The sequence below is a fragment of the Pseudophryne corroboree genome, chromosome 1, assembly GCF_028390025.1.
Source record: "Pseudophryne corroboree isolate aPseCor3 chromosome 1, aPseCor3.hap2, whole genome shotgun sequence".
Taxonomy (NCBI): Eukaryota; Metazoa; Chordata; class Amphibia; order Anura; family Myobatrachidae; genus Pseudophryne; species Pseudophryne corroboree.
The window spans coordinates 1,049,269,548-1,049,557,905 of NC_086444.1; the positions used below are offsets into that span (position 1 = coordinate 1,049,269,548).

The following is a 288,358-nucleotide window of genomic DNA, read 5'->3' on the forward strand; positions in this document are numbered from 1 at the left end:
TGTGAATAAAAAAAATAATAAAGTGTATGAAAAAAAACTAACATGCATTCGTACTGTACTGTACTGTACATGGAATCGAACCCGGGACTCTGAGTATAGGAAGCGAAACACTTCACCACTTCGCCGCAGACAAATGTATAAATCCATTGGTTTTGATTATGTTGTAATGGCTACGGGATTAGGACGATAACATACAGTACTGTACAAAATTCCGAATCTTGAGAGGCAATAGTGAACTTCTAACACACATCCATTTGCGACAGTGTACACTACTGGTTTTATGTTTTGCCTGCGGGACTTGGACGCTCACATACAGTATTCATAAAGTATTGTAGATGGATCATATACTGTATGCTGTACTATTTGCGTCTGTGTCGTATATACAGTACTGTATTAAATAATGCAGCGTAATGAGTATTTACTGTATGCAGCGTAATGAGACGCCTTAGTAAAGTAGTCCTTATTATGTATTCCAGTATTGTATTTTACGGGAGACCACATGCATGCGCAGTGGTGATTGTAAAAAGCGACATCTGGTGGCTGATCGCAGGTATTACACGTAAAGGTAACGCCAAACGCCATGTCTGCCTCCGTGCGATTAGGTACGCCTCTCTGTGACTAGCCGCGCCTCCCTACGCTGCATACGCTCTATCGGGACAAACGCCTCAGCCAGTCAAGATAAAGGTGGCTACATCTGTATTGGGGTCATTGAGACGCCAGTGCGCCTCCTGCAGAAATACTATATCAGGATGAAATTTTTTGAGGTGGGTCAAAATTATTTTCCTCTTGACTGGCGTGTTCAGGCCCTCTACGTTCCACGAGACCAATTTAAGAGACGTCTTTGAGCCATCAGTAGAGGCCCCAGCGTCCCTAGGGACTGGCATTATCCAATAACCAGTCTAGTGGAACGCAGAGGGAGAAAGCCACAAGCGAAAGTCCAATCCCCCATCCCAGCACGCAAGGGAAGGACAAAAATGATGTGTCGGGCAAACGAACGGAGTTAGAATAAACATACAGTAACAAAACAATGTAATGCAGGTAGAAAACAGTAACCAATGCATCATAGGCCACCAGTCATAACATTTTTTAAATTTTTGAACCCAAGAAGACAGTAATAATAACCGTGCATCTGTAACAGAAACTCTAGTTTGATTAGAAAAAGGGGAGGGAAAGAAGGCTGACAGAAGAAATTGAATAAAGGAGCCCCACCATCCCTGCATCTGCGGCAGGTGTGGAGAGTTCCCATTTAACCCTATATGCAATAACCATATAGAAACAATCAACAGTGTGCTATCCATTAGGAAAGAAGGAGAGAGAAAATAACATAGAGAGATACTTAAGTCTAGAAAAGTCAATCAGCATCGTCCATTCGAGAGTCAGACTGTGATGATGACAGAGACTTGAGAAAGTTCCGAGCAGAATCTGGTGTGTCGAAGAAATGCGGTTTGCCGGCATGGAAGATTCTCAGTTTTGCCGGGTATAGGAGAGCAAATCTGATGTTTTTAGCATAGAGCTCCTTGCATACAGGGGAGAACTCCCGTCGTTGTGTTGAAACTTGAAAGGAAAAGTCCTGAAAAAGAAGAAGTTTGGATTCCTCATAGCGTAGGGGTCAGAGCGCTTACGGTAGGCTTCCATGATCTTCACTTTGTCAAGATAATTTAGTAACTTAAAAATTACTGGTCTAGGACGTGACTGAGAGAACTGTGAAGACTACCTGTCTGGGCCAATGCGGTGGGCCCGTTCAACCAGGTAAGAGGTGGGGGAGAGGGGCAAATCAAGGGTTGTGGGGAGCCAGCGAGTAACCAAATCCAGTAGATCTGTCTGTCTGACGGATTCTGGAAGACCAATCAGGCGTAAGTTGTTTCGGCGATTCCGATTTTCTAAATCTTCGATCTTATCGGTCATGGCCACTAGGGTATTGTCGTGCGTTTGTTGTTGTGATTGAATCGTTTGATAATCATCTTCCAAGGTAGATATTCGGTCCTCAGCCTCAGCCAGACGTTGAGTGTGTTGGGTCAGTTGAGCTGCTGCTGATGTAATTGCCTCCATCAGAGGCGCCAATTTTGCGTCCAGTAAAGGCGATATGATGTCTGATATTTCTCTGGCCCTCTGTACTGAGGATGGACTAGCATGGACGTCAGTAGGCACCATGTCGCCAGTGACTCGTCTGCCTGGAGAGGATGGAGACCCCTCCAGAATAGGGCTGTGTTCCCTATCTTTGGCCATTGATTTAGTTTTGTTTTGAGAATTCTTATTAGCACGGAGCGTTTTGGTCACGTATTTTTCCATAGTGGGGAATCTGGTCCAATCGTGGCGGCACAATGAGCGCAGATGTATCGCGGGAGATTACAAGCCCCTCGGGAGTATGGCAGGTAAGGCCCGGAGGAGTGGGGAAGGGACCGGGGGAAAAAGCACTATGAGGAATATGTGTAGGCTTGTCCAATCAGGGTGCAGTTCAAGGAGGCACACGTACAGTAAGAAGTGGAAGGAGGTGGGGGAGGAGGATCCACCTGTGATAACAGCAAGGTCTGGGCCCAGGCAGCAACCAGCGCGATACCCGGAAGACCTCCTGTTTGTTTTTTTTGTTTTGATTTTTTAAATTTGGTCTGTTGGTGTAAAATCGTTGCTTATGGAGGCACAGGTAGAGGGTGACAGGTCAGCAGCGTCGCCACCAGCATTAGCTGAGTGATGGTCCTGATCAGTGGAGCAGTGGAGATGAGGTCTGAGTCCTGCGTATCCTCTAAGGGGGCAAGAGGCTCCAGACAGTCCAGGATTTCAGTCAGGGGAGCAAGGAATGGCGGCCGCTGCGGCGGCGAGGTGGTGCTCCGCTTCACGTATCTGTATTGAGGTGAACTGTCAGCCAGCAGTATGGGATCCAAGGGGCTGGCAGGGGAGCACAGCGGGGTGCTGTGAGTGGCCAGGGATCCCTCAGGCAGCCGGGTCAGCGTCTTCCACAAGACCCAAGATGGCCGCCATCATCTGGTGCACACTGTGTGAGTTCTGGTGGGTGTGATGGGGTGGAGCGAACCGGGGTCTACGTCACTTTGCTCCGGGGTATCCCCGGGACCCGCCGGTGTGTTTGCAGGGTCACTGGTCTAGGGAGAGCCGTTGGTCTGGGCTAATAGGGATGCCCGGAGGGATAGCTATCAGGGGGAGCAGCCAGATCGCTCGGTGTGCCCACCGGAAGTGAGGGCCTAGATATGAAAGCCGATGGAGGGGATAGTGGAGCTTTCAGGCCAGGGTGGGTGGTCTGTAACTTATAATGTGGGCATCTCCAGGTCTTTGCATCAGCGAGAGATATGTAGTGAGGAGCTTCCCGATAATAACAGCCGTGGCACTAAGTGTCAGGAAATAGGTATCAGCGGCCTTCGGATGTCAGGCCCAGTGATGGGGATGTTGTGTAATAAGGGAGGAGATGACCTACCGGACCGCCAGAAGGCCGTATGGTGTTTAGTGCCGACGCCTTCTCTCCAGGGCTCAACGTCTCACACCGGAGCCCCCCGTATGAAATCAAAGATGGCCACCGGATTGTGCAGCTCCTCAGCAGTCTCCAGTCTACTTTAGCCTGCTCTTCACCGCGATCCCACCACTATCTGGCCGCCCGCGGGCTGTGTGAGGCAGGGGTCTAGCTGTGTAGATGGGAGCGTTCCAGTCCGGACGGGAGCATTGCCGCCGCTATGCGCCCGGAGGTCCGGCGAGGTCTCGGTCTCAGCAGGGGGAGCAGGCCGCAATCCGCGGGAGCCTCCACGTCGCTTCCTGACTTCGCGGCCCAACTCCGTCGGCAGCAAGGGGGGTAGGCGGGGAGACGTGGGGGAGCGGGTAGGGCTAGGTGGCTGATGGGGAGGATGTCAGAAGGGCACCAGGTGCAGCGTGGGCCGGCCGCGTGCGACTTCCGGTCCGGGCTCCGTCTGGGCTCGAGGTCCCGGCTTTGCTCCCCGCGTAGGCCGCAACCTGCACGGACACACAGAGTGCCCGCCGGCTCCTCAGCACGTATCAGGGGACTAGCGCAGACCTCCAGGGGTGGTAATGTGCCCTTAAAGTCTCCAGGTGGGGGCAGGGAAAGGGGGATAATTCAGCGCCGGCCGGGAGCTACAGAGAAGCACGTCCAACCTGGATAGTAGCTAGGCCACGCCCCCATATTAGGACATTGTTATTGTCATCCTCAGAGGTATGGTGAGGTGGAACTTCTGCCATCTACAATGTTTAAAGATGGTCAAATGAGGATGAAAATATACTACTAAGTAACTGATGTGCTTAAATCTAGCACAGGCACAAAATTGGCACATGCTCTGACAGTTCCACATTGTTCAGTACGTAGTGCAAGAAAAGAAGCAATGCTAGTGTAAGTGTTCATAAAGTGTAAAAAGTAACACTGCTTCTGCTTCATCCTCATCCCATTTATTCAGAATTTGTCTAGAAATGTAATGTCAGCATATATTTATCAGTTGTGCACAAAGATATGTGTTTTCAGATCATGGTGACATAGCCTCATTAAATGAAACCATGTTTAATAACCTATTTTTATAAAACTGATATCAAAATTATGACAATGAAGAGAAAACCGTCACACAAAACAACTCATAAGCACTAATGTTTAAGAGCTGTCAGCTGTTAATAGAACCTTCATCATTTCTTTGTATCCACAAAGCCGCTGTATGTTATTTTTTGGAGGTTGTTAGGATATACCAGCTATCATTTTTTGGTGTTAAAATGTTTATTCTCATCCATTTTTCTCGCACATGGTCCATAGTCACCCAGATACCTGTTACAAATGCATGTTCTACACATATTACATCAGGAATTACAAAACAAAGATGTGCTTTTAAAAGTGATAATTTTATTTTTAATATCATTATTTTTAATTTTCTTCTTTAACCAATTATTTTTACAGGAAGTTTTTCAAAAGAGTGCATACTTTCAGAATGCATCTGTAGACATATCTGATGTAAAACAAAAATACATTATCCTGGAACAAAACATGAAAGAGGAAGTGAAAACACTTAATAAAATCACAAATGAGCTGCAGTTAAGACTGGGAACATTCACTTACATTGAAAAATTTAACAACCATTCAAGGTAAAGTATTTCATAAACATCTTAAGAGTATTGATGAAAGCCAGTGAGTCTAAATTAATATTTTAAAAAAAAAAAAAAAAGCTTCTACCACCATACATGAAGTCATTTGTACATAAATGTCATGTACAAGCTATACCATATAGCTCTTCCTAATTGACAGATTGCAATACATCTAGCCCGGGGTTATGCAACATCCCATGGGTATGCAATGTCCAGTTGCATTGCAATTAATTGGCACAATTGTGTCTAATTTAACCTATTTTAAGGTGTTCTTCATGCACTTACTAAAGTGACTAAAAACACAATTAAAGCAGTTGCTTTAAAACAGTTTAATTTATGAAGTGTTCTATATCATTATGTGATACTTTTGAGACTTATTTTAAAAAGGCAAAAAAGAATAAGTGCAAATGGAATGAATGATAAAATTTAATACAGTATATCACAATAAAACTATTCTAAAATTAAGCGACTTATTTATCAACAAGTTTCATCACATGCAACTAGTTTTAAAACTTGTTGCATATAATAAATGGTACACTAGCCAATCATCTCCCAACTGTAATTTTTTAATCACATGACAGGAGCAGATTGGCTGGAGCATCATTTAGCATATGCAACGAGCCTTAAAACTCATTGCATATGATAAATTTGGTTGATAAAAAGGCCCTCAATGAGATATACCACAAATCAAGTAAGCATATGTGCATATGCACCCTTCTAAATACACACTCTTAAAACCATTAAACACAAGAATTATTATAGTCCTGGTATGCAACCCTCTGTATAATGTAGCTTATGATTCAGACATGCAGCATATTACAATGTGGGGAGTGAAAGGACAACTTCTTGTTCTGTAAAATTCTTCTGTTGTGGACTAATGAATATATGAACTTGTGATTAATATTGCTTCACTTTATGATGTGCATATAGAACACAAGCTGTACTTTTCCTCAGCCACCGCCAGAATTAGTACATACAGTATGTATTGTGAGTCAGTGTCCACTAAGTATGACAAAAAAAGGGCATACAGTGATTCAAAAACTAGTAACAAATGAGATTGAAGTCTATTGTGGCCGCAATGTGTAGGTCAGTTTGCAATAGAGAATGTGTTCCTATAATTTATATTTTACATTGCTGTCACATGTTCTCCAGTGTTATTCCAAGAAGGCTTTATTTCTATATACCCATACTTTTACCAGTACCCTAAATTCATGTATAAATCCAGCCTGTAGTTCCTCTCATTTCTATACTTATTCATATGCTTTCACATCGCAATGCCGGGTCGCACCAGGGAATTGGAAATGGGTCCTTCACGGGTGCGACCCGGCATTGACCCTTTTGCCATTGGGGGCAGGGACAGAGGCGGCATTGGGGGCGGAGATGGCACTGGGAGATCATCTTCATGCCGCCTCTGCCTATACTGTTAATGGGTCCCGGGTCACATGGACCTGGCAACCTGTTCACACTGCACCTGACCCGGTAATAACTCAGGAATAACCCTTTTTTATTCCCGGGTTGAAATACCAGGTCAGGCGACCCCGGAATTCGGGAGTGACCCCTTTCACACTGCACAGCGCCCCGCTTTAACCCGACAATATACTGGGTCGATACTGGGTTATTTGTGCGGTGTTAAAGGGGTGTGAGTGTCACCATGGACAGCTTAGACTATTGCCAACATATCTATAGCAATTACTTCTTATAGTTTGTGTGATCTGTTACAATAGAAACACTGTTGCTGGTCATAAAACTTTTAAATCACAGTTTCATTCTGTTATGCAACTATATTTTAAATGACTGCTGAAATCCTATCATGACATGTAAATAAAGAGAAAAAAAATGCTACTACTAAGTGAAATAAAGGGCCATGGCCTAGTCTACCACTGCTACTGTGTTTCCCCAATAATAAGACCTACCCCGATAATAAGACCTAACCTTACTTCTGCAGAACGGTTCAAAATAAGCCGTACCACGAAAATAAGACCTAGCTAAATCCCCATTTTGTCCGGTCCCTGCGCTACACTACAATGCCTCCAGCTCCGCCACCCCCCGCATGAAATGGATGCTGCTGTTAAAGATTTGACAGTGGCATCCAATCACAGCTGCAGCATCTCACTCTCTCACAGTGAGCACGCACCCTCCCCTCGTTTTCTGTCAGTGGCGCCGCGGAGGAGAGTATAGAAAAAGAGGAAAGTGATGACAAAAAAAAAATGTTGAGTAAAGTATTGTAAAGCAGGACTGAGGGGCATGATGGGGATAAAAGCAGGACTGAGGGGCATGATGGGGATAAAAGCAGGACTGAGGGGCATGATGGGGATAAAAGCAGGACTGAGGGGCATGATGGGGATAAAAGCAGGACTGGGGGAACATAACAGTCATCATTTTATTTACCTGTTTATTGGAATTGCTGTCAATATTAATTAAAATAAGACCTACCCCGAAAATAAGCCCTATGGTGTTTTTTGGACTGAAAAAAATAAAATAAGACAGTGTCTTATTATCGGGGAAACACGGTATGCGGATGACACACAACACTGTACCTGTCCTTTGCTCCGGTTCCTGAGAACCCAATAGCAACCCTAAATGGCTCTCTAGCTGAGCTCCAGGAGTGGATAAGTGCCAGTTGGCTGTGACTGAATCCTAATAAAACCAAGGTGCTTATGATAGACGCTCAACATCAAAGGACAAGACTGCTGCATAGCCAACCAACTGGACTTAGGCTTGGAGATTCAGAATTACAAACCACTGATCATGTGCAGAATTTTCACGTTATCCTGGATGGTTTCTTGACACTTAAACATCAGCTATCAGCCGCAATCAAATCCTCATACTTTCATCTGAGAAAAATAGACAGAATCAAGTACTTAATTCCCTCTGAAGATCTCACAAAAGTCATACATGCATTTGTATCATCTCGATTCAACTACTGCAATGCCCTATACCTTGGTCTCCTGGCAAAAGAATTGCACCACTTACAGCTGGTACAAAATGCAACTACCAGGCTTTTAATCTGTCACAGAGAAATTCGTTAGCTGATGCAAGCAACAAGTGTAATGCACTAAACCGGAAGCACTGAATGAGGAAGTCGTGGCACGCGATACCAAGTGAGTGTCCCTGGATCTACCACAGTTGTTGTACAGCGTGCCTTTACAGTCCCCAGCCATACAAGCCCTCCGGCTCCAGCATACCTATTGGGACTGCAAAAAGCCAGCTAATAGAGCAGCAAGGAGGAGGCACGGGATTGTATTACTACAAACAGGAGTACTTCTATAACACCACTAATACACCATTGGAAGGTGAAGCACAACATCAATAAGCGCTTTTTTCCCGTGACTGAAATTTACTAACAGACCGCATGTGCATGCACACTATCTGCTAAACATTAGCTAGCAAATAGCAATCTGCTAGTTTTTATATATATAGGAGACATCAAAGTGTCTAGTTTTACTTTTTGTTTGTGTATTTTTTTATGGTGTATATACACACCTTTTTACTAAGTATTTTAGTGATACTAATATTTCATTTCAACCAATAAAAAAGTCAAATAATTATCAAACCAGCAGCTGATATATATTTTTACTGTACGCCTTCGCTATCCCTTTTTTTTTTTTTGTACAGTTTTTAATAGTTGGTGGATGCCCAGGTCCACACTGGGAAGGTAGCCATGAATTTGTATTAATCTGCATTATTAAATACTACGTAAACATTTTTTAGCAATGCTGCTCTGACTCTATGGAACTCGCTACCCTGTACAGTTAGAGAGACCCCCACTCTAGAATCCTTCAAAAACATACTCAATACTTTCCTGTTCACTCAAGCATTTCCATCAGTGTCCCATTAATTTCTCCATGCTCTCTGTATTTTATGAAAAGTTTTTCTGTACTTCAGTGTTCCTGTACTGTATTATGTTAATTATGTTAAGTACCTTGCATCCTACTGCAGAAAGCACTTTATAAATAAAATTGTATTATTATTATTATTATTTACTTATATATTATTATTTATAGTATTATTATTACTACTATTATTATCTTATCTGTTTGGGTCATTGTCCTGCTGCATTACCTAACTTCCGTTGAGTATCAATTGGTGGAAAGCTACAGTAGTATTAAATTTACTTGCACAATTTATTGGTAAACTTTGGAATACATCTTACCATAAATGAGTGGTCAAGGCCCTGAGACAGCAAAGCAGCCCCAAACTATGATGCCCCCTCAACCATGCTTTACATTTGGGATTAGGTATTGGTGTGCTGGGCATTTTCTCCCCACATATAGGGAGAGATGTATCAGGCCTTAGAGAGAGATAAAGAGGAAAGTACCTATAGACTGTGCTAGAAAAATGACATGAGCAGAATAGTTGGTATCTCTCCACTTTATCTCTCTCCGAGGCTTGATACATCTCCCCCATAGTGTTGTGTGTTGCTTCCAAACAACTCAACATTCAATTAATCTCTCCCAGAACATTTCAGATCTGTCCACATGCTTTTTCGCAAACTTCATTGCAGCAATACTACTTCCACTGTCTCCTCCCATGAACATAATTATTGTACAGTTTATTACTTATTGCAGAATCATGAACAGATATGTTTGCAGAGATTTCTGTTTGTTATGAGATGCTAGGATTATTTGTAACCTCTTTCAGCCTGTGGCTCTGTGCACTTGCAGTCATGTTTGCAGGACAGCCGCTCCTAGGGAGACTGACTAGCGCCATAACAGGGCATTACTGCGACCTCTGCCGGCCAAACCCCCTGAAAGACTGACACTATGATTTCATGCCAAGGAGTCCGGGCTACCAGTGCTGGAAATGGCAAATTTAGGGGTCAGGCTGCACCAACCTCACCTCCTTTCTACCACCACAATTTGTAGTGCAAAAAAAAAAAAAAAAAAAAATTCACCTGGCTTCATCTTGCAATTGGTCTTGCAGGGCTCTCATGCACCAGGTTAGCTAACACCTACTTTTTCTAACTATTATTTTGAGTGTTAAAAAGTTGTATTCAATATGGACAAAAAATTCAAAAGTTATAGTAGACCTACCGTTGATAACTCTTTTTCTCTTAAGTCCGCAGTATCCACAGGATATACATTGGGACATGAGGTTGCATCAGCGGAATGGCACCAACAATCAAAGCTTTCGGCCTCCCAGAATTCAATGGGACAGTCTCCTATATCTCTGCCTCCTGGCTCAGGCAATTCAGTTATTTCCCAAAGCTCAAGGCAGGAGCATCATAGAGAGCCCTAATCAGGCGAGAAGAACACATACACACACTTCCACACAAGAGGTTAGAAAATGTCAGGATCCTCAAATTAGGGGCATCAGGGTGGGATCCCTTTGGATACTGTGGACTTAGGAGAAAAAGAGTTATCAACGGTAGGTCTACCATAACTTCTTATTTCTCATGCAGTGTCCACAGTAGTATCCACAGGATATACATTGGGATGTCCCAAAGCAAATTTAGTGGAGGGGATGCTCCTGATTGGACACGAGAATCCTTGGCCTTAATGCAGCATCCTGAGAGGAAAAGTTATCAAAGGCATAATGTCTAATGAATGTGTTGATCGAAGACCATGTGGCTGCCCTACATATCTGCTCCGCTGAGGCACCAGGTTGTGCTGCCCAAGATGGACCTACCTTATGAGTAGAATGAGCAGAGACATTAGCTGAAACAGGGAGATGAGCTTGAGAATATGCTTCCGAGATAGTCACCCGAAGCTACCTCGCCAGTGTTTGCTTGTCAGCAGGCCATCCTCTCTTGTGCAACCCATAGAGAATGAAAAGAGTGTCTGTCTTTCTGATGGCACTGGTACCATCCACTTAGATCCTTAGAGCCCGGACTACGTCTAAAGATGCATCTCCTGCTGAAAGCTGGAACTACAATTTCTTCGTTAAGGTGGAACTTAGAGACCATCTTAGAAAGATATGCATATTTGGCTCTGTGAACTACTCTATAAACGCTGAAGGACCTAGGGTCAAGCTTCCTGGCAATGCACCATTGAATATAAGCATGCCAAACTTGGTAATAAATGCGAGCCGAGGACGGTATCCTTGCTCTAAGCATTGTTTGAATCACTTGTTGTGAAAACCCTTTTGCTTTAAGAATGGATGTCTCAAGGGCCACGCTGTCAAAGACAGCCGATCCAGGTGTTTGTAATGACAAGGACCCTGAGACAGTAGATCTGGACGTTGAGGCAGTAGAAATGGAGTATCCACGGACAGCCTCTGCAGATCTGTGTATCAATGTCTTCTGGGCCATGCCAGAGCTATTAGTATCACGGCGCCCTATTCTTGTTTGACTTTTCTAATCACCCTGGGCAACAGGGCTATTGGTGTTAACACATAGTTCAGATGAAACTCCCACCTCACTGACAGAGCATCCACGAAGATCGCTTTGGGATTCTTTGTCCTTGACCCGTATGCAGGAACTTTGTTGTTCTAATAAGAAGCCATAAGGTCTATCTCTGGCATCCCCCACTTGTTTACCAGAATCTGGAAGACCTCCCGGTGTAAGGCTCATTTGTTTGCATGAATGGCATGTCGACTGAGAAAATCTGCTTCCCAGTTTAGGACTCCCGGAACGAACTCTGCGGCCAAGGCCGGATGATGAAGTTCTGCTCACCTTAACCTATGGCTTACCTCCTTCATTGCCTTTCGGCTGCGAGTTCCTCCCTGATGATTGAGGTACGCTACTGCCGTCGCATTGTCCGAGCGATTCTGAACCGGTTTTCCTTGAAGTATGTAGTTTGCCTGAGTGTGTGCCATATATATTGCCGTTGTCAGAACTCCCCAATCCTAGATCCAAAAGGGTCACCCTTTGTCCAGACGGAATGTCTGTAGCCACCACGGTAACGACATCCGTACATCATTGAGTAAGGACCATAGTTTGAGTTTTTATCGTCTGATGTATTCCATTCCATCCGGAAAGAGTCAGATGTTGAATTCTTGTTTGTACTGTGAATATTTTGTTCAGAAGTAGAAAAACTTTCTAAAGCCTGGAATCCAATACAGCCCCCAGGTGCGTCATGCGTTGTTACGGAACCAGACTTTGTTAAGGTTGAATTATTTGTAAACAGAATAAGTTAGTTTACTACGAACGCAAACTCTGTTCATTTGCATAGCGCACCTCCGGTGCGGGTATACGCACGCTAATACCTTAATAAACAGAGCACGATAATATATATGTTCTTGTATTATGATCCAACGCACAATACGATTTAATTAGCAAAAAAAAGAATTAAACACAGGTACAGATACCACACAAGTGCAGGTATAACAAACAATAAGAGAGCTACAGTTACAGCCAATATACATACGCAAGTGTCCCTGGTTCCAGGCAGCCAGTCATCAGATAGAAGACTTCTGAAAAGTTTGTGTGTGTGTGTGTGTGTGTGTGTGTGTGAGAGTAAGGGTCTGTGTGAATGAGAGTGTAGGAGAGTGTATGTGTTCAGTGCCAGATTAAGGTCCACATGGGCCTGGAGCTGAAATTTAGGAAGGGCCTATTATGTGCCTCGGCAGGAGGTGTGACAAGCGCTGTGGTGGTGTGATTAGTGATGTGGGGGTGTGACCAGTGTGGTTGTGGTCTAAATAGGGGTGTGGCCTGTGCCATGGGTGTGGCTTTCTCGATGGAGGTCAAAGCTAGTGCCTACCTTCAACCACTTAATAGTGGCGCTATAACAAGAAAAAGTTTGTAACCTCCATATAATACAGAGCATCAGTGACCACCATAAATACAGAGAGCATCTCAGTGATCAGCATTTAATACAAGGAGCATCGCAGTGACCGCCATATGATACAGAGAGCTGTATCAACATGCAAAGAAAGCGGAAAGGGGAGAAACGATGGGCAAAACAGAGCAGGTGTGGAAGGGTTGGAAAAGAGGGGGGCAATACAGAGGAGATAGGGAAAGGGGAGCAGAGATAGGGGCATAACAGAGCAAACAGTGAACTGAGGGCTCATGGGACACAGTTACTGATACAGAAACCTATTGACAGAGACACCACTTACCGACAGACATCTCTTACTGACACAGGCACACTTGCAGACAGACACTGCTTACCAACAGACACCCCTTACTGACACAAATACAAATATAGACTCACTTACTTACACACTTACTGAAACACCTGACACATTTATTAACACACACACACACACACACACACACACACACACACACACACACACACACACACACACCACCTACTGACACAGACTTACTGATACATACCACTTACTGACACCTACACAGACACCTTTTACTGACACAGACACCTCTTACTGACAGATATCACTTATGAACACAGGCACCCCTTACTGACATATTCCACTTACTGACACAGAAACACTTACTGACATACCTTACTAACACAAACATTTATTGACACAGAAACCATTTACTGACATATTCCACTTACTGACACAGAAACACTTACTGACATACCTTACTAACACAAACATTTATTGACACAGAAACCATTTACTGACATATGGCACTTACGGACACAGACACCACTTATTGGGACATACATACTTAATAATAGATAAAACTTAGTGACACAAACACTCCTACTGGCAGGGACTGGGCTGCCATCAGAAATTGTGGGGCCTGGGACTGAAAAAAATAGGTACCCCCCCCCCCCTCGACCCACATAGCCTCACACATGCATATGCTACCCCCATAGCCATATTTCCCTCTGTCTCTCAGTTACACCCCCTCCACACATTACCCTCTGCCTCAGTGACATGGCCACATTGACCTGTCTCTCAGTGACCCCCCTCGCCACATTCCCCTCTGTCTCTCAAATACTGCCCCCACATTCCTATCTGTGTCAGTGACACCCACACAATTTCCTGTCTCTGTGACCCACCTCACCACGGGTGCAGTATGTAAGGTCGACAGTAAGTAGGTCGACAACGTTTGGGTCGACCACTATTGGTTGACAGGGATGCTCGGTCGACAGTGTCTTTAGGTCGACAGGTCAAAAGGTCGACATGAGTTTTTGATGTTTTTTTGGTGTCGTTTTCTCCGTACAGTGACCGGGAACCCTAATTAGTTCACTGTGTCCCCTCGCATGCTTTGGGCAAGGTTACCATTCCCAATTGTAGTGCACATGGGGGGTCATTCCGAGTTGTTCGCTCGTTATTTTTTTCTCGCAACGGAGCGATTAGTCGCTAATGCGCATGCGCAATGTCCGCAGTGCGACTGCGCCAAGTAAATTTGCTATGCAGTTAGGTATTTTACTCACGGCAGTACAAGGTTTTTTCTTCGTTCTGGTGATCGTAATGTGATTGACAGGAAGTGGGTGTTTCTGGGCGGAAACTGGCCGTTTTATGGGTGTGTGCAAAAAAACGCTACCGTTTCTGGGAAAAACGCGAGAGTGACTGGAGAAGCGGAGGAGTGTCTGGCCGAACGCTGGGTGTGTTTGTGACGTCAAACCAGGAACGAAACTGACTGAACTGATCGCAGTTGCCGAGTAAGTGTGGAGCTACTCAGAAACTGCTAAGAAGTGTCTATTCGCAATTTTGCTAATCTTTTGTTCGCAATTTTACTATGCTAAGATTCACTCCCAGTTGCTTGCGAGCGAACAACTCGGAATGACCACCATGGATCGTAAAGTATGAAAAAGTAAAAAACAAACAAAAAAAAATGTCAAAAAACTCACGTCGACCTTTTGACATGTCGACCTAGAACATGTCGACCTAAAGACCCTGTCGACATAGAAGCCCTGTCAACCTACTTACTGTCGACCAATAGTGGTTGACCAAAACATTGTCGACCTACTTACTGTCGACCTAAAGACCGGATCCCCTCCCCACATTCCCCTGTCTCTCAGTGACCCCCCAAAAAACATTCCCCTCTGTCTCTCAGTGACCACGACACTCACACTCACATCTCCTTTTGTTTTACACACACACACACACACACACACACACACACACACACACACACACACACACACACACACACACTCTCTCTCTCTCTCACCAGTGAAAAGGTGCTGGCTGCCGAGCACTCTCCTGGCCCACAAATGGTGGGCTGCCAGGTTGGCTGGTTACCGGGCCACATCTAAGCTGAAAGATAAGCTCTGCGAGGCCGGGCCAGAGCTTAAGTACAGTGTCAGCCCCTACTGTAAGAGCCAGAGGGAGCCCCACTTTCTATCCAGAACAGGTACTCCTGTCCAGCAGTTCCCCCCAACCCCTGACGCAGCCCTGGACACGAACATCCCTTACTGACAGATACCACTTACCTATACAGACATCTCTAATGAACACAGATAGACCTTACAGATACAGAGACCTCTTACTGACATAGACACCCCTTACTGACAGACACACTTACTGACACAAACACACTGATATAAACTTACTGACACACACACACTTACTTACATACATAGATACTCCTTACTGATACAAACACATTTACTGACAGATACCACTTACTAACACAGATAACCCTCACTGACAAAGATGCCACTTACTGACACAGATGCCACTTATTGGAATATACAAACTTACTGGCAGACACGCCTTACTGACATAGATACAACTTACTGACACAGACCACTTACTGAGACACCCCTTACTGACACAGACACTACTTACTGACAGATAACACTTATTGGTATATACATACTTACTAACACACAACCCTTACTGACACAGATACAACTTACTGATACAGATACCGCTTACTAACACAGATAAACTAACTGCCTCAGACACCACTTACTGACAATTTATGTATAAATGTTTTCTGCGCTAATGATATATAGCAGCTGAAATTATAATTATAAATGTGTGGTAAAGAATGAGCGCTTATGTTTTAATGTGGCACCTGTGAAAAAAAGTGAGTTATTAGTAACAAATGTTTACAGCCATTTATATAAGCCCTTTGGCGGTGTTTTACACAGACTTGTCCGGAACTTAGACCTAACTGTCCCTACCTTACTGATGGCCACGGGATTCCTCAGCCTGATGTAGAAGCGTCTGGCCGTGGCTTGCTGGTATAATCGCGTTTCACTTCCGCTGCGTCCAGCGGGGGAGACGTGCTGCAGGGAAGTTGAGCAGATGACGTCACTCGGCAATCGCTGGATCCGCTGGACGTTAGTTTGTATAGATCCTTTGTGTTACCGCTTATCCACCACGTCTCCCCCGCTGGACGCAGCAGTAGTGTGAGACACGATGATACCAGCAAGCCACGGACAGCTGCTTCTACACCAGGCTGAGTAATCCCGTGGCCATCGGTAAGGTAGGGACAGTTAGGTCTAAATTCCGGACAAGTCTGTGTACTACACCGCCAAAGGGCTCATATAAAGTAGTGATGTGCACCGGAAATTTTTCGGGTTTTGGTTTTGGATTCGGTTCCGCGGCCGTGTTTTGGATTCGGACGCATTTTGGCAAAACCTCCCTGAAATTTTTTTGTTGGATTCGGGTGTTTTTTTTACAAAAAACCCTCAAAACAGCTTCAATCATAGAATTTGGGGGTCATTTTGATCCCATAGTATTATTAACCTCAATAACCATAATTTACACTCATTTTCAGTCTATTCTGAACACCTCACACCTCACAATATTATTTTTAGTCCTAAAATTTGCACCGAGGTCGCTGGATGACTAAGCTAAGCGACACAAGTAACTGACACAAACACCTGGCCCATCTATGAGTGGCACTGCAGTGTCAGGCAGGATGGCACTTCAAAAAAATAGTCCCCAAACAGCACATGATGCAAAGAAAAAAAGAGGCGCAATGAGGTAGCTGTGTGACTAAGCTAAGCGACACAAGTGGCCGACACAAACACCTGGCCCATCTAGGAGTGGCACTGCAGTGTCAGACAGGATGGAACTTCAAAAAAATAGTCCCCAAACAGCACATGATGCAAAGAAAAAAAGAGGCGCAATGAGGTAGCTGTGTGACTAAGCTAAGCAACCCAAGTGGCCGACACAAACACCTGGCCCATCTAGGAGTGGCACTGCAGTTTTCTAGCAAGAGGATGAGTGCTTCCATCCTCATGTGAAGCTGAACCACTAGCCATGAACATAGGCCAGGGCCTCAGCCGTTCCTTGCCACTCCGTGTCGTAAATGGCATATTGGCAAGTTTACGCTTCTCATCAGACGCTTTCAATTTTGATTTTTGGGTCATTTTACTGAACTTTTGTTTTTTTTATTTTACATGCTCTCTACTATGACATTGGGCATCGGCCTTGGCAGACGACGTTGATGGCATTTCATCGTCTCGGCCAAGACTAGTGGCAGCAGCTTCAGCACGAGGTGGAAGTGGATCTTGATCTTTCCCTATTTTAACCTCCACATTTTTGTTCTCCATTTTTTAATGTGTGGAATTATATGCCAGTATCAATAGCAATGGCCTACTACTATATATACTGCGCACAACTGAAATGCAAAACTGGTATGGATGGATAGTATACTTGATGACACAGAGGTAGGTAGAGCAGTGGCCTTCCGTACCGTACTGCTATATATACTGGTGGTCACTGGTCAGCAAAACTCTGAACTGTACTCCTCCTATATAATACAGCTGCTCCCCAGTCCCCACAATTAAGCAGTGTGAGCACAGATATATGCAGCACACTGAGCACAGATATGGAGTGTTTTTCAGGCAGACAACGTATACTGGTGGTCACTGGTCAGCAAAACTCTGCACTGTACTCCTCCTATATAATACAGCTGCTCCCCAGTCCCCACAATTAAGCAGTGTGAGCACAGATATATGCAGCACACTGAGCACAGATATGGAGTATTTTTCAGGCAGACAACGTATACTGGTGGTCACTGGTCAGCAAAACTCTGCACTGTACTCCTCCTATATAATACAGCTGCTCCCCAGTCCCCACAATTAAGCAGTGTGAGCACAGATATATGCAGCACACTGAGCACAGATATGGAGTGTTTTTCAGGCAGACAACGTATACTGGTGGTCACTGTCAGCAAACTCTGCACTGTACTCCTCCTATATAATATACTGGTGGTCCCCAGTCCCCACAATAAAGCAGTGTGAGCACAGATATATGCAGCACACTGAGCACAGATATGGAGTGTTTTTCAGGCAGACAACGTATACTGGTGGTCACTGTCAGCAAACTCTGCACTGTACTCCTCCTATATAATATACTGGTGGTCCCCAGTCCCCACAATAAAGCAGTGTGAGCACAGATATATGCAGCACACTGAGCACAGATATGGAGTGTTTTTCAGGCAGACAACGTATACTGGTGGTCACTGTCAGCAAAACTCTGCACTGTACTCCTCCTATATAATACAGCTGCTCCCCAGTCCCCACAATTAAGCAATAGGCACAAATATTAATTTTGCATCAACATTAATAAATGGAGAGGACGCCAGCCACGTCCTCCCCCTAACATTTCCAATGCACGAGTGAAAATGGCGGCGACGCGCGGCTGCTTATATAGAATCCGAATCTTGCGAGGATCCGACAGCGGGATGATGACGTTCGGGTGCGCTCGGATTAACCGAGCCATACGGGAGAATCCGAGTATGCCTCGGACCCGTGTAAAATGGGTGAAGTTCGGGGGGGTTCGGTTTCCGAGGAACCGAACCCGCTCATCACTAATATAAAGGGCTGTAAACATTTGTTTTTAATAACTAACTTTTTTCACAGGTGCCACAATAAAACATAAGCGCTCATTCTTTACCACACCACTTACTGACAGACACTACTAACTGACACACACAACACAAACTTACTGACGCAGTCACCACTTACTGATAGACATTACTTACTGGCACACACGCACAACATAGGCACTACTTACTGACACACACAGATACAACACAATACTTACTGACACAGACAAAACTTACAAACAGACACTACTTACTGACACACACAACGCAAAACTTACTGACACACATACCACACAAAACGTACTGATACAGACACCACTTACTGACAGATACTACATACTGACACACACACGGCACAACACATTACTTACTGACACAGACACCACTTACTGACATACACTACTTACTGACACACACAACACAAAACTTCCTGACACAGACACCACTTACAGACATGCACTAATTACTGACACACACAACACAAAACTTACTGACAGACACTACTTACTGACACACACACACACACACACACACACACACACACACACCACAAAACTTGCTGACACATACCACTTACTGACACACAAACGCAACACTTACTGATACAGACACCACTTACTGACACATACACATGCACACCAGGGCCGGTTCCGGGGCTTCTTGCACCCCGGGCGGCATTAGGGGGCGTGGCTTCATACAGGGGGCGTCATCAGTTACGCCCCCTGTACTGTAGTAGGATGTGCGGTGCGCGATGACGTCATCGCGCACCGCACAGCAAAGGTCCTCTCCACGAAGGAAAACTAGACGCTAAGCATCTAGTTCCCTTCGTGGAGAGGACATTTGCTGTGCGGTGCGCGATGACGTCAACGCGCACCGCACATCATTACAGTTAAGGTCCTCTCCAGGAAGGGAAACTAGATGCATAGCGTCTAGTTTCCCTTCACAGCCGGCAGCCCACGAAGGGAAACTAGACGCGTAGCATCTAGTTTCCCTTCACAGCAGACAGTGGGACAGTGGGCAGCGGGGGGCACCACAGCAGCAGCGGATCTTGCCATGGTGCGGCGCCCTCCGGATGGCGCCGGTGCCCTCCGGAAGGCGGCGCCCCGGGCAAAAGTCCTGCTTGCCCGTGGCAAGATCCGCTACTGATGCACACACACACAACACACAAAACTTACTGATATTGACACCACTTACAGAGGAGGAGACCTCAGGGCCTGGTGTGGCTTTCAAGTCAACTAAAAGACAGCTCTCCCAAAAGACAGCAGACCCTCCCTTGCCCCTCACCCTCTTTCATGAAGCTTTTTCCTGTTGGGAAGCTGCAGCGGGGAGGGTAAGTATAAGCATGCATTTTGGATTGGTAGGGGGCGGAGCCTTGGGCCGAATGGGGGCGGAGCTTCAGGCGGAACCGCGGGCAGAGCCTCACCTCGATACTGGCAAGAAAAGGCAGGTTTAGTGCCGTGGTAGGGTGAATGGGCAGCCGGAGGTGAGTGCACTGCTGTGTGTGATGACAGGAAATATATTTTTTCGTGTCAGCACTGGCCGCACTGCAGCTCCATCCGCCCCATTGTTAATCCGGCCCTGTATGTGTGTGCTGTCTGGCTCTGGGTCACTGTTTTATACAGTTTGTCCAAAGGCATACAATACATCAAGCAAAGTCTTCTAGCATTGGTCCAGGGGTGAGGCATCTCTGTAACTCGACGGCCCATAGATTAGTCCACAGGAGGGAGAAGGCTTTGTTTTTTGAAGGAGACACCCTTGTATGCCCTCAGGGTCCCGCTGTGAAAGTGGCTTCAAATGGCTAATATACGCCCCCCTGCTCTGCACATTATTACATTCATAGCATACATTGTTCATTACATCAGATCACAGTGTGCCACAGTTTGTTTATAATTACTGGGTTACTGCTAACAACATGCTGATCAGTATGACACTAAATATGGGGCAATAATGTGATTTTTAACCCAGTGGTATATGTAATGCTGGTTTATTACTAATGTTGCTATATATTAAAACAGTGCTCTGGACGTGTAGTGACTAGGTGTAATTTATGTGGTATGTAAGAATGTATTTATGTGTAACATTATGACTTTCTTAGCGATTTTGTATTCTACCATAATGCGTGAAGTGTGCAGTCATCTGCAAAGCACCGTAATACGTAAAGTGCGTACGTACACAACCACTAATAAACGCCACAATGTATTCTAATACAAAAATAAAATTTTGACTTTGACAACTTCGCCCAATTTATGAGCTACAGTAGCCATGACTTTCTAAAACAGGCTACTGTCAGTTGCAGATAGCTCTGGAGAATTTCCTGGACTTGAGGCAGGATTAACAGATCGTCCAAGTATAGGAAAATCCTTATCCCCTGACGATGGAAATAAGCCGCCATCACCACCATTATCTTGGTAAACACTCTTGGAACTGTAGCCAGTCTAAATGGTAGGGCCTGAAACTGAAAATGTTGCCAGAGGATAGCAAACCTGAGGGTATCCGGACTCCAGGTCGACAACAAAAAGGTCAACACACCTTAGGTCGATGTCAATTGGTCGACACACCTTAGGTCGACATGGACAAAAGGTCGACATGGACAAAAGGTCGACAGGAACAAGGTCGACATGGAAAAAGGTCGACATGAGTTTTTTTTATGTTTTTTTTTCTTTTTTCGAACCTTTTCATACTTAGCAATCCACGTGGACTATGATTGGAACGGTAATCTGTGCCAAGCGAAGCGGAGCGGAGCGAAGGCACCATGCCCGAAGCATGGCGAGCGAAGCGAGCCATGCGAGGGGACACGGTGCACTAATTGGGGTTCTTGGTCACTCTACGAAGAAAACGACACCAAAAAAACATAAAAAACTCATGTCGACCTTTTTCCATGTTGATCTTGTTCCTGTCGACCTTTTGTCCATGTCGACCTTTTGTCCATGTCGACCTAAGGTGTGTCGACCAATTGGCATCGACCTAAGGTGTGTTGACCTTTTTGTTGTCGACCCTGAGTCCCAGACCCAACCTGAGATAGCACTGATGGGACGGTGCTATAGGTACATGCAGGAAAGCATCCTGGATATCTAGGAATAACATAAAATCCCCCAACTCCATGGCCAAGATAATGGAACGTAAAGTCTCCATATGAAAATAAGGCACCCAAATGTATCTGTTCAGAGCTTTGAGATTGAGAATGGGCTGGTATGACACATTCGGTTTATGTACTAGAAGCAGGTTGGATTAGAAACCTTGTCCCTGCTGTGCAGGAGGGACTGGTACTATCACCCCTGATTGTAGCAACTTCTGAACTGCTTCTTATAAAGCCCTGGCCTTCGTTTCCACTGAAGACGCGCTGGTACAAAAGAATATTTGCGGAGAGTGTTTCTTGAAGGCAAACGCATAACCGTGAGATACCGCTTCTTGCACCCAGGCATCTGTGGTGGACTACTGCCAGGTCTGTGCAAATAAAAGAAGTCAGCCTCCAACCCTGGGGGCCCATGCCATCAGGCTGATTACTTATCTTCAGATTTGGAAGCAGGCCCTTTGGTAGCCCAGTGCTTTTCAGTCTTTCCAGACATATCCGATTGGGACTGTTTGTCTGCTTCAGACTCCAGAATATTGTTTCATTCTTTACCAAAAATGAATATCTCCAGTAAAAGTCAAAGACTCTAGTAACTTTTTGGATTTTGAGTCATCCTTCCATGTACGTAGCTAGACAGCTCTTCGTGCTGCTACTGCTGAGGCTGATGCTTGAGAAGCTATAGTACCCATATCCAAGGCTGCTTCTTCCATAAAAATGCAGAAATAAGGTAAAATATACCCAAAGGTATACGGGCGCTGTGAGACGAGATGGTTGGCTAAGCAGCAGCCAATGTTACAGGGGAGTCACTTCTTCCATAAAAATAGCTGCCTGTTTAATATGTGCAATATGGGACTTTTGTTCTCTGGACACCAATGCATCAACCCAGGCTGCCGCTGCTTTCGCCATCCAGGCTGAAGCCATGGCCGGGGTAACAACTGCCCCTGACAAGGAAAAAACAGTTTTTAGAAAACCATCTATTTTTCTATCCGTTACATCATTTAATGATGTTGAAGGCAGAGGTAATGTAGAGTTACGCACCAACCGAATCACATGCGTATCTACTTTGGGAGCAACCTCCCTTTTCAAACAGTCCACAGCCGGAAAAGGATAATAAGAATTCCATTTCTTAGGAATCCTGAACTTCTTACTGGGTGTGACCCAAGCCTCTTGCATGATTTCCGTCAGCTGTTCTGACTCCGGAAATTCAGTTCCGACTGTTTTGGTATATTTAAACACAGGTGGCTTGGATTTTAACAAAGGGTCTTAAGCCTCCTCTAAGGATAGAATGGCTTTCATAGCATCAATTAGCTCAGGTATATCTACCGAGCAAGGACCTTCATCCTCATCTCTGTATGCAGACCCAGAATGCGAGGAATCCTCCTCATCCTCCGAAGTGACCCCTTCTGAAACATGTGTAGACTGTGAAGATGTTGTTTCATGTCTGTGTGATTTAATTTCCACAGGCCTTTCAGCCTGCTTTTGTTGAAAGGCTGCAGATTCCTAGACTGGATGTGTTAAGACCCAAGAGGAATGTTGCATGTAAGGGTTAACTGGGTAACCATCCCTGGTATAGGAGCTGGCATTATCTGTTATTGGATAATATTTGTGCAAAAGAAGCCCATGAGGGTTCTGTTTGAACCTGTGTCTGCCTTGGATTATTAAGGAGGCTTTGGTGGAAGCTATAACAATTTGCACATAATCCATTTTGTACCAGATCTTGAGAGGTTAACCCTGATTTTCATGACAAACATTATATCAATGTTGGTTCTGCCGTGGAGAGTGTATCCTCCTCACCCTTGCTTCTCCTAGCCTCTCTTAGACAAGATAAACAAATCACACACCTGTATGGTGTCAACTACACAATTAGTGATCGTATTCACTTTAAGCTTGTGATATACAACCTGATCCCTCCCTGCCTTGCACCAGCATTGAGGATCAGATATACAAAGACAGAAAAACTGACAAAAATATAGTATAGTAAAGGTCAGCAGCCGCACTAGTAATCAGTCACAAGTTATACATTAGTATAATAAGCAATATGAGCACATATTCAACTACAGATACATTTCAAGTATGTAGGAGAAACATATTACTGCATTACCTTATATAGGACTTGTAACGTATTCAGTCGCACAGCGAAAGAAACAGCAGTAAACATTTACAAGACTCATATGCATCAGGCACTTATCCAACTACTCGTACCCCAATGGTAGCTAGAGACTCAGTGCTGTATCACCTGCCTCAGGAGAGTGGGATACAGGGAACCCCGCTTCCAGGATCGATCAATACGCTAGCAAATGCTGAGTGGATCCAGATGCTAATAGTGAACACAGACGCCCAAGTGAACACATACGCTATCAGTGAACACAAACGCCCAAGTGAACACATATGCACCAGTGACACAGCTGCCTATGCAGCATAGGTTAGTTAGATATCTAGTGTCTCAGACGGAAGTGGGAAATCAATTCATGGCGGGAAGCTCGGACTAAACTGGTCATGAACCAGGGGGATGGTTGACCAGGGGAGCACCTTACTCCCCTCTGCTGACATCAACCACAGGGATCCCGGCCTCTTACTAATCCCTGGAGCCTATGATCCCTGAGGCCTAGCGCTGGTGTACCTGAGGGGGCAGCCGTGTCAGTGACTGTATGATAGTCTCCTCCCGAAAACAGTGTGGCTGTGTCTCATATCTTAACCTGCTAAGCCGAACCAACGCCTTACCTTCTCCCCGTTCTCCAGCCACAGCCTGGTAACATCAGCTGGACTTGCTAGTACATCCTCACTGATGCCAGCCGAAACAGCACTGTACACTTGGGTAAGCGTTGTCGCTACCCGGCGGAGAGTTGTTGGAGCGACTCTTTCTAAGGTGCATATAACACGCTTTAAAAGGATACGACTATAAAAATTAGAGATGTGCAGTGGACACTTTTCATGTTTTGTGTTTTGGTTTTGGTTATGGTTCCATGCTCGTGTTTTGGGTCTGGATTGGTTTTGCCAAAACCACCCTTTCGTGTTTTGGTTTTGGATCTGGATGATTTTTGAAAAAAACATAAAAACAGCTAAAATCACAGAATTTGTGGGTAATTTTGATCCTACGGTATTATTAACCTCAATAACATTCATTTCCACTCATTTCCAGTCTATTCTGAACACCTCACAATAACCAGTTTTATGGTAAGAACTTACCTTTGTTAAAATCTTTCTGCAAGGTACACTGGGCTCCACAAGGATAGACATTGGGGTGTAGAGTAGGATCTTGATCCGAAGCACCAACAGGCTCAAAAGCTTTAACCTTCTTCCCAAGATGCATAGCGCCGCCTCCTATATCACCCCGCCTCCGTGCACAGGAGCCCAGTTTTGTTAACCAGCCCAATGCAGTAGCAAGTAAAAGAGACGACAACTGCCAGTTGCCACAAACACCACACTCTCCTGACAGGAGAAGTGTCAGCAGCTAATGCCATACCAACCCAAAGAAGCTAAGTGCGTCAGGGTGGGCGCCTTGTGGAGCCCAGTGTACCTCGCAAAAAGAGTTTTAACAAAGTTAAGTTCTTACCATAAAACTCATTTTCTGCTGCGGGGTACACTGAGCTCCAATAGGATAGACATTGGGGATGTCCTAAAGCAGTTCCTTATGGGAGGGGACGCACTGTAGCGGGCACAAGAACCCGGCGTCCAAAGGAAGCATCCTGGGAAGCGGCGGTATCAAAGGCATAGAACCTAATGAACGTGTTCACTGAGGACCAAGTAGCCGCCATCTACAATTGTTCAAGGGTCGCACCACGGCGGGCCGCCCAAGAAGGTCCAACAGACCAAGTAGAATGGGCCATAATGTGAGCAGGAGCTGACAGACCAGCCCTCACATAAGCATGTGCAATCACCATTCTAATCCATCTGGCCAAAGTCTGCTTGTGAGCAGGCCAGCCCCGTTTGTGAAATCAAAACAGAATAAAGAGAGAATCAGATTTCCTAACAGAAGCAGTTCTCTTCACATAGATACGGAGAGCCCGTACCACATCCAAAGACCGCTCTTTGGGAGACAGATCAGGAGAAATAAGTGCCGGAACCACAATCTCCTGGGTAAGGTGGAACGAAGAAACCACCTTAGGCAAATAAACGGGACGAGTCCTAAGAACCGCCCGGTCACGGTGAAATATCAGATATGCGGAACTACAAGACAAGGCACCCAAATCCGACACTCTTCTAGCTGAAGCAATAGCCAGCAGAAGCACCACCTTAAGGGAAAGCCACATAAGATCAGTTGAACAAAGAGTTTCAAACGGAGACTCTTGTAACGCCTCCAAAACCACCTACAAGTCCCAAGGAGTCACAGGCGGGACATAGGGAGGTTGGATACGCAACACACCCTGACTAAAGGTATGCACATCAGGTAAGGTCGCAATTTTTCTCTGAAACCACTCCGACAAGGCAGATATTTGAACCTTGAGGGAGGCCAGACGCAGGCCTAAGTCCAGGCCCTGCTGAAGAAAAGCCAACAACTTGGCTATACTAAACTTGGAAGCGTCATAATCGTTAGATGCGCACCAAACAAAGTAAGAATGCCAGACCCTATAGTAAATCCAAGCCGAAGCCAGTTTCCGGGCCCGCAACATAGTTTGAATGACCACCTCAGAAAACCCTTTAGCCTTTTTTTTTTAAATAAAGTAATTTTTATTTCGAAGGAGAGTAGTTTGTATACAGACATTGCATAACAGGAACACAATAAACACGTAATGACATGTCCTCATCGGGGAACAGCATTCTCTTTCGACTTATTATCATACTATGTCATTTGCTCAGAGGCGCATAGGAATGTACAGTTATATATACCATTATTTTGCATAATCCGTACACTCTAGTATTCATGAAATCACATTTTACTTTGTTTTGTTTCCCCCCCCCCTCAAATATAACACTTACGGACAACCCGTCCGAGTAAAACCTTTTTAACAAAAAAAAAAAAAGAAAACAATCAGAAACCAAACACAGAGAACCCCAGAGATAAAAAATAAAAAACAAAGAGACAAAAAACATTAGGGGGAAGAGGACGCATTGGGGGATACTAGCACTCTAGCTCCTACCCTGTCCAGCTGGGCACAGAGCCACCCTCTCATACACAACCCAATGGGTGAGAGGGAAGCCTATGGCCCTAGAAGATCATAACTTGGCAAATCCAGGACCTGTTAGTAACCCTATCACCATTAACTTGTAGGGTCTGGGACGGAGTATATGGATTCCAGCCATGGAGACCAAATTCTTTCAAATTTAGCGGAGGCATTTTGTTTCATATAAATGTATCGCTCCTTAAAAACAGTGTCGTTTATTAGTGCCTTAAGAGCGGGGAGTGTAGGGCCCTTAGGGGCCATCCATAGCCTCGCAATGCTCACCTTCGCCATTGCACATATGTTGCGAGCATATAGGCCCTCTGGACCAGACAAAAAGTCAGAGCCCCCCATTCCCAGGATGCAAAATTGCGGAGTAAGCATGGCCTCGTCCACCCCTGTGTTCCCCAGAATCGATCCGACCCCCGCCCAGAAAGTCCGCAACACCGGACAATCCCAAATGAGGTGCCAGAAAGTACCTGCAGTCATCCCGCACTTAGGGCAGTCACCCACTCTACCCGTCCCGAATTTGGCCAGTCTGGCTGGGGTCATATATATTCTATGCAAAAGGAAGTATTGTATCTGTTGATATCTGATGGATTTGGTAACCGTGCACGGAGTTTCCAAAGCAAGGGCCCAGTTCTCTTCATCTATGGGGCCCAGATCCTGCTCCCATTTGACACGGAGACGTGTTAAAGGATCTATATGGAGTTTGGCGAGTAGATAACCATAAGCATGGGAAATCATCTTAACTCGACCCAGCAAACTTACAAAGGTCTTAATGGGAAATGGTATAATTTTAGGGGGGGAATTGGCGAATTGGGACTGCAAGGCATGTCTGAGTTGGAGGTATCTAAAAAAATAGGAGTTAGGCAAATTAAACTCATCTTTTAGTTGTTGGAAGGATTTGAGCGTATTATCCGTATAAAGATGATTTATGGAAATCACTGATTTAGGGGCCCAAACTTCCCTCCCCTCAAGCGCATACAGTTCAGGGAGCCATTTAGAATACCAGAGGGGGGTGTCCGGGTCCAATCCATCAAATTTCAAAAGAATTTTTAGTGCCTGCCACACCTTCATGGCTTGGTAAATAAGAGGAGGGAGGAACCGGGCCAAGCTCCCACTCAGCAACACCTGCAGGGGGGATTAGTCGGGGAAGTAGCATTGGACAAATACCCAGTGTAGAGAAGTGACGCCAGTATCCTGCACCCATGCACTAATATGAGACAGCTGAGCGGCATAGTAGTACATCTGAAAGTTTGGCAAGGCCAGACCTCCGTCGCTGCGCAGCCTGGTGAGAGTGTTCAGTTGTATTCTAGGACGTTTGCTAGCCCATATTAAAGAAGACAGGACACTATTCAATTTTCTAAAGAAGGATGGATGAATATATACAGGGGATTGCAGAATCACATATAAAATCTTAGGTAGTATTATCATTTTTACTAGGCTGACCCTGCCAGATACAGTCAATGGAAGCTTACACCAAGTCTTGGATTTACGAGTAATTTGTTGCATGATCGGATCAAGGTTCAAAGGCGTAAAGTCAGAGGGATCATTGGTTACCTGAATCCCAAGATATTTAAATTTCGCCGTCCAACATAGCGGTAGGGAGATTTTAGGAACAGCAGGGGGGGGGGGGGGCAATCACGGGCATAATAGAGGACTTAGACCAGTTAATATGAAGGCCTGAATATACACCGAACTCCTCAATCAATTGCAACAATGTAGGCATAGACCTGGTGTAATCCTGCAGAAACAACAGCATGTCGTCAGCGTATAGGGCAATCCTATCCTCACGAGGGCCGGTATGAATGCCCACCACGCCTGGATGGGACCTTATTAGACAGGCCAAGGGTTCGATGGCCAGGGCAAACAAGGTTGGGGACAGAGGACATCCCTGCCTGGTCCCGCGAAACAGGCGGAACAAGGGAGAGATATAGCCATTTACTGAGATCCTGGCAGTCGGGTGCTGATAAAGCAATTTAATCCATTTTATAAAATTAGGCCCGAAACCCATAGCTGTCATGACCTCCCATAGATAGGACCACTCGATACTGTCAAATGCCCTAGCGGCATCCAGCGAGACCACTACCGAGTCAGAGGGGAAGTCATATGGGATTTGTAAAATGGTATATAATCTACGTAGGTTAATAGAAGTGGACATCCCTGGCATAAAGCCGGTCTGGTCGGAGTGGATAGTGGAAGTAATTACGGTGTTGAGTCGAACCGCTAAAATCTTTGCCATAATCTTAGCGTCAGTGGGAATCAATGATATCGGTCTATAGGATTCTGGGGATCTAGGGTCTTTTCCGGGCTTCGGGATCACTATAATAATCGCCTCCGCCATAGAGGGGGGAAGTTGATCATTAACAAAAATATCAGAATACAGGGCGTGAAGCCTAGGACCGAAGAAATCAATGTGGGTCTTGTATACCTCAGAGGGGATGCCATCATAACCCGGAGCCTTGCCGCTGGGAGACAAGCCAATAGCCGCCGTTACCTCTTCCAGAGTCAAGGGTGCCTCCAACATCTCAGAGGCCTCCGGGGGGAGTGTGGGTAGGGGAATATTACTTAAGTAAGCGGAGAGGTCTAATGACGAGTCTACCAGTTGCGAACTGTAGACCTCAGCATAGTAGGAGCGGAATAGCTGCGCAATTTCCAGCGTGGTGTTCACAAGGGCGCCATCGCTACCGGTCATCTGAGCAATTGTAGAACCTGGTCGGTCACTGTGCACCAAGCGAGCCAACAGGCCACCTGGCCTATCGCCCTGCATATAAATATTAGTAGCCTGAAATAGAAGCGAGCGCGAGTTTTTATCAGACAGATGAGCCACCCATGCCGACTGGGCCGCCAACCAGCGTACCTTCAGCGCAGGGGTGCCATCCACCAAGTATCTAGATTCCAAATCCCTGGCGTCACTCTCAAGGGCTCGCTCTCTCTCCCTGCAGGACATTTTGAGGGCAGAAATACGTCTAATATACGTTCCCCTTAGGAAAGCCTTAAATGAATCCCAAACCACTGTTCCGGGGGCCGAGCCTACATTGTCAGTAAAGTATCCCTCCCACTGAGTCACCTGGTCCGAACAGTCACCTATTTGCAGCAGCCAGGAAGGATGCAGTTTCCAATAAGATTGACCCCTCTGGCTCACCATAGCGAGAGTCAACACCATAGGGGAGTGATCAGATACACCCCGGGCCTCGTACTGGACGTCAACCACCCTAGGGAGAAGAACGGGGGAGAGTAAGGTCAGATCGATCCTGGAGAACGAGCCATGCGTGCCAGAGAAGCATGAAAACTGTCTAGTCGTAGAGTGCCGAGCTCTCCACACATCCACCCACTGCAAATTATTCAGAAAATCAGCAAATTTAGTAGGACTAGAGCGGACCCCGGTAGCCTGCGGAGAGCGCCATCTGTCTAAAGCTAAATTCATGACATTGTTAAAGTCACCCAAGCAGATTACCGGGGTGTCCGGAGAGGAGGCCATGAATGAAGCGGCTTGCTGTAGTACATCGTACGAGAATGGGGGGGGGGGATATAAACCGCCAGTATGTAGTAGGGTTGGGAACTTAGTCTACATTCAAGGAACACAAATCGACCGTATTTATCAGTCTTGACCGATACCAGCTCAAATTGGACCGATTTCTTTATCAGGATTGACACACCCCTGGAGGAAGAGGAGTGAGAAGCGTGATAGGCCCAGCCCACCCAGGGTCTTCTAAGTGACAGTAACCTATTCCCCTCCAAGTGAGTCTCGCAGAGACATGCAACATCCGGGCCATATTTCCGAAGTGTAGTTAAAACTAAGGAACGCTTTATCTTATTATTTAAACCTCGAACATTCCATGTCAGAAATTTCAAATTAGCCATAGATCTGGTAATATTCTATATAGTAACCTAAAGATACAGTCCAGCGAATATTCCTGGAAATTGTTAGTGAGGGTAATAACAGAGCTATACTACTCAATCCCTGATTCTTAATCGACAGTATCCAATGCATCAGACATACTTCCCACATCAAAATAAATGTACTCCAAAACAAATTTAAGCATGAGAAAAATAACAAACTATAGAAAGAAAAAAACTTGTGTAAGGCACAGCAACAAGCTGTTCGCTGAACTCTCCCCCCCTCCCCGTATACCACCTCTAACTTCGGCATACTTAAATCCCAAACTACCGTTTCTATCTCTCAAGGGCTAAATACTAAGCAAAACCCTTAACCAAAATCAAGCGATCAAGAGAAAGAAAAGAAAAGTCCTGAGCCACCAACGCCAAGGGGGGGCTCCCTGGACAATGGGTAGATGCCTCTGGTGGTCCCAACCGATCATTAGACAGTGCAGGGCCTCAGTCCGGTGCCATCTGGAGCGCTCCCGGTGCATATCTGTCCAGCCATTGGGCCGCTTCTCTAGGGGAATTGAAGAATTTGGTTTCCCCGTCCGCTACCACCCGGAGTCGGGAGGGGAATAGCATAGAGTAGGAGAGGTTCAGGTCTCTGAGGCGCCTCTTGATAGGCATAAACTGGGCTCGATCCTTCTGGACGTCCGCGGCAAAATCAGGAAAAGCAGACACGGTAACCCCGTTCCTGGTAAGGGGGCCTTTTGTGCGTCCCAATCGAAGGACCGAGTCACGATCCTTATAATGCAGAAATTTGGCGATGAAGGTGCGCGGAGGGGCGCCAGGAGGTAGAGGACGAGATGGTATCTGGTGTGCACGCTCCACCGTAAACTGTGCCGTGAAGGATTCAGCGCCGTAAAGTTCCTTAAGCCATGACTCCAGCAAGACCTCAGGCTGGGAGCCCTCCTCCTTCTCCGGCAGGCCCACAAAACGCACATTATTTCTACGCAGCCTTCCCTCCATGTCTAGTAATTTGGATTGAAGGGATGTTACTTGCTGGGTTACCGTGGAGATAGATTGTTTCATAGGACCGCACATATCCTCCAGATTCGAGACACGGGTTTCTGCCTCTCCCACTCTCTCTCGTATGCGCTGGACGTCCTGCCGAAGCAGTGAGAGATCACACTGCACTTTCTCCATCTTATCTGAAAGACGCTGTTCCGATCCAGCTATTGCCTCCAACACTTGTTGAAGGGATGGAGCTGCGGGTGTGTTAGGGGGTTCAGCAGCTGTTGCAGATGGGGAGTAGGAGTGGGACGGAGAGGCTCCCTGCGAACCGGCTTGCGAGGCCCGTTGGTTTAATGGGTTAGGTTGTCTGGCAAATTTCTCCAGCTTCGCCGCAGCCGTACGCTGGCCGTCCCGAACCATGACGGACAATAGGTATTAACAGACACTCCGGTACAATCTCAGATCAAAAGCGTAGAAGGAGATATCAGCAATGAGTGAATTTTAGGGTTGTAATAAGCAGAAACACATCCGCAGTTGGACTCCAAAGTAGTAGGCAAATGTAAAAGAAAGTGCTGGCAGCGTCCCAGAATATAGGTGAGAGCAGGAGCGATGCAGTTATTTAGTATGTAAAATAAGACAGCAACTGAAGTCAAAGTGCAATTTGATCCCAGGAGGTAGAAGTCACTCACCAGTTACATACCAGGCAGCCTTTAAGTGAGAGTATTCCTTCTATGACTGGAAGCAGCAGTCCAGAGCAATGGGGCCGTTCATGCAGCTATCCACGAAATGGCCGCCACACACAGTGCCCTTTTCTCCCCTCCAGGATTTGCTGGGTACGTTCCGTAAGGTCAGGGCCCCGATCTGCAGCCCACAAGTATGAGGGTGACCAGCCGTCGTCCCCAGGCTGCCCCGCGGCGTCCAGCAGCGACAGCGGCCCGTCTCTGAGGCCCCGTGTACAGCGCGGCCGGGAGTCTTCAAAAATTGAGGCCGGGGATCCGGAGGAGGTATAGGCCGCAAAACCGGATGTATGTCTCCTCGGCCGTACGGACCCCGGGGAGAGCGGGGAAAACGCCTGCCGGTGCCCTGCAGCGTAGGGAAGAAAAGCAGGGTATTCAGGCACACCAAAGGGGTCATGATATTACAGGAGGATGTTTAATCCAGGGAGCTCCCGGGATCTGCTTCTTACTCCTGTGCTGCCGTGGCCACGCCCCCCCAAACCCTTTAGCCTTTAAGACGGAAGCTTCAAGAGCCACGCCGTCAAAGACAGCCGGGCTAGGTCCTGGTAGACACAGGGGCCCTGAACGAGGAGGTCTGGGCATTGTGGAAGTAGAATTGGACGCTCTGACGATAGGCCTTGCAGTTTTGAGAACCAGTGCCGTCTGGGCCACGCTGGAGCTATGAGAAGCAGAATTCCTTTTTCTTGCTTAAACTTCCGAATTACCCTGGCCAGGAGTGACACCGGAAGGAACACGTACGGCAGCCGAAACCTCCACGGTACCGCCAGCGCATCCACGAATGCTGCTTGAGGATCCCTTGTCCTTGCTCTGAAGACCGGAACCTTGTGATTGTGTCGAGACACCATCAGATCTACGTCTGGAAGGCCCCACCTTTCCACTAGGAGTTGAAACACTTCTGGATGGAGGCCCCACTCGCTGGCATGCACGTCCTGACGACTGAGAAAGTCCGCTTCCCAATTCAGGACTCCCGGGATGAATATTGCCGATATGGCCGGTAGATGGCGTTCTGCCCACTGTAGAATCCGTGAGACTTCCTTCATTGCTAGGCGGCTTCGAGTGCCGCCTTGATGATTTATGTACGCCACTGTGGTGGCGTTGTCTGACTGTACTTGAACAGGACGGTTCTGAATTAAATGCTGGGCTAGGTTCAAGGCATTGAAGACCGCCCCCAACTCCAGAATATTGATCGAGAGGATGGACTCCTCCTTGGTCCACCGCCCCTGAAGGGAGTGTTGCTCCAGCACCGCGCCCCAACCTCTTAGACTGGCATCTGTCGTCAACAGGACCCAGTCGGATATCCAGAACGAACGGCCCCTGCACAATTGTTGGTCCTGGAGCCACCAGAGCAGCGACAGACGGACCTCCGGAGTCAATGAGATCATTTGAGACCTGATCCAGTGAGGCAGGCCGTCCCATTTGGCTAGAATTAGCCTCTGGAGAGGGCGAGAGTGAAATTGAGCGTACTCCACCATGTCGAATGCTGACACCATGAGGCCCAGCACCTGCATCGCCGAATGTATCGACACTTGCGGACGAGATAGGAAGCAACAAATCCTGTCCTGAAGTTTCAGGACTTTCTCCTGAGACAGGAACAACCGCTGGTTGTGAGTGTCCAATAGTGCTCCCAGATGCACCATGCTCTGAGCAGGGATCAGGTATGACTTCCTCCAGTTGATGAGCCACCCGTGGGCTTGCAGAAACCGGACCGTCACATCTAGATGACGCAGGAGAAGTTCTGGGGAATTTACCAAGATTCACAAGTCATCCAAATACGTCAGTATCCTGACCCCTTGACGGCGGAGTACCACCGTCATCACCGCCATGACTTTTGTAAAGACTTGCGGAGCCGTTGTTAAACCAAAAGGTAACGCCCGAAACTGGTAATGGCAGTTGCCAATCACAAATATGAGGTATTGCTGATGAGACACTGCTATAGGAATATGCAGGTAAGCATCCTGCATATCCAGGGAGACCATGAAGTTCCCAGGTTCCAAGGCCAGAACTATAGAGCGAAGGGTTTCCATCCGGAACCTGGAAACCTTCACAAACCTGTTCAATGCCTTGAGGTTGAGAATGGTCCGGGAGGACCCATTCGGTTTCGGGACTAGAAACAGCAGAGAATAGTACCCCCGGCCCCTCTGCACAAGAGGCACCTGTACTACGACTTCTGTATCCAGGAGGGTCTGTACCACCGAATGTAGAGTGTTTGCCTTTGTCTTGTCCAATGGGACATATGTCTGGCAAAATCGATGAGGGGGTCGGTTTTTGAAGGCTATGGCGTAACCTCGTGTGACGACTTCCCGTACCCAGGCATCTGAAGTGGTCTTCAACCATTCCTGGGTATACCCTAGAAGCCGGCCCCCCACCATGGGATCCCCCAGAGGGAGGCCTGCCCTGTCATGCGGCAGGCATATCTGTCTTGGAAGCTGGCTGACGGGCCGTCCAGGCTCTTTTGGGCTTAGGCTTACCAGGTTTGGAAGTGCGGGCCTGCTTGTTGTACGCCTGACCTTTTGCTTTACCTGAAGGACGAAAGGGGCGAAAGGAAGTACCTTTAGCCTTCGACACAGAAGGAGCAGTACTTTGCAGACAGGCAGTTTTGGCAGTAGCCAAGTCAGCCACAATCTTATTTAAATCCTCCCCAAACAGAATATCTCCCTTAAAAGTGAGTGCCTCCAGGGTTTTTCTAGAGTCCAGATCCACAGACTAGGATCTCAGCCACAATATCCGGCGAGCCAGGACTGATGTAGTAGAGGCCTTGGCTGCAAGGATACCGGCATCAGAAGCCGCCTTTTTAATATAACGAGAAGCTGTTACAATATAAGACAAGCATTGTCTAGCATAGTCAGAGGAGATTTCAGTATCTAACTCCAAGGCCCATGCTTCAATGGCCTCTGTTGCCCAAGTAGCTGCAATAGTGGGCTTTTGTGCAGCACCCGTGAGGGTGTAAATCGCTTTCAGACAACCCTCCACGCTTTTATCCGTAGGCTCTTTTAGAGACGTGATGGTGGTGACCGGTAGAGCTGAGGAAACCACCATCCTAGCCACATGTGAGTCCACTGGAGGAGGCGTTTCCCAATTCTTAGACAGCTCCGGCGCGATGGGATAGCGAGCCAGCATCTTCTTTTGAGGCACAAACTTCGTACCCGGGTATTCCCAGGGTTCCTGACGTATATCAATTAGGGGGTCAGAGTGAGGTAAAACTTGTTTAATCACCTTCTGACGCTTGAACCTATCTGGTTTCTTAGGAGGATCGGATGGCTCGAGATCATCCGTTATCTGTAAAATAACTTAATAGCCTCCAAAAGATCAGGAATATCCACATGTGAACCACCCTCCCCATCAGCCGTATCTGAGTCAGAACCTGTGGGGTCAGTGTAAGTGCCGTCTTCATCCGACGAGGTGTCAGTGACAGCAGTGGATTGCGAGGAGACAAGAACTCGCTTACAGGACCCCTTGGACGTAGGCGAGCGAGGGTCAGACTTTTTAGTAGTCAGGGACTGGTTCAACTTCTTTATTTGAGCAGATAAATCATCCGCCCATGGCAGGTTAGCTGCAGGGACCACAAATGGTTGCACCGGCATTGGGGGTCCCATAGGGGGTATTAGTTTATGAACGGGCGTATGCAGAAGCGTGGAAAAAGCGGCCCACGGCGGGTCATTATTTACCCCCGTTGCCACCGTCCTACTGGTGGGTAAGGAGCCCCCAGATCCAGATCCCAAAGCTGCTATATTCTCCTCATAGGTATCTGCGGCTTCAGCAACAAGGCAGTGTGTTCAGCCTCAGAACCGTTACCCTCAGAAGCAGACATGATATAACTTGCAGTATCAGGTAACACAGTACAATTTATCAGCAGCACAATACCTCTAGCCCAAACCCCTGCGCAGTGTAATCAGCACCAGCAGAGATAAAGGAAAGATATGGTGACTAAATCACAGAGAAAAATACGTAATACAGTATATCTTTGTGAAAATCCTATATTAGATAAAATCTGACGCACCAAGCCCCCTCAGGTTATAGAATATAGCAGTTTGAGTGAAAGACACGAAATGGACACCACTCAGCTATCAAATGCACACACAAATAGTCACAGTCTGTACAATGCAGAGGTTATTACTAACAATAATACTGCACTGGACTAGCTTACACATCTATATAACAATAGATATAACAGTACACAGTAAGAACTGGATATATATCACAGGGTGATTGTACTAGGAAATCCTGACTAAGTGCACTCTTTCTTAACTAACACTGACTAAAAAAGGCAGGTAGAATACTTAAGTGTCTTGTAAAGTCACAGCACTGACAACCAGGCGGCTTTACATAGGAGGATTTGCCCAAGCATTCCCAGGAACAGTGAGATGACGGATAATGGTGCCGCAGACACTGCCAGGGAGTGAGTGAGAGACAGATATGCAGCTCCAGGGCAGGAAAATTTGCAAAAAATGGCGCCCTGGGGTTGGAGGAGGGGCTCCAGGTCTAAGCCTTATCCCCTCTGCTGGCAAAACCACCGGGTACTGCGGGCTACTTGTAAAAAAGGTTTACAGAGAAAACCTGACCTGCACCCATGCCCTGGTGATCTAGTGGGATTGCCTGTACTGCCACAGTGTCCACCGCCAGTGCGTGCGGCTCGCCTCCCACTGGTTGCGCCGGATCGCGATAAAGTGCAGGTCCCGTGAGCGGGACCCACTTACCTCCTCCCGAAGTGTGGCCACGCGATCCCGGAGAGCCCCAGCCGCGTGTGACTAACTTGGAAGAAAACCGGAGCCTCCTGCTGTAGGTACCCGGCAACCAGGGAACGGGAGTGTACAGCACCGCTGGGGGAGAGATGGAGCTGCAGCACAGGCAATGTCTACTGACATCCAGCACAATCTGTGCTTCTGCTGCAGCCCTTGTAGTCTTCTTTTTTCCTCGGAAAAATCTTTTATAGAGCTGCTGTGAGCAGCTCTTCCTGTTACATGCTTGCACAGCTAAGCACCAACTACAAACTGAGCTCCTGTGCACGGAGGCGGGGTGATATAGGAGGTGGTGCTATGCATCTTGGGAAAAAGGCTAAAGCTTTTGAGCCTGTTGGTGCTTCGGATCAAGATCCTACTCTACACCCCAATGTCTATCCTTGTGGAGACCAGTGTACCCCAAAGCAGAAATTGTTTGTAGGCCAAAAGGTTGCACGAGGTGGCTGGATGACTTAGCTAAGCGACACAAGTGTGCGGCACAAACACCTGGCCCATCTAGGAGTGGCACTGCAATGGCAGACAGGATGGCACTTTAAAAAACTAGGCCCCAAACAGCACATCATGCAAAGAAGAAAAAGAGGTGCAATGAGGAAGCTGTATGACTAAGCTAAGCGACACAAGTGTGTGGCACAAACAACATGGGACATGCTGGAATTTGCCCAGATGTAATACACGCACAAAATTGGTGGCACAGGAGAGCGTACCCTTAAACCACACACATGGCAAAGCCTGTAAAATTTATTTGGATAATAATAACCCTTTTATTTGGAGCTATTATAATAATATGCAGCACAGGTGAGCGTATCCCTACACCACACAAGGCAAACCCTGTAAAAATTATTTGGATAATATAAATAATGTATATAACCCTTTTATTTGGAGTAAATAATATACAGCAAAGGACACCACCACTGGGCTTATAGCAGCACAAGACAGCACCAATGGACTGGACTTATACGGCAGTACCCCTGGACTTATACGGCAGTGTCAGGCAGGATGGCACTTTATAAAACCAGTCCCCAAACAGCATATGATGCAAAGAAGGAAAAGAGATGCAAGATGGAATTGTCCTTGGGCCCTCCCACCCACCCTTATGTTGTATAAACAGGACATGCACACTTCAACAAACCAATCATTTCAACGACAGGGTCTGCCACACGACTGTGACTGAAATGACTGGTTGGTTTGGGCCCCAACCAAAAAAAAGCAATCAATCTCTCCTTGCACAAACTGGCTCTACAGAGGCAAGATGTCGACCTCATCCTCATACTCTGATTCCTCACCCCTTTCAGTGTGTACATCCTCCTCCTCCTCACAGAGTATTAATTTGTCCCCACTGGAATCCACCATCACAGGTCCCTTTGTACTTTCTGGAGGCAATTGCTGGTAAAGGTCTTCACGGAGGAATTTATCATTCATTTTGCTGAACATCACCTTCACCATATTTTGTGGAAGTAACCTCTTACGTCGATCATTGACAAGGTTACCGGATGCACTAAACACTCTTTCGGAGTACACACTGGAGGGGGGCAACTTCGGTAAAATAAAGCCAGTTTGTGTAAGGGCATCCAAATTGCTCTGATTTCAACAGATTGACCACCCTTGAATCCTGGCAAAGCGAATGAAGGGCTCCATCCACAAGTCACACATACTTTGCGGAATTGCTCCATCTTAGCTCCTCCTTCAATTTCTCCAGCTGCTTCTGCAAAAGCCCGATGAGGGGAATGACCTGACTCAAGCTGGCAGTGTCTGAACTGACTTCACGTGTGGCAAGTTCGAAGGGTTGGAGAACCTTGCACAAGTCGGAAATCATTCTCCACTGTGCTTGAGTCAGGTGCATTCCCCCTCCTTTGCCTATATCGTAGATGGCTGAATAGGCTTTAATGGCCTTTTGCTGCTCCTCCATCCTCTGAAGCATATAGAGTGTTGAATTCCACCTCGTTACCACCTCTTGTTTCAGCTGATTGCAGGGCAGGTTCAGGAGTGTTTGTTGGCACTCCAGTCTTCGGCACGCGGTGGCTGAATGTCAAAAGTGTCCCACCGACAGCATCTCCTGCACATCCCTGTCATTTAGAAAAAAAATCGGCACCACCAAATTAATTGTATGTGCAAAACATGGGACGCTCTGGAATTTGCCCAAATGAAATGCGCGCACAATATTGGTAGCGTTGTCCGATATCACAAATCCCCAGGAGAGTCTAATTGGGGTAAGCCATTGTGCGATGATGTCCCTCAGTTTCCGTAAGAGGTTGTCAGCGGTGTGCCTCTTTTACGGAAAGAGGTGATACATAGCGTAGCCTGCCTAGGAACAAGTTGGCATTTGCAAGATGCTGCTACTGGTGCCGCTGCTGTTGTTGTTGCGGGAGGCAATACATCTACCCAGTGGGTGGTCACAATCATATAGTCCTTAATCTGCCCTGTTCCACTTGTCCACTTGTCCACATGTCCGTGGTTAAGTGGACAGTGTGTACAACTGCATTTTTTAGGATAATGAGGACACTTTTTCTGACGTCTCTGTACATTCTCTGTATCGTCTGCCTAGTGAAGTGGAACCTAGATGGGATTTGGTACCGGGGGGACAGTACCTCCATCAATTCTCTAAGTCCCACTGAACTAATGGCGGATACCGGACACACATCTAACACCAACATAGCTGTCAAGGCCTCAGTTATCCGCTTTGCAACAGGATGACTGCTGTCATATTTCATCTTCCTCACAAAGGACTGTTGGACTTCACCTCTGGGATGACGATCTACTCCCAGCAGCAACAACAGCAGCGGCAGCAACAGCAGCAGAAGTAGGCGTACCACTCAAGTATCCTCTGGAGGAATCCCAGTTAGGAGAAGACTCCTCAGTCTTGCCAATGACATGGCCTGCAGGACTACTGACGTACCTGATTGAGGAGGCAGTTGACGTTGACAGAGTTGGTGGTGTGGCTTGCAGGAGCTTGGGTACAACAGGAAAAAGGGATTCAGGTGTCAGTGGACTGCTTACGCTCTTACCCAAAGTTTCACAACTTGACACTGACTTCTGATGAATGCACAGCAGGTGACGTATAAGGGAGGATGTTCCTAGGTGGTTAACATCCTTACCTCTACTTATTACAGATTGACAGTGGCAACACACGGCTTGACACCTGTTGTCCAGATTTGTGGAGAAATAATTCCACACTAAAGAGGTGGCTTTTTTGGTATTTTGCCCAGGCATCACAATGGGCTTATTCATCCCACAGACAACAGGGGGTATATTTACAAAGATTTGTGTTTTGGCCGTTTTGAAGGGTGTTTGAACTCGAATGGTATGGGGTGCATTTTACTGCAACTTTTTGAATCCTGATACGATCATTCACTAAGCTGCCGAGTTTTGCACAATCGTTTTTTCCGATGTCGATGTGATTCGTAATATCAGGCATTGTTTTACGGGAGTGATGAGTAAAACACTGCCTGACAAAACACAAGGAATCCTGGCCGGATCTGTGAGATCCGTGCAGGGCTTCATTGTGTACCTTAAAAAGTTGATTAAAGTCTTAAAAAATCTGAAAAAAATTGCGTGGGGTCCCCCCTCCTAAGCACAACCAGCCTCTGGCTCTCTGAGCCGGTCCTGTTTGACAAAATATGGTGAAAAAAATGACAGGGGTTCCCCCATATTTCATCAACCAGCACCGGGCTCTGCGCCTGGTCCTGGTTCAAAAAATACGGGAGACAAAAAGCGTAGGGGTCCCCCGTATTTTTGAAACCAGCACCGGGTTCCACTAGCCAGGTACATAATGCCACAGCCGGGGGACACTTTTATACTGGTCCCTGCGGCCCTGGCATTACATACCCAACTAGTCACCCCTGGCCGGGGTACCCTGTAGGAGTGGGAACCCCTTAAATCAAGGGGTTCCCCCCTCCAGCCACCCAAGGGCCAGGGGTGAAGGCAGAGGCTGTCCCCCCCATCCAAGGGCGGCGGATGGGAGGCTGATTGCCTTTTGAAAAAATGTGAATATTGTTTTTAGTAGCAGTACTACAAGTCCCAGCAAGCCTCCCCCGCAAGCTGGTACTTGGAGAACCACAAGTACCAGCATGCAGTGGAAAACCGGGCCCGCTGGTACCTGTAGTACTACTACTAAAAAAATACCCCAAAAAAAACAGAACACACACACCGTGAAAGTATAATTTTATTACATACATGCACACCTCCAAACATACATACTTACCTATGTTCACACGAGGCTCTGTCCTCTTGTCCCTGTAGAATCCTTGGGGTACCTGTGAAAAAAATTATACTCACATAATCCAGTGTAGAATCAGACCTTTGTATAATCCACGTACTTGGCAAAATAATAAAACGGAAACCCGACCACGCACTGAAAGGGGTCCCATGTTTACACATGGGACCCCTTTTCCCGACTGCCAGGACCCCCCCTGACTCCTGTCAAAGAGGGTCCATTCAGCCAATCAGGGAGCGCCACGTCGTGGCACTCTCCTGATTGGCTGTGTGCTCCTGTAGTGTCTGTGAGGCAGCACACGGCACAGATACAATGTAGCGCCTATGTGCTCCATTGTGGCCAATGGTGGGAACTTTGCGGTCAGCGGTGAGGTTACTTTCGGTCAACCGCTGACCGCAAAGTTCCCACCATTGGCTACAATGGAGCACATAGGCGCTACATTGTATCTGTGCCGTGTGCTGCCTCACAGACACTACAGGAGCACACAGCCAATCAGGAGAGTGCCACGACGTGGCACTCCCTGATTGGCTGAAGGGACCCTCTTTGACAGGAGTCAGGGGGGTCCTGGCAGTCGGGGAAAGGGGTCCCATGTGTAAACATGGGACCCCTTTCAGTGCGTGGTCGGGTTTCCGTTTTATTATTTTGCCAAGTACGTGGATTATACAAAGGTCTGATTCTACACTGGATTATGTGAGTATAATTTTTTTCACAGGTACCCCAAGGATTCTACAGGGACAAGAGGACAGAGCCTCGTGTGAACATAGGTAAGTATGTATGTTTGGAGGTGTGCATGTATGTAATAAAATTATACTTTCACGTGTGTGTGTCCTGTTTTTTGGGGGGTATTTTTTTAGTAGTAGTACTACAGGTACCAGCGGGCCCGGTTTTCCACTGCATGCTGGTACTTGTGGTTCTCCAAGTACCAGCTTGCGGGGGAGGCTTGCTGGGACTTGTACTACTGCTACTAAAAACAATATTCACATTTTTTCAAAAGGCTATCAGCCTCCCATCTGCCGCCCTTGGATGGGGGGGACAGCCTCGGGCTTCACCCCTGGCCATTGGGTGGCTGGAGGGGGGGACCACTTGATTTAAGGGGTTCCCACTCCTCCAGGGTACCCCGGCCAGGGGTGACTAGTTGGGTATGTAATGCCAGGGCCGCAGGGACCAGTATAAAAGTGTCCCCCGGCTGTGGCATTATGTACCTGGCTAGTGGAGCCCGGTGCTGGTTTCAAAAATACGGGGGACCCCTACGCTTTTTGTCCCCCGTATTTTTTGAACCAGGACCAGGCACAGAGCCCGGTGCTGGTTGATGAAATATGGGGGAACCCCTGTCATTTTTTTCACCATATTTTGTCAACCAGGACCGGCTCAAAGAGCCCGAGGCTGGTTATGCTTAGGAGGGGGGACCCCACGCAATTTTTTTTCCAGTTTTTACTCTAAACAGACCCTTTCCCATAGATAACCATGCACAGATCTCACTAATCCGTGCATGGTTATCCAAACTCGACTGGAAAAAGCAGGTCTATTTTTTTGCTGCTTTTTTAACGATTCGAAAAAAACCAGACCCGCACTTGAGCACTCAGAAACTAACACCCAAATACGAATGAATAGTGAATGCCCGTATTGTATGAAATAACAGCCGTGTTTGACCGATGGTCTATTCATTCATATTTCGTAACTTTGCAAATCAAACCATTACGAATAGTCCAAACACTGCCGAGATTGGTGCTTAGTGAATTCTCGGATATGGACTTAGAAAAAAAAACACAAATCGGACAAACTCGAATTCTTAGTAAATATTGGCCCAGGTGTCTCCCCGGGTGTAGTAGTGTATGCCGGCTGCCGGGCTCCCGACGACCAGCATACTGGCGCCGGAATCCCGACCGCTGGCATACCGACAGCTGGGCGAGCGCAAATGAGCCCCTTGCTGAATCGCTGCGCTCGCCGTGCTGCGGGCACGGTGGCGCGCTACGCCTGCCACGCTATCTATACTCCCTCCAGGGGGGTCGTGGACCCCCAAGAGGGAGAAAAGATGTCGGTATGCCGGCGGTCGGGATTCTGGCGCCGGGATGCTGGACGTCGGGAGCCCGGCCGCCGGCATACAGAAGACCACCCATCTCCCCCGGTGCTTGATTTTAAAAAAACACATCACCATCAGAATCCTCATTGTCAACTTCCTCCTCAGTGCCAGCAGCACCCATATCCTCATCCTGGTGTACTTAAATAGTGACATCTTCAATTTGAATATCAGATACTGGACTGTGGGTGCTCCTTCCAGCACTTGCAGAGGGCATGTAAATGGTGGAAGGAACCACCTCTTCCCGTCCAGTGTAGGGAAGGTCAGGCATCGCTTGGGGATTTGTTATACCATCTTAAAACGCACAGTTCTTTTCTGTGCGTTTTCCAGCTTAACTCTTATCATTTTTCTAGCAGGAGTATGAGGGCTTCCATCGTCATGTGAAGCTGAACCACTAGTCAAAAACATAGGCTAGGGTCTTAGCCGTTCCTTGCCACTCCGTGTCGTAAATGGCATATTGGCAAGTTTACGTTTCTCCTCAGACCATTTTAATTTCTTTTTTTGGGTCATTTTACTGAACTTTTGCTTTTTGGATTTGACATGCCCTGTACTATGACATTGGGCATCAGCCATGGCAGATGCCGTTGATGGTAATTTATTGTCTATGTCATGACTAGTGGCAGCAGCTTTAGCACTGGGAGGAAGTGGTTCTTGATCTTTCCCTATTTTATCATCCAAATTTTTGTTCTCCATTATTTTTCTGGAGTTATATAACAATATGCGGTACAGGAGAGCGTACCTCTACACCACAAAGGGCAAACCCTGTGAAAATTATTTGGATTAAATATTAATAACCCCTTTATTTTGAGTAATTAATATACAGCACATGAAAGCACCACTGAACTTATATGGCAGCACCACTGGACTGGATTTATACGGCAGTATCACTGGATTTATACGCCAGTACCAATGGAATTATATGGCAGGATCACTGGAATTATACAGCAGTATCACTGGAATTATATGGCAGTACCACTGGACTTATCTGCCAGTACCACTGGACTTGTACGGCAGTACCACTGGACTTGTACGGCAGTACCACTAGACTTATACGGCAGTACCACTGGACTGGATTTATACGCCAGTACCGCTGGAATTATACGCCAGTACCACTGGAATTATACGGCAGTACCACTGGAATTATACGGCAGTACCACTGGAATAATACGGCAGGATCACTGGACATATACGGCAGCACGGGGACAACACCACTGGACTGATGCAGGATAACACAGCACAACTGCAATGGACTAGATTTATACAGCAGCACTGGACATATGGCAGCAGAGGACCTATTGATTTATGGAATCATATTTATGAATATTAATATTTAATATATCATATATGGTATTTAATATATGGATATATTTCAATTAATATGCATTTATCATATATATCTGCAAATATATTATGTCAGGCTTACAAACTAATTGGCTGATACATATATGCAGTCCTTATACATATGACTTATGAAGTTATTAAGTTAAGATTCCTTAAAGAGAGTTCAAGCTTGAATATTACCGCTCTTTTTATATGATTCTTTATTTACAGGCAGATCAAATCGTACAGAATAAGATATACACAGTAGTGATATATATACTAATTATAATTATATATGCTTCCTTCGTTACATAACATAAAACAACATGACATAAGTTTCACAAACAGTTTCAATTGCTAACATAAAATGTATACTTGCAAGTTAAAGATTGCCATCCCAAGAATCATTCCTTCTGCATGTTCTCCATGACTTCTCCTCCTGACTGACTTCCTTCCTTCTCCTTCTTCTTCTCCCTCTCCCTCTTCCTTCTAACTCCTAACTACAAGTCTGGTCCTTTTATCTCATATTTTACCAATTCAAACTATCATATTCTCATAGTTTCCAATGGAATAGGTAATTATAGGTTTGTCAGATTCCAAGGTGTAATAAAACAAACATTGAACTGGGCTGTCGTGTCCTGTTCACGGAGGCATGGTGTCATAAAAGTGTGGTGTCCACACTGCCTTAAGCAAGTATAGTATTGTAAAATCTGGAATGTCTTTTCATCCAAAGTTCTGTTGTATTGACAAGTTTTCCTGGGGTCGGTTACACAATGTTTTATCAATGGATGTGATCTCTTTTCATAGTAGTTAATTTATACTCCCTAGCTTTTAACCTTCACTGGACAATAGACAAACCAGTAGATTCTGATCTACTGTAAGCACACCTGTGAATTCCAATGACCAACAGAGCTCTGTCACATACCTATTATCATTTATGGCCTAATACCTTTTCTCTACAATGACTCTTGATCTTACTGTAACCTCTCTGGCCTTATTTATGACTAGAGCAGAATAAACCTGTTCCCTACACTATTTTTTACCATCTTGCTGTAAAACACAAATATACAGTATATCTATATAAACACATACACAAACCTAATTTCTTAAATCAGCTAAACATTACCTCATACATTCAAACTTATTTCATATCTATTCCTTACTATATATATCCACTATACTGTCCACTATGGTAACATCGCCTATTTATAATGAATTATATTTTGATTCAGACAACATCTATTGCCCTAATATTAGACTAAGTGCAGACAATTACCTATAAGGCAACAGTCGCCCCCTTGTGGCCATGAGAAATTATTTTGATTGGCCACACATTAAACTAGCGTAATTGCCTCCAAATACGTTTCAAAATATTCCTTCAAACATAACTTTCGTTGTAACCATAATATATACCATAAGTGTAATAATAATAACCATTGTGATTTTAAAAATCTATAAAAATTCTTAGCTTACCTAACCTTATTCTACTTTTTAACTAAAGCAGACAAGACTGAGGTTTTTATTCAGTATTCATGAGGAAAACTAATTTCTACAGACATTTGGAATACCATAGCCCAATTGTAGACCTTTTTTTTCTGTATCTGGATCAGTACATTTGGACATTTTTGCTGTTCTTGGCTGTAGCAATTTACTGGGATAAGACTGTCATCTGCGTGGTTTGCTTGCAATTGGAGACGCCTTGCGTCTGCATTATGGAGGCAGTTGAAGTAGAATTCTTCATAGCAGCTGCTCCTTTGCTTGCCATTTCGCTGTTTGACGCAGAGGGCTGTGTACGTCGAGTGCTGTGTCTTGAACATTCAGTACTTGTGACGACCCTCAGTAATGGTCTTTAGCCTTGTGCGTCCTTTAAATGTTTTTCCAATGCCGCAGTTGTGACAAGTGTCCATATTGCTTTTGCACAAACAGGTTGTGATTTTGAATAGAACAGGCATATATGAAACAGTCTTTTTTTTTCTTTCTTTCTTTCTTTCTTTCTTTCTTTCTTTCTTTCTTTCTTTCTTTCTTTCTTTCTTTCTTTCTTTCCTTGCTTGTTAATAGTAGGTCTTAATTGTCTTCGGGCAATAGTACCACAAATGGCTGTGAGTAGTACACCTACTCTGTTCTGTATTTCCTCACTGAATAAATTACCATGCAGTCTTAAGTCTCCTTATTCTACCTTGAACCTATTTATACATCTCAATCTTAAATAACCCTATACCAGTTTAACCCATATAAAGGCGTTTTCTATCCTACCTATATTTTGACTAATAATTATTTAAAATGCTTTTGATGTGTATATAGTAACATCCTATCAATACAATAAATGAATACAATTTTGCTTCAAACAGATATTAAATATCATTTAGGAATGGTTTTGACTAAATCTAATTCCATCCAGTATTAGATATTTAATTACTTTTGAAGCTTTTACGAAGGAAGCATAGGTAGTATCTACTGTGTAATATAAAAAAAACATAAAATATTTACAAGGTATATAATACAATGATATAAAATATATATATATATATATATATATATCAGACAAATGTTTACATATATATTTGATTAAGGTATATGAAGGGATGAGACAGTTCTGTATAATCACAGTGATGAGATGTGCTGTACACTGTTTTGGGAGTGTACATGTAGTTTGAAAGACAAGTAATGATTACTTGTGATGAAAAGGTTAATGAAAACATTCCCCTTTCTTGTGAAACTAGAAAACTCCTTGAGGATTTGTCCATATATCAGTCTTTAGGGATGCTATGTAGATTTTGCTGGATAGCAGCGATGAAAGGGTTAATGAAGACCTTTTCCCTTGTAAATTGGAGTCTTTTTGGAGTCTTGCACCATTCTGTATACAGGTTGCCAGGATTACTATGAATCAAACAAAAATACATACAATGACTATCACAGATATTTATACAGTGATTTAACATAGCTTGCTATGCATTCTGTCCTATCTGCTGCATGTTATCAGGTACAGAATTTACAAATGTGTCTTTTAACGATTGAATAACAAACAAACAATTGTTTCTGGCCTGTGCCAATCTTTCCTGTCACATTGTGTGTCAATGACAGCACAATTGTCGCTGCAGATATGATGCAGGTTTAATTTGGAAACTGTGGCTGTTTGAACATCAAAGCAAACAATGGCTTCATTGGATCTAACAAGTAAAGGAATGATACTACCGTATTCACTTGTGACCATACTCCCTTGTGATGCAGCCTGGTCCCAGACTGTCTTTAACCATAGCGTTTGCTGCTTGGTGTGGCTCCTTAGTTTGGAAGAATCTTGGAGCTTCTGAAAAAACCTACTTTTGTGGGGAGAGAAACTTGTTAAACTTTGCCAAATATGTATTGCAGGTCCCAGGGCTTTCTGTCTTTCCACACCTGTAATAAAATGGTTATGGCACCAGGGCATAAAAACATTTTCATCCTGGTGATCCTTTTTGTCATTGTTAATTGGTGTGTGGTTTGCAGAATGACACTCTGCATGTGGTCTCTCTGAGAGCATGCAAACATTTGCACCATCACTAGAAGTCTCTGAGTGCTCTGTGGGGGTTACATAAGTTTGGGAACTTTGTTTGTAAACATGCATTCCTGAATTAATTTCATGGATTTTCCCTTTAAACATGTTTCCAGGTGAATACATTTCAAGGTTTGCAACTCTGGTTGCCATGGGAGTTTTCACCATGGGGAACTTCCCCACCCCTGTGTGCACTGTACTGCTGCTATCAGTGTTTAAATCTGCTGACAATTCACCTTTGCCTAAGGGCATAACAAATTCTTCATTTACATTGGGAACTCTGAGAGTGTATTCAGCAGAATACTCATAATCTGAGTTACAATGATCTTCCCCCTTACTAGACACAGTATAGGGGACATCTCCTATTGCTGCTACCTCCTTTACATTAATGTGCTGTCTGATGATAGACACATCCGGCACATTGCTACTTTCTTCCTTTACCACAGAGGCTGTTCTGCTGGTGGTCTGTGTGACCATAGCAGACTCCATGCGCTGCACATTGATGCAGTCCTGCAACATGTAACTTTCCTTAATTTTAGGATCTTGACTGATTAAGTCATTTCTGACTCCTGTAGACTCTGTGTACAGAGTTTCACATACCTCAACACTATTCCTGTTTGGTGTTTCTATCTCAGCTTGCTTGCTGGATGTTATCTCTTCATCAGAGATCTTGACAATTTGATTACAAACTGTCAGGCTTTTCGCTTCTGCCCCAAACTTTTTCTGTTTATTTTTCTGTTTAAGGGACTTAAATAACGAATGCATTTTTGCATTAATGGTCAGGCACGCCTTACGAAGACGTGAACCTAATTCTTCTTTACATTTCTGTTTGGCTTCTAGAGCCGCAGTTCTGCGCATTTTTCTAAATGCTACAGAAAACTTTTGCATTTTTAACATTTCAATGCTAAATTTATATATTCTTTGTTTTTAGTACTGAAGGTATCCTCTCCTTAAGATTGACCGGTGTCTTAAGGTTAAACTCTAATACCTGGTACATTTATACATTTATTTGGAAATACTCTTTTCCACTGTGCACATTTTCTATTCTAGGCCTTTAAATTCTTTATTCTCATTTGTAACCTATTCCACTGTGATCTTGTATTTTGCCAGCAGGCTTATAGCCTTTGGTGCTGCTTCCTAATAGATATTATGTTAGTTAAAATAACGTATATTGCACTAACACATTTATCCTAGGTTATACAGAATACAAAATTGACATTACACAATGGTAATAAATTTTCATAGATACATCCCCACCGTGATTCTGCAGATTTGGTAGCCAGCTTATAGCATTTGCTACTCCTCATAAATATTATAAATCAGATAATCAGATTCAGTAATAACAAGTCCAATTCGTGGTCGCCAATATTGCTTTATGGAATCATATTTATGAATATTAATATTTAATATATCATATATGGTATTTAATATATGGATATATTTCAATTAATATGCATTTATCATATATATCTGCAAATATATTATGTCAGGCTTACAAACTAATTGGCTGATACATATATGCAGTCCTTATACATATGACTTATGAAGTTATTAAGTTAAGATTCCTTAAAGAGAGTTCAAGCTTGAATATTACCGCTCTTTTTATATGATTCTTTATTTACAGGCAGATCAAATCGTACAGAATAAGATATACACAGTAGTGATATATATACTAATTATAATTATATATGCTTCCTTCGTTACATAACATAAAACAACATGACATAAGTTTCACAAACAGTTTCAATTGCTAACATAAAATGTATACTTGCAAGTTAAAGATTGCCATCCCAAGAATCATTCCTTCTGCATGTTCTCCATGACTTCTCCTCCTGACTGACTTCCTTCCTTCTCCTTCTTCTTCTCCCTCTCCCTCTTCCTTCTAACTCCTAACTACAAGTCTGGTCCTTTTATCTCATATTTTACCAATTCAAACTATCATATTCTCATAGTTTCCAATGGAATAGGTAATTATAGGTTTGTCAGATTCCAAGGTGTAATAAAACAAACATTGAACTGGGCTGTCGTGTCCTGTTCACGGAGGCATGGTGTCATAAAAGTGTGGTGTCCACACTGCCTTAAGCAAGTATAGTATTGTAAAATCTGGAATGTCTTTTCATCCAAAGTTCTGTTGTATTGACAAGTTTTCCTGGGGTCGGTTACACAATGTTTTATCAATGGATGTGATCTCTTTTCATAGTAGTTAATTTATACTCCCTAGCTTTTAACCTTCACTGGACAATAGACAAACCAGTAGATTCTGATCTACTGTAAGCACACCTGTGAATTCCAATGACCAACAGAGCTCTGTCACATACCTATTATCATTTATGGCCTAATACCTTTTCTCTACAATGACTCTTGATCTTACTGTAACCTCTCTGGCCTTATTTATGACTAGAGCAGAATAAACCTGTTCCCTACACTATTTTTTACCATCTTGCTGTAAAACACAAATATACAGTATATCTATATAAACACATACACAAACCTAATTTCTTAAATCAGCTAAACATTACCTCATACATTCAAACTTATTTCATATCTATTCCTTACTATATATATCCACTATACTGTCCACTATGGTAACATCGCCTATTTATAATGAATTATATTTTGATTCAGACAACATCTATTGCCCTAATATTAGACTAAGTGCAGACAATTACCTATAAGGCAACAGACCCCACCACTGTGACTGGACTGATGCAGAACAATACACCACCACTGAACTGTTACAGCACAACAAAGCACCACTGGACTGGATTTATGCAGCAGCACTGGACATATGGCAGCAGAGGACACAACCACTGTGACTGGACTGATGCAGCACAAGACACTATCACTGAACTGATGCAGGACAGTGAGGACGGAGACACATCCTCTCTCTACACTCTCCAATGCCAGAGTGAAAATGGAGACGCGCGGCTCCTTTTATGGGATCCAAACCCCGCGACAATCTGACAGCGGGATGATGACATTTTGACTCATTCTGGTTTCCGAGTCAGACAGGAAAATCCGAGTCGGGCTCGGATCCGGCCTCGGGTGGTGAAATTCGGGGGGGTTAGGTTCTCACGGATCCGAACCCGCTCATCTCTAATAAAGTAAATTAAAGATAAAGCTTATGGCTACCAAAAAAAAATCAGCAGCCCTAGACGGTGGTCCGGCTCCTGCCACTCCAAACAAAAAACTGAATTGCCTGAGCCAGGAGGCGGGGACTTGCCCATTCTAGGAGGCAGAAAGCTTTGATCGTTGGTGCCATTCCGCTGACGCTACCTCATATCCCAATGTATATCCTGTGGATACTACTGTGGTCCCTGCAGGAGAAAGTGGTCATTTATTTGTTGTTAGTTTAAGCCATGTTTGTCCTTGTTCTAGGCATCCAGTGGGGGTCAGGGATGGTTGCATGTTCACAGAGCTCCCATCTCTAGCTTTAAAACTTAATCTCCTGCATTCACCCTGCATGATAGCTGGCCGCCACTTTCAGCATGAGTACACCTCTTCAGACATGACTGCAAATGCCTGCCAACCCCACCTGGGGTTGCCCACCATGCTGACCTCTGACCGCAGCAACATCATGGACTCTCCACTTAAGTCCTGGCTCTGTGAGCTGCACCACCCAAGACATGCAGTAGACAGCATTGAGGTGCACTTCCCGGCCGTGCTGTCTGGGGTGAGGGGGTAGTTGAGGAGGGAGTTGGGGCTGTTCACCATGTAATGACCGAGAACAGGGGTAAGTGCTGGTTGAGGAACAATACCTTTTTTCCACAGGTCTCTTCTCTGATCCACAGACAGGAAGGGAGCAGGTGTCTGTATTGACGATTCTTGGATGCCGCTATACGTTCACCTCAACTTCCTCTGTTTACACTACTTGAGTCAATAATTTCGACCGTGTTAACCCACAAGATTATTTTATTAAACTGGAACCTTGGTTGAAATTCTCATTCTAACTGCATCAGACTAGATTCATATAGATTGGGCTCAACTCTACGGTTTCAATTTCACTACATCAATACTACCAACCAAGTACAATTTCACCCATACCACTGAATGTAAACACTTTAGAATGGATAAGTGATACCTGTCCCTTTTTTCGCTAGCGCGACAGTCCCTGTATGATCATCCCTCCCTTAGTTCAGCTGAATGGAATAACGTTGGTGCACGTTGGGTACTTTATGTGAACTAGTGACAATAGCAGAAATTACTGTAATCAAGGCCTGTCTTGTGTAGGAGAAGAGGCCTTCTGTACCCTGAGGCGGTTATGGAGACTCAGCTCGCATCAGGGGTGTCTGGTTTTTTCGGAGACACAAGGGGCATATACCGACGGCTATTTCGTATGCACAGGGGAGATGCAATAGTTCCCTGTCGGTAGATAGATAACGTGGGAAATTCACCTAGTGGCTTTTTGCAGACAACCACGTCGATTGGGCCTCCACTTGGGTTCCTTCTCTAACGATGCTGGCTGACTGAAGCAGGGGAAAGGCAATGGAATGGAGGCTGACTCCGAAAGATATAGAGTCTCTTCCCGATGAAAGTGAAGACCGGCTCGTGACGACCTAGTTAATTTGATCTCGGCAGATGCCGCTGGTAAGTCTACCTTCTGGGCCTATGTTCCCTCGCAACGGATGATGATGCATAATTGTCGGATGCAGTCATGTCAGCCCAATAGATACGGATTCCCCCTTCTTTCTTTGCAGGTAGAGGAAGGAGAAAAGGGAAGAGGTTAGCAGCCTCTTCAAGGTCACAGGAGCAGAAATCATCCTCTGTTTCTGCCAGATCCACTGTATGACGCTGGGACTCTCTTGCGGGAGCCCACACCGGTCACGTCTAAAACTTTTCAGTCGGTCCTGGAACGGACTTGGACCCATGGGTTTTACGAATAGTGTCCCAAGGGTGCATATTGGAGTTTTAGTCGTTTTCCCTCACCAAGGGAGTATGCAACGCAACACAAGAGTTGTGTCAGGATCAGGTCATGGTCCTGGTGTTCCCTGTCACAATAGGGAGAAGGCTGTTATTCAAGCCTCTTCATACTCCCGAAGCCAGACGGCTAGGTCAGACCAATCCTAAATCTGACATCCCTTAATTTCTATTTAAAGAAATTCAAATCCAAGAAGGAATCTCTCAGGGCAGTAAGATCCAATCTAAAAAAGAATAAAGGAGGTCTAATTGCATTTTCCTCTGCATTAGAATTACCTGAGGTTTGCTATTCAGGATGGTCATTACCAATTTCACCAGGGTGATGGCGATAATGATGGTTCTACTTCTCTAGTACCGAGTCACATTTATCCCATACGGGGACGATCTCCTGATAACGGCGAGATCAAGAAACCAGTTGGTGCAAAATGTTGCACTCTCCCTGTCAGTTCTTCAACAACAGGGTTGGCTCCTGAACTTGCCAGAATCACTGATGGCCAATCGACGCTGTTGTCGGTTATGGGAATAATACTAGATACTACAGAGAGTTTTTTCTTCCAGTGGAAAAGGATCTGGAGATCCAGAGTCTGGTCATACAAATTCCGAGACCAGCTGGAGTGGCAAACCATCAATACATTAGAAAAGATGGTTGCGGCCTACAAGGCCATTCAGTTGGCAGGTTCCTTGCCAAGGTGTTCTAGTGGGTCCTGTTGGACGAGGGGTCCGGTTCCCACCTACACATGCACTGGAAGACAATCCTGTTGTCAAAAGCCAGGATTTCGCTCCTGTGGTGGCTCCACACCTCGCACTTACTAGAAGGACGTAGGTTCGGGATTCAGGACTGGGTCCTGGTAACCACGGATGCAAGTCTCCGAGGCTGGGGAGCTGTCACTCAAGGGAAAAGTTTCCAAGAAAAATGCTAAAGTCAGGAAGCCTGCCTTCACATGAATATGCTGGAATTGAGAGCCATTTACGACGGCCTTCAACCGGCGGTACATCTTCTTCCAAGATCACCCCGTGCAGATCCATTTGGATAAGGTAACAGCAAGACGGAACAAAAAACAGAGCGGAAATGGCAGAGGTGACGAAGATCCTCCTCTGGGCAGAAAAATATGTAAGGGCTCTGTCGGCAACTTTCATTCCGGTGGACAACTGGGAAGCATGCTTCCTCAGCAGACACGATCTCCGTCCGGGAAAGTGGGACCTCCACCAAGAAGTCTTCGCAGAGGTGACAAGTCTTTGGGGAGTTCCTCCAGTAGACAGGATGACTTCTCGTCTCAACGAGAAACTTCAGAAAAAATGTTCCAGGTCAAGAGACCCTCAGGCAATAGCAGTAGATGCTCTGGTAACCCAGTGACTATTCGGGTCAGTGTATTCCTTCCACTTCCACTGATCCCAAAGGTTCTCAGGATAATAAGAAGAACAAGGGTTAGGGCAATTTTTACTGCCCCAGACTGGCCAAGGAGGGCTTGGTGCTCAGATCTTCAGGAGTTGCTCATTAAAAGATCCTGGGCCTTTTCCTCTTCGCGGGGAACTACTACGGTAGGTACCGGGCGTGTACCTAGACTTGCCGCAGCTACATTTGACGGCATGACTGTTGAGCGCCGACTCCTACCCACGAAAGGGTATTCCCAAGGAAGTCATCCCCACTCTTATTCAGGCCAGGAAAGGAGTAACGTCTAAACATTACCACCGTTTTTGGAGAAAATATGTCTTGGTGTGAATCCAAGACAGTTTCAATGGAAGTGTTTCAGTTAGGGCGTTTTCTCCATTTCCTATAGGCTGGGGGAAATGCAGACTGCAGTTGGACTCCATTATGGTCCAGTTTTCAGCATTGGAAATTTTCTTTCTGAAACTATTAGCTTCCCTTCCGGAAGTTCAGTTTGCGTGAAAGACGTGTTGCACGTCCAACCTTCGTTTGTGCCTCCAGTGGCACCTTGGGATCATAATGTGGTGTTGCAGTTCCTTCAATCACATTGGTTGAACCTTTCCAGAAGGTGGAGTTGAAATTCCTCACTTGGAAAGTGGTCATCCTATTGGCCTTGGCATCTGCAAGGCGGATGTCTGAGTTAGCGGTCTTGTCTCACAAGGGCCCTTATTTGATCTTCCAGGAAGATAGAGCTGAATTGAGGACATGTCAGCAATTTCTACCGAAGGTGGTTTCCTCTGTCCACGTCGACCAACCTATGGTGGTGCCTGTGGCTACTGACGCCTTCGCTCAGTCAAAATCTCTGGATGTGGTCAGAGTGTTGAAGATTTATGTCGCCAGAACGGCTCAGATTAGGAAAACAGAGGCTCTGTTTGTCCTGTATGCTCCCAACAAGGTTGGGTGTCCTGCTTCCAAGCAGATCATTGCATGCTGGATCTGGAACACCATTCAGCACGCTCATTCCACGGCTGGATTGCCGTTACTGGTATTGGTGAAAGCCCATTTTACTAGGAAGATGGGCTCATCCTGGGCGGCTGTCCGGGGGGGGTCTCGGCATGTCAACTTTGCCAAGCAGCTACTGGGTCGGGGTCAAACACATTTCACAAAGTTCTACAAGTTTGACACCTTGGCCGATGAAAACCTTAAGTTGGTCAATCGGTGCTGCAGAGTCATCCGCACTCTCCCGCCCGTTCTAGAGCTTTGGTATAAACCCCATGGTTCTTGAAGTGACCCCAGCATCCTCTAGGACATATGAGAAAATAGGATTTTAATACCTACCGGTAAATCCTTTTCTCTTAGTCCGTAGAGGATGCTGGGTGCCCATCCCAGTGCGTACTGTATCTGCAGTTATTGGTTGTGGTTTCACACAGGTTGTGTTATGATTTTGTCAGCATAGTGCTGAAAATTCTTCATGCCGTTGGCTTGTGTTCTATTGAATGCCACGTTCTGCGGCATGCTTGAGGTGTGAGCAGGTAAGATGCTCACCGTGGTTTAACAATAAATCCTTTTCCTCGAAATGTCCGTCTCCCTGGGCACAGTTTCCTTAAACTGGAGTCTGGAGGAGGGGCATAGAGGGAGGAGCCAGGTCACACCCTTTGAAAGTCTTAAAGTGCCCATGTCTCCTGCGGATCCCATCTATACCCCATGGTACTTGAAGTGACCCCAGCATCCTCTACGGACTAAGAGTAAAGGATTTACCGGTAGGTATTAAAATCCTATTTTCAAACAAGCAGTGGCACTCAGAGTCTTTATAACAGGTTAAAGTGTATTAACTAGGGATAAGTGGGTTCGGATTAATGAGAACTGAACCCTACTGAACATCATGTTCCGAGCCCGGATCCGTGCCCGGCTCGGGTTTTCCCACCGGACTCAGAAATCAGAACGAGGCAAAATGTCATTATCCCGTCGGATCCTCACGGGCTTTGGATCCCACATAAACAGTCGCACGTCGCCGCCATTTTCACTCCGGACTTGAAGAGTGTCTCTCTGTAGGTGGTGGCGTGGGGTTAGTGTGTGCTCTGTTGGGGTGCTGCTGCAGTCACTGTGGTGTACAGTGGCGGAACAAGCAAGCGGTGGGCCCAGGTGCAACAAAATGCTTTGGGCCCCCCCCCCCCATCCCATCCAAGTCCACCCCATGGGCAGTGCACGCCGTAGGCGCCCGCAAAAATACATAGTGGCGTGGCTTCGTGGGGAAGGGGTGTGTCCTCAAAATAATACCAATTCTTAAAACGGTGCACAGTAGTCTCCATTCTTCAAATTACGCCGCACAGTAGCACCACTACACCAGGTAGAGACCCTTTTACTCCTTACAGCGAACAGATTCCCCTTTTTACACATAACGGCAGACAGTGTGCACTTTTTACACATAACGGCAGACAGCGTGCCCTCGTTACACATAGCGGCAGACAGCATACACTTTTTACACAATGGCAGACAGCGTGCCCTCGTTACACATAGCGGCAGACAGCGTGCCCTCGTTACACATAGCGGCAGACAGCGTGCACTTTTTACACATTACGGCAGACAGCGTCCCCATTTTACACATTACGGCAGACAGCGTCCCCATTTTACACATTACGGCAGACACCATACACTTTTACACATAACGGCAGATAGCGTGCCCTTTTTACACATTACGGCAGGCAGATTCTACCTTTTTACACATAGCGGCAGGCAGATTCCCCATTTTTATACATAGCGGCAGGCAGATTCCCCATTTTTATACATAGCGGCAGGCAGATTCCCCATTTTTACACATTGCGGCAGGCAGATTCCCCATTTTTACATTGCGGCAGGCAGATTCCCCATTTTTACACATTGCGGCAGGCAGATTCCCCATTTTTACATTGCGGCAGGCAGATTCCCCATTTTTTACATTGCGGCAGGCAGATTCCCCATTTTTATACATAGCGGCAGGCAGTCCCCCCTTTTTACACATTGCGGCAGGCAGTCCCAACAAATAAAAAAAGAAAGAGACAGAAAGAAAGAAAGAAAGAAAGAAAGAAAGAAGAATTATACTTACCCTCTCTGTTGGCTCAGGCTCCTCGGTGCAGCTTCCCGGGCAGTAGAGAAGAAGGAGGAGGGAGGTGAAGGAGGGAGCCGCAGCAGCGCTGTGTTACTGGTGGAGGCGCTGCTGCTGCTGCCCCTCTGCTTCCCTATAGGCTGTTCTCAGAGACAGCCTATAGTGAAGCAGAGGAGCAGCAGCAGCAGCGCCTCCACCAGTAACAAAGCGCTGCTGCGGCTCTCTCCTTCACTGAGAGACTGTGACCTGTTTGTATATGAGGGAGGGAGGGACGGACCCTCCTTTCTCCTTCGTGTGCGGGTGGGCAGAATCGTTCCTTATGACGGGCGGGTCACGGGAGCGCTGGTGTGCGGCTGCGGCATGACATACAATGAGTCATTGTGACTCATTCATGTAATGCCGGCCGGCGGCTGTGGGCCCTTGAGTGCGGCGGGGCCCCAGTGCAATGCACTGCCTGCCCCGCCAGTAGTTCCGCCCCTGGTGGTGTATCTGTGCTGTGTTAGGGGTGCTGTCCTGGCTTTTCCTGTTGTCCGGGCTGTCACTGGTGTTACTGCCGGGTGCTGCAGCTGTACATGTATGTTACTGTCCTGGCTGTCACTGTGTTGTACAGGGGGCAGGGGCACTGTGAAATATAGTGGTGCTGATGTCTAAATAACATTACACTGGCCATGTCTGTTATAAAAATTTGGGTGCAGTTCTTACAAATTAAAAGCACACTGCTCCTGTATGCTGTGAAATAAAGGGGAGCTGATGTCTTAATAACATGACACTGGCCCTGTCTGCTATAAAAGTTTGGGTGCAGTTAAAAATTAAAAGCACACTGTCCCTGTATGCTGTGAACAGAGGCGTATCTAGGGTAGGGCGAGTGGGGCACGTGCCCTGGGCGCCTTGGCAGGCCCAGGAGAGGGGGGCGCTGCCGGCGTCCAAGGCATCATGCCCCACTCGCCCCAGTCAACCCTAAATGTGAGGGGAGGAGAGCGCAGCGTCTCTCCCTCCCCTCACCGCCGCTGTCAGCACTAGCAGCGCTGCCAGCAGCGCTGCTGTGTCCGGTCTCCGGCGTTAGCCAATCAGAGCTTGCGGACCGGCTCCTGATTGGCTGCCGGTCCGCGAGCCCTGATTGGCTAGCGAACCGGCGCCAGACAGCCGCCGGAGACCTGGAGCGGCGAGGGGAAGGAGAGGCGCTGCGCTCTCCTCCCCTCACATAGCAACAAGCGGCCGCCGGCCGGTAAGTGACGGGGGGGGGGGGGGGTCCAGCGGCACAGTGGGGCATGTATCTGGCACCAAGTGGGGCCTGGCACTGTGGGGCATGTATCTGGCACTGTGGGGCATGTAACTGGCACTGTGGGGCAATGTATCTGGCACTGTGGGGCAATGTAACTGGCACTGTGGGGCAATGTATCTGGCACTGTGGGGCAATGTAACTGGCACTGTGGGGCAATGTATCTGGCACTGTGGGGCATGTAACTGGCACTGTGGGGCAATGTATCTGGCACTGTGGGGCAATGTAACTGGCAGTGTGGGGCAATGTAACTGGCACTGTGGGGCATGTAACTGGCACTGTGGGGCATGTATCTGGCACTGTGGGGCATGTATCTGGCACTGTGGGGCATGTAACTGGCACTCTGGGGCAATGTATCTGGCACTGTGGGGCATGTAACTGGCACTGTGGGGCATGTAACTGGCACTGTGGGGCATGTATCCGGCGCTGTGGGGCATTGTATCCGGCACTGTGGGGCAATGTAACTGGCACTGTGGGGCATGTATCTGGCACTGAGTGGGGCATGTATCTGGCACTGTGGGGTAATGTATCTGGCACTGTGGGGCATGCATCCGGCACTGTGGGGCAATATAACTGACACTGTGGGGCAATGATGTAACTGGCACTGTGGGGCAATGTAACTGGCACTGAGTGGGGCATGTATCTGGCACTGTGGGGCAATGTATCTGGCACTGTGGGGCATGTATCCGGCACTGTGGGGCAATGTAACTGGCACTGTGGGGCAATATAACTGGCACTGAGTGGGGCATGTATCTGGCACTGTGGGGCATGTATCTGGCACTGTGGGGCAATGTATCCGGCACTGTGGGGCAATGTATCTGGCACTGTGGGGCATGTATCCGGCACTGTGGGGCAATGTAACTGGCACTGTGGGCCATTTTCAGTGGCCACACCCCTTCTGGAGCATGGCCACACCCCTTCGGCGCGCGCACATGCTTCTTTTTGTATGTTTTTTTTTTTTGGGGGGGGGGCATTTTCCATCTTGCCCTGTGCTCCGAAAACCCTAGTTACGCCTCTGGCTGTGAAATGTAGAGGTGCTGATGTCTTAATAACATTACACTGGCCCTGTCTGCTTTAAAAGTTTGGGTGCAGTTAAAAATTAAAAGCACACTGTTCCTGTATGCTGTGAAATAAAAATAAAAATCAGGCACTAATTGGGTGAAATAGATGCCTCCATAGTGCCTCTTTAGGTGATCAGCCATCACTAAACAGCAGATCAATGGCAAGGTCGCCAATTATGATGAGACTGACGAGATTTCATCAAGATCACCCACGGTAATTATGATCGTGGTGTGACTGTAACTAATTCTTACATGAGACTGTTACCATATATCAACTGGTGATACTTTGTTACTTGAATGTGGCAATAATTTTTACAAGTGACTGCATTAAGCCAATAACAAGTTTTAATGTATTCTAAATTGATCCACATCAGTCTGTAACATTCCTTCCCCTTTTCTTGGAATGACATCAAATTAAAATATTTAGGGGTACAAATTCCCAGGGACCTTTCCCAATTATTTTCCCTAAATTTTTCCCCATAGTTGAATTCTTTACGATCAGACTATCAAAAGTGGCGTTCCTTACACCTATCCTGGTTCGGTAGGATTAATGTGGTTAAAATGAATTCTCTCCCAAAAATGTTATACTTTCTTCAAACGCTTCCCATTCACATCCCCGCTACATGGCTCCAAGCAATTCAAAGTCTTATTCGTAAATTTATTTGGGGACGATCTCATACTAGATTCAAGCATGATATTCTTTACAGATGGAAACACATGGGTGGCATGCAGCTTCCCCATATTCCCGGTTATTATTAGGCCATACTCCTAAACCGAGTTCTAGATTGGACTCGTGCAAAAGACACCAAATTATGGGTCTCCTTAGAGGAAAAAAGCTTTGCTCACTATATCGAGATAGCTCCATGGCTACCCAACTTGCCAAGAATTGACCATCCTGCTATCACCCCAACTCTCGCTATTTGGAAGAAACTGCGTTTACTTCCGCACATTTCCTCTAAAATATCGCCCCTGACTTCCTTCCTGTATAATCATGACTTCCTCCAAGGTCTTCACACTGCTTCATTTAAATTATGGGTAGAGGCAGGAATTTTTAGAGTAGGCCAAATGATTGGCCCAGGAGGCTTGCGTTCATTCTCTGATATCCAATCACTTTGGCCTCTACCGCACTCTGAATTCTGGAAGTTCTTGCAACTATGTCATTTCCTGGTCACAATTGGTAAAAAATTCCAAATTATCAAGAAATCTAACACATTTTGAACAATTATGTGTGGACCCCAAAACCTCTCTCACATGTTATTTCACAGATCTATGCTAACCTCATTGAGGGTCTTTTTACCAGTCCTCCCTCATTTGAGGCGTCCTGGGAGAAGGACCTACAAGGACAGATCTCTGATCTAGATTGGGGGGTGATATTTTGTAACGCTCAAGCCAGCTCTATGTGCTTGGCTACGCTAAAGACTCTTTATAAGATTATATACCAATGGTATAAGATTCCTGTGATATTACACAAAATGTACCCTGCAACACTTGTTGGAGATGCAGGTCCAATGTGGGTAGCTTTCTACATATATGGTGAGAATGCCCGGCGCTCCCTATCTTCTGAACTGATATATTTAAATGTACTGAAGCAATACTGAAAGGCGATATACCCAAAGATCCAGGATTCTGGTTATTAAATATTACCACAGCAGACACTAAAGGGCCCTACACACTGGCCGATCCGCCGCCGAGCTGCCCGACGGCGGATACGGCCGACGAGCGACCCGGCGGCGGGGGGGCAGTGACGGGGGGAGTGAAGTTTCTTCACTCCCCCCGTCACGCGGCTCCATTGAAGTGCAGGCAAATATGGACAAGATCGTCCATATTGGCCTGCATGCACAGCCGACGGGGGACCAGCGATGAACGAGTGCGGGACCGCGCATCGTTCATCGCTGGAGCCTCCACACTGAAAGATATGAACGAGTTCTCGTTCATTTATGAACGAGATCGTTCATATCTTTCGAAAAATCGGCCAGTGTGTAGGGCCTATAAGACGTATATACACTCGACACTCAGACATCTCAACAATGCAACTAAAGCAGTCATACCCACATTATGGAAATCTACGAGGGCCCCCTCAGTTAGAGATTGGTTTAAGAGGGTCGACCATATTTAGATGTAGGATATTATTACGTTTACAAGGGGCAATTTTTCTGAATTTTTGGCAATATGGTCCCCTTGGCTGGAGTTTAAAAGTACTCTGTTATACCAGCACTATATTGCTGGTGATCACCCTTCTGCTCCACCTGGTAGTTGATCTTATTATTGCTATGTGCCCTGGTTTGCTGATGCTAACATGGTCAATCTTTCTTGATTCTATTTTATTCTATTGCTCTTTTGGACTCTCCGGTTCTCAGGATCCCTAACTTTCCTCCCCCCCCCCCCCCCCTTCTTACTATATTCATTTATTCTTTTTTCTTCTATTCTGGATTTAGTTCCGGTGTATTTTCTTCTTTCGATCATTCTCTCTAATATCGTTTTCTACTATTTTGAAACAAAAAATGTACCCGAATTCGGTTTAATGTCAAATGTCGATTTTATTATTGTAAATGATTACTCTTTATTGAACTGGGTTTAATAAAAAAAAGTTTCTACAAAAATAAATTGATCCACATGAGGTCTGCACTAATTGTCTAGATTGTATATATTTGTACTTATACTCCTGGGAGTTACATTGTTTTCTCTAACGTCCTAGAGGATGCTGGGACTCCGTAAGGACCATGGGGATAGACGGGCTCCACAGGAGACATGGGCACTTTAAGAAAGACTTTGGACCTGGGTGTGCACTGGCTCCTCCCTCTATGCCCCTCCTCCAGACCTCAGTTTGATACTGTGCCCAGTGGAGACTGGGTGCTTTCAGGGAGCTCTCCTGAGTTTCCTGTAAAAGAAAGTATTTTAGTTAGGTTTTTTATTTTCAGGGAGCCTGCTGGCAACAGGTTCCCTGCATCGAGGGACTGAGGAGAGAGAAACAGACCCACTTCTCTGAGTTTCAGGGCTCTGTTTCTTAGGCTACTGGACACCATTAGCTCCAGAGGGATCGGTACGCAGGTCTCACCCTCGCCGTCCGTCCCAGAGCCGCGCTGCCGTCCTCCTCGCAGAGCCGGAAGATAGAAGCCGGGTGAGTATGTGAGGAAAAGACTTCAGAGGTGGCAGAAGACACCTTGATCTTCATAGAGGTAATGCACAGCGGTGAAGCTGTGCGCCATTGCTCCCATTCACCTCACACACATCGGTCACTGTAAGGGTGCAGGGCGCAGGGGGGGGCGCCCTGGGCAGCAATTAAATCCTCCTGTGGCAAATACACATATATACATGTACAGCTGGGCACTGTACATGTATAAAAAGAGCCCCCGCCATGTTATTAAGAAATTTGAGCGGGACAGAAGCCCGCCGCCGAGGGGGCGGGGCTTCTCCCTCAGCACTCACCAGCGCCATTTTTCTCCACAGCACCGCTGAGAGGAAGCTCCCCGGACTCTCCCCTGCTTGACATACTGTGAAAGAGGGTTTTAAAGTAGAGGGGGGGGGGCACATAATTGGCGCATATACATGCTACAAAAGCGCTACTGGGTAAACATTCTGTGTTTTTTCCTGGGTCATATAGCGCTGGGGTGTGTGCTGGCATACTCTCTCTCTGTCTCTCCAAAGGGCCTGGTGGGGAACCTGTCTTCAGAAAGTAGCTTCCCTGTGTGTGTGTGTGGTGTGTCGGTACGCGTGTGTCGACATGTCTGAGGTTGAAGGCTCACCTAAGGAGGAGGGGGAGTGTATGAATGCTAGGTCCCCGTCGGCAGTGCCGACACCTGACTGGATGGATATGTGGAATGTTTTAAGTGCTAATGTTAATTTATTGCACAAAAGATTAGACAAAGCTGAAGCTAGGGTACAGTCAGGGAGTCAACCCATGTCTGTCCCAATGTCGCCGGGACCTTTGGGGTCTCAGAAGCACCCACTATCCCAAATAGTTGACACAGATACCGACACGGATTCAGACTCCGGTGTCGACTACAATGATGCAAAATTGCAGCCAAGGGTGGCTAAATGTATTCGATATATGATTATCGCAATTAAAGATGTTTTGCATATCACTGAGGAACCCCCTGTCCCTGACACGAGGGTACACATGTATAAGGGAAAGAAACCTGAGGTCACCTTTCCCTCTTCACATGAGCTGAACAAATTATGCGAAAAAGCGTGGGAAACTCCAGACAAAAAACTGCAGATTCCCAAAAGGATTCTAATAGCGTATCCTTTCCTGTCACAGGACAGAATACGGTGGGAATCCTCCCCTATGGTAGACAAAGCTTTGACATGCTTATCAAAAAAGATAGCGCTCCCATCCCAAGATACGGCTACCCTCAAGGATCCTGCTGACTGCAAGCAGGAGGTTACCTTGAAGTCCATTTACACACATTCTGGTACGTTATTCAGACCGGCAATAGCGTCAGCCTGGGTTTGTAGTGCTGTAAGCAGCATGGACAGATTCCTTATCAGCGGATATTGAGACCCTTGATAAGGATACCATTTTAATGACCCTAGGGCATATAAAAGATGCTGTCTTATATATGAGGGATACTCAAAGAGACATTAGTTTACTGGGTTCCAGAATAAATGCTATGTCTATTTCTGCTAGGCGAGTCTTTTTGACCCGACAGTGGACGGGTGATGCCGACTCAAAGAGGCATATGGAGTTTTTGCCTTACAAGGGTGAGGAATTGTTTGGAGAAGGCCTCTCGGACCTCGTCTCCACAGCTACGGCAGGTAAATCGAATTTTTTGCCTTATATTCCCTCACAATCTAAGATTATCAAATGCAGTCCTTTCGTTCAAATAAAAGCAAAAGAGTACTTGGATCGTCCTTTCTTGCCAGGGGTAAGGGCAGACGGAAAATGATGCACAACACAGCTAGTTCCCAGGAACAGAAGTCCTCCCCGGCCTCTGCAAAATCCACCGCATGACGCTGGGGCTCCCCTGAGGGAGTCCGCTCCAGTGGGGGCACGTCTTTGACTTTTCAGCCACATCTGGGTTCACTCACAGGTGGATCCCTGGGCAATAGAAATTGTTTCGCAGGGATACAAGCTGGAATTCGAAGAGGTGCCTCCTCGCCGGTTTTTCAAATCGGCACTACCAACTTCTCCCCTGGAAAGGGAGATAGTTTTACATGCGATTCACAAATTGTGTCTTCAACAAGTGGTGGCCGAGGTTCCCCTGCTTCAGAGAGGGAAGGGGTACTACTCAACTTTGTTTGTGGTCCCGAAACCGGACGGTTCGGTCAGACCCATTTTGAATTTAAAATCCCTGAACCTTTACTTAAAACGGTTCAAGTTCAAGATGGAATCGCTCAGAGCGGTCATCGCCAGCCTGGAAGGGGGGGATTTTATGGCATCTCTGGACATAAAGGATGCATACCTGCATGTTCCCATATATCCTCCTCATCAGGCGTACCTGATATTTGCGGTACAGGATTGTCATTACCATTTCAGACGTTGCCGTTTGGGCTTTCCACGGCCCCGAGAATTTTCACCAAGTTAATGGCGGAAATGATGGTGCTCCTGCGCAAGCAGGGTGTCACAATTATCCCGTACTTGGACGATCTCCTCATAAAAGCGAGATCACGGGAGAAGTTGCAGAACAGCGTATCCCTTTCACTGAAGGTGTTACAGCGACACGGCTGGATTCTCAATAATCCAAAGTCGCAGCTGAATCCTACGACTCGCCTGCCTTTCTTGGGCATGATTCTGGACACAGACCAGAAAAGGGTTTTTCTTCCGATAGAAAAAGCCCAGGAACTCATGACTCTAGTCAAGAACCTGTTAAAGCCGAAACAAGTGTCAGTACATCATTGCACTCAAGTCCTGGGAAAAATGGTGGCGACATACGAAGCCATTCCCTTCGGCAGGTTCCATGCAAGGACTTTCCAATGGGACCTATTGGACAAATGGTCCGGGTCACATCTGCACATGCATCAGCAGATCACCCTGTCCCCCAGGGCCAGGGTATCTCTCCTGTGGTGGCTGCAGAGTGCTCACCTTCTAAAGGGCCGCAGGTTCGGCATTCAGGATTGGATCCTGGTTACCACGGACGCGAGCCTACGAGGTTGGGGAGCAGTCACACAGGGAAGAAATTTCCAAGGCCTTTGGTCAAGTCAAGAGACTTGTCTTCACATCAACATCCTGGAACTGAGGGCCATATACAACGCCCTGCGTCAAGCGGAGACCTTACTTCGCGACCGACCAGTTCTGATCCAGTCTGACAACGTCACCGCAGTAGCTCATGTAAACCGACAAGGTGGCACAAGGAGCAGAGTGGCAATGGCGGAAGCCACCAGAATTCTTTGCTGGGCGGAGGATCATGTGAGTGCAGTGTTCATTCCGGGAGTGGACAACTGGGAAGCAGTCTTCCTCAGCAGACACGACCTGCATCCGGGAGAGTGGGAAATTCATCAGGAAGTCTCCGCACAGATTGCAAGTCGGTGGGGACTGCCCCAAATAGACATGATGGCGTCCCGTCTCAACAAAAAGCTACAAAGGTATTGCGCCAGGTCAAGAGACCCTCAGGCGGTAGCTGTGGACGCCCTAGTGACACCGTGGGTGTTCCAGTCGGTCTATTTATTTCCTCCTCTTCCTCTCATACCCAAGAAAGAATAATAAGAAAAAGAGGAGTGAGAACAATACTCATTGTTCCAGATTGGCCACGAAGGACCTGGTATCTGGATCTGCAGGAAATGCTCACAGAAGATCCGTGGCCTCTTCCTCTAAGACAGGACCTGTTGCAACAGGGTCCCTGTCTGTTCCAAGACTTACCGCGGCTGCGTTTGACGGCATGGCGGTTGAACGCCGGATCCTAGCGGAAAAAGGTATTCCGGATGAGGTCATTCCTACGCTGATAAAGGCTAGGAAGGACATGACATCTAAACATTATCACCGAATATGGAGAAAATATGTTTCTTGGAATGCTCCTACGGAAGAATTCCATCTAGGCCGTTTACTTCACTTCCTACAAACTGGAGTGAATTTGGGCCTAAAATTAGGCTCCATTAAAGTTCAGATTTCGGCCTTATCCATTTTCTTTCAAAAGGAATTGGCATCTCTGCCTGAAGTACAGACTTTTGTGAAGGAAGTACTGCATATTCAGCCTCCTTTTGTACCTCCGGTGGCGCCTTGGGACCTTAACGTGGTGTTAAGTTTTCTTAAGTCACATTGGTTTGAACCACTTAAAACAGTGGAGTTGAAATATCTCACTTGGAAGGTGGTCATGTTGTTAGCCTTGGCTTCGGCTAGGCGAGTTTCGGAATTAGCGGCTTTATCACATAAAAGCCCCTATCTGGTTTTCCATATGGATAGAGCAGAATTGCGGACCCGTCCTCAATTTCTACCTAAGGTGGTCTCATCCTTTCATATGAACCAACCTATTGTCGTGCCTGTGGCTACACGTGACTTGGAGGATTCCGAGTCCCTTGATGTGGTCAGGGCTTTGAAGATTTACGTGGCCAGAACGGCTAGGATCAGAAAAACAGAAGCACTGTTTGTCCTGTATGCAGCCAACAAGGTTGGCGGCCCTGCTTCAAAGCAGACTATTGCTCGCTGGATCTGTAACACGATTTAGCAGGCGCATTCTATGGCAGGATTGCCGTTACCAAAATCGGTTAAGGCCCATTCCACTAGGAAAGTGGGCTCGTCTTGGGCGACTGCCCGAGGGGTCTCAGCACTACAGCTGTGCCGAGCTGCTACTTGGTCGGGGTCAAACACCTTTGCAAAGTTCTATAAGTTTGATACCCTGGCTGAGGAGGACCTCCTGTTTGCTCAATCGGTGCTGCAGAGTCATCCGCACTCTCCCGCCCGTTTGGGAGCTTTGGTATAATCCCCATGGTCCTTACGCAGGCCCAGCATCCTCTAGGACGTTAGAGAAAACAAGATTTTAAACCTACCAGTAAATCTTTTTCTCGTTGTCCGTAGAGGATGCTGGGCGCCCATCCCAAGTGCGGACTACTTCTGCAAGACTTGTATATAGTTATTGCTTTCATAAGGGTTATGTTATAGTTTAGTCGGTTTTGGACCGATGATATGTTGTTGTTTCATACTGTTAACTAGATAGTATATCACAGGTTATACGGTGTGATTGGTGTGGCTGGTATGAATCTTGCCCTTAGATTAACAAAAATCCTTTCCTCGTACTGTCCGTCTCATCTGGGCACAATTTATCTAACTGAGGTCTGGAGGAGGGGCATAGAGGGAGGAGCCAGTGCACACCCAGATCCAAAGTCTTTCTTAAAGTGCCCATGTCTCCTGCGGAGCCCGTCTATCCCCATGGTCCTTACGGAGTCCCAGCATCCTCTACGGACTACGAGAAAAAGATTTACCGGTAGGTTTAAAATCTTATTATTACTTATCTTACTATTTTTTTTTTTAAATTAAAAGGTGTATTCAGTACATTTATTTATTGTGTCAGTTTGTGTCTTTGGGAGCGCTACCTGATTATATTACTGCTACTTTTGTATATTTAGAGGACAAGCACCCCTCTTCTCAGGTTGGCTGCTTATATTGCACTGCAGACACAATTTATATTATTTTTGGATACTGTTTGAAGCCAGGATTACATATTTTGTTCACTCATCAACACTGGGTTACAATTTTGGCTGGCTGGTGGCAAACCCATGCTTTGATGTACTGCTGTGTCGATGTTGTTGAAATAAATTTGATCATATTTTGGTGCATCACCTGCTTCATGGGTAAGCGAACCAATGTGGTGCTCGAAAGTGTCCTGAATTTTAAAGTTGTAAATGCCACCAGCAACTAACTCAGCAAGGTTTGCTTCAGAGCTGATCATGGCGAGTGACTCATCACGGTGTGCTTCATAGCTGAACATGGCGAGTGACTCATCATTGTGTGCTTCAGAGTGGATCATGGCGAGTGACTCATGATGGTGTTCTTGAGAGCTGATCATGGCAAGTGAAGCGAATATAGGGGGTAATTCAGAGTTGATCGCAGCAGCAAATTTGTTAGCAGTTGGGCAAAAACATGTGCACTGCAGGGGGGGCAGATATAACATGTGCAGAGAGAGTTAGATTTGGGTGGGATGTGTTCAAACTGAAATCTAAATTGCAGTGTAAAAATAAAGCAGCCAGTATTTACCCTGCACAGAAACAAAATAACCCACCCAAATCTAACTCTCTCTGCAAATGTTACATCTGCTACACCTGCAGTGAACATGGGGGGTCATTCCGAGTTGATCGCAGCAAAGATTCACATCGCAAGCAGCTGGATTTAGCCAAATGCGCATGCGCAAAGTACTCAGTGCACATGTGCCAAGACTGCCGTACGACAAATGTGCAGAAATACACACGCTTTCTGTGTTCGCAGCCACACAACGACAAAGAGGCGTGTTGAAGGTGGTGTGGGGGAATGGCTTCTCTGGCTAGTGAAAAGGGGCATGAAGGTGGGTGTCTTGTGGGGGAGTATGCAGAGGTAGGTAGGTGTGGTTTTTGCCCCGCAGCAAAGCTGGCCACTGCTGGTACACACCAGGCATTCGCAGCAGAAGAGTAAGTCTAGGGCTGCACACAGCTAGCAAACGGCCGACACAGGTGCCTGACAGGGTGCACCTAGCTAATCCTTGCCAATAGGATGCAGCTGTTTGCAATGCAAACGCATCAACAGGTCATTGTAGCGCTAGCACTCTCAGAGATAGTATGTACATTTACACTCCCTGGAAATGTTATTATGTTAAACGTTAGCAAAATATGTTAATCTCTCAAGCAGCACACATGTTTATTATTAGCAAATACATGTGTATTGCACATGCCAAACATGTATTGTTTGTGTATCAATTATTGTTTTTTTTAAACAAAATAAAAACAAATTAATTTCCTTTATATACCACATATATGCCATGTTTTCCTGATTCCTACATTTGTTGTGTGTTTCATCTAACAACATTCCCAACATAATGCACCCTGTCATGTTAGTAACTCCTGCTTTAGCTAATACCTTCCTATGGATTATTTACAGGTCAGATGTGAGTTATATTTAAGATGGCTGGTTGCCCATAGTAACCAAACAGATTCCTGCCCTTATATTGTCTATGGAGCAAGATACATGTGAAGTATATTTGTGTATTTTTCTATATGTAACATCCCATGTTTTTCGGTAATTGACACAAGCAGGATAAAAATACATTTGTATATTTAGCTACAATGTAAAACTGTACACACACACACACACACACACACACACACACACACACACACTAATGTAAACACAAATTTAGACCAAAGTGTATGGGTTTATAACATTTTTACTAGGCAAAACAATATTACATAATGTTGTGTAACAAAAAAATAATATTTTTACAAACCTAACAGAACATGGCACAGCAACAAACACCTGCCTGTGGCCAAAATAGGATGACAGTACCCAGTAGTGAAGCAACCCCATCTACTGGCCATCAAACACAACAAGAGACTGGTCTCTTTACCCTGGCTGAGGAAGATGTGGGGCAAATTGAGGAAGAATTTGGACACAATACCCAAACCCAACTAACCAGACCACAATCAGAAGAGGAAGGTGGGACAAGTTCACAGGCTAATGCATCACAGGCTGGTAACAAAAAGAGGAGACGACAAACCACATACAGCAGGAGGGAGTTTTTCATTCTGGTCCCACAAGCCATTGATAAATCATTTTAGAACATAATCAACATGGGTGCTGGGAAATGTGGCCGCATCTGGAGAGAATTTATTTTTTCTTCTTTTTCTGCCCCGCCTGAAGGGGATGTTGGTCAGTGGTAGGTCTGCGCACTGACCTTCGAGGGCCCTGCCCAGTGGGATTTTGTTCATGGGCAGGGGTAGGGGATGGGCCAGGTGTTGGAGCCTCCCTGAGACTGTGGCCAAGGAGGCCAGCGATGGTCTGTATACCTTGTCCTATTGTGTTGTTCAGTTGCTGGACCGAGGAGTTGATGCCGCACATGCCTTGGCAAACACAGGTGGTCAGGTCAGTGAGCTGAAAGGACATCTCACGTACCTCCCGGATCATCTGGTCATGGAATTCGGTGTTTCATAACTTAATGACTGGCTATCTCAGCCAGAATTGCCGGGAGATTGCTTTGTGGGGGTGGGGGGATTTCCTGCCCCACACTGGAGGTGTTACTACCTCCCTCATCCTCAACCTAACTGAAATGCCCCTCCTGTGCTATGTTTTGTAAAAAAGAAGAGTTTAATATATTAAAATTAAAAATTTTTTTCCAACTTATACAGTAAACACTTGACAATATTTGTTTCAAAACATACCTGCCAAGGCATGTGTCCCTTCCATGGCAGGTGTGTCAGTGTCCATTTTGGACACACCTGTCACCTCCTCATAGGACACACAGACCATTGCAAGCTCCTCCAGGTCTGTAAACTCCATAGTCTCAAGGAGTGGACCTCCCCCTGTTGCCCTCAAAGCATTCCAGTGCGCAGTCTTTTTCTGCTTCAGGCGAGACTTGAAGTCAGCCCAACTACATATTTTTTGGGGTTTGGTTGAAAGGAGAAGAAATTAAACGTAAGTAAATGTGAGGCATACTTTTGGAGCACATGTCATAGTATTGGTTGCTACAGGCAACATGGCTTTGCAAATGCTGCTTAAATCTAAGTTAATGCATACTATAGTGTTTGACATTGTGGCTAAGTAGGTACTTACCATCTTCTTACGTCCTGTGGTGTGCGGACAATTGGCCCAACACAAATTCACACAGTCTGTGATTTCTCTCCAGATCCGCTCCTTTGTCCCATCACTCATGTTTTTATATCCAAAATGGATTTTATCACTGACCTGGGGGACCAGAATTCCCAACTCCCTCTTTGCAAATGGGGGTTGTCATCTTCTCTTTTTGCCAGTTGCCTGCGATGCATCAGCATGAGAAGTATCTCCACCTTCCTCTTCACTTTGTGGCTGTGATTGCTGGGTTTGGGTAGTTGGCCCAGATTCTTCCTCAGTTTGTGCCACATGTTCCTCAGCCAGGGCCTTCACACCAGCCTCTTCTTGTGTTTGTGGGCCAGTAGATTGGGGTTTGTCTCTATTGGGTCCTGGTCGTTTTTGTTGCTGCTGCTGTCTTTGGGCAGCCAGCTGTCTACTTCTTTCCAGAATAGACCTCATTTCGGAATTCAGCCTGGCCATCTCCTTTGCTACTGGATCTGGCTCCATAATGATGCTAGCATGTGCACCTGGGTCTGTGGTGCATATTTATACCTGCATATGCATGGCTATGTGGGAATCAGCACTGGTGATGCATACACAATTGTTACACGTGCTTTGATTGCTGACACTATTTAAGAATGTTCTATGCAGTCTGTGTTTGTGGGTGTATGCAGGAGTTTACGTTGAGAGGTGTGCGAGTTAGCAAGACAGTTTGAGAGTTCTCCAGTATTCAAGGTAAGATATATTTGTGTTTAGATGTTTGAAACAAAGCCGTGCTTCCAAGCTTTGATCCGTGGAGTAATTTATTTGTAATGTTATGCAGACACGTGTAATTCTTTAGAATTGTGTTTAGTATGTTGTACGGTGATGTGTATGCAGCGCGTCCCAACGTGCTGCGGCACGGTTCTTTGTTGTTGTGCGAATGCACAGCGTTTATTTTTTTAACAATAATTTCTGGTGGTTTATGTTTTTTTTGGTCTGTATTGTATGAAGTTTGTAGTGGTGATGTCCTTCATTGTAATTGGAATCTGTTTTCCTTTATTTTAATTGGACCAACAGTATATCTATCTGCTGATAAGTATATGCATGTTCCTAGGTGTGTTTTGGGTGGTGGGGTGTTGGTATATCGTCTTGTGCTTATTATGTTTTTTGTTGTCATTTACTTTTCTAGAAAGATTATATTTGATTTATATATTTTGGACGGAGTTCCTTGCTTTATTTTCTTGGCCTTTTGCCTGTTTTTTATTCAAGTTCATCTGCTGGTAAGTATATGCATGTTCCTAGGTTTGTGTGGTTTGTAGGGATGTGGGTATGTATATTTGTGTGCTTATGTTGTGTTATTTTTATTTCTTTCCTTCTCAAGGAAGATTCTATTTCAGTTTCTTTTTTGGGGAGTTTACTCCTATTATGTTTCACCTGGGCCCTTTGCCTTTATTTTGTGGCCCTTTAATCACCTGCTGGTAAGTATATGTATGCTCATAGGTTTGTGTGGTTTTTTGGGGTGTTGGTTTTTAATTTGTTTGTTTTTTCTCTACGTAAGCATATTTGTTTGTTAATTATATCTTTAAGGTGAGTATATGCATAATAATTGTGTTGTTGTGGTTTAATTTGTGGTGTAGTATTGTTTGTTTAAATTGTGTGAAATATTACCAAAATAATGTTTTGTTTACTTCCTCCTGGTGTTCTAGATTAAGATATAGATTATGATACCGAAGTAAGTGTTTTTTTTAATTAGATCTATCTATCTATCTATCTATCTATCTATCTATCTATCTATCTATCTATCTATCTATCTATCTATCTATCTATATATAAACAGGCAAAAAGCTGCTCCTTTTTTCCTGTTTGTTTATCCACTGCTGTTGAGAGGGCACCGGCGCATTTTCTGGACACTGAGAACGGAGTGCCGGTCCATATCCATCCTTTATATATATATATATATATATATATATAGATCTCTATCTATATATATTTTATTTTTATTTTTTTTGGAACACATTGGATGTTGTTTTCACACTATTTTTTGTAATTATTAAGATGCTGGTCACCTCATTTCTAGGGTCCGAAGCTGTCCAACCCCAAACCCTCATCCTCGAAGGCAACGGAAGCGTGCAAGGCCTACTCTATTCCGTACCCGGGTCACCCTTTTTGGTATGCTAGATGATGAGGTGGTGCGGCGCTACAGGCTGCCACATCATGTCATCCTAGAATCTATCTCAATAATAGTGAGTGATCTAGATAGATCAATTCGGCATCCTACAGTAATACCAGAATTGACACAATTCCTTGCTATGTTACATTTCTGCACCACAGGTTCCTACCAGCACGTTGTTGGGGTGCTGGTAGGAATCTCCCAGTCAGCATTTTCAAAAATCCTGCAGCGCGCAATTGCTGCTTTTTTTCAAGAATTAAGCAGTTCATATCAATGCCATTGGATGTGGGGACCCCAGCTATGTTGAAGCAGCAATTCCAGGAAGACTGATGGAAGGCCAAGACACGTGGCTATTGGATGAGTTGTATTGGCATAATGTTTAAAAAAAAAATTGGTGATTTTTTGTTGGGCATATTTGTTACTTATGATTGTATTCATAGGTGTGCGCAGGGGGGGTGCCTGGTGCGCACAGGCACCCCCTAATGTCTGGCACCCCGATCTCACATGCCTGATGCAGCGATCGCTGAGCAGGCTGATTACTGTCCCCTCTGCGCTGCACCCTGTCAGGATTGCATTACTGACTGGTCACCTGGGTTAATGAAGGGTGCCGCTGCCACCGGCTTTCAAACTCCATGTACAAAAACATGCTCGCACGCCCACCTGCCACATGCCCACCTCTCTCCTTCTATGCTATGCCAACGCCAGCCACTGATGAGGAGCAGCATGCAGCCAGCATTCCTCTTAGGAAGACAAATTCAATACTGGCAGGCGGTCAGCAGCAGCATTGACTTGTCACTCGTTTTTCCAGCAGCAGCAGTACTAGTCTGCGACTGTCAGTGTCAGTGAGTGACTGACTAGTAAGTAAGCTGCTGCAGCTTGCAGGGGAAAGAGAGAGGGAGCCAGACCAGGCTGAGGAGGAGCAGTGTAATTGCAGTGAGTGCCATCAGGGGTGTTTGTTTGGTGCACACCACAACATCTGACAATGTATCTGCTTTATTAGGATTGGTACAAGGGTGGATATTTTATATTGCATTGACCGTCAATAGATGGTGCTAGACATGCCCATAAGGCGGTGCTAGACACACCCCTCCAATGGTGCACCCCCTAATAAAATGTGCTGCGCACGCCTATGATTGTATTGTGTTTTTACAGGAGACTGTAGGTACCCTTGCACCCCCCTGGCTCATGACTACATACAGCACAACCACACCAGGGCCACAAACGGCATTTAATTCTGCGCTTACAGCCACTAGGCAGCTGGTGGAACGCACAATTGGTGTCCTGAAAGGACGCTTCCGTGTGCTCCACCGCACCGGTGGTGTCCTCGTGTACTCGCCGGAAATGGTAAGTAAAATTGTGGTCCTGTGTGCAATCCTGCACAATATTGCAGTAAGGAAGCGTGTTGAGCTTCCTCAAAGTGAGGAATTGTCCAGAGAGGATAAGGAGCCAGGGGTCGGCCGGACAAGGATCAGGGGCTCGGAGGCCCAGCGCGGACATGCCCTTAGGGCACGAATAGTCAGATAATATTTCAGGTATGCTTATGTACTGAACACATTAGACAAGTGTTGAGGGTAGTATTTAAAGTGATATTTGTGTAAGGTATAACATATGTTGCTCCAGATTTGAGTTTCAAAAAAATGCTCCAAAAAGGGTTCTCATATCAATATTATATTTGTATGTGTTTTGAGTCGGTAATTAACTTACTTTGAATGTGATATGTATGTAAATGGGTAATGAACAACAGTATTGTTGTGTGACTAACATATATATTGGATACATCATAATGCTTATTAGGAATTTTTCAAACTAGTTTTGAATGCTTCCATTTTAAATGGGACATTGTTTTTTTGTTTTTTTCATTTGCCATGCAATCCTCTTATTTAATCACTGCTTTTTTGTCTACTTCACACATACACATGGCCACACTAATACAACAATCCTGGATTGTTTAGCTGAATGGTGATGGCAATATTGGTGAGTGTTCATTATTGTTATAACAGTGAGGTTTTTAGCAGTGACACTCGCAAATAGTCACATATGCGTACGCAAATGGAACAAACAACATACTGTCAATATACCGTAAGAGAAATAAAGTTTATTAATTAAGATTACACCACCATAGGTGTCGTCCAATCAACAGTTAGCACACAGTATAAATATTAGCCCCTGTGATTTTTAAAATGCCATTGGCACCATGCGAGCAGCAGCCTAACCATAGTCATGGACCGCCGCGTAGGCTGCTCTGGGCCATACGTATCCAACTCCCGGAAGCAAGCGGCCTACGTGGAGGTTCGCCGCAAACTGCGGGCGACGGTACGCACAAGGTGGGCCATTGTACAGCTGGAGCGAGGGTGGTCTGACCTCCGGTGCCACCAGCCGCGTCTGTGTTGCTTTGAGTTTGGTATGGGCTATCCATTTTTTTAAGAAGATAGCACAAAGACTGCACACACATATTGAACAGTGTAACTAACATCACAACATGTAATGTATTTTTATTTTAGATGATTTATTTTGAACATGTGTTTCCCCCCACAAAAAAAACCCTGAAAAACATCAGGATAATTTTATCACAAAAATTACACATTTGCCCAAGCGTTCATCTTCATATAATCACAAATCATTATGCAGTAAAATGAATGTGGAATGGGAATGTGTTACAAATTAGTGTGAAGAAATGGTATCAGACTATAGACAAATATAATAATATAAATAGAACAATTTAGAATAACAGACACTAAAACCAAAAAAATATGAATTCTCAAATAGGTGTATTTCTGTCTTGGGGCGAGCACAAAGAAACAACATAGGCCCCCACAGAAGACCATCCGCACCCTCTGAAGAACCCTCCCCCTCTGAAGATTCCCTCCCCCTCTCAAGAACCCTCCCCCCTCAACAACACCCCCCCCTCAACAACCATCCCCCGACCAACCTTCCATCCCCTCTCAACCATCCCCCCCCCCTCTGAACTTCCCTCTCTCTCTCAACCAGCCTCCCCCTCTGAACTTTCCTCCCCGTCTCCACCACCCTCCCCCCATCATTATCCTGGCCACACTCCAATGGTGTTGGCTAGGGACCTTCCAACCCCATCTTAATCAGATCCTCCTTCCCCCATCCTACCTTCCAGCCACTTTTAATACCCTTCCCCATCCAACCTCCCAACCCTTTCAAGACCCTCCCCACATCCAACCTCCAAGCCATTTGCAATCGTTTTCACTCTTGCAACGAGATCGCTCGATTGCGAACGCTGCTAGCGTACATGCCGAACTGCAAACAGGTCGGAATAACCCCCATGGTTTTGCCCAACTGCTAACAATTTTTCTGCTGCGATTAACTCTGAATTACCCCCATTGTCTACATAATTAACTGTTTTCTTCCGAACAACTCTGTTATTTGATGCCACATTCTCAATCAACTGTTGTAAGAAAGGTGATGGTGAAAGTGTCTGAAGCTGCACTCTTCCTTTGTGACAACACAGGCTAAAAGCATCCAAGTTATTGTTAGTGACTTCCAATGCAAAGTGCTTTGCATTGCAATATGCACATGTGGCTGACATCTCTCCCAAATTCATTATGTCATTTTCCACTGGAAACAATGAAGCTATTCGGTTATGATGTACAGCGCGAACAGTTTGTCTCATTAGTTGACTTTGCTTTTGCCTTTTACGTCGACCTGTTATGTTAGTGGGTCCTCATGGCATAGTTGAACAGTAAGAAACTGTATTTTTAATTTTAAACATTATTGAAAAACAATGTAATTATTGTATCCCAAAATTTTACAGTATACTGAAAGTTTACTGTATACCAAATGTTTACTGTATTGCTAAAGTTTACTGTATCCTTAAAGTTTACTGTATACTGAATGTTTACTGTATCCCTAATATTTACTGTATACTGAATGTTTACTGTATCCCTAAAGTTTACTGTATCTCAATAGTTTACTATATACCAAAAGATTACTGTATCCCTAAAAAATCTACTGTATATTGAACGTTTAATGTATCCCTAAAGTTTACTGTATCTCGACAGTTTACTATATACCAAAAGTTTACTGTATCTCTAAAATTTACTGAATACTGAATATTTACTGTATCCCTAAAGTTTACTGTATACCAAAGGTTTACTGTATCCCTAAAGTTTATAATATCTGAGCAGTTTACTGTATCCTGACAGCTTATTGTATCCCGAAAGGTTTTTTTGGGATACAGTAAACTTTCTGATTACAGTATTTAGAAATAATTAATTATATCAACTGAATTTATTGCAGAAGAAACATTGGCAAGGGTTTCGCTGTAATTCACAACCCAAAGGTAAAAAGCAAGCGCCCCCCACTGAATACCTTTTCTATGGGAAAAAAATCCCATAGTTGAGGGACCTTTTGGTTCTTCAACAACCAGATCTCTATGGGAGAAAAATCCCATAGTTTAGGAACCATCTGGTTCCTCAACAACCAGACAACTCATCAGAATTTTGCACCCTTATTGCACACCTACATCACACACCATATCGAACGACACCTGAACCATTAAAATCGGTGTTGTCATTTAGGAGTAGTTGCTCTCACTAAAATAAATTGCTTGTCCAAATAAATATATAGATGCCAACTTCACAGCATCACTTTACTGCACCAGGGCACAGCAATTAGATGACCAGCTGCCCTCAGTAAATCACCAGGCCTTGGGTATAGGTGTTACTTTTGATTTATATTTTTCTAACTTTTGTTTATTTTATACAGTGATCAGCCTGTGTGTCTGTGTGTCTCTGAGCTCAGCCTTCACTGCCAGCAGGCAGAGAAGGCTGTGCAGAAGTTGAGGAACTGGAGGGAGGCCTTCTGCTTATGCTATCTAGAGATAGTGTTATTATCATGGGGCTCTCTCCAGTATTTTTTTACATTTTAAGTTTAGTAAATTCAGGCAGACTGCATTTCCCATAAGAAGTATGGGAAATGCAATCTGATTACTAAAAACATGTAAGGGCTTGGAGGAGAATTTTGAGAATTCTCCTCCAATTGCTCTTTAGTACATTCTGGTGATAAAAAAGTAATGAAAAGGACCTGAAAAAAACCCTTTTCATATTTTGGGGGTTATTCATTATGGATTACAAATTCTGCTAAAAAGCAGAATTTGCAATGTGTTCTTTTGCATGCTGGGGGCCGCCCAGTATGCTAAATCGCAAAGACCAGCTGTGACCGCAATTTACATTGTGGTTGCAGCAATTGTGGATGGGTGTGGATCATAGGGTCGACAGTAACTAGGTTGACAGTCATTAGAATGACCACTATTGGTCGACAGTGACTAGGTTGACACCTGAAATAGGTCAACATGGTCATTAGGTCGACACGGACAAGGTCAACATGGAAAAAGGTCGACATGAGTTTTTTTTTAGTTTTTTTGGTGTCGTTTTCTTTGTAAAGTGACCGGGAACCCCAATCCATGCTTCAGGCAAGGTGCCTCACTCCGCTGCTGCTACCGCTGCGCTCGGCACAGGTAACTATTCCCAATCATAGTCCACATGGATCGTAAAGTATGAAAAAGTAAAAAAAATGAAAATAACATGAAAAACTCATGTTGACCTTTTGTCATGTCAACCTAGTGACCATATTGACCTAATGCATGTCGAGCGATAGTGGTCAACCTAATGAGGGTCAACCTAAGTGCTGTCGACCTAAAGACCGCATGCCATTGTGGATGACCCCCTGCAGCCACAGCTAGGCTGCGTATGCAGGTGGTCAGCTGCTATTTTTCCCATCAGAGCGGCTGTGTGTGACGTCATGCAGCCGCCCTGAAAATGCAGTTGACCCGCCCCCATTATCCCCATGCTGCCACAATGCTCCATCGCTGCCCCACCTGCCCGCCCCAAAAATGCCTCTTCCTATCTATCAGACAGAGGCATTCGCGCCCGCTGTGCACGCGTAGGCGGGTATCTGCACATGCGTACTGCCGCTGAGGACGGGGATTACTGTGAGCGATGCGACCTGAATAACGCCCTATATTAGTAAAAATTATTTTTATAATTATGCCCGTTAATGTAGTAAACAGTGGCGTCATGAGGTGGGTGCGGGGGGTGCGGCCCGCACCCGGGTGTCACCCTTCAATAGGGTGACACCAAAGCGAGTCGCACACTCACACGCATGCACCCCCATCCCCTCACTGACAAAGACAAAGTATGGTCCACGGCTATGGCCACACCCCCTCCTCCCAGGCCCCGCCTCCTAAAGCCTGACATTCTCACCTGTCAGTGAGATCAGCAGGCAGCAGCCACAGAGCCGTGCAGGCAGTGCTCTGGCCGCCCCTCCCCTCTCCTCCAGAGTCCACTCGGGTCCTGACTGAGCCAGACAGTGACACACACAAGCTCCGCCTCCCACACTATCCTACAGGAGGAAGGAGCAGCTGCTGCTGATATTGATGCATGATGCCAGGTAACTTCTGTAAATGCTCCACGATGAGCAGAATCGATTTATGAAATGTATGTGTGTGTCTGTATGGGGGTGAATGTGTTAATGGGCATTGGGATGTACAAATTGTTGGGTTTAGTGCTAGGTGGGGGAGCTAATTGGGGCTGTGTGAGTTAAGTATGAGTGCTGTGTAGTATGGCTGCTGTGTGAGAGTAGTATGGGTGCTGTGTGAGCATAGTATGGGTGCTGTATGAGAGTAGTACGGGTGCTGTGGGAGCGTAGTATGGGTGCTGTGTAGTATGGGTGCTGTGTGAGTGTAGTATGGGTGCTGTGTGTGTAGTATGGGTGCTGTGTAGTATGGGTGCTGTGTGAGAGTGGTATGGGTGCCGTGTGAGTGCAGTATGGGTGCTGTGTGAGCATAGTATGGGTGCTGTGTGAGAGTGGTATGGGTGCCGTGTAGTATGGGTGCTGTGTGAGCGTAGTATGGGTGCTGTGTGAGAGTGGTATGGGTGCCGTGTGAGTGCAGTATGGGTGCTGTGTGAGCGTAATATGGGTGCTGTGTGAGAGTGGTATGGGTGCCGTGTAGTATGGGTGCTCTGTGAGCGTAGTATGGGTGCTGTGTGAGCGTGGTATGGGTGCCGTGTGAGTGCAGTATGGGTGCTGTGTGAGCGTAATATGGGTGCTGTGTGAGAGTGGTTTGGGTGCCGTGTAGTATGGGTGCTGTGTGAGCGTAGTATGGCCGCTGTGTGAGCGTAATATGAGTGCTGTGTAGTATGGGTGCTGTGTGAGAGTAGTATGAGTGCTGTGTGAGCATAGTATGGGTGCTGTGTGAGAGTGGTATGGGTGCCGTGTAGTATGGTGCTGTGTGAGCATAGTATGGGTGCTGTGTGAGAGTGGTATGGGTGCCGTGTAGTATGGGCGCTGTGTGAGCGTAGTATGGGTGCCGTGTGAGCGTAGTATGGGTGCCTTGTGAGCGTAGTATGGGTGCCTTGTGAGCGTAGTATGGGTGCTGTGTGAGAGTAGTATGGGTGCTGTGAGCGTAGTATGGGTGCCGCTGTGTGAGCGTAGTATGGGTGCTGCTGTGTGAGCATAGTATGAGTGCTGTGTGACGTAGTATGGGTGCAGTTTGAGCATAGTATGGGTGCAGTTTGAGTGTAGTATGAGTGCTGTGTGACGTAGTATGGGTGCAGTTTGAGTGTAGTATGAGTGCTGTGTGACGTAGTATGGGTGCTGCTGTGTGAGCGTAGTATGGGTGCAGTTTGAGTGTAGTATGAGTGCTGTGTGATGTAGTATGGGTGCTGCTGTGTGAGCGTAGTATGGGTCCTGTTTGAGCGTAGTATGGGTGGTGCTGTGTGAGGGGAGCTTTATGTGAGCTGATAGTGTGGGTGGATTAATGTGCTAACGGGTGTTGGAAGGCGGGATTGATAATGAATTGGGGAGAGATGGGGTAATGGATGCACGGAAACGGGGGGGGGGGGGGGGCTTCAGTAATGGGTTCTTGGACAGGGATATGTCTGCGGTTGCTGTTTAGGGGAAATTGGTTAATCAGTGCCACCACCAAGTAAATCCCATGCCACCTCTAAGACACCACATGACACCCCATGTCACCTTTAAGACACCACATGATACCCCATGTCACCTCTAAGACACCACATGATACCCCATGTCAGCTCTAAAACACCACATGATACCCCATGTCACCACCAAGACACCGCATGATACCCCATGTCACCACCAAGACACCACATGATACCCCATGTCACCACCAAGACACCGCATGATACCCCATGTCACCACCAAGACACCGCATGATACCCCATGTCACCACCAAGACACCACATGATACCCCATGTCACCACCAAGACACCACATGATACCCCATGTCACCACCAAGACACCACATGATACCCCATATCCCCACATGATACCCCATTTCCCCACATGTCACCACATTTCACCAGATGAGCAGCGGTTTAGTATGCTAAGGGGGCTATTCAATTGTTTGAAAAGTCAGTTGGGAGTCTGTTTTTTCCTATCTAATAGACAGGAAAAAACAGACACCCAACCGACTTTTCAAACATTTGAATCTCCCCCTAAAAGTAGCAAAACTACAACTGCTTTCTCTAGCATGAGGGGGGCCGCCCAGCACAGGGCAAGGCCGCCCCACATGCTGCGTCCGCCCCCCCCCACTTATACACGAGTGCATTGCTATACAGAGATGCGCTCGCATTTTAAGGGTAGCTCTCTGCTTCTGCAGCCTAGCTGTGAAGGCAGTCGCCGGGCCGCCATCTTTTGGGTCGCAGCTGCTGCGTGTGCCGTCATGCAACCGCTGCGGCCCACCCAACAAATGGTCCAGAAACGTCTGCGTTGTCCGGACCACGCCCCTCAAACGGTGCGTCGCCGCCCCATCACCTCCCCCGCCAGGATTCCTTATGGTGTGATAGGGGAGGAGGTCCATGGGGGGTGACACCATGAGTTACCACACCGGGTGACACCAACCCTAGTGACGCCTCTGGTAGTAAAGTTTGGTTATTGAATGTTTCTAGAGTTTGCTTACGTAATGAATGTGCCCAGAGTAGAAGCCCAATCACACTGACTAGCAGACCACTGCTGAGTCATTTCCCTGACATGAACCTAGAAAGTCACAGGGAAGCTGCACTTTTGTACACACATTGAAGACACTTTATACATATCTTCAATCTCTCCATTTCAGCTCGAAATAAAGGTGAGACTTTTAATATTTCTATTTGCTTTATGTTCATTTTGAACCATTTCTAAATGTGACAGAAGTATATAGATCTGTATCACTTATTAGTTGTGCTGACAATTACTTGCAGAATTTAAAGATGTAAGGGCAACACAGAAACAGAATCAGGCTTTACTAGCTGAGTCTGGTACTTAATGGGCTATAAAGTAGGATAGCTGTCCCAAAGGTAGAATCAAAGCATATTCTTATATTACAGCTTGTTAAATGGCAAAGTGGTCAAAAGCATCTGAAAATGAGGAGGACATTAATTCCCTTATCCATCTTGAGAATTCACGCTGTGATCATTTGTCACCACTGCCATGTAAGTACATAAGTATTGTTGTGAAATGTTGTTGAATTATTAAGTTTAATAACTCCAATGTGATACAGTAGGCTCACCCTTTACTTATACTATAACAAACTTTATAATCAATTCAGTGTCTAATACATACTGTTAACCTATAGACATTAATCACATTTTAAATACTTGAAAAGCGTATTTATTTTTGCAAATTTCACTGCTCTCTCGTTCAGCCACCACTCCTCCTATTCTCATTTTACTACAGGTTGAGTATTCCAAATATTCCGAAATACGGAATGTTCCGAAATACGGACTTTTTTGAGTGAGAGTGAGATAGTGAAACCTTTGTTTTTTGATGGCTCAATGTACACAAACTTTGTTTAATACACAAAGTTATTAAAAATATTGTATTGTATGACCTTCAGGCTGTGTGTATAAGGTGTATATGAAACATAAATGAATTGTGTGAATGTACACACACTTTGTTTAATGCACAAAGTTATAAAAAATATTGGCTATAATGACCTTCAGGTTGTGTGTATAAGGTGTATATGTAACATAAATGCATTCTGTGCTTAGATTTAGGTCCCATCACCATGATATCTCATTATGGTATGTAATTATTCCAAAATACGGAAAAATACGATATCCAAAATACCTCTGGTCCCAAGCATTTTGGATAAGGGATACTCAACCTGTACCAGTATTTACCCCATCCACACTATGACCAGGTTGGCATGGCAACATCCCCCATTAATCCTTCTCTTCCTAATCCTTTATTCTGTTCCCTGGTACCACCTCTATCCCCCTCTCCCAGTCTCCTACATCTCATCCTCTCTCCTCTTCTCTGTCTCCCATCCTCCCCTCTGCCTCCCTTCCCCTCCTCTTCTGTTTCCCCATTGCAATTTACTTCTGCCCCTTCACACCCTTTCTACCCCACCACTCAACCCTGCTCTCTCCCTCCTCTGCCTGTCACCTCACCTCTCCTCCACCACTATCATAGTGCACTCCCTCCCTGCCTCACTCCTGCAGTCTCCCTTCCTAACCAAGGCCCCAGCACCATCATTACACCCTCTTTATCCCTTCCTTACAAATTAATCTTACCTCAACGCTACAGCAACCCTGATAATCTCATTCACATCTCTCCCACAAACTCCTACCGCCTATCCTGTGCCCTTTGGAATGCCAGATCTATTTGCAACAAACTGTCCCCCACTCATGACCTTTTCATTTCCAACTCCCTGCATCTCCTGGCCATTACAGAAACCTGGATTACTCCTTATGACACCACTTCTCCTGCTGCTCTCTCTGCTGGGGGCCTCACATTCTCACACACCCCAACCCGGGGGTCGCCATGGGGGTGGTGTTGGGATCCTTTTACTCTCAAGCTACACATACCAACTTATACCTCCAGAACTATCCCTTACATTCTCTACATTTGAGGTCCATGCAGTATGCCTCTACCAACCTACTAATCATCGAGTTGCTGTCATTTACCATCCACCTGGCATTTCCTCCAAATTCCTTGACCACTTTGCTTCCTGGCTACCTCACTTCCTCTCTTCTGACATTCCCTCCATTATCCTAGGTGATTTCAACATCCCTAGCGATAACCCCACAAAATCACCTGCCTCTAAACTCCTTAACCTCATCTTCACTTGCTCTCTCCCAGTGGACCACCTCACTCTCCCATGTGAATGGGAGCTCACTGGATCTGGTTTTCACTCACCGCTGTGATATTTCTGATTTCTCCAATTCCCCTTTTCCCCTCTATGACTACCATCTGCTCTCTTTCAACTTATCTATCTCTGCTTCCCCATCTCTCCCTCCTAAGGCTACCATCACTAAGCGTAACATTGAGGCTATTGACACCTCATCCATAGCCTCCCTGTTTGACTCACTTCTCTCCTCTTCTCTCTCTCACATGCCCTGAACAAGCCACATCCCTATACAATGCATCTCTTACTTCTGCCCCTGACTTTGTTGCTCCGCAAAACACTATTCACCCTCGCAGATCAACACCTCAACCCTGGCACACCAAATGTACCAGATATCTTCAAAAAAGCTCATGTACTGCCGAGCGACAGTGGAAGAAATCACGCTCTAAAGCTGACTACCTCCATTTCAAATTTATGCTCTCATCCTTCAGTACTGCCCTTTCCCTTGCTAAACAATCCTACTTCAAAATCCTCATCTCTACCCAGTCTTCCAACCCCCGTCACCTCTTTGCCACTGTTAACTCCCTCCTCTGCTTACTACCACCTCCTCTCCCTGCCTCATTGTCTGCTCTTGACTTTGCCACTTATTTCACATCCAAGATTGACTCCATACATCAGGACATAACATCCCACCAGACCAGCAACCAGCCACCACCCATCCCTTGCCACCCCTTCTCCTTCCCTCTTACCAACTCTGACATCTTTCTCCCAAGTATCTGATGAGGAAGTCATGGCCCTCATCCGTTCCCCCCCCCCCCACGACCTCCCCACTTGACCCTATCCCCTCCCACCTCCTCAGCTACCTCTCTCCTTCTGCCTGTTCCCATCTTGCACACCTTCTCAATCTCTCCCTCTCATCAGGCACTGTCCCCTCTGCCTTCAAGTATGCTCTTGTCTCCCCAATTCTTAAATTACCTACCCTTGATCCAAACACTCTCTCCAACTATCGACCCATCTCTCTCCTCCCTTTTGCCTCCACACTTCTTGAGTGTATTGTCTATAATCACCTCACTGCCTTTCTTTCCTCTCACTCACTGCTTGACCCATTCCAGTCTGGTTTCCATTCTCTCCGCTGCACTGAAACTGCCCTCAAAAAAGTCTGCAATGACCTCCATGCAGCCAAATCTAAGGGCCACTACTCTCTGCTTATTTTTCTTGACCTCTCTGCTGCTTTTGACACTGTGGACCACCCTCTCCTTCTGCAAATCCTTCACTCTCTTGGTCTGTGTGATACTGCCCTCTCCTGGCTGTCCTCCTACCTCTCTGATCATTCCTTCTCTGTCTCCTCTCATGATGCTACCTCCCCCCCACTTCCACTAACTGTTGGTGTCCCCCAAGGCTCTGTTCTTGGTCCTCTCCTTTTCTCTCTCTATACGTCCTCTTTAGGTGAACTCATTACTTCTTTTAACATCCAATACCACCTGTATGCTATGCTGATGACACTCAAATCTATCTTTCCTCCCCTGATCTCTCCACGGTTCTCCTCACTCGTACCTCCAATGGTCTCTCTGCTATATCTTCCTGGATGTCTCAGCGCTTTCTTAAACTCAACATGTCTAAGACTGAGCTGATCATCTTCCCACCCTCCCGCACAACCTCACCCCCCACAATCTCATTATCCATTGATGGCACGACTATCTCCTCTAGCCCCCAAGTACGCTGTCTTGGCATACTCCTTGACTCCTCCCTCTCCTTCAAACCACACATTCAGCACCTCTCACAAACCTGTCATTTTCATCTCAAAAACATTTCCAGGATCAGACCTTTTCTCACCCAGGATGCCACTAAGATCATTATTCACTCACTGATTATTTCCAGACTGGACTACTGTAATCTCCTCCTAACTGGCCTCCCTGACAATTACCTCTCTCCACTCCAATCTATCCTCAATGCTGCAGCCCGGCTCATCTTCCTCACCATATGCACTACATCCACCTCCCCTCTCCTACAAGCCCTTCACTGGCTTCCCTTCCCTTTCAGAATCCATTTCAAGCTTCTCACACTCACTTACAAAGCACTCATCCACTCCTCTCCCATTTACATCTCTGACCTTATCTCCCTTTACTCTCCCACCCATCCTCTTCGCTCTGCCATTGCACGCTGACTCTCCTGTCTTCTGATTAATTCCTCCAAATCCTATCTCCAAGATTTTTCACGTGCTGCTCCCTTTCTCTGGAATAATTTACCTCTCTCCCTCAGACTCTCCACCTCTCTACAAAACTTCAAACGGCTCTTAAGACCCGCTTCTTTACCAAACCCAACCAAATCTCATCCTAACCCTCTGTTCCACGCTCTCTATGTACCCCATCTGTGTCACTCCTGTCTGTCTACCCCTCCGCTTAGAATGTAAGCTCTCACGAGTAGGGCCCTCTACCCTTATGTGCTTATCCTTTTCTTACTTTAATAATCCTCAACTGCCCAAATCCCGCATTTTTTTGGCCACCTTGAACTTATCTCTATGTCGTTTACTGGTGTAGTTATGCTTAGTTACCCTGTACTTGTCCTATATTGTCTTCAAATGTAAGTCACTGTTTTCCTGTTTTGATTATGTGCATATGTACTTTGTAATTAAGCGCTGTGGAACCCTTGTGGCACCATATAAATAAAGGATAATAATGATAATAATAATAATAATAATAATAATAATAATAATAATTATATATATATATATATACATATATAGTGGCAGGAGAGGTACTTTGCCACCTGTAAGCTATACACAGGGTCCTGGGGGTAGATGGGAAGTATGGATGGACCAGGTTCCCATCCATTTGGCCCAGACCAGGTCTTATAGGCATCTTAGCTCAAGAAGCTGCTTCATCAGCCAGCACCTGGGTGCTGGGTTTAAAGCAGAGTCTCTCCCATGAGTCAGGGCTCCTGAAGGCAGTTAGTGTCCAGGTGATAGGCCTGCTAGTGACAGTGGGATCCGGAGGGCTGGGCCACTAATGTCAGGATGCCGGTACCTGAATGGTTCCTTATTAAGTAAGAGGGAGTGACACAGGGTCTAACCTCCCTGGTAGTTTACACTAAAGACAGTGATCTTTGTTTTATGTATATCTTTGTTTTTGAGCTACCTGAATACAAGGTATTTGTTGTTTTTGCACAAGCCTGGAGTCGGTCATTGGTGGAATTTTTGTAGCAGAGTGCATTCTAGCAAGACTCTTGTTACAATATATATATATATATATATATATATATATTTTTAGAAAGTGAAGAAAAGGGCGCCTACTAGTGTCTAATAAAATTATAGAACTGATGTGATTGAGAACAGGAGACTACTTATCTGTCATAAATAGACTTTTTGCTTATGACAGATAAGTAGTCTCCTGTTCTCAATCACATCAGTTCTATAATTTTAGTAGACACTAGTAGGCGCCCTTTTCTTCACTTTCTAAAAATTTTATTTATGTGTTTTCCAAGCACATATTTATTGCTTAAGGTTGCAGCCACTCTTATATTAGAGGAAGTGTCACTTATTTTATACACTTGATTTCATATCTTCACTATTTATTAGTGGTAGTGCACCGTGATATCTGAGCGCCCCCGTTTCTCTTTTCGACCATATATATATATATATACAGTATATATATACAGTATACATGTATATACAATTCTCAACATATAATAGTTTTTCTATAATATGTCCACAGAATGTCAGATTTCTCCTGTAATGTACAGACTCCTATGTTTCCTTTTTTGTTATTCCCTTTTGTTTTTGCGGCTTTACAATTTTATTTATTTTTTCAAATTTTTTAATATGATATACTATATTATCTGGCTACTCATTTTAGGTATATTGTTTTACACGTGTGTTATGATATCCCAGCGGTTGGGATGCCGATGGTGAAAAGACCTACCGCGGTATCCTAATAGAAACAATCCCGGCTTGAGCTAGGTAAGTATACTTACCCTCCCCCAATACCCCCCTAAGCCTAACCCTACCTTCCCGCAGCCTATCCTTAACTCTCCCCCCCACAGCCTAACCCTAACCCTCCCAAGTGGTGCCTACACTTAACCCCCCCTCCCCATAGCCTAAATCTAACTTCCCCTGCCCATAACCTAAACCTAACCCCCTTCCCCGCAGCCTAAACCTAACCCTCCCTCCCCTGCAGCCAAACCCTAACCCTTCCCAGGGGTGCCTGACCCTCTCTCCGAGCAGCCTAACCCTCTGTTCCCCACAGCCGAACCATAACCCTCCCGGGGGGTGCCTAAACTTAACTTTCCCCCGCAGCCTATACCTAAGAATATGCGGCATATTTAGGTTAGGTATGGCGGCGGTTGGGATTCCGGCATCAGCATTTCGGCCAGTGAAAGAGATACCTGCGCCGGTATTATGGCTGCATGTCAAGATTCCAGCTTCGGGATTCCGATTGCCTGGATCCCGACCACCAGCATCCTGACCGCACCCCTGTTTTACATATACTGCTATTGATGTGTAAATGTTTACATGCAAGTTAATTGAACGACATTGATTTGTGATACCTTTATTTATAATATATACTTAGTTTTTAAATTTTAGAACCAAATGACACCAGAACTAGATAATATTTTTTTTATTATAAGTGTTCTATGCACAAAGTATCTGTAGTTGTGAAACATCTACACTGTTTCTTGTTTTTCAGTAGCCAATGTATTGTTTTTGTGGTTGAAAATACCTGGGGATTTTTTTTCAAACTACCTTATAATGGGAATATCATTTTAATATTGCATGTTACTGTTTAAGGTTAGAGTTACAAAATAATATAGTAATAAATGCTGTTTCTGTATACTTTAGGTAAACCTATAGCAACAATTGAAAGAAAACTGAAGATTGCAATTATAGCACTTGTGCTTCTGTACTGTATTGTCCTGGGTCTTCTAATATTTACACTCAGGCAACAAGGTAAACATATAACCTACAATATAATTTAGCAATACTGTTGGTGGGTTATTTATATAGGTGCTATAGTACTTAGCAAACAATCAATCAATAATTCACTATGAGTAATACAATTTAGGATATTTCAGTTAAATAAAATGGGTAGCTGGTTGCAGTGATTAATTGCACCTATGTACATTGTCACCATTGTTAATAAATAAATAACCCTCATTGTAATCATAATATACAAGACAGAGGTAAGATATATACTTATTAATTGTATGTTAAATAATGTCTGGTTACTGCAGGCACAAGGGTTGAAACAGACAACAGATGGATATGTCTGACCAGCATCTGTCTGATAACAATTCTCATAAAAGATGTATGCTCTGGCAGTCCTAGTGTTAAAAGATATACTAGTAGGAAAATAATCACAATACAGGTTTCAAGACTGGACTTCTTCCTAGATTGGTACTTGTTAGAACTGTATCACTGCACACTGATTTTAGGAGGAACAAATGCTGTAGTGCTAGGAAAGGGATCAATATGAACTACCTACAATCAAAATCCTGATGGTCAAAATACTAATAACAATTGACAGATGGTTAAAATACCGACAAGATCAAAATTCCAACATTTTAAATGTCGTCATTGTAAAAAAAAACGATATTTAAAACGTCGACAGGTCAAAAAGTCGACACAAAAATTTTAATTGTTTTTTGTGTATGTCAACATAGGTTAACAAGGACACCGTATATGTGTACCGTGTCCCATCGCATGGCTTGCTGCGCTCGCCATGCTTCGGGCACACTTTTATATTCCCCCCTCCAGGTCCACTGGGATGGTAAAGTATAAACAGGTCGGTTTCAATAAAAAAAATCATGAAAAAACTTGTGTTGACTTTCGACCTGTCGACATTTAAATTTCTGTATTTTGCCCTTGTTGGTATTTTATATGTCGGTATTTTGACCATGTCTGTATTTTGACCTTGTTGGTATTTTGACCACCGGTCAATGGCTGTCGATATTTTGACCGCCGGGTTTTGATTGTAGGTAAATTGTCTGCATCCCCTTGGAAACCATGCTGTGCAGGCTATCGCAACAGTGAGTTTTTGAAATTCTATTAATTAAATTGGGTTGAAAATGATACTTTTACGGGAAAAGGGACTGCATCACTAAAATTGACCTACGTACTGAAATGTATTAACAAATTAGGTGATGTGAAAGTAAAAGGATTTCCATGAGCGTGTGAAATTGAGGACTGTAAAATCAGAGTGTGATAGTATGTGCTTTTTGTGTATGCAGGTGAAATTTCTAAATAATGTCTTTCATCTTCTTTTCTCCATTGAAGGTCACATCTCTGTTTTCGAAAAACAAGGTGGAAAACTTGAAGATAATAATGTGGAAGAAGAAAAAGATGATGATAGCACTGTTATTCTAAACCAGCTTATTGAAAACTTCTCAGACTGGAAATCAAAAATTTCAATGAACTCAGCAAAACTGCAATTGTTAAATGAAATATTAAATAACAGCACATCAGAGAGTCAAGCAAAGGACAAACTTGTGCAAGACATTCAGACAGCTGTAGAACGCTTAACAACTGCACTGGATGACAATCAAGTGAAAGTGGAGTATATAAATACAACTTTTACTGAAAACGTTTATATATTATGGGAGGTAAGCACTGCTCAAAGTTCTTCATACTGAAAAAGTCATTATTTTGTTTGAAAACAATATGGGCATTGCTTCCATGTATAAGTTTATTGAAAAACAGTCCCTAAGTTTTATTCAAATAAGGTGTAGAAATGTTGAACAAGCATTCCTATATTTTAGTTGTATTTTCACCATTGATGTCTACTGGACATATTTATTAATATTATTTTATTAAAATAATAAAAATATTGGTGTTATCACACCTATTTCACATTATTTTAGTATCACATGAATTGGCAATTGGAGGAGAATTCACAAAATTGTCCTTCAAGCCCTTAAATTAGCATTTTTTATTTTATTTAGTAATCGGATTGCAATTCCCATACTCATAATGGGAAATGTGATCTGCTCAAATTTACTAAAATAAAATTGTAAAAAAAAAAAAAATAATACAGAAGGGAAACTTCAGATTGCATTATTGCTTTTTTTAAAATATAAAAACTTAATTCAATGATCGGTGATCTGGTGAGGTACCTGGTCATCTGACTGCTGTGGTCAATACAACCACAGAGATCCCTGGCGTCTTCCCTCCCCCTAAATGGCGGAGACATGCCTCCATTTGGAGATATGGAGGCTGTCACCTTGTCCTCCCTACCCCTAGATGGCATCAGACTGTCAATCACTGACATTCTGATGTTGTAGTGAGTCAGTCGTGGCAGGACCTGTTCACACACACACACACACACACACACACACACACACACACACACACACACACACACACACACACACACACACACACACACACACACACACAATAGGTCCTGTGTAAAGTACTGACAATTGATACTTTTTGTACATGAACAGTAACTCCCACTTCTGAATAATACCCAATGTAATTGCAGGCGCATCGGGAGGCAGCCTCACACATGCTGGGTTACCGTGCCCTGTGCTGAGTGGCCACCAGCATGTGAGGAGATGAACACAGATCTGTCTACGTATGCAGCGATCTGCGTTAATCTCTGAATAAGGTCCTAAGGCAGCCACAAGGATATACAACCAGTAACCTCTAAGGGCATAAGAACATTAAATTAACTTCACTGACCACCATCTCTCTTGGCTTTAAAATCAGTCACCCATGATTGTTATCACTATGTAGCAGCAGAAATGGAGTTTAATGATATCTGGCAATTTGACTTTAACAAACATGTGGCCAAATTGGATACAGATCTGCTCATTTGGCATTCTGGTCAAATGTCTAGAAATTAACATTCCTTGAAATACAAATTAGAATATTAATAATAGACATAAATCCATTATAATTAAAAATTGTTTGTATAAAAGCCTTTTTCAGGGTGAAGTTGACATTGTTAAGATAAATTGTTATTGTGGATAGAGTTGTTTCCCTATACCAGGGGTGGGGAACCTCCGGCCCTCGGGCCGTATAAGGCCTGCGAAGCCATTTGGTCCGGCCCACCCGCTCCTCTCAGTGAGACACGCCGCCGCACAGTCCGGCGGCAGCGTGTCTCAGCTGTCACCACACGGAGGAGAGCGCGGCAATTGTCGGGCTGCGGCTGCAGTGTGTAGGACTTGAAACCAGCCGCCGGTTTGTGGGCCAATCAGAGCTCACAGACCGGCAGCCAATCAGGAGCCGCGGCTGCCGGTCCGCGAGCTCTGATTGGCTCTCGAACCGGCGGCTGCTTTCAAGTCTTACATGACGCCGCCCAACATAGCCGCGCTCTCCTCCGTGTCCCCGCCGAAAGGAGCGGTAAGCGGGACGTGGGGGGGGGGCATTTGTATACCTGGCACTGTGGGGGTTATTTGTATACCTGGCACTGTGGGGGGCATCTGTATACCTGGCACTGTGGGGGGCATCTGTATACCTGGCTCTGTGGGGACATCTGTATACCTGGCACTGTGGGGGCATCTGTATACCTGGCACTGTGGGGGCATCTGTATACCTGGCACTGTGGGGACATCTGTATACCTGGCACTGTGGGGACATCTGTATACCTAGCACTGTGGGGGCATCTGTATACCTGGCACTGTGGGGGCATCTGTATACCTGGCACTGTAAGGGGCATTTGTATACCTGGCACTGTGGGGACATCTGTATACCTGGCACTGTGGGGGCATCTGTATACCTGGCACTGTGGGGACATCTGTATACCTGGCACTGTGAGGGGTATTTGTATACCTGGCACTGTGGGGGCATCTGTATACCTGGCACTGTGAGGGGCATTTGTATACCTGGCACTGTGGGGGGCAATTGTGGATCTGGCACTGCACTATTGGGGGCATATGTGCATCACATCCCATTTTAACTGGCCACACCCATTTTTTTGGCGCGTGCGGGGGCAGACTTGTATGGCGCCCGAAGGATTTTATAAATATCCAAATGGCCCTCGGTAGAAAAAAGGTTCCCCATTCCTGCCCTATACAATAATCTCAGATAATGACAATAAGATCAGAAATGGAAGAGTTCATTGCAGGACATCCTGTCACTGGCTATATCCCCCAACTCTATACCAGACCCAATATCTCAGCAAGTAACAGCTATAATTACCATTAGGGGCCTAATCATTATCCATTCATTTCTAAAAAAATAAAAATAAAAATAGGTGAAATGTATAAGTTTGTAGAAATGTAGTATTAGGACCATTCACTATAAAGGTAAATCTCCTGCTTACCTTTCAGTCTAGATCTGGCCTGCTGTCCCTATACAATAGTATGGAGTCCTAAAGACATTAAGCTTTGAAAATATAAAAATTTTGGAGCTTGATAGCAGGAACCTTCGCCATTATCAGATGGCGCTGATTCCCGGACACCCATTCTTTCTCTATAGGAAGGAGTCCCAGGTTGCGAAGGGATCCCTCCACCCCTATTTCGATCTTTCCACTAGATACTGCTCTTCCGCTTTAGCAATGTTGAGTCAGAGAGTCCTAGTTCGGATCAGCTGTCCCTGCAATGTTGAATTGATCCAGGGAATCTGTATCAACCATTTCTACTCGCAGCAAGTTGGATACTTGAAGAATAGGCCACTTAGTGTGAGAGACTAAATGCAGCAGTTGGAACACGAGCATCATGACATATTAGAACAGCATTGTTATTGTCATCCTCAGAGGTATGGTGAAGAGGAACATCTTCAATCTACAATGTTTAAAGATGGTCAAATGAGGATGAAAATATACTACTAAGTAACTGTTATGCATAAATCTAGCACAGGCACACAAATGGCACATGCGCTGACAGTTCCATATCATTCAGTAGTCAGTACACAGTGCAAGAAAAGAAATAATGCTAGGTTAAGACAGTAGAGCAAGTTAAACATGCATGGGATGGACATAAGGATATCCTTACAAAGAAATAAGGATCAATTAAGGCTAGAGATAAATGAAAAAAAAAAGAGGGCAGACTAGATGGGCCAAGTGGTTCTTATCTGCCGACAAATTCTATGTTTCTATGTAAGTGTTCATAAAGTGTAGAAAGTAACACTGCTTCTGCTTCATCCTCATCCTATGTATTTAGGAGTTGTCTAGAAATATAATGTTAGCATAGATTTATCAGTTGTGCATAAAGATATGTGTTTTCAGATCATGGTGATATACATAAAATGAAACAATGTTTAATAACCCATTTTTCTAAAACTGACATTATGACAATGAAGAGGAAACCGTTACACGAAGCTGTCAGCTGTTACTAAAACCTTTCATCAACTGTTTGTGTCCAAAAAGCCGCTGTATGTTATTATTGGAGGTGGTCTCAATATACCAGCTATCATTTTTTGGTGTTAAAATGTTAGCAATATTTCTAATTCTGGTACACTTACTGCATGTCAGTAATGTTATTTATTCTTTAAAAATCCAAAATCTTTATTCTCATCCACTCATCTCTCGTATGGTCCATTGTCACCTGGATTCCTGTTACAAATGCATGTTCTACGCATACATCAGGAATAAAGATGTGCTTTTAAAAGTGATTGTTTTATGTTATTATTTGAAACGTCATTATTTTTATATTTTCTTCTTTAACCATTTATATTTACAGGAAGTTGTGCAAAAGAGTGCATACTTTCAGAATGCATCTGTAGACATATCTGATGTAAAACAAAAATACATTATCCTGGAACAAAAAATGAAAGAGGAAGTGAAAACACTTAATAAAATCACAAATGAGCTGCAGTTAAAAGACTGGGAACATTCACTTACATTGAAAAATTTAACAACCATTCAAGGTGAAGTATTTCATAAACATCTTAAGAGTATTAATGAAAGCCAGTGAGTCTAAATGAATATTTAAAAAAAAATAAACTTCATGTCTCTTCCTGGATGTCCCAGCGCTTTCTTAAACTTAACATGTCTAAGACTGAGCTGATCCTCTTTCCACCCACACGCATAACCTCACCTTCCACAATTTGACTATCTATAGATGGCACAGCTATCTCCTCTGGCCCCAAGTGCGCTGTCTTGGAGTAATCCCTGACTCCTCCCTTTCCTTCAAACCACACATTCAGCACCTATCACAAACCTGTCATTTTCATCTCAAAAATATTTCCAGGATCAGACCCTTTCTCACCCAGGATGCCACTAAGACCCTTATCCACTCACTGGTCAACTCCAGACTAGACTACCGTAATCTCCTCCTGACTGGCATCCCTAACACATACATCTCTACACTCCAATCGATCCTCAGTGCTGCTGCCTGGATCATCTTCCTCACCAAACGCACTACATCCACCTCACCTCTCTTATTAGCCCTTCACTGGCTCCCCTTCCCCTTCAGAATCCATTTCAAGCTTCTCACACTCACTTAAAAAGCCCTCACTCCTCTCCCACTTACATCTCTGACATTATCGCCCTTTACACTCCCGCTCATCCTCATCGCTCTGTTAATGCACGCCGCCTCTCCTGCCTTCTGATTACCTCCTCCTACCTCCAAGATTTTGCACATGCTGCTCCCTTTTTCTGGAATTCTCTTACCGCTCCCCCTCAGACTCTCCACCTCTCTACAAAACTTCAAGCTGACTCTCATGACACACATCTTCACCAAACCCAGCCATCTCTCATGCTAAGCCTTCTGTGGCCCATGCTCACTTTCTACCCTATCTGTGTTACCCCTGTCGGTGTGCCCTTCCCCTTTAGAAAGTAAGTTCTCACAAGCAGGGACCTCTTCTCTCATGTACTTTTACGTCTCTTACTTAACCTATCTTCTTTTCAATACTCCCTTTGATGGCACCAAATCCCTCTGTTTTCTGCCACCCTGATACTTATTTCAGTGCTGTTTACTGACGCAGCTATGTTTATATACCCTGTACGTGTCCTATATTGTATTGAACTGTAAGTCACTGTCTTCATATTTTGCTTATTTGTTTACTCTGTAATTGGGTGCTGCGGATCCCATGTGGCGCCATATAAATAAAGGATAATAATGATAATAATACTAATAATAATGAATAATAATACAAGTTATACCATATAGCTCTTCCTAATTGACAGCTTTCAATACTTTTAGCCCAGGGTAATGCAACATCCCACAGGTATGCAACGTCCAGTTGCATTGCAATTAATTGGCACCATTGTGTCTTATTTAACCTATTTTAAGGTGTTCTTCAAGCATTTACTAAATGTGTGTAAATCAGAAGATAAAACCAAATGCAGTATGTGTGAATCAAAGTGAATAAATACACAAACAATTAAAGCAGTTGCTTTAAAACAGTTTACTGTAATCTTTGAAGTGTTCTATCACATTATTATGTGATAGGTTTGAGACATTTTAAAAAGGCAAAAAAGAATAAGAATGGAATGAATGATAAAATTTAATATACTTTATATCACAATAAGAGTATTCTAAAATTAAGGGGATAATTTATCAACAAGTTTCATCACACACAATGAGTTTTAAAACATGTTGCGTATGATAAATGGTGCACTAGTCAATCACCTCCCGTCATTTTTCAAACACATGGCAGGAGCCAATTGGCTGGAGCATCATTTAGCATATGCAATGAGCCTTAAAACTCGTTGCATATGATAAATTTGGTTGCTAAATAGGCCCTAAATGAGGTATACCACAAATCAATAAGAATATGTGCATATGCACCCTTCTAAATACACACTCTTAAAAAACTCAACGCTAAAGGTGCATACACACAGTGAAATATTAATTATGTGCCGATTTAGACTTTGCGATTTCCCCTGAACTCCCCAGAGCACAGAACCACCGATATTGACTATCATTACTTGAGATTTTGACTATGGGCCTAATTCAGACCTGATCGTATATGTACTAAATTTAGCACATCTACGATCAGTCCAGGGGCGTTTCTACAGAGGAGGGGGTCCGTGTGCACCTCCGGGTGGGCCCCCTCCTCTGTACGGTGCTGTAGACTACAGCATTGTGCTGGAGTCTACTGCGCATGTGCAGGTCTTCGGAAACATGGCGCCCGCCATGATCCAGAGACCAACTTGGCTACCGCACATGCGCGGTGACCATTTTGGCTGCGATTTCCATCGCGATCACAGCCCCTAGCGCTGGACTCTAGAAAGGTAAGTATTAAAATTGGTGCAATGGGGGCGGTGTGGTCCTTCCTGGACCCAGGGGCCTGTGTGCACCGCACCCATTGCACCCATTATAGAAACATTGTCAGGAATCGGCGGTCAGCTGCGTCTCACCTACCAGCGCGCTGGTGTGCAGGCCTCCGGAGGTCATGGCCCCAGCCGCGGCTGTACGGATGCGCTGACTGCGAGCGTCATTTCCCGTGTCACTGAGTGCTCCTGAGTCTGGCCCTGCGGTTGTGTTCTGCTGTGTGCCGGCATTCGGTCCGTGTGGATGCTGCTGTGATTCCTGCTTCCAATCCAGGCCTGAGTTTCCAGCCAGAACACTGCGACCAATCACTGCAGGGCAAGGGGTATAAGTTCCTGTCCGGGGCTTACTCTCATTGCCTCGGACAACGAGTCACATACCCTGTGTCTAGTTCTCCAGTTCCTGCGTTTCTGTTCCCAGCGTTCCTTTGTGGATACTTCACTGGTTCCAGATTCCTCTACTACAGCTCTCCTGTTACTCCGGACTTCAGCTACATCCAGCTTCAAAACCCATCAGCCGTAAGAGACTGTCCTCAGGTGTTCTTTCCTATTACTTACCTGTGCACTAATTGTCAGCATACCATCTGTGCAAACCCAGCCGCATAACATCTACTGGCTTAGAGACTGTCTCCTGCTTTTAGCCTAAGTGTGGCTATATGGATTTGTGCTTTAAACAGAGACTGTGAGTTACTCATATATTCCGGAGTTCTGCTTTCATCATCATTATCCGTTTATCCTGTGTTATTCAGAGACTGTGTATTTTCAAATACTACCGGAGTTCTGTTATTTCATCTGCATTTCATTATCAAGTTATTTACTTTCTGCTGCAAGAGACTTTTATGTTATTTGGATTCTGTTATCTGTCATTGATTTCTTCATTACCGGTTTCATCATATTCAGTATTTGTTCCATCTGCTTAACATTAATTAATATCAGCGCTTATGCACAGGACCTTTATATTGCCTCCCCGCTTTATACATTGCACCAACACTGACCCACTAGCGCCCCCGCCGGGGACAGACAAATCCTGAGACCTGACAGTTTGTCCGAGGCCCATGGACCCGGATGGTGGTCAAAGTGTGGGGTCAGGGACACTCCAAGGCTTAGTGTCACGACTAGATGGTCAAGAGGCTGCGCAGCAGCAGATTATACAATACCTGCAGGAAATGTCTTCTCATTTAGATACTCTGCAACAGTCATTTCCAACCTCAGCTCCTCCAGTGTCCTCATCAGTTTCTGCTCCTGTTCCTAGTTCCATAGTTTCTACCTCTCCAGTTGCTCCTATTCCAATGTCTCGCATCCATCTTCCTACACCAAGTAAATTCAATTTTAATCCTAAAATGTGTCGTGGATTTTTGAATCAATGCGAAGTCCATTTTGAATTGCAACCACAGAACTTTCCAACACCTAGAACAAAGGTTGCATATATTGTCTCTCTGTTAGCTGGTTCTGCTCTGAATTGGGTCTCTCCGCTGTGGGAGCGAGCAGATGCACTACTGAATAATTATACAGAGTTTGTTGCCGCATTCCGACGCATCTTTGACGAGCCTGGGCGTACGACTTCTGCTTCTTCAGACCTCCTTCAGATCCGCCAGGGAAAACGTACTATAGGTCAGTACGTCATCCAGTTCCAGACATTGGCATCAGAGGTGAAGTGGAACAACCAGGCATTGGTTGCCGTCTTCTGGCATGGTCTATCTGACCGCATAAAGGATGAATTGACTACTCGAGATTTACCAGAGCAACTGAAGGCCCTAATCTCTCTATGTGTCAAGTTAGATCTACGTCTACGCGAGCGAGCCTGTGAATGTTCTCGAGGTGATCTTCGCAAGCACCGAGTTATGCCTCCTGTACAGTCTCCACCTATCATTGCTGACGAACCTATGCAGGTAAACAAATTTCGTTTAACACCTGAGGAGCGGTCCAGAAGATTAAAGGGAAGACTGTGTCTCTACTGTGCTGCGGATGGTCATCTGATTGGTTCCTGCCATGCTCGGTCGGGAAACGCCAGGTCCTAACTTGCAAAGGAGGAGTCAAGTTAGGGACCTTGAATAAAGCTCCTTCATCTCAAGATTTAATATTGCCTGTCACTCTGGAAATGCCAGATGGACTTCAGTCCTTGTCCGCTTTAGTGGATTGTGGTGCTGCTGGGAATTTTATTACACAAGCTGCAGTGGATAGACTTTCTCTCCCAGTGTCAAAGCTGTCTCATCCGGTTTATCTTACTGCCGTAGACGGAAGCCGTATTGCTGAAGGATCCATCTCCCTGCAGACCAAGTCGGTAGTTCTGGGAGTGGGCTTCCTGCATTCTAAGCTCATCCAATTCCTGGTTATACCAAAAGCTACCTATGAGATTGTACTGGGTATGCCTTGGCTTCAATTGCACAATCCACAATTTGACTGGTCTACCTTACAGTTGACGGCGTGGAGTTCCTCCTGTCTCCAATCATGCTTAGCTCAAGTATGTCCAATAAAATCCACAAGTGTAAAGCCCCAGTCTGGTCTTCCAGAGGCTTATCAGGAATTCACTGACGTCTTCAGTGAGAAAGCTGCTGATGTCTTACCGCCTCATAGAGAATGGGACTGTCCCATTGATTTGGTTCCAGGGAGCAAGCCACCTAGAGGGCGAACATATCCTCTTACAGTTCCAGAAACTCAAGCAATGAGCGAATATATTAAGGAGAATTTACAAAAAGGGTTTATCCGTCCATCTTCTTCTCCGGCCGGTACGGGATTCTTCTTTGTTAAGAAAACGGATGGAGGACTACGCCCCTGTATTGATTATCGGGGTTTAAATGACATCACGATTAAAAACAGCTACCCGTTACCCCTCATCACAGAGCTGTTTGACAGAGTCAGAGGTGCCTCCATTTTCACGAAACTGGATCTTCGCGGGGCTTACAATTTGATCAGGATTCGAAGTGGTGATGAGTGGAAAACCGCCTTCAATACTCGTGACGGCCACTACGAATATCTAGTGATGCCCTTCGGCTTGAGTAATGCCCCGGCTGTGTTCCAAAACTTCGTCAACAAAGTATTTAGAGATCTCCTGTATAAGTGTGTGATTGTTTACCTCGATAACATCCTGATATTTTCCCGTGATTTAGTTACTCATCGCCAACAGGTAAAAGAGGTTCTTCGACGTCTTCGGCAGAATCATCTGTATGGCAAACTATCTAAATGTACGTTTGAAGCTTCTTCAATACCTTTCCTGGGATACATTATTTCCGGAACACACCTTCAAATGGACCCAGCTAAACTAGAAGCCATAGAGAACTGGTCTCTTCCAACAACACTCAAGTCAGTTCAACGTTTTATTGGCTTCGCTAACTACTACAGGAAGTTTATTAAGGGCTTTTCCACATTAATAGCCCCAATTACCTGCCTAACCCGAAAAGGGGGAAATCCTTCCCAATGGTCTGATGAGGCACTGTCTGCTTTTCATAAAATAAAATAGGCTTTTATTTCAGCTCCCGTGTTACAACAGCCAGATGTCAACAAGGCTTTCATCTTGGAAGTAGACGCCTCAACGGTTGGCGTGGGCGCAGTTCTGTCACAAGTGGGCGTTGATGGTAAGACTCACCCTTGCGGGTTTTTCTCTCGTAGATTCTTGCCCGCAGAAATGAACTATACCATCGGTGACCAGGAGCTGTTAGCAATCAAATTGGCCCTTGAAGAATGGAGATATCTGCTGGAGGGTGCGAGATTCCCTATTGCCATCTACACAGATCACAAGAACCTTCTTTATTTGAAGGTAGCGCAGTGTCTGAATCCCCGACAAGCAAGGTGGGCCCTATTCTTTTCTCGTTTTGATTTTAAGTTGATGTTTAGACCTGGCTCACAAAATGTTAAGGCGGATGCATTATCTCGCTCTATGAGCTCAACTGAAGAATCATCAGAACAAGCTGCTCGACCCATATTAAATCCTGTGGTGTTCACAGCTACAGGGGTGTCCCAAGTTCCACCTCCAGGCAAGATGTTTGTCTCCCCTGAGCTTCGTCCAAACCTCCTGTCCTGGGCTCATACATCTAAATTTACTGGTCACCCTGGAGTCTTAAAAACTTTCAAGTTTCTGTCCCAAACTTATTGGTGGCCTCATATGAAAGTTGATATTCAGGAATTCATAGCTTCATGTCCCAAATGTGCTCAGCACAAAGTTCCTCGTCAGGCTCCTGCAGGCCAATTGCTACCAAATTCCATTCCCAAATGCCCCTGGTCTCATTTATCAATGGACTTAATTTCTGATCTTCCTCCCTCTAATGGATATGATACCATCTGGGTGGTGGTGGATAGGTTTTCAAAAATGGCACATTTCATCCCATTCATGGGTTTACCCTCTGCTCCCAATCTGGCACAGTTATTTCTTCGTGAAATCTTTAGGTTACATGGACTTCCAACAGAAATAATATCTGACCGTGGTGTGCAGTTTGTGGCAAAGTTTTGGAGGGCTCTATGTTCTGCGCTACAGGTCAAACTTAAGTTCTCTACGGCCTATCACCCTCAAACAAATGGGCAGATGGAGAGGGTTAATCAAGAGCTTGAGACCTATCTAAGACTGTATATTTCCTCTTCACAGGATAACTGGGTGGATTTATTGCCTTGGGCGGAATTTGCTCATAATTTCCGATATCATACTTCCACAGATACAACTCCTTTTTTCGCAGTTTATGGTCAACATCCTAGAGTACCAGATTTTCAGGAATTACCTGTCATAGACGTGCCCGCAGCTGCTTCTGCTCTTCAGCGGTTCTCTCAAATTTGGAAGAAGATTCATCTGTCTCTTAAGAAGGTTTCTCAGTGGTATAAAATGTTTGCTGACCGTAAAAGACGAGCTGTTCCCAGTTTAAAGCCAGGTGACAAAGTCTAGTTATCTACTCGGAATCTCCGTCTCAGAGTTCCTTCGATGAAATTTGCCCTACAGTTTATTGGACCATTCCCACTAGAAAGTGTTATTAATCCGGTGGCTTATAAATTAAAACTGCCTTCCTATTTGAAAATTCCCAACTCATTCCATATTTCTCTCCTCAGACCACTAATTCTCAATCGTTTCCAGAGAGCGCTTCCAGTAGGCCCAAAGGTAAAAACTCTTCGGGGCGTGGAATACGAGGTGGAAAAGATCTTGGACTCTCGTCATCGCTACGGTCATTTGCAATACCTAATTGACTGGTCTGGATATGGTCCTGAAGAGAGAAGTTGGGTCAACGCTACAGATGTGCACGCTCCACGGTTGGTACAAGCCTTCCACAGACTCTTCCCTGCCAAGCCTCGTGGGTGTTCGGAGTCCACCCATAAAGGAGGGGGTACTGTCAGGAATCGGCGGTCAGCTGCGTCTCACCTACCAGCACGCTGGTGTGCAGGCCTCCAGAGGTCATGGCCCCAGCCGCGGCTGTACAGATGCGCTGACTGCGAGCGTCATTTCCCGTGTCGCTGAGTGCTCCTGAGTCTGGCCCTGCGGTTGTGTTCTGCTGTGTGCCGGCATCCGGTCCGTGTGGATGCTGCTGTGATTCCTGCTTCCAATCCAGGCCTGAGTTTCCAGCCAGAACACTGCGACCAATCACTGCAGGGCAAGGGGTATAAGTTCCTGTCCGGGGCTCACTCTCATCGCCTCGGACAACGAGTCACATACCCTGTGTCTAGTTCTCCAGTTCCTGCGTTCCTGTTCCCAGCGTTCCTTTGTGGATACTTCACTGGTTCCAGATTCCTCTACTACAGCTCTCCTGTTACTCCGGACTTCAGCTACATCCAGCTTCAAAACCCATCAGCAGTAAGAGACTCTCCTCAGGTGTTCTTTCCTATTACTTACCTGTGCACTAATTGTCAGCATACCATCTGTGCAAACCCAGCCGCATAACATCTACTGGCTTAGAGACTGTCTCCTGCTTTTAGCCTAAGTGTGGCTATATGGATTTGTGCTTTAAACAGAGACTGTGAGTTACTCATATATTCCGGAGTTCTGCTTTCATCATCATTATCCGTTTATCCTGTGTTACTCAGAGACTGTGTATTTTCAAATACTACCGGAGTTCTGTTATTTCATCTGCATTTCATTATCAAGTTATTTACGTTCTGCTGCAAGAGACTTTTATGTTATTTGGATTCTGTTATCTGTCATTGATTTCTTCATTACCGGTTTCATCATATTCAGTATTTGTTCCATCTGCTTAACATTAATAAATATCAGCGCTTATGCGCAGGACCTTTATATTGCCTCCCCGCTTTATACATCACACCAACACTGACCCACTAGCGCCCCCACCGGGGACAGACAAATCCAGAGACCTGACAAACATCAATGGATTAGTCTTCAGACATCCAGGGGGACGCCCAGCACAGGGCTAGTCCACCCCATATGTCAGGCCCGATACCCACAGCACAAGTACAAAAGCATCGCACAGCTGCAATGCTTTGGTACTTGAAGAGTAGCTCTCTGCCAGCGCAGCTCCTGCGCACTGGCAGGGACCTACTCGTTGTTGCCCAGGACGCAGCAGCTGCGTGGGACATCACGCAGCAGCCACGGCCTGCCCCCCCAATGGTCCGGGCATGCCCCCTCTTGCCCAGTGACTACGCAGGGCTATGACAGCCGTCAGCTTTCTGGCATGCACCGGTGCATGCGCAATCCAGACCTAATCAGTGCTGTGCGAAAACGCACAGCAGCGATCAGGTCTGAATTAGCTCCTATGTCTGACATTGACTAAGTGCCAATTTTGACTATACTATGTTCTAGATTGTACACAATATAGTCAAAATTGCCTTGCCTGCACAGTCTATATTTTCTTGTGATACCGACCCCGCGGGAGCGCGCATCAGTATCGCAATCTGTGTACACACGGTGCGATTTGCACTAACTTTCCTTATGATTCTGACTATATACTCAAAATTGTAAGGTTACATCACACCGTGTGTATGCATCGTAAGAATTCTTTCAAGTCCTGGTATGAAACCCTCTGTATAACGCAGCTTATGATTCAGACATGCAGCATATTACCATGTGGGGTGTGAAAGGACAAATTCTTGTTCTGTAAAATCGTTCTGTTGTGGACTAATGAATATATGAACTTGTGATTAGTATTGCTTCATTTTTATGATGTGCATACAGAACACAAGCTGTACTTCTCCTCAGCCACCGCCAGAATTAGTACATAAGTATTGTAAACCAGTGTCCACTAAATACTTCTCATAGTTTGTGTGATCTGTTACATTAGAAACACTGTTGCTATTCAGAAAGCTTTTAAATCACAATTTTATTTTATTATGCAACCATATTTTAAATGACTTTGCTGAAATCCTACCATGCATAATTTAAAATAGAACTGAATACAGATGACATGTAAATAAAGAGAAAAAAATGCCCCCTCCTCTTTCACCAGTTACAAAGTAAAAAAATAAGTTGCAATGACAGCTTAGTGCTGCAAAATGATTATGTACAGTATTAATATGTATTATTATACTGTATTTGACAAACATGGGGATCCATTTTATTAAGACTTGTAAGCTAACATAGATAATATAGGCCCTCATTCCGAGTTGTTCGCTCGCTAGACGCTTTTTGCAGCAGTACACACGCTAAGCCGCCGCCCTCTGGGAGTGTATCTTAGCTTAGCAGAATTGCGAACAAAGTATTCGCAATATTGCAAAAAGATTTTTCTGTGCAGTTTCGGAGTAGCTCGAGACTTACTCTTGCAGTGCGATCAGTTCAGTGCTTGTCGTTCCTGGTTTGACGTCACAAACACACCCAGCGTTCGCCCAGACACTCCCCCGTTTCTCCAGACACTCCCGCGTTTTTCCCAGAAACGGCAGCGTTTTACTTTTTTCACACACACCCATAAAACGGCCAGTTTCCGCCCAGAAACACCCACTTCCTGTCAATCACACTACGATCACCAGAACGAAGAATAAACCTTGTAATGCCGTGAGTAAAATCCCAAACTTCTTAGCAAATTTACTTGGCGCAGTCGCAGTGCGAACATTGCGCATGCGCATTTAGCGGAAAATCGCTGCGATGCGAAGAAAATTACAGAGCGAACAACTCGGAATGAGGGCCATAGTTCAGAACTTTACATATGTCACTTATGTATCACACTATGGTGAAAGCTATATGCGTAAATGTCTGAAGTGAGAAATCATTAGCAGCACCAGTTCACTATGGGACTTCAAGTTGAGTATATTGTAACATACATTACATTGATTACTGTACAATCATTACTTTATCATCACTATCATGTAATGATCCCATTGAATATATTTGGAAATACTGAAGTGATATTTTATATTTTAGGTCCTCCTGGCCCAAAAGGAGAAGTAGGAGAGAAAGGAGACAGAGGTGTAATAGGGAACCCTGGCAATCCAGGAAGTCCAGGTATGGTACTTTATTATGTGATGCATTGAAAATGCTTTTGAAAGGTTCTGAAATTCACAACACATGATTCAGTGACAGGGCGGGTGTGTAGTCACACGCACACCAGATGGGGAAACAGCACTCACAGGAAATAGTCCTAATTATAGATCACCATTTTTGCTGACTCCTGAGTAACAGCTGAAGTGTCAGCAGAAAACCAGGCCACATACGTGCCAAATACTAGTGATTTACATGTACTATGAAGTCCTAGAAATGATTCTCACTCAATAAAGCAGTACTTCATACAACTGAAAGGACTTTTGTTGACTTAACATTTCATGTCACAGTAAAATGCTACTGCATTAGACCAGATTTTAAGCTGGCCATATATCCCTGTTCTACAGATGCCAATCCGATCCACTGGATAGTGATAATGATAGTGAAAAATTTAGAAAAGTTGTGAAAATATGTGAATGTGCCACAATAAATTATTATAAAATATTAATTCTAAAATGTCTCGTCTCTAATAAATATTGTAAAATATTTGTAGCCTCAGCTTGTACATATATTGCCAAGATTTATCAAGCCTTGGACTGTGATAAATTGCATGGTGATAAAGTACCAACCAGCGTCGTAACTACGTGTGCGCCAGGTGTCAGTGACATGCGGTGGGGTGAGGCAGGTGAGGCAGAGCCTTTCCTGTCATACTAACGTTTGTGCCAGAGTTTTGACTGCACCAAGTATATGAAAAATACAAAGAATATGTTTGAAATATCTTCTATGCATTATTCTAATAATTTTTATATCCAAAACTCTGGAGTAAAAAGTCTACGGCAGGTGAGGCAGTGCCTCACCTGGCTAACTTTTCTGCACATCTCTGATCAAAACTCTCCAAAATTCCAGGCGTTTATACTGCTGCACCGGTTTATAATGCCCAGATGTACGCTTTGGCTCATATATTGCATGTAAATCTGGCTCTGGAGCTAGCCAGTGCCTTCTGAGCTATTTAGCTCACCGCACGTCCCTGCCGAGTGTGCGCAGTCGCCCTGAGAGCGCAACGGCCAGTGGCTTGTAATGAGTCAAATTGAATCATTACAAGCTGCCTCTGCTGTGCTGGTTGCGCCGCGCTATCGAAGCCGGAGGCAGGGGAGGAGAGCAGCAGCGCCGGAGGCAGGGGAGGAGGAGGAGGAGGGAGGGGGACTGGAGCCGTAGCAGCGATATGTAATTGGTAGTGGCGCCGCTGCAGCAGTCCCTCTCCTTCCGCATTGGATGCCCGGCGCTGCTGTGAATGCTGGGATGCGCTTCGCAAATCCCAGCATTCACAGCGGCGGTGGGTGGCCAATGCGGAAGCTGCGCTGCTGCAGCTCCAGTCCCCCTCCCTCCTCCTCCTTCCCCCCTGCCCGGGATCTGCAAGCACCAAGGAGCCAGACTGCCTGACTGCCAGTAGGGAGAGATGGTAAGTATCTATCTATCAATTTATCTATCTATCTATCTATCTATCTATCTATCTATCTATCTATCTATCTATCTATCTATTTATCTATCTATCTATCTATCTATCTATTTCTCTATCTATCTTTTCTGTCTGCTGCAATGTGTAAAAAGAGGGACTGGCTATCGTAATGTGTAAAAAGGGGGATGCTGTCTGCCATAATGTGTAAAAAGGGGAACACTGTCTGCCGTAATGTGTAAAAAGGGGACGCTGTCTGCCGTAATGTGTAAAAAGGGGACACTGTCTGCCTTAATGTGTAAAAAGGAGGCGCTGTCTGCCGTAATGTGTAAAAAGGGGATGCTGTCTGCCGTAATGTGTAAAAAGGGGGATTGGCTGCTGTAATGTGTAAAAAGGGGGATTGGCTGCTGTAATGTGTAAAAAGGGGGATGCTGTCTGCCATAATGTGTAAAAAGGGGGACGCTGTCTGCCATAATGTGTAAAAAGGGGGATGCTGTCTGCCGTAATGTGTAAAAAGGGCACGCTGTCTGCCGTAATGTGTAAAAAGGAGACGGTGTCTGCTGTAATATGTAAAAAGGGAATGCTGTCTGCCGCAATGTGCAAAAAGGGGGACTGACTGCCGTAATGTGTAAAAGGGGCTTTACCTGGTGTAGTGACAATACTGTGCAGCTTAATTTGAATAATGGAGACTACTGTGCACCGTAGTATGAATTGGTATTATTTTGTGGTCACACCCCTTCCCCATGAAGCCACGCCTCTATATATTTTTCATGCGCCTACGGAGCGCACTGCCTCTAACTTGCATGGGGGGGGCAATGTCGTTTCTTGCACACAGCGCTAAAATGCCTAGTAACGGCACTGGTACCAACCAATCAGCTCCTAACTGCCATGTTACAGACTGTGTTTGAAAATGACAGTTAGGGAGCTGCTTGGCTGGTACTTTATCACCGTGCAATTTATTACTCTCCAAGGCTTGATAAATCTGGGCCTAAGCGTTTAATACTTCAGAGATGCACTTTTATTAGGGGGCAAATCCCATAATAACCGCCAGATTGTGGTGGAGTACTTCACTCTCACTTATAAGTCATGCACTATTATGGGCTATCACTAATAATATTTATTATTCAAATATTATTCTTACTTATTATATCCCTTGGTGGATTTATAAAGTATTCACTACCTATGAACACATAAAGATACAGAGATAGGAGTCAGCACATTTTATTCCGTGTGAGTTGTGCTATGCATCCAGATTGTTGCTTATCTTTAAAAGATACCTTGATAGGAGTGTCTTGCTTCAATTTTGTGTGAGTCTTTGATACGCAAATCCAACCCTCATCGGTTGTAGCACCTCCTTTATATGTGATTGGAGATTTATAGCAATATGAAGATTCACTACACCCAGTAAAGATACCTTGATGTGATTGAACTTACTTATTTTAGTGCGAGTGGGGTATGCGCCCTCTTCTGGATTACCATTAGAAGACGTTAATATCTAATGTAAAGTGAAACTGGACTACATATTTGTTGTCTTTTTTTGTTCCTTCTTTTTGCATGAGCTTTGGCGAATCAGCATTATAAGGAATATCAAGAAAACGATTGGATCATCTATAGAACTGTTCATTAAACTGACCATTAAGGGGAATTTACCATCTGGTCTTATACTAAAGGGATGTATATTTTCATCTGTTTATATTAAATTGTATACAGTGTCTTTTGATTTGTTGCGCCCCGGGTACCTATCTTTAGTGTTTTGGTTCTTTCAAATAAATTTGGTGACATTTATTCTGGTACCTGTAGTGTACGGACAGCTTTTGCGCTAAGTAGATGAGCCCACCAAATTCTATTATTTGGCTTCGCCTGCCATGGGCAGGCAAACCCAATCCCCAATAAGCTCCAGTTATTGTGGCTAATAGGATAGCCCACGGCGAACCAATTAGCCATTGTAAATTACCGCCCTCTGCAGAAACTGATTCTTGCCGGATCAGGTCTCAAATGATCTCCTTGTCTCCAGAGGTCCGTCTGTCACTGACCCGGTGGCTGCAGGACCACCATTTGAGCAGGGGTTGTCCCTTCTGGATCTCCAACTGGGTCCTTCTGACGACGGATGCCAATCTGAGGGCTTGGGGCGCGGTGTTGGAGCAACACTCTCTTCAGGGTCGGTGGACCAGGTAGGAGTCTCTCCTCCCGATAAACATTCTGGAATTGCAGGCAATGGTCAATGCTCTGAAACTGGCCCAGCATCTGGTACTGAACAGGCCTGTTCAAGTACAGTCAGACAACGCCACCATGGTGGCGTACATAAATCCTCAAGGTGGCTCTCAAAGCCGCATGGCAATGATGGAAGTGTCAAAGGTTCTTCAATGGGTGGAACGCCATCTGCCAGCCATATCATCAGTGTTCATTCCGGGAGTCCTCAACTGGGAAGCGGACTTCCTCAGTTGTCAGGATGTACACATCAGAGAGGAGAGCCTCCATCCAGAAATATTTCAACTCCTAGTGGACAAGTGGGCCCTACCAGATGTAGAACTGATGGCGTCTCAACACAATCACAAGGTACCGGTCTTCGGAGCAAGAACAAGGGATCCTCAAGCGGCGTTCGTGGATACACTGGCAATTCCATGGAACTTTCGGCTGCCGTACATGTTCCCTCTGGTGTCACTCCTGCCCAGAGTAGTGAGGAAGTTCAAGCAAGAAGGAGGAATCATTCTTCTAATAGCTCCAGCGTGGCCCAGACAGCATTGGTTCTCAGACCTGCAGGGTCTCTCGCCAGAGCATCCTCTTCTGCTTCCGCAAAGACCAGACCTCCTTGTTCAGGGCCAGGATTTTGCCTGACTGGCTTTGACGGCGTGGCTCTTGAAGCTTCCGTACTGAGGGCCAAAGGATTTTCTGAGGAGGTCATTCAAACTATGTTGAAGGCCCGTAAGCTGGCTTCTGCTCGGATTTACCATAGGGTCTGGAATTCTTACTTGGTGCGCATCTAACAATCATGACGTATACAAGTTTAGTACGGCCAAACTTTTGGCCTTCCTACAACAGTGCTTGGACTTGGGCCTTCAGGCTGGCCTCCCTCAAGGTTCATATTTCTGCCTTGTCGGTATGGTTTCAGAGAAAAATTGCGACTCTGCCCATACATTCACTCAGGCTGTTTTACGGATTCAACCTCCCTGTGTCCCACCTGTGGCTCTTTGAGATTTGTCGGTGGTTCTGGAGGCTTTGCAAGAGTCTCCGTTTGAACCTCTTGAATCTGCGGACCTTAAGTGGCTTTCCCTCAAGGTCTTATTTCTGCTGGCTATTGCCTCTGCTAGACGGGTATCAGGTTTGGGTGCCTTGTCCCCCTATCTGATTTTTCACTGTGACCGGGCGGTTCTTTGGATGCGCCCTCTTTATCTACCTAAGGTGGTGTCTTCTTTCCACCTTAACCAGGAGATTGTGGTTCCGGCCTTTGTCTCTCCGGATTTATCCTCCAAAGAGCGGTCTTTGGATGTGGTATGGTCTCTCCGTATCTATGTGAAGAGGACATCCTCCATTAGGTAGTCTGATTCTCTCTTTGTACTGTTTGGTTTTCACAAACGTGGCTGGCCTGCTAACAAGCAGACCTTGGCCAGATGGATTACAATGGTGATTGTACATGCTTATGTACAGGCTGGCCTTCCAGCTCCTGCTAACATCAAAGCCCATTCTACTTGGTCTGTTGGACCTTCTTGGGTGGCCCGCCGTGGTGCGACCCTTGAACAATTGTGCAAGGCAGCTACGTGGTCCTCAGTGAACACGTTCATATGCCTTCGATTCTTACGCCTCCCAGGATGCTTCCTTTGGATGCCGCGTTCTTGTGCCCACTACAGTGAGTCCCCTCCCATAAGGAACTGCTTTAGGACATCCCCAATGTTATTCCCTGTGGAATACCAGTGTACCCCACTGCAGAAAAGGAGATTTATGTTAAGAACTTACCTTTGTTAAATCTCTTTCTGCGAGGTACACTGTATTCCACAGGGCGCCCACCCTGACGCACTTACCTTCTTTGTGTTGGCATGGCATTAGCCGCTGATACCTTCTCCTGTCGTGAGAATGTGATCTCTGTGGCTACTAACTGTTGTCATCTCTTTTACCTGCTACTGCATTGGACTGGTTAACAAAACTGAGCTCCTGTGCATGGAGGCGAGGTTATAGAGGAGGCGGTGCTGAGCATCTTGGGAACAGTCAAAGCTTTTAGGATGTTGGTGCCTTGGATCAAGTTCCTACTCTACACCCCGATGTTATTCCCTGTGGAATCCAGTGTACCTCGCAGAAAGAGATTTAACAAAGGTAAGTTCTTACCATAAATCTCCTTTTCCACTTTGTCATATTACAACATTGTGTCGAACATATTAGTATTATTCCCGGAGGATGTGTAATTCTGACTCACAGATATAGTTTGCAGTCAGTTACAGGGCTAAGACCACCCTGTTTAGGGAACATATATTCTAATGAGGGCCAGTTCTAGACCTTGAAGCGCCCAGGACGAAAGTTTCCATTGGCACCCCACCTCCCCATTTAAAACAGGGACAGTGCGCGCTGAAGGTGTGTGGGGGAAAATAGGGTCGTGGATTCATAGGTAAGGGGCATGGCCACAGAATAGTACCAATTCACATTACACCGCACAGTAGTGTCTGTCGGTCACATTACACCACACAGTAGTACCCCTTATTAGAGATGAGCGGGTTCGGTTTCTTTGAATCCGAACCCGCACGAACTTCACTTTTTTTTTCACGGGTCCGAGCGACTCGGATCTTCCCGCCTTGCTCGGTTAACCCGAGCGCGCCCGAACGTCATCATGACGCTGTCGGATTCTCGCGAGACTCGGATTCTATATAAGGAGCCGCGCGTCGCCGCCATTTTCACACGTGCATTGAGATTGATAGGGAGAGGACGTGGCTGGCGTCCTCTCCATTTAGATTAGATTTAGAAGAGAGAGAGAGAGAGAGATTGCTGTGATACTGTAGATTAGAAGAGAGTGCAGACAGAGTTTAGTGACTGACGACCACAGTGACCAGTGACCACCAGAGACAGTGCAGTTGTTTGTTTTATTTAATATATCCGTTCTCTGCCTGAAAAAAACGATACACAGTCACACAGTGACTCAGTCTGTGTGCACTGCTCAGCCCAGTGTGCTGCACATCAATGTATTGTATATAAAGCTTATAATTGTGGGGGAGACTGGGGAGCACTGCAGGTTGTTATAGCAGGAGCCAGGAGTACATGATAAATAATATTATATTAAAATTAAACAGTGCACACTTTTGCTGCAGGAGTGCCACTGCCAGTGTGACTAGTGGTGACCAGTGCCTGACCACCAGTATATTAGTAGTATTGTATACTATCTCTTTATCAACCAGTCTATATTAGCAGCAGACACAGTACAGTGCGGTAGTTCACGGCTGTGGCTACCTCTGTGTCGGCACTCGGCAGGCAGTCCGTCCATCCATAATTGTATTATAATATATACCACCTAACCGTGGTTTTTTTTTCATTCTTTATACCGTCGTCATACTAGTTGTTACGAGTATACTACTATCTCTTTATCAACCAGTGTACAGTGCGGTAGTTCACGGCTGTGGCTACCTCTGTGTCGGCACTCGGCAGGCAGTCCGTCCAACCATAATTGTATTATATACCACCTAACCGTGGTTTTTTTTTCATTCTTTATACCGTCGTCATACTAGTTGTTACGAGTATACTACTATCTCTTTATCAACCAGTGTACAGTGCGGTAGTTCACGGCTGTGGCTACCTCTGTGTCGGCACTCGGCAGGCAGTCCGTCCATCCATAATTGTATTATAATATATACCACCTAACCGTGGTTTTTTTTTCATTCTTTATACCGTCGTCATACTAGTTGTTACGAGTATACTACTATCTCTTTATCAACCAGTGTACAGTGCGGTAGTTCACGGCTGTGGCTACCTCTGTGTCGGCACTCGGCAGGCAGTCCGTCCAACCATAATTGTATTATATACCACCTAACCGTGGTTTTTTTTTCATTCTTTATACCGTCGTCATACTAGTTGTTACGAGTATACTACTATCTCTTTATCAACCAGTGTACAGTGCGGTAGTTCACGGCTGTGGCTACCTCTGTGTCGGCACTCGGCAGGCAGTCCGTCCATCCATAATTGTATTATAATATATACCACCTAACCGTGGTTTTTTTTTCATTCTTTATACCGTCGTCATACTAGTTGTTACGAGTATACTACTATCTCTTTATCAACCAGTGTACAGTGCGGTAGTTCACGGCTGTGGCTACCTCTGTGTCGGCACTCGGCAGGCAGTCCGTCCAACCATAATTGTATTATAATATATACCACCTAACCGTGGTTTTTTTTTCATTCTTTATACCGTCGTCATACTAGTTGTTACGAGTATACTACTATCTCTTTATCAACCAGTGTACAGTGCGGTAGTTCACGGCTGTGGCTACCTCTGTGTCGGCACTCGGCAGGCAGTCCGTCCATCCATAATTGTATTATAATATATACCACCTAACCGTGGTTTTTTTTTCATTCTTTATACCGTCGTCATACTAGTTGTTACGAGTATACTACTATCTCTTTATCAACCAGTGTACAGTGCGGTAGTTCACGGCTGTGGCTACCTCTGTGTCGGCACTCGGCAGGCAGTCCGTCCAACCATAATTGTATTATAATATATACCACCTAACCGTGGTTTTTTTTTCATTCTTTATACCGTCGTCATACTAGTTGTTACGAGTATACTACTATCTCTTTATCAACCAGTGTACAGTGCGGTAGTTCACGGCTGTGGCTACCTCTGTGTCGGCACTCGGCAGGCAGTCCGTCCAACCATAATTGTATTATATACCACCTAACCGTGGTTTTTTTTTCATTCTTTATACCGTCGTCATACTAGTTGTTACGAGTATACTACTATCTCTTTATCAACCAGTGTACAGTGCGGTAGTTCACGGCTGTGGCTACCTCTGTGTCGGCACTCGGCAGGCAGTCCGTCCAACCATAATTGTATTATAATATATACCACCTAACCGTGGTTTTTTTTTCATTCTTTATACCGTCGTCATACTAGTTGTTACGAGTATACTACTATCTCTTTATCAACCAGTGTACAGTGCGGTAGTTCACGGCTGTGGCTACCTCTGTGTCGGCACTCGGCAGGCAGTCCGTCCATCCATAATTGTATTATATACCACCTAACCGTGGTTTTTTTATACCACCTAACCGTGGCAGTCCGTCCATAATTGTATACTAGTATCCAATCCATCCATCTCCATTGTTTACCTGAGGTGCCTTTTAGTTCTGCCTATAAAATATGGAGAACAAAAAAGTTGAGGTTCCAAAATTAGGGAAAGATCAAGATCCACTTCCACCTCGTGCTGAAGCTGCTGCCACTAGTCATGGCCGAGACGATGAAATGCCAGCAACGTCGTCTGCCAAGGCCGATGCCCAATGTCATAGTACAGAGCATGTCAAATCCAAAACACCAAATATCAGAAAAAAAAAGGACTCCAAAACCTAAAATAAAATTGTCGGAGGAGAAGCGTAAACTTGCCAATATGCCATTTACCACACGGAGTGGCAAGGAACGGCTGAGGCCCTGGCCTATGTTCATGGCTAGTGGTTCAGCTTCACATGAGGATGGAAGCACTCAGCCTCTCGCTAGAAAACTGAAAAGACTCAAGCTGGCAAAAGCACCGCAAAGAACTGTGCGTTCTTTGAAATCCCAAATCCACAAGGAGAGTCCAATTGTGTCGGTTGCGATGCCTGACCTTCCCAACACTGGACGTGAAGAGCATGCGCCTTCCACCATTTGCACGCCCCCTGCAAGTGCTGGAAGGAGCACCCGCAGTCCAGTTCCTGATAGTCAGATTGAAGATGTCAGTGTTGAAGTACACCAGGATGAGGAGGATATGGGTGTTGCTGGCGCTGGGGAGGAAATTGACCAGGAGGATTCTGATGGTGAGGTGGTTTGTTTAAGTCAGGCACCCGGGGAGACACCTGTTGTCCGTGGGAGGAATATGGCCGTTGACATGCCAGGTGAAAATACCAAAAAAATCAGCTCTTCGGTGTGGAGGTATTTCACCAGAAATGCGGACAACAGGTGTCAAGCCGTGTGTTCCCTTTGTCAAGCTGTAATAAGTAGGGGTAAGGACGTTAACCACCTCAGTACATCCTCCCTTATACGTCACCTGCAGCGCATTCATAATAAGTCAGTGACAAGTTCAAAAACTTTGGGTGACAGCGGAAGCAGTCCACTGACCAGTAAATCCCTTCCTCTTGTAACCAAGCTCACGCAAACCACCCCACCAACTCCCTCAGTGTCAATTTCCTCCTTCCCCAGGAATGCCAATAGTCCTGCAGGCCATGTCACTGGCAAGTCTGACGAGTCCTCTCCTGCCTGGGATTCCTCCGATGCATCCTTGCGTGTAACGCCTACTGCTGCTGGCGCTGCTGTTGTTGCCGCTGGGAGTCGATGGTCATCCCAGAGGGGAAGTCGTAAGCCCACTTGTACTACTTCCAGTAAGCAATTGACTGTTCAACAGTCCTTTGCGAGGAAGATGAAATATCACAGCAGTCATCCTACTGCAAAGCGGATAACTGAGTCCTTGACAACTATGTTGGTGTTAGACGTGCGTCCGGTATCCGCCGTTAGTTCACAGGGAACTAGACAATTTATTGAGGCAGTGTGCCCCCGTTACCAAATACCATCTAGGTTCCACTTCTCTAGGCAGGCGATACCGAGAATGTACACGGACGTCAGAAAAAGACTCACCAGTGTCCTAAAAAATGCAGTTGTACCCAATGTCCACTTAACCACGGACATGTGGACAAGTGGAGCAGGGCAGGGTCAGGACTATATGACTGTGACAGCCCACTGGGTAGATGTATGGACTCCCGCCGCAAGAACAGCAGCGGCGGCACCAGTAGCAGCATCTCGCAAACGCCAACTCTTTCCTAGGCAGGCTACGCTTTGTATCACCGCTTTCCAGAATACGCACACAGCTGAAAACCTCTTACGGCAACTGAGGAAGATCATCGCGGAATGGCTTACCCCAATTGGACTCTCCTGTGGATTTGTGGCATCGGACAACGCCAGCAATATTGTGTGTGCATTAAATATGGGCAAATTCCAGCACGTCCCATGTTTTGCACATACCTTGAATTTGGTGGTGCAGAATTTTTTAAAAAACGACAGGGGCGTGCAAGAGATGCTGTCGGTGGCCAGAAAAATTGCGGGACACTTTCGGCGTACAGGCACCACGTACAGAAGACTGGAGCACCACCAAAAACTACTGAACCTGCCCTGCCATCATCTGAAGCAAGAAGTGGTAACGAGGTGGAATTCAACCCTCTATATGCTTCAGAGGTTGGAGGAGCAGCAAAAGGCCATTCAAGCCTATACAATTGAGCACGATATAGGAGATGGAATGCACCTGTCTCAAGTGCAGTGGAGAATTATTTCAACGTTGTGCAAGGTTCTGATGCCCTTTGAACTTGCCACACGTGAAGTCAGTTCAGACACTGCCAGCCTGAGTCAGGTCATTCCCCTCATCAGGCTTTTGCAGAAGAAGCTGGAGGCATTGAAGAAGGAGCTAACACGGAGCGATTCCGCTAGGCATGTGGGACTTGTGGATGCAGCCCTTAATTCGCTTAACAAGGATTCACGGGTGGTCAATCTGTTGAAATCAGAGCACTACATTTTGGCCACCGTGCTCGATCCTAGATTTAAAGCCTACCTTGGATCTCTCTTTCCGGCAGACACAGGTCTGCTGGGGTTGAAAGACCTGCTGGTGACAAAATTGTCAAGTCAAGCGGAACGCGACCTGTCAACATCTCCTCCTTCACATTCTCCCGCAACTGGGGGTGCGAGGAAAAGGCTCAGAATTCCGAGCCCACCCGCTGGCGGTGATGCAGGGCAGTCTGGAGCGACTGCTGATGCTGACATCTGGTCCGGACTGAAGGACCTGACAACGATTACGGACATGTCGTCTACTGTCACTGCATATGATTCTCTCAACATTGATAGAATGGTGGAGGATTATATGAGTGACCGCATCCAAGTAGGCACGTCACACAGTCCGTACTTATACTGGCAGGAAAAAGAGGCAATTTGGAGGCCCTTGCACAAACTGGCTTTATTCTACCTAAGTTGCCCTCCCACAAGTGTGTACTCCGAAAGAGTGTTTAGTGCCGCCGCTCACCTTGTCAGCAATCGGCGTACGAGGTTACATCCAGAAAATGTGGAGAAGATGATGTTCATTAAAATGAATTATAATCAATTCCTCCGCGGAGACATTGACCAGCAGCAATTGCCTCCACAAAGTACACAGGGAGCTGAGATGGTGGATTCCAGTGGGGACGAATTGATAATCTGTGAGGAGGGGGATGTACACGGTGATATATCGGAGGGTGAAGATGAGGTGGACATCTTGCCTCTGTAGAGCCAGTTTGTGCAAGGAGAGATTAATTGCTTCTTTTTTGGGGGGGGTCCAAACCAACCCGTCATATCAGTCACAGTCGTGTGGCAGACCCTGTCACTGAAATGATGGGTTGGTTAAAGTGTGCATGTCCTGTTTTGTTTATACAACATAAGGGTGGGTGGGAGGGCCCAAGGATAATTCCATCTTGCACCTCTTTTTTCTTTTCTTTTTCTTTGCATCATGTGCTGATTGGGGAGGGTTTTTTGGAAGGGACATCCTGCGTGACACTGCAGTGCCACTCCTAGATGGGCCCGGTGTTTGTGTCGGCCACTAGGGTCGCTAATCTTACTCACACAGCTACCTCATTGCGCCTCTTTTTTTCTTTGCGTCATGTGCTGTTTGGGGAGGGTTTTTTGGAAGGGACATCCTGCGTGACACTGCAGTGCCACTCCTAGATGTGCCCGGTGTTTGTGTCGGCCACTAGGGTCGCTAATCTTACTCACACAGCTACCTCATTGCGCCTCTTTTTTTCTTTGCGTCATGTGCTGTTTGGGGAGGGTTTTTTGGAAGGGACATCCTGCGTGACACTGCAGTGCCACTCCTAGATGTGCCCGGTGTTTGTGTCGGCCACTAGGGTCGCTAATCTTACTCACACAGTCAGCTACCTCATTGCGCCTCTTTTTTTCTTTGCATCATGTGCTGTTTGGGGAGGGTTTTTTGGAAGGGCCATCCTGCGTGACACTGCAGTGCCACTCCTAGATGGGCCCGGTGTTTGTGTCGGCCACTAGGGTCGCTAATCTTACTCACACAGCTACCTCATTGCGCCTCTTTTTTTCTTTGCGTCATGTGCTGTTTGGGGAGGGTTTTTTGGAAGGGACATCCTGCGTGACACTGCAGTGCCACTCCTAGATGGGCCCGGTGTTTGTGTCGGCCACTAGGGTCGCTTATCTTACTCACACAGCGACCTCGGTGCAAATTTTAGGACTAAAAATAATATTGTGAGGTGTGAGGTATTCAGAATAGACTGAAAATGAGTGTAAATTATGGTTTTTGAGGTTAATAATACTTTGGGATCAAAATGACCCCCAAATTCTATGATTTAAGCTGTTTTTTAGTGTTTTTGGAAAAAAACACCCGAATCCAAAACACACCCGAATCCGACAAAAATAATTCGGTGAGGTTTTGCCAAAACGCGTTCGAACCCAAAACACGGCCGCGGAACCGAACCCAAAACCAAAACACAAAACCCGAAAAATTTCAGGCGCTCATCTCTACCCCTTATACATATTATGCCATGTTAGAGCCCCTTACACACATTACACCACAGTGGAGCAGAGCCCCTTATACATATTATGTCAGGCAAGGCCCCTTATACAACACAGGAAAAACAAAAACACAGGGGGAAAAAACTGATTCATGCCCTTTACATTATTTGTCATTTTTCTTCCTTATAATAAGGCCCCTTACACATAAAATATGCACCCTTATTGCATATACAGTAGATACTCCAGTTATTCATATGCAATTGTTCAATATGTGCCCCTGTATTGTGTACACAAAAGCGATCAATTCCTCATATTAATTTAATTAGTTCCACTTATATGAGCATGCTATTCACAGTTAACTTGGATTCTGCAGCCAGCAGCCTTATTGTGTTTCATATGTGTCTCATATGCTGCCGGCTCGCAATCAGTCTAAGCTTAATTCCTTAATGTATAAGTGTAATAGTCTCAGTGAGCTTAAATGTGTATTCAGTGCATACTTACCTACTCTCCCGGAAGCTGCGGGAGGCTCCCGTTTTTTTGGGTAGCCCCCCGCACCCCCGGAAGAGTGGGCAGGTCTCCCGCATCCTGCTCACACCCTAGTGATACGAGCAGAATGGAGAGAAAATCTCCCGTATTCGCGGGTTCGTCGGGTGGAGAAGGGGTTAAAATGACGCAAATCGCGTCATTTTAGCCCCGCCCCCTTCACGCGATGTCACAGTCCCCCCCATCTTAGCGATGTCACAGTCCCCCCCCGCCCCCCCCCGAATACTCCTGCAGTGTCTCCTCTCCGGGCTTCTCCCGGAGAGGAGAAATAGAATGTAGGCAAGTATGATTCAGTGGCTGGTGTTAGCGGGGAGTTGTTGTTAAAATGCAGTCTTGTCATGGCTGTTTTTGGGGAGTGTATCTGATGTCAGATGTCAAAAACATTGTGCCTGTGTGACTACTATCAGGTTCATTGTTCTTGCGTATAGGCTGCGTATGTGTACGCAATGCAAATGAGTTGTGTCACTTTTCATTTATGGGTGGCAGCTTCACTTGTTGATATCAGCGCTTGCAACTGCATTAGCATACTTCTCTGAATCAGGCCCTGTGGTGTTGCCATTGGTTACAGTGATCCCTCAGAGTCATGTGTCATGACTTTGTATTCTGTGCCCTGTGCTCATGGTCCTATGAGTAATAACCTGGGCTGTGACCATGAGGTGAAGTTAGTATAGTGCTCCCAAAAGGTATATTTTGTAAATGTCTGTGTGGTATGAATTGCTAGTCTCAAAACTGTATTTGCGATGTGTAAGCTACTTGCTGACCAAGTGGCGAGGTGTGAATTTAGGATTTTTTGAAGGTTAAAACTTCCTTAGAAACAGTGTTGCTTTTCACAGTAGGGGTCCCTTATTCAGTACCCTGGACACAGACAGACAGGTAGGGAGAGTGTCAGCTTCAGTGTTTCATTCAGTCTTTCATAAACTACTGGTAGTTTGGGGGCTCCAATATCCTACCAATAGTTAGAACGATTCAGCCACGCCCCTTTGAGGAACCATGCCAAGTTACATTTCTTAAGCAAGAGAGATATATGATGTAGTGTCTCTCTAAGTTACATCTACACAGGTCTTGTGAGAATAAAAGAAACCAGTCTTTCTCTTACGTCCTAGAGGGTGCTGGGGACTCCGTAAGGACCATGGGGAATAGACGGGCTCCGCAGGAGACATGGGCACTAAAAAGAACTTTAGCTATGGGTGTGCACTGGCCCCTCCCTCTATGCCCCTCCTCCAGACCTCAGTTTGATACTGTGCCCAGAGGAGACTGGGTGCACTACAGGGAGCTCTCCTGAGTTTCTCTGAAAGTAAGAATTTTGTTAGGTTTTTTTATTTTCAGTGAGCCCTGCTGGCAACAGGCTCCCTGCATCGTGGGACTGAGGAGAGAGAAGCAAACCTACTTAAATGCTAGGCTCTGCTTCTTAGGCTACTGGACACCATTAGCTCCAGAGGGAGTCGGAACGCAGGTCTCCCCTCGCAGTTCGTCCTGGAGCCGCGCCGCCGTCCTCCTCACAGAGCCGGAAGATAGAAGCCGGGTGAGTAATAGTATAAGAAGATAGAAGACTTCAGAGGCGGCAGAAGACTTCAGATATTCACTGAGGTAATTGCTCCCACACACAACACACAAGGCAGGCACTGATGGGTGCAGGGCGCAGGGGGGGCGCCCTGGGCAGCAATTTTAAACCTCTAGGACTGGCCAGACATTATATATAGGCTCTGAGGGCTGTATATAGAAACCCCCGCCAGTTTTTAAAGAAATCGAGCGGGACCGAAGCCCGCCTCTGAGGGGGCGGAGCTTGATCCCTCAGAACTAACCAGCGCCATTTTCTCCACAGCACACCGCTGAGAAGCTGGCTCCCCGGACTCTCCCCTGCTGAACACGGTGACAGAGGGTTTTAAAGAAGGCGGGGCACATAATTTGGCGCAGTTGATATATATATAATAAAAAGCGCTCTATATATCTGGGATTTTTTTTCCAGGGTCATTGGCGCTGGGTGTGTGCTGGCATACTCTCTCTCATGTCTCCCTAAAAGGGCCTTGTTGGGGAACTGTCTCCAGATTAGAGATTTCCCTGAGTGTGTGGGGTGTCAGTACGCGTGAGTCGGCTTGTCTGAAGCGGAAGGCTCTTCTAGGGAGGAGGTGGAGCAAATGAGTGGGGTGTCTCCGTCGGCAATGCCAACACCTGACTGGTTGGATATGTGGAATGTTTTAAATGCAAATGTGAATTTATTACACAAAAGGCTGGACAAAGCGGAGTCCAGGGAATGTACAGGGAGTCAAGCCCTGACTTTCATTATGTCGCAGGGACTGTCTGGGTCTCAAAAGCGCCCACTATCCCAAGTAGTAGACACTGATACCAACACGGATTCTGACTCCAGTGTCGACTACGATGATGCGAAGTTGCAGCCAAGGTTGGCAAAAAGTATTCATTATATGATTATTGCAATAAAAGATGTGTTGCATATAACAGATGACCCCTCTGTACCTGACACGAGGGTCCACATGTTTAAAGAAAAGAAGCCTGAGGTTACTTTTCCCCCTTCACATGAGCTAAACGAGTTGTTTGAAAGGGCTTGGGAAACTCCAGACAAAAAACTGCAGATTCAAAAAAGGATTCTTATGGCGTATCCTTTCCCGGCTAAGGACAGGATACGGTGGGAATCCTCCCCAAGGGTGGACAAAGCGTTGACACGCTTATCCAAGAAGGTAGCGCTGCCGTCTCAAGATACCGCAACACTCAAGGATCCTGCTGATCGCAGACAGGAACCTACCTTGAAGTCAATTTACACACATACTGGTACGTTACTCAGACCGGCGATAGCGTCGGCTTGGGTTTGTAGCGCTGTTGCAGCATGGACAGATACCTTATCTGCTGATATTGATACGCTGGATAAGGAAACCATTTTATTGACCCTGGGTCATATTAAGGATGCTGTCCTATCTATGAGAGATGCTCAGAGAGACATTGGCCTACTGGGTTCCAGAGCCAATGCTATGGCAATTTCTGCTAGGCGAGGCGACAATGGACGGGTGATGCCGACTCGAAGAGGCATATGGAGGTTTTGCCTTACAAGGGTGAGGACTTATTTGGAGAAGGTCTCACGGGCCTGGTTTCCACAGCTACTGCAGGTAAATCAACTTTTTTGCCTTATGTTTCCTCACAGCCTAAGAAAACGCCACATTATCAGATGCAGTCCTTTCGGTCGCATAACTCCAAGAGAGTACGGGGATCTTCCTTTCTTGCCAGAGGTAAGGGCAGGGGGAAAAAGCTGCCAACTACAGCTAGTTTCCAGGAGAAGAAGTCCCCCCCGGCTTCTACAAAATCCACCGCATGACGCTGGGACTCCGCTGAGGGAGTCCGCCCCAGTGGGGGCACGTCTTCGACTTTTCAGCCACGTCTGGGTTCACTCACAGGTGGATCCCTGGGCAATAGACATTGTTTCCCAGGGTTACAAGCTGGAATTCGAAGATGTATCTCCTCGCCGGTTTTTCAAATCGGCCCTACCGGCTTCTTCCCCAGAGAGGCAGATAGTTTTAAATGCAATTCAAAAATTGTGTCTTCAACAAGTGGTGGTCAAAGTTCCCCTGCTTCAGCAGGGGACGGGGTATTACTCAACCCTGTTTGTGGTCCCGAAACCAGACGGTTCGGTCAGACCCATTCTGAATTTAAAATCCTTAAACCTATACCTAAAAAGGTTCAAGTTCAAGATGGAATCGCTCAGAGCGGTCATCGCCAGCCTGGAGGGGGGGGGGATTATATGGTGTCCCTGGACATAAAGGATGCTTACCTTCATGTCCCCATATATCCTCCTCATCAGGCATTCCTGAGATTTGTTGTACAGGATTGTCATTACCAATTTCAGACATTGCCGTTTGGGCTTTCCACGGCCCCGAGGGTTTTCACCAAGGTAATGGCGGAAATGATGGTGCTCCTGCGCAAGCAGGGAGTCACAATTATCCCGTACTTGGACTATCTCCTAATAAAAGCGAGATCAAGAGAGCAGTTGCTGAACAGTGTATCACTCTCTCTGAGGGTGTTGCAGCAGCACGGCTGGATTCTCAATCTCCCAAAGTCGCAGTTGGTTCAAACAACCCGTTTGCCCTTCTTGGGCATTAATCTGGATACAGAGCAGAAAAGGGTTTTTCTCCCGAGGGAAAAGACCCAGGAACTCCAGAACATGGTCAGAGACCTGTTGAAGCCGAAAAGAGTGTTGGCGCATCAATGCACTCGAGTTCTGGGGAAGACGGTGGCGTCTTATGAGGCCATTCCATTCGGCAGGTTCCATGCGAGGTCTTTTCAGTGGGAACTTCTGGACAAGTGGTCCGGGTCACATCTACATATTCATCAGATGATCAGCCTGTCCCCCAGGGCCAGGGTATCTCTCCTGTGGTGGCTGCAGAGTGCTCACCTTCTAGAGGGTCGCAGGTTCGGCATTCAGGACTGGGTTCTAGTAACCACGGACGTGAGCCTCCGAGGATGGGGAGCAGTCACACAGGGAAGAAACTTCCAAGGTCTGTGGTCAAGCCAGGAGGCTTGTCTACACATCAACGTACTGGAATTAAGGGCCATATACAACGGCCTTCGTCAAGCGGAGAATTTGCTTCACGATCTACCGGTACTGATTCAGTCAGACAACATCACCGCAGTGGCTCATGTAAACCGCCAAGGCGGAACAAAGAGCAGAGTGGCAATGGCAGAAGCCACCAGGATTCTTCGCTGGGCGGAAAATCATGTAAGCGCTCTGACAGCAGTCTTCATTCCGGAGTGGACAACTGGGAAGCAGACTTCCTCAGCAGACATGATCTACATCCAGGAGAGTGGGGACTTCATCAGGAAGTCTTTGCAGAGATTACAAGTCAGTGGGGACTGCCTCAAATAGACATGATGGCGTCACGCCTCAACAAGAAGCTTCCGAGGTATTGCGCCAGGTCAAGGGACCCTCAGGCGGTAGCAGTGGACGCCCTGGTGACACCGTGGGTGTTCCAGTCGGTCTATGTGTTCCCTCCTCTTCCTCTCATCTCAAAGATATTGAGAATCATAAGACGAAGAGGAGTACAGACAATTCTCATTGTTCCAGATTGGCCTCGAAGGGCCTGGTATCCGGATCTGCAGGAAATGCTCACAGAAGTTCCGTGGCCTCTTCCTCTCAGAGAGGACCTGTTGCAACAGGGGCCCTGTCTATTCCAAGACTTACCGCGGCTGCGTTTGACGGCTTGGCGGTTGAACGCCGGATCCTAGCTGAAAAGGGCATTCTGGATGAGGTCATTCCTACTCTGATAAAGGCTAGGAAGGAGGTGACAGCAAAACATCACCGTATATGGAGGAAGTATGTGTCTTGGTGCGAGTCCAAGAATGCTCCTCCGGAAGAATTTCATCTGGGCCGTTTTCTTCACTTCCTTCAGACTGGAGTGAATTTGGGCCTAAAATTAGGCTCCATTAAAGTTCAGATTTCGGCCCTATTCATTTTCTTTCAGAAGGAATTGGCTTCTCTCCCAGAAGTCCAGACTTTTGTGAAGGGAGTGCTGCATATCCAGCCTCCTTTTGTGCCTCCAGTGACACCATGGGACCTTAACGTGGTGTTGCGGTTCCTTAAGTCTCACTGGTTTGAGCCACTTCAAACGGCGGACTTAAAGTATCTCACTTGGAAGGTGGTCATGTTGTTGGCCTTGGCATCTGCAAGGCGAGTATCTGAGTTAGTGGCTTTGTCTCACAAAAGCCCCTATCTGATTTTCCATGTGGATAGAGCTGAGTTGCGGACTCGTCCTCAATTTTTGCCTAAGGTGGTTTCCTCTTTTCATATGAACCAACCTATTGTGGTGCCTGTGGCTACGCGGGACTTGGAGGATTCCGAGTCCCTTGATGTGGTCAGGGCATTGAAAATTTATGTAGCCAGAACGGCTCAGGTTAGGAAAACAGAGGCACTGTTTGTCCTGTATGCAGCCAACAAGATTGGCGCTCCTACTTCTAAGCAGACCTTTGCTCGTTGGATCTGTAATACGATTCAGCAAGCTTATTCTACGGCTGGATTGCCGTTACCAAATTCGGTAAAGGCCCATTCCACTAGGAAGGTGGGCTCTTCTTGGGTGGCTGCCCGAGGCGTCTCGGCTTTACAGCTGTGCCGAGCGGCGACTTGGTCAGGTTCAAACACCTTTGCGAAATTCTACAAGTTTGATACCCTGGCTGATGAGGACCTCATGTTTGCTCAATCGGTGCTGCAGAGTCATCCGCACTCTCCCGCCCATTTGGGAGCTTTGGTATAATCCCCATGGTCCTTACGGAGTCCCCAGCATCCTCTAGGACGTAAGAGAAAATAAGATTTTAAACCTACCGGTAAATCTTTTTCTCCTAGTCCGTAGAGGATGCTAGGCACCCGTCCCAGTGCGGACTAAATTCTGCAAGGCTTGTATATAGTTTTTGCTTACATAAGGGTTATGTTACAGTTTAAACAGTCTCGGGCTGATGCTGTTTTGTTCCATACTGTTAACTGGTTGCGTATATTCAAGGTTATACGGTGTGGATGGTGTGGGCTGGTATGAATCCTGCCCTTAGATTAACAAAATCCTTTCCTCGTACTATCCGTCTCCTCTGGACACAGTTTCTCTAACTGAGGTCTGGAGGAGGGGCATAGAGGGAGGGGCCAGTGCACACCCATAGCTAAAGTTCTTTTTAGTGCCCATGTCTCCTGCGGAGCCCGTCTATTCTCCATGGTCCTTACGGAGTCCCCAGCATCCTCTACGGACTAGGAGAAAAAGATTTACCGGTAGGTTTAAAATCTTATTTTCTCAGCCTGGAAAGGGTGTGGGCTACTGTAAAGAGAGTAGCGGTGGAACTATAAGGATCAGAAGCACACTCTACTGAGTGTTCACTCTACAAGGGAGTAGCTTCATGGTAGAAGTGGTCCAGTCTTCTGCATCATGTGGTCTCCCTCACACTGATCACCTAAAACCTTAGATTAAGATAATTTTAGGGTTTTAATTTTAATCCTTTTTGTACACAGTATTCAAGGTGTGGCCTCACTAGTGATTTATATAACGGGAGTATAATACTCTCGTCCCTAGCATCAATACCCCGTTTTATGCATGTTAATATCTTATTAGCCTTCTTTGCTGCAGTCCTACTTTGGGTACTACTGCTTAGCTTGCTATCTATGAGGACAACTAAGTCCTTTTCCAGTACAGAATCCCCTAATTTTACCCCATTTAGTAGGTAGGTGTAATTTTTGTTCTTGTTACCACAGTGCATTACCTTACACTTGTCTGTGTTGAAGCGCATTCTCCATTTGGCTGCCCATGCTTCTAATTTAACTAAGTCGTTCTGAAGAGACTCGGCATCCTCCTCTGTATTTATAGCCTTACACAATTTGGTATCATCTGCAAAAATTTACACCATGCTCTCTAGACCTTCTGTTAGGTCGTTAATGAAAATATTGAACAATAGCGGTCCTAATACTGAGCCTTGCGGCACACCACTTAGCACTTCAGTCCAAGTTGAAAAAGATCCATTAACCACAACACGCTGCTCCCTATTATCTAACCAGTTTTTGACCCAAGTGCATATTGTGCTTCCTAGCCCTGATTCTTGTAGCTTGTAGATAAGTCTCATGTGTGGTACAGTATCGAACGCTTTGGCAAAGTCTAAAAAGATTACATCTACGTCTTTATCCTAATCTAGGTTTGCGCTTACTGTTTCATAAAAGCCAAGTAAGTTGGTTTGACAGGATCTGTCCTTCATAAACCCATGTTGATTCCTTTTAATGACCTTATTGACTTCAAGGAACTTCTGAATACTATCTCTTAGAATACCTTCCAATACTTTCCCCACTATAGATGTAAGACTAACTGGTCTATAATTACCTGGTTCAGCTTTACTTCCCTTTTTGAATATAGGCACTACTTCCGCTATACGCCAGTCTTTGGGAACCATACCTTGCTTCCTCGCTTAAATAAGTACCTATCAGTGGGATATTCTCATTATTGAGATTGTGTGTCAGTCCCTGAATTGGGTCCTCTCTAGTGAATACTGTTGAAAAAAACTAATTTAGTGTGTCCGCTATGTCATTATCATTTTTGCTTAAGACTCCCAACTTGTCTTTTAAAGGGCCTATACTCTCCTTCTTTAATCTCTTGCTATTAATGTACTAAAATAATTTTTTGGGATTCGCTTTGCTTTCCTTTGCTACTAGTTTTTCAGTTTCTACTTTAGCCGCTCTTATTTCCTTTTTGCAAATTTTGTTACATTCCTTATAGTGCTGAAATGACCCTGCTTCCCCGTCAGATTTGTATTTTTTTAATGCTCGCCTTTTCTTGCCCATAACTTCCTTAATCTTTTTGCTAAGCCACATCGGTTTATGATTTTTATTCCTTTTTTTGCTGCTCATAGGAATAAATTTGAGTGTATTTTTAGCTAGCAGGAATTTTAGTACCTCCCATTTCTCCGTAGTATTTTTTCCTAAAAACAAACCTTCCCATTCAATATCCCTGAAAAATACCCTCATCTTTTCAAAATTTGCTTTGCTAAAGTTTAGAGTCCTAGTTGAGCCAGTATAGGGCTGTTTATGGAAACTGATATTGAATGTGACCATATTGTGGTCGCTGTTTCCTATGGGTTCCCCTACTATAATACCTGATACCAAATCCCCATTGTTTGTTAATACCAGGTCTAAGATTGCATTGTACCTAGTTGGTTCCTCAATTAGTTGGAGTAAGTAGTTATCAATTTAGTGATGTGCACCGGACATTTTTCGGGTTTTGTGTTTTGGTTTTGGATTCGGTTCCGCGGCCGTGTTTTGGATTCAGACGCGTTTTGGCAAAACCTCACCGAAAATTTTTTGTCGGATTCGGGTGTGTTTTGGATTCGGGTGTTTTTTACAAAAAACCCTAAAAAACAGCTTAAATCATAGAATTTGGGGGTCATTTTGATCCCATAGTTTTATTAACCTCAATAACCATAATTTCCACTCATTTCCAGTCTATTCTGAACACCTCACAATATTATTTTTAGTCCTAAAATTTGCACAGAGGTCGCTGGATGGCTAAGCTAAGCGACACAAGTGGCCGACACAAACACCTGGCCCATCTAGGAGTGGCACTGCAGTATCAGGCACGATGGCACTTCAAAAAAATAGTCCCCAAACAGCACATGATGCAAAGAAGAAAAGAGGCGCACCAAGGTCGCTGTGTGACTAAGCTAAGCGACACAAGTGGCCGACACAAACACCTGGCCCATCTAGGAGTGGCACTGCAGTGTCAGGCAGGATGGCACTTCAAAAAAATAGTCCCCAAACAGCCCATGATGCAAAGAAAAAAAGAGGCGCACCAAGGTCGCTGTGTGACTAAGCTAAGCAACACAAGTGGCCGACACAAACACCTGGCCCATCTAGGAGTGGCACTGCAGTGTCAGGCAGGATGGTACTTCAAAAAAATAGTCCCCAAACAGCACATGATGCAAAGAAAAAAAGAGGCGCACCAAGGTCGCTGTGTGACTAAGCTAAGCGACACAAGTGGCCGACACAAACACCTGGCCCATCTAGGAGTGGCACTGCAGTGTCAGGCAGGATGGCACTTCAAAAAAATAGTCCCCAAACAGCACATGATGCAAAGAAAAAAAGAGGTGCACCAAGGTCGCTGTGTGACTAAGCTAAGCGACACAAGTGGCCGACACAAACACCTGGCCCATCTAGGAGTGGCACTGCAGTGTCAGGCAGGATGGCACTTCAAAAAAATTGTCCCCAAACAGCACATGATGCAAAGAAAAAAAGAGGCGCACCAAGGTCGCTGTGTGACTAAGCTAAGCGACACAAGTGGCCGACACAAACACCTGGCCCATCTAGGAGTGGCACTGCAGTGTCAGGCAGGATGGCACTTCAAAAAAATAGTCCCCAAACAGCACATGATGCAAAGAAAAAAAGAGGTGCACCAAGGTCGCTGTGTGACTAAGCTAAGCAACACAAGTGGCCGACACAAACACCTGGCCCATCTAGGAGTGGCACTGCAGTGTCAGGCAGGATGGCACTTCAAAAAAATAGTCCCCAAACAGCACATGATGCAAAGAAAAAAAGAGGCACACCAAGGTCGCTGTGTGACTAAGCTAAGCGACACAAGTGGCCGACACAAACACCTGGCCCATCTAGGAGTGGCACTGCAGTGTCAGGCAGGATGGCACTTCAAAAAAATAGTCCCCAAACAGTACATGATGCAAAGAAAAATAGAGGCGCACCAAGGTCGCTGTGTGACTAAGCTAAGCGACACAAGTGGCCGACACAAACACCTGGCCCATCTAGGAGTGGCACTGCAGTGTCAGGCAGGATGGCACTTCAAAAAAATTGTCCCCAAACAGCACATGATGCAAAGAAAAAAAGAGGCGCACCACAGGTATAGAATGTAGATGGATAGTATACTTAATGACGACACAGAGGTAAGTACAGCAGTGGCCTTCCGTACTGCTATATATAGTATACTGGTGGTCACTGTGTCAGCAAACTGCAAAACTAAAATGCACCACAGGTATAGAATGTAGATGGATAGTATACTTAATGAATGACGACACAGAGGTAGGTATAGCAGTGGCCTTCCGTACCGTACTGCTATATATAGTATACTTGTGGTCACTGTGTCAGCAAACTGCAAAACTAAAATGCACCACAGGTATAGAATGTAGATGGATAGTATACTTAATGAATGACGACACAGAGGTAGGTGCAGCAGTGGCCTTCCGTACCGTACTGCTATATATAGTATACTGGTGGTCACTGTGTCAGCAAACTGCAAAACTAAAATGCACCACAGGTATAGAATGTAGATGGATAGTATACTTAATGAATGACGACACAGAGGTAGGTACAACAGTGGCCTTCCGTACTGCTATATATAGTATACTGGTGGTGACTGTGTCAGCAAACTGCAAAACTAAAATGCACCACAGGTATAGAATCATGGAGATGGATAGTATACTTAATGAATGACGACACAGAGGTAGGTACAGCAGTGGCCTTCCGTACTGCTATATATAGTATACTGGTGGTCACTGTGTCAGCAAACTGCAAAACTAAAATGCACCACAGGTATAGAATGTAGATGGATAGTATACTTAATGAATGACGACACAGAGGTAGGTACAACAGTGGCCTTCCGTACTGCTATATATAGTATACTGGTGGTCACTGTGTCAGCAAACTGCAAAACTAAAGTGCACCACAGGTATAGAATGTAGATGGATAGTATACTTAATGAATGATGACACAGAGGTAGGTACAGCAGTGGCCTTCCGTACTGCTATATATAGTATACTGGTGGTCACTGTGTCAGCAAACTGCAAAACTAAAATGCACCACAGGTATAGAATCATGTAGATGGATAGTATACTTAATGAATGACGACACAGAGGTAGGTACAGCAGTGGCCTTCCGTAGTGCTATATATAGTATACTGGTGGTCACTGTGTCAGCAAACTGCAAAACTAAAATGCACCACAGGTATAGAATGTAGATTGATAGTATACTTAATGAATGACGACACAGAGGTAGGTACAGCAGTGGCCTTCCGTACCGTACTGCTATATATAGTATACTGGTGGTCACTGTGTCAGCAAACTGCAAAACTAAAATGCACCACAGGTATAGAATGTAGATGGATAGTATACTTAATGAATGACGACACAGAGGTAGGTACAGCAGTGGCCTTCCGTACTGCTATATATAGTATACTGGTGGTCACTGTGTCAGCAAACTGCAAAACTAAAATGCACCACAGGTATAGAATTATGTAGATGGATAGTATACTTAATGAATGACGACACAGAGATAGGTACAGCAGTGGCCGTCCGTACTGCTATATATAGTATACTGGTGGTCACTATGTCAGCAAACTGCAAAACTAAAATGCACCACAGGTATAGAATCATGTAGATGGATAGTATACTTAATGAATGACGACACAGAGGTAGGTACAGCAGTGGCCTTCCGTAGTGCTATATATAGTATACTGGTGGTCACTGTGTCAGCAAACTGCAAAACTAAAATGCACCACAGGTATAGAATGTAGATGGATAGTATACTTAATGAATGACGACACAGAGGTAGGTACAGCAGTGGCCTTCCGTACCGTACTGCTATATATAGTATACTGGTGGTGACTGTGTCAGCAAACTGCAAAACTAAAATGCACCACAGGTATAGAATCATGGAGATGGATAGTATACTTAATGAATGACGACACAGAGGTAGGTACAGCAGTGGCCTTCCGTACTGCTATATATAGTATACTGGTGGTCACTGTGTCAGCAAACTGCAAAACTAAAATGCACCACAGGTATAGAATGTAGATGGATAGTATACTTAATGAATGACGACACAGAGGTAGGTACAGCAGTGGCCTTCCGTACTGCTATATATAGTATACTGGTGGTCACTGTGTCAGCAAACTGCAAAACTAAAGTGCACCACAGGTATAGAATGTAGATGGATAGTATACTTAATGAATGATGACACAGAGGTAGGTACAGCAGTGGCCTTCCGTACTGCTATATATAGTATACTGGTGGTCACTGTGTCAGCAAACTGCAAAACTAAAATGCACCACAGGTATAGAATCATGTAGATGGATAGTATACTTAATGAATGACGACACAGAGGTAGGTACAGCAGTGGCCTTCCGTAGTGCTATATATAGTATACTGGTGGTCACTGTGTCAGCAAACTGCAAAACTAAAATGCACCACAGGTATAGAATGTAGATGGATAGTATACTTAATGAATGACGACACAGAGGTAGGTACAGCAGTGGCCTTCCGTACCGTACTGCTATATATAGTATACTGGTGGTCACTGTGTCAGCAAACTGCAAAACTAAAATGCACCACAGGTATAGAATGTAGATGGATAGTATACTTAATGAATGACGACACAGAGGTAGGTACAGCAGTGGCCTTCCGTACTGCTATATATAGTATACTGGTGGTCACTGTGTCAGCAAACTGCAAAACTAAAATGCACCACAGGTATAGAATTATGTAGATGGATAGTATACTTAATGAATGACGACACAGAGATAGGTACAGCAGTGGCCGTCCGTACTGCTATATATAGTATACTGGTGGTCACTATGTCAGCAAACTGCAAAACTAAAATGCACCACAGGTATAGAATCATGTAGATGGATAGTATACTTAATGAATGACGACACAGAGGTAGGTACAGCAGTGGCCTTCCGTAGTGCTATATATAGTATACTGGTGGTCACTGTGTCAGCAAACTGCAAAACTAAAATGCACCACAGGTATAGAATGTAGATGGATAGTATATTTAATGAATGACGACACAGAGGTAGGTACAGCAGTGGCCTTCCGTACTGCTATATATAGTATACTGGTGGTCACTGTGTCAGCAAACTGCAAAACTAAAATGCACCACAGGTATAGAATGTAGATGGATAGTATACTTAATGACGACACAGAGGTAGGTACAGCAGTGGCCTACTGTACCGTAATGCTATATATTATATACTGGTGGTCACTGGTCAGCAAAACTCTGCACTGTACTCCTCCTATATAATATTATACTGTTGGTCCCCAGTCCCCACAATAAAGCAGCACACTGAGCACAGATATGGAGTGTTTTTCAGGCAGACAACGTATACTGGTGGTCACTGTCAGCAAAACTCTGCACTGTACTACTGCTATATAATACAGCTGCTCCCCAGTCCCCACAATTAAGCAGTGTGAGCACAGATATATGCAGCACACTGTGAGCACAGATATGGAGCGTTTTTTTCAGGCAGAGAACGGATAACTGGTGGTCACTGATCAGCAAAACTCTGCACTGTACTCCTCCTATATACAGCTGCTCCCCAGCCCTCCCCACAATTAAGCAATAGTGCACAGCACAATCAAGTTCAACAATAACGGAGAGGACGCCAGCCACGTCCTCTCCCTAACATTTCCAATGCACGAGTGAAAATGGCGGCGACGCGCGGCTGCTTATATAGAATCCGAATCTCGCGAGAATCCGACAGCGGGATGATGACGTTCGGGCGCGCTCGGGTTACCCGAGCCATACGGGAGAATCCGAGTATGGCTCGGACCCGTGTAAAAAGGGTGAAGTTCGGGGGGGTTCGGTTTCCGAGAAACCGAACCCGCTCATCACTAGTTATTATTAAGTGTGTTTAAAAACATATTGCCCCTAGCAGTATCACATGAATCGTTTTTCCAGTTTATCTCTGGATAGTTAAAATCTCCCATCACTACTATGTCTCCTGCTGCTCTTTCAATTTGCTTTTGTAACAATTCCTCATCAGATGCGTTGATACCAGGCGGCCTATAGCATACACCCAATACTAACTTTTTTATTCCTTTTTCCCCGCATGCAATTTCTACCCATAATGTCTCGACAGTGTCAACAGTCCCCTCCTGAATATCTTCCCGTATATCAGGTTTTAAAAACGGCTTTACATAAAGACACACCCCTCCACCCTTTTTATTTAGTCTGTCTCTCCTAAACAGTGTATAGCCCTCTAGACTGTCCAATCATGAGATTCATCCCACCAAGTTTCAGTAATGCCTATAATATCATACTGTTTGCTTGCTGCAAGTATTTCTAGTTCACCCTTTTTACCAGTAATGCTTCTGGCGTTTACATACATACAACTAAGATAAGTATTTTCCCTTGCGTTAGGGACATCTTTCACCTTATGTAGCAATGATGACCTGTAATCCTCATTGGTTAGTGCTTTGGTAAAATCTCTTTTAGTACCCATGTTAGTAACCTTACCGCCTGCTCTTACCCTCCCCCCAACTTCTCCCCCATTTCGTTTACTACCGCCATCCCCACTATTCTCACTGCAGGACCCGTAGTTTCTAGCTAAACCCTCCCCCCAGGCTCCTAGTTTAAAATCTCCTCCAACCTTCTAACCATCTTTCCCCCCAGCACCGCTGCCCCCTCCTCAGTCAGGTGCAATCCGTCACGACAAAAGAGATGGCGCCTGACTGAGAAGTCCGCCCAGTGTTCCAGGAACACAAACCCCTCTTTCCTGCACCAATCCCTAAGCCACACATTTACCTCCCTAATCTCCCTCTGCCTCCCTGGACTAGCGCGTGGCACGGGTAATAATTCCGAGAATATTACCTTAGATGTCCTTGCCTTCAGTTTCTTTCCTAAGTCCCTATAGTCTTTCTTAAGGACATCCCACCTTCCGCTAACTTTGTCATTGGTGCCAACGTGCACCAAGACCGCCGGGTCTTTCCCAGCCCCTCCCAACAATCTATCTACCCGGTCCGCGATGTGCCTTACCCGAGCACCTCGGAGACAACAGACTGTACAGCGATCACGTTCCCGGTAGCAGATTGCCCTATCTGCCTTCCTGATGATAGAATCCCCTACCACTACCATCTGACTAGGTACCTCTCTATCTTTTATCCCAACCGCGCCAGAGGGGCCGCTCCTCTGGATGCTAGAGGGAGCAGTCTCCTCCGGCACCGTCATTTCTTCACTATCATCCTCCGATTCCTCGTCCAATCGGGCAAATTTGTTCGGGTTTGATAGTTCGGAGATGTCGAGCCTCCCCCTCTTTTTCTTCCTTCTAACTGTGACCCAACTGGCTACCTGATCATCATCCTCTTCTACCAGTGACCCCTCCCGCAACTCCACCACCATTCTGTCTAAACTACGCTCGAGATTGTGAATCTCCCTCAGTCGCGTAACGGTTTGCTCTAGATCAGTTACCTGGGCTTCCAGGGCAACAGTTCGCATACACCTCGTGCAGATGTAATCACACTGGGCCGGTAGCTCCAGGTGTGCATACATCTTGCACGACATGCACTGAGTGAGGTCCCCAATCACAGCCCCTCCCATATTGTTTGTAAGGTCTAACTCCCTGTTACTTATGCATAGGACAATATTTTATTTACAAAAGTGTCCATGGAATACAGGGTACCTGAAAGGTCTTACTTACACCCTACTCATATCACAATTTAAACATTAATTAAAATACAGGTCACTAAATGTAATAATGAAAAATTATTATTTTGTCTTCATCAACTGGATCAATGAATTCTGGAAAGAAGTTGCTTCCCACTCCACTGGCCGTCCTCCTACTGGTTGATAGTTCACATTCTGAAGTCTCAAAATCTTCTATTCCAGTGTCTTGTTGACTGGTCCATAATTCTCCTGAACAAATCTGTGTTGCTGGATCAGTTTCTTTTTGACAAAATAGGAAAAATTAGTTGCTCATCAAAATGTATACTTTTCTTTGAGAAATTTGTTACAAAACTTAGAGTCAAAACCCACAAGTGTCTCTTTACTCAGACACGTACTTTCAAAGGTTTTACTACGCAAATCCTGCTAGTGTAAATTTTCATGCTCCCGCCACCGAAAAGAAGTTGGTGGAATTTATGCAACCATGGTTTGTCTACCACTACTTATTATTATATGCTTAAAATGTATTTTTAAAATAATTGTTAATAAAAATGTCTAATAATATATATAAAGATACGCATCCATACAGTACATATCTATTTTCTTGTGCCTTTGGGCTGCTGACCATTTTCTTGTCCCCATAATAAAATTACTTATTAATACGAACCTGAGGGAATAGCTTTATGCACACATGTTTCAGCAGGCCTCTCTTTGGATTTACTCCCGGTGCTCCTTGTTTGGTCATGGCATGGAACTGTGGAAACAGTTGGCAATGTTAGTTGATTTTTTTATACTTTAAATAGAAAATAATAACATTTTTAAGAAATTCATATTATTATAAGTTAAAAAAAGAGGATCAAAATTACATCTGGGGCGAATGCTAGTAGAATCATGCATATCAATTATGCCTGGAACTCCAACTACCATTAATTGTTAGATTTTTTTCCTCCCAGGAAAGCCAACAAATTCAACTGGAGGCCCATTACCGGTTTCAGGCATGTGCTGCAATTCTTTTGCCATTTATTGTTTGTGCAGCATCGGCAGTCATTGTAGAATTTTTTAAAGAATTGAGGGTCTCGTGGATTCCCAGATGGCGCAGTAACTTGAGTAGCGATAGCCTTCTAGTTGCTTTTTTTTCTCTTTTGAAGTGTTTTTTTGTGCTTGAAATCCAATTTCTCATAATTTTTATGTACCCCATCAATCAAGGCGTAGGCACCGATTCCGTGGGTGCTCCCAGGCCGGAGCACACACGGAAAATGATGAGCACCCAGTGCTGGCACTCAGGGCAGTGGGGCGGGCAGCAGGGCACCGCACCGAACGGACAGCACAGCGGCAGCAGCACACTACAGCCCTGGGAGCTGCCTGTATTCATGGATGTGGCTCCCAATCCCCACTGCCCTGGAGCAAAGATGACGGAGAATGGGCACGGACCAGCTAACATCCTAAGTGCGGATTGGCCAAGGCTCCTCACCAGGAAGATTTTGGCATTTGGCCCCACCCCCCTGTTTGATCATTCTCGATATGAGGCATCCGCAGCGCTGTTCACCGATGAAGGGAGCAGAGGAACCACCAGCGTGTTCAGGGGTGCAGCGTGTGCAATACGCATGAGGGGTGTTAGATGGACCTTCAGTACCTGCCGCCGGCTCTGCACTTCCTGCTATGGGATTGGAAACTGGAGCAACATCCTGTAAATCTTTTGGGGGTGTATCTCAGCCGTTTACTAGGTACTTTGTAAGCTGTTGTTGGTACCATGTTGACTATGTGTTATACAAATATGGGTTTTGTTATTACTGTGTACAGTCTTTTATTGTAATGCATATGTGAGACCCATAGTTGTTCTTTTTTAATTTTGTTGAGCTTTATCTCTATCTATCTATCTATCTATCTATCTATCTATCTATCTATCTATCTATCTATCTATCTATCAAATCACCCACGCTCTAACACCCCATCAGCGTCTCTCACACTCCCTCTAACTCTCCCTCAGCATCCCTGCCCTCACCTTCCCTCTAACTCCCCCTCAGCGTACCTGCCCTCACCCTCCCTCTAACTCCCCCTCAATGTCCCTGCCCTCACCGTTCCTCTAACTCACACTCAGCGTCCCTGCCCTCACCCTCCCTCTAACTCCCCATCAGCGTCCTTGCCCTCATGCTCCCTCTAACTCCCCCCCAACAGGCTTGAGCACCCACCAGCAAGAACATTAATTGGCACCTCTGAATCAAGGCACAGTTCTCTTGATTGGTAAATTTTCTTGTACACTTTGAGGCAGTAGACACACGTTCTTGTTTGGAAGATCTGCATTCATGTGTGATTCCCTTAAAAATAAAAAATAAATGTTTTTTAATTTTTAAATTAAAAAAGTTATATAGGGGTACCTAGGTAGGAGTGGTAGTACACCTAGGTAGGTAGGGGAGTGTACAAACAGGGGTGTATCTACCCATTGGCCAGGATGGCACTTGCCAGGGGCACCAGGCAAGGAAGGGGTGCCGCCTGGCAGTGCCATCCACGGCCAGGGGGTAGAATCAGTGGCGCACGCAGGGGTGTTTCTGAGTACCCAGTGTCGAAGTCGGAAAATATTCCAATACACACACCACATGCAAACACCACACAGATGGCATCCATATATGTACTTAGTCTGGCGTGCGTGCAGCATACTCGCAAATTGCGTACAATCGCCTACCACGGCAGTGCGCGTACGGGCGTGGTATGAGCAATTACAGAAAGATTCTTACTATTAATGCAGAGACATGCCACAGTGCCTAGCCTGTGTTGAGTCACTGTTCACACACACACTAATCTGACCAAACATGCACATCCTTCCAACACAATGTCTTGGTATTCCAATGTTTGAACCGACACCCTGGTCTGTGAAGAAAGATACACACAAACCAAACTGTCATTGTTTAATGGAAACCAGGACAATAGGAGACAAATATACTAGATCACTAGCAGCTGACAACTTACATGGATCAGAGGTGTAACATTTATAGTCAAAACTCTTGGAATTATATATATATATATATATATATATATATATTTGTGTGTATCTTGAGAATGGTTGGTTATTTCATGTGTAGGATCATGTTGCTTTGAGAGATCGCATGACAGGGTAACCTAATGAACATGGAAATATCTGTCACACATTGCATGTTTCCCAAACTTGGTGCACACATTGCACATAGACTCCCCTTTCCCCTCATGCAACTTTTACTTATTTGCAAGGCACAACAAGGAAATTATACTCCTTTACAGTATGCGAGGGGACAGTAACTGATCAGAGCATCATGCATGGTATCTACGTGTTCGGATAATTATGAGTAATAATCCGGTGTTGGTTTGGAGAAGATCGCATGTCGTTGCGAATAGTTATTCGCAAAGGCAGATTAAAGGTATATTTGTGTTTATTATGTACTTGGTATGCAGCTGGAATCCAGAGCTACACACCCCTGGATCAAGGCATCGCCCATCTCTTCAAACCGACCAACGACCTCTCCTGTACTGTAAACGACCATCCCTCCAACCAATCAGTGGAGAGCATACAACCCCATTGTATTGTATTTTGGGCAAGGGTATATAAACCTTGCACCTGGGCCGGTCACTCTCTCTCTGCTTTTTAAAAGACTCATAGGTCATCTTGCCAGACGGCTGGGGACCGGATCCGAGTGGTGCAAGCGACAAAGCGTATGTATCATTGGGTGTGACTCTCTCTCTGTGATAGAATTGTATTGTGTTGTACCATTATATTTTAACTTATTGTAACCCCCTTTTACAAATATATTATTACTTGTTGCTGCTTTGGACCACAACATACAATCAAATACTGGTGTCGCATTCAGTTTGTGTTGAGCGTTTGTATAGTATAATTGCCACACCTAGAGCTGCCTCGTGCTCTCAGCGTGTCGGTCTGTGTGTATGCACTGAGTGTAAGCTGCACGGCTATTCCGGCGTGTGTACGCTAACTGGGGACAAAGTATTTATTACAGCAGCCGCAGCGGCTTCAGTTACAGTGTGCAATAGGGGTTAGTGGCTGTTTTCCAAGAAGTCTATCAAACTTCTCAATTGGGGACATCGTCTGGCTCGTCTCATACCCGGCTTTTGCACAACAGTACAGGCGCTTGCCAGCAGCATTATTATATTGTGTTGAGCTATCTTGTGCTGCTGAACCGCGCCTGTACTGCATTGGTTAGGGATGCTGGCGTGAACCGCAAGGACAAAGGAAAAAAAGCCATTTAAAAGTTTTTTCTTTTTTTTTTCTTTTGCACATGTAACTTTGCGTAAAGGCGCACACAGCGTACCCATACTTTGCATCCATCCCACATATTGTTGCCATAGGTTATAACGGTCATTTATAGGTTTATGTGAAACCGGATACATCTGTGTTGCTATATACATTTTGAAGTAACTGTGTTAATGATATAGTTGTAAGAACACAAAACGCAGCTCTGGCCTAGTCTTTTAGGTTAAAACAGAGCAATTGTGGGGTGTGTTCGTGAGTGACAATAGTTTATATAGCTCACATTTATATTGTGTGATTTGTTTTAGTGCGGGCGCACTTTTGTACACGTGGCCCAGACAAAGTACGTGAGCACGCACAAGCGTGAAAAGGCACGTGCGGTTGCATAATTACGCAAGTTGCGTAAGATCGCTAACGCCAAGGACAAACCACACAATAGTTCTATTTAAAGCGGAGTAGTAGATATTTATCTACAAATAGCACATAACTATCCGGTTTCAAACGCAGATTAGAATAACATTGATAAAGTGTGTTACCTCTGGGGAAAGCTATCAGTTAACAGGAAAGGATATTTTTCTGATCAGAAAACCATAGAGTGTTAGTGTGGGCTGAAAAAGGTGTGAATGTATTGAACTCAGCTTGGTGAACTTGGTGAACTCGGTGAAACTCGGTGAACTTGGTGAGCACGGTCTAGGTGAACACGTGCAACGGAGTGTGATAAAGCTTTGTGAAGTTGTTGTTTTAAAGGTTTTTATTTCTTGGTATTACACTCCGGCTGTTTTGGAGCACAGTGTGAAGACTCCAGTGATCCAACAACTTATAGATAGCAAGTGTCTATAGGCGGTACGATTGGACCGCACGGTTGTGTGAGCAATACGTGGCGCAATGTGATACGAAGTTTTGCATATTTGTACGTAAATCGCGTCATCATACGCGCTGTGTAAAGCACATGCAAGAGTGATTTGTGTAAATATTGTCTTTTAGGCAGATATTCACTGGGTACGGTAAGTTACTCCTAAAGGCCCAGGGGATATAGGCCGAAGTAGGGCCTGCACTGGCTACGCGTGTCTGCTAAATAGGGCGGATCCGTGGTATTCGGAGCAGAAGAAGTTAGTGTAAGAACTTTGAGGACTTCCACCGTTAGACTACTGTGTTTGGAGCATTTTAGGAAGTTTTCCCGTGTTAAAAGGGTCCACAATGGGAGCCAAGTGCACAACACAGGGACGTTCCTCAGTCAGGGTTCAGACAGCAGAATTGGGACCCAGGGGGTCAGCTCGGTTGGTAATGTGGGGGAAGTATGGTCCCCACACTGAGACCTTTTGTGATGAATGGACACAAATGACTGTGGGGGATAAAGCATCATTTCCTGGGATAGGTAGTTTTGATCCAGAGTTACTACACAATGTAAGGATTAGAATATGTCTGCTCAAATCCAGAAAGCAAAGGGTAAGGCATACAGATTGTTTAAACTTATGGCAACAAGAGGGAGATGTGCAAAGGGAGCTTGCTCGCACAGCAAGTTCCAAACCAGGCAGAAGCGTGAATGCGACAGCACCACCACCACCATATGTTGATGGAGAGAAGAGTGTCACCACCAATGATGCAAAGGTAGAGGTCAGGGAAATGCGCAGCAAATGTATTAAAACTAACGCTTGTACCTTGTACCCTGCTTTACCTTCTCCCCAAGATTACAGCAACGTAGAGGATGAGCCTAGCATGATCTCAGGCCTTGCCCTGGCTGCCACCATACACGACACAAGGGTGGGCATTGCCCAACCACCAAGGGCAGTGGCCACATCAGCCAGTGAGGGGGCAGATGAGATCATGGCGACTGGTAAGTACGGTACCGTCCATTATGCAGAAACAGTGACTCCCCATATTGTAGAGACAAACAAGAAAGATGTGGTTGAGTTGCATCCAGTTAGGGTGATTGCAGTCCCTAATGGGAGAACTGACACTCAGGGGGTGACCCCAATCAGGAACATTGCAATGTACTGTCCCTGGTCCCGTATGGACCAGGGAGGTCCATTATGGAGGTCAATTATGGAGGTCAATTATGGCAGAATTCCCTGACCCCAGAAAGGATTTAGTCGGATGCCAGAAATATATAAAAGATTTAGGACTTTCCCAAGAACCCACAAACAAAGATTGGCGGACGGAGTTGCGAGCGAGTCTCCCCTCTAACATTGACATCCCAAAATTTATTACAGACTGCAACCTAGATGCAGAAGTGCCACTCACTGATGCTTACAATCAGGAGAATGTCAGGCAAATCAATATACAACTAGGTTTGTATTTCCCAGCCGTAGTTAGATGGAATAATATTTTTTTTCCATAAGACAGAAAGAGAATGAACTGGCATCCGAATATTTCCACAGAGCTTTGATGGAAATGGCTAAATTCACTGGGGTTGAGGATATTAGAGACAATGTCAACCACAGGGAAGTAGCTGTCTCTGTATTAATGGAGGGATTGAAGGAGGCACTGAAAACCAGGGTGCAAACATCTATGCCAAACTGGAGGGGTATAACGGTGACTGCACTTAGGGAATCAGCACTGGAGCACGACCGTAATATCCAGAAAACCAGGGAGGCACAAGGGGAGCGGTTGATGGTGATGAGCATCCAAGCACTGGAAGGAGCACCAACTCGACCAAAACCCCAGGCCCCTGACACATGGAAAAAGTCAAGAGTTTGTTATCTGTGTAAAAGGGAAGGGCACTATGCCAGCAATTGTAACAGCACACAAAAATTCAGACCCCCTAGACAAGAACACGAGCAAAGTAATTATACACATAGAGGAGATCAGGGATCATACAGGAGAGAGTACGAGCCACATAGAGGGGAAACAAGGAGGTACCCACCATGGGAGGACTGGCGAACCCCCGAAGACTTACCGTTATCCCCCTCACATATCATAGCCGCCAACGCCCAAAGGGTGGGTCCACGGCTCCAATAGAGGTTAGGCCACACCTGTAGTCTGCAGCCTGTGAAGCTGATCGCTGGCCCTGGGAATGAACCTGAGGTCTTGGTCAAAGTAGCAGGAACACTACAACCATTTCTTATAGATACAGGGGCGGCCAGATCTGTACTCAAAGCTCCAACCAATTTACTGACAACGGGCAAAACCATTTCGGCTATGGGAGTAACAGGAACGGTGCACACTACCCTTTGAGTAGACCGGCAGAGATTACGATAGGGCCCCTGCAGACCAAACACTCTTTTCTGCTGGCTGCATCGGCTCCGACTAATCTGCTCGGCAGAGATTTATTGTGTAAAATGCGGTGTGTCATATATTGTACTCTTGAGGGTGTCTTCTTGGATATACCCGAGAATTACGTTCAAGAAGTGCAAGATATATTAGACACCCCTCAAAGGCTAATGTCGCACTCTGCTGTTATAGACAAGTGTCCATCAAAGGTAGAGGAAATGATCTCACAAATACCTGGTTCCCTTTGGACCAAAGATGGACAAGACACTGGATTGATGGCGAATGTAGCCCCAGTAGTAGTACAAGTAAAAGATGGTAGGATAGCTCCAAAAATCCCTCAGTATCCTCTGAAGCCAGAGGTAGAATTAGGAGTGTACCCCGTCATAGAGCGGTTGCTACAACAGGGCATCCTAGTCAGGATGTCCAGCACAGCCAATAGTCCCATCTTCCCTGTGAAAAAGAGTAGGGGGAGGGGTTACCGGCTAGTGCAGGATTTAAGAGGGGTGAACAAAATAGTTGAGAGTCAATTCCCCGTAGTGCCCAATCCAGCTGTCATCTTGATGCAGATCCCCGCAACCTCTTCATACTTCACGGTCATTGATCTCTGTTCTGCCTTCTTTTCTGTCCCTCTCCACCCGACAGTCAGTACCTTTTTCGCCTCCTCTTACAGGGGAGTACAGTACACCTGGACTCGTCTTCCCCAAGGCTTCATTGACAGCCCAAGTATCTTCTCCCAAGCACTGCATGACTGTTTGCAATCCTTTCAACCTGAAAATGGCTCAGTGCTAATACAGTATGTTGATGACTTATTGTTGTGCTCTGACTCATTTGAAACGTCCTTGGCAGATACGAAGCAGCTGCTGCTTCACCTCTCCCAGACAGGACACAAGGTTTCAAAAGGATAAATTACAGTTGTGCAGTAAAAGGGTGAGGTATTTGGGGCATTGCTTGACACAAGGACAACGACACCTCACTGCTAATAGGATAGAAGCGATTCGCAACATGACTCTGCCACAAACCCAGCAACAGATCAGCACTTTCCTAGGAATGTGTGGGTACTGCCAAAACTGGATCCCAGGGTTCTCCATACTGGCTTTACCTTTGCAAGAGATGGTCTCTTCAAACAAACCAGATCGGATTTCACACACAGATGAGTCCAAACTGGCATTTGAGAGACTCAAACAGTGCCTATCACAGGCACCTGCATTAGGTATGCCAGATTATGGGAAACCCTTTGAATTGTATGGTACAGAGAGTGCTGGGTGTGCGGCAGGTGTTATAACACAGAAACATGGTGATGCCAGCAGACCAGTAGCATACTACAGTGCACAGTTGGACACTGTAGCACGGTCTCTCCCCACATGCTTGCGAAGTGTTGCAGCGATAGCTTTGCTAGTGAGTAAGAGCGAAGACGTAGTGTTAGGACACAACCTGACCGTCCATACACCTCATGTTCAGTCTTACTAAATTCTGCCCAAACCAGACATGTCTCATCGGCACGATTTACAAAGTGGGAATTATCACTAATTGCCCCTGTAAACATCACCATTAAGAGATGCAGCACACTAAATCCTGCAACTTATCTGCCAAGTGTGCCTGGACAGACACAAAGGGTGGAGGATGAGAATGATGGTGAAGGAGGATTTAGTGCAGACACTGATACGCATGATTGTATGGAAGATCTGAACCAGACTTTTACTGCGAGACCTGACATTAGTGACAACCCACTGGAAAACTTAGATTTTACCTTCTACACTGACGGTATTTGCCACAGACAGACGGACTCCACTGGGTACGCAGTTGTAGACGACAGAAGTATCATAGAAGCTGAACCCCTGGGTCCACAGCACTCAGCACAAGTTGCTGAGCTGGTCGCCCTAACCAGAGCGTGTGAATTGGCCAAGGGTAAGTTAGCTAATATATACACAGATTCTAGGTATGCCTTTGGAGTGGTACATGATTTCCGGGCCCTATGGCGCCTCAGAAATTTCATGACAGCAGCTGGCACACCCGTGGCACATGCGACCCACATCAAAAGATTGCTATCAGCAATACAAGACCCCGACAGAGTAGCTGTTATCAAGTGCAAAGCCCACACTTACAGTCAAGACCCAGTGTCACTTGGTAACAGCCGGGCAGACGAAGCTGCCAAGGCAGCAGCAAGTTCAGCCACACTAACCAACATCACACCACTGATGACATTTAACACAATAAGCACACAACAACTCATTGAAATGCAAGATTTGTGTTCCCTGCAGGAGAAGTCCGTCTGGAAGGCGAAGGGATATGGAAGAGAGTCTTCGGGCCTCTGGACAGATGGGCACGGTAAGCCAGTGGACCCCAGAGCATATCTTCCAAACTTAGCTGAGGTGGCACACGGTCTGACTCATCTAGGTAAAGAGGGTATGTGTAAGCTGGTGAGAGCCTACTGGTGTGCGCCAGGATTCTCTTCTCATGCGGGTAAGAGAGCAATGACATGTCTTACTTGCTTGAGGAAGAATATTGGAAAGTCAATACCAACAGAACCATCCCATATCCCTCCGACAGACGGCCCTTTTCAGGTAATACAAATTGACTTCATACAGTTACCACCCTGTAGGAATTTAAAATATGTATTAGTCTGTATTGATGTGTTTTCCAATTGGGTAGAAGCGTTCCCTGCTGCCACAAATACTGCTATGTTCACTGCAAAGAAAATTGTGCAGGAATTTGTGTGTAGATATGGTATCCCTAGAATAATTGAAAGTGATAGGGGTACCCATTTTACAGGTGAAGTCTTTCAGGTCATGTGCAAACTGATGGGTATTAATAGCAAGCTACATACTCCGTACCGGCCACAGGCGAGCGCAAAGGTGGAGAGAATGAATAGCACTATTAAGAACAAGCTTAGCAAAGTGATGGTTGAAACTGGATTGTTGTGGCCAGAGGCATTGCCACTAGTGTTGTACAGCATCAGAACCACTCCCAAGTCACCACTTAACCTATCACCCTTTGAAGTTCTTTTTGGGCGACAACCTCACATAATGATTGACCCCCAGGATGATTTGAAATGTAATAACGAAGTGACTGTGCAATATTTGGTTAGGATGAGCCAGCAGCTCAGAAATCAACAAAGAAATCTAAAGCTGGTGATTCCTGACCTACCAAACAGTAATTGTCATGACATTGAACCTAAGGGATTATGTGATGATTCGAAATTTCTTACGCTCAGGTTGCCTCATAGACAGGTGGGAAGGACCATACCAAGTTTTGTTAACCAGCACAACAGCATTGAAGGTTGCCGAGAGAGAGACTTGGGTCCATTCGTCCCATTGCAAGAAGGTCGCTGACCCGGAGAAGACTTGTGACAAAGAGCAGGTGGAAGAGAACCTCGTATCACTAGAGTGCTTGTTCCGGGAAAGTTGAGAGGCAGGACTGTTGAAGGGCATCTGAGCACGGAGAGTAACAAGAGTTAGAACGGTTGTCGGACCATTTTTTTTTTCACCTCCCCCTGCATTTTTCCTTTCTTTTCTCCTTATTTTTCCTCCTTTCCCCTAACAAAATGGATCGGTTATAAGAGACTGCGTTTCGGGTTCTGTTAGTGACTTTGGTTTTAATAAGGACAACTTGTTTTTGTGAGGGTCCAAGAGAGGTGGAGCAAGGATCTGGAGTCAGTTCTGATGGAGAGTACGGGTTGGTAGGACACCAGGATCAGCGTATCACTTTCACCAAGGCTAGCATCAGAAAAAGGAAATCCACAAACCGGAACCCAACTCATCAATCACCAAAAATGTCATTTTATTGTTGTATGTACCGTTACATGTCTTCTGTTCATCTCTGTAGGGCTAGGTTAGTGAAACACACATAGTCATTAGATAATAGGGACACATAATTGCTCACACATATGGATCCCCACGATGTATCATCAGATAAATGTGCTCCCCATTTATCATATAGCTCGGTGGAGTTTGTTGGACTATGTACAGACCCTTAATACGGGATGAAAAGGAATATAATGAATACTTCACAAAGCCTAGAAGCTAGTGATGCACGATGATACATCCCCCTCAGGCAGTTACTCATACATACACGTTTTTCCTATCACACTAGGCCATCCATTTCTCACCTATGACCTTTTCTCCCTCTTCCAAGGTACATACTCGCCCATTGTAATGTATAGCATGTAAATATTTTTTTTTGTTATTAATATTAGTGGCAGTTATTGTTGACTGTCAAAGGGTGGACTGTCGAAGTCAGAAAATATTGCAATACACACACCACATGCAAACACCACACAGATGGCATCCATATATGTACTTAGTCTGGCGTGCGTGCAGCATACTCGCAAATTGCGTACAATCGCCTACCACGGGAGTGCGCGTACGGGCGTGGTATGAGCAATTACAGAAAGATTCTTACTATTAATGCAGAGACATGCCACAGTACTCAGCCTGTGTTGAGTCACTGTTCACACACACACTAATCTAACCAAACATGCACATCCTTCCAACACAATGTCTTGGTATTCCAATGTTTGAACAGACCCCCTGGTCTGTGAAGAAAGATACACACAAACCAAACTGTCATTGTTTAATGGAAACCAGGAAATAGGAGACAAATATACTATACAAAGAGCACAGGCCTTGCTGATACAGATCACTAGCAGCTGACAACTTACATGGATCAGAGGTGTAACATTTATAGTCAAAACTCTTGGAATTATATATATATATATATATCTCCTATATAATAGCCCAGATCTGTGACTTTGTGATTCATTTGCTAATGCTGGGCGGAGTCACAACAGTGGGCGGAGTTAGTCAAATGAGTCACAGATCTGGCCAAATCTACAGGAGACTAGGAGCAGAAGCAGATAGTATGGGCATGGCACAGGCAGGGGTGCATACCTCCCAGCTTTCTGCAGGAGCTTTCTTCAGACAGAAGGAGGGACACACACTCAGCGAAAAAGGGGCGTGGCTTCACGGAAGGGCCCCGTTTTCGTCAATGAGGGGGCAAGCCCAGCGCTCAGTGAGCTGCTGGCATGCCCCCAGGGGCTGATTATGAGTCCGGGGGGGCCAGGGCACTTGAGACAGGGGAGCCCTATCTCATTGCTGTGCCTGCTGTGGGTTGGGGGCGTGGCCTAATCGCGGGACGCGAGACCACGCCCCCTTACGCAAATTCCGGTTTTTGTGTTTTTTTTTAATGGAATTTTGGCCCCTCAGCTAGGGGTAAATCCAGAGGAGGTGGTTGCTCCCACCTACACACCCGCACAGGCAGAAGAAAGCAGGGAGACTGCTGCCTCCCTGCAACACCACAGACCTGCCAACACGCAGCAGCGTGTGCTGACAGTAGCACAATGCTGCCGTTGTTGCTGGCAGGACGGGGGGGGGCGGGGGGCTTCTGAGCTGGGACAGAGCTACTCGAGCCGGGGGGCCCCCTAAAACTGTGGGGCCAACGGTACGTACCCCCTGCCCCCCCTTAATCCGGCTCTGCTGCTGGAACCCCCCCTTAATCCATACCCCTGATGCCCCCTCTCCCTCTGTCTCCACTATTCACCGCTGCTCTGCTAAGCAGAACAGCGAGTACAGGAGCTTTCCAACTGACCCCCCCGTTACAGCGGGACACTGCGACCCGCGGGTGGGACAGCGGGACAGACCCAAAAAAATGGGACTGTCCCGCGAAAATCGGGACATTTGGGAGGTATGGGGGTGTGTGAGGGGGTATGCCGTACAGACAGACGGGCACCGGCTCACTGTGTGCTTGACCCCCCCCCTCACTTTCTGGCACACTCCACGCTTCTTAGCTGCAGTTTTGTGGGGCACCTGCCATTGTGCAGGTTCCGTACTGCCTCTGTTATCTCCAGCCCCGGCAACCCCACCACTAGCTGCAGCGCTGCCACCCACAGTGAGGTGCGCCCAGCTCCTTCACACACTTTAGCCGGCGGGTAACGCTGCAGAAGTCCGAGCTGCTTGCAGGCTCCGACCCCCTACTCCCTCCAGCCGCAGCATCTCCTGGGGGCTAACCAGTCACTCCCAGTCTCCCCTTACCACAGTGCCCGGCAGCTGCGCGAGGTCTGCGGTGTGTGACTGAGGAGGGGGGGAGGGATGCGGACGGGCAGAGGAAGCAGGACTCCAGCCTAAGAGAGTCAGCCATGCCAAGTCTCCACCAGCAGCAGATCCCAACACGTTGGAGTGGAACAGCAGCAGCCAGCAGCAGTGACTCCGGTAAGACACATCTGTCTGTCACCACTGTTTTGTCCCTAATACCAATCTCTCCCGTGCCCTGTGTTCTGTCATGTCCCTGTCATCCCTGGCCTTGCCCTGCCACCCTTATCCTGGCCCTTTCACCCTTATCCTGGCCCTGTCACCCTTATCCTGGCCCTATCACCCTTATCCTGGCCCTTTCACCCTTATGCTGGCCCTGTCACCCTTATGCTGGCCATGTTACCCTTATGCTGGCCCTGTTACCCCTATCCTGGCCCTGTTACCCCTGTGCTTGCCTTGTCAACCCTATACTGGCCCTGTCACCCCTGTCCTGTTCCTGCCACCCCTACCCTGGCCTGTCACCCCTATCCTGTCCCTGTCATTTCTGTCCTGGCCTCGTCGCCCCTGTCCTGGCCCCATCACCCCTTTTCTGACCCTGTCACCCCTGTCCTGGCCCCGTCAACCCTGTTCTGACCCTGTCACCCCTGTCCTGGCCCTGTTACTGCATACCCTCCAACTACTTTTTTGGCAGGTACAATACCCGCAGCGCCTCCAGACCTCTCCCCAATGCACCACACCTCCGCACCTTCCCCTCCACCCCTCCCCCACACGCTGTGCCTCCAGACCCCCTACACCACCCGCGGCTCCCACTCCTCCGCCCCTTCACCACCCACAGCACCTCCAGGCCCCCTCCACCATCCACCACCTTTATATGTCTCCCCCCACACCTGCCCCCCTCCACCCGCAGCATCTGAAGACACCCTCCTCCATCCGCGGTCCCCCCTCACCCACCCCTCCCCCACCAATGGCACCACCGCACCTGCCCCTCCACCACAGCAGCACCTCCGGACCTCCTTCCCTATGCGTCTCACCACCCGTACCTGCCCCTCCCCTACCCATGGCGCCTGCGGACCCCTACCCTACCCCCGGCACTCCCGCCCCTTCCCATCCCACAGCACCTCCGGAACCCTTCACCCATCCACAACATCCCCGCAACTGCCCCTCTCCCACCCCTGGCACCCCTGCCCCTCCCCCACCTGCAGTGCCTCCGGACCCCTCCCCAATCTGCATCCCCCACTACTCTGCCCCTCCCCCACCCGCAGCACCTCCCGACTCTTCCCCATCCGGGCCCCACCCCCACTTCTGCCCCCCCTCCACCTGCAGCATCTACAGACACCATCCGCAGTCCCCCCCGCACCCGCTACATTCTGTACATCGTGCCCTGCAGGTGCTGTTCACGCCGTCGCAAGGGGCTGCGCCTCCTTCACCATCGCACGCCCTTTCATTGTGAAATATTTAACCACTAACAAAGGAATGCAGGTAATACTTTATATAATACAAATATTGAACCCCAGAAAGGCATGCAAGGGTTAAGGGGGCGTAGCCCCTTGCGACGGTGTGAAGAGCGCCCGTAGGGTGCGATGAAGCACCTAGTATATATATATTTGTGTGTATCTTGAGAATGGTTGGTCATTTCATGTGTAGGATCATGTTGCTTTGAGAGATCGCATGACAGGGTAACCTAATGAACATGGAAATATCTGTCACACATTGCATGTTTCCCAAGCTTGGTGCACACATTGCACATAGACTCCCCTTTCCCCTCATGCAACTTTTACTTATTTGCAAGGCACAACAAGGGAATTATACTCCTTTACAGTATGCGAGGGGACAGTAACTGATCAGAGCATCATGCAGGTATCTACGTGTTCGGATAATTATGAGTAATAATCCGGTGTTGGTTTGGAGAAGATCGCATGTCGTTGTGAATAGTTATACGCAAAGGCAGATTAAAGGTATATTTGTGTTTATTATGTACTTGGTATGCAGCTGGAATCCAGAGCTACACACCCCTGGATCAAGGCATCGCCCATCTCTTCAAACCGACCAATGACCTCTCCTGTACTGTAAATGACTATCCCTCCAACCAATCAGTGGAGAGCATACAACACCATTGTATTGTATTTTGGGCAAGGGTATATAAACCTTGCACCTGGGCCAGTCACTCTCTCTCTGCTTTTTAAAAGACTCATAGGTCGTCTTGACAGACGGCTGGGGACCGGATCCGGGTGGCGCAAGCGACAAAGCGGACGTATCATTGGGTATGACTCTCTGTCTGTGATAGAATTGTATTGTGTTGTACCATTATATATTAACTTATTGTAACCCCCTTTTACAAATATATTATTACTTGTTGCTGCTTTGGACCACAACATACAATCAAATACTGGTGTCGCATTCAGTTTCTGTTGAGCGTTTGTATAGTATAATTGCCACACCTAGAGCTGCCTCGTGCTCTCAGCGTGTCGGTCTGTGTGTATGCACTGAGTGTAAGCTGCACGGCTATTCCGGCGTGTGTACGCTAACTGGGGACAAAGTATTCATTACAGCAGCCGCAGCAGCTTCAGTTACAGTGTGCAATAGGGGTTAGTGGCTGTTTTCCAAGAAGTCTATCAAACTTCTCACCAGAAACCCCCCTGCTTACTGATTCATCGCCACTGCCGCACCACTGTCCCCCTCCAACACCCATCCATCGCCGCAGCCATATCACTGTACCTCCCCTTATCCATCGCGACAGCCGCATCACTACCCTTTCCTCCTGCCTGGATCCATCGCTGCAGCCGCACCACCGCCCGTCTGGCGTCCGCCCCTCTCATGAACCAGAGCTCATGTAAGTGTGTCGGTGGAGCGGGAGGCCCAGAAACCAATAGCATCATGGGGTATGGACAGGGAGGGAGCAATTTAACGGGCATCGCTACCACTGTGGTGCCTGAGAGGCAGACTGACCAGAGCCGCATGGCGGTGGGCGGGTGAGGCACCAGTACCCGCACACCAGCAGGAGCCCGGCGGTAGGAGCAGGAGCACGGTGGTAGGAGCAGGAGCCCAGCGGTAGAAGCCCGGCAGAAGGAGATAATAATGACCCACACGAACAGATGGAGCTGCTGCGCCGGAGGTCTATGGTGACGCTGTATACAACTGGCTGCAGGTAATCCAGGGGTGGGGGGGCACAGTGTGATAGAGAATGTGGGGGAGGTTTTATACAGTAACTGGGAAAGAAAATAGGTGGGGATGGGGAGACTGTGACTGGAACAGAACATGGGGGGGAGAACACAGTGACTGGAACAGAACACGGGGGGACGACACACAGTGACCGGGACAGAACATCAGAGCTTGACACAGTGACTGGAACAGAACACCGTGGGGGGGGGGGGGGGGGTGACACAGTGACTGGGACAGAACACGGGTTGACACCGTGACTGGGACAGAACACAGGGGTTGACACTGACTGGGACAGAACACTGGGTGACACTGTGACTGGGACAGAACGAGGGGGGGGGGGTGACGCAGTGACTGGGACAAAACACAGGGGTTGACACCGTGACTGAGACAGAACACAGGGGTTGACACAGTGACTGGGACAGAACACAGGGGTTGACACTGTGACTGGGACACTGGGACAGGACACAGGGGTTGACAATGTGACTGTAACAGAACCCGGGGTGGCACTGTGACTGGGACAGAACCCGGGTGACACTGTGACTGGAACAGAACACGGGGTGACACTGTGATATGGAAACCCCCCTTTAAAAATCCTGCGTTTGCCCCTGAGAATCCAGTAGTATTGTCAGACTTGGTGACTGTCTGCACCGCACCTCACTTGTAATCAGACTCAACATAAACTACAGCTCCCAGCATCCCTTGTGGTGCACCTATGGAGGTTGGTGGTGTTTCTAAGTATAGCCAGGGTGTAGGTGTACCCAGGGCTGAAACTAGGATTTTCGTCACCCAGGGCAAGGCAGGAGTTTGGTGCCCTGCTTCTGTCACATGGCCTCCCAGCAGCGTGTTCTATTACGTGCCCCCTGTGTGTCCACACACGTTGCACTAAATCATTACACTACATGCCCCATACGTTGCACTGCATCACTACACACTGTACTACACCACAAAACATGCCCCTATACACTACACTACACTAAATACCCTATATGCTACATTCCCCCCCCACACACACACACACACACACACACACACACACACACACACACACACACACACACACACACACACACTCCCCTCCCCAACTGCAGCTGTGAGGAAAGCAATTAGGACCCAGTGGAGTTCAGCAGCTTGGGCCACAAAATATAGTGTATTAGACGGGGAGGCACAGGGGTTTCAGAGCAGCCACCAGATCACATGGGTGGCTGCCTCAAAATGGTGCCTCAATTCCCACACTGCAAGGTAACACAGACACTAACAGCGAAAACTGGGGGCAGCCACTGGGGCAGGAGACTCACCACCAAAGCACAGAATGGCAGGAGGAGGCAGAGAGGACTGCGGGCTGCCTCCTGGAAACCGGAGCGATGGATCCATGTCCAACCCTGATCAGGCAGCAGAGCAGGCCGTGCACACAGCAGGAGATAAAGCAGCCAGTATTTACCTTGCACAGAAACAAAATAACCCACCCAAATCTTACTCTCTCTACACATGTTGTATCTGCCTCCCCTGCAGTGCACATGGTTTTGCACAACTGCTAACAAAATTCCTGCTGTGATCAACTTGGAATTACCCCCTACATGTATAGCACCGCACTACACGTATATCACTACATTACACAAATAGCACCACATAACACAAACAGAACCACATTACAGGTATAGCACCGCACTACACAAACAGCACCACATTACATACATAGCCACCACATTACATATGTAGCCACCGCATTACATAAAATTAAATAGGCCCATCATCATGGACAGACATTGGGCAGATATAGGGCTGAAGGACGTTGCATTAGAGATTGTCCCAGGGCTGGCCGTGAGTGCTGCCTGGTCAGCTGGCATCCTGAGAACAAGGTACATCCTGCTCCTGTCCAATCCCCAAACCATACACTGTGACCGGGGACGCCCTAACCCTTACACCATCATGATAATGCAAATAATGTAATTCAAAATAACCTCTCTGCCGGGTCCCCTTCAGTGCTCAGTTGCCGCTCTGGCCAGTTCAGTGAGAGTGTGGGAGCTAGGGTGGCGGCGGGTGTAATGATCCCAGCTCCGACCTTCGCTATGCTGCTGCTCTCAGGCCAGGCTCGTTGAAGAGACCTTAGGCCGGGGCCAGAGAGAGGATACCGCTGGGCTGGTTAACTTTCTCCAGGTCCCCCATTGGTAGAACAACTTCACCACTTTTCACGGCTAGCGGCACCTGGAAGTGCACGCTAGCCTAACTTCCGGATTGCATTCCAATGATCCGCAAGTACTGGAAGCAGTGTGAGCCAGCCCAGTCTGAGTGTGAATCGGCCTGGCTGAGGGGGATATGGGACCAGCCCATCGGAATCTGTCATGGTGTCCCAATCCGCCCCTGCCTGGGTGTACCCAGTGCATGTAGGTGTACCTAGGTAGGTGGGGCAGTGTACCTAGGTGTAATCAAGGGGGTGTAGGTATATGTAGGTAGGTGGGGAAATGTACTTAGGTGTACCCAGGGGGCTGTAGGTGTACCTAGGTAGGTGAGGCAGTGTACCTAGGTATACCCAAGGGGGTTTAGGTGTACCAGGTAGGTGGGAGAGTGTACCTAGGTGTACTCAAGGGGTGTAGGTGTACCTTGGTAAGTGGGGGAGTGTACCTACAGTAAGTGTACCCAGTGGTGCCGAGAGAGGGGGGAGGGTACAAAACTCCCTTACCTGGCAGCAGCAGCGCTTCTCCTCAGCCCAGCACACGCATCTGTGTGCTGGGCTGCAATGTGGCCAGGAAGGTGCTTAAAATATTTTTTTTCTAAGGGTGCATGACAACACCTCCTGTGATTAGACCACGCCCCCTGAAAAGTACCTGGTCCCAGCCAGGCTCTCTACTGCCCTGAGTGTACCCAGGGGTGGTTTAGGTGTACCTAGGGGTCTGTGGGTGTACCTAGGTGCTTGACAGAGTGTACCTAGTTGTATCCAGGGGGCTGTAGGTGTACCTATATAGGTGGGGAAGTGTACTTAGGTGTACCCAGGGGAATATAGGTGTACATAGGTATGTGGGTGAATGTAAATAGAAATAACTCATGTAACTAGAGGGATAGGTGTACCTATGGAGGTGTGGAAGTGTACTGTACCTAGATGTACCCAGGGGGTGTGGGTGTGTCAAGGAAGATGGGGAAGTGTACATAGGTGACCCCAGGGGGTGTAGGTGTGCCTAGGTAATAGGGGTAATGTACCTAGGTGTACCTAGGAAGGTGGGGGAGTGTACCTTGGTGTACCCAGGGGGGTGTAGGTATACCTAGTTAGGAGGGGGCATGTACCTAGGTGTACTCATGGGATATAGGTGTACCTTGGTACTTGGGGAAGTGTATCCAAGTGTATTCAGGGGGGTGTAGGTGTACCTTGGTAGGTGGGGGAGTATACCTAAGTGTATCCAGGGTTGAAGGTGTACCTAAGTACTTGGGAGAGTGTACCTAGGTGTACGCTGGGGGGTGTAGGTGTACATGTGGAGGTGGGGACGTGTTCTTAGGTGTATCCAGAGTGGTGTTGGTGTACATAGGTATGTTAGTGGATATAAATAAAAATAACTTGCATACCGTATGTGATTAGATATACCTCAGTATTACTCTCTCTCCTGCCTTGACCTTGCCTTGCTTGTGCCAGCCATCTTTCCCGTCATCTGCTGCCATGGTCTTGATTGGGCTGCCATTCCTCATTCTCATCGCGCATGTCTTCTGAGGAGGGCAGGGACCGGGCAAGACAAGTTCATTTTTCTCATGCCATACCTTTATTTATATATCGAAAAGTAAAAAATTAATTTCTTAAAAATACCCTCATGGCTCCCATATAGCACCCCCTCACTTTACAACCTGCAACCATATAAACCACCCTCCCTATCCCTTATGGGCCAATATAACCACCTTCTTATCACTTATGGACCCCTATGGTGTCCCTGCTGCTCACTCCATACAACCACATGGCAAACCTACCCCTAATGGCCCCCATAGCCTCCCTCACCCCACAGCATGGATCCACATAGCCACCCATCCTACCCTTAATGAGACCTTAAACACACTCTTTTCCGCTAACCACCCATATGGGTTAAGGTGGGACTATGGGACCTGTAAAGGATAGTGTGGTTGCATGGTGTGGGCTTAGGGTAGGCTGATGGATCCAGAAATTAAAGAGGATGGCTACAGGGGCCCATAAGGGATAGGGTGGCTGACCATGTGTTCGCATGGTGTAGAATGAGGGGGGGGAGGGTTTTATGGGGCCATTATGAGCAGATCAGAATGGGTGCATGGGTTAGGTGTACATGGGTACAAAGGTAACTACTACTACAAAAAAACAAACAGAAAAATGGCTCATTTACTGCTGCTGCTGCTGTTACCACTGCTGGCACTGGCTCCAATGTGCCACCACTCCACACCGTCGGGAATGCGAAAAGCCACCACCCCCTGAATGCATGACTGGTCTGTTTTCGACCGGATATGCCGGAACATCTCTTTTCTCTAACGTCCTAAGTGGATGCTGGGGACTCCGTAAGGACCATGGGGAATAGCGGCTCCGCAGGAGACTGGGCACATCTAAATAAAGCTTTAGGACTATCTGGTGTGCACTGGCTCCTCCCCCTATGACCCTCCTCCAAGCCTCAGTTGGATCTCTGTGCCCGAACGAGAAGGGTGCACACTAGGGGCTCTCCTGAGCTTCTTAGTGAAAGTTTTAGATTAGGTTTTTTATTTTCAGTGAGACCTGCTGGCAACAGGCTCACTGCATCGAGGGACTAAGGGGAGAAGAAGCGAACTCACCTGAGTGCAGAGTGGATTGGGCTTCTTGCCTACTGGACATTAGCTCCAGAGGGACGATCACAGGTTCAGCCTGGATGGGTCCCGGAGCCGCGCCGCCGGCCCCCTTACAGAGCCAGAAGAGCGAAGAGGTCCGGAAAAATCGGCGGCAGAAGACGTTCCTGTCTTCAATAAGGTAGCGCACAGCACCGCAGCTGTGCGCCATTGCTCTCAGCACACTTCATACTCCGATCACTGAGGGTGCAGGGCGCTGGGGGGGGCGCCCTGAGACGCAATAAAACACAATAAAAATACCTTACATGGCAAAAAATACATCACATATAGCTCCTGGGCTATATGGATGCATTTAACCCCTGCCAGAATATACAGAAAAACGGGAGATAAGGCAGCCGGAAAAGGGGCGGAGCCTATCTCCTCAGCACACTGGCGCCATTTTCCCTCACAGCTCAGTTGGAGGGAAGCTCCCTGGCTCTCCCCTGCAGTCACTACACTACAGAAAGGGTTAAAAAAAGAGAGGGGGACACTAATTAGGCGCAGTATTAAAACATACAGCAGCTATAAGGGGAAAAACACTTATATAAGGTTATCCCTGTATATATATATAGCGCTCTGGTGTGTGCTGGCAAACTCTCCCTCTGTCTCCCCAAAGGGCTAGTGGGGTCCTGTCCTCTATCAGAGCATTCCCTGTGTGTGTGCTGTGTGTCGGTACGTTTGTGTCGACATGTATGAGGAGAAAAATGATGTGGAGACGGAGCAGATTGTCTGTAATAGTGATGTCACCCCCTAGGGGGTCGACACCTGAGTGAATGTACTGTTGAAAATTACGTGACAGTGTCAGCTCTGTATAAAAGACAGTGGTTGACATGAGACAGCCGGCTACTCAGCTTGTGCATGTCCAGACGTCTCATAGGCCGTCAGGGGCTCTAAAGCGCCCGTTACCTCAGATGGCAGATACAGACGCCGACACGGATACTGACTCCTGTGTCGACGGTGAAGAGACAACCGTGATTTCCAATAGGGCCACACGTTACATGATTGAGGCAATGGAAAATGTTTACACATTTCTGATAATATGAGTACCACCAAAAAGGGGTATTATGTTTGGTGAGGAAAAACTACCTGTAGTTTTCCTGAATCTGAGAAATAAAATGAGGTGTGTGATGATGCGTGGGTTTCCCCCGATAACAATTGATAATTTCTAAAAAGTTATTGGCAGTATACCTTTTCCCGCCAGAGGTTAGGGTGCGTTGGGAAACACCCCCTAGGGGGGGATAAGGCGCTCACACGCTTGTAAGAACAAGGGCTCTACCCTCTCCTGAGATGGCCGCCCTTAAGGATCCTGCTGATAAAAGCAGGAGGGTATCCTAAAATGTATTTACACACATAATGGTGTTATACTTAGAGATGAGCGGGTTCGGTTCCTCGGAATCCGAACCCGCCCGAACTTCAATTTTTTTTACACGGGTCCGAGCGACTCGGATCTTCCCGCCTTGCTCGGTTAACCCGAGCGCGCCCGAACGTCATCATCACGCTGTCGGATTCTCGCGAGGCTCGGATTCTATTGCGAGACTCGGATTCTATATAAGGAGCCGCGCGTCGCCGCCATTTTCACACGTGCATTGAGATTCATAGGGAGAGGACGTGGCTGGTGTCCTCTCCGTTTATAGAGATTCGAGAAGAGAGTGAGACAGAGAGAGACACAGTAGTAATTTTGGGGAGCATTAGGAGGAGTACTACTACTACTAGTACTTGCTGAAGTGATAGAGATAGTGTGACTGTATTATCTGACTTGTGGGGGAGACACTGACAGTGGGGAGCAGTTAGAGTCTGAGAGCAAGGCTCAGGACTCAGGAGTACATATAACGTACAGTGCACACTTTTGCTGCCAGAGTGCCAGCCACACTGCCATTGTTTGTGACCACACTGACCACCAGTATAATATATATTGTGATTGTCTGCTTAGGACTCAGGAGTACTACTTGCAAGTTGCTGATAGTGTGACCAGTGACCTGACCACCAGTTTAATAATCACCACCAGTTTATGAGTTTAATATATATATATAGATATATAATTGTATATAATATATATATAATATTGTATACCACCTAGCACCTACCCGTGTTTTTTTCTTTTTTTCTTTCTTCTTTATACATACTACTATAGTAGCTTACTGTAGCAGTCTGCGGTGCTGCTGAGCTGACAGTGTCCAGCAGGTCCGTCATCAGTCATTACATAATAAATATATATACCTGTCCGGCTGCAGTACTAGTGATATTATATATACATATATATTGATTTCATCTCATTATCATCCAGTCTATATTATCAGCAGACACAGTACGTTAGTCCACGGCTGTAGCTACCTCTGTGTCGGCACTCGGCAGTCCATCCATAATTGTATACCACCTACCCGTGGTTGTTGTTTTTTTCTTTCTTCTTTATACATACTACTATAGTAGCTTACTGTAGCAGTCTGCGGTGCTGCTGAGCTGACAGTGTCCAGCAGGTCCGTCATCAGTCATTACATAATAAATATATATACCTGTCCGGCTGCAGTACTAGTGATATTATATATACATATATATTGATTTCATCTCATGATCATCCAGTCTATATTATCAGCAGACACAGTACGTTAGTCCACGGCTGTAGCTACCTCTGTGTCGGCACTCGGCAGTCCATCCATAATTGTATACCACCTACCCGTGGTTGTTTTTTCTTTCTTTCTTCTTTATACATACTACTATAGTAGCTTACTGTAGCAGTCTGCGGTGCTGCTGAGCTGACAGTGTCCAGCAGGTCCGTCATCAGTCATTACATAATAAATATATATATACCTGTCCGGCTGCAGTACTAGTGATATTATATATACATATATATTGATTTAATCTCATTATCATCCAGTCTATATTATCAGCAGACACAGTACGGTAGTCCACGGCTGTAGCTACCTCTGTGTCGGCACTCGGCAGTCCATCCATAATTGTATACCACCTACCCGTGGTTTTTTTTTTTCTTTCTTCTTTATACATACTACTATAGTAGCTTACTGTAGCAGTCTGCGGTGCTGCTGAGCTGACAGTGTCCAGCAGGTCCGTCATCAGTCATTACATAATAAATATATATACCTGTCCGGCTGCAGTACTAGTGATATTATATATACATATATATTGATTTCATCTCATTATCATCCAGTCTATATTATCAGCAGACACAGTACGGTAGTCCACGGCTGTAGCTACCTCTGTGTCGGCACTCGGCAGTCCATCCATAAGTATACTAGTATCCATCCATCTCCATTGTTTACCTGAGGTGCCTTTTAGTTGTGCCTATTAAAATATGGAGAACAAAAATGTTGAGGTTCCAAAATTAGGGAAAGATCAAGATCAACTTCCACCTCGTGCTGAAGCTGCTGCCACTAGTCATGGCCGAGACGATGAAATGCCAGCAACGTCGTCTGCCAAGGCCGATGCCCAATGTCATAGTACAGAGCATGTCAAATCCAAAACACCAAATATCAGTAAAAAAAGGACTCCAAAACCTAAAATAAAATTGTCGGAGGAGAAGCGTAAACTTGCCAATATGCCATTTACCACACGGAGTGGCAAGGAACGGCTGAGGCCCTGGCCTATGTTCATGGCTAGTGGTTCAGCTTCACATGAGGATGGAAGCACTCAGCCTCTCGCTAGAAAAATGAAAAGACTCAAGATGGCAAAAGCAGTAGCACCGCAAAGAACTGTGCGTTCTTCGAAATCCCAAATCCACAAGGAGAGTCCGACTCCAATTGTGTCGGTTGCGATGCCTGACCTTCCCAACACTGGACGTGAAGAGCATGCGCCTTCCACCATTTGCACGCCCCCTGCAAGTGCTGGAAGGAGCACCCGCAGTCCAGTTCCTGATAGTCAGATTGAAGATGTCAGTGTTGAAGTACACCAGGATGAGGAGGATATGGGTGTTGCTGGCGCTGGGGAGGAAATTGACAAGGAGGATTCTGATGGTGAGGTGGTTTGTTTAAGTCAGGCACCCGGGGAGACACCTGTTGTCCGTGGGAGGAATATGGCCATTGACATGCCTGGTGAAAATACCAAAAAAATCAGCTCTTCGGTGTGGAAGTATTTCAACAGAAATGCGGACAACAGGTGTCAAGCCGTGTGTTGCCTTTGTCAAGCTGTAATAAGTAGGGGTAAGGACGTTAACCACCTCGGAACATCCTCCCTTATACGTCACCTGCAGCGCATTCATAATAAGTCAGTGACAAGTTCAAAAACTTTGGGTGACAGCGGAAGCAGTCCACTGACCAGTAAATCCCTTCCTCTTGTAACCAAGCTCACGCAAACCACCCCACCAACTCCCTCAGTGTCAATTTCCTCCTTACCCAGGAATGCCAATAGTCCTGCAGGCCATGTCACTGGCAATTCTGACGAGTCCTCTCCTGCCTGGGATTCCTCCGATGCATCCTTGAGTGTAATGCCTACTGCTGCTGGCGCTGCTGTTGTTGCTGCTGGGAGTCGATCGTCATCCCAGAGGGGAAGTCGTAAGCCCACTTGTACTACTTCCAGTAAGCAATTGACTGTCCAACAGTCCTTTGCGAGGAAGATGAAATATCACAGCAGTCATCCTGCTGCAAAGCGGATAACTGAGGCCTTGACAACTATGTTGGTGTTAGACGTGCGTCCGGTATCCGCCGTTAGTTCACAGGGAACTAGACAATTTCTTGAGGTAGTGTGCCCCCGTTACCAAATACCATCTAGGTTCCACTTCTCTAGGTAGGCGATACCGAGAATGTACACGGACGTCAGAAAAAGACTCACCAGTGTCCTAAAAAATGCAGTTGTACCCAATGTCCACTTAACCACGGACATGTGGACAAGTGGAGCAGGGCAGGGTCAGGACTATATGACTGTGACAGCCCACTGGGTAGATGTATGGACTCCCGCCGCAAGAACAGCAGCGGCGGCACCAGTAGCAGCATCTCGCAAACGCCAACTCTTTCCTAGGCAGGCTACGCTTTGTATCACCGCTTTCCAGAATACGCACACAGCTGAAAACCTCTTACGGCAACTGAGGAAGATCATCGCGGAATGGCTTACCCCAATTGGACTCTCCTGTGGATTTGTGGCATCGGACAACGCCAGCAATATTGTGTGTGCATTAAATATGGGCAAATTCCAGCACGTCCCATGTTTTGCACATACCTTGAATTTGGTGGTGCAGAATTTTTTTAAAAACGACAGGGGTGTGCAAGAGATGCTGTCAGTGGCCAGAAGAATTGCGGGACACTTTCGGCGTACAGGCACCACGTACAGAAGACTGGAGCACCACCAAAAACAACTGAACCTGCCCTGCCATCATCTGAAGCAAGAAGTGGTAACGAGGTGGAATTCAACCCTCTATATGCTTCAAAGGTTGGAGGAGCAGCAAAAGGCCATTCAAGCCTATACAATTCAGCACGATATAGGAGGTGGAATGCACCTGTCTCAAGCGCAGTGGAGAATGATTTCAACATTGTGCAAGGTTCTGATGCCCTTTGAACTTGCCACACGTGAAGTCAGTTCAGACACTGCCAGCCTGAGTCAGGTCATTCCCCTCATCAGGCTTTTGCAGAAGAAGCTGGAGACATTGAAGGAGGAGCTAACACAGAGCGATTCCGCTAGGCATGTGGGACTTGTGGATGGAGCCCTTAATTCGCTTAACAAGGATTCACGGGTGGTCAATCTGTTGAAATCAGAGCACTACATTTTGGCCACCATGCTCGATCCTAGATTTAAAGCCTACCTTGGATCTCTCTTTCCGGCAGACACAAGTCTGCTGGGGTTCAAAGACCTGCTGGTGAGAAAATTGTCAAGTCAAGCGGAACGCGACCTGTCAACATCTCCTCCTTCACATTCTCCCGCAACTGGGGGTGCGAGGAAAAGGCTCAGAATTCCGAGCCCACCCGCTGGCGGTGATGCAGGGCAGTCTGGAGCGACTGCTGATGCTGACATCTGGTCCGGACTGAAGGACCTGACAACGATTACGGACATGTCGTCTACTGTCACTGCATATGATTCTCTCACCATTGAAAGAATGGTGGAGGATTATATGAGTGACCGCATCCAAGTAGGCACGTCACACAGTCCATACTTATACTGGCAGGAAAAAGAGGCAATTTGGAGGCCCTTGCACAAACTGGCTTTATTCTACCTAAGTTGCCCTCCCACAAGTGTGTACTCCGAAAGAGTGTTTAGTGCCGCCGCTCACCTTGTCAGCAATCGGCGTACGAGGTTACATCCAGAAAATGTGGAGAAGATGATGTTCATTAAAATGAATTATAATCAATTCCTCCGTGGAGACATTGACCAGCAGCAATTGCCTCCACAAAGTACACAGGGAGCTGAGATGGTGGATTCCAGTGGGGACGAATTGATAATCTGTGAGGAGGGGGATGTACACGGTGATATATCGGAGGATGATGATGAGGTGGACATCTTGCCTCTGTAGAGCCAGTTTGTGCAAGGAGAGATTAATTGCTTCTTTTTTGGTGGGGGTCCAAACCAACCCGTCATTTCAGTCACAGTCGTGTGGCAGACCCTGTCACTGAAATAATGGGTTGGTTAAAGTGTGCATGTCCTGTTTATACAACATAAGGGTGGGTGGGAGGGCCCAAGGACAATTCCATCTTGCACCTCTTTTTTTTCTTTAATTTTTCTTTGCGTCATGTGCTGTTTGGGGAGTATTTTTTGGAAGGGCCATCCTGCATGACACTGCAGTGCCACTCCTAGATGGGCCCGGTGTTTGTGTCGGCCACTAGGGTCGCTTATCTTACTCACACAGCTACCTCATTGCGCCTCTTTTTTTCTTTGCGTCATGTGCTGTTTGGGGAGGGTTTTTTGGAAGGGCCATCCTGCGTGACACTGCAGTGCCACTCCTAGATGGGCCCGGTGTTTGTGTCGGCCACTAGGGTCGCTTATCTTACTCACACAGCTACCTCATTGTGCCTCTTTTTTTCTTTGCGTCATGTGCTGTTTGGGGAGGGTTTTTTGGAAGGGACATCCTGCGTGACACTGCAGTGCCACTCCTAGATGGGCCCGGTGTTTGTGTCGGCCACTAGGGTCGCTTATCTTACTCACACAGCTACCTCATTGCGCCTCTTTTTTTCTTTGCGTCATGTGCTGTTTGGGGAGGGTTTTTTGGAAGGGACATCCTGCGTGACACTGCAGTGCCACTCCTAGATGGGCCCGGTGTTTGTGTCGGCCACTAGGGTCGCTTATCTTACTCACACAGCTACCTCATTGCGCCTCTTTTTTTCTTTGCGTCATGTGCTGTTTGGGGAGGGTTTTTTGGAAGGGACATCCTGCGTGACACTGCAGTGCCACTCCTAGATGGGCCAGGTGTTTGTGTCGGCCACTAGGGTCGCTTATCTTACTCACACAGCTACCTCATTGCGCCTCTTTTTTTCTTTGCGTCATGTGCTGTTTGGGGAGGGTTTTTTGGAAGGGCCATCCTGCGTGACACTGCAGTGCCACTCCTAGATGGGCCAGGTGTTTGTGTCGGCCACTAGGGTCGCTTAGCTTAGTCATCCAGCGACCTCGGTGCAAATTTTAGGACTAAAAATAATATTGTGAGGTGTGAGGTATTCAGAATAGACTGAAAATGAGTGGAAATTATGGTTTTTGAGGTTAATAATACTTTGGGATCAAAATGACCCCCAAATTCTATGATTTAAGCTGTTTTTTAGTGTTTTTTTTAAAAAACACCCGAATCCAAAACACACCCGAATCCGACAAAAAAAATTCGGTGAGGTTTTGCCAAAACGCGGTCGAACCCAAAACACGGCCGCGGAACCGAACCCAAAACCAAAACACAAAACCCGAAAAATTTCAAGTGCACATCTCTTATACTGCGACCAGCAATCGCCTCAGCCTGGATGTGCAGTGCTGGGTTGGCGTGGTCGGATTCCCTGACTGGAACCTAGATAAGGACAGTATATTATTGCCTATAGAACATTTAAAAGATGCATTTCTATATATGCATGATGCACAGCGGAATATTTGCCGACTGGCATCAAGTATAAGTGCGTTGTCCAATTCCACCAGTAAAGTGGTCAGGTGATGCGGATTCCAAACGGCATTTGGAAGTATTGCCTTAAAAAGGGGACATTTGGGGTCGGTCTTTCAGACCTGGTGGCCACGGCAACAGCTGGGATATCCACGTTTGTACCCCAGGTCGCCTCTCAAAATAAGACGCCGTATTATCAGGCGCAGTCCTTTGTTGGCAAGCGGACAAAAGGTTCCTCTTTTCTGCTCGTGACAGAGGGAGAGGAAAAAGGCTGCAGAGATCAGCCAGTTCACAGGAACAGAAACCCTTTCCCGCCTCTGCCAAGCCCTCAGTATGACACTAGGGCTTTACAAGCTCAGGCACGGTGGGGGCCCGTTCTCAATGAATTTCAGTGCGCAGTGGGCTCACTCACAAGTAGACCCCTGGATCCTTCAGGTAATATCTCAGGGGTACAAATTGGAATTCGAGACGTCTCCCCCTCGCCGTTTCCAAAAGTCGGTTTTACCGACGTCTCCCTCTGACAGGGAGGCAGTTTTGGAAGCCATTCACAAGCTGTATTCCCAGCAGGTGATAATCAAGGTACCCCTCCTGCAACAGGGAACGGGGTATTATCCCACACTATTGTGGTACCGAAGCCAGACGGCTCGGTGAGACCGTTTCTTAATCTAAAATCTAAAATCTTTGAACACTTACATACAGAGGTTCAAATTCAAGATTGAGTCACTCAGAGCAGTGATTGCGAACCTGGAAGAAGGGGACTACATGATGTCTCGGGACATCAAGGATGCTTACCTTCATGTCAAAATTTACCCTTCTCCCCAAGGGTACCTCAGGTTTATGGTACAGAACTGTCACTATCAGTTCAGACGCTGCCGTATGGATGGTCCACGGCACCCCGGGTCTTTACCAAGGTAATGGCCGAAATGATGATATTCCTTCGAAGGAAGGGAATTTTAGTTATCCCTTACTTGGACAATTCCCTGATAAGGGTAAGATCCAGGGAACAGTTGGAGGTCGGTGTAGCACTATCTCAGGTAGTGTTGCGGCAGCACAATTGGATTTTCAATATTCCAAAATCGCAGCTGGTTCCGACGACGTGTCTTCTGTTCCTAGGGATGATCCTGGACACAGTCCAGAAAAAGGTGTTTCTCCCGGAGGAGAAAGCCAGGGAGTTATCCGAGCTAGTCAGGAACCTCCTAAAACCGAGCCAAGTCTCAGTGCATCAATGCACAAGGGTTCTGGGTAAAATGGTGGCTTCCTACGAAGCAATCCCATTCGGCAGATTCCACGCAAGAACTTTCCAGTGGGACCTGCTGGACAAATGGTCCGGGTCGCATCTTCAGATGCATCAGCGGATAACCCTGTCACCAAGGACAAGGGTGTCCCTCCTGTGGTGGTTGCAGAGTGCTCATCTTCTAGAGGGCCGCAGATTCGACATTCAGGACTGGGTCCTGGTGACCACGGATGCCAGCCTGCGAGGCTGGAGAGCAGTCACACAGGGAAGGAATATCCAGGGCTTATGGTCAAGCCTGGAGACATCACTTCACATAAATATCCTGAAGCTAAGGGACATTTACAATGCTCTAAGCTTAGCAAGACCTCTGCTTCAAGGTCAGCCGGTGTTGATCCAGTCGGACAACATCACGGCAGTCACCCACGTAAACAGACAGGGTGACACAAGAAGCAGGAGGGCAATGGCAGAAGCTGCAAGGATTCTTCGCTGGGCGGAAAATCATGTGATAGCACTGTCAGCAGTATTCATTCCGGGAGTGGACAACTGGGAAGCAGACTTCCTCAGCACGACCTCCACCCGGGAGAGTGGGGACTTCACCCAGAAGTCTTCCACATGATTAAAAACTCGACAGGTATTGCGCCAGGTCCAGGGACCCTCAGGCAATAAGCTGTAGACGCTCTGGTAACACCGTGGGTGTACCAGTCAGGGTATGTGTTCCCTCCTCTGCCTCTCATACCCAAGGTACTGAGATTGATAAGATGGAGAGGAGTAAGCACTATATTCGTGGTTCCGGATTGGCCAAGAAGGACTTGGTAACCGGAACTTCAAGAGATGCTCACGGAGGATCCGTGGCCTCTACCTCTAAGAAGGGACCTGCTCCAGCAAGGACCCTGTCTGTTCCAAGACGTACCGCAGCTGCGTTTGACGGCATGGCGGTTGAACGCCGGATCCTGAAGGAAAAAAGGCATTCCGGATGAAGTCATCCCTATCCTGATCAAAGCCAGGAAGGATGTAACCGCAAAAACATTATCACCGCAATTGGCGAAAATATGTTGCGTGGTGCGAGGCCAGTAAGGCCCGACGGAGGAAATTAAACTGGGTCGATTCCTACATTTCCTGCAAACAGGAGTGTCTATGGGCCTGAAATTGGGGTCCATTAAGGTTCAAATTTCGGCCCTGTCAATTTTCTTCCAAAAAGAACTAGCTTCAGTCCCTGAAGTTCAGACGTTTGTAAAAGGGGTACTGCATATACAGCCTCCTTTTGTGCCTCCAGTGGCACTTTGGGATCTCAATGTAGTTTTGGGTTCCTAAAGTCACATTGGTTTGAACCACTTAAATCTGTGGAGTTAAAATATCTCACATGGAAAGTGGTCACGCTGTTGGCCCTGGCCTGGGCCAGGCGCGTGTCAGAATTGGCGGCTTTATCCTGTAAAAGCCCTTATCTGATTTTCCTTTCGGACAGGGCGGAATTGAGGACTCGTCCTCAGTTTCTCCCTAAGGTGGTTTCAGCGTTTTCACCTGAACCAACCTATTGTGGTGCTTGCGGCTACTAGGGACTTGGAGGACTCCAAGTTGCTAGACGTTGTCAGGGTCCTGAAAATATATGTTTCCAGGACGGCTGGAGTCAGGAAATCTGACTCGCTGTTTATCCTGCATGCACCCAACAAGCTGGGTGCTCCTGCTTCTAAGCAGACTATTGCTCGTTGGATTTGTAGTACAATTCAGCTTGCACATTCTGTGGCAGGCCTGCCACAGCCAAAAATCTGTAAATGCCCACTCCACAAGGAAGGTGGGCTCATCTTGGGCGGCTGCCCGAGGGGTCTCGGCTTTACAACTTTGCCGAGCAGCTACTTGGTCAGGAGCAAATACGTTTGTAAAATTCTACAAAATTGATATCCTGGCTGAGGAGGACCTGGAGTTCTCTCATTGGTGCTGCAGAGTCATCCGCACTCTCCCGCCCGTTTGGGAGCTTTGGTATAATCCCCATGGTCCTTACGGAGTCCCCAGCATCCACTTAGGACGTTAGAGAAAATAAGAATTTACTTACCGATAATTCTATTTCTCATAGTCCGTAGTGGATGCTGGGCGCCCATCCCAAGTGCGGATTGTCTGCAATACTTGTACATAGTTATTGTTACAAAAATCGGGTTATTATTGTTGTGAGCCATCTTTCAGAGGCTCCTCGGTTATCATGCTGTTAACTGGGTTCAGATCACAGGTTATACGGTGTGATTGGTGTGGCTGGTATGAGTCTTACCCGGGATTCAAAATCCTTCCTTATTGTGTACGCTCGTCCGGGCACAGTATCCTAGCTGAGGCTTGGAGGAGGGTCATAGGGGGAGGAGCCAGTGCACACCAGATAGTCCTAAAGCTTTCTTTAGATGTGCCCAGTCTCCTGCGGAGCCGCTATTCCCCATGGTCCTTACGGAGTCCCCAGCATCCACTACGGACTATGAGAAATAGAATTATCGGTAAGTAAATTCTTATTTTAACTGGACACGAAAAAAATCGAAAGTGAAACTGCAGAGACCCGCGATATCACGGGTAATTGGATACCCCCTAATTATTTTAGTACTACACCATAGCCAGGGCTGGATTTACTAGGTGTATGTAAACTATAAATGTAAATAGGAAATTACTGTTGTTGTTTGCCATTAGATTTTTTTTTCTTTTTTTTCTTTGTTTTTATAATTAAAGGCCCAATGTACAGAGAGCCACAGTGCTCCGCTTAAAAACAGATTGTAGCCATATACTGTATGATACTGTAGTTACTACTTTTCTCTTACGTCCTAGAGGATGCTGGGGTCCATTTTAGTACCATGGGGTATATCCCCAGCCAGTATAAATATTACATTGTTGAGGCTGAATCGCGCCATTACAGGGGGGCGGGGCTTTTCCTCAGACTTGCCAGAACACTCACTGTGCGCCATTTTCTCTTGCAGAAATGCCAGTGTGAAGCTCCTGAATGTTGTTCTCCTCATGACAACGCTGATGCAAGTACAGGGTGTTATAGAAGGGGCAGAGAGTGTTCATTATAATTAGGTCTGTGGGCCTATAATTGGTATATGCGCTGTAAGTGGGTAATATTTCCACAATTCACATATAAGGCGCAGTGTGTGGACTGGCAAATCCCTCTGTGTCTCTCTGACAGACTTTGGTGTGGGTCTGTCCCCAATAGCTCCCCTGTGTGACAGTGTGTGTGTGTGTGTGTGTGTGTGTGTGTGTGTGTGTGTGTGTGTGGGTGTGTGTGTACAAGTGTGTACAAGTGTGTACAAGTGTGTAACATGTCAGATATTGGGGTGGGTTCTTCCCAGGAAGAACCCATTTTAGATGCACAAGAGAGTAATTTGGTGGCCCTTCCCTCTCAGAAGGAGCCGGAGTGGGTGAGAATGTTGCAAAAGAATATGTCAATGCTTGCAAAGAAATTCCCTGAGTCTGAACAACAGACTAAATATTGGAGGCAGTCTGTGGAGGATGCACTGTTTACTGACCCCTCCATATCAATCACTCGGGTCCCATCCAGTTCCCAGAAAAGGTCTCTGGCCCAGATAATGCAAATGGACACAGACACAGATTCCGACTCTGATGTCGACACTGGGAATTTGAGAGGGGTAGACCCCAAATTAGCCAAAAGCATACAATGTATGATAGTTGCTATAAAGGAAGTGTTGGAGTTTCCTGAAACAACACTGGTCCCAGAGGAGAAGGATTATTTTAAATGAAATAAAAAGCAGGTTGTGACTTTTCCTCCTTCAAAGGATTTGAATGCGTTCTTTGAAGAATCCTGGGCTAACTCTGAGAAGAAATTTACCCTTCCCAGAAGGATACATGTAGCGTACCCTTTCCCTGAGGAAGACAGGCACAAATGGGAGACAACCCCAATGATAGACACCTCAGTTTCTCGGCTGTTTAAGAAAATTGTTTTGCCTGCTCCTGGTTCAGCCTCCTAAAAGATCCAGCTGATCGTAAATTAGAAACAACCCTGAAATCCATATATACGGCTAATGGAGTGGTGCTCAGGCCCACCATTGCTTGTGCATGGGTGGGTAATGCTTTGGAAAAATGGTCTGACAACTTGCTTGTTAACAGGAGACAAGTTGGATGCCATGATTTCAACAACTACATCAGGCAAGTCAGCATCTCTGCCTTCCGCAGCTGCTCCACCTAGGAAAGGATATCATTCTCATACAATGCAGTCCTTTTGGCCCAACAGTCCAAAAAGGCAAAGGGTACCCCTTTCTTCACAGGAAGAGGGCGAGGAAGAGGTAAAAAATTTACAACACCATCAGGCTCGCAGGAGCAGAAGTCAACAGCTACTTCTGCTAAAACCTCAGCATGACGCTGGGGCTCCCCTGCGGGAGTACGATCGGGTGTGGGTACGTCTACTGTTTTTCAGCCAGGTCTGGATTCACTCAGATCTGGATCCTTGGGTATTACAGATAGTATCCCAAGGGTAAAAATTGGAATTTCAAGACCTTCCCCATGCCGATTTTTCAAATCAGCCTTACCAGCTTCTGTTCAGGACAGAACAAAGGTGCTGAACGCAATACAGAAATTATGTCAAGACAACGTAATTTCCTTAGTTCCTGTGTCACAACAGGAAAAAGGGTTTTATTCAAGCCTGTTTGTAGTGCCGAAACCGGATGGCTCGGTCAGACCGATTTTAAACCTAAAGACTCTGAACCTCTATTTGAAAAGGTTCAAATTCAAGAAGGAATCTCTGAGAGTAGTGATCTCCAGCTTGGAGGAAAAGGAATTTCTGGTGTCAATGGACATCAAAGATGCTTATTTACATGTTCCCATCTACCCTCCGCATCAGGCATACCTGAGGTTTACGATGCAGGACTGCCAATACCAGTTCCAAACATTGCCTTTCGGGCTCTCCTCGGCTCCGAGAATATTCACCAAGGTGATGGCGGAGATGATGGTTCTTCTTCACAAGAAAGGAGTCAACGTAATCCCATACTTGGACGATCTCCTCATAAAAGCAAGATCCAGGGAGAAACTAGTGCAGAACATTGCACTTTCCCTGATGGTGCTTCAACAGCACGGTTGGATCATAAACTTTCCAAAATCACAATTGGAACCCACAATGAGGTTATAATTTCTGGAAATTATATTGGACAAGTTTTGAAACCAGCACGTGTATCGATTCATCAGTGCATCCGCCTGCTGGGGAAGATGCTAGCAGCCTACGACACTCTACAATTTGGCCGATTCCACGCCAGGATGTTCCAATGGGACCTACTGAACAAGTGGTCAGGATCGCACCTACACATGCATCGGAGGATAATCCTGTCAACAAAAGCCAGATTTTCACTCTTGTGGTGGCTTCAAAGTTCTCACCTCCTGGAGGGACGCAGGTTCGGGATTCAGACTTGGATCCTGGTGACCACAGATGCAAGCCTCCGAGGTTGGGTAGCAGTCACGCAAGGGGAAAGCTTCCAAGGAAGAAGTCAAGAAGTACTCCTTCACATAAACATTCTGGAATTGAGAGCTGTGTACAACAGCCTTCATCAAGCGGCACACCTTCTTCAAGGTCGTCCCAAACAGATCCAGTCAGACAATGTAACGGCAGTAGCTTACATAAACCGTCAGGGCGGAACAAAAAGCAGAGCGGCAATGGCGGAGGTGACAAAATTGTCCTCTGGGCAGAAAGACATGCAAAAGCTCTGTCGGCAATTTTCATTCCGGGAGTGGACAACTGGGAAGCAGACTTCCTCAGCAGACACGATCTCCATCCAGGAGAATGGGGCCTCCACCCAGAAGTCTTTGCAGAGTCGTTGGGGCGGTCCTCAAGTAGATATGATGGTATCACGTCTCAACAAGAAGCTTCAGAAATATTGTTCCAGGTCGAGAGACCCACAAGCAATAGCAGTAGATGCACTGGTGACCCAGTGGGTGTTTCAATCGGTGTATCTATTCCCTCCCCTTCCACTTATACCAAAAGTTCTCAAGATCATCAGAAGAACAAGGGTTCAAGCAACTCTCATTGCTCCGGACTGGCCAAGGAGGGCTTGGTATCCAGATCTTCAGGAGTTACTACTGGAAGATCCTGGGCCTCTTCCTCTTCACAAGGACCTGCTTCAGCAGGGGCCGTTAGTTTATCAAGACTTACCGCGGCTACGTTTGACGGCATGGCTGTTGAACGCCAGGTCCTAGCCCGTAAGGGTATTCCCAATGAAGTCATTCCCACTATTATTCTGGCCAGAAAAGGGGTAACGTCTAAACATTACCATCGTATTTGGAGAAAATATGTATCATGGTGTGAATCCAAGAAGTCTCCTGCGGTGGAGTTTCAATTTGGACGTCTTCTCCTATTTCTACAGGCGGGTGTGGATGCTGGCTTGAGATTAAGGTCTATCAAGGTCCAAATTTCGGCCTTGTCCATTTTCTTTCAGAAACAGTTTGCTTCCCTTCCTGAGGTCCAGACATTCGTGAAAGGGGTTCTGCGCATCCAACCTCCCTTTGTGCCTCCTGCAGCGCCATGGGATCTTAATGTGGTGTTGCAGTTCCTTAAATCGGACTGGTTTGAGCATCTGCAAGAGGTGGAGTTGAAGTTTCTCACTTGGAAAGTGGTCATGCTGTTGGCCTTGGCCTCAGGCAGACGAGTGTCTGAATTAGGGGCTCTGTCACTCAAGAGTCCTTATTTGATTTTTCATTAAGAAAGAGCTGAACTGCGGACGCGTCAGCATTTTCTTCCAAAGGTTGTGTCTTCTTTCCATCTTAACCAACCTGTGGTGGTGCCAGTGGCTTCTGACACCTCAGCCCTTTCAAAGTCGTCAGAGCGTTGAGTGCTTATGTTGCAAGAACGGCTCGGATACGGAAAACAGAATCTTTGTTTGTCCTCTATGACCCCAACAAGATTGGGGGTCCTGCTTCTAAGCAGACTATTGCACGCTGGATCAGAGGTACCATTCAGCACGCTTATTCCACGGTAGGATTGCCGTTACCGAGTTCGGTAAAGGCCCCCTCTACAAGGAAAGTGGGTTCTTCCCGGGCGACTGCCCGGGGTGTCTCGGCGTTGCAAATTTTCCGAGCAGCTACTTGGTCAGGGGCAAACACGTTTGCTAAGTTTTACAAGTTTGACACCTTGGCTGCTGACGACCTTCGGTTTGGTCAGTCAGTTCTACAGGAACATTAGCACTTTCCCGCCCGTACTGGGAGCTTTGGTACATCTCCATGGTACTAAAATGGACCCCAGCATCCTCTAGGATGTAAGAGAAAATAGGATTTTAATTACCTACCGGTAAATCCTTTTCTCGTAGTCCGTAGAGGATGCTGGGCGCCCGCCCGGTGCTCATTTTTCCTGCAGAATTACGTTTTGTCTTTTACACAGGTTATCAGGTGTTAAGATGTTCACAGCTGTTGCTGTTGCGTTATGCATGCACGTTGGCATGTGTTATGTTGCAGGCCATGTTAGGCGGCATGTTTTGTAAGGTGTGAGCTGGTGTGAATCTCGCCACTAGTTTAATGTAAATTCTTATCTCGAAGTTGTCCGTCTCCTCGGGCACAGTTCCTATACTGAGGTCTGGAGGAGGGGCATAGAGGGAGGAGCCAGTTCACACTGTTGAAAAGTCTTAAAGTGCCGAAGGCTCCTGCGGAACCGTCTATACCCCATGGTACTAAAATGGACCCCAGCATTCTCTATGGACTACGAGAAAAGGATTTACCCGGTAGGTAATTAAGGGGGTAATTCCAAGTTGATCGCAGCAGGAAATTTTTTAGCAGTTGGGCAAAACCATGTGCACTGCAGGTGTGGCAGATATAACATTTGCAGAGAGAGTTAGATTTGGGCGGGTTATTTTTAGAGATGAGCGGGTTCGGTTCCTCGGAAACCGAACCCCCCCGAACTTCACCCATTTTACACGGGTCCGAGGCATACTTGGATTCTCCCGTATGGCTCGGTTAACCCGAGCGCGCCTGAACGTCATCATCCCGCTGTCGGATTCTCGCGAGATTCGGATTCTATATAAGGAGCCGCGCGTCGCCGCCATTTTTCACTCGTGCATTGGAAATGATAGTGAGAGGATGTGGCTGGCGTCCTCTCACTTTGTTTCAGGGGGCTGCATATCTTTATTCTGGGGACCAGCAGTATTATAGGAGGAGTACAGTGCAGAGTTTTGCTGACCAGTGACCACCAGTATTATACGTTGTCTGCCTGAAAAACGCTCCATATCTGTGCTCAGTGTGCTGCATATATCTGTGCTTACACTGCTTTATTGTGGGGACTGGGGACCAGCAGTATTATATAGGAGAAGTACAGTGCAGAGTTTTGCTGACCAGTGACCACCAGTATACGTTGTCTGCCTGAAAAACACTCCATATCTGTGCTCAGTGTGCTGCATATATCTGTGCTCACACTGCTTTATTGTGGGTACTGGGGACCACCAGTATATCATATAGGAGGAGTACAGTGCAGAGTTTTGCTGACCAGTGACCACCAGTATTATACGTTGTCTGCCTGAAAAACGCTCCATATCTGTGCTCAGTGTGCTGCATATATCTGAGCTCACACTGCTTTATTGTGGGGACTGGGGACCACCAGTATATTATATAGGAGGAGTACAGTGCAGAGTTTTGCTGACCAGTGACCACCAGTATTATACGTTGTCTGCCTGAAAAACGCTCCATATCTGTGCTCAGTGTGCTGCATATATCTGTGCTCACACTGCTTTATTGTGGGTACTGGGGACCACCAGTATATTATATAGGAGGAGTACAGTGCAGAGTTTTGCTGACCAGTGACCACCAGTATTATACGTTGTCTGCCTGAAAAACGCTCCATATCTGTGCTCAGTGTGCTGCATATATCTGTGCTCACACTGCTTTATTGTGGGGACTGGGGACCACCAGTATATTATATAGGAGGAGTACAGTGCAGAGTTTTGCTGACCAGTGACCACCAGTATTATACGTTGTCTGCCTGAAAAACGCTCCATATCTGTGCTCAGTGTGCTGCATATATCTGTGCTCACACTGCTTTATTGTGGGTACTGGGGACCACCAGTATATTATATAGGAGGAGTACAGTGCAGAGTATTGCTGACCAGTGACCACCAGTATTATACGTTCTCTGCCTGAAAAACGTCCATATCTGTGCTGCATTGTAGTATATAGTAGGAGTACAGTGCATAATTTTGCTGACCACCAGTATATAATATATAGGAGTACGGTGCAGAAGGCCACTGCTCTACCTACCTCTGTGTCGTCAAGTATACTATCCATCCATACCTGTGGTGCATTTCAGTTTTGCACAGTTTGCTGACCACCAGTATATAATATATAGCAGTACAGTACAGTAGGCCACTGCTCTACCTACCTCTGTGTCGTCAAGTATACTATCCATCCATACCTGTGGTGCATTTAAGTTTTGCACAGTTTGCTGACCACCAGTATATAATATATAGCATTACGGTACAGTAGGCCACTGCTCTACCTACCTCTGTGTCGTCAAGTATACTATCCATCCATACCTGTGGTGCATTTCAGTTTTGCACAGTTTGCTGACCACCAGTATATAATATATAGCAGTACGGTATAGTAGGCCACTGCTCTACCTACCTCTGTGTCGTCAAGTATACTATCCATCCATACCTGTGGTGCATTTCAGTTGTGCGCAGTATATATAGTAGTAGGCCATTGCTATTGATACTGGCATATAATTCCACACATTAAAAAATGGAGAACAAAAATGTGGAGGGTAAAATAGGGAAAGATCAAGATCCACTTCCACCTCGTGCTGAAGCTGCTGCCACTAGTCATGGCCGAGACGATGAAATGCCATCAACGTCGTCTGCCAAGGCCGATACCCAATGTCATAGTAGAGAGCATGTAAAATCCAAAACACAAAAGTTCAGTAAAATGACCCAAAAATCAAAATTAAAAGCGTCTGAGGAGAAGCGTAAACTTGCCAATATGCCATTTACGACACGGAGTGGCAAGGAACGGCTGAGGCCCTGGCCTATGTTCATGGCTAGTGGTTCAGCTTCACATGAGGATGGAAGCACTCATCCTCTCGCTAGAAAACTGCAGTGCCACTCCTAGATGGGCCAGGTGTTTGTGTCGGCCACTTGGGTCGCTTAGCTTAGTCACACAGCTACCTCATTGCTCCTCTTTTTTTCTTTGCATCATGTGCTGTTTGGGGACTATTTTTTTGAAGTGCCATCCTGCCTGACACTGCAGTGCCACTCCTAGATGGGCCAGGTGTTTGTGTCGGGCAACTTGTGTCGCTTAGCTTAGCCATCCAGCGACCTTGGTGCACCTCTTTTTTTCTTTGCATCATGTGCTGTTTGGGGACTATTTTTTTGAAGTGCCATCCTGTCTGACACTGCAGTGCCACTCCTAGATGGGCCAGGTGTTTGTGTCGGCCACTTGGGTCGCTTAGCTTAGTCACACAGCTACCTCATTGCCCCTCTTTTTTTCTTTGCATCATGTGCTGTTTGGGGACTATTTTTTTGAAGTGCCATCCTGCCTGACACTGCAGTGCCACTCCTAGATGGGCCAGCTGTTTGTGTCGGCCACTTGGGTCGCTTAGCTTAGTCACACAGCTACCTCATTGCGCCTCTTTTTTTCTTTGCATCATGTGCTGTTTGGGGACTATTTTTTTGAAGTGCCATCCTGCCTGACACTGCAGTGCCACTCCTAGATGGGCCAGGTGTTTGTGTCGGCCACTTGTGTCGCTTAGCTTAGCCATCCAGCGACCTTGGTGCACCTCTTTTTTTCTTTGCATCATGTGCTGTTTGGGGACTATTTTTTTGAAGTGCCATCCTGTCTGACACTGCAGTGCCACTCCTAGATGGACCAGGTGTTTGTGTCGGCCACTTGGGTCGCTTAGCTTAGTCATCCAGCGACCTCGGTGCAAATTTTAGGACTAAAAATAATATTGTGAGGTTTGAGGTGTTCAGAATAGACTGAAAATGAGTGGAAATTATGGTTATTGAGGTTAATAATACTATGGGATCAAAATGACCCCCAAATTCTATGATTTAAGCTGTTTTTGATGGGTTTTTAAAAAAAAAAACACCAGAATCCAAAACACACCCGAATCCGACAAAAAAAATTCAGGGAGGTTTTGCCAAAACGCGTCCGAATCCAAAACACGGCCGTGGAACCAAAACCAAAACACAAAACCCGAAAAATTTCCGGTGCACATCACTAGTTATTTTATTTCTGTGCAGGGTAAATACTGGCTGTTTTATTTTTACACTGCAAATTAGATTGCAGATTGAACACACCCCACCCAAATCTAGCTCTCTCTGCACATGTGATATCTGCCTCCCCTGCAGTGCACATGGTTTTGCCCAATTGCTAACAGAATTCCTGCTGCAATCAACTTGGAATTACCCCCTAAAATCCTATTATTACACATGTCTGTTCTAAAATACAGCAGAGCTGAGCTCTACCATCACAGATTTGATGGAGGATGTTTGTTCACAGTGTAGGGGAGAGCACGAATTTGGCAATGAGCAGTACGGTAGTTATAATCTCATTATAATGCATTTGCTTCCTTACTTCACCCGATTCCTCCCCCAGTTTCATGTGTGGATGGCACATTTGTCTGTCTGGGCCCAAATATGGAGGAAAGATTAAAAATAGATAAGTATGCTAGTTACCGTTATTTGCATATTCTTGTGAAGTATGTTTCTGCTGATTATACTTTTGCATATTATTAAATTGGAAATTGAAAATAAAAGTATATCTTAAAAAAAAAAAAAGGCAGTCACAGACCCCTACAACATGTAACGAATTCTGAAAAATGGACATTGTTACTGATCTTTTTTTAAATGCAAATATAATAGCAACACAGAATATAATTTTGATAACATACTAAAAATATATGTTATATTTTAATTACTTAAATTCCTTTTCAGGGATTACTGGATTTCCAGGACAGAAAGGAATTGCAGGATCATCAGGATTACCAGGTGAGTAGTATAGTTACTGTCTCTATCTCTATCATACGTGAACAGCTTTCAAGTGCACATACTTTTTAGAAAATTGCCTTATATAGGTCTCTGAAAACATATTAAATTAGTCTTATCTGATAATGAGTAGATAACAGATATTTTAAAAATCTATATAAGCGACAATCAGTGAGTGTTAATTTATTCCTCTTCTCTCTACCTGATAGATAACTACATACAATATACTACTTGTTATAAATACATACATATATATATATATATATATATATATATATATATATACATATATATATATATATTATTACTTTTTTACATATTTTCACTAGAGATGAGCGGGTTCGGTTCCTCGGAATCCGAACCCGCCCGAACTTCATGTTTTTTTTCACGGGTCCGAGCGACTCGGATCTTCCCGCCTTGCTCGGTTAACCCGAGCGCGCCCGAACGTCATCATGACGCTGTCGGATTCTCGCGAGGCTCGGATTCTATCGCGAGACTCGGATTCTATATAAGGAGCCGCGCGTCGCCGCCATTTTCACTCGTGCATTGAGATTGATAGGGAGAGGACGTGTCTGGCGTCCTCTCCATTAGAATAGAGATAGATTAGATAGAGAGAGAGAGATTGTGCAGAGTCGCAGACAGAGTTAGTTTACCACAGTCAGTGACCAGTGCAGTTGCTAGTTAACTTTTATTTAATATAATATATCCGTTCACTTCTCTCTGCTATATCCGTTCTCTGCCTGAAAAAAAAAACGATACACAGCACAGTCAGTCACACAGTGTGACTCAGTCTGTGTGCACTCAGCTCAGCCCAGTGTGCTGCACAGTCATCAATGTATAAATTAAAAGCTTATAATTAATTGTGGGGGAGACTGGGGAGCACTGCAGGTTGTTAGCAGGAGCCAGGAGTACAATTATATTAATTAACAGTGCACACTTTTGCTGCAGGAGTGGTGACCAGTGCCTGACCACCAGTATAGTATTGTTGTATACTACTAATATCTCTTTAAATATCAACCAGTCTATATTAGCAGCAGACACAGTACAGTGCGGTAGTTCACGGCTGTGGCTACCTCTGTGTCGGCACACGGCAGGCAGTCCGTCCGACCAGAATTGTATTATTTATTATTATATACCTACCACCTAACCGTGGTTTTTTTTTCATTCTTTATACCGTCATAGTGTCATCCTAATTGTTACGAGTATACTACTATCTCTTTATCAACCAGTGTACAGTGCGGTAGTTCACGGCTGTGGCTACCTCTGTGTCGGCACACGGCAGGCAGTCCGTCCGACCAGAATTGTATTATTTATTATTATATACCTACCACCTAACCGTGGTTTTTTTTTCATTCTTTATACCGTCATAGTGTCATCCTAATTGTTACGAGTATACTACTATCTCTTTATCAACCAGTGTACAGTGCGGTAGTTCACGGCTGTGGCTACCTCTGTGTCGGCACACGGCAGGCAGTCCGTCCGACCAGAATTGTATTATTTATTATTATATACCTACCACCTAACCGTGGTTTTTTTTTCCATTCTTTATACCGTCATAGTGTCATCCTAATTGTTACGAGTATACTACTATCTCTTTATCAACCAGTGTACAGTGCGGTAGTTCACGGCTGTGGCTACCTCTGTGTCGGCACACGGCAGGCAGTCCGTCCGACCAGAATTGTATTATTTATTATTATATACCTACCACCTAACCGTGGTTTTTTTTTTCATTCTTTATACCGTCATAGTGTCATCCTAATTGTTACGAGTATACTACTATCTCTTTATCAACCAGTGTACAGTGCGGTAGTTCACGGCTGTGGCTACCTCTGTGTCGGCACACGGCAGGCAGTCCGTCCGACCAGAATTGTATTATTTATTATTATATACCTACCACCTAACCGTGGTTTTTTTTTCATTCTTTATACCGTCATAGTGTCATCCTAATTGTTACGAGTATACTACTATCTCTTTATCAACCAGTGTACAGTGCGGTAGTTCACGGCTGTGGCTACCTCTGTGTCGGCACACGGCAGGCAGTCCGTCCGACCAGAATTGTATTATTTATTATTATATACCTACCACCTAACCGTGGTTTTTTTTTCATTCTTTATACCGTCATAGTGTCATCCTAATTGTTACGAGTATACTACTATCTCTTTATCAACCAGTGTACAGTGCGGTAGTTCACGGCTGTGGCTACCTCTGTGTCGGCACACGGCAGGCAGTCCGTCCGACCAGAATTGTATTATTTATTATTATATACCTACCACCTAACCGTGGTTTTTTTTTCATTCTTTATACCGTCATAGTGTCATCCTAATTGTTACGAGTATACTACTATCTCTTTATCAACCAGTGTACAGTGCGGTAGTTCACGGCTGTGGCTACCTCTGTGTCGGCAGTCGGCAGGCAGTCCGTCCATCCATAATTGTATTATTATTATAATATATACCACCTAACCGTGGTTTTTTTATACCACCTAACCGTGGCAGTCCGTCCATAATTGTATACTAGTATCCAATCCATCCATCTCCATTGTTTACCTGAGGTGCCTTTTAGTTCTGCCTATAAAATATGGAGAACAAAAAAGTTGAGGTTCCAAAATTAGGGAAAGATCAAGATCCACTTCCACCTCGTGCTGAAGCTGCTGCCACTAGTCATGGCCGAGACGATGAAATGCCAGCAACGTCGTCTGCCAAGGCCGATGCCCAATGTCATAGTACAGAGCATGTCAAATCCAAAACACCAAATATCAGAAAAAAAAGGACTCCAAAACCTAAAATAAAATTGTCGGAGGAGAAGCGTAAACTTGCCAATATGCCATTTACCACACGGAGTGGCAAGGAACGGCTGAGGCCCTGGCCTATGTTCATGGCTAGTGGTTCAGCTTCACATGAGGATGGAAGCACTCAGCCTCTCGCTAGAAAACTGAAAAGACTCAAGCTGGCAAAAGCACCGCAAAGAACTGTGCGTTCTTTGAAATCCCAAATCCACAAGGAGAGTCCAATTGTGTCGTTTGCGATGCCTGACCTTCCCAACACTGGACGTGAAGAGCATGCGCCTTCCACTATTTGCATGCCCCCTGCAAGTGCTGGAAGGAGCACCCGCAGTCCAGTTCCTGATAGTCAGATTGAAGATGTCAGTGTTGAAGTACACCAGGATGAGGAGGATATGGGTGTTGCTGGCGCTGGGGAGGAAATTGACCAGGAGGATTCTGATGGTGAGGTGGTTTGTTTAAGTCAGGCACCCGGGGAGACACCTGTTGTCCGTGGGAGGAATATGGCCGTTGACATGCCAGGTGAAAATACCAAAAAAATCAGCTCTTCGGTGTGGAGGTATTTCACCACAAATGCGGACAACAGGTGTCAAGCCGTGTGTTCCCTTTGTCAAGCTGTAATAAGTAGGGGTAAGGACGTTAACCACCTCGGAACATCCTCCCTTATACGTCACCTGCAGCGCATTCATAATAAGTCAGTGACAAGTTCAAAAACTTTGGGTGACAGCGGAAGCAGTCCACTGACCAGTAAATCCCTTCCTCTTGTAACCAAGCTCACGCAAACCACCCCACCAACTCCCTCAGTGTCAATTTCCTCCTTCCCCAGGAATGCCAATAGTCCTGCAGGCCATGTCACTGGCAAGTCTGACGAGTCCTCTCCTGCCTGGGATTCCTCCGATGCATCCTTGCGTGTAACGCCTACTGCTGCTGGCGCTGCTGTTGTTGCCGCTGGGAGTCGATGGTCATCCCAGAGGGGAAGTCGTAAGCCCACTTGTACTACTTCCAGTAAGCAATTGACTGTTCAACAGTCCTTTGCGAGGAAGATGAAATATCACAGCAGTCATCCTACTGCAAAGCGGATAACTGAGGCCTTGGCATCCTGGGTGGTGAGAAACGTGGTTCCGGTATCCATCATTACTGCAGAGCCAACTAGAGACTTGTTGGAGGTACTGTGTCCCCGGTACCAAATACCATCTAGGTTCCATTTCTCTAGGCAGGCGATACCGAAAATGTACACAGACCTCAGAAAAAGAGTCACCAGTGTCCTAAAAAATGCAGCTGTACCCAATGTCCACTTAACCACGGACATGTGGACAAGTGGAGCAGGGCAGGGTCAGGACTATATGACTGTGACAGCCCACTGGGTAGATGTATGGACTCCCGCCGCAAGAACAGCAGCGGCGGCACCAGTAGCAGCATCTCGCAAACGCCAACTCTTTCCTAGGCAGGCTACGCTTTGTATCACCGCTTTCCAGAATACGCACACAGCTGAAAACCTCTTACGGCAACTGAGGAAGATCATCGCGGAATGGCTTACCCCAATTGGACTCTCCTGTGGATTTGTGGCATCGGACAACGCCAGCAATATTGTGTGTGCATTAAATCTGGGCCAATTCCAGCACGTCCCATGTTTTGCACATACCTTGAATTTGGTGGTGCAGAATTTTTTAAAAAACGACAGGGCCGTGCAAGAGATGCTGTCGGTGGCCAGAAGAATTGCGGGACACTTTCGGCGTACAGGCACCACGTACAGAAAACTGGAGCACCACCAAAAACTACTGAACCTGCCCTGCCATCATCTGAAGCAAGAAGTGGTAACGAGGTGGAATTCAACCCTCTATATGCTTCAGAGGTTGGAGGAGCAGCAAAAGGCCATTCAAGCCTATACAATTGAGCACGATATAGTAGGTGGAATGCACCTGTCTCAAGTGCAGTGGAGAATGATTTCAACGTTGTGCAAGGTTCTGATGCCCTTTGAACTTGCCACACGTGAAGTCAGTTCAGACACTGCCAGCCTGAGTCAGGTCATTCCCCTCATCAGGCTTTTGCAGAAGAAGCTGGAGGCATTGAAGGAGGAGCTAACACGGAGCGATTCCGCTAGGCATGTGGGACTTGTGGATGCAGCCCTTAATTCGCTTAACAAGGATTCACGGGTGGTCAATCTGTTGAAATCAGAGCACTACATTTTGGCCACCGTGCTCGATCCTAGATTTAAAGCCTACCTTGGATCTCTCTTTCCGGCAGACACAGGTCTGCTGGGGTTGAAAGACCTGCTGGTGACAAAATTGTCAAGTCAAGCGGAACGCGACCTGTCAACATCTCCTCCTTCACATTCTCCCGCAACTGGGGGTGCGAGGAAAAGGCTCAGAATTCCGAGCCCACCCGCTGGCGGTGATGCAGGGCAGTCTGGAGCGACTGCTGATGCTGACATCTGGTCCGGACTGAAGGACCTGACAACGATTACGGACATGTCGTCTACTGTCACTGCATATGATTCTCTCAACATTGATAGAATGGTGGAGGATTATATGAGTGACCGCATCCAAGTAGGCACGTCACACAGTCCGTACTTATACTGGCAGGAAAAAGAGGCAATTTGGAGGCCCTTGCACAAACTGGCTTTATTCTACCTAAGTTGCCCTCCCACAAGTGTGTACTCCGAAAGAGTGTTTAGTGCCGCCGCTCACCTTGTCAGCAATCGGCGTACGAGGTTACATCCAGAAAATGTGGAGAAGATGATGTTCATTAAAATGAATTATAATCAATTCCTCCGCGGAGACATTGACCAGCAGCAATTGCCTCCACAAAGTACACAGGGAGCTGAGATGGTGGATTCCAGTGGGGACGAATTGATAATCTGTGAGGAGGGGGATGTACACGGTGATATATCGGAGGGTGAAGATGAGGTGGACATCTTGCCTCTGTAGAGCCAGTTTGTGCAAGGAGAGATTAATTGCTTCTTTTTTGGGGGGGGTCCAAACCAACCCGTCATATCAGTCACAGTCGTGTGGCAGACCCTGTCACTGAAATGATGGGTTGGTTAAAGTGTGCATGTCCTGTTTTGTTTATACAACATAAGGGTGGGTGGGAGGGCCCAAGGATAATTCCATCTTGCACCTCTTTTTTCTTTTCTTTTTCTTTGCATCATGTGCTGATTGGGGTGGGTTTTTTGGAAGGGACACCCTGCGTGACACTGCAGTGCCACTCCTAGATGGGCCCGGTGTTTGTGTCGGCCACTAGGGTCGCTAATCTTACTCACACAGCTACCTCATTGCGCCTCTTTTTTTCTTTGCGTCATGTGCTGTTTGGGGAGGGTTTTTTGGAAGGGACATCCTGCGTGACACTGCAGTGCCACTCCTAGATGTGCCCGGTGTTTGTGTCGGCCACTAGGGTCGCTAATCTTACTCACACAGTCAGCTACCTCATTGCGCCTCTTTTTTTCTTTGCGTCATGTGCTGTTTGGGGAGGGTTTTTTGGAAGGGCCATCCTGCGTGACACTGCAGTGCCACTCCTAGATGGGCCCGGTGTTTGTGTCGGCCACTAGGGTCGCTAATCTTACTCACACAGCTACCTCATTGCGCCTCTTTTTTTCTTTGCGTCATGTGCTGTTTGGGGAGGGTTTTTTGGAAGGGACATCCTGCGTGACACTGCAGTGCCACTCCTAGATGGGCCCGGTGTTTGTGTCGGCCACTAGGGTCGCTTATCTTACTCACACAGCGACCTCGGTGCAAATTTTAGGACTAAAAATAATATTGTGAGGTGTGAGGTATTCAGAATAGACTGAAAATGAGTGTAAATTATGGTTTTTGAGGTTAATAATACTTTGGGATCAAAATGACCCCCAAATTCTATGATTTAAGCTGTTTTTTAGTGTTTTTTGAAAAAAACACCCGAATCCAAAACACACCCGAATCCGACAAAAAAAATTTGGTGAGGTTTTGCCAAAACGCGTTCGAACCCAAAACACGGCCGCGGAACCGAACCCAAAACCAAAACACAAAACCCGAAAAATTTCAGGCGCTCATCTCTAATTTTCACTAAGCCATTTGATGTTACTGAATATCCGATAAAGATTATATTTTATATTCAATTCCAATGTGCACCAACAAAGAGACAATCTTGTCTTTCTCTTTTTAGTAAAAAGAAGTATAGTATAGTACAAAACAATTAATTATTTGTATAAATAACAAAAGGTTATATATGCTACCTCCAAAAATATATATTATTTGGATAGTGAACCAGCACTATGAGAAACCTTTAATACTTAATAAACCAAACCAGGTATAAATGATTTATTTGGCATTAAACTTTTTTGAGAATTCCAAAATGTTTTTCTTTACTACCTTACTTATTTAAAATGATCAATCACACAAGCATATCAGTATTAAAGTTGGGTGTGGTTCGTTTTATCGACAGTGTCTAGGTCGACAATGTTTAGGTCGACCACTATAGGTCGACATGGATGGAAGGTCGACAGGGTTTCTAGGTCGACATGTGCTAGGTCGACAGGTCTAAAGGTCGACATGAGGATTTTTTTTTTTTTGTCGTTTTCTTCGTAAAGTGACCGGGATCCCAAATTAGTGCACCGCGTCCCCTCTCATGGCTCGCTTCGCTCGCCATGCTTCGGGCATGGTGCCTTCGCTCTGCTACCGATTCGCTCGGCACACTTTACCGTTCCAATCGTAGTCCACATGGATCGTTAAGTATGGGGGAAAAAAAATGTGAAAGACTCATGTCGACCTTTAGACCTGTCGACCTAGCACATGTCGACCTAGAAACCCTGTCGACCTTCCATCCATGTCGACCTAGTGACTGTCGACCTATAGTGGTCGACCTAAACATTGTCGACCTAGACACTGTAGATCTTCAGACCGGATCCCATTAAAGTTATAGGTTAGCATATAAGGCAAAAATATAATACCATTCCCGTCAAATCCCAATTCCCCTATGTTTGTGCTCACACACTCTGTAAAGTACAGTACTACATCCTAACCCTATGTTCCATGCTCACTTCTATCATTCTATCTCACTTCAATCTGTGTCACCCCTGTCAGTCTGCCCCTCCCCTTCAGAATGTAAACTGTCACCAGCAGGGCCCTCGCCCCTTATGGGCTTTTCCTTCTCCTACGTAGACTATCTTATACTCCATACTCCCACAACGGCACCTAACCCTTTGTTTCTGCCACCCTGATGCTTATTTCAGTGTCATATCCCCTGATGCAGCTATGTTTATATATCCTGTACTTATCCCACCTTGTCTTGTACTGTAAGTTGTTGTTTTCTCGCTTTGCTCATTTGTGTATGTACTTTGGGCCTAATTCAGACCTGATTAGCCAATGGGCAAAACCATGTGCACTGCAGGGAGGAGGGGGGGGGCGCAGATATAACATTTGCAGAGAATTAGATTTGGGTGGGTTATATTGTTTCTGTGCAGGGTAAATACTGGCTGCTTTATGTTTACACTGCAATTTAGATTTCAATTTGAACACACCCCACCCAAATCTATTCTATCTGCACATGTTATTCCCCCACCCCTGTGCAGTGCACATGATTGATCGCAGCAGGAACTTTGTTAGCAGTTGGGGAAAACCATGTGCACTGCAGGTGTGGCAGATATAACATGTGCAGAGAGAGTTAGATTTGGGTGGGTTATTTGGTTTCTGTGCAGTGTAAATACTGGCTGCTTTATCTTTACACTGCAATTTAGATTGCAGATTTAACACACCCCACCCAAATCTAACTCTCCCTGCACATGTTATATCTGCCTCCCCTGCAGTGCACATGGGGGGTAATTCCAAGTTGATCGCAGCAGGAAATTTTTTAGCAGTTGGGCAAAACCATGTGCACTGCAGGGGGGCAGATATAAAATGTGCACAGAGAGTTAGATTTGGGTAGGGTGTGTTCAAACTGAAATCTAAATTGCAGTGTAAAAATAAAGCAGCCGGTATTTACCCTGCACAGAAACAAAATAACCCACCCCAATCTAACTCTCTCAGCAAATGTTATATCTGCCCCCCCTGCAGTCAGAGCCGGCCATAGGCATAGACAAACTAGGCAATTGCCTAGGGCATTTTATATGCCTAGGGGCATCAGCAGCTTCTGCTGATTAAAATGATATGCAGCATGCCTATATTCTGTGTGTAGCATTTCATATGCAGATACAGCCACAGTCTCACACATTATATAGGCATGCTGCATATCATTTTAATCAGCAGAAGCAGCTTGTGCATCCTAGCCACATAGCAATGAAAATAAGATGCATTTTCATAAAAAAGGTGCCAGACATTAGCATTGAGGCAAGATTTATGAGGACACATCTGTATCCAAGCAGAGGCAGAGGTCACAGTGTTAGTGGCAGTGTGATTGCTGTGTGCATGTGAGTGGGTTGGTTGTGCAGTAGAGTTCGGAATATGCGTAAGGAGCATTATGTGTGTAATGTAAAAATGCATTAATAATGTGCAACATATGTGTAAGGGGCACCATGTGTGTCATTATGTGTATAAGGGCATTAATAATGTGCGGCATATGTGTAACAGGGTACTACTGTATGTGTGTCATTATGTGTATAGGGGCACTAATAATGTGCAGCAAATGTGTAGGGGGCACTATGTGTGTTATTATGTGTATAAGGGCATTAATAATGTGTGGCATATGTGTAAGGGACATTATGTGTAAAAGGGCATTAATAAAGGTTGTCATAATGTGTAAGGCACATTATGTTTATAAGGATATTAATAATGTGTCTCATATGTGTAAGGGGCATTACTGTGTGGAATTATGTGTATAAATGCATTACTAATATGTGGCATTATGTGTATAAGGTGCTCTACTATGTGGCGTTACATATAGAAAGGGCACTACTGTGTTGTCTAATGTGAATAAAGAGCAATAGTGTGTGGTGTATTGTGAATAAAGAGCAATTCAGTGTGATGTAATGTGAATAAGGGGCTCTACTGTGAGGAGTAACGTTTAAGGTAAAGTGATACTACAGTGGGATGTAATATGAATTATGGACACTATCGCATGATCAAATGTGAATTAAGTTGCAGTACTGTGTGGCGTAATTGGAATTGGGGTTACTATAGTGGGCCATGCCCCTAGCCAGCAACAACACACCCCGAACTGTTCCAATTTAAAATATAGGGGGTACAAACCCCAAAATAAGGACTGCTATGGGTGAGGGGTGATGGTGCTGGGAAAGAGGTGCAAAGTCAGAGGCGGAACCAGGGGTTGTGCTAGGGGGCACCAGCCAAAATCTTGCCTAGGGCATCATATTGGTTAGGGCCGGCTCTGCCTGCAGTGCACATGGTTTTGCCCAACTGCTAAAAAATTTCCTGCTGCGATCAACTTGGAATTACCCCCATGGTTTTGCCCAATTGCCTTCAAAAATCCTGCTGCGATCAACTTGGAGTTACCCCCATTGTTAGGTGCTGCGGAACCCTTGTGTTTATGTTAAAGAATAAAATGTTACAAAATCAGCAATTGATATGAATTTAGTTGACTGAACCAAGGTTTTATTAAATATTTAATTTTAATGAACAACAGGAATGCAGATAGTATTACAGTAACCATTTTAGCTTAGGGCACCAAGAGAGAGGCCACATATTTGCTAAAGTGTAGACCGAGACTCCATACTGATATACTGTAAATATCAATAATTGTTTACAGTGGCTATTTAAGAGAGGCGAGGGCCTGTGTGCAAGCTCCATGTGGACCCCCTTCTCTCTGGGAGTGCTTTGTGCGCATGCGCAGGTCTCCAGGAAGATGGTGTGCGTGCCACATTCCTCTAGACTTCTCCATAGCGCATGTGCTAATCACTGGGAATAAGGCTGCTGGGCCATTTCAGCAGTAATATCTGCTGTTCTGTAGCACCGGCCACTGCGGGGCTCCAGAGAGGTAAACTTATGGGTGCAGGGCGTGTGGTGTGGGCCTTCTTGGATGCAGGGGCCTATGTGCACTTCATACACTGCACCCATTATAGTTACACCAATGATTGTTTATGTATGTAATTATCACTAATAAACACAAATAATCTTAGGCTATAGGGGGACATTTACTAAGCAGTGATAAGGGTGGATAAGTGAGCCAGTGGAGAAGTTGCCCATGGCAACCAATCAGCACTGAAGTAACATCTATAATTTGCATACTATAAAATGATACAGAGCTGCTGATTGGTTGACGGGGCAACTTCTCCACTGGCTCACTTCTCCACTCTTATCACTGCTTAGTAAAAGTCCCACAAAGTCTTAATGAAAGATTATAAACCATGATGTCATTATTATTTTTTAAAAAAACAACACTTTTCAGTGTTGAAGGAAAAATTGGACCTGTGTCAGGATGAAACTACCCTTATGGGTATTTTGCACTAAGGGGGTTATTCAATAATCCCGTTCCAGGCGGCAATGCGCACGCCTAGGTCCTGTCCTGCGCGTGCGATAGCAGCCAATGCAACTGATTGACAGATAGTTTGCGGGGCAGGCGGGGGGGTGGCATTGGAGTGTTGCGGGAATGGTGTGTGGGAAATGGGGGCAGGTGTGTTTTTCTCTGATTAAATCCACTCAGGTTTAAAATAGTTAAAATAATAGTACGTTCATTATGACTGGCCACAGAGTTTCCTGTACAAATACTGTAACTACGGTATTTAATGTCTTTAATGTTATTTTTCAATGGTAAAGTATGCTTTGCAGGCCATTGGATGCATCTAACACTATACTGTAGTACAGTAGTATGTATTATATACACATTTCTGACACATTAATGTTTACTAGATTATACAAAATCTGTTTTTTTAAGGTTTACCAGGCAGTAAAGGAGAAAAAGGAGAAAAAGGGGAAAAGGGAATGGCATTGGATTCCACTCCTGCCCCTAGAAATGGTATGTGATATTCTGCAACATTTTCCAGCTTTTTACTATTGTTATATTGTCCAACAGCAATTTTGGATGTTGTGAAAGCGAAAATTCCAATCGCATGTCCGTTCGCAATGTGATTGACAGGAAGAGGCCGTTTGTGGGTGGTAACTGACCGTTTACTGGGAGTGTGCGGAAAAATGCAGGCGTGTCCAAGCGTTTTCAGGGAGGGTGTCTGATGTCAGCTCCGGCCCCGATCAGCCTGTTCTCATCGATCTGTAGGAGTAAGTCCTGGGCTGCGCAGAGACTGCACACAGTGGATTTTTGCAGCTCGGCGTACACATGGGATCCTACACTTGCGCAGCGAATTTACACTCCCCCTGGGGGCAGCGACTATCTGAACGCAGGACAGCAAAATTAGCAACCCAGCGATCAGATCTGAATCACCCTAACTGCTCTTGCAGCTGCCTCTCTTCCCAGCGCAGCACGCAGCACCATGTGCGCTGGGCTGGGGAGAGAGAGGCTGCTGCTGCCCTGGTCCTGCTGCCCTCCCCTGCTGCTGGGGAAGGGCAGGGTAGCAGGACCAGGGTCCCTCCAACAGACCCAGGCGTGGGTAAAAAGTAGCCACCCCACTCTTTTCTGCGCTGCTGGTCACCTAAGACACTTTAGAAAGAGTCCTTTATTAATAGCAAAGTACAGATGCGTTGAAATTAGAGCAATCTGACATACAGATAAAGCAGGTATTAAACTTACACCTGATGCATCACACTTTGGTTCAAGGAAACCCGTTGCATTGTGTTATATGTTTTTCCAAAAAATGTTTAATTTTTAAATACCTTTTTTATCCTGATGATTCAAATGTCAACTTGTTGGAGGTGAACAGTGTAACAGACGGTGTGATATAACTTGCGATTTTGACTATATAGTCAAAATCTCAAGAAAAGTTAGTGCATGTCACACCGTGTGTACACAGCTTGCGATACCGATGTGTGGCCTCGCAGCGTTGTATCGCAAGAAAAGATAGACTGTGCAGGCAAGTAAATTTTTACTATGTAGTACAAAGTACAGTAAAAATCGTCCATAGCCAAAATCGCACATAGCTAAAATCGCAAGCACACATAGAAAATATCGCATAGTCAAAATCGCACATAAGTCAGTATCGCACCGTGTGTATGCACCTTAAGGGGTAAATGTCTCAGTCCAACACATAGGCAATACTAGCATTTCTCCCACTACTTTGATTGCATGACCAAAATAACTAATTAGTGAGTGACGTCTTCTCAGCCCCCTAAATCTAACAACACACTGTGTGATTTTTTTGGTCAAACAGACAAAACGGTATGATTTTTCTGCCCGATTTCGGTCCTACATATAAAGTGATCTTTTTGTTTAACCCTGCTAATTTTCTGAATTTGCATATGTATGCCCACAAGGATGATGACATAAACAAAAACTTATCAGGGTCAGATTATCGGGATGGCCACACACTACCCGATATCAGAGCCTTTCGGCCATCATCTCCTGGCAAGTCTGGTTGAACGGATAATTTAAGCTGAGTGTTTTTGGACAAAACGCTGATTCTTACACACTACGCAATTAAACATCCCAGTCAACCGATTATAAGCCCAACAGTTATATAGTGTGTACCTAGCTTAGCCTGTTTCTTGTTCCAACAACAGTGGCTTCCATGAGCTACTGCAGCACTTCATTAAAAACAGGTTTGGAGCCCACAGAGCTAGAGCAGTATTAGCTAATATTGACCCTTCTAGTGATATACCAGGTGGCAGTGATTGGGCATTTGTCAGGGAGGGGATACATTATTGGCTATCTGTAGCTTCAGCCCAATTACAGACTTCTCCAGAGATGTCATACCTCCTCCCCTGCAAATGTCATGTAGGCTATTTGCTGTCATATACAGTGTTCAAATATATGGTGAAAAAGGAAAGAAACCAGTTAAGCCTCTTTAGTACAACTTCCTGTATTCACACATGTTTACCAATTGTTCATACCACCCCATTTAAATTTCCACTTTGACCACCGTCCCCACCCCTTTCCCCTTCATTAAATTAATTTGTCCATTTTTCTCCTAAACACTGCTGATCTTTGTTCTATTATGGATAAAATTAGTCATGAGCAGAGGTGTAGCGTGGAGCCATGGCACCCGGAGCAGGCTCATATCACGGCACCCCATCCCCAACATATATAAATAAGCATTGGTACCCACAGGAAAAAAATAACACACTGATTCATCGCGCCCACAGCTAGAAAAAAACAACCATTTATTTCCCCCAGCCCCCTACAGAAGACTGACCTCACTTGCTGGGCTGTCACTGGTAGCTGCAGAGCTAATTGCAGGAGACCATTCTCCAGTCGCTCCAGAAAGACCAGACCAGGCCAGTTTCTTGGAAATTGGTCCCACTCACTCCCTCCCTGTCCTCAGCCCATCTCATCTCAGCATCTCATCACCTTCCTCAGCCCTTTATCACCATTCTCAGCCTATCATCACCATCCTCAGCCACAGCCCCATCACAATCCTTAGCCACAGCCCCATCACCTTTCTCAGCAACAGCCCTCATGAACATCCTCAGTCACAGCCCCATCACCTTCCATAGACCCATCACCTTCCTCAGCACCATCATCTTCCTCCGCAGCTCCCAGCCCCATCACCATCCCCAGCCCCTATCACCATCATCTTCCTCAGCCCCATCACCATTCTTAGCCACAGCTCCAACACCTTTTTCAACCCCATCAGTATCCTCAGCCAAAGCCACCTTCACCATCCTCAGCCATGCCCCCATTACCTTCTTGAACATGCAACCAAATCTACACATCGTTGCAAGTGTAAACCCCATTTGTGCACTAAAATGTGTGTTTTTATGACAGACAGTGGCAGTGCCCCTTCCCCCTTCACTGATTGTAGCAGGTCCTCATCCCTTATAATTATTATTACACCCATCAGTGACTGCCCCTATAAATTATATTGCCACCCTGATATATACAAAGTAAAAAACAGTGTACTGTATGTCTGCTATTTTTTAATACTTAATAGCAGCATGCAGGTGCAGCAAAAATGCAGCTCTTTTCTTTTTACAGTTTTGGGTCGGTGCATCCCGGCTCCCCTCTCCTCTTTAGTGTCTCCACTGTGCGTGAGACGCATAACTTGGGAGTGCAGAGGCAGGAAGTTTACATGTCTCAGGCTGGGAGTAGACAGCTGTGAGCTGCGAGCTGTTCTAACGCGTGCCCTCTAACTGTTTTTGCTCCCGGATCTTGAGCTCCACCGAAGCCACCCTCCCTACTCCACTGGCCATGAGAGTATATTTCCATACTGCACAAAGTGCACCAAAGCATATACTTCTCCACTAAAGATGTGCGCCGGCCCAAATCTTGGGTTTTCTATACTTATTTTTGATCTATATATCCTTTGTGTTTTGGATCTGTATTTGTTTTACCAACACCTCCCTTGTGAGTTTTGGATCTGTATTTGTTTTGGATATGTATTTTTTGAAAACATCATAAAAAAAGCTAAAATCACAGAATTTGTGTCTGTTTTGTTCCTGCAGTATTATTAACCTCAATGATATTCATTTCCACTCATTTCCAGTCAATTTTAGGAGTGGCACTGAAGTGGCTGACTGGATAGCAGTTTTAGAAACTATGTCTAAACAATGCTCCAAAGAGCACATAACGCAAGGTGTAACATAACATAAGGGCCCTCATTCCAAGTTGATCACTCGCTGCAGATTTTCACAGCACAGCAATTAGGTAAAAAAAAACAGCAACACTGCGCATGCGTATGCACCGCAATGCGCACGCGCGTCGTACGGGTACAAACAGCATAGTTGCTGTGCAATGCTTCTAGCGACGAATCCATTCGCACATCTGATCGCAAGGAGATTGTCAGGAAGAGGGCGTTTATGGGTGTCAACTGACCATTTTCTGGGAGTGGTACGGAAAACGCAGGCGTGACCAGGTGTTTCCAGGGCGGGTATCTGACGTCAATTCCGGGACCTCCAACACTAGAATCATATCACAGAATAAGTAACTACAGGGCTGGTCTTGTTTTGCACAAAATGTTTTTGTACCGCTCGGCTGCACATGCGATTGCACACTTGCAAAGCGAAAATACACTCCCCCGTGTGCGGCGACAATGCGTTTGCACGGCTGCTAAAAGTAGCTAGCGAACAAACAACTCGGAATGAGGGCCACGGTGCCTGGACCTTTATAAAATCCAAAACCCCATGAGAATCCAACAGCAGGATTATGACGTTTTGCCTCTTTTTGGGATCCGAGTTACTGTAGGCAGGAAACCCCGAGCCGGCCTCGGATCCGGAATCGGGTCGTGAAGTTCAGGTGGAACCAGACCCACTCATCTCTATTCTCCACCAATGTGCAATGCAAGGCAGAAAATGAGAGATGGAGGCTTATATGTACACTACAGTAGCAGTCGTGTCTTTAAAAGCAGCACAGTTATTGAAACAAATATAATTTGTTTATTCTTACCAGTGGAGTTACAGTCGCATACAAACTATACACTCACAATATAATATAATACTTGCTAGTGTTTGTGGTTAATGCAAACCAATTTTTAGCCATAAATCTTATAACTATAATATACTGTATAATGGGAATAATGGAAGTCCTACAGTAAAATACGCAGAAAGAATATATTCAAGTCCTTGAGGTGTTCCCCCACTACTAAAAGCATTAGACTTCTTCTAGAGCAGATAGTCTGTTGTTCCTTCACCCCCATCTTTTACCTCTGGCCCCCGAATTACAAATACAATATAGTGAGTGATATTATTGATGAGGCAGATGAACAACTGATGATCCCCTTCTCTCCACAGTCTTCTCATACTGTGGAGAATCCTTAGAGATGAGCGGGTTCGGTTTCTCTGAAACCGAACCAGCACGAACTTCATGTTTTTTTTCACGGGTCCGAGCAGACTCGGATCCTCCCGCCTTGCTCGGTTAACCCGAGCGCGCCCGAACGTCATCATGACGCTGTCGGATTCTCGCGAGACTCGGATTCTATATAAGGAGCCGCGCGTCGCCGCCATTTTCACACGTGCATTGAGATTGATAGGGAGAGGACGTGGCTGGCGTCCTCTCCATTAGAAATTAGATTAGAAGAGAGAGAGAGATTGTGCAGAGTCAGACAGAGTTTACCACAGTGACCAGTGCAGTTGTTGTTAGTTAACTTTTATTTATTTTAATATATATCCGTTCTCTGCTATATCCGTTCTCTGCCTGAATAAAAACGATACACAGCAGCAGCCAGTCACACAGTGTGACTCAGTCTGTGTGCACTCAGCTCAGCCCAGTGTGCTGCACATCAATGTATAAAAGGCAAAGCTTATAATAATTGTGGGGGAGACTGGGGAGCACTGCAGGTTGTTATAGCAGGAGCCCCCAGGAGTACATAATATTATATTAATTTAAAATTAAACAGTGCACACTTTTGCTGCAGGAGTGCCACTGCCAGTGTGACTAGTGGTGACCAGTGCCTGACCACCAGTATAGTAGTATATTGTTGTATGTATTGTATACTATCTCTTTATCAACCAGTCTATATTAGCAGCAGACACAGTACAGTGCGGTAGTTCACGGCTGTGGCTACCTCTGTGTCGGCAGTCGGAACTCGGCAGGCAGTCCGTCCATCCATAATTGTATTACAATATATACCACCTAACCGTGGTATTTTTTTTTCTTTCTTTATACCGTCATAGTGTCATACTAGTTGTTACGAGTATACTACTATCTCTTTATCAACCAGTGTACAGTGCGGTAGTTCACGGCTGTGGCTACCTCTGTGTCGGCAGTCGGCAGGCAGTCCGTCCATCCATAATTGTATTATTATTATAATATATACCACCTAACCGTGGTTTTTTTTTCATTCTTTATACCGTCATAGTGTCATACTAGTTGTTACGAGTATACTACTATCTCTTTATCAACCAGTGTACAGTGCGGTAGTTCACGGCTGTGGCTACCTCTGTGTCGGCAGTCGGCAGGCAGTCCGTCCATCCATAATTGTATTATTATTATAATATATACCACCTAACCGTGGTTTTTTTTCCATTCTTTATACCGTCGTCATAGTGTCATACTAGTTGTTACGAGTATACTACTATCTCTTTATCAACCAGTGTACAGTGCGGTAGTTCACGGCTGTGGCTACCTCTGTGTCGGCAGTCGGCAGGCAGTCCGTCCATCCATAATTGTATTATTATTATAATATATACCACCTAACCGTGGTTTTTTTTTCATTCTTTATACCGTCATAGTGTCATACTAGTTGTTACGAGTATACTACTATCTCTTTATCAACCAGTGTACAGTGCGGTAGTTCACGGCTGTGGCTACCTCTGTGTCGGCAGTCGGCAGGCAGTCCGTCCATCCATAATTGTATTATTATTATAATATATACCACCTAACCGTGGTTTTTTTTTCATTCTTTATACCGTCGTCATAGTGTCATACTAGTTGTTACGAGTATACTACTATCTCTTTATCAACCAGTGTACAGTGCGGTAGTTCACGGCTGTGGCTACCTCTGTGTCGGCAGTCGGCAGGCAGTCCGTCCATCCATAATTGTATTATTATTATAATATATACCACCTAACCGTGGTTTTTTTTCCATTCTTTATACCGTCGTCATAGTGTCATACTAGTTGTTACGAGTATACTACTATCTCTTTATCAACCAGTGTACAGTGCGGTAGTTCACGGCTGTGGCTACCTCTGTGTCGGCAGTCGGCAGGCAGTCCGTCCATCCATAATTGTATTATTATTATAATATATACCACCTAACCGTGGTTTTTTTTCCATTCTTTATACCGTCGTCATAGTGTCATACTAGTTGTTACGAGTATACTACTATCTCTTTATCAACCAGTGTACAGTGCGGTAGTTCACGGCTGTGGCTACCTCTGTGTCGGCAGTCGGCAGGCAGTCCGTCCATCCATAATTGTATTATTATTATAATATATACCACCTAACCGTGGTTTTTTTATACCACCTAACCGTGGCAGTCCGTCCATAATTGTATACTAGTAAACTATCCAATCCATCCATCTCCATTGTTTACCTGAGGTGCCTTTTAGTTCTGCCTATAAAATATGGAGAACAAAAAAGTTGAGGTTTCAAAATTAGGGAAAGATCAAGATCCACTTCCACCTCGTGCTGAAGCTGCTGCCACTAGTCATGGCCGAGACGATGAAATGCCAGCAACGTCGTCTGCCAAGGCCGATGCCCAATGTCATAGTACAGAGCATGTCAAATCCAAAACACCAAATATCAGAAAAAAAAGGACTCCAAAACCTAAAATAAAATTGTCGGAGGAGAAGCGTAAACTTGCCAATATGCCATTTACCACACGGAGTGGCAAGGAACGGCTGAGGCCCTGGCCTATGTTCATGGCTAGTGGTTCAGCTTCACATGAGGATGGAAGCACTCAGCCTCTCGCTAGAAAACTGAAAAGACTCAAGCTGGCAAAAGCACCGCAAAGAACTGTGCGTTCTTTGAAATCCCAAATCCACAAGGAGAGTCCAATTGTGTCGTTTGCGATGCCTGACCTTCCCAACACTGGACGTGAAGAGCATGCGCCTTCCACTATTTGCATGCCCCCTGCAAGTGCTGGAAGGAGCACCCGCAGTCCAGTTCCTGATAGTCAGATTGAAGATGTCAGTGTTGAAGTACACCAGGATGAGGAGGATATGGGTGTTGCTGGCGCTGGGGAGGAAATTGACCAGGAGGATTCTGATGGTGAGATGGTTTGTTTAAGTCAGGCACCCGGGGAGACACCTGTTGTCCGTGGGAGGAATATGGCCGTTGACATGCCAGGTGAAAATACCAAAAAAATCAGCTCTTCGGTGTGGAGGTATTTCACCACAAATGCGGACAACAGGTGTCAAGCCGTGTGTTCCCTTTGTCAAGCTGTAATAAGTAGGGGTAAGGACGTTAACCACCTCGGAACATCCTCCCTTATACGTCACCTGCAGCGCATTCATAATAAGTCAGTGACAAGTTCAAAAACTTTGGGTGACAGCGGAAGCAGTCCACTGACCAGTAAATCCCTTCCTCTTGTAACCAAGCTCACGCAAACCACCCCACCAACTCCCTCAGTGTCAATTTCCTCCTTCCCCAGGAATGCCAATAGTCCTGCAGGCCATGTCACTGGCAAGTCTGACGAGTCCTTTCCTGCCTGGGATTCCTCCGATGCATCCTTGCGTGTAACGCCTACTGCTGCTGGCGCTGCTGTTGTTGCCGCTGGGAGTCGATGGTCATCCCAGAGGGGAAGTCGTAAGCCCACTTGTACTACTTCCAGTAAGCAATTGACTGTTCAACAGTCCTTTGCGAGGAAGATGAAATATCACAGCAGTCATCCTACTGCAAAGCGGATAACTGAGTCCTTGACAACTATGTTGGTGTTAGACGTGCGTCCGGTATCCGCCGTTAGTTCACAGGGAACTAGACAATTTATTGAGGCAGTGTGCCCCCGTTACCAAATACCATCTAGGTTCCACTTCTCTAGGCAGGCGATACCGAGAATGTACACGGACGTCAGAAAAAGACTCACCAGTGTCCTAAAAAATGCAGTTGTACCCAATGTCCACTTAACCACGGACATGTGGACAAGTGGAGCAGGGCAGGGTCAGGACTATATGACTGTGACAGCCCACTGGGTAGATGTATGGACTCCCGCCGCAAGAACAGCAGCGGCGGCACCAGTAGCAGCATCTCGCAAACGCCAACTCTTTCCTAGGCAGGCTACGCTTTGTATCACCGCTTTCCAGAATACGCACACAGCTGAAAACCTCTTACGGCAACTGAGGAAGATCATCGCGGAATGGCTTACCCCAATTGGACTCTCCTGTGGATTTGTGGCATCGGACAACGCCAGCAATATTGTGTGTGCATTAAATATGGGCAAATTCCAGCACGTCCCATGTTTTGCACATACCTTGAATTTGGTGGTGCAGAATTTTTTAAAAAACGACAGGGGCGTGCAAGAGATGCTGTCGGTGGCCAGAAAAATTGCGGGACACTTTCGGCGTACAGCCACCACGTACAGAAGACTGGAGCACCACCAAAAACTACTGAACCTGCCCTGCCATCATCTGAAGCAAGAAGTGGTAACGAGGTGGAATTCAACCCTCTATATGCTTCAGAGGTTGGAGGAGCAGCAAAAGGCCATTCAAGCCTATACAATTGAGCACGATATAGGAGATGGAATGCACCTGTCTCAAGTGCAGTGGAGAATGATTTCAACGTTGTGCAAGGTTCTGATGCCCTTTGAACTTGCCACACGTGAAGTCAGTTCAGACACTGCCAGCCTGAGTCAGGTCATTCCCCTCATCAGGCTTTTGCAGAAGAAGCTGGAGGCATTGAAGAAGGAGCTAACACGGAGCGATTCCGCTAGGCATGTGGGACTTGTGGATGCAGCCCTTAATTCGCTTAACAAGGATTCACGGGTGGTCAATCTGTTGAAATCAGAGCACTACATTTTGGCCACCGTGCTCGATCCTAGATTTAAAGCCTACCTTGGATCTCTCTTTCCGGCAGACACAGGTCTGCTGGGGTTGAAAGACCTGCTGGTGACAAAATTGTCAAGTCAAGCGGAACGCGACCTGTCAACATCTCCTCCTTCACATTCTCCCGCAACTGGGGGTGCGAGGAAAAGGCTCAGAATTCCGAGCCCACCCGCTGGCGGTGATGCAGGGCAGTCTGGAGCGACTGCTGATGCTGACATCTGGTCCGGACTGAAGGACCTGACAACGATTACGGACATGTCGTCTACTGTCACTGCATATGATTCTCTCAACATTGATAGAATGGTGGAGGATTATATGAGTGACCGCATCCAAGTAGGCACGTCACACAGTCCGTACTTATACTGGCAGGAAAAAGAGGCAATTTGGAGGCCCTTGCACAAACTGGCTTTATTCTACCTAAGTTGCCCTCCCACAAGTGTGTACTCCGAAAGAGTGTTTAGTGCCGCCGCTCACCTTGTCAGCAATCGGCGTACGAGGTTACATCCAGAAAATGTGGAGAAGATGATGTTCATTAAAATGAATTATAATCAATTCCTCCGCGGAGACATTGACCAGCAGCAATTGCCTCCACAAAGTACACAGGGAGCTGAGATGGTGGATTCCAGTGGGGACGAATTGATAATCTGTGAGGAGGGGGATGTACACGGTGATATATCGGAGGGTGAAGATGAGGTGGACATCTTGCCTCTGTAGAGCCAGTTTGTGCAAGGAGAGATTAATTGCTTCTTTTTTGGGGGGGGTCCAAACCAACCCGTCATATCAGTCACAGTCGTGTGGCAGACCCTGTCACTGAAATGATGGGTTGGTTAAAGTGTGCATGTCCTGTTTTGTTTATACAACATAAGGGTGGGTGGGAGGGCCCAAGGATAATTCCATCTTGCACCTCTTTTTTCTTTTCTTTTTCTTTGCATCATGTGCTGATTGGGGAGGGTTTTTTGGAAGGGACATCCTGCGTGACACTGCAGTGCCACTCCTAGATGGGCCCGGTGTTTGTGTCGGCCACTAGGGTCGCTAATCTTACTCACACAGCTACCTCATTGCGCCTCTTTTTTTCTTTGCGTCATGTGCTGTTTGGGGAGGGTTTTTTGGAAGGGACATCCTGCGTGACACTGCAGTGCCACTCCTAGATGTGCCCGGTGTTTGTGTCGGCCACTAGGGTCGCTAATCTTACTCACACAGTCAGCTACCTCATTGCGCCTCTTTTTTTCTTTGCGTCATGTGCTGTTTGGGGAGGGTTTTTTGGAAGGGCCATCCTGCGTGACACTGCAGTGCCACTCCTAGATGGGCCCGGTGTTTGTGTCGGCCACTAGGGTCGCTAATCTTACTCACACAGCTACCTCATTGCGCCTCTTTTTTTCTTTGCGTCATGTGCTGTTTGGGGAGGGTTTTTTGGAAGGGACATCCTGCGTGACACTGCAGTGCCACTCCTAGATGGGCCCGGTGTTTGTGTCGGCCACTAGGGTCGCTTATCTTTCTCACACAGCTACCTCATTGCGCCTCTTTTTTTCTTTGCGTCATGTGCTGTTTGGGGAGGGTTTTTTGGAAGGGACATCCTGCGTGACACTGCAGTGCCACTCCTAGATGGGCCCGGTGTTTGTGTCGGCCACTAGGGTCGCTTATCTTTCTCACACAGTCAGCTACCTCATTGCGCCTCTTTTTTTCTTTGCGTCATGTGCTGTTTGGGGAGGGTTTTTTGGAAGGGACATCCTGCGTGACACTGCAGTGCCACTCCTAGATGGGCCCGGTGTTTGTGTCGGCCACTAGGGTCGCTTATCTTACTCACACAGCGACCTCTGTGCAAATTTTAGGACTAAAAATAATATTGTGAGGTGTGATGTGTTCAGAATAGGCTGAAAATGAGTGTAAATTATGTTTTTTGAGGTTAATAATACTTTGGGATCAAAATTACCCCCAAATTCTATGATTTAAGCTGTTTTTTAGGGTTTTTTGAAAAAAACACCCGAATCCAAAACACACCCGAATCCGACAAAAATAATTCGGTGAGGTTTTGCCAAAACGCGTTCGAACCCAAAACACGGCCGCGGAACCGAACCCAAAACCAAAACACAAAACCCGAAAAATTTCAGGCGCTCATCTCTAGAATCTATACCAACATGTCATTGTTTTTATCACTGGTGGGCCTTGCTGCTGCTGACATCAACATCCAAGCCACCAAGCCACCATCCCTCAGAATCCCTATAAGAAAAAAAGTTTTCTAAAACAGAAGCCAAAGCAATATTGCTAAATGGCAAGCTGGTAGTAGAATGAACTGAAAAATGCAGAACTTAGTGCTCTTTCTAAATGTATTAGGGGTTTATTTACTAAGCCTTGGATGGAGATAAAGTGGACGGAGATAAAGACCCAACCAACTGTAATTTTTCAAACCCAGCCTGTGACATGACAGTTAGGAGTGTTATGCACACCAGTGCCAGCAGGAAAGTACTGGTGTCAGAACTGTTATGCACTCCAGTGTCTGCAGGAATGTACTGGTGTTTGAACTGTTATGCAAAACAGATGGACTCACAGACAAACTGGGGGATATGACATAACGTACACAGAAGGTGATAGGGTAACAAAATACACACAAAGTGAACAGAGAAGCCCAGAGGCTAAGGAACTGGGTATCTCCCTTGTATTAGAACTGCTAAGATGGAAAAAGCAAGATGTTGTTTTTTAATACGTAGAGAACCCGAAATGCTGTTGCTAAGGGCAACAGCAAAACCCTAAAGGGTTACCAACGGGTGTGGCAGTAAACTCCTTGGTCAGAGATGGAATGATAGACACAAGGAGAATCTCCACAATCCTAATTCTCACTTGCAGTGCACAGGTTTTAGCTTACTGCCACTAAACTGACCCCTGACACCTAGCACAGTGAGACAGGATTAGACAGGCAAGTCTTAGAATACAGCCGCAAACTTGCTAAGTTCACAGAGTAGTAACAGAACCCCAGCAAGCTAAACGACTGACTCCAGTCTTACTGCTAGGTCTGGATTGGCAGAGTGTAATACCAAATTCCCAGGCCTATTTGCAGTAAGCAACAAACAAATACAAAGCTACACAGTACTGGCTAACTTTCATGAACTGACTAACCAACAAAGATTCAGCAGCATCTGCTTACCCTGAAAAGAGGCCTTATAAAGCAGGTGCTGTCCACGCCCCACTCAGACCTCACAGACTGTGAGCACAAAAACCAGCACCGGATCCCCTGCCGTGCACAGAGCCTATAACCACTGCACAGCAAAAGACCCGAACCGGAGTATCAGCTGCGCTCAGGTTACTCCACTAGCACTTGTCTCCCGGTTGCCATGACGACGTGGCAGCACAGGGCAGGAGACCCTAACAGTACCCCCCCTCTGACGAGGGGTCAAAGAACCCCTACCACCGGGTTTATCGGGGAACTGCGAGAAGAAAGAGCGTATCAGTCTGGGGGCATGAAGATCACAACTGCGCACCCACGACCGCTCCTCCGGGCCATACCCCTTCCAGTGCACCAAAAATGACAGCCGACCCCGAACCACCTTGGAGTCAAGAATCCTTTCAACAACAAACTCCCTCTGGCCACGTATCAGAAGAGGGGAAGGTCTTCCACTGGAAGAAGGATTACTAATCGCCCGTTTTAAAAGGGAACAATGAAATGTTTTATTGATACCCAAAGAACGGGGCAGATCTAACTGAAATGCCACCGGATTGATAACCCTGGTGATCTTATAAGGGCCGATGAACCGGGGCCCTAACTTATGAGATGGCTGTCTCAACTTCAAATTCTTGGTAGACAACCAGACGAAGTCTCCTAATTTGAAGCTGCAGGGTCTTTTCCGCTTATCAAAAACCCTTTTGGTCACTAATGACACAGACACAAGGGCTTTCTTCACTTTCCGCCAAATACCTCTAAGGACCGAAACCACAGAGGAACCACCAGGCGTGGAGTCCAGGGGGTCAAAAGAATTGGCCTTAGGATGATGCCCATACACACAAAGGAAGGGAGAGATCCCTGTAGCAGAGTGAGCCGCGTTGTTATAGGCAAACTCCGCCATGGACAGATGAGCAACCCAGTCAGTCTGACACTTGGAGACATAACACCTGAGGAACTGCTCCAAGGACTGGTTCACCCTTTCAGTCTGCCCATTAGACTGCGGATGGTAGCCTGACGACAAGCTGACAGAAATCTGGAGATCGGAACAAAATGCCCTCCAGAATTTGGCCACAAACTGGGATCCGCGGTCAGAGACCACATCAAGTGGCAACCCGTGGAGACGCACAACATGCAGCATAAATAATTCAGACAGGCGTCTGGCTGATGGCAGCCCAACCAGTGGAACGAAGTGCGCCATCTTCGAAAACCTGTCAACGACAACCCAGATGGCTGTCATCCCCGAGGATTTGGGCAAGTCCACCACAAAATCCATTGAAATGTGGGTCCATGGCTTAGATGGGATAGAGAGTGGATGTAATGGGCCAACAGGAACCCCTCTAGGAGTCTTATTTCGGGCACAGATGTCACATGCCCGAACCCACTGATCCACATCCTTAGCCACCGAGGGCCACCACACCGCCCTAGATAGCAACTCCCGAGTTCTGGCAATACCCGGGTGACCTGCCGACTTCTTGGCATGGAATTCCAGGAACACTCGCTGTCTTAACCTAGGAGGCACAAACAAAAGACCTACCGGAATGTCTGGAGGAGCCTGCTCCTGTGCTCTAAGGACTAATGATAAGAGGTCCTGGGTAATGCCCACTTTAATACATGATGGGGAAACAATGGGCAACGGCTCCTCGGTGGTCTCCTGGATTGGAGCAAAACTCCGCGAGAGCGCATCAGCCTTGATGTTTTTTGACCCAGGGCGATATGTTATCAAAAAATTAAAGCGAGCAAAAAACAAAGCCCATCGTGCCTGCCTGGCATTGAGACGCTTCGCTGACTCTAAATATGCCAGATTCTTATGGTCAGTGAGAATTGAGACCACAAACTTAGCCCCCTCAAGCCAGTGTCTCCACTCCTCGAGTGCATCCTTAATAGCCAACAATTCCCGGTTACCCACGTCATAATTCATCTCGGCATGCGAAAATTTACGGGAAAAGTAAGCACAGGGATGAAGGCGATTATCAGACACTCCCATCTGAGAAAGCACTGCCCCAATACCCATCTCAGAGGCATCCACCTCCACCACAAAAGGACGCTCTGGATCTGGGTGTCGCAGCACCTTGGCCGAAACAAATGCCCTTTTGAGACGGGCAAAAGCCGCTTTAGCCTCACAAGACCAGTGAGCAACATCCGCCCCTTTCTTAGTGAGTGCCACCAAGGGCGCCACTATAGATGAAAATCCAGCGATAAATCGTCTATAAAAATTTGCAAAGCCCAGGAAACGCTGAAGCGCCTTCAAACTAGTGGGCTGCACCCAATCCAGGACTGCCTGTACCTTGGAACCCTCCATTTGGAAACCTTCTGGGGAGATAATATATCCTAGAAATGCGATTTGCTGAACTTCAAATTCGCACTTCTCCAGCTTCGCCCCAAGCCGGTGGTCTCTGAGTTTCTGGAGGACTAAGCGTACATGCTTCCGATGTTCCTCCAGGGAATGGGAGAAGATTAGGATGTCATCTAAGTATACAACTAAGAATCTATCCAAATATTCCCTGAGCACATCATTCATGAAATCCTGGAAGACTGCCGGGGCATTACAGAGCCCAAAAGGCATCACCAAATATTCATAATGCCCTGAGTGGGTATTAAAGGCAGTCTTCCATTCATCCCCCTCTCTTATTCGGATTAGATTGTACGCACCGCGTAGGTCAATCTTAGAAAAAATGGTGGCAGTACGAAGCTGGTCAAACAAGACCGAAATGAGAGGCAGTGGGTATGAGTTTTTAATCGTGATACGGTTCAATTCCCTGAAGTCGATGCAGGGTCGCAACGAACCGTCCTTTTTACCCACGAAGAAGAACCCCGACCCAACTGGAGACTGTGAAGGTCTGATAAATCCCTTAGCCAAGTTCTCCTGAATGTACTCTGCCATAGCCTGAGTCTCAGGACGTGACAGGGAGTACAACCTGCTCTTGGGAAGCTTAGCATTTGGCAACAAATCAATGGCACAGTCATAGGGGCGATGGGGAGGTAGTACCTCTGCAACTTTTTTGGAGAACACGTCCGCAAAATCTGCATAACACCCTGGCAATCCTGGCAAACTTAGCTGCGAGAGCCTGACTGGAAGGCTCAAGCAACTCCTGAAACAATCAGTACCCCAACTAAGAATCTCCCCAGGGACCCAGTCAAATTGAGGATTGTGGGCCCTTAACCAGGGTAACCCCAACACCAATGGGGCAAAAGTACAGACAGTCACATAAAAGGACAATTTTTCAGAGTGTGTGGCTCCAATAAACAAAGAAATCTGGCTAGTGCAAGAGGTAATTTTACCTTGGGATAATGGTTCCCCGTTTAACCCACAAATCTCAATTTCCGATGCCAAGGGTACTAAGGGAACAGAGTGTTTCAGGGCGAATTGGCGGTCCATAAAAACCCCGTTGGCCCCACTGTCCACAAAGGCCTCAGTCTTGACAGTTTGACCGAGGATCTTCAAGGTCACCGGAATGATAAAAGTCTTCTTGGGAAATTCTGACTTCTGGCCTGACAGGATATTTCCCATCACCCTCAGGCCCTGAAGTTTTCCGGCTTTTCTGGGCATGATACTACCACAGGACCTTTATTCCCACAGTACAAACACAACCCCTGCTGTCTCCTCCGCGTCTTCTCACGCGAGGAGAGGCGGGTAGCCCCAATCTGCATAGGCTCCTCAGAAAATTCCTCAGAGTCTGAGGTTCCCTTGGGAAGGAAGGAAATCTCAGTCTCCCTTTCAAGCCTACGCTCTCTCAGCCGTCTATCCACCCGGATGGATAACTGCATGAGCTGATCCAAGCTATCAGGCAAGGGATATTGTACCAGTTGGTCCTTTATCTGGTTAGAAAGACCTCTTCGGTACTGGTGTCTCAGGGCTGGGTCATTCCACTGGGTATCATGGGCCAACCTCCGAAACTCCGTACAGTAAACCTCAACTGGCCTTCGCCCTTGCTTAAGGATCGAAATCTGAGCCTCGGCTGAGGCCGTCTTGTCAGGGTCATCATACAACATGCCCAGTGCCGTAAAAAAAGCATCAACACTTTTAAGCGACGGACAATCAGGCTGCAACCCATATGCCCAGACCTGTGGGTCTCCTTGTAGCAAGGAAATCACTATGCCCACCCGCTGAATCTCCGACCCAGAAGACTGAGGCCTAAGCCGGAAGTATAGCTTGCAGCTCTCCTTGAAACAAAAGAACTGCGAGCGATCTCCAGAAAAACGATCCGGGAGATTTACTTTCGGCTCCTTAACCCCTGCCGGTGCTGCTGCTGCGGGAGCTCCGCCAGCAGCCTGGGAGGTGTGCATTTTAATGGACAAATCATTAAATTGTCGAGTCAGGACCTGCACCTGATCGACCACCTGTTGCAACGTATTTTGAGGGGTATGCTCCATATTCCCACAAAATTTCAACAGGAGTATTAGGCTGCTGAATATGTTATGCACACCAGTGCCAGCAGGAAAGTACTGGTGTCAGAACTGTTATGCACTCCAGTGTCTGCAGGAATGTACTGGTGTTTGAACTGTTATGCAAAACAGATGGACTCACAGACAAACTGGGGGATATGACATAACGTACACAGAAGGTGATAGGGTAACAAAATACACACAAAGTGAACAGAGAAGCCCAGAGGCTAAGGAACTGGGTATCTCCCTTGTATTAGAACTGCTAAGATGGAAAAAGCAAGATGTTGTGTTTTAATACGTAGAGAACCCGAAATGCTGTTGCTAAGGGCAACAGCAAAACCCTAAAGGGTTACCAACGGGTGTGGCAGTAAACTCCTTGGTCAGAGATGGAATGATAGACACAAGGAGAATCTCCACAATCCTAATTCTCACTTGCAGTGCACAGGTTTTAGCTTACTGCCACTAAACTGACCCCTGACACCTAGCACAGTGAGACAGGATTAGACAGGCAAGTCTTAGAATACAGCCGCAAACTTGCTAAGTTCACAGAGTAGTAACAGAACCCCAGCAAGCTAAACGACTGACTCCAGTCTTACTGCTAGGTCTGGATTGGCAGAGTGTAATACCAAATTCCCAGGCCTATTTGCAGTAAGCAACAAACAAATACAAAGCTACACAGTACTGGCTAACTTTCATGAACTGACTAACCAACAAAGATTCAGCAGCATCTGCTTACCCTGAAAAGAGGCCTTATAAAGCAGGTGCTGTCCACGCCCCACTCAGACCTCACAGACTGTGAGCACAAAAACCAGCACCGGATCCCCTGCCGTGCACAGAGCCTATAACCACTGCACAGCAAAAGGCCCGAACCGGAGTATCAGCTGCGCTCAGGTTACTCCACTAGCACTTGTCTCCCGGTTGCCATGACGACGTGGCAGCACAGGGCAGGAGACCCTAACAAGGAGCTTATTGGCTGGTAGTTTATCTCCGTCCACTTTATCTCCAGCCAGGCTTAGTAAACAGATCCCCAAGTTTTTGTTTAACCTGCAACTATAGCATATTTTCTTCACATTGGCACTTTATTGCATTTTTATGTCAATAAAAAATAGATATTTTTGGAAAATGTGCACAATAATTAGAAATATGATGCATTGTACACTCTTACGTTATTCTTCTTGAACACAGAAACTATTGTCCGCCTTGCTGGTGGGTTTGGATCTTATCGAGGAAGAGTTGAGGTTTTTCATAATGGAGAATGGGGTACTGTGTGTGACGATCATTGGGATGTGAAAGCTGGAAAAGTGGTCTGCAAGATGCTGGGATTTACAGGTGTTCTTCAAGTTCATGGCAGTGCTTTCTACGGTCAAGGTAATAATCTTATGTGGAATATTTCAAACACTTGCCATATTTTATATGTACAGTATTACTTTCATTTAAATTAGAAGACAATTAATATATGAAAAAACAGGGGGGGGGGGGGAAGAGGTTGGGCCTCTCCCGAATTCCCTACTAAGCAGCAATGGACTTTACTAGCCATGGCTGGTGGCACTATAACAGGGCATTATAACACTATAAACAGATGGCATTATAACACTATAAACAGCTCTTTTGATGTGTTGCTCAGTAAATCTGGTCATTTCTATACTTGTAGTGGTGAAAAATTGTGGTGGCGTTTTTGTTTCTAAAGTGTGTGTAGCCGTGTCACCCACTGTGTTTCCATCCGCAGTAGCAGACATCATCCTTATTGGTAATTATACCTACCCCTCCAGGCATATTCTCCGCTGGAAGAATAATGGTAGTAAAACAGTGCGGGTCCCACCTTTGTGGTTCTGATTAAGCCTAGTGCTGGTTTGTGAAAATTTCGTGGGGGCTCCCTTCTCTTTTTCCACTGATTTTTTAGCAGCGATCCTTTGGCAACTCCTAAACCTGCTGCATAGTAAAAAATATTTTTATACTACTAATGGTCAAAACATTGATAGTGCACCATTGTTCTATTGTTTACTAAAGTCAGGTTTCTCCGTGGTTTTCTGTTGTTTGGCCTTTAGTAAATAAGCCAGATACAATCCCGCTCATAAACCGCTGGAAAGTTGCCAAAAAACTAAAACCGTGCTTAATAAATATACCCCTAGGACTCCTACATATCCCATCATTTGTGCACAGAAAGGACATAATGATGTGATAGGGGTAGACATGACCAAGGACACCATAAAAGATCTCCCTAGTACTTAGGGAGGTGTGGCAGAGCAATTGGTTGCCCCTCGCTTAGATGCTGCACCAACTCAAAGAGGGTATGGGCTTGACAGATAGGTCTAACCCTCTCAGCTCCCCTGCACATGAAATTTCACTGGCTTTGAAAAGGCCTGATTTTTTCTAAAGTTTTAACACTGCAGTAGATGGCGGTCCCAAGGACAAGGCCCCCAAAACCTGAAACAGAGGGGTTGGTAAATGCAGTGTCCTTTAAAAGTATGTTCTCTAACAAAAAAAGTCTTATTTGCAATGCTATATTAAATATTTACAAAACAGTATTTCTGCCACATTAGACTGGTATTACATGTATGTATTCAGAATTAAACCGTAACTCTCCCTTTAGTGGAGCCTCTACTGATTTCAAAATACCCTCTAATTATATGATAAAATGCTTCATGTTCTACATTCCTTCCCATAGCTAACGCGAGGGGGGGGGGGGACCCCCTTTTCTTGGCCAGCAGCTCAAATTATGACAACAATAGCAATAGTATAGAGGGCCTGGTTCAGCTTCAGTTGCAAAATCGCAAGTCGGGCTATTATCGTCAGACTATGCATGCGCTGCAAATTAATTGCGCATATGCGAAGGCTAAATTGCGATCACAATTTAGTGAAATGCGATCACAATTTGATTGACAGGAAGTGACCATTCGTGGGTGTTAACATGGCATTTGTGGGGACTGGTTGGAAAAATGCAGGTGGATCTCTGGGTGGCTCTTCACATACGATTTTTAGCAGAAGCAGAATTGAGAAAATTGCAATTTCTGGGGTCTATCCATAAAGCAATGAAAAGAGTAGAAAAGTTGCCTATGGCAACCAATCAGTTGCTCTGTCCAATTGTGTAGTATGCAACTTATAAATGTTACTTCAGTGCCGTGGGCAACTTCTCCACTGGTTCACTTCTCCACACTTTTCACTGCTTCATTAATAGACCTCTCTGTTTCAGTAATGATCCATCCTGAATTAGGCCAATTACTAGAGCACTGGGCCAATGGTAGCAGGTTCTTATACCAAGATTGCTGTGTGTGTGTGTGTGTGTGTGTGTGTGTGTGTGTGTGTGTGTGTGTTAAATTAACATTTTCCTGGCTACTCATTGTATTTTTGTATTTATATTAGTTATATATCAGGGCTGTAACGGTGTGGGTGTGTATGTGTGTGTGTGGGGGGGGGGATGCAGGATTTGAGGGGTGTCGAGGAGTTACAGAGGATCAGGGTTTTTTTTGTTATTTTGTTTTTTACCGTCAGTGCTTTGCTGCTCCATTGAGACAGCAGGCAGCTCCAGGGGTAATGTCTCTGACCCACCTGTCTGGCTCCGACGCTGTGTGGGTGAGCTCCAGTACCTGGGATCTCTCCTATGCCGCTGCTGTCTTCAAATCTCTTTGCCATGCAGTGCTGCGACTAGCGTGCGGTGCACCGTACAAGCTATAGAAGTGCACTGTGCTCCCAGTTAGCAGTATCAACCTCCGCTTTGCCTCCCAGATGGGAGTATTTGGTGTAGCTTATAGGGGGGTATAGTGTAGTGATGTAGTGTACCATATAGGGTATGTAGTGTAGTAATGTATTGCAGTATATAGGGACACGTAGTGCACTGATGTGATGTAGTATTTAAGGGGATGAAGTGTAGTGCAGTATATAGGGTACTGTATATAGTGCAGTGCATAGTGGCATGTAGTGTAGTGATGTAGTTCAGCGCGTAGGGGATGTAGTATAGTGATGTAGTGCAGTATATAGGGGAATGTAGTGTAGTGATGAAGTGTTTTGATATAGTGTAATGTATGGGGACACACACACAGGAGCATGCAGTTGAACACACTGCTGGCGGGGCATGTAGGGCATTTGAGGCATATAGGGGAATATTGTCCAATAGTTTCCCCTTTTCTCAAACTTGGCGCCACATTACTGCCTTGCACCGGGTGATGAAAATCCTAGTTTCTGCCCTGTAAATATGTTTGATACAGCCTATACCTTAGACCAACTATGGTGTATTACATAAAGTTTCCAGAGTATAAAAATGTGTAAATTAATGTCAAGGGTCATTATTAGGTTCTTCTACTGCTCCCCCAGACTCCCGCACTTGCTCCAATATTCCGCAGAGTGGGAGATTGTGGATTGCATTTGGAATCCTCCCTCTAGAAATCCTGGGTTTGATCCTACTTCCCTTAATATCCATCAATTTGTTTTCAGGGAAAAATCGAATATGGATGGATGATGTTCAATGCCTTGGAACTGAATCTTCTATCGCACAATGTAAATTCAAAGGATGGGGGCAGACAAATTGCAGACATACTGAAGACGCTAGGGTGCGGTGTTTCTGAAAAAATGTTTTATTTACTTATCTAGTCCATTAATGATCATTTTGCTCATTTTGCATATAATGTACAAATCAAAAATTATTTATAACACTAGTTTATGATTACCCACCAACATTTTCTACTAAGAGAGAATTCTGTTATTATTAAAATCTGACAAGATCGAAAAGTAATTTCAAAATCTACAAGAAAAGAGAAATATGATGATAATATGATGTACTCATCCTCACATGATCTAAATATAATTGCAAAATAAATAAATATATATATATTTTTGTAGTAGATTATTTTGTAAATGACAAACCAGACAGCGTGTATGATTATTTTTACTGAAAGAGGAGTGCGCTACTGAGCAGACTGCAGTCTTTCTGTAAAGAGTAAGAAATAGTTAGGCCTAGTGCTCCCTACTGGAATGTAGACCTTACACGAAAAGTATTGTATCAACAAAATACAGAAAATTCCACAGCAATGGTGTATGGAAATCACAGTTCTCCACTTCTAACACCCTTAGAGTCCCTTCAGTGTGTTCCCTTAAGGTGGTGGATGGAGGGGATACTGACCCTCATTCAGACCTGGATGCAGCCGCACGGTAGCTCGCAGAGGCCACATCCAGGTGGTCTGCACATGTGCACCAGCCATTGTGCACCTGCGCGTCCTTACACAACCTTCCTGGATGCGCCCGCAGTGTGATTGACAGCGATGGCCAACAGGAGGGCGTCGTCACGGCATTAGGGGGTTGGGCATACCGCATGGGGGCATGTCAAGAGTGTTTTCGGGGCGGCTGCATGACGTCACACGCAGCCGATACGAAGATAATATAATAATAATTTTCTGCAGGTGGTAAATAGGAAAACAACATAATTAGAATTTTAATAAACCTCCCCTAAAGGGATGAAAAGGGGGTTGACATAATTATGTCATTACCGATGCCTGGCTTGCGTTGTGGGAATGATAACGCCCAAATGGATAATCGAATGAAAATTTGGATTGCACCTCCAGTGGGTAGAATTGAATAAACTACAAAAATGGTCCTGTCACTATTTACTGTATCTGATAGTGGGGTGTGGTTCATAGGGTCGACCACACCTAGGTCAACAGTGTCTAGGTTGACCACTATTGGTCGACAGTAACTAAGTCGACACCCAAAATATGTCGACACAAACATTAGGTTGACCTGAGCAAGGTCGACAGGACAAAAGGTAGACATGAGGTTTTTAAATTTCTTTAGTGTCGTTTTCTTCGTAGAGGGACTGGGAACCCCAAACTAGTGCACCGTGTCCCCTCGCATGGCTCTTTTCGCACACCATGCTTCGGGCAAGGTTACCATTCCCAATTGTAGTCCACGTGGATCATAAAGTATGAAAAAGTTCAAAACAATGAAAAAAAATTGAAAAACTCAATTTGACCTTTTGTCATGTCAACCTAGGACACGTCGACCTAGTGACATGTCAACCTTAAAAACAATGTCAACCTAATGCATGTCGACCAATAGTGGTTGACCTAATGACTGTCGACCTAAGTGTGGTCGACCTAGAGACCAGATAACATGATACTGGTGCTCCTCGGGTAACGCCAAGATCAAGGATTAATATTTACTTACATTAAGACATCTCAAATTTACATCTCTATAGACTTACCAAATTTTTCACACTCATTTAGATTTACAACTGTGAAAATCAGAAACTCCCGTGTGAAGAACGGGTAGAACAGCTAGTCCTTCAATAAACCAACACCTCTGGTTAAGTAACGGGGCTGTTCATAGGGGGTAATTCCAAGTTGATCGCAGCAGGAAATGTTTTAGCAGTTGGGCAAAACCAGGGCCCTCATTCCGAGTTGATCGGTCGCAAGGCGAATTTAGCAGAGTTACACACGCTAAGCCGCCGCCTACTGGGAGTGTATCTTAGCATCTTAAAATTGCGACCGATGTATTCGCAATATTGCGATCACAAACTACTTAGCAGTTTTAGAGTAGCTCCACACTTACTCTGCCTGTGCGATCAGTTCAGTACTTGTCGTTCCTGGTTTGACGTCACAAACACACCCAGCGTTCGCCCAACCACTCCCCCGTTTCTCCGGCCACTTCTGCGTTTTTTCCGGAAACGGTAGCGTTTTCATCCACACGCCCATAAAACGCCGTGTTTCCGCCCAGTAACACCCATTTCCTGTCAATCACATTACGATCGCCGGAGCGATGAAAAAGCCGTGAGTAAAAATACTATCTTCATAGCAAAGATACTTGGCGCAGTCGCAGTGCGAATATTGCGCATGCGCACTAAGCGGAATTTCACTGCGATGCGATGAAAAATACCGAGCGAACGACTCGGAATGAGGGCCCATGTGCACTGCAGGGGGGGCAGATATAACATGTGCAGAAAGAGATGGATTTGGGTGCGGTGAGTTCACTCTGCAATCTAAAATGCAGTGTAAAAATAAAGCAGCCAGCATTTACCCTGCACAGAAACAAAATAACTCACCCAAATCTAACTCTCTCTGCACACGTTATATCTGCCTCCCCTGCAGTGCACATGGTTTTGCCCAACTGCTAACAAATTTGCTGCTACGATCAACTTGGAATTACCCCCATAGTTTGAGTCATCCGCTGGTGTGTCCCTATATAACTCTGCAATATCAACACCTGAACCTTGAACTGGAATTATCTTAAAGATTTTAAACTTGCCATAGCCTGACTGTACACTATTGCACTATAGTAAACACTGCAGACCTTATTCAGCTTGGATCGCTATTGAGACAGAAATTGGATTTCTCAGAACCGCTTCTGTTAAAAAATGCATGTGAAGAGCCACTGATGCATTTACAGATTTGTGTATGAATTCGCATAATTGCGATGTATACGCAGAAATCTAGTACCATCAACAATCTGGTTGACCCATGCATAGGCAGGATATACGCGGCTGCAATCACAGCGTCGCCATATTTTTAATCATAGCTGATATTAAATGCACGCCCCAAAGATTGCCATGACACGCCTGCTTTTTCCCAACCACTCCCCACAAACGCCATGTGATCTCCCACAAACAACCACTTCCTGGCAATTGCACTTTGTTGGGCCTGTGATCGTATTGCGAATGGATTGCAGTAAATGTGCAGCCATTTGATAATTGGCCGATTTGCGAATTTGCAATTTTACAACTGAAGCTGAATGAGGCCCAGTGTCTGTAGCTCTTCAGTAGGATTTTTGCTTGCTCCCAAGGCAGTGTACTAGCTACACTGTGGTCTCGAGGTATTAAATGTATTTTATACATATACAATATACACACAAATATACATAACAAATGTAGAGCACACTGCATCATTTTAAAAAAAAATTAATGCTAATTTATCCAATTTCTCAGCCATCAACCATGCTATTTCATTTTATGTTGCTTTCAGTTGTAAGTTAGTTGAAACATGGATCATGTTGAAAGATTGAACAAAGTCCTGTATATATATTTTATAAAATACATTAAATGTTGTAGTAAAACTAATAAAAATTTCCAAAATTGGTAGTCTGTGATTTTCTATAACATCACTATTTAACTTATTTGAAGGTGGGTTGCGTTACTATGGGGTGTGTGGCTAAATATGGTGGCATGACCATGTACCATAGGGGCTGTCTGCAGATGCTATGTGCCACTGCCAAACACTGGAACATGCTGAGGGGGGTGTGGCTATGCCATATTGGATGCATGGTTACTCTTCCTCGGCCTACCACCAGAGAGGCCATTCCGTCTCGGCACACCTACTCCTTTATTTTTCTCTGTCCTATGTCTACTCTTTCTTATATGACAAATAAAATTCCCTCTTTATCTATGAGGGACGTTTTTTACTCAACAGGTATTTCAACTTTATGGTGCATGCACATGAGGGTTTCCGGTTGTCTGGAAACTCCACTCTCTAGCCGATAAGCATTCAGCTTAGGCATGATGTCCCTACTGCCACATCTGATGGCTTACTGTGATCACTGGCAATGTATATGTCAGAATTATGACATACAGTACATTGCACTTTGCACGATGCATGTTATAGCTGCTTTATGCTAATTATGCCCTCTTCATGGACTGGCCACATCAAGCAGTTGCAAACCCTGTCTAAAAATCCTGCATTTACCACTGTGAAAGGGACACAAATACAGGAGACAATGGAACGCAATTGCCTCTGAGCTCCAGCCCCGAAGGGGGCACACTGACTTCTTTCATTGCTCCAGGTTCTACTTTATGCATCACAGAGAAGGAATAAGCAGGGAGCCATGGGAACATATGGCGGACTCCTCCCTCTCCCTTTCCCGTAGCAGCCTTCACCTATGGAAAGAAACTTCCTCTTCAGTGCACACTCCCCCTACCCTAACTTCTTCTCCTTCTCGCAGCTGTACAGGGGGAATGGGCAGTCATGGCCCCCTTAGCAGATGACACGGGGCCAAGCCTCTCTAACAAACACTGGGCCCAAGTAATTAGTACCCACCCCCATCTTGGCACCCCTGGAGAGACTGTGCGTCTGGATGTTGTTGGGATGGGGTGTTGGTAGTAAATGCAAGCAGAGGGAAGAGGGGCACCAACACCTATGTTGCTTCAGGACTCCTAGTATGAACTTACGCTTCTGGTGTATGCACCAATTAACCAACCATGCTACTTTTTTTGAGACATGTTTATTTGCAAGAGTAATGCTATTGGGAACTACTCTGCAGATATACTTCTCACCCTGGGAAATTGACTCATACAAAAAAATAAATGTATGCGTTTATCAAAATGAGGGAATGCTTGTAAAAAAAAACTGTAATATTATAATACCATTTTATAGGTCACACAACAGTGCTAAATAAAAACTACACACTCCTGGTTAAAATAGTATGCAGTCCGCATGTCTATCATCAGAATGTCAACAAATATAATACTGTAGCAACAGCAGAATGTCGACACCATTAATATCGACCTCTTGATAAAGTCCAGTCAGACGAAACGCATTGGGTTGTTCCTGATCTAACCGATCTTCTCAAGTTAAGTAATTTTTGCACCTTTTTTTATCATTGATGCACTTTTTTAATCTTGTTATTTTTTAGATGTAATATTCTCATATGTATGAAATTTTAGTCATTATTTCTAGCTGTGTAATTTTAGTGCTTTATATTTTGTGAATTAAAACTTTGTATATATTTTTGATAACACATATTGAGTCTTCCTATATTTATTTCGATTTCAGTGACGTTGAAGGAATTGTTATTTATTCAAGCTTCAGTAACTTATTGTAATTTCCAATTATTTAGTGAGCATACTGTGTAGTAGTTTAATAGTGATTTAAAATAATTAAGCTATTTAAAATCATTAAGTGAAACAAAATGCTGTTTAAAGTTAACTGGGATTACAAAACACAGCAGTTAGATGGAACCAAACTAATTTTAAAGCAGTAATTGAGGAAAGCCTGTTACAGTACCTCAGATATACAATGCAGCACAGCGACACAGTATATATTGCAATAAGGCTGTGCAAGAAGCTATTGTCTTATTGTACAAATAGTCCATCTGTGTTCTATAAATACAGTATACAGTACTGCACATTAGATTTATGTGTGCTGTAGATGTTGATGAAATTACCGGGGCACTGTAGGGGACCTCCTACAGCAGCGGTGGCCAACCTGTGGCTCTTGAGCCGCATGTGGCTCTTTCTTTATTCAAATGTGGCTCCCAACACTCTAAATCACGTGACCACAACAGATACAGAAACCACTGCACTCCAGCCAGACACGCAGCAGCACTACAGGGACTGAAAACTGAAAGAGCCAGATACTAGAGGTGAGACACCCACAAGCAAACAGAGGACACATTAGGGACTGCTGCAATGGCATGAGTTGATGGAGGGGGGGGGGGGGGGGCTGTAGTGATACGTGAGGGTGGGCTAGAGTGACACATGGCAGAGCTGGCTGGAGAGACACAGGAGGGTGCTGGCAGGAGTGACGCAGGAGGGTGCTGGAAGTAGTGACACACGGGAGAGCTGGCTGGAGTGACATAGGGTGATAGCAGGAGTGACACATGGGAGAGCTGGCTGGAGTGACAAAGGTTGGTAGCAGGAGTGACACATGGGAGAGCTGGCTGGAGTGACAAAGGTTGGTAGCAGGAGTGACACATGGGAGAGCTGGCTGGAGTGACAAAGGTTGGTAGCAGGAGTGACACATGGGAGAGCTGGCTGGAGTGACATAGGGTGGTAGCAGGAGTGACACATGGGAGAGCTGGCTGGAGTGACAAAGGTTGGTAGCAGGAGTGACACATGGGAGAGCTGGCTGGAGTGACATAGGAGGGTGGTAGCAGGAGTGATACATGGAAGAGCTGGCTGGAGTGACAGGAGGGTGTTGGCAGGAGTGACAAGGGAGACCTGGCTGGAGTGACACGAGGGAGCTGGCTGGAGTGACACATGGGGGAGCTGAAGTTTATTATGTGAAAGTGGCTTTTACAATGGATTTGGCTTTAAAAAATTTATTTTATGTCGTTCTGGCTTTTTCAATGTATTTTATACCAGGGGTGTGGTCTAGCAGGCACAAGGCCACATTCCATTTTTGCATGCGGCTCGATGTCGGCTCTTTGACGTACCTAACAAGGTTTTTTGGCTCTTTGTCACTGACTGGTTGGCCACCCCTGTCCTACAGGATCTTTTAGATAGCGCACCAATATGCTAGGCAATGTATGAATTGGCAGTGGCATTGACAGTTCCAACAACTGTGGCTAACGATTTTGACACCTGCAGGAGACATTGCTGCCACCTTAATCTGGCACTGGCCTACACTCGAAGGGGGTCATTCAGATCTGATCGCTGCTATGCATTTTTGCACAGCAAGCTATCAGGTCCTAACTACGCATGTGTATGCAATGCGCATGCGCGTTGGACAACAACGGACATCGCCAGTCAGCCATGGGATGGTGCAAAAATTCCATTTGCACGGGCATTCGCAAGGTGATTCTCAGGAGGAAGCCATTTGTGGGTTGCACTGACCGTTTATTGGGAGGGTTCGGAAAAACGCAGATGTGCTCAAGCATTTTCAGTGAGGGTGTCTGACGTCAGCTCCTACCCCGATCAGCATGAATCTATCACACTGGAGGAGTAAGTCCTGGGCTGCGCACAGACTGGACTAAGTGAAGTTTAGCAGCTCAGCATACACATAGGATCACACACTTGCACAGTGAATTTACACACACCCTGGAGGCGGCGACTATCTGAGCGCAGGACAGAAAAATAAGCAGCCCAGCGATCAGATTTGAATGACCCCCCCAAAGATTTTCCCCACCACAGGTTGCTACCGACTCATCACGGGTTTCTCACTTTTTGTACGTGACCATCTCGACATCCCCTCAAATCCAGCACCCAGGGCATATGTGACACTCTGAACTGAACCCCTAATTGGTGCAACAAAGGATGTAAATTGCAGGCACCCATTGTACTGGATAACATATGAGTGAGACACCCCCCCTTATTCCCCTAAAAGGAGCTCCCTGTTCACTAACCGGCCTAATCACGCTGAAGGGGTTAAAACCTCTCCTTACCCAATAACGTCAGCAGCACCACGCAGGAATCCTACGGACACTAGGACCCAGAGTGTCCCTGCAGCGCTGACAAGAGCGGGAAGGAGAAACGGGAGCTGAATGGTCAATCTGGGTGGGCGAGAAAAGAGGCGGAGTTCGCGCTTGTGTGTGTGTGAGGCGCTGCGTGAGAGAAGAGACTGACTGATGAGAACTAAGGGATGGAGAAGTGGTGAATTGTGTGTCATAGAGAGCAGCATATCGCAGGTACTCCAAGTTTAACCAAAACCTACTGAGTCAGTCAGCCTGTCACCTAGGTAACAGCCTTCCCCCCTACACCCTTTTGTCTAGCTCACGGCAGGACTTATCAGGCATAGACTTTTTTAGCCACACCAGAGCATCATGCACTAATCCTCAAGGAGGAGACATTTATACCTGCTAAACAGTGGGAGATCAGTCAGCATAAGGGACAGCAGCTATACACAGTGTGTTAGTCAGGCTGACATCTTCATTGCTAAGGGATATTAGACTTCTTTATGTAGCACCCTAGTATATATGAGTGTAGCACCCTAGTTTATATGCTCACGGGGGTTAAGGGAATATAGTTCTCAATAGGCAAAAGCATGGTGGAATAGGTATATAACCTACTATAGGTGTAAATATATGAATTGTATATGTAGTAATTGTATATGTAGTAATAAAAGTGTGAATATATTAAGTGTATAGGATATGTGGGTGCTGGATGGTGACCATATCCCTATGCACAGTGAACTATGGGACCAGATGGATTAAACTGGCACGAGACGGGATGGAGAGATTCTTCCAGAAGCCCCTCATGCCGGGAAAGTGAGTGCCCGCATGCTAGAAATGAATTCAAGCAGTGCACGAGGAGAGACGGTTACCCCTGGGAGAGCAGAGCTGGAGCGGTGACACAGGAGAGTGGAGACGCGGTGTGAGGGCATTGAGCTGCCGGCCCCAGGGAGCGGTGTTGCCGGAGGAAACTGGAAGCAAGAGAGCCGAGCCAGGGGAGCATAGAGGACCGCTAACCCAATCCCCATCTGGGAGAAGGAGGAAGGCGGGTGATGCGCCCTCCTAACGGAGGCAGCCAGAGCAGCCATTGGAGCCGCCAAGGGATCATACAGGTGCAAGGGAGGAGCAGGGAAGAGCTGCACCTCCCGAGGTCACATTGAGGCATAGAGATTGAACAGCCCCCGCCCCTGATACTTGCCCAGAGAGTGACAGACAGGGCATCCTCAGTACAGGGACCCATTCACCGGCAGAGGAACAGGAGAGAGGGACTACACCCGGGGGGGCCAGTATGCCTGCCTTTTAATCACGGTACTCAGGTCCATAGTGCAGCCAGCACAGGGAGGACACAGGAAGGCAGATTCATGAAACCAGATATGGTTTAGACAGATGTGAAGTGTCATGGACATGTCTTTGATAGGATGCCCTGGTCCACTGATGGCGTGTTTAAAGACAGAAGGAGTTGCATTATTGCAAGTAGCCAATTAAAAATACAGACTGGGCTGTGGCTTAAAGCAGTGCTACTGTACGTTTAGAGGTTTAGAGAGTCATCAAGTAATAATGCCCTATACCGTGAGGGAGAACTTGGATAAAGGACTGCGGGTGTGAACTAGAGGCAATAGGGACGTAGCACTGCCCAGCCAGGTAGACAGGGAGACTCCGCAGAGCCGCTCCGGTGACCCGCTCTTATCAGATCTCAGATAGAAGGCTACTAATCTACAGAGATAAATATCTACTTTAGTGGCAAGATAGAAGTTCACGGTGCATCACCAACCCCTTCTGCCCCTGGCACTTATTCCTTCTAGGTAGAGAGGGAATGAAGATTGGAACATTTGGGGACCAGTAGTAGTAAGGGATAAAACCCCTTGCCTTGGAACTAAGGAAACCGGACGGGGAGGAAACTATATATATACTTAGAACTATCCATAGGACCCTGGGATTGGCCGGGCGTGGCCCAACTATCCACACTGTACCTTGGGCCCCAACTGTGCACCAACGTATTACTCCCCTTAAACCAAAGAGAGAGATATAAAGACTGGATTAATTAACTAGCTATAGTAGTACTAAAGGTGACTCAAGGAGGCTTAAGGCTACCTACGCTTTCATTTTTTTTATCCAACCGGTTATATTTTTTTGCAATGTATGCATGAGGAAATGTATAGGAATTGGGATACCTTAGGAAAGTTATAGAGTGTTATTTATTGGTAACAGTATAAAGTACAAATGTTAAGTTACACTGTCAAGAAAGTGTTGTGTCTTGCTGAACAATAAATACTTACCAGGAATACTGAACTCCAAGAGAACTCTTCATTAAGGGACCTGAAAGAGAGGATGAACAAGCTATGGTAAATGCAGGTATTAAACTATTATATTAGAAAAGTGTAACAGTACATACCCTTTACTGGCTTTCCCAAGCAAGCCTAGAACTGCCATAAAGCTTGGGTGGAGGCACGCCTAGTCTACCATTATAGTAAAACCCCCTACACTTGATCTTACTGATTTGGGAGGGGTTACATTGGAGGCACTGCTGAGATCCTAGAAGCTCAGATTTAGTTGATACTCCGCTGGTATAACATGGAAGAAGTAACGGTTACTGATGTCTTCTGCTGGTGTGAGGAGAAGAGAGTAGAGCCCCTGTGTAGTTTTGGACTATGGGGAAACCTATCTGGGGTTAGCGATGATGCAGTATTACGAGCAGTGGTTAACCTGTATGGTATTAGTCAGCCCTGTCTGGTAGACCGGTGGAAAGGACAGAATGGCGATACTTTTGCCCTGCTGGTCAGCAATCTAAATCCATTAGATAGGACGTTAATACCAAGCAGGGTGGTAGTGGGAGATGCTCCAGGTTGGAAGATTCAGGTGATATGGCCAGGCGGGAGCGATAGCGTTGATGAGGAAGCCACTTTCGGGGGAGACCATGGGATAGATGTACACGACTCGGGTGAGTGTCTGACTGCCATTGGTGTGGAAGCGGGATTTCCAGAGAATAAGGATGAAGCTGTGGGAACAGGGGTTGAGATGGTGGTGGATAAGATGATCAGTCAATTAGAATGCTGGCATTATGAAGGTGGCTATCATAGGTTAAGAATATTCTCTGGGATTATCCCTGTGCCAGCAGGCAAAGAGACATATGATACCTGGAGGGAGACTGCTGTTCAGCATTCGGAGGAATGGCAGTGCCCTGAACATATAAAAAAACAGCGAATAGTGGAAAGTCTCTGAGGGCCCGCTATGGGGGTGATTCAGGCTACTAAGAGAAGCAAGTCGACTGCTACTCTAAAAGATTATATAGAGGCTCTAGACTTTTCATTCGGTACTCTCGAGGATGTGGGGGATTTAATGGCGAGATTGAACCAAACCTATCAAGAGCCAGGAGAAACGTTGACCAACTACATCGATAGGTTGATCTACTAAATTGTAGACAAAGGTGGTATAGCTAAGGCATCCATCGATGAGAGTCGAATGAGGCAGGTGTTAAAAGGGGCATTGACCAACAACCCTGTGGCCCAGAGATTAAGATGCACTAGGACTACTGGACCTCCTCCTACATTAACAGAATTAGTAAAAGAGGTCAAGCTGGAGGAAGTCCAGATTGAAAACAGAGAGAATACCATCAAGAAAGTAAAGGTTGTTTTGCCTACTCCTGCCTCCCCCCCCCCACGGATGACAGATTGTTAAAATTGCTTGAAGAGCAGAACAAAAAAATAGATCAGCTGATTGCGCTGCAGACCAACGTCCACTCCAGTCAGTATTGGCCTCCAAGAATGGAAAGAAGAATGACTCGGGGGAGTGGAAGCCGACCCCCCATTACTTGTTACAGCTGTGGGCAGACTGATCATAGATCATTCGAGTGTACGGGTACCGGATCAGGAAGAAGGGGGAGTTACCACAACTCCAATAATTCTGAGCGGAGGGGAGCAAATCAATTGGAAAACTCCAATGAGAGTGCTGTGACCCCCTCACAGACTACCCAATTATAAATATTTATGCAATAAGGAGTGCCCAGTGGTCTACCACTACACCAGAAAGTCTAATGGGACAGGCACCACTGGTGAAAGCCATGATTAACGGACAGGACTGCATTATTTTAATGGATAGTGGATCACAAGTATCTATCGTCTTCGAATCTTGGTACCGTGACCACTTGTCGGACGTCCCTATCCAACCCCTCCATGGTCTTACTGTTTGGGGTCTAAGTGAGCAGAAATACCCCTATTTAGGGTATATAGCTACTCAAATCACATTCGAACCCAGATTGATTTAGCCTAATGATACTGTGCCGTTCATCGCATTAGTCTGTCAGGATTCACCTGGGGACAATGGGCAGCTATCAGCGATTGTGGGAACCTATACTAACATGTTCCGAAATCTTCGTTGGTGGTGTGAGAAGCAGGATAAGGAAAAATCTGCTTCACTAACCGTCAAACCTGTGACGAGGGACCCAGATGTCATCTTATAGAGGGCAATATAGCTGCCGATGCGGCTGACGTAGACCCTGGAGTTGCTCTACCACCATCGTACGCCGATATGGAATCGTGTTTTCAGGGAAGTGATCTTGATGAGGAAAGTAAACAGCAGTTATTGGAGCTACTCCGGAAGAGGGATGCTGTTTTTTCCAAAAGTGACTGGGATTTAGGGACAGCCTCCAGGGTAGAGCATCATATCAAGTTGACCAATGATACCCCATTCAGAGAGAGATCGAGGAGGTTAGCTCCAGCCGATTTCGAGGATGTAAGGGCCCACCTACGGAGTTTATTGGAAAATAACGTCATTGCGGATTCAGAGAGCCCCTATGCTTCCCCTATCGTAGTCGCACGTAAGAAGAGTGGAGAGATCAGATTATGCATAGACTATCGCACTCTGAATAACCGGACGGTACCAGACCAGTACACAGTACCTAAAGTTGATGAGGCATTAGACTGTCTTCAGGGGAGTCAATGGTTTTCGGTTCTCGACCTGCGTTGTGGATACTATCAGATCCCGATGAGTGTGGCTGACAGATCTAAAACAGCTTTTATCTGTCCTATAGGCTTCTTTGAGTTTTTGAAGATGCCACAAGGTATAAAAGGAGCCCCCACCACATTTCAGAGAACTATGGAGAAGACGGTAGGAGATATATGCTACCGTGTAGTGCTGGTGTATCTGGATGACATTATTGTCTTTGGTAAAGATTTGCAGGAACATAATGAGCGTTTACTTATGGTGTTAGATCGACTACAGGCCTGAGGGCTGAAGTTGTCCATTGAGAAATGCAAGTTTTGTCGATCCTCGGTTAAGTACCTTGGGCACATAGTAAGTCGACAAGGGATATCCACCGATCCAGATAAAATGGCAACAGTGAGGAATTGGCCCCGACCAGATAACCTTAAAGATTTAAGATCTTTCCTAGGGTTCTGCGGGTATTATAGGAAATTTGTGCCACAGTACTCCATCGTGGCGAAACCATTAACTGAACTGACTCGAGGGTATTCCCCGCTTCAGCACAACAACAACAATGACCATAAACCTTCGGGAGAGGGGCACTATTACAAACCTAAGGAGTCTTTTGGAGAAAGGTGGACTGTGAAGTGTGAAGAAGCATTCACCAAGTTGAAACATCAGTTAACCAACTCTACGGTACTAGCCTATGTCAAACCGGGACTCCCCTATGAAGTGCATATAGATGCGTCATTCGAGGGTCTTAGGGGAATATTGTATCAAGTGCATGATCAGCAGTTAAGACCTATTTTTTATATCAGCCGAGGTCTATCCCCTAGTGAAAGGAGCTACCCAGTTCATAAATTGGAATTCTTAGCCTTAAAGTGGGCTGTTAGTGAGAAGTTCCATGACTACCTCTATGGTACAAACAGACAACAATCCCTTGACATATATCCATTCCTCAGCAAAGTTGGATGCTACGGGTCATCGGTGGTTGGCTGTACTAACCACCTATTACTTCAAGATCAAATACCGTCCAGGCACCAGTAACCAAGATGCCGACGCCTTATCGCGAATGCCCCGTGGAGATGATTGTTGTATAGACGATGACTGGATTGAGGTACCAGCTGCAGCCGTGAGAGGATTATGTCAGCAGATCGGCATAAATCGACACTCCGGGATGGTGGCTATAATGACGACAGGAGCCTCAGACCTAGCCATTCCTTTGGCATATTGCTGGCTGAGTCAGGCAGAGATGGAGGGACTCGGGAAGATATCTCGAGAGCATATGGCCCAGGAGCAAAGGGATGACCTGGACATTTTCCCTATACTACAAGTGGTGAGGGACCCTAATATGAACCTTAACCGATCTCAGCTGTCCGGGGTGTCGAGGGTTTTACTGAGACAAAAGAAAAAGTTGATCATGAGTAAGGGAGTCTTACATCGGAGAGTCCAGAAAAATGAAGGGACCGTTAGACTGCAGATGATACTGCCTAACAGGTATAAACAGATGGTGTTGGAATCACTACACAACCAGCACGGTCATTTGGGATATGACAAGACTCAAGGTCTAGTAGCTGATCGATTTTTCTGGCCCTTTATGAACCAAGACATTGACAAATTTTGTTGAACTTGTGGAAGCTGTATCCTTCGGAAGACCCTACCTACGAAATCTGCTCCTTTGGTGCACATTAGTAGTTCCGGCCCCATGGACTTAGGGGGTCATTCCGAGTTGTTCGCTCGCAAGCTGCTTTTAGCAGCTTTGCACACGCTAAGCCGCCGCCTACTGGGAGTGAATCTTAGCATATCAAAATTGCGAACGAAAGATTAGCAGAATTGCGAATAGACACTTCTTAGCAGTTTCTGAGTAGCTCCAGACTTACTCGGCATCTGCGATCAGTTCAGTGCTTGTTGTTCCTGGTTTGACGTCACAAACACACCCAGCGTTCGCCCAGACACTCCTCCATTTCTCCAGCCACTCCCCGCGTTTTTCCCAGAAACGGTAGCGTTTTTTCACACACACCCATAAAACGGCCTGTTTCCGCCAAGAAACACCCACTTCCTGTCAATCACACTCCGATCACCAGAACGAAGAAAAAAACTCGTAATGCCGTGAGTAAAACTCCAAACTGCATAGCAAATTTACTTGGCGCAGTCGCAGTGCGGACATTGCGCATGCGCATTAGCGACTAATCGCTCCGTTGCGAGAGAAAAATAACGAGCGAACAACTCGGAATGACCCCCTTAGTGTGCATCGATTTCCTGACCTTTGAGAGTCCTGGAGGACAGGATTGTCACTTACTTGTGGTAACCGACCACTTTATGCGGTATGCTCAGGCTTATATAACAGTAAATCAAAAAGCTTTGACCATTGCTAAGACATTATGGGAGAAATTCTTCGTCCATTATGGTTTGCCAGCCAGGTTACACTCTGACCAAGGAAGGGAATTTGAGAGCCGGTTAATTCAAGAGTTGTGTAAGTGCTGTGGTATCCAGAAATCGCAAACAACTCCATACCACCCCCAAGGGGTTCCCCAGCCGAAGCGATTCAATCGGACTCTATTAAACATGCTGGGTACTTTGAGCTTCAAATGAAAACATCAGTGGCATAGTCATGTGTCCCCATTGATCCACACGTATAACTGTACCCGGAATGTGGCCACCGGGTACACGCCCTATTACCTCATGTTTGGTCGAGAGGCCAGACTACCGATTGACGTGTGCTTGGGAACTCAGCCTAACTCAATCTCGACCCCTTCCCACACTAAGTATGTGAAGCAACTTAAACAGCAGCTGAAAGATGCATATCAGTTGGCGCAAACGGCTGCACACAAGATGGGAGAAAGGAATAAAGCACAATTCGACAGCCATGTCAAAGAGCAGCGTTTACTGCCAGGAGATAAAGTCTTAATTAGATCCCTTGGCGTACCTAAGAAGCAAAAATTAAATAATCGATGGAGAGCCGAACCTTATATGGTCTTGAGACAGTTGCCCAACAATCCTGTATACCAATTGGTTCCGGCGGATGGCCGGGGACCGGTGCTGACCTATCATAGACAGCACTTGCTTCCCATTTCCCAACAGAAATTCCATTGGTACTGCACCCCAATATGGTGATGTCTTGGCCATATTTTGGGTATACCCCATGTCATTGTTAGTTTGAACGGCAGAGCACTTTTCTAGATGGTGATGTCCACTTCAAAATTAAGTGTACTCACCAGGGGGAGAGTGTAGCACCCTAGTATATATGAGTGTAGCACCCTAGTTTATATGCTCACGGGGGTTAAGGGAATATAGTTCTCAATAGGCAAAAGCAAGATGGACTAGGTATATAACCTACTATAGGTGTAAATATATGAATTGTATATAATATGTATGTAGTAATAATAGTGTGAATATATTAGGTGTATAGGATATGTGGGTGCTGGATGGTGACCATATCCCTATGGACAGTGAACTATGGGACCAGATGGATTAAACTGGCACGAGAGGGGATGGAAAGACTCTTCCAGAAGCCCCTTGTGCTGGGAAAGTGAGTGCCCGCATTCTAGGTATGAATTCAAGCAGCGCACGAGGAGAGAGACGGTTACCCCCGGGAGAGCAGAGCTGGAGCGGTGACACAGGAGAGTGGAGACGCGGTGTGAGGGCATTTACCTGCCGGCCCCAGGGAGCGGTGTTGTCGGAGGAGCTGGAAGCAAGAGAGCCGAGCAGGGGGAGCATAGAGGACTGCTAACCCAATCCCCATCTGGGAGAAGGAGGAAGGTGGGTGACGCGCCCTCCTGACGGAGGTGGCCAGAGCAGCGATTGGAGCCGCCAAGGGATCATACAGGTGCAAGGGAGGAGCAGGGAAGAGCTGCACCTCCCGAGGTCACATTGAGGCATAGAGATTGAACAGCCCCCGCCCCTGATACTTGCCCAGAGAGTGACAAACAGGGCATCCTCAGTACAGGGACCCATTCACCGGCAGAGGAACAGGAGAGAGGGACTACACCTAGGGGGGCCAGTATGCCTGCCTTTTAATCATGGCACTCAGGTCCATAGTGCAGCCAGCACAGGGAGGACACAGGAAGGCAGATTCATGAAACCAGATATGGTTTAGACAGATGTGAAGTGTCATGGACATGTCTTTGATAGGATGCCCTGGTCCACTGATGGCGTGTTTAAAGACAGAAGGAGTTGCATTATTGCGAGTAGCCAATTAAAAATACAGACTGGGCTGCAGCTTAAAGCAGTGCTACTGTACGTTTAGAGGTTTAGAGAGTCATCAAGTAATAATGCCCTATACCGTGAGGGAGAACTTGGATAAAGGACTGCGGGTGTGAACTAGAGGCAATAGGGACGTAGCACTGCCCAGCCAGGTAAACAAGGAGACTCCGCAGAGCCACTCCAGTGACCCGCTCTTATAAGATCTCAGATAGAAGGCTACTAATCTACAGAGATAGATATCTACTTTAGTGGCAAGAAAGAAGTTCACGGTGCATCACCAACCCCTTCTGCCCCTGGCACTTATTCCTTCCAGGTAGACGGGGAATGTAGATTGGAACTTTTGGGGACCAGTAGTAGTAAGGGATAAAACCCCTTGCCTTGGAACTAAGGAAACCGGACGGGGAGGAAACTATATATATACTTAATATACAATTGTACTCTAGGTACCAAAGACAGCGCTTAGTAATACACAAAAAAATTAAAAGTAAGACAGATGTATGCAGACAGGTGGAAAGGATTAATCAATATTTATTAAATTTCTATTTGGTCGGTTTAAAATGCTTTGTTACACATATAAGGGCATTTATGTGAACAAGTTAAAACATGACTGACTTGAAGCAAGCTGGGTGATCGTGTGCAGGGCACTAATAAATAACCAGTGGTTGGTGGACCTATGTTTCCTTTGATAAAGCTGCCCCTGGAAGTCAGCGAAACGCGTAAGGACTGTCAAAGTCAGAAAAATATCACGATGCACACTGCCATATTTGCACCTCATACATGTCCGCTCTGCGCATGCGTACACTCTCCCGTGCGTGCGCATACACGCAGTCGCGTGCACCCGCAGGCGCACGGTATGGGCATTTACGGTAGAGATTGTATGCGTCTAGCGGGCGACTCTTTCGTTACATATTTTCACCATATAATGTATTTTGTAGATTATGGTCCCTTTGATAGAATCTGAAAGTTTGGTTAATGTAGAATGTTCATGGACAGAGAAATCCCTCTTTGTTTGATACGAAGGGTCAGACAGGAGTAATACAGTGGTGTTTAGTATCCATCGGAAGAATATTTAATTAGCAATATTCCGGTGTTGGTTTGAAGCGAATTAATCGCTCGTGCGAATAGTTATGGACATAAGAAGTTTATGTCCATTTACTATTATTTGCACTTACTTATCCATGCGGCGGGAAACCTAGTTTCCCACCCACCTGAGCAGTTGGAAATCGTCACAGCCCACCTGTATGAATCAACCTATGACCTTTTGTTATAATGCGAGGAGGAATTCCTGTGTCCAATGAACAATGAGATTGTAGGGACCATTGAATTGTATTGTGTGTGGGGCATAAATAGACAAGCCGATCACATCCAGCTCACTCTTCAACGGTTCTCATTGCTGATAATCGGGAGCTGGATGTCCAGAGGCGCATGCGATCGTTCCCCTTTGTGCGTAAGTTTTTCTCCGCAATCATATTGTCTTTCTTGTTATTGTGGGCCATATCTCTCTCTCTCTCTCTTCTCCTCTTTCTCTCGTATTCTCTTAAACGTAATAGTATTGTATTGTATTTCCTGTGTAGTTATCTGGTTAGGTAGTCTATGTTATATTGTAGTGTATGACTTGTATTGTATTAATTCTTTTGCAAGTATAACATTCATAATATATATATAAGGCGTTGGACCCTAAGCCCAGGTATCTGTGTATTTCTTATAGTGTTAAGTATTCTCAGAGCGTCGGTGACGCTCAAACAGCTTTTAAGTTAATAAGGTTACACTGTGTTGCATCTACACCCTATCTCTACACTAAGGTTTTACAGCATATTACATTGTTTATGGTTTAGATATAAAGGTTTAACATCGTGAGCGTCAGCGCCGCTGGTGATCTCCTCGTGGTCCCGAGCGTCCGCTACGCTATAGCGAATCATTACGTTAGTCGGCAGCCAATAGCGTGCCTGCCTGTGATCTCTTGGCCGTGAGCGAACGTGACGCTTGAGCGTCTCGACTACGGCTAAGCGATTGTTACGCAACGAGCGTACCCTTACGGTACTCCATACGTAAATAGCGTACAGTGTTCTTAGACCTCATAAAGGGTTTTATATAAGATAAATATTTAGCTTTATCAATTGGCGGCTCGTCCTGTCCTTCACATATCTCTGCTAGGTAATTTCAGCAGACATTATCCATCAGCAAAGGGCGGGAGATCATATTCTTCGCAGTGCTGACGGGATAAGCGTCTGCTTCGCTTAGTAAAGGGTGCTGAAGGAATCCGGAACCGGAGGTAAGAACAACACGCTAGTGTCTTTTAAAACTGTTTATTTCTGTCTTGCGTACACACGCATATCTGCATTTCTTTTTCGTGTATTTTCATATATCACTCTCCTGTTTGCCATTTTATAATTGATAAAACGTGCTAAAAGAGATTTGTCGCTATTTCATAGTAAGTGTAAAAGTAATATATTAAGGGATAAAGTGTAAAGCACACACGCAGCTCTACCTAAAGGTACAAGGAGAGATTGGTGTGGGGTTCAGTAGAGGATCGAGGATCATCTACATTGATAAACGGGTACATTGTGTTACGGTGGACATTGGTTTTGTGTACACGTGTCTATAACAAAGGGCTGAGACTCGCGTACGCAAAGGCCGACGCACGCAGCGTAAATTACGCAACGGAGCGTCTGGGTACGCCCACGTAACTCAAGTCACACGATAGTGTTGATTTTTAACTAGCGATAAGGTGGCAAGGCGATAAATAGCGCAACAGGCGATAAATAGCGCAACAGGCGATAAATAGCGCAACAGGCGATAAGTAGCGCAACAGGCGATAAATAGCGCAAGTTTATTTTAGTATTCGAAATTTAAATTAACAGATCCTTCTCCAAATTTACAACACATCTGGTCTAAAGAAAATTTCTGCGCAGAAATAGAAATAGAAACAAAAGTGTACATGTGATGAGTGAGTGTTTTTAAGTTTTACAATTTTGGGGATTGAACCACAGAAATCATCGAGTTCTCGTGAAGGTACATACGTGTAAGTGACATACATGGTGGCTAGGGAGGCATCTCTGGTTAAACATAAAATTTGAGCATTAGAGTGTAGCAGACCAGGAGGTCATACTGTAACAGACCAGGAGGTCGCATAACAGACCAGGAGGTCCAGGTACAGCAGACAAGGAAGTCCGCTATAGAGACAAGGCACAACACCAAGAAGGGTTGGTGCAACACCCATATAGGACAATAAAGCTCAGGCTGAAGGAATTCGCAGCTGCCGAATGTCGATTCCACTGGTCGCTCCGTACATAAGATTAGTTGCTTATGTACTGAACGATTGTACCGCACGTAATTGTGTGCATTAGTTAGTAACCTGACCAGTACCATTTGTGTACAAACCCGGTCATAAACGCTATTTGTACATTCTAACGTGATTTGTGTAATTTTTTATTTTATCAAAAAGGGAAGTTCGCTGGTCACTCAGGAATTATCCGACAACCCCACCTTTACTGGAAAGGGTTAATGCTCTTCGGATCACACTCACATGTTCCAGTAAACGAAGGTTAATAGGGGCCCTGGGTCGAGTACGCCAGCACTATATCAGTGTGTGGGCATATTGGTCGGCGTGGGCGAGTGAGTGAGGTGCTCGGTAAACTTCACCGTCAACCTATCTTTGAATATTTTGGTTTTTTGTAAGGGTTCGCTGAACACCCTGATATAAAGGTCAGAGGTAGAGCAAGCAACACCTGCAAATTATGGGGGCCAGTTGTTCAGGAAGGGGGCGATCAACCTCGGTTCGGGTTGATTCTGTAAACCGACCAGTCGGGTCGGCAAGGTATGTAATGTGTGAAAAATACGGAAGGCACACAGAAATTTTATGTGATGAATGGGAGAAAATGACTGTACATGACGGGGAGAAATTCCCAAGAGTAGGTAGCTTCAGCCCAGAAGTGTTAATGAATTTAAGGAGAAGGATATGTCTCATTAAATCAGCAAAGAGACGAATCAAACATTATGATTATTTGCAGCTATGGCAACAGGAGGGTGAAATACAGAGAGGATTGGCTCAGGCGGCGGGATCTGGCCCTATCAGGAAACTGATAGCCACGGCCCCGCCGCCACCATAAATATCAGGAGAGAAATTGGTTGCGGAGAATGACGCATCAGGGGGTAACAAACAGGCACTTAGCAACTGTATAAATGTTAAGGATAATGTTAATAAGTTAACCCATGCAAGTATTAACCCGTGCAAGTTGTACCCTGTTTTGAACTTTCCCCAGGAGTGTGATCAAGAGGACGAATCGGCAACAATATCGGCGCTCTCTCTAGCAGCCACCATATCAGAAACAACAGTAGGCACGGCCCAACCCATAAGATTAGTAACAAAGCCCCCTAGCGGAGGGACAGGTGAGGTCGTATCAACGGGTAAGTACGGCACCATACACTATGCTGAGACTGTTTCACCACAGGCTGTAGAACCTACACAGAATGATGTTGTTAGAATTAATCCTGTTAAGGTAATAGTAGTGCCAAATGGGAAAACGGACACTTCAGGAGTCACTCCTGTTAGGAACATTGCCATGTACAGCCCGTTTTCCCGAATGGAATTAAGGACCATAGTGTCTGAATTCCCTGACCCCAGAAAAGACTTAGTTGCTAGCCAAAAATACATCAGAGACCTAGGAAACACTTTAGAGCCCAATAACAAAGATTGGCAGGTATTGCTGAGGGCTTGTTTACCCTCCAATGTCGACGCAGCTCAATTTTTAGCTGACTGTGGACTGGATCAGGATGTACCTCTTACAGATGTGTACAACAAAGATAACGTAAAAAGAATAAATTCACAGTTAAAGGAGTATTTCCCAGCTGTAGCCAAATGGAATAGAATTTTTTCCATTAAACAAAAAGAGTCAGAAACAGCTGCTGATTATTTTCACCGGGCATTGTTAGAAATGGCAAAATACACTGGCATAGAGGACATTAGGACCAATGCAAATCATCAAGAAGTAGCAGTATCTGTGCTAATGGATGGTTTAAAAGAGGCATTAAAGACCAGGGTACAGACCACACAACCATGTTGGCGAGGTCTGTCGGTGGCTACTTTGAGAGAGGCTGCTATTGATCACGACCGGAATATCACCAGACACAGGGAGTCGCAAGGTGATAAGTTAATGTCAGTAAGTATACAGGCCCTGACCACAAAACAGCCTGTGTTTATATCACCAAACCCTGTGGGTAAGTCAAATGTGGTAACATGTTATTTTTGTCATAAACAGGGACACATAGCACGAGACTGTAGAGCGAAAAATTCGCAAAGATCATACCAACCCCCTAGACAACGACACGACACACGACATTGGGATCAGGGTCCGCAGAGACGGAGTTATGAGCCACATACAGGGGAAACAAAAAGATACCCCCCGAACAGAGACTGGCAAGCCACTGGTAGTTCCCATTTAACCCCTTCACAAGTAGTTGCTGCCAGCGGGATTCAGGGAGGTCACCATACCCAATAGGGGTGTGGCCATACCTGTAATCTCCAGCCAGTAAAATTGATTGCAAATCTTGGAAGTGAACCCGAGATTGCAATAGATGTAGCTGGTAAAACATTAAACTTTCTTGTAGATACGGGGGCGGCCAAATCAGTGATAAATTCGACAGTGGGCATGAGAACCACTGGTAAGACAATTCCAGCCATAGGAGTAACGGGAGTAGTCCAGCACTACCCTGTTAGCAAACCAGCCGAGATTACAATAGGGCCTTTACATACCAAGCATTCCTTTTTGCTGGCTGCATCGGCACCGACTAATCTCCTGGGAAGAGACTTATTGTGTAAAATGGGGTGCGTCATTTATTGTACTCCTGAAGGTGTATTCTTGGACATACCTGAGAATCACGCTCAGGAAGTGCGAGACATGTTAGACTCCCCATCAAAATTAATGTCACATACCATTATGACAAGTAGGACTCCATCCCAAGTAGAAGAAATGACATCCCAGATACCAGAGTCACTTTGGACTAAAGATGGACAGGACACTGGATTAATGGCAAACGTAGCTCCGGTAGTTGTACAAGTAAAAGATGGTAGGATAGCTCCAAAAATCCCACAATACCCTCTGAAGCCAGAGGTGGAGTTAGGAGTGTATCCTGTAATAGAGCGCTTGCTACAACAGGGCATTCTGGTAAGAACGTCCAGCACTGCCAATAGTCCCATCTTCCCTGTGAAAAAGAGTGGGGGGAGGGGTTACCGGCTAGTGCAGGATCTAAGGGGGATTAACAAAATAGTTGAGAGTCAGTTCCCCGTAGTGCCAAATCCAGCTGTCATCCTTATGCAAATCCCTCCCACTGCGAAATTTTTCACTGTTATTGACCTCTGCTCCGCTTTCTTTTCGGTACCTCTGCACCCTGACAGCCAATACTTGTTTGCATTCACACACAGAGGAGTCCAATACACATGGACTCGATTACCACAAGGTTTCATAGACAGTCCAAGTATATTTTCCCAGGCTTTGCATGATTGTTTACAGTCTTTCCAACCAGAGAGTGGATCAGTATTAATACAGTACGTGGATGATCTACTACTGTGTTCTGATTCATTGGAAGCATCCCTGAAGGATACGAAACAGCTCCTGTTTCATCTTTCAGACACAGGACACAAGGTTTCCAAAGACAAGTTGCAATTATGCCAAACTAAGGTAAAATATTTGGGACACTGTCTAACACAAGGACTGAGACACCTGACCGCTGATAGAATTCAAGCAATTAGAGACATGACTCTGCCACAAACCCAGCAACAGATCAGAACATTTTTAGGAATGTGTGGGTATTGCCGTAACTGGATCCCAGGGTTTTCCATTCTAGCGTTACCTTTGCAGGAGATGGTCTCCTCAAACAAACCTGATCGGATTTCGCATACAGACGAGTCCGAGATGGCATTTGAGAGACTTAAACAGTGCCTAACGCAGGCACCAGCATTAGGTATGCCAGACTATGGGAAACCCTTTGAGCTGTACGGAACAGAAAGTGCTGGTTGCGCGGCAGGCGTCCTAACCCAAAAGCACGGTGATGCCTGCAGGCCAGTAGCATACTATAGCGCTCAGCTAGATACGGTAGCGCGATCCCTCCCCACATGCTTGCGAAGCGTTGCTGCGATAGCATTGCTAGTAACGAAAAGCGAAGATGTAGTGCTAGGTCACAACCTCACAATTCATACACCACATGCAGTGTCAGCCTTGCTAAATTCTGCCCAAACCAGGCACGTCTCATCAGCGCGGTTTACAATATGGGAATTGGCACTAATGGCCCCCGTAAACATCACCATAAGGAGATGCAGTGCATTAAATCCTGCAACATATCTCCCAGGTGTGCCTGGACAGGCACAAAGGGTGGAGGATGAGAGTGGTGGGGAAGGAGGATTTAATACAAAGGAGGACACACATGATTGTATGGAATGTTTGACCCAAAATTTTACCGCAAGGCCTGACATCAGTGACAACCCACTGGAAGATGTAGATCTAACTTTCTACACGGACGGTAGTTGTCACAGACAGTCAGACTCGGGAGACTTGTGTACTGGATACGCAGTCGTAGATGACCAAGGCACCATAGAAGCGGAACCGCTAGGCCCACCTCACTCAGCCCAGGTTGCTGAACTGGTCGCCCTAACCAGAGCATGTGAATTGGCTAAGGGCAAATCAGCCAATATCTACACCGACTCTAGATACGCATTCGGGGTAGTCCATGATTTCGGAGCCCTATGGCGCCTCAGAAATTTCATGACGGCAGCTGGTACACCAGTAGCGCATGCAGCTCACATCAAAAGGCTTCTAACAGCGATACAGGAACCCGACAGAGTGGCTGTTATCAAGTGTAAAGCACACACATATAGCCAGGACCCAGTATCACTTGGTAACAGCCGAGCAGATGAAGCTGCTAAGTTAGCAGCTGGTACCCCCAGACAGACAGACACCACACAACTGATGGTATTTAATACCATCGACACACAGAAGTTGTGTGAAATGCAAAATTTGTGTTCCACACAGGAAAAGGCAGTCTGGAAGGCAAAGGGATATGGCCAGGAGTCCTCAGGACTCTGGACGGATGGACAATGTAAACCGGTGGCCCCCAGAGCATATCTTCCATGTTTAGCTGAGGCAGCACACGGGCTGACTCATCTGGGCAAGGAGGGAATGTGCAAGTTGGTAAGAGCATATTGGTGCGCCCCAGGATTTTCATCTCATGCAGGTAAGAGAGCAATGTCATGCCTTACCTGTTTGAGAAAGAACATCGGAAAGGCAATACCAACAGAACCATCTCATATCCCACCTGCAGGCGGCCCTTTTCAGGTAATACAGATTGACTTCATTCAATTACCCCCTTGTCGAAATTTGAAATATGTACTTGTTTGTATAGATGTGTTCTCAAATTGGGTCGAAGCATTTCCTGCGGCCACAAATACCGCTATGTTTACTGCTAAGAAAATTGTGCAGGAATTTGTATGTAGATATGGTATCCCTAGAATAATTGAAAGTGATAGGGGTACCCATTTTACAGGTGATGTCTTTCAAGGAATGTGTAAGTTGATGGGAATTGATAGCAAGCTGCACACTCCATACCGTCCACAGGCGAGTTCGAAGGTGGAAAGAGTGAACAGCACTATTAAAAATAAACTGAGCAAAGTTATGGCAGAGACAGGATTGACATGGCCAGAAGCTCTACCCATTGTACTGTACAGCATCAGAACCACTCCCAGGTCCCCTCTTAATCTGTCTCCCTTTGAAATCTTGTTTGGTCGACAACCGCATGTTATGATTAACCCTCAGGATGATTTGAAGTGTAACAATGAAATGACTGTAAAATACTTGATTAACATGAGTAAACAGCTAAGGAATCAAAATGATAATTTGAAGTTAGTGATTCCTGATTTACCAGATAGTAATTGTCATGACATTGAACCTGGGGATTATGTAATGATACGGAATTTTCTACGCTCAGGTTGCCTTATTGACAGATGGGAAGGACCATACCAAGTCTTATTGACTAGCACTACAGCATTGAAAGTTGCCGAGAGAGAGACTTGGGTTCATTCGTCCCATTGTAAGAAGGTTGCTGATCCAGAGAGGTCCCGTGATAAGGAACAGACGGTAGAGGAAGTTGTATCACTGGAGTGTCTGTTCCAGGAGGACTGAGGCGGCACCTGATCATCGAGAATCACAAGATCAAAAGCAGTTGTCGATCCCCCGTTTCCCTTTTATTGTTTTTCTCCACTTCCCATCCCCTCTCCCTCAAATTATTTTTTCCCCCTTCTCATTCTTCTTCGTTTCCTCCTAAGATGGACTTGCCTCAAGAGACTGTAATCCGGATTTTCCTGTTGACCATGATGTTGACCAGAGCAGTCTGTTCCGGCGAGAGTACCATGGAGGTCGAGAGAGGTTCTGGAATGGGTTCTGATGACAGAGATGGAGGCGTAGTTTTCCGAGAACAACATAATCAACAAGCAAAGGCGAGTATCAGAAAACGATCCGATAACATAGACCATAGAAGGAATTGTGAAGGATTGTTAGCTGAAGAAAACTGTATCTGTAGGCTCTGTGACAATGTGGTTGAGGATGGGTGCATCAAGAAATGCCAATCCAGTTTTAATATCCACATGGACCGGCATCCCTTGAGTGACTATCACTCCTTAGTGGGTAGTGTGTTAAATCAAACAGATTGTTGGGTATGCTCTCAAGTACCTCAAGGTCATAGCAAATCAGGACTAGTACCATTTCCTTTAACGATAGGGGAGGTACTTGAGCTAAAGGGTGGGAGACCGGTGGACAGGAGGTTTAATATCTCCAGTCCTCCTAGTTTGAAACTCCACCAATATCATGTGGATAGGTCCCTAATATGTTTTAACATCTCCAATCCCCGAAAGCCGGGAAATTGGGAAGTGTCATGGAGTAACCAAACCATGACCTTTTCATATAGAGCAGATAGAATGCCTACAGATACAGAGCTTATACGCCACATAGCCAGTAGAGGAAAATCTTTCCGATATAGGTATACCCTAGGAAGTAGGATTACGAGAGTTGGAGAGGTATCACCAGGATACTGTGCACATATCGTACAAGCTGATACGTGTACTAGACAAATGGGAGAATTAGGGTTAGGAGAATTCACATGGAGGATGTGTAATATGGTTATGTCCTACTCCGTCCCATATGTTCTCCCCGATGATGCATATTTCATATGCGGGAGGAAGGCGTATAAGTGGCTTGCCCCAAACTCTGAAGGATTGTGTTATATTGGAAAAGTACTGCCTGAGGTAATGACTGTATCACATGCCAAAATGAAAGATATTCACCGTGTTGCCCAAGCTCCTTATACTCACACCCATTACGAGCACGTAGTTAAACGGCACCTGATAGAAAGAACAGAGCATCCGGCCTCTGACATGATCCATGAATCCACCGGGATTCAGTTTCTAATCGCGTTAGATATCACTCGCACCGCTAGAGGAGTGCTGAACTATAGATATATCTCTGCGCTTGCAAATTTGTTAGACAATATCACAGAAATGTATGATGACACGTTCAGGTATACTGGAAGAGAACTTCAAGCTTATAAAACAGAACTGGTCCAGCATAGAATGGTTCTTAATTATCTCACAGCAGTGACAGGCGGATATTGTGTCACACTGGCAACGCAGTACGGCGTGAAATGCTGTACATATATAACGAATAGTACCGAGGACCCGGTCGAGGTCATAGACCAAAAGATGGACGATATTCTCCAATTGAAGTGGGAATTTCGCAGGAGACACAATCTCACTCTTGCTGCTGTAGGTAATAAGCTGACTGGTTGGGTGTCATGGTTGAACCCGCGAAATTGGTTCTCTGGTTTAGGAGAATGGGCTCAAGGAGTCATAATGAATGTAGGGAAGTTTCTTCTATGTATCTTAGGTGTTGTCATAACGATTGGTTTGATATTTAGATGCGGTCAGGCTTTAATGAAGTGCAAACGAATTACCAGGGTGATGAGTTTAAGGAGTGAGGAAATTGTAATTCCAATGGATTTGATTTATGACCCAAATGTAGAAACAATGATGTGATGAAAATGCGATTTCTACGGTCCGTTTCTTTCACCTGTTTTTCTGGTTTTTCCAAGGTAAAAAGACCCACTTCTGACGAGGAATTTGATGATCCTGTATACAGACAACGGATGGATTAAAGAAGAAGTTTTGACAACCTTATACACAGATATTTGATGAACTTTGCCATAGACCCCCAGTTTCCTTAGAAATTTTAAAATTACGCTAGCCCAACACTTTTGTAAGTCTATGGACATTGACAAAGCTTTTGCCCACACGCCTTTTGGCAAAAGCACAAAGAAGACTGCATTCAACAGACACCGAACAAGACTTCAACCGACAAATGTTCATTAACCTGACATAGAATACCACTGAATTTACCGTAATTATGTCTTTTCTTCATCTCTACAACCTTCAGGTAATTACACACATAGTCGATAGGGAATACAGGCACAGATATCAACAATCACATATTCCCCCATTCATGTATCATCAACTAAAATGTGCTCCCCATTTTGTTGCAACCAAAATCCGAAAAGAGCTCGGTAAAGTTTGACAGCCCATCCACAGACCCGTACCACGGGATAAGAAGGAATTCAAATGTATACTTCGCAATACCTCGAAGCTTGATTTAAAACACGTACGGCACGATGATACATGACCCCCAAACACAGATTCATACACACATGCTTCTGCTATCTCACTAGGTCATACCCTCTTCACACCTCCTCCTCTCTCCTCCCTTACCCAACCATGGAAATGTATTAACCCCTGACATATATTTTTCTCATTTTGAAATGTTTTAGGAAGTGGCAGTTATTGTTGACTGCCAAAGGGTGGACTGTCAAAGTCAGAAAAATATCACGATGCACACTGCCATATTTGCACCTCATACATGTCCACTCTGCGCATGCGTACACTCTCCCGTGCGTGCGCATACACGCAGTCGCGTGCACCCGCAGGCGCACGGTATGGGCATTTACGGTAGAGATTGTATGCGTCTAGCGGGCGACTCTTTCGTTACATATTTTCACCATATAATGTATTTTGTAGATTATGGTCCCTTTGATAGAATCTGAAAGTTTGGTTAATGTAGAATGTTCATGGACAGAGAAATCCCTCTTTGTTTGATACGAAGGGTCAGACAGGAGTAATACAGTGGTGTTTAGTATCCATCGGAAGAATATTTAATTAGCAATATTCCGGTGTTGGTTTGAAGCGAATTAATCGCTCGTGCGAATAGTTATGGACATAAGAAGTTTATGTCCATTTACTATTATTTGCACTTACTTATCCATGCGGCGGGAAACCTAGTTTCCCACCCACCTGAGCAGTTGGAAATCGTCACAGCCCACCTGTATGAATCAACCTATGACCTTTTGTTATAATGCGAGGAGGAATTCCTGTGTCCAATGAACAATGAGATTGTAGGGACCATTGAATTGTATTGTGTGTGGGGCATAAATAGACAAGCCGATCACATCCAGCTCACTCTTCAACGGTTCTCATTGCTGATAATCGGGAGCTGGATGTCCAGAGGCGCATGCGATCGTTCCCCTTTGTGCGTAAGTTTTTCTCCGCAATCATATTGTCTTTCTTGTTATTGTGGGCCATATCTCTCTCTCTCTCTCTTCTCCTCTTTCTCTCGTATTCTCTTAAACGTAATAGTATTGTATTGTATTTCCTGTGTAGTTATCTGGTTAGGTAGTCTATGTTATATTGTAGTGTATGACTTGTATTGTATTAATTCTTTTGCAAGTATAACATTCATAATATATATATAAGGCGTTGGACCCTAAGCCCAGGTATCTGTGTATTTCTTATAGTGTTAAGTATTCTCAGAGCGTCGGTGACGCTCAAACAGCTTTTAAGTTAATAAGGTTACACTGTGTTGCATCTACACCCTATCTCTACACTAAGGTTTTACAGCATATTACATTGTTTATGGTTTAGATATAAAGGTTTAACATCGTGAGCGTCAGCGCCGCTGGTGATCTCCTCGTGGTCCCGAGCGTCCGCTACGCTATAGCGAATCATTACGTTAGTCGGCAGCCAATAGCGTGCCTGCCTGTGATCTCTTGGCCGTGAGCGAATGTGACGCTTGAGCGTCTCGACTACGGCTAAGCGATTGTTACGCAACGAGCGTACCCTTACGGTACTCCATACGTAAATAGCGTACAGTGTTCTTAGACCTCATAAAGGGTTTTATATAAGATAAATATTTAGCTTTATCAATTGGCGGCTCGTCCTGTCCTTCACATATCTCTGCTAGGTAATTTCAGCAGACATTATCCATCAGCAAAGGGCGGGAGATCATATTCTTCGCAGTGCTGACGGGATAAGCGTCTGCTTCGCTTAGTAAAGGGTGCTGAAGGAATCCGGAACCGGAGGTAAGAACAACACGCTAGTGTCTTTTAAAACTGTTTATTTCTGTCTTGCGTACACACGCATATCTGCATTTCTTTTTCGTGTATTTTCATATATCACTCTCCTGTTTGCCATTTTATAATTGATAAAACGTGCTAAAAGAGATTTGTCGCTATTTCATAGTAAGTGTAAAAGTAATATATTAAGGGATAAAGTGTAAAGCACACACGCAGCTCTACCTAAAGGTACAAGGAGAGATTGGTGTGGGGTTCAGTAGAGGATCGAGGATCATCTACATTGATAAATGGGTACATTGTGTTACGGTGGACATTGGTTTTGTGTACACGTGTCTCTAACAAAGGGCTGAGACTCGCGTACGCAAAGGCCGACGCACGCAGCGTAAATTACGCAACGGAGCGTCTGGGTACGCCCACGTAACTCAAGTCACACGATAGTGTTGATTTTTAACAAGCGATAAGGTGGCAAGGCGATAAATAGCGCAACAGGCGATAAATAGCGCAACAGGCGATAAATAGCGCAAGTTTATTTTTGTATTTGAAATTTAAATTAACAGATCCTTCTCCAAATTTACAACACATCTGGTCTAAAGAAAATTTCTGCGCAGAAATAGAAATAGAAACAAAAGTGTACATGTGATGAGTGAGTGTTTTTAAGTTTTACAATTTTGGGGATTGAACCACAGAAATCATCGAGTTCTCGTGAAGGTACATACGTGTAAGTGACATACATGGTGGCTAGGGAGGCATCTCTGGTTAAACATAAAATTTGAGCATTAGAGTGTAGCAGACCAGGAGGTCATACTGTAACAGACCAGGAGGTCAGACCAGGAGGTCGCATAACAGACCAGGAGGTCCAGGTACAGCAGACAAGGAAGTCCGCTATAGAGACAAGGCACAACACCAAGAAGGGTTGGTGCAACACCTATATAGGACAATAAAGCTCAGGCTGAAGGAATTCGCAGCTGCCGAATGTCGATTCCACTGGTCGCTCCGTACATAAGATTAGTTGCTTATGTACTGAACGATTGTACCGCACGTAATTGTGTGCATTAGTTAGTAACCTGACCAGTACCATTTGTGTACAAACCCGGTCATAAACGCTATTTGTACATTCTAACGTGATTTGTGTAATTTTTTATTTTATCAAAAAGGGAAGTTCGCTGGTCACTCAGGAATTATCCGACAACCCCACCTTTACTGGAAAGGGTTAATGCTCTTCGGATCACACTCACATGTTCCAGTAAACGAAGGTTAATAGGGGCCCTGGGTCGAGTACGTCAGCACTATATCAGTGTGTGGGCATATTGGTCGGCGTGGGCGAGTGAGTGAGGTGCTCGGTAAACTTCACCGTCAACCTATCTTTGAATATTTTGGTTTTTTGTAAGGGTTCGCTGAACACCCTGATATAAAGGTCAGAGGTAGAGCAAGCAACACCTGCAAATTATGGGGGCCAGTTGTTCAGGAAGGGGGCGATCAACCTCGGTTCGGGTTGATTCTGTAAACCGACCAGTCGGGTCGGCAAGGTATGTAATGTGTGAAAAATACGGAAGGCACACAGAAATTTTATGTGATGAATGGGAGAAAATGACTGTACATGACGGGGAGAAATTCCCAAGAGTAGGTAGCTTCAGCCCAGAAGTGTTAATGAATTTAAGGAGAAGGATATGTCTCATTAAATCAGCAAAGAGACGAATCAAACATTATGATTATTTGCAGCTATGGCAACAGGAGGGTGAAATACAGAGAGGATTGGCTCAGGCGGCGGGATCTGGCCCTATCAGGAAACTGATAGCCACGGCCCCGCCGCCACCATAAATATCAGGAGAGAAATTGGTTGCGGAGAATGACGCATCAGGGGGTAACAAACAGGCACTTAGCAACTGTATAAATGTTAAGGATAATGTTAATAAGTTAACCCATGCAAGTATTAACCCGTGCAAGTTGTACCCTGTTTTGAACTTTCCCCAGGAGTGTGATCAAGAGGACGAATCGGCAACAATATCGGCGCTCTCTCTAGCAGCCACCATATCAGAAACAACAGTAGGCACGGCCCAACCCATAAGATTAGTAACAAAGCCCCCTAGCGGAGGGACAGGTGAGGTCGTATCAACGGGTAAGTACGGCACCATACACTATGCTGAGACTGTTTCACCACAGGCTGTAGAACCTACACAGAATGATGTTGTTAGAATTAATCCTGTTAAGGTAATAGTAGTGCCAAATGGGAAAACGGACACTTCAGGAGTCACTCCTGTTAGGAACATTGCCATGTACAGCCCGTTTTCCCGAATGGAATTAAGGACCATAGTGTCTGAATTCCCTGACCCCAGAAAAGACTTAGTTGCTAGCCAAAAATACATCAGAGACCTAGGAAACACTTTAGAGCCCAATAACAAAGATTGGCAGGTATTGCTGAGGGCTTGTTTACCCTCCAATGTCGACGCAGCTCAATTTTTAGCTGACTGTGGACTGGATCAGGATGTACCTCTTACAGATGTGTACAACAAAGATAACGTAAAAAGAATAAATTCACAGTTAAAGGAGTATTTCCCAGCTGTAGCCAAATGGAATAGAATTTTTTCCATTAAACAAAAAGAGTCAGAAACAGCTGCTGATTATTTTCACCGGGCATTGTTAGAAATGGCAAAATACACTGGCATAGAGGACATTAGGACCAATGCAAATCATCAAGAAGTAGCAGTATCTGTGCTAATGGATGGTTTAAAAGAGGCATTAAAGACCAGGGTACAGACCACACAACCATGTTGGCGAGGTCTGTCGGTGGCTACTTTGAGAGAGGCTGCTATTGATCACGACCGGAATATCACCAGACACAGGGAGTCGCAAGGTGATAAGTTAATGTCAGTAAGTATACAGGCCCTGACCACAAAACAGCCTGTGTTTATATCACCAAACCCTGTGGGTAAGTCAAATGTGGTAACATGTTATTTTTGTCATAAACAGGGACACATAGCACGAGACTGTAGAGCGAAAAATTCGCAAAGATCATACCAACCCCCTAGACAACGACACGACACACGACATTGGGATCAGGGTCCGCAGAGACGGAGTTATGAGCCACATACAGGGGAAACAAAAAGATACCCCCCGAACAGAGACTGGCAAGCCACTGGTAGTTCCCATTTAACCCCTTCACAAGTAGTTGCTGCCAGCGGGATTCAGGGAGGTCACCATACCCAATAGGGGTGTGGCCATACCTGCAATCTCCAGCCAGTAAAATTGATTGCAAATCTTGGAAGTGAACCCGAGATTGCAATAGATGTAGCTGGTAAAACATTAAACTTTCTTGTAGATACGGGGGCGGCCAAATCAGTGATAAATTCGACAGTGGGCATGAGAACCACTGGTAAGACAATTCCAGCCATAGGAGTAACGGGAGTAGTCCAGCACTACCCTGTTAGCAAACCAGCCGAGATTACAATAGGGCCTTTACATACCAAGCATTCCTTTTTGCTGGCTGCATCGGCACCGACTAATCTCCTGGGAAGAGACTTATTGTGTAAAATGGGGTGCGTCATTTATTGTACTCCTGAAGGTGTATTCTTGGACATACCTGAGAATCACGCTCAGGAAGTGCGAGACATGTTAGACTCCCCATCAAAATTAATGTCACATACCATTATGACAAGTAGGACTCCATCCCAAGTAGAAGAAATGACATCCCAGATACCAGAGTCACTTTGGACTAAAGATGGACAGGACACTGGATTAATGGCAAACGTAGCTCCGGTAGTTGTACAAGTAAAAGATGGTAGGATAGCTCCAAAAATCCCACAATACCCTCTGAAGCCAGAGGTGGAGTTAGGAGTGTATCCTGTAATAGAGCGCTTGCTACAACAGGGCATTCTGGTAAGAACGTCCAGCACTGCCAATAGTCCCATCTTCCCTGTGAAAAAGAGTGGGGGGAGGGGTTACCGGCTAGTGCAGGATCTAAGGGGGATTAACAAAATAGTTGAGAGTCAGTTCCCCGTAGTGCCAAATCCAGCTGTCATCCTTATGCAAATCCCTCCCACTGCGAAATTTTTCACTGTTATTGACCTCTGCTCCGCTTTCTTTTCGGTACCTCTGCACCCTGACAGCCAATACTTGTTTGCATTCACACACAGAGGAGTCCAATACACATGGACTCGATTACCACAAGGTTTCATAGACAGTCCAAGTATATTTTCCCAGGCTTTGCATGATTGTTTACAGTCTTTCCAACCAGAGAGTGGATCAGTATTAATACAGTACGTGGATGATCTACTACTGTGTTCTGATTCATTGGAAGCATCCCTGAAGGATACGAAACAGCTCCTGTTTCATCTTTCAGACACAGGACACAAGGTTTCCAAAGACAAGTTGCAATTATGCCAAACTAAGGTAAAATATTTGGGACACTGTCTAACACAAGGACTGAGACACCTGACCGCTGATAGAATTCAAGCAATTAGAGACATGACTCTGCCACAAACCCAGCAACAGATCAGAACATTTTTAGGAATGTGTGGGTATTGCCGTAACTGGATCCCAGGGTTTTCCATTCTAGCGTTACCTTTGCAGGAGATGGTCTCCTCAAACAAACCTGATCGGATTTCGCATACAGACGAGTCCGAGATGGCATTTGAGAGACTTAAACAGTGCCTAACGCAGGCACCAGCATTAGGTATGCCAGACTATGGGAAACCCTTTGAGCTGTACGGAACAGAAAGTGCTGGTTGCGCGGCAGGCGTCCTAACCCAAAAGCACGGTGATGCCAGCAGGCCAGTAGCATACTATAGCGCTCAGCTAGATACGGTAGCGCGATCCCTCCCCACATGCTTGCGAAGCGTTGCTGCGATAGCATTGCTAGTAACGAAAAGTGAAGATGTAGTGCTAGGTCACAACCTCACAATTCATACACCACATGCAGTGTCAGCCTTGCTAAATTCTGCCCAAACCAGGCACGTCTCATCAGCGCAGTTTACAATATGGGAATTGGCACTAATGGCCCCCGTAAACATCACCATAAGGAGATGCAGTGCATTAAATCCTGCAACATATCTCCCAGGTGTGCCTGGACAGGCACAAAGGGTGGAGGATGAGAGTGGTGGGAAGGAGGATTTAATACAAAGGAGGACACACATGATTGTATGGAATGTTTGACCCAAAATTTTACCGCAAGGCCTGACATCAGTGACAACCCACTGGAAGATGTAGATCTAACTTTCTACATGGACGGTAGTTGTCACAGACAGTCAGACTCGGGAGACTTGTGTACTGGATACGCAGTCGTAGATGACCAAGGCACCATAGAAGCGGAACCGCTAGGCCCACCTCACTCAGCCCAGGTTGCTGAACTGGTCGCCCTAACCAGAGCATGTGAATTGGCTAAGGGCAAATCAGCCAATATCTACACCGACTCTAGATACGCATTCGGGGTAGTCCATGATTTCGGAGCCCTATGGCGCCTCAGAAATTTCATGACGGCAGCTGGTACACCAGTAGCGCATGCAGCTCACATCAAAAGGCTTCTAACAGCGATACAGGAACCCGACAGAGTGGCTGTTATCAAGTGTAAAGCACACACATATAGCCAGGACCCAGTATCACTTGGTAACAGCCGAGCAGATGAAGCTGCTAAGTTAGCAGCTGGTACCCCCAGACAGACAGACACCACACAACTGATGGTATTTAATACCATCGACACACAGAAGTTGTGTGAAATGCAAAATTTGTGTTCCACACAGGAAAAGGCAGTCTGGAAGGCAAAGGGATATGGCCAGGAGTCCTCAGGACTCTGGACGGATGGACAAGGTAAACCGGTGGCCCCCAGAGCATATCTTCCATGTTTAGCTGAGGCAGCACACGGGCTGACTCATCTGGGCAAGGAGGGAATGTGCAAGTTGGTAAGAGCATATTGGTGCGCCCCAGGATTTTCATCTCATGCAGGTAAGAGAGCAATGTCATGCCTTACCTGTTTGAGAAAGAACATCGGAAAGGCAATACCAACAGAACCATCTCATATCCCACCTGCAGGCGGCCCTTTTCAGGTAATACAGATTGACTTCATTCAATTACCCCCTTGTCGAAATTTGAAATATGTACTTGTTTGTATAGATGTGTTCTCAAATTGGGTCGAAGCATTTCCTGCGGCCACAAATACCGCTATGTTTACTGCTAAGAAAATTGTGCAGGAATTTGTATGTAGATATGGTATCCCTAGAATAATTGAAAGTGATAGGGGTACCCATTTTACAGGTGATGTCTTTCAAGGAATGTGTAAGTTGATGGGAATTGATAGCAAGCTGCACACTCCATACCGTCCACAGGCGAGTTCGAAGGTGGAAAGAGTGAACAGCACTATTAAAAATAAACTGAGCAAAGTTATGGCAGAGACAGGATTGACATGGCCAGAAGCTCTACCCATTGTACTGTACAGCATCAGAACCACTCCCAGGTCCCCTCTTAATCTGTCTCCCTTTGAAATCTTGTTTGGTCGACAACCGCATGTTATGATTAACCCTCAGGATGATTTGAAGTGTAACAATGAAATGACTGTAAAATACTTGATTAACATGAGTAAACAGCTAAGGAATCAAAATGATAATTTGAAGTTAGTGATTCCTGATTTACCAGATAGTAATTGTCATGACATTGAACCTGGGGATTATGTAATGATACGGAATTTTCTACGCTCAGGTTGCCTTATTGACAGATGGGAAGGACCATACCAAGTCTTATTGACTAGCACTACAGCATTGAAAGTTGCCGAGAGAGAGACTTGGGTTCATTCGTCCCATTGTAAGAAGGTTGCTGATCCAGAGAGGTCCCGTGATAAGGAACAGACGGTAGAGGAAGTTGTATCACTGGAGTGTCTGTTCCAGGAGGACTGAGGCGGCACCTGAGCATCGAGAATCACAAGATCAAAAGCAGTTGTCGATCCCCCGTTTCCCTTTTATTGTTTTTCTCCACTTCCCATCCCCTCTCCCTCAAATTATTTTTTCCCCCTTCTCATTCTTCTTCGTTTCCTCCTAAGATGGACTTGCCTCAAGAGACTGTGATCCGGATTTTCCTGTTGACCATGATGTTGACCAGAGCAGTCTGTTCCGGCAAGAGTACCATGGAGGTCGAGAGAGGTTCTGGAATGGGTTCTGATGACAGAGATGGAGGCGTAGTTTTCCGAGAACAACATAATCAACAAGCAAAGGCGAGTATCAGAAAACGATCCAATAACATAGACCATAGAAGGAATTGTGAAGGATTGTTAGCTGAAGAAAACTGTATCTGTAGGCTCTGTGACAATGTGGTTGAGGATGGGTGCATCAAGAAATGCCAATCCAGTTTTAATATCCACATGGACCGGCATCCCTTGAGTGACTATCACTCCTTAGTGGGTAGTGTGTTAAATCAAACAGATTGTTGGGTATGCTCTCAAGTACCTCAAGGTCATAGCAAATCAGGACTAGTACCATTTCCTTTAACGATAGGGGAGGTACTTGAGCTAAAGGGTGGGAGACCGGTGGACAGGAGGTTTAATATCTCCAGTCCTCCTAGTTTGAAGCTCCACCAATATCATGTGGATAGGTCCCTAATATGTTTTAACATCTCCAATCCCCGAAAGCCGGGAAATTGGGAAGTGTCATGGAGTAACCAAACCATGACCTTTTCATATAGAGCAGATAGAATGCCTACAGATACAGAGCTTATACGCCACATAGCCAGTAGAGGAAAATCTTTCCGATATAGGTATACCCTAGGAAGTAGGATTACGAGAGTTGGAGAGGTATCACCAGGATACTGTGCACATATCGTACAAGCTGATACGTGTACTAGACAGATGGGAGAATTAGGGTTAGGAGAATTCACATGGAGGATGTGTAATATGGTTATGTCCTACTCCGTCCCATATGTTCTCCCCGATGATGCATATTTCATATGCGGGAGGAAGGCGTATAAGTGGCTTGCCCCAAACTCTGAAGGATTGTGTTATATTGGAAAAGTACTGCCTGAGGTAATGACTGTATCACATGCCAAAATGAAAGATATTCACCGTGTTGCCCAAGCTCCTTATACTCACACCCATTACGAGCACGTAGTTAAACGGCACCTGATAGAAAGAACAGAGCATCCGGCCTCTGACATGATCCATGAATCCACCGGGATTCAGTTTCTAATCGCGTTAGATATCACTCGCACCGCTAGAGGAGTGCTGAACTATAGATATATCTCTGCGCTTGCAAATTTGTTAGACAATATCACAGAAATGTATGATGACACGTTCAGGTATACTGGAAGAGAACTTCAAGCTTATAAAACAGAACTGGTCCAGCATAGAATGGTTCTTAATTATCTCACAGCAGTGACAGGCGGATATTGTGTCACACTGGCAACGCAGTACGGCGTGAAATGCTGTACATATATAACGAATAGTACCGAGGACCCGGTCGAGGTCATAGACCAAAAGATGGACGATATTCTCCAATTGAAGTGGGAATTTCGCAGGAGACACAATCTCACTCTTGCTGCTGTAGGTAATAAGCTGACTGGTTGGGTGTCATGGTTGAACCCGCGAAATTGGTTCTCTGGTTTAGGAGAATGGGCTCAAGGAGTCATAATGAATGTAGGGAAGTTTCTTCTATGTATCTTAGGTGTTGTCATAACGATTGGCTTGATATTTAGATGCGGTCAGGCTTTAATGAAGTGCAAACGAAGTACCAGGGTGATGAGTTTAAGGAGTGAGGAAATTGTAATTCCAATGGATTTGATTTATGACCCAAATGTAGAAACAATGATGTGATGAAAATGCGATTTCTACGGTCCGTTTCTTTCACCTGTTTTTCTGGGTTTTCCAAGGTAAAAAGACCCACTTCTGACGAGGAATTTGATGATCCTGTATACAGACAACGGATGGATTAAAGAAGAAGTTTTGACAACCTTATACACAGATATTTGATGAACTTTGCCATAGACCCCCAGTTTCCTTAGAAATTTTAAAATTACGCTAGCCCAACACTTTTGTAAGTCTATGGACATTGACAAAGCTTTTGCCCACACGCCTTTTGGCAAAAGCACAAAGAAGACTGCATTCAACAGACACCGAACAAGACTTCAACCGACAAATGTTCATTAACCTGACATAGAATACCACTGCATTTACCGTAATTATGTCTTTTCTTCATCTCTACAACCTTCAGGTAATTACACACATAGTCGATAGGGAATACAGGCACAGATATCAACAATCACATATTCCCCCATTCATGTATCATCAACTAAAATGTGCTCCCCATTTTGTTGCAACCAAAATCCGAAAAGAGCTCGGTAAAGTTTGACAGCCCATCCACAGACCCGTACCACGGGATAAGAAGGAATTCAAATGTATACTTCGCAATACCTCGAAGCTTGATTTAAAACACGTACGGCACGATGATACATGACCCCCAAACACGGATTCATACACACATGCTTCTGCTATCTCCCTAGGTCATACCCTCTTCACACCTCCTCCTCTCTCCTCCCTTACCCAACCATGGAAATGTATTAACCCCTGACATATATTTTTCTCATTTTGAAATGTTTTAGGAAGTGGCAGTTATTGTTGACTGCCAAAGGGTGGACTGTCAAAGTCAGAAAAATATCACGATGCACACTGCCATATTTGCACCTCATACATGTCCACTCTGCGCATGCGTACACTCTCCCGTGCGTGCGCATACATGCAGTCGCGTGCACCCGCAGGCGCACGGTATGGGCATTTACGGTAGAGATTGTATGCGTCTAGCGGGCGACTCTTTCGTTACATATTTTCACCATATAATGTATTTTGTAGATTATGGTCCCTTTGATAGAATCTGAAAGTTTGGTTAATGTAGAATGTTCATGGACAGAGAAATCCCTCTTTGTTTGATACGAAGGGTCAGACAGGAGTAATACAGTGGTGTTTAGTATCCATCGGAAGAATATTTAATTAGCAATATTCCGGTGTTGGTTTGAAGCGAATTAATCGCTCGTGCGAATAGTTATGGACATAAGAAGTTTATGTCCATTTACTATTATTTGCACTTACTTATCCATGCGGCGGGAAACCTAGTTTCCCACCCACCTGAGCAGTTGGAAATCGTCACAGCCCACCTGTATGAATCAACCTATGACCTTTTGTTATAATGTGAGGAGGAATTCCTGTGTCCAATGAACAATGAGATTGTAGGGACCATTGAATTGTATTGTGTGTGGGGCATAAATAGACAAGCCGATCACATCCAGCTCACTCTTCAACGGTTCTCATTGCTGATAATCGGGAGCTGGATGTCCAGAGGCGCATGCAATCGTTCCCCTTTGTGCGTAAGTTTTTCTCCGCAATCATATTGTCTTTCTTGTTATTGTGGGCCATATCTCTCTCTCTCTCTCTTCTCCTCTTTCTCTCGTATTCTCTTAAACGTAATAGTATTGTATTGTATTTCCTGTGTAGTTATCTGGTTAGGTAGTCTATGTTATATTGTAGTGTATGACTTGTATTGTATTAATTCTTTTGCAAGTATAACATTCATAATATATATATAAGGCGTTGGACCCTAAGCCCAGGTATCTGTGTATTTCTTATAGTGTTAAGTATTCTCAGAGCGTCGGTGACGCTCAAACAGCTTTTAAGTTAATAAGGTTACACTGTGTTGCATCTACACCCTATCTCTACACTAAGGTTTTACAGCATATTACATTGTTTATGGTTTAGATATAAAGGTTTAACATCGTGAGCGTCAGCGCCGCTGGTGATCTCCTCGTGGTCCCGAGCGTCCGCTACGCTATAGCGAATCATTACGTTAGTCGGCAGCCAATAGCGTGCCTGCCTGTGATCTCTTGGCCGTGAGCGAATGTGACGCTTGAGCGTCTCGACTACGGCTAAGCGATTGTTACGCAACGAGCGTACCCTTACGGTACTCCATACGTAAATAGCGTACAGTGTTCTTAGACCTCATAAAGGGTTTTATATAAGATAAATATTTAGCTTTATCAGGACCATACTAGTGGACCGTGTGGCACTACTATCCAGGACATTTGGACGGTGGACCTTCTTCAGAACAAGCCTGGGACTCTCTCTGATGACCTTTCCATTGCTAAACGGAGAACCTATTTCCCACAACCGGTGTGTTGGAATCTCTTCATGCTGAGACATCACCAGGGAATGTGACATTTGGTTCCACCAGGATCGGTAACTATTAATGGAGAGACTTACCATTCATACCCAGGAAACATAGGTCCACCAACCACTGGTTATTTATTAGTGCCCTGCACACGATCACCCAGCTTGCTTCAAGTCAGTCATGTTTTAACTTGTTCACATAAATGCCCTTATATGTGTAACAAAGCATTTTAAACCGACCAAATAGAAATTTAATAAATATTGATTAATCCTTTCCACCTGTCTGCATACATCTGTCTTACTTTTAATTTTTAATTTTTTTGTGTATTACTAAGCGCTGTCTTTGGTACCTAGAGTACAATTGTATATTGTGTTCAGTTTGGAGTGACGTTCCAATTTTTTTCAGCTGCTAGAGGAGAATCAACTCTGTCAAGCGCGTGGCATACCCACTCTTGCGAGTGAGGTTAAGTTTTTATATATATACTTAGAACTATCTAAAGGACCTAGGGATTGGCCGGGCGTGGCCCAACTATCCACACTGTACCTTGGGCCCCAACTGGGCACCAACGTATTACTCCCCTTAAACCAAAGAGAGAGATATAAAGACTGGATTAATTAACTAGCTATAGTAGTACTAAAGGTGACTTAAGGAGGCTTAAGGCTACCTACGCATTCATTTTTTTATCCAACCGGTTATATTTTTTTGTAATGCATGAGGAAGTGTATAGAAATTGGGATACCTTAGGAAAGTTATAGAGTGTTATTTATTGGTAACAGTATAAAGTACAAATGTTAAGTTACACTGTCAAGAAAGTGTAGTGTCTTGCTAAACAATAAATACTTACCAGGAATACCGAACTCCAAGATAACTCTTCGTTAAGGGACCTGAAAGAGAGGATGAACAAGCTATGGTAAATGCAGGTATTAAACTATTATATGAGTAAAGTGTAACAGTACATAAACAAGAAAAAGCAGAGAATCCCTACTATACTGGCGCTAAAAAGGTCAGAGCTGCCCTAGATGGTTTACCACCCTAGATGTCACCAAACATCTTAAATACATAAACAAATACACCAATTTTTTTTTTGTTACCTTCCAAAAAACTTAGTGTATTTGTAATAGTCCATACCCTTTACTGGCTTTCCCAAGTAAGCCTAGAACCACCATAAAGCTTGAGTGAAGGCACACCTAGTCTACCATTATAGTAAAACCCCATACACTTGATCTTACTGATTTGGGAGGTGGTTACATTTACATGCCTATACCTCTCTCTGCCTCTTGAACTGTGAACATTCGCTTGCCTAAACAATAGAGAACACAGTTGCCTGGCTTCTAAGTACAGGACTTGCTTGATTGGAGTTAATTGGTCCTGTCCTCATAAACAAGGAATCTGTCCAACTGCCTGCTGCTCACTGACTTACCGCTCTGCTTCGCATGCTTGTGCATTGCTTCCAAACTGAAATGTGTACCTCACAACTTCTGCTTCATTCTGCTGCTTAATGGAACTGTGAACTTTATTCCCTTGTACTTCCAGGAGTGCATGCATACCGCACCACTGTGTGAATGTACTGTGCTATTGTTTTAAGTCATGGCTTATGCATGCTTTCCTTTATTGACTGAGCACTGTTAGAAATCTGCATGCCTACTTTTCTTGATCTGCTGGCCCTATGTTATATATTTGCTGACTGACCTTCAGCATCTCAGAACTGTGCTATTGTCTGTGATATAACAGCTGACTTCAGGTTCACTACAAACTGAGTGTATGCCTAGGTAAAAGCAGATTGTAGTGACCACTAGGGTTAAACCGCCCATTGTGAGCATAAGGGAAGATTGCAAGCTACCAGTATAGTTATGCTTATATACATGGTACACTGATTTGTTCAATTGTACAAGGTGACATAGTCTTACTGTTCGCAACAGTACCATATCTCTTTATATGTATTATTTTTCTTTTTGTGTGAAATGTTATTTTCCTTTGATCAATTAATCCTCCAGCAGTGACCAGTTGTTCCTGAATAATCTTTCTGTTACCATCCAAATGTATGGTGACTATTGTGCTGGGTCCTCTGGGGTTGGGGTTCTTCGTTCCTCTACTTAGGGTTCGAGAAGTAAGATCCGGTCCAAGAGGTTATCCCGGGTGAAGACTCTAGGTACGTCTGCTGACATCTACACCTGCAACCACCTTCCCACCTATACTTACCTGTTACACGTACCCCCAGTTGCCACCTTGCCCCAGATCACAGTGTGACACCAATACTCCCCATATCAAAGTATACCACACAGTGCTCCCCAGACCACATATGCCCCACATTAGCAATGCTAGTACCTTTTTTTAATAAAACTTACTCTTGCTGGATGGCAGTCTGTGTGTCCACCTCTGCAGCTCTCTGAGCTTTGAGGGGTGGTCAAGTGACGTGCAATGGGGTGAGGCAGGTGAGCCAGAGCCTTTCCTGTCATGCAAACGTGTAAACCAGAGTTTTGACTATATAAAGTATATGAAAAATACAAAGAATATATTAGAAATATCTTCTTTGTATTATTCTAATAATTTATATAGTCAAGCTCTGGAGTAAAAAGTCTGACAGGTGAGGCAGTGCCTCACCTTCCTACTGTAAATTTTCTGGAAAACACTGATCAAAACTCACCAAATTTCCAGCAGTATATACTGCTGCATCTGTGTATAATGCCCATATGAATACTTGGGATCATATATTGTGTGTAAATCTGGCTCTGATATTAGCTATTGCCTCCTCAGCCATTTACCTCACCACACGTCCCTGGGGGTGGGAGGCTGGATGTTGCTGTGGCTGCAGGGAGACAGTGTCATTGTCTACGTAAAGGCCCATGGGAGGAGGAGCTGCTGCTGGCCATGCACAGCAGCCCTCCTCCCACGGGCATTTTTGATGCTCCCCACTGCCCTCATTTACTGCTCCCAGAGTTCTGGTTCATCAGCTCCCGCTAGTGCTGGCTCCCGGCTGAGCAGCGGGATTGGACCCAGCAACCCTAGGCAGGCTTGAATGCCCATATGCATTCCAAATGCCCTAGTCATTTTGCCTAACTTGCCTATGCCTAGTACTGGCTCTGGTGGCAATAGGCTTCATTTGTGAAAACATAGGTACAGTATGTCACCGCCATTTAGGGGGAGGAAAGAGCAGTGGTGCAAGTGTGTGGGTACGGGTGGGTATGGCGTACCCGTAAGAATTTAGCCGTGGGTACGCCATACCCACACCGATGGGCCGCCGCTCCTCTTCCCTCCCTCCCTCCCTCTGCTGCTACCCACCGCACCCGCCGTCCCCGCCGCACCCGCCGTCCCCGCCGCACCCGCCGCACCCGCCACACCGCCGCTGATGTGAGGGGAGGAGAGCGCACCCTGCGCCTCTCCTTCCCCTCAGTCTTCGGCGGGTGTCTCAGTTTAATTCAGCGCCGATCCGTGAGCCAATCAGAGCTCGCTCACACAGACAACCGGCAGCAGCAGCGGTGAGCAGGGGAGGAGGGAGGGACACATGTTTACCTGACACTGGGGGATATCTGGCACTGGGGGGGCATGTTATACCTGGCACTGGGGGATATCTGGCACTGGGGGGGCATGTATACCTGGCACTGGGAGATATCTGGCACTGGGGGGGGCATGTATACCTGGCACTGGGGGATATCTAGCACTGGGGGGGCATGTATACCTGGCACTGGGGGATATCTGGCACAGGGGGGCATATATAACTGGCACTGGGGGATATCTGGCACTGGGGGGCATGTATACCTGGCACTGGGGGATATCTGGCACTGGGGGTCATGTATACCTGGCACTGGGGGATATCTGGCACTGGGGGCATATCTGGCTCAGGGGGGCATATATACCTGGCACTGGGGGGGCATGTATACCTGGCACTGGGGGATATCTGGCACGGGGGGGCATGTATACCTGGCACTGGGGGATATCTGGCACTGGGGGGCATGTATACCTGGCACTGGGAACATATCTGGCACTGGGGGGGCATGTATACCTGGCACTGGGAGCATATCTGGCACTGGGGGGGACTTGTGTACCTGGCACTGGGGGATATCTGGCACTGGAAGGACATGTGTATCTGGCACTGGGGGCATATCTGGCACTGGGGGGACATGTGTATCTGGCACTGTGGCCATATCTGGCACTGCGGAGACATGTGTATCTGGCACTGGGGCATATCTGACACTGAGGGCATATCTGGCAATGGGGGCATATCTGGCACTGTGGGCATACTTGTGTATCTGGCACTGGGGGCATTTCTGTATCTGGCACTGGGGGCATATCTGGGGGCATATCTGGCACTGTAGGGGCATTTCTGTATCTGGCACTGGGGGGCAATGTATATCTGGCACTCTGTGGGCATTTCTGTATCTGGCACTGTGGGGCAATGTGTATCTGGCACTGTGAGGCAATGTGTATCTGGCACTCTGGGGACATTTGTGTATCTGGCACTCTGGGGGCATTTGTGTATCTGGCACAGTGAGGCAATGTGTATCTGGCACTGTGGGGCAATGTATATCTGTCACTGTGGGGCAATGTATATCTGGCACTGTGGGGTAACGTGTATCTGGCACTATTGGGGTCATACGTGTATCTGCCCCTCCCCCATATGTGTATCACGCCCCAATTTTCATTGGCCACGCCCCATGTGACATTTGGCCACACCCATTTTTTTGCACACAGTACCCGTAAGACATTTTTTCTACTTGCACCACTGGGGAAGAGGCCAGGAATATTGGTTGTTGTACAGAGATTTCTTGGCTTCTGCTACAGGCAGTTTGCGTGTCCCCATGGCTACCCAGAAGCCACCCACTGGTGAGTGAGTGATCTGATGCTGGGACATACAGATGTAGTTACGCTCATCGCAACTACATATGTGCCTAACGAGCACTCTCGGCACGGCTTGGTGCACCTAGCCGTGCCGAGCTGCAGCAATCTAAGATGCACACCTTCTGCACCTTCTGCAGTTACATCCCTGCCAAGTGGTGGGCTCATAGCTAGAACATGAGACAAGATTAAAGGTGCAACTACAATATTTGGAGTACCCACTTTATGTTATTCTCCTGGGGAGAATGATATAGGGAAGATGAAATCTATACACGTCATATATAAGCATGAAAGCGATATTGCAGCAGTAAAGCTTGACTAGCCCAATTCAAATATAGTATGCTTAGATATGACAATATCTGGTACCCCCAGGTGTCACCCTTCCAGGGAGTGACACCAAAATGCATGCCAGTGACTGGGAGCCAGGTGCTGCACTGTTACATCATTATCTTGCAGCACTCACTGTCACAGTATAGAAGCTGGCAGTGCAGCTAGAGTCCAGCATCTCCAGGAATACCGGGCACACCCCAGGGGCATTTTAAGAGAGGAGGAGGACCGTGTGCAGCCTTCTGCATCAGGAGCCCCCTTCTCTCTGACCGAGGCAGAAGGTTTTAATACTTACCTCTCCGGAGTCCCCCGGCGGTGCGATCCTTCTCCACAGCGGCAATAGAGTCTGAGCACAGACTATTGCACATGTGCAGACCTCCGGGAACACGGCTCGGCTGCCATTTCTCGAAGATTTTCCTAATGCGTATGCGCAAAACTCCGTAAAAATGGCCGCTGTGCCACATTTCTGGAGTTTTCAGCAGGTGCAATAGAGTTTGTTCCCCCTAGTGTTAGGACTCTATTGCGCTGCCGAGAAGGGATGGCTCCAACGGGGGACTCCAGAGAGGTAAGTCTTAAACAAACGGGTGCACTGCACCCATTATAGATACACCAATGGCACACCCCATAGTGATGTAAAGGGGTCGATCAGTAGGCCATGCTCCCTTCCTGTGAGGCCACACCCCCTTTTCGAGCACAGCGGAAGTACTATTTGCTGCTCCAGGTGTTAATAACTCTGGTGCCACCACTGCCACCCCTGAAACAGTTGTGATATGGCTGTGTTTGAGTTTCCAATCCCCCATTACCTCCCACAATCACTCCATTGCTTTCAATCACTTCCCAAATAAACCCTCACTGCCTTAGCAAGATCATTGTGTCACATGTGTACAGCACTGACACCTCTATCTCTGAACCAGGCCCTGTGTTTGCTAATTCTTCCTTTATAATAGCACTTATCGTAGAATTTGCTTCATTCTACAGCAGTTTTTTTGTATTTGTCACCAAACTAATGCTCAGTTTATGCAGCTTGACAAATATTTAGTTTATGCAGCGTGACAAATAAGTATCTAATTTCCGCTCCAAATGTGTCAGGTACAAATTGTTTCAGTATGTCTGATATTTTTCTTTCTTTTCTTTTTTTTTTAATAGTCACCACAAACATTCCTGAATATTTTACTGCTGAGTTATTGCGCAGCGTTATTTTATAGTGAGATACAACATCCACAGGGGTCTTTTTGCTTCTGAGAGGGAGATACAATGAGTAAATAGGCCAATAGTTACCATGTTGTGAATGCTGTACGGAAGATTGCAAGTAATTCCGGATACATTTGTATGTCAACGCAAAAACCGGTTAGAAAATAGAGAAGGTATATTGAAAAATATGAGAGTGTCAGAAAAGTAACCTGATATTTCATGCTAGAAATGCAAGATATTTCATCCTGACAACAATGCAGTGATCCAGAAATAAAACCAGATTGAAGAACAGAACTAAATGCAAGGTATATGTATGCATTCACAATATAACATTGCACCCAAGGATCCCTTCTGTTTTACTGTCTATACAATTTTATAAAAGTTGTTTCTTTGAATATATAAATCCAATTCTCACACACAAACCTTTCTGGACAATACTAACACTGTTTCTTAATGCTGAAGCTTAATCCCCCTATGTACATAGTAGATAACAGTAAAGGTTCCGATCTTCAAATTATTTTGCTTTTCCATCTTAACAATGGTAAACAATGCAGCGTAAGGAGAAATGGAAGAGGACACAATGCTGAATTTCTGCTACTACTAGTGTATCATAGAAATACATCTAAAGATGTTATTATAAGACCTGATATGGCAAATTTGTAGTTTAGTTTGTTTGCAGTGCATGCAGAGACTTTATGCCAGGAAATTGTCACTTTGGAGTAATTTTCCGGGAAAGTTCATACCAGGCGCTCAGAGGCGAAAATCGGAGGTGACCCCCCCGAATTTCCGATCCATCTTTAGGAATCAGTACATGCTGCAGTCTCTTACAATGTCCCCACATACACATATATAAGGTAATATATATATATATATATATATATATATCCAATGGACCGACACTATCCTCCAAATATATACTGCTCTGGTGGCCTCCGGAGTATAACAATATTCCCGATTTCAAACAAGCAGTGGCACTCAGAGTCTTTATAACGGATTATAGTGTATTGACCATGCTATGACATACCAATGATTCAGGGCTTACCTGCCCCTTTGTCAAGGAAAGTGAACATTCATTACAGTAGGTGAAATGTAAAGTCAGCATCTAATAATGCTCTCTGGAATTGTAGCAGTTAAACCATGCCTGGATTAAGCAGCAAGAGGAGTGAAAGTTCCTAAACTGTAAGCAGTAAGGGATCACTGCCAAGTACAGTAATATCATACTTAAAAGGGATTCACATTTATAGATCTAATTTATTGATTTGAACATGCCCTCATTCAGCTTTTGCTAACAACACTGCTATTCCTCCATAAGAGGCAGTCATTTACAAAGTGCGACATGGCCAAGAAACAGCACAAATTGCTACTTGGCAGCAGTGACTGATCTAGTGAAAACAATGGAGGCCAGCCCTGAAGGGTCATCTCCTCCATTGCCCCAGCTTCCTCATTATGCACCCTGCTCCTGGCACACAATATACTCCTGGCAGCATTGTGGAAGTGACACTGTGATGTCTGCTATGGCAATAGAGGGGCCTCAGGATGAGAGAATAAATGACGCTGAGAGGAGAAAAGTAAGAACAGTTCCTGGGGGCAGTCATTAATCAGCATTCACACTTCCACAGAGAACAGAGTATAAAGTATTGCCAATATTAAAGTGAGCCATTCAGTTTATCTTGTCACTTTAGCCCATTAATGACCTTGTACAGGGCAAATGATTTAGATTGTCTTATATGGAATGGTTTTAAGTAAATGAGATATGCATCTTGAGACCTTGGTTGCTAATATCCCTTACAGGTATATTTCATTATGTACAATTATAACTGAAGTGATGGAGTCTCACAGATTTGGGGCTAACTGCAATGCACAAAATGATTAGCTACCAACACTATGTGTGTGTGTGTGTGTGTGTGTGTGTGTGTGTGTGTGTGTGTGTGTGTGTGTGGGGGGGGGGGGGGGGGGGGCAGTGGGGGGGTTGCCACAGCATTTGTGGATTAACAACAGGGTGGCAGGGTGGTTGCCCAGGAACTTCACAAAAGGAGGAGGAATTAGAAGGTCCCTGGTGGCCTGTGGTGTAAGTAGAAAAAATTTCGTAGTGGTACTGAATGCCGAAAATGGGCGTGGCCATGTGTGTGATAGCCCCTTTTTTTTTGGAATCTCCATACCCAAGCATACCCGCATACTTGCACCGCTGCTGGTGGCACTAGTGATATGCTCGGGGTGTGGCAGAAGGTACTGTTGAAGCCTTTATTTTCCACAAATTAAGATCACGGGGAGTTGAGTAGCAGTGGGGATGCATATTGTGAACTGGGGCACTGTTACATCATGTGCACTAGGGTTACTGCATGGCATAATGTGAACAACAAGCAATACAGTGTAGCATAATGCGGGCAGGGCGTACAGTGTCATAATGTGAACTGGAGGCACTGTATGGCATGATGGCTGGGGCACTGCGGCATAATATGAAATGGGGTGCTACAGTGTGTTCAACATATTTATGTGGTGGGAATATTTGCTTATTAGTTTTTAATGACTTTGCTAGTAAACTACTTTGGCAATTCTATTGTTAGTGGCCTCCTAGTTGACCTGAGACTCAATAAACCTGGATCTGGATGGATTGCTGTCAGTGATTGCTATCAATTATGAAACATTTACTGAAATAAATACTAGCTCAATGAAGTTTGCCTTGTTTATTGTTTCTAGCATTATGGAACCTTCTCAAAAATACAAAAGAATAGCATACATCTATTACAAGAAAAAATCTACAGTATCTGTGTCATTTAGGGGACAAATTCAAATAAATAATTGTGGCTATCTACCTGATCACTCTTTTTAGATGCTGACCATATAAACACCTCAATGAATAAGAATCACTTTGTATTATATACTACAGTAGCATACTTAGGTTCTGATTCTGTAACACATAAAGCATCTATTGGCGCTTGCCTATCTGCAAATTTATGTGGGATGTATGTGACCGGCAGTCATAAAACCGCCAGTCACAATACCTCCCCCTGCATCCCAAACACTGATAATCCCAACAGTCGGCATGCTGACTAAAAGGGACTATTCCCACTTGTGGGTGTCCACGACACCCAAAGAGTGGGGATAGAACCCGAGCCCGCAAGTGGCTTCGTTGCCCTCGCCCCGCAGGCATTCTGCTGACCGCCGGGATCCCGCCCGCCGGTAACACATACCAACCCGCTTATGCCACTAAAAAGTCCTTTCCTAGTGTCCTAGTATACATCCATGTGACCGAATACGCAAGGACTGAGATGCCCACTGTCAGCATCCGACCATGCTGTAATACAGTGCATCCCTATACTCCATCATTGGTTGCACAAATAAAAATTTCACCAGCCCTATGGCATGTGGTGTTTCTCCATTTGACCATGGCCTCCTATGCTTTCAGCTGTGCATGTGGGAACGCAGCCGCTTTCATTGACTTGATATATGTTTAATGTTTTTCAGATATTTTTTTAAAAGAATCGAATGAACTTCCATTGATAATTAACTAGACTGTCCTATATCTCAATTAGGAAAGCGCTGTACCACACAAGTATTTGTATTTAATATATGGAAGATGTGGTGGCTACATTTGTGGAATTTAGCTGCTCCTTTTGGTAGCGCAACAGTTTGCATATTGTATTTGTTTATTCTGTCTCTCCAGTGGGTGGGCGTGAATCACTCATTTCCAGTTCCTGCTTTCAAGCCTCATTTGTTCATCAGCTGGGCTGTCTTTGATCTCTCACATAGGCTCTTGGTAATATTTGCCTATGACCTAACTCAGCCATTTAAGGTTGAATCATTGATGGTTTTAAGGCATGCATTAGCAAAGGAGAAAGTAACCAACATCAGACCTCCAGCATTAGACCTGTGCAGCCGATGTGCACCTTTCAACTTCTTCCTTTGATAGTAAAACCATCGCCCATTGCCAGCAAACTATTGATGATTGATAACCATTGATTATTGATGAACAATCCTAATTCTTTATTAAAACAGTGGTTTTGTTGAATCTAATCTGTTTTGTAATTAATTGAAGCTCCAATTAGAAATGTGTCTTCCTAGAAAGAGTCTTAAGTGTCTCCATTTTGTGATTTATCATGCTGGGAAGTATGTAGTCATTGAAGGGTATTTACTAATATTGCTTAAAGGTTCAAATCTCCACTAAATAAATAGGAAACACTCAGACATTTGCATTCATTAAGTTCATGTATGAACAATATAAAAGCAAATTGTAATTTAGAATGTCATGTGCACCTGGTTTTAATGAAAGTTGATAAAATTTAACTAGTCACAATGGGCCTGATTAAGGTCTTGATGTAGTTGTGACGTTCGGTACTTTGCGCATGCACCTGACCCATACTGCGCATATGCAGTACAGGCCTGTGGTGTCGCACTTAGACCGGCAGCAGACTGTTAATCACTGTTTATGGGTAGGGAGGGGGTGGCAATGGCCTCCGTTTCCCAACACGAAGGTGTTCCGCCTCCATTTTGGGGGAGTGATGAGGTCAGGAAATCCTGGACTCACCACTGTACAATCATACAGAACCTTTGTGGAAATAAACTTCAACCAGTAGACCTATTAATAATGGCCCTCATTCCGAGTTGTTCGCTCGCTAGCTGCTTTTAGCAGCATTGCAAATGCTAGGCCGCCGCCCTCTGGGAGTGTATCTTAGCTTAGCAGAATAGCGAACGAAAGATTAGCAGAACTGCTACTAAATATTTTCTTGCAGTTTCTGAGTAGCTCCAGACCTGCTCCTAGATTGCGATCAGCTCGGTCAGTTTAGATCCTGGTTTGACATCACAAACACGCCCTGCATTCGGCCAGCCACTCCCCCGTTTCTCCAGACACTCCTGCGTTTTCTGCTGGCACGCTTGCGTTTTTTAGCACACTCCTGGAAAACGCTCAGTTACCACCCAGAAACGCCCCTTTCCTGTCAATCACTCACCAATCAGCAGTGCGACTGAAAAGCGCTGCACGTACACCAGCAAATCTACTAAGTTTTGTGTAAAGTAACTTAGCGCATGCGCTCTGCATACCATGCGCATGCGCATTTAGAAACAAATCACAGCATAATGAAAATCGGCAACGAGCGAACAACTCGGAATGACCACCATTGTTACTTAGCAGGCCCATCAAACCACACAAACATCTACATACAGTACATCAGAATCTTTACTCATTTTACATAATGGAGGCATGTCACTGCCATTTTGGGAGAGTGATGAGTCCAGGATTTCCTGACCTCTTTGTTGGTTCTGCTGCGGTCGGCTTGCACGACCCCATTGGTCATGCAGCCGGCCGATGGTATCACAGCTGATTTGATGTTGTGTCCTAGATTGCAGCACGGATCACTTAGGCCAGTAGGAGGTGTGACACCTTCTGCTGTATTAACATATTTGTACTATCGCTGATACTTCCATGCATACAGCAGCGGTAGCACCTACAACCACATCTGAATCAGGCCCAATATACAGAGCCGGCCTTAGGCATAGACAAACTAGGCAAATGCCTAGGGCATTTGGTATGCTTAGGGGCACCAGCAGCTTCCGCTGATTAAAATGATATGCGGCATGCCTATATTCTATGTGTGACTGCGGCTGTATCTGTATACGAAATGCTACGTTGCAGTGTATTCTTGGAAATCACTGTAATGTAGCATTTCGTATGCAGATACAGCCACAGTCGCACACAGAATATAGGCATGCAACATATAATTTTAATCAGCAGAAGCTGCTTGTGCATCCTTGCCACATAGTAATGCAAATAATATGATGCATTTTCATAAACAAAAGGCACCCGATATTAGCAGAGCTACCAGTTGACTCATGCCAAGCATCTCCTGCAGAACTAGCGGCTGTGCTAGGGGGCACCAGCCAAAATCTTGCCTAGGGCATCATATTGGTTAGGGCCGGCTCTGCCAATATACAACTATTGATTACATTACTTTGCACCAATTTCCACATGCAATTTCCACTGAAGCATTCACAAGTGTTTAATCTTATTACAATACATTTAGCGTTGGATAACTCAAAAGTATATATCATGTTATACTGCTGGGAACCTTAGAGAAAATCGTTTGAACGCTCTATTAAAAATAAGCCCAGCATACTAGGCTGTGTACAGTATACACTTGAAACAGGCGTTGGTTATTCAGGGCCCATGAGTATTAGCTCTAATACTACAAAATGTTGTCAGCTGCATATACGTGAAGTTTTAAGCTTTCTGTAAACAGCAAACATTGTTTTAGAGTCTATAATTCTTAGCAGATTTTACTTTAGCTCAAAGAAACGGTTGTGTGTTTTGCCATCAATCAAATCATTATCTAAGTTGGTCTAAGTATCTCTTCTTCACATGTTTGTTTATAATTTCTCCGAGGAAAAATGTGTCCTCTTGTGTTATCCATCACATTCTCTGTAATGGAATTGGTTTTATCAGATTGTTCTGTATAAAGATCAACATTAGTCATTCTCCTGTCTCCTGTGCATCATATCTATCACAACTGATCAAGCTTTAGGAACTGTACCTTTCCTCAAATACTCATGTTTCTATTGAAAGTTATAATTTCTGCTATATCTTTGCATACATTTTTAGACACTGTACTTTTTATTATCACTATTACTATTGCTACTATTTGTGTAAGTGATTGCCATTTTAGGGGGTAATTCAGAACGGATCGTAGATGTGCTAAATTTAGCACATCTACGATCAGTTTCACAGACATGCGGACACCGCACGGATACGGCAGCTATGCTTTTGTACCTGACGAGTAGCTCCCTGCCAGTCATGTGACATCACGCAGCTGCCGCGGCCCACCCTCCCACCCCAATGGTCTGGACATGCCTCAGTTTTTTGGACCGAGCCCCGCCAACAGGGTTCTAACGCCACTGGCACGCCCCCTCCCGCCCCGTGACCGCCTCTTCCAGTCATTCAGGCAGAGGCGATCGCACCAGTGGGACCAGCTGATAGCATCTCACTGGTCTCTGGGGGTGCGCGAGCGCACTCCACAAAGTGATTAAGACTGCAATCGCTGCCGCTGCAGCGATCCATTCTGAATTACCCCCTTAGTACTGAAAATACATGCTTTTTTGACCCACATTTAGGTTTGAATTCAACTTTAAGTCATGTTCAATTCTGAATTTATAACATATTCTATTGTAGCTACTGTTATGTTGGCTACACGTAATGGAAACTGTTTTTAATTAAAATGCTGTAATGATTTGCAATACACAGTAATAGTATAAGCATAATGTATACAAGTTGAGTCTCCTGTATATGAAAAGCTTGGAAGTTGGAACCACAAGTCTTTTTGATATTGGACTTTTCAGTGTATTGGAATATTTACATACCATAATGAGACATCTTGGGGATGGGACACATGTCTAAAAACGATGCATACAACAATGCATTTGTTTCATATACACCTTATAGACATAGCAATACAAAAGAGACATAGTACTAAAAACATAGGTCATTCCGAGTTGATCGCTAGCTGATTTAGTTCGCAGCGCAGCGATCAGGCAAAAAAAACAGCACTTCTGCGCATGCATATGATGCGCAGTGAGCACGCGCGACGTACTTTCACAAAAGCCCATGCTGTTTTACACAAGGTCTAGCGACACTTTCAGTCTCACTGCTGATCGTTGAGCGATTGACAGGAAGTGGGTGTTTCCGGGTGGTAACTGACCGTTTTCGGGGAGTGTGCTGAAAAACGCAGGCATGCCAGATAAAAACGCAGGAGTGGCTGGGGAAACGGGGGAGTGGCTGGCCGAACGCAGGGCGTGTTTGTGACGTCAAAACAGGAACTAAATAGTCTGAAGTGATCGCAAGCTATGAGTAGTCTGAAACTGCACAATCTTTTTTTGTAGCAACGCTGCGATCCTTTCGTTCGCACTTCTGCTAAGCTAAGATACACTCCCAGAGGGCGGCGGCTTAGCGTTTGCACTGCTGCTAAAAGCAGCTAGAGAGCGAACAACTCGGAATGAGGGCCATAGTCGGAAGGTAATTTTGAAACGTTATTTTTAATAATTTTCTGAATGAAACAAAGTTTGTGTACACCGAACTATCAGAAAGCAGAAGTGTAACTACCTCAGCCGCAATCAAATAATTTTGTATTCTGGAATAATTTGGATATCAGAGACTCATCCTTTATAGGGGATTTTAAAGGTACAAAGATTTGAGGAAAGGATCATGGGGGACCACCCAAATCAGTCTAAGCACCCATTTTTTTTATTTATTTTTTATTAAACAGACTTAGGGCCTTTTAAAATGATTGAGATTGTTCTGCAAATATTGATTATTGTTTACCTGAATTGACAATTATTTAAGGATAAAGCCTTGATATTTCTTTAAAATGTATTTAGTAAGTAGCCTGAAGACCAGTTACTGAATGGTACTGTAGGTATTGTAGATGACTACATTACTGTATGACTCTGAGAACATTTATGTATTAATACTAGTTATTTATACTGCACATATATATCTGCAGCACTTCAAAGAGAAAATTCACTCACAGACCCTGCCCCAGTAGAGTTTATAATCTATATTCCCTGCCACATATACACACATATACATCCGTGATGCAATCAAAATGTCAACTGCCGGGATACCTGCAGTGGGAATAAAACCTATGGCGAGCAAAACTCGCAACCGGCATCCCATCAGCCAGTATTATATACTGGATCCATACACCTGAGGTTTCATTTTGTCATGAGCCATTTAACCTACTGTACCAGTATGTTTGTAGACTGTTGGAGGAAACTGGAGCACCCGCAAGAAAACCATGCAATCATGGGCAAAATCTACAACCTCAACACATTTAGGGCCCATAGACAAATTCAGGGGTGTGGGACAGCCAGAGGAGGGAGTAGAAAATGAGTGTTATGTGGCTGGAACAGGGCTGGTTGGTTAGCAGCCTGGCTGCTGTGTTTTGTATCAGCTGTAAGCGGTGCAATTCTTTTGATGGGAGTCCAAGATAGAGGGCATTGCAGTAGTCTAATCGAGATGATACAAATGCATATATGACTTTTGTCAGGTCTTCAGAGGGAATTAAGTGCCTGATACTGGCAATGTTCCCCAGATGAGAAGAAAACGGATTTGATTGTGGCTGATATCTGATGTTTAGGAGTCAAGCTACTATCCAGGACAATGCCACGATCAGTGGTTTGTCATTCTGATTATTAAAGGGTAAGTCCAGTTGGTTGACTATGCTGCAATCTTTTCCTTTGATGTTGAGGTCCTATCATAAGGACCTCTGTTTTATCAGGATTTAGTTGCAGCCAACTGACACTCATCCACTCATGGAGCTCAGCTAGACAGCCATTTAGGGTTGTTATTGGCTTCTCAGTACCCGCAGCAAAGGACAGGTACAGTTGTGTATCATCTGGATAGCAGTGGTAGACCAGGTCCAGGGCCGGTGCAAGGATTCTTAGAACCCTAGGCAAACCGTCTTCCTACTGCCCCCCCTCCACCCCAACGCCCCTCCCCACATACACACACGCACCTATACCCACTTTCCAGCTGCCGTTGTCAAATAGGGAAACAACCCGCTGGGATCCCGAACGACCGCTCAGTATGGCTGCGCTCAGGTAAGCAGCAGGGGGTTGGGGGGGAGTATAGATTTAATGGGAGGGGGAGGGTTAGACTGCGGGGCGGGGGGGTTAGGTTTAGGCACCGCAAGGGAGGGTTAGGGATAGGATGCAGGATTAGGTTTAGGCTGCTGCCAGAGAGGGTTAGAGGGATATTGGGGGAATGTAAGTATAATTGCCTAACTCCTTTTAGGAATCTAAGCATCGGATGCCGCAGTCAGTCTTCTGACCGCCGGCATACCAAATGCCGGCATACCAAATGCCGGCATACCAAATGCCGGCATATCGTACCTATAGATATATACAGTGGTTGAAGTGGAAATTTTGAAGTGGGGGTATGCAAAAGTCAAGGACGTAATTTTGCGCGCGCTCTAGAAAAGGGGGCGTGGTCACCCAAAAGGGGGTGTGGTCACCCAAAAGGCGGCATGTCCAGTGTAGTAGAACCCCTTATACTATCTAGTACTGGTGCCCCTTTCACCTTATAGCACACGGTACGAGCTGAAATTCACATTATAGTACACAGTACGAGCTGAAATTCACATTGTAGCACACTGAATGAGCCAAAATTCACATTGTAGCACACTGAATGAGCTGAAATTCACATTGTAACACACTGAATGAGCCGAAATTCACATTGTAGCACACTGAATGATCCGAAACTCACATTGTAGCACACTGAATGATCCAAAACTCACAATGTAGCACACTGAATGAGCCGAAATTCACATTGTAGCACACTGAATGAGCCGAAATTCACATTGTAGCACACTGAATGAGCTGAAATTCACATTGTAATACACTGAATGAGCCGAAATTCACATTGTAGCAAACTGAATGAGCCGAAACTCACATTGTAGCACACTGAATAGAGCCAAAATTCACATTGTAGCACACTGAATGAGCCGAAATTCACATTCTAGCACACTGAATGAGCCTAAATTCACATTGTAGCACACTGAATGAGCCGAAATTCTCATTGTAGCACACTGAATGAGCCGACATTCACATTGTAGCACACTGAATGAGCCGACATTTACATTTTAGCACACTGAATTGTTACGCACACCAGTGCTAACAGGAGTATACCGGTGTATGAACAGAGAGGGAAGCGAAGCAAATGAACTCACAGACAGTATAACATAACATACACAGGAGATGATGGAATAACTAATAAACACAAAGTGAACGGAGAAGCCCAAAGGCTCAGGAATTGGGTGTCTCCCTAGTGTCAGGAATGCTCAGATGGAATAGAGCGGACAATGAAGCGATGTGTAGTGATTTAACATGTGGAGCACCTGAAATGATGTTGCTAAGAGCAACAGAAAAAACCCCAAAGGGTTACCAACGGGTGTGGGAATTAACTCCTTGGTCAGAGATAGAAATATAGACACAAGGAGAGTATCTACAATCCTAACCCCCACTTGCAGGGCACAGGTTCAGCTTACTGCCACTAAACTGACACCTGGACGCCCTGCACAGTGAGGAAGGATTAAGCAAGCAGGTCTGAGAGTACAGCCGCAAACTTGCTGGGTTCACAGAATAGCAAAAGAACCCCAGCAGGTCAACCAACTGACTCCAGTCTTACTGCTAGGTCCGGATTGGCAGAATGAAGTACCGAATCCCAAGGCCTATTCGCAGTAAGCAACAAGTAAATACAAAGTCACACAGTACTAGCTAACTCTCTGGAACTGACTAACAAACAAAGATTCAGCAGCATTTGCCTAGCCTGAGAGGATGGTTTATATAGCAGGTGCTGTCCACGCCCCACTCAGACCTCACAGACTGTGAGCACAAAACCAGCGCCAGATTCCCTGCCGTGCACAGAGCCTGTACCCACTACACAGTAAAAACCCGGACCGGAGTATCAGCTGCGCTCAGGTTACTTTGCTAACACTTGCCTCCCGGTTGCCATGGCGATGTGGCAGCACAGAGCAGGAGATCCTAACATGAATGAGCCGAAATTCACATTGTAGCACACTGAATGAGCTGAAATTCACATTGTAACACACTGAATGAGCCGAAATTCACATTGTAGCACACTGAATGAGCCGAAACTCACATTGTAGCACACTGAATGAGCCTAAATTCACATTGTAGCACACTGAATGAGCCGAAATTCACATAATAGCACACTGAATGAGCCAAAATTCACATTGTACCACACTGAATGAGCCGAAATTCACATTGTAGCACACTGAATGAGCCGAAATTCACATTCTAGCACACTGAATGAGCCGAAATTCACATTGTAGCACACTGAATGAGCCGAAATTCACATTCTAGCACACTGAATGAGCCGAAATTCACATTGTAGCACACTGAATGAGCCGAAATTCACATTCTAGCACACTGAATGAGCCGAAATTCACATTCTAGCACACTGAATGAGCCGAAATTCACATTCTAGCACACTGAATGAGCCGAAATTCTCATTGTAGCACACTGAATGAGCCGACATTTACATTGTAGCACACTGAATGACTCGACATTCACATTGTAGCACACTGAATGAGCCGACATTTACATTGTAGCACACTGAATGAGATGAAATTCACATGTAGCACACTGAATGAGCCGACATTTATATTGTAGCACACTGAATGAGCCGAAACTCACATTGTAGCACTCTGAATGAGCCGAAACTCACATTGTAGCACACTGAATGACCCGACATTCACATTGTAGGACACTGAATGAGCCGAAACTCACATTGTAGCACACTGAATGAGCCGAAATTCACATTGTAGCGCACTGAATGAGCCGAAATTCACATTGTAGCACACTGAATGAGCTGAAATTCACATTGTAGCACACTGAATGAGCCGAAATTCACATTGTAGCACACTGAATGATACGAAATTCACATTATAGCACACTGAATGAGCCGAAATTCACCTTGTAGCACACTGAATGAGCCGAAATTCACATTGTAGCACACTGAATGAGCTGAAATTGTGACAGCAGGGACAGCCAGAGTGACGACAGGGAGAGAGAGAGAGTGACGACAGGGAGAGAGAGAGTGACGACAGGGAGAGAGAGTGACGATAGTGAGAGAGTGACGACAGTGAGAGAGTGACGACGGAGAGAGAGAGTGACGACGGAGAGAGAGAGTGACGACGGAGAGAGAGAGTGACGACAGAGACGACAGTGAGAGAGAGTGACGACAGTGAGAGAGTGACGACAGTGAGAGAGTGACGACGGAGAGAGAGAGTGACGACGGAGAGAGAGAGTGACGACAGGGAGAGAGAGTGATGACAGTGATGACAGGGAGAGAGAGTGACGACAGGGAGAGAGAGTGATGACAGCGAGAGAGAGTGACGACAGGGAGAGAGTGACGACAACAGGGAGAGAGAGTGACAACAGTGACGTCAGGAAGAGAGAGTGACGACAGTGACGACAGGGAGAGAGAGAGACGATAGTGACGACAGGGAGATAGAGTGACAACAGGGAGAGAGAGTGACGACAGGGAGAGAGAGTGACGACAGTGACGACAGAGAGAGAGAGTGACGACAGGGAGAGTGACGACAGTGAGAGAGAGCGACGACAGTGACGACAGGGAGAGAGAGTGACGACAGGGAGAGTGACGACAGGAAGAGACGTGACAGCAGGGGAACATTACCTCATTTGTTGCTGGTGGCTGGCAGCGGTGAGCGGTGGGCGGCTGGCGGCGAGCGGCTGGCGGTGAGCGGCGGCGGGCGGCTGTGAGCTAATACAGCGCTCTACACAGCCGCCGGCCGCCGCGCAGGAATGGGGAGCACAATGTGCAGCAGGATGGCCACTTCCCTCGCCTCCTGCTGCACTTTCAGTGCATTTCTGGGTCAGTGGAAGAAGTGGCGGTATACCATACCGCCGTATACTGCCCCACTTTGACCACTAGATATATATATATATATATATATATATATATATATATAGCAACAATAAACAGGAAGCGGCACTCAGAGACGTGGTAACTCATGCAAAAATAAAGCAACCAAGCTTTAATGTATCATCACATCATCAACGTTTCGGGGTTGTCCCCCTTCATCAGGATAACAACAAGTGAGCACAAAACAAACTTTATACCTTACCCCCACCAATGGAAGATTTTCAGTATTCCTGCCAGCATCCACGGAGTCCTCCGCCACTCCCCCCTGCATTCACGGCTGTTGCCGGAAGAGGAAGTGACGCAGACCACCGAAAAGACTGCTGGGTGCGTTCCCATGGAGACGCGGCACCGCTCGTATACAAGGACGCCGCCAGCGTTGTCACGGAAACCCGTGATCCGTAAGATGGTTAAACTAAAATATATATAGATGCATATAACTGCAAACCATGCTAGCCGCATCCCGTTTACCAGCAGTGTCAAATCATCCATCTTGCAACCATATAAACACAGAAAAACCATGACAAAAAATGTAACTGTATTACAAACAAATAAAGCTAATCTGCATCCCATAGAATCCGCTGCTACATTGTTATTAATTCTGGGTCAAATTTCAAGAATAACATTCTCATGTAATGAGTTATATATGGCTTGTGACACATAACATATGCCTCAAAGAATACATACAGGTGTAATAATAAACTCTATATACACATGTATACAAGGGTGTGGATTTAAACTTAAGTCAAATTTACTTACAATTAATTTATACCCCTGTGGATTTTTTATATATCATTTCATCCTGCGTCAGACATGTGTAACACACCAGCCTGATATGGATATATTCAGAGAAAACAGTTAAGACCCATGGTCTCATTCAGGCCTTTGGGAGCCATGGTGTCAAGACGGTAAATCCACCGGGCCTCCAGCTGTAGTAACCTTTTATGTCTATCACCACGTCGCAGCGATAGGGGTACATGATCGATAATTTTATAACGTATGGTGGCCACACCATGTCCCAATCGGGCAAAATGGCGTGCCACCGGTTGTTCACTGTTCCCTGAAGAAAGTGCGGCTCTAATGGCCGCCCTATGTTGTGCCATCCTCTCTTTAAATTGGCACACCGTTATGCCTACATACTGGAGCCCACATGGGCAGAACAGCACATAAATCACAAATTTAGAGGAGCAACTAAGGGGCCATCCGATTTTAAATCTCTTACCAGACTGGGCATGTACAATGGTGTCTCCAGTCTGGAGGCATCCACATGTTGTACATCCCAGACATCGATAGCATCCGTTTTTTCTAGTTAGAAAATTTGTTATCTTGTTTTGTCCAAACCCAGTGATGTCGGTCCGGACAATAATGTCCTTGATGTTCTTGCTTCTAGAATGGCCTGCAAGCAGACGAGTGCCATGCAGGCTGTTCAAACCTGGATCAGATGCCACCAGCGGCCACCATGATTTGACGTATTTCTTTTTAGCTGCGCTTTGTGTGTTAAATTCCGTGATCCGCGGAATGGAGTTCTGTAGAGACTCCTTCTTCCGCTTTGTACTGGTCTCTGACAAAAGGGTTTGACGTGTGTGGCCTACTGCCCTGTCTTTGGCTTTTTCTAACTCAAGGATAGGATAACCCTTGTCTAAAATTTTTTTTGTCATAATCTCCAACTGCCTCACGGTATCCTCTGGGTCACTAGTGGTCCTACATACCCTCAAGTACTGAGAATATGGAAGACCCCTAACAGTAGACCTTGGGTGGAAGCTGTTATACCTAAGCAGGCTATTTCTGTCCGTGGACTTCGTATACAATGTTGTTTGTATCCGTTGCTGGACAATCAAAATTTTTATGTCTAGATAATGAATCTCTGTGGAGCTGGTGTTATTTGTGAGTTTAATTGGACTAGAAGACTTATTGTGATTATCAACATGTGTGAGTAAACATTGCAGATCCCCATCCCAGAACACCAGGAGATCGTCAATATACCTATAGTACACAAACATACCCTCCGCTATACTTGCATTCTCAAAAAATAATTCGCATTCCACCTCCCACATAAATGAGTTGGCTAGTGACGGAGCCACTGCCGACCCCATGGCACAACCGGTTTTCTGGCGGTAAAACCGGCCATCAAATAAAAAATAATTGTGCGTGAGGGTAAACATGAGAAGGGTCAAAAATAATTCTATATCAGGTCCCTTATACAGTGGATTATTGACCAATAAATGTCTCACAGCCTCCACATCCCGGTGAGGGATGCAGGTATAGAGGCTGGAGACATCAAGTGTCACCATAGTAACAGTCGCAGGAACAATCTGTAACTCCTCCAGATGTCTAAGCAACATCGTGGAATCTTTAAGATAGGAAAAAGTGCTCTGGATGCATGGTTGTATGAACAAGTCTAGGTATATGGACACTGGCTCACACAAAGACCCCCTGGCAGACACAATGGGCCTGCCAGGAGGTCTTAGTGGATCCTTGTGGATTTTCGGTATAGTGTAAAATATTGGTACTTTTGGAAACCCAGTTTTTAATTTACCACATATACCACTTGAAATAACCCCATCAGTGACCGCCGTGTCAAAATACAATCCAATTCGCTCTTATATTGATCTGTTGGATCATGATCAAGTAAACAATAGGTATCAACATCATTAAGCAACCGTAAACATTCAGTGCGATATTCATCTATACCCAACACAACAATTGAACCTCCCTTGTCTGCACCGCGTATTATTATGTCTTGCCTATCTCCCAATGATTTAAGTGCTAAACGTTCATGTTTAGATAAATTGGGATGAATTTGACTAGGGCTAGGACATTGCATAGACTCCACCATGCGGCAGAACGTTTTAATAGAGGGGTTGGTTGTGATGGGTTCAAACTGCGATCTCGGTCCAAGTTTGTGTAACTCCCGGGGTAATACTTCAGATGGAGAAATGTCCACTTTTTTATCATGGTATTCCCTGAGTTTGAGAGTGCGTTGTAGTTTAAAGTTCTCAATCTTGTCATAGAACATATCTGGCTGGTTTGTGGGCACGAAAGACAGCCCCTTACTCAGGACCCCAATTTCAGAAGGTGTTAAAATGCATGTGGAGAGATTAAAGATTAAGTCTTTTTCCCTTTGGGCGGCTTCTGTGCGTGCTTGCCGCCTTTGTTGCCCGCCCCTCCTTGTGCGTGACCTTTTCGGGTGGTGTAACCTGCCCGGGTGTTCACGCCTAAAGGGGAATGTGATTTTCTTGATGTTGAGGCAGTGGAGGAACGTTCATCTGTCTCACTAGCCGAACTGGCGGTGTTCCTGGAGAAATGCCTGCGTTTATAATATGATGGTTTTGCTGGGCCCCTCGGTTCATTATTAGAACCCAGCCAGGAATATACCCGGTGCAACTCATAATCCTGTTGGACTTTTAACAATTTCTGTTTTTTAAATTTTATTAATTCATTTTGGTAAGACTGTATTTGGGTCTCCAATTTCTCCACCCAATTAACGGTTTTATCTTTCTCTAATTTCTTCTTATTAGCAGTCTCAAACACCAGTAATTTTTCTTTGGTAGCAACGCATTCCCTTGTGGATTCCTCAATTACCAATAAAATCAGGTCCATAGAACATTTATTTAAAATGGAAATCCATTTTTTACAAAAAGGAATGCTGTTGCGACCAATGGTGGGCATGTTATGAATTCTAAAACCGCGGGGAATTAATTTAGAGCGAAAATAGTCAGATAAAGTGCGTCCGTGAAAAGTAAAGTCCAGATCTCGCTTTCTAAGCTTGTACCATTCCTGGAACAATTCCTCATGGGAATCAATAGTTACCACATTGAAAGCAGTCTCTTTGTGTAAGATGTTCTCTGCCTCCATGTCTGAGTAACTGAAGGTGTCTGAGTTGTCGCATTGCAGCACATAAGACATCATATCCCCTTGCTCCATTATGAAACCACCAGGCATAAACTCCACAAGCACAAAGATGACCAGGATAAAGCAATATCCCTAGTATATAGCAGCAGTTCCCATAAAGTGCAAACTCCACAAGCACATAAATGACCAGGATAAAGCAATATCCTTAATTTATAGCAGCAGTTTCCATAAAGTGCAAACAGTGTCCAGATTCAAAAAGTGCTAGTGCAAAAATAAAGTGCTTAGTGAAGAAAGTGCACAGAAAAATACTAAAATTCCTTTCTGAAGGTAATTAATGTAAAGGACGGGTGCCTTGATGTCACCGTGCTACCTGATCCAGGGCTCACACAGTCAATAAACATCCATGCAGAGGTTTCGGCACTCCAACCATAAATTGTTATAGATGCTCTGGTGCCTTCTTTGAGGGGTCTGCGCCCCAGCACATGCAGCAATAAACAGGAAGCGGCACTCAGAGACGTGGTAACTCGTGCAAAAATAAAGCAACCAAGCTTTAATGTATCATCACATCATCAACGTTTCGGGGTTGTCCCCTTCATCAGGATAACAACAAGTGAGCACAAAACAAACTTTATACCTTACCCCCACCAATGGAAGATTTTCAGTATTCCCGCCAGCATCCACGGAGTCCTCCGCCACTCCCCCCTGCATTCACGGCTGTTGCCGGAAGAGGAAGTGACGCGGACCACCGAAAAGACTGCTGGGTGCGTTCCCATGGAGACGCGGCACCGCTCGTATACAAGGACGCCGCCAGCGTTGTCACGGAAACCCGTGATCCGTAAGATGGTTAAACTAAAATATATATAGATGCATATAACTGCAAACCATGCTAGCCGCATCCCGTTTACCAGCAGTGTCAAATCATCCATCTTGCAACCATATAAACACAGAAAAACCATGACAAAAAATGTAACTGTATTACAAACAAATAAAGCTAATCTGCATCCCGTAGAATCCGCTGCTACATTGTTACTATCCTTGAGTTAGAAAAAGCCAAAGACAGGGCAGTAGGCCACACACGTCAAACCCTTTTGTCAGAGACCAGTACAAAGCGGAAGAAGGAGTCTCTACAGAACTCCATTCCGTGGATCACGGAATTTAACACACAAAACGCAGCTAAAGAGAAATACGTCAAATCATGGTGGCCGCTGGTGGCATCTGATCCAGGTTTGAACAGCCTGCATGGCACTCGTCTGCTTGCAGGCCATTCTAGAAGCAAGAACATCAAGGACATTATTGTCCGGACCGACATCACTGGGTTTGGACAAAACAAGATAACAAATTTTCTAACTAGAAAAAACGGATGCTATCGATGTCTGGGATGTACAACATGTGGATACCTCCAGACTGGAGACACCATTGTACATGCCCAGTCTGGTAAGAGATTTAAAATCGGATGGCCCCTTAGTTGCTCCTCTAAATTTGTGATTTATGTGCTGTTCTGCCCATGTGGGCTCCAGTATGTAGGCAAAACGGTGTGCCAATTTAAAGAGAGGATGGCACAACATAGGGCGGCCATTAGAGCCGCACTTTCTTCAGGGAACAGTGAACAACCGGTGGCACGCCATTTTGCCCGATTGGGACATGGTGTGGCCACCATACGTTATAAAATTATCGATCATGTACCCCTATCGCTGCGACGTGGTGATAGACATAAAAGGTTACTACAGCTGGAGGCCCGGTGGATTTACCGCCTTGACACCATGGCTCCCAAAGGCCTGAATGAGACCATGGGTCTTAACTGTTTTCTCTGAATATATCCATATCAGGCTGGTGTGTTACACATGTCTGACGCAGGATGAAATGATATATAAAAAATCCACAGGGGTATAAATTAATTGTAAGTAAATTTGACTTAAGTTTAAATCCACACCCTTGTATACATGTGTATATAGAGTTTATTATTACACCTGTATGTATTCTTTGAGGCATATGTTATGTGTCACAAGCCATATATAACTCATTACATGAGAATGTTATTCTTGAAATTTGACCCAGAATTAATAACAATGTAGCAGCGGATTCCATGGGATGCAGATTAGCTTTATTTGTTTGTAATACAGTTACATTTTTTGTCATGGTTTTTCTGTGTTTATATGGTTGCAAGATGGATGATTTGACACTGCTGGTAAACGGGATGCGGCTAGCATGGTTTGCAGTTATATGCATCTATATATATTTTAGTTTAACCATCTTACGGATCACGGGTTTCCGTGACAACGCTGGCGGCGTCCTTGTATACGAGCGGTGCCGCGTCTCCATGGGAACGCACCCAGCAGTCTTTTCGGTGGTCCGCGTCACTTCCTCTTCCGGCAACAGCCGTGAATGCAGGGGGGAGTGGCGGAGGACTCCGTGGATGCTGGCGGGAATACTGAAAATCTTCCATTGGTGGGGGTAAGGTATAAAGTTTGTTTTGTGCTCACTTGTTGTTATCCTGATGAAGGGGGACAACCCCCGAAACGTTGATGATGTGATGATACATTAAAGCTTGGTTGCTTTATTTTTGCACGAGTTACCACGTCTCTGAGTGCCGCTTCCTGTTTATTGCTGCATGTGCTGGGGCGCAGACCCCTCAAAGAAGGCACCAGAGCATCTATAACAATTTATGGTTGGAGTGCCGGATCCTCTGCATGGATGTTTATTGACTGTGTGAGCCCTGGATCAGGTAGCACGGTGACACCAAGGCACCCGTCCTTTACATTAATTACCTTCAGAAAGGAATTTTAGTATTTTTCTGTGCACTTTCTTCACTAAGCACTTTATTTTTGCACTAGCACTTTTTGAATCTGGACACTGTTTGCACTTTATGGAAACTGCTGCTATAAATTAAGGATATTGCTTTATCCTGGTCATTTATGTGCTTGTGGAGTTTGCACTTTATGGGAACTGCTGCTATATACTAGGGATATTGCTTTATCCTGGTCATCTTTGTGCTTGTGGAGTTTATGCCTGGTGGTTTCTAGAGATGAGCGGGTTCGGTTTCTCTGAATCCGAACCCGCACGAACTTCATGTTTTTTTTCACGGGTCCGAGCGACTCGGATCTTCCCGCCTTGCTCGGTTAACCCGAGCGCGCCCGAACGTCATCATGACGCTGTCGGATTCTCGCGAGACTCGGATTCTATATAAGGAGCCGCGCGTCGCCGCCATTTTCACACGTGCATTGAGATTGATAGGGAGAGGACGTGGCTGGCGTCCGCTCCATTTAGATTAGGAGAGAGAGAGAGAGATTGACCTGAGGCTGATACTGTAGAAGAGAGTGCAGAGTTTAGTGACTGACCACAGTGACCACCAGCAGTGCAGTTGTTTTATTTAATATATCCGTTCTCTGCCTGAAAAAAACGGTACACACAGTGACTCAGTCACATACCATATCTGTGTGCACTGCTCAGCCCAGTGTGCTGCATGCCTGCATCATCTATGTATATATTATATATCTGACTGTGCTCAGCTCACACAGCTTATAATTGTGGGGGAGACTGGGGAGCACTGCAGTGCCAGTTATAGGTTATAGCAGGAGCCAGGAGTACAAGACAGTCACATACCATATCTGTGTGCACTGCTCAGCCCAGTGTGCTGCATCATCTATGTATATATTATATATCTGACTGTGCTCAGCTCACACAGCTTATAATTGTGGGGGAGACTGGGGAGCACTGCAGTGCCAGTTATAGGTTATAGCAGGAGCCAGGAGTACATATTATATTAAAATTAAACAGTGCACACTTTTGCTGCAGGAGTGCCACTGCCAGTGTGACTGACCAGTGACCTGACCACACTGACCACCAGTATAGTTAGTAGTATACTATATTGTGATTGCCTGAAAAAGTTAAACACTCGTCGTGTGACTTCACTTGTGTGGTGTGTTTTTTTTTATTCTATAAAAAACTCATTCTGCTGACAGACAGTGTCCAGCAGGTCCGTCATTATATAATATATATACCTGTCCGGCTGCAGTAGTGATATATATATATTTTTTATATCATTATTTATCATCCAGTCGCAGCAGACACAGTACGGTAGTTCACGGCTGTAGCTACCTCTGTGTCGGCACTCGGCAGTCCATCCATAATTGTATACCACCTACCCGTGGTTTTTTTTTCTTTCTTCTTTATACATACATACTACTACATCTCTTTATCAACCAGTCTATATTAGCAGCAGACACAGTACAGTACGGTAGTTCACGGCTGTGGCTACCTCTGTGTCGGCACTCGGCAGTCCGTCCATAATTGTATACCACCTAACCGTGGTTTTTTTTTCTTTCTTCTTTATACATACATACTACGACATCTCTTTATCAACCAGTCTATATTAGCAGCAGACACAGTACAGTACGGTAGTTCACGGCTGTGGCTACCTCTGTGTCGGCACTCGGCAGTCCGTCCATAATTGTATACCACCTACCCGTGGTTTTTTTTTCTTTCTTCTTTATACATACATACTACTACATCTCTTTATCAACCAGTCTATATTAGCAGCAGACACAGTACAGTACGGTAGTTCACGGCTGTGGCTACCTCTGTGTCGGCACTCGGCAGTCCGTCCATAATTGTATACCACCTAACCGTGGTTTTTTTTTCTTACTTCTTTATACATACATACTACGACATCTCTTTATCAACCAGTCTATATTAGCAGCAGACACAGTACAGTACGGTAGTTCACGGCTGTGGCTACCTCTGTGTCGGCACTCGGCAGTCCGTCCATAATTGTATACCACCTACCCGTGGTTTTTTTTCCTTTCTTCTTCATACATACATACTACGACATCTCTTTATCAACCAGTCTATATTAGCAGCAGACACAGTACAGTACAGTAGTTCACGGCTGTGGCTACCTCTGTGTCGGCACTCGGCAGTCCGTCCATAATTGTATACCACCTAACCGTGGTTTTTTTTTCTTTCTTCTTCATACATACATACTACGACATCTCTTTATCAACCAGTCTATATTAGCAGCAGACACAGTACAGTACGGTAGTTCACGGCTGTGGCTACCTCTGTGTCGGCACTCGGCAGTCCGTCCATAATTGTATACTAGTATCCATCCGTCTCCATTGTTTACCTGAGGTGCCTTTTAGTTGTGCCTATTAAAATATGGAGAACAAAAATGTTGAGGTTCCAAAATTAGGGAAAGATCAAGATCCACTTCCACCTCGTGCTGAAGCTGCTGCCACTAGTCATGGCCGAGACGATGAAATGCCAGCAACGTCATCTGCCAAGGCCGATGCCCAATGTCATAGTACAGAGCATGTCAAATCCAAAACACCAAATATCAGTAAAAAAAGGACTCCAAAACCTAAAATAAAATTGTCGGAGGAGAAGCGTAAACTTGCCAATATGCCATTTACCACACGGAGTGGCAAGGAACGGCTGAGGCCCTGGCCTATGTTCATGGCTAGTGGTTCAGCTTCACATGAGGATGGAAGCACTCAGCCTCTCGCTAGAAAAATGAAAAGACTCAAGCTGGCAAAAGCACAGCAAAGAACTGTGCATTCTTCGAAATCCCAAATCCACAAGGAGAGTCCAATTGTGTCGGTTGCGATGCCTGACCTTCCCAACACTGGACGTGAAGAGCATGCGCCTTCCACCATTTGCACGCCCCCTGCAAGTGCTGGAAGGAGCACCCGCAGTCCAGTTCCTGATAGTCAGATTGAAGATGTCAGTGTTGAAGTACACCAGGATGAGGAGGATATGGGTGTTGCTGGCGCTGGGGAGGAAATTGACCAGGAGGATTCTGATGGTGAGGTGGTTTGTTTAAGTCAGGCACCCGGGGAGACACCTGTTGTCGGTGGGAGGAATATGGCCGTTGACATGCCAGGTGAAAATACCAAAAAAATCAGCTCTTCGGTGTGGAGGTATTTCAACAGAAATGCGGACAACAGGTGTCAAGCCGTGTGTTCCCTTTGTCAAGCTGTAATAAGTAGGGGTAAGGACGTTAACCACCTCGGAACATCCTCCCTTATACGTCACCTGCAGCGCATTCATAATAAGACAGTGACAAGTTCAAAAACTTTGGGTGACAGCGGAAGCAGTCCACTGACCAGTAAATCCCTTCCTCTTGTAACCAAGCTCACGCAAACCACCCCACCAACTCCCTCAGTGTCAATTTCCTCCTTCCCCAGGAATGCCAATAGTCCTGCAGGCCATGTCACTGGCAATTCTGACGATTCCTCTCCTGCCTGGGATTCCTCCGATGCATCCTTGCGTGTAACGCCTACTGCTGCTGGCGCTGCTGTTGTTGCTGCTGGGAGTCGATGGTCATCCCAGAGGGGAAGTCGTAAGCCCACTTGTACTACTTCCAGTAAGCAATTGACTGTTCAACAGTCCTTTGCGAGGAAGATGAAATATCACAGCAGTCATCCTGCTGCAAAGCGGATAACTGAGGCCTTGACAACTATGTTGGTGTTAGACGTGCGTCCGGTATCCGCCGTTAGTTCACAGGGAACTAGACAATTTATTGAGGCAGTGTGCCCCCGTTACCAAATACCATCTAGGTTCCACTTCTCTAGGCAGGCGATACCGAGAATGTACACGGACGTCAGAAAAAGACTCACCAGTGTCCTAAAAAATGCAGTTGTACCCAATGTCCACTTAACCACGGACATGTGGACAAGTGGAGCAGGGCAGGGTCAGGACTATATGACTGTGACAGCCCACTGGGTAGATGTATGGACTCCCGCCGCAAGAACAGCAGCGGCGGCACCAGTAGCAGCATCTCGCAAACGCCAACTCTTTCCTAGGCAGGCTACGCTTTGTATCACCGGTTTCCAGAATACGCACACAGCTGAAAACCTCTTACGGCAACTGAGGAAGATCATCGCGGAATGGCTTACCCCAATTGGACTCTCCTGTGGATTTGTGGCATCGGACAACGCCAGCAATATTGTGTGTGCATTAAATATGGGCAAATTCCAGCACGTCCCATGTTTTGCACATACCTTGAATTTGGTGGTGCAGAATTATTTAAAAAACGACAGGGGCGTGCAAGAGATGCTGTCGGTGGCCAGAAAAATTGCGTGACACTTTCGGCGTACAGGCACCACGTACAGAAGACTGGAGCACCACCAAAAACTACTGAACCTGCCCTGCCATCATCTGAAGCAAGAAGTGGTAACGAGGTGGAATTCAACCCTCTATATGCTTCAGAGGTTGGAGGAGCAGCAAAAGGCCATTCAAGCCTATACAATTGAGTACGATATAGGAGGTGGAATGCACCTGTCTCAAGCGCAGTGGAGAATGATTTCAACGTTGTGCAAGGTTCTGATGCCCTTTGAACTTGCCACACGTGAAGTCAGTTCAGACACTGCCAGCCTGAGTCAGGTCATTCCCCTCATCAGGCTTTTGCAGAAGAAGCTGGAGACATTGAAGGAGGAGCTAACACGGAGCGATTCCGCTAGGCATGTGGGACTTGTGGATGGAGCCCTTAATTCGCTTAACAAGGATTCACGGGTGGTCAATCTGTTGAAATCAGAGCACTACATTTTGGCCACCGTGCTCGATCCTAGATTTAAAGCCTACCTTGGATCTCTCTTTCCGGCAGACACAAGTCTGCTGGGGTTGAAAGACCTGCTGGTGAGAAAATTGTCAAGTCAAGCGGAACGCGACCTGTCAACATCTCCTCCTTCACATTCTCCCGCAACTGGGGGTGCGAGGAAAAGGCTCAGAATTCCGAGCCCACCCGCTGGCGGTGATGCAGGGCAGTCTGGAGCGACTGCTGATGCTGACATCTGGTCCGGACTGAAGGACCTGACAACGATTACGGACATGTCGTCTACTGTCACTGCATATGATTCTCTCACCATTGAAAGAATGGTGGAGGATTATATGAGTGACCGCATCCAAGTAGGCACGTCACACAGTCCATACTTATACTGGCAGGAAAAAGAGGCAATTTGGAGGCCATTGCACAAACTGGCTTTATTCTACCTAAGTTGCCCTCCCACAAGTGTGTACTCCGAAAGAGTGTTTAGTGCCGCCGCTCACCTTGTCAGCAATCGGCGTACGAGGTTACATCCAGAAAATGTGGAGAAGATGATGTTCATTAAAATGAATTATAATCAATTCCTCCGCGGAGACATTGACCAGCAGCAATTGCCTCCACAAAGTACACAGGGAGCTGAGATGGTGGATTCCAGTGGGGACGAATTGATAATCTGTGAGGAGGGGGATGTACACGGTGATATATCGGAGGGTGATGATGAGGTGGACATCTTGCCTCTGTAGAGCCAGTTGGTGCAAGGAGAGATTAATTGCTTCTTTTTTGGGGGGGGTCCAAACCAACCCGTCATATCAGTCACAGTCGTGTGGCAGACCCTGTCACTGAAATGATGGGTTGGTTAAAGTGTGCATGTCCTGTTTTGTTTATACAACATAAGGGTGGGTGGGAGGGCCCAAGGACAATTCCATCTTGCACCTCTTTTTTCTTTTATTTTTCTTTGCGTCATGTGCTGTTTGGGGAGGGTTTTTTGGAAGGGACATCCTGCGTGACACTGCAGTGCCACTCCTAAATGGGCCCGGTGTTTGTGTCGGCCACTAGGGTCGCTAATCTTACTCACACAGTCAGCTACCTCATTGCGCCTCTTTTTTTCTTTGCGTCATGTGCTGATTGGGGAGGGTTTTTTGGAAGGGACATCCTGCGTGACACTGCAGTGCCACTCCTAAATGGGCCCGGTGTTTGTGTCGGCCACTAGGGTCGCTAATCTTACTCACACAGTCAGCTACCTCATTGCGCCTCTTTTTTTCTTTGCGTCATGTGCTGATTGGGGAGGGTTTTTTGGAAGGGACATCCTGCGTGACACTGCAGTGCCACTCCTAAATGGGCCCGGTGTTTGTGTCGGCCACTAGGGTCGCTAATCTTACTCACACAGTCAGCTACCTCATTGCGCCTCTTTTTTTCTTTGCGTCATGTGCTGATTGGGGAGGGTTTTTTGGAAGGGACATCCTGCGTGACACTGCAGTGCCACTCCTAGATGGGCCAGGTGTTTGTGTCGGCCACTAGTGTCGCTTAGCTTAGTCATCCAGCGACCTTGGTGCAAATTTTAGGACTAAAAATAATATTGTGAGGTGTGAGGTATTCAGAATAGACTGAAAATGAGTGGAAATTATGGTTTTTGAGGTTAATAATAATATGGGATCAAAATGACCCCCAAATTCTATGATTTAAGCTGTTTTTTAGTGTTTTTTTAAAAAAACACCCGAATCCAAAACACACCCGAATCCGACAAAAAAAATTCGGTGAGGTTTTGCCAAAACGCGGTCGAACCCAAAACACGGCCGCGGAACCGAACCCAAAACCAAAACACAAAACCCGAAAAATTTCAGGCGCTCATCTCTAGTGGTTTCATAATGGAGCAAGGGGATATGATGTCTTATGTGCTGCAATGCGACAACTCAGACACCTTCAGTTACTCAGACATGGAGGCAGAGAACATCTTACACAAAGAGACTGCTTTCAATGTGGTAACTATTGATTCCCATGAGGAATTGTTCCAGGAATGGTACAAGCTTAGAAAGCGAGATCTGGACTTTACTTTTCACGGACGCACTTTATCTGACTATTTTCGCTCTAAATTAATTCCCCGCAGTTTTAGAATTCATAACATGCCCACCATTGGTCGCAACAGCATTCCTTTTTGTAAAAAATGGATTTCCATTTTAAATAAATGTTCTATGGACCTGATTTTATTGGTAATTGAGGAATCCACAAGGGAATGCGTTGCTACCAAAGAAAAATTACTGGTGTTTGAGACTGCTAATAAGAAGAATTTAGAGAAAGATAAAACCGTTAATTGGGTGGAGAAATTGGAGACCCAAATACAGTCTTACCAAAATGAATTAATAAAATTTAAAAAACAGAAATTGTTAAAAGTCCAACAGGATTATGAGTTGCACCGGGTATATTCCTGGCTGGGTTCTAATAATGAACCGAGGGGCCCAGCAAAACCATCATATTATAAACGCAGGCATTTCTCCAGGAACACCACCAGTTCGGCTAGTGAGACAGATGAACGTTCCTCCACTGCCTCAACATCAAGAAAATCACATTCCCCTTTAGGCGTGAACACCCGGGCAGGTTACACCACCCGAAAAGGTCACGCACAAGGAGGGGCGGGCAACAAAGGCGGAAAGCACGCACAGAAGCCGCCCAAAGGGAAAAAGACTTAATCTTTAATCTCTCCACATGCATTTTAACACCTTCTGAAATTGGGGTCCTGAGTAAGGGGCTGTCTTTCGTGCCCACAAACCAGCCAGATATGTTCTATGACAAGATTGAGAACTTTAAACTACAACGCACTCTCAAACTCAGGGAATACCATGAAAAAAAAGTGGACATTTCTCCATCTGAAGTATTACCCCGGGAGTTACACAAACTTGGACCGAGATCGCAGTTTGAACCTATCACAACCAACCCCTCTATTAAAACGTTCTGCCGCATGGTGGAGTCTATGCAATGTCCTAGCCCTAGTCAAATTCATCCCAATTTATCTAAGCATGAACGTTTAGCACTTAAATCATTGGGAGATAGGCAAGACATAATAATACGCGGTGCAGACAAGGGAGGTTCAATTGTTGTGTTGGGTATAGATGAATATCGCACTGAATGTTTACGGTTGCTTAATGATGTTGATACCTATTGTTTACTTGATCATGATCCAACAGATCAATATAAGAGCGAATTGGATTGTATTTTGACACGGCGGTCACTGATGGGGTTATTTCAAGTGGTATATGTGGTAAATTAAAAACTGGGTTTCCAAAAGTACCAATATTTTACACTATACCGAAAATCCACAAGGATCCACTAAGACCTCCTGGCAGGCCCATTGTGTCTGCCAGGGGGTCTTTGTGTGAGCCAGTGTCCATATACCTAGACTTGTTCATACAACCATGCATCCAGAGCACTTTTTCCTATCTTAAAGATTCCACGATGTTGCTTAGACATCTGGAGGAGTTACAGATTGTTCCTGCGACTGTTACTATGGTGACACTTGATGTCTCCAGCCTCTATACCTGCATCCCTCACCGGGCAGGTGTGGAGGCTGTGAGACATTTATTGGTCAATAATCCACTGTATAAGGGACCTGATATAGAATTATTTTTGACCCTTCTCATGTTTACCCTCACGCACAATTATTTTTTATTTGATGGCCGGTTTTACCGCCAGAAAACCGGTTGTGCCATGGGGTCGGCAGTGGCTCCGTCACTAGCCAACTCATTTATGTGGAAGGTGGAACGCGAATTATTTTTTGAGAATGCAAGTATAGCGGAGGGTATGTTTGTGTACTATAGGTATATTGACGATCTCCTGGTGTTCTGGGATGGGGATCTGCAATGTTTACTCACATATGTTGATAATCACAATAAGTCTTCTAGTCCAATTAAACTCACATATAACACCAGCTCCACAGAGATTCATTATCTAGACATAAAAATTTTGATTGTCCAGCAACGGATACAAACAACATTGTATACGAAGCCCACGGACAGAAATAGCCTGCTTAGGTATAACAGCTTCCACCCAAGGTCTACTGTTAGGGGTCTTCCATATTCTCAGTACTTGAGGGTATGTAGGACCACTAGTGACCCAGAGGATACCGTGAGGCAGTTGGAGATTATGACAAAAAAT

General features: G+C 45.7%; 1 protein-coding gene across 2 annotated transcripts; it reads left to right on the top strand.

Moving 5' to 3' along the window:
- Positions 1-82,825: 82,825 nt before the first annotated feature.
- On the top strand, positions 82,826-212,082 carry MSR1 (macrophage scavenger receptor 1). 2 transcript variants are annotated; one of them, XM_063920863.1, is made up of 10 exons: positions 82,826-82,927; positions 83,166-83,270; positions 89,742-89,849; positions 91,176-91,501; positions 95,525-95,711; positions 106,334-106,414; positions 178,512-178,565; positions 190,135-190,215; positions 208,444-208,626; positions 211,687-212,082. In XM_063920863.1, exons 2-10 carry the CDS (start codon positions 83,174-83,176, stop codon positions 211,815-211,817), a joined length of 1,248 nt encoding a protein of 415 aa, XP_063776933.1. In that variant the 5' UTR covers positions 82,826-82,927; positions 83,166-83,173; the 3' UTR covers positions 211,818-212,082. The 2 variants fall into 2 exon arrangements, with proteins under 2 accessions (XP_063776933.1, XP_063776934.1); XM_063920864.1 differs by lacking the exon at positions 190,135-190,215.
- Positions 212,083-288,358: the final 76,276 nt, after the last annotated feature.

Bases quoted from the DNA above. Each gene is read 5' to 3' on its own strand.
- MSR1 (XM_063920863.1), top strand. From the start codon at position 83,174: ATGGCAAAGTGGTCAAAAGCATCTGAAAATGAGGAGGACATTAATTCC. The intron at 83,271-89,741 runs GTAAGTACATAA...TGTATACTTTAG, and splicing joins TCATTTGTCACCACTGCCAT to GTAAACCTATAGCAACAATT. The intron at 178,566-190,134 runs GTGAGTAGTATA...TGTTTTTTTAAG, and splicing joins AGGATCATCAGGATTACCAG to GTTTACCAGGCAGTAAAGGA.